Source organism: Panthera tigris, chromosome D2, assembly GCF_018350195.1.
Source record: "Panthera tigris isolate Pti1 chromosome D2, P.tigris_Pti1_mat1.1, whole genome shotgun sequence".
Lineage (NCBI taxonomy): Eukaryota > Metazoa > Chordata > Mammalia > Carnivora > Felidae > Panthera > Panthera tigris.
In genome coordinates, this window is record NC_056670.1 from 85,990,411 (window position 1) to 86,267,307 (window position 276,897).

Below are 276,897 nucleotides of genomic sequence, written 5' to 3' on the forward strand. Positions count from 1 at the left end.
GCCCCGCCCATCCCGCGCAGTCCCGCCCCGCGCACGCCCCTCCCCGCCCCGCGCACGCCCCGCCCCCCGGCTCCGGGCGGGACTCGCCTCAGCGGCAGCGGCGGCGGCGGCGGCGGCGGCTGCGGGAACTTCGGCGGCGGTGGCGGCGATCCTAATGGCTGCGCGCGGGCCGCGGTGAGGCGCGGGCGGAGAGCGACGGGCGCGGGGCCGCCGAGCAGCGAGAGCGAGCGAGCGAGCGCGCGCGCGGCCGGACCCCGGCCAGGCCCGGCCCGAGCCGCCGAGCCCGCGATGCGCCCCGGGGCCGCCCCCCGGCGCAGCTGACGCCGCGGCCCGCGGAGACCCCGGCCGTCCGGACCCGAGCGAGCGGCCGCCGCCGGCCCAGGCCACGATGGCGGGCAAGGCGGCCGCCCCGGGCACCGCGGTGCTGCTGGTCACGGCCAACGTGGGCTCGCTCTTCGACGACGTAAGTGCTGTGGCGGCGGCGGCCAGACCAAGACCCCGACCCTGATCCCAGCGCCCTGGGGCCCCGGGGGCCCACATCCTGGTCCCCGTCCGCGAGCGCGGAGCCCCAGGTTCTGGACTGACACCCTGAGTCGCGCACGTCGGGACCTGGACCCGGACTCTGGGTCCTCCAAACCCTGGTACCCCTAAACCCGAGGGCCATGGACCCCAGACCCCGGCCCCCTGAGCGCTGCCCCAAACCCTGGAATCGGGGTCCCCCACCTCCTGCCTCCAAACTGAGCAGGCTGAACCCCGACCTCAGAGCCGGGACCCTGGACCCTGGTTCCTAAACTCCCAATTCTAATCCCTGTCCAAGGTCCCCGAATCCTGACCTGAGGACCCTTGTCCACGGGCCCCAACTCTGGTCCCTGACTCTTGACGGCACAACCCTGACCTTGGTTCCCAAACCCCAGCCCCTGACTTCTGCCACCGCCCCCCCCCCCAACCGCCCCAACTCCACGGCACTGGCCCCTGGCCACGGGCGGGGTGTGCAGGTTTCCCCTGCCGGCCTCCTCCGGGTGGGTGGCTCACTCCTCCGGGGGCAGGCGCCCTCATTTCACCTTGTAACTTAGTATCCGTCTAGTTCTCAGACAAGGGCCTCTGTGGGCAGCCCCGGAGGACTCTGTTTCTCGTTTATTAAAGAGAAAGATGCCGAGAAGCTTTCCAAGGCCAAAGAAGGGATGGGACAGCCCAAGGCCTTTCCCTCCGGGGGCCTCCCACCCAGGCACCCAGGGCGGCCCTTGGGAGAGAGCAGGCAGCAGGGGACGGGGGCGCCCAGAGCGCCCGGGGCGGGAGGCAGGCCCCGGCTGACCTAGTTGGGTGTCTCAGCCGCGGTGCCAGCCCGCTGTTGGTACTTACACCGCCAACCCAAATAAAGCAGAATGCGGCTTCAAGTGGCGTGCTTGTTTAAGAAAAAAGGGTGATGGCACAGACGGAGCCTGAGGCGGCCTCGCTAGGTGAGCGGTGGGTGTGGGCCGGTCCACCGACACAAGCATGACTTCGATTCCGGAGAGGGTTCTGGCTTCTGGTGGAACCTTCCTTCGCCGGCAGCGGGCAGGGGCGAAGTGCTTCAGTAAGCTGAGGTCACGGACGGGCTAGGTTTGGTTTTATTAACAAAGAGTAGGTGCTATTTTTGTGTTTTTCTTATTTTAACTTCCAGGCGTCCGTGTATTCTCCTTCCCTGCTGGGGTGAGCCGTTTCCCTCGGACAACTTTATCTAGTTTGGCGTTTGATCGTTTCTACAAAAGTGCCCTGTATGGGTGTGTGTCTGTATATTTAGCATTCTATTCTCGGCTTTCCAGTAACATGCCACTATAACATGGTTTTGTTCAGATGATTCAGATCCGTTAGCTGAGGCTTCAAAGCCTCAGAAATGTCAGGAAAATTAAGCATGGTGGGGCATTTGAGTCTCAAAGGGAAAAAGAATTTTGCTGTGCAAACATTCTTTCCAGTAATCTTTGATTCTGAGTTCTAGCATTTTTGTTGCGTTTCAGCTGTATACGTGCACTTCTCTCTGTTGACATGGAAATGGGTAACTTCATTTACTTTTGTGTGGCGACATGTTCTCTCCGGGTTTTTGTTTGTCACGAAGGCTGTATGGAGCTGTGCATTATCTTTGCATCTGGAAGGAACGCTTGTTTTGGTAAACAGTACGCTGGTTAATTTTGCAGGGTGTCTTTGGTTTGTGGGCTCATCGACAAGTCTCTGCCCATAACCCATAGGTTCTCGGGGTGCGGAGTGCAGCCTGGAGGGGCAGCACGGACAGCAGTCTCACCCTGCTCTGGGGCGCCCGCTGGGGCTGGGGTACGGGGCAGTGGTGCCTGTGGGAGACACCTGGCTGGTGAGAGCAGTGGATTCTTGAGTGACGGGGGCGTTAATTCCTTGGTTTATAGTAGGTTTCAGAAGACCTGCCTGGTGACTCTGTCTGCACAACACGTGCCCACACTGAGCAACACGCTCTTCAGAAGGTGGCAAGGCCTGGGAAGGAATGCTTTCTTGCCCGGCTTCATCGTCCTGGGGAGGGAGGGCGTCCGAGTTAGAAACGGGCATGGCGTGCTGTGAAGGACGCGCCTGCGGTAGGTGGTGTATTTGTGCGTTTGCAGTCTTGCGGTCTTCCCTTGTACCTCCTCCCGGTGTGGAGGGGACGCACCGAGACTCGTCTGGCAGCTGCTCTCCTCTCTTCAGCACCCCTGGCTCCTGACCCCCGCCACGGCTGGCGGACCAGGTTCCTCCTCCCCCACGTGCGTTACCCACGAGGGGTGCCATCGTTCTCAAATGTTACCCTCACGTCCTTCAGAAACAGGGCGACTCCAAAGAGTTCTTGGCTATGTAGGTTGGCACGACCAGTATTGGCCGCATTGGGAGGTAGGAACTGAGAAAAGCAGAGAGCGAGCTGGTTGCTCGGGCGTCAGGTGGTGACGTTGTCACACGTCCTCCCCCCCTCAGAAAGCTCCGCTGTTCACTCAGGAGACTGTGCCCGGGACAGGAGATGGGAGTCTTGTGTTACTGTGAACACAGCTGTGACCCAGCAGACCCCTGGCCAGGTCTCCTGACCTTCGCTCCGAGGGCCTCTGTCCCAGCTGGTGGCTCTTCCTGAACCTGCACAGGCATCTCCCTGGATGGGGGGCCTGGACGTGGCTGGGGGTGCCGTGACTTTTCTGGGTTCACAGCAGCTGCCTGATTGCCCCACTAGAGCCCTGCGGCTCTTCTGTAACCCCCAGCTGGACTCGTGGTGTCACCGCCCGGTTTCCTGGAAAGGGGTGGCCCGGGCTGCATACCGAACTGTGCTTGAGATGGCTAGATTTTTGACAAGGGAGGTTTCCAGCTTTTGGTTCTTTATGTTGCTGCTAGAAGTGAAGTCAGAAGGTGAATTCCTGCAGCCACGGTTTTGGAGCCGGGTCCCACCCTTACAAGGCAAGGCTGTTCTTGGGAAAGGCCGTCAGCCGAGCGGCAGGCTTCGAGAGCACAGCCCTTGGGCGTCTGCCGGGGGGCCTGCGTCCTGCGGTGCCTCTGAGCTCCCTGTCCGTTTTGAGCTGGTTTCCCTTTTTGCTTGGTCAACGGCTGAGCAGCCCTGTACCCGGGCTTGCAGAGTGGTTGTGCAACGAGCTCTGCAGAGGTGCTGTGCTGTGCCCTCCAAGGCCTCTCTGGCGGTGGGTGTCTGTGAGCCCCTGCCCCTGGCCCGGTGGGGGTGCCGGCTGCCTTGGGCACCCGCCCCCCCAGCCCGGTGGGGGAATCGGCTGCCTTGGGCACCTGCCCCCCCAGTCCTGTGCCATCAGGTTTGCACTCTTCGTTCTTGTTCTCATCCCAGCCTGAAAGCTCCTTGAACCCCAAGACCCCTCCCCCCCCCAGCTAGTACTGTGTGCGTGGCCATCCCTGCTGGCTCCCCACTCTCATCACAGCTCCTGTCCCAGCTCTTGGGCACACGGGCTTGGTGGAGTCCACGGGGACCTCGAACTGGAGGGTCGGCGGTCAGAACCCCATCCGTCCCTGGCTCTGGGCAGCCCTGATGGCAGGGATCTGTCTACTTCTGCAGGACCTTGCTGATGGGTTTACAGAGACATCACTCCCCTGCCACACACGTCACCCCTTTACGTGGTGGTTGTGAAGCAGCGGTTTTCAGTGTGTTTGCAGGCTTGTGCAGAGGCCACCACAGTCGATTTTAGAACCTGTTTTGTGCCTAAACAGAAAGGATGGCCTCAGCAGCCACCCTCCCCTGAAATCCCAGCCCCTGTGGTCACCAGGCTACTTCCTGCCTCTGGGGTTTACCTGTTCCGGGTTTCACCTGCTCAGGGGGTTTACCTGGTCTAGGGTTTACCTGCTCTGGGGGTTTCACGTAACTGGGATCGTCTGCGTGGCCTTCTGTGTCTGGCTGTGCTCACCGCATGTGATGTGTCCAGGGTTCAACCCGTAGCGGGAGTTGGTTCTTCTTCCCTTTCCAGGCCTGAGTGCTGTGCCAGTGCTGAGTGTGTGGACATACCACAGTGTGTAGGGCCACTGTCAGTTGGTGGACATTTGGGCAGTTTCCAGGGCTTGGCTGCCGCGACTAGTGCCGCTCTGAGCATTTGTGTCCAGGCTTTGTGCGGACGTGGGTTTTCGTTTCTCCCGGCACATGCCCACGAGGGGAACTGCTTGGTCTTCGGTGACTCCGTGTCTCTCCTTTGGAGGAACTGCTCGCCGCTGCCCGGCGTCCGTACCATTTTACCTTCCGTCAGCCACGTTCCAGGCTTCTGGTCGCTTCCCAGTCTCCAGGGCTTGTCATCTTACTTCCAAGGCTTTTTCCTGGGCTGTGCACACACCCTGCGTTTGGCTCCCTCCTCACCCCTACCTCGCAGCATCGGCCGCTTCTCCGTGGCCGCACTCACTCCCGATGGGGGCCTATCTGGACTCAGGCCTTGAAAGACCCTGTCCACTCAGATCCCCAGGAGGCAGGAAGGAGCCCCGGGCCCGGGGCTCAGCCCGTGGTGCGGTGGGATCGGCTCTGCTCCTTCTGCAACTGCCCGGGAGAGCCCGGTGCACGGTGGGGAGCTCACATCAGGGAGCCCGGGGCTGCCGGATCTCCGGGGCACGTGCACCGCCTCCTGGGCCCCTGGAGCAGGTGCAGGGCTGGGGGCTGACAGGGCTGGGCCTCTCTGCCAGCCCCTTTGTGCTCCCCCAGCCCCCTCATCCCCTGGGGCCCGCCCGAGGCTGGACGTGGCTGAGAAAGGGCCCTCCCTCTACTTGCGTCCAGGGCCTGTCTCGCACACTCTGTCGGCCCGCAGACCGTGTCCCCTGGGGAGCGAGAGAGCAGGGGAGGGGGCCCGGCGTGCCCTGGGTCTGCCTCGGGTGGTGTGCGGGTTTCTGGGGGAAGAGGCCTGTGCTGAGGTGTGATTCCGTGATGCGCCGGGTCCGGTGTGGAAGTTACTGGATCGGACACAGGCCTGCCTCCCAGCGGATGGCCCATAAGGAGCCCACTGTTTGATCCCGAGGGGACATGGGGAAGCTGGGCCAAGGTTGCTAAGGGACTGCGGAATGATGGTGCCTTAAACGTGGACCAGCTCAGCGCCAGCATCTGTCCCTGCGGGCAGGCGGGTGGGCACAAGGGTCACCTCTTGGAAGGTGGGCTGTGTCCACCCCACCGAATGGGGTCCAGTAGGTGGGGGATCAACACAGGGCCAGATGGCTGGTCAGAACAGCAGTGGAGGCGTCTGGGCGCTGTCGTGGTCACCTGTCTGTCGCCACTTTTTTGGGACGCAGCCTGGCTGTCCCCATGTGTCCCTGGGCCCTTCCAACACGGGGGGAACTAAAGGAGTGCGGTCGTGGGGGCCGGGGAAGGGAGGTGGCGGGGAAAATGTGCCACGTTCCCCAGGTGAACATAAGGTGACTTTGACTTCTGTCTTCCGTTGCTGCTTCAGTTAATTAGGGCATTTGAGACTCTCCTGCCTCGACCCGCTCTCCAGACGGGCTGGGGGATAGCGGCCGGCCTCCAGGCTCGAGGCCCAGTTTCTGCCTGGCCCAGGTTGGGAGGGGTGCCCTGTGGCACCCTTCCTTCTCCGGGGTGGCAGCCTCTGCTCTGAGGCCCCCTCCCCTCCCTGTGCAGTGGAGACAGAACTCTGAGGCCTGGGCCCCCTCACCGGGGCCTCCCCTCTGGGGGAGCAGATGATATGTTTCAGCATGTGTTTGACCGTGAAAAGCGTGCTCAGACGGAGCTCTTCAGTGGGCGCGGGGGCTGAGTCGGTCCAGTCCAGGTCTGACCTTGGGCTCCTGGGAGAGCTCGGATAGTCACGCTCACGGACGGACAGGGACGGGATGAGGACGCCATCGGGGTTCCGACCTTTAACCGTGCACGCGGGTAAAGCAGCGGCTCGTCCAGCCCCATGGAAAACGTGGAAGTGATGTGAAAGCCTTCGGGTTTTTCAAGTGACGGCAGTGTGAATCCAGAAACGTGACTGTGGGATGACTTACGTAAATCCAGAGTGGCGGGAGGTAGGTGGCCTGCAGGCCGGTCCGGGAAAGGCGAGGCTGCGCACGGGCCTGTGTTTCAGGAGAGCGTCCTGGGACTTGTGCTGTCTTTCTGGCTCTGCTCGGTGTCCCTGCCTCTGCCTGTCCTCTGGTGACGGGAATCCATAGGGTGCCCGCACCGTTTTCGACAGTTTGAGTTCACAAAGTTTGTCTTGCCGTTAGAAAAGGCACTGGAACGGGGTACCCACTTGGGTCTGCAGGGGGGGGTGATGGCGCTCCGGCAGGGGCGGGCCAGAGGACCGGCCGGGCTGGGCCGTGCTGTCTGTGGAGGCACACTGTCCACGTGCTGGTGCAGCGTGTGCGTGTGACCTGAGACCGTGTGGGAGCTGGCCCGGTCCCTGGACGGCGGCTCAGGGTGGGGACCGTCTGGAGCAGGGCAGGGGTGACGGCGCTCTGCCTGCCCGCTCGCAGGGGGGGCTTTCCCGGGCCGACCCCGCGCCCCGGTGGACAGGGAGGCGTATCGGTGCCACGCGGGCTCGAGGAAAACGCTGCCTCTGGTGTGGGTTTTCCCTTTAGTGAATAGCTCAACCCCATCTCTGGGAGCGTGGCTTTGGGGTCACTCGAACCCTGACCCACTGGTGGGTTGTTGTGACCCGAGGCCCCTTGTCTTCTCCCTTCTTTGCTCTGACAGGGGCCTCGGGCCCTTCTTTGGGGTTGGGGGCTGGTGGGACTGGTGGGCCTGGGCCGCGCTCCCCGCTCTGTCTGAGCAGAATGTGATGCTGTTAGGGGTGGCTTTCCTGCTCCTACCCTGGAGCCTTGGGGCGCGTGCTGGGTCCGCGCCCTCCTCTGTCTGCACCCCGAGCCTCACGGGAGCTGGGTCTGGGACTGCGCCTTGGAGGCCGGGGGGCCCCTCTTTCCCCGTGGCAGAGTGCCCGGGCTCAGACACCCTTCTTTCCTGCCCCGCCCCTCAGGGCCCCTGAGCAGCTAGCAGTTATTCTGGGAACCGGAGGCCAGGCCTGGGCCTCCGTGCAGGGACCTGCTCCCAGTGCTGCTGCCAGGCCGCGTGCCGTGGACTGCAGGGACACGCGGTGACGGGAAGATGTGGCTGCTGGAGCGCGCCTCTTGTCACTGGGTACCCTCTTTTGCCTGTTGTGCGTCAGAGAGGCAGGAGTGACACCCGGCACGGTGGCTGTGGCAGGTGGAGGAGGGAACCCTCACAGCGTGAGGTGCCGGTGTTGTCGGGCGGCCCCAGGCACCTCCTCTCAAGGTCTCTGTCCCCTCCTTCCCACCCAAGGCTTTCCTGGGGTGGCAGCCTGGTCCTTACCTGTGTCTGGGGCTGAGCAGAGCCTGGGCCGCTGGGCTGGTCCCTCAGCTGCCCCCAGGCATGGGCTCCTGTGTGTGGCTGATGGGACGGCCTCCCTGGCCTGCCTCTGCCGCTCTGGCCTTCCCCCCTGCTGCGCGTCTGGGACTGTCACCCCATGTGCCTCGTTGCCCCCCAACCCAACCAAGTGCCTGTGGCAGGTTGGTTGTCCGTGGCCTGGACAGGGTGTGCTCTTCCATGGTTGTGCTTCTCCTGAAGCTTCTCTGGCCTCCTTGCGCAGGCAGGCTTGTGCTGTCCCTTTAGGGGACCGCTCCCAGTGACCAGTGCTATGCTGTCATCCCAGCCCTCCTTCCCCTTCCCCTTCCCCACCTGAATTAGTGACAGGCTTTGTGCTTCTGTCCTGCCGTGCTTGCTGCTGATGTGGCTGTCATCAGGTTCCATTGTGTTGGGGCGCTGCGGGCAGGCGGATTTGGGGCTCTGCTCCAGGGCGTGGGGAATCCTGTGCCTTCCTGGACCTGACGGAGCAGGAGAGCTGGGTCCTAGAGCCCCTCTGCTGGTCGGGCAGAGGGCTGTGGGCCCCAGCTTGCATTTCTCTGCGTGTCTTTGCTGCCGGACGGTGTGGGTGTCCCGCCATTCGCCCAGCGGGGACTTCAGAAGGTGTCTGCAGGGGTACAGCTGTCACCATGCTCGTTTGAGAACACGACCCTCCCAGCCTTTTGAGGCCCTCGGTGCCGCGGCTCTGCGTGCTGTCTCTGGAGTCCTGCCTTCAGCCCGGACCTCGCGTGCTCGAGTCCCACCGACTGCGGCCCTCGAGTCTGGCTGGTGGTTTCCGCCCCCCCCACCCGCTGTTCGTGTCAGCACTTCGGTCCCTCCTTAGGGCCCAGCGGGTTTCTGCTGGGCACGCACCCCACTTACGGATGCGGTGTGGTTCCTGGATTGAGCTGGTGCGGACGGTCGTCTGCGCCTGTGCTCGTGTGCCCAAGGAGCGTATGTCTTCTCCAGGCACCGCCTGCCCGCTCCAGGGCCCGCCGATCCCCTGTCCACGCCGGGCTGGCACGCGGCCTCGACTGTGGGTGTGTGGCCGAGCCATCCTGTGCTTGCCCGGTGCGTTTTCTGGCCTCTGCCTTTAAAAACTAGGCATCCAGCCATGGCACTTTGCTGCGCCATGATGATGATGCCGTTGACGACGACGGTGTTCTCGGGTCCTGGCGGTGGTATTGGGCACACTGTCGACTGTGCTGGCGGGAGGGCGCCTCTGGGGCTGTTGTGCTTCTGCTCACTCCCCGCCCCCACCCCGGGTCAGGCCCACAGGCTCCTGGGACCTCCCGGGAGGGGCCATCTCCCTGGGTGGAAGGTACCTGTCATTGTGTCACGCCCTCGAGCATGGTTATGCGGGTGGGACAGGAATAAGGATGGCTGCCTTAGGGCCTCCCAGGCCACCCTGGGCTCCCGGGACTCTATTTCTCTGCCTCACAGCCCCGGGGTGGATGCTGGGCTGGGGCATTTCTGTGTAGTGCTGGTGCCGAGTCCCACGTTCAAGGGTCAGTCTGGTGGTACTGGTCTTCGAGAGCCGGGCAGTGGTGGCACCCGCAGCTCCCCCCCACTGCCCCGGTACACGGAGGACCCCTGCCGCCGAGTAGGGCAGAGTGCCTCTGGCAGGTGACTTCTCTTCTCCCAGCCTCTGGGTGTCATGGCTGTCCCTGCTCCTCCCAGGTGTCTGGGAAGTTCTGTGGTCCCGTCGATGGGGGTGCCCTCCCGTGGTGCACCAGCTGTCAGCAGGGACCCTGTCAGGTGGGGGGGGAGCTCAAGCGAATTGGCAGCCATGTTCCCAAAGCTGCAGGAGGACCCTGTCCCTGGGAGGGGCCTGGTCCTCATGGGGGAGGGCACGCCCTGTGCTCAGGGCCCGGGGCCTGCCTGGAAGGGGGCTGCGCCCGCATCCATCTGGCTCAGGGGCTTTCTTTAGCCACACCCTTCATGAGTCCCGGGGTGCCGCCTGGGGTGCGCAGGGCAGATGAGGGAGGACGGGGTCCTGAGGACGACTGGGACACAGCTGCGTGGCCCCAGCTCTGGGCTCCCTGCCTTGCCACTTAGGCTCCCGTGCAGTTGTCGCTGGGTGGCTGCCCCCTCCGTGAGACGTTCCCGGAGACGGTCAGGCTGGGGAGTTGTGACCTTCTGGGTGAACCTGGTCATGTGGAGCTGAGAGCTGGGTTGAATGGTCAGTACTTTTTTTTTTTTTAATGTCTATTTATTTTGAGAGAGAGAGAGCACGCTCAAGTGGGAGAAGGGCGGAGAGAGAATCCCAAGCAGACTCCACACTCGGTGCAGATCCCTATGTGGGACTCGATCCCACGAACTATGAGACCACGACCAGAGCCGCAATCAAGAGGACGGTTAACTGACTGAACCACCTAGGGGCCCCCGATGGTCAGTGCTGTTAAAACCATGGTGTGGCCTGCAGAGCCCGGGGCAGGCGTGGCCCTGAGAGGCGGCCGGGGACGGGTGGGGGGACGGAGGGAGCTTCGCATCCTAGTTTGCCCGCGGGCGTCCTCCAGGCGTGCTCAGAGTCCCGTTCTAGTCCTGGGCCCCAGGGTTAACCGGGATGCCTCCTGGGGCCATGCTTTTCCAGCTCTGCAGGTGGTTGCCCAGCCCGAGTGTGGAGCATGCTCTTCTCTGTGTTGTCACTTGGGGTGATCTGGACTTTTGTTAAAGACGTTCTGTTGAGAATGACATCTGTCCAAGTAACAAACAAATTTGTGGGGACACGTGTTTTGTTTGCTCTTTTCTCCTTCATCACCTATGGTTTTTCAGATCTTTTGCAACTTCCTGTTTTTGCTGCAAGGCCGTCACCGCCCTCGCCGCCGCATCCAGGCAGCGTCCCGTGCACCCCGTCCAGGTGGGGGGTGGAAGGCTGGGCCGCGTGGGAGGGAGTCGTGGTTGTCGAGGCCGCCAGCAGAATGTGGGTGAGTGGAAGGAACTGACCAACCGGGGGAACCAAAGCAGTGTCCCGGTGGCTGATTCGGGGACCGTCCAGAACACCAGCAGGTGGGGTCTCGCCTAAGCTTCTGAAGCCCCCAGGGCCCTGTCCTCACCTCTGCAGCCCAGGCACACTTGGTGCTGTGGGAGAGGTGTTTGGGGGCAGGCGGCCTGGGCCCCCAGGCTGCTGGCGACTGTGCTGTGCCGTCCAGGTTCTGCCCCAGCCGGGCTTGCAGGTGCGGGCCCAGAGGACTCATTTTTAGGGACCGTTAACAGCGTGGTTCTGGTGGCCTTGGGCTTAGTGAGTGCTCCTCAGAGCTGGGCCTTCGTCCAGAGGCCGGAGCCTTGGCAGGGAGCTCCAGGGAACACCCCTGAGGGCTCCCCGTGCCAGTGCTCCCAGCAGCACGCTCGCCCTGCCCGCCTCCGCGGGGCATTCCTTGAATTGGCCAGGCACAGCGGCTGAGCACTGGAGAATCTCGAGGGCCCCTGGGGGAGGCCCCTGAGGCCCCTCACGTCCCACCTTCCCTGCCTCTGTCTCCCATACCCATCCCACCGGTTCTGTCTGGGATGCGAGGGACTGCAGGATAAATCCCAGGGAGGGAGCTGTGGGTCACAGGGGCGAGTACCAAGAAGGGAGGCTCCTTGGGCCAGGGGAGGAGGCCACAGGAGCCTGCGAGGGGCCTGGGGGGTGGCAGAGGCCTGTCAAGAAAGGTGTCCTGGGGTGTGGGGCGCAGGGCCCCAGGAGCCCGCAGGCAGGAGCTGGGGTTTGTCGTCTGAGGCACCTCGTACGTGGTCAAGGCCTCACCCCTGAGGCAGGGACTCCCGCTCGTGTCTTGCTGGGATGAGGCACAGCCCACCTTTGGGGCAGAGGGGCCTTACACTGGGGCCGCCTGGCTCGTGGCTCATACTCTGAGCACCCAGCTGCCCTGGCCGCCCAGTGGGGCAGGAGATGAACTTGAAGGTCGCTTAGGAGGCCCAGAGATGCCCTGGGCCCAGAGACCACAGGTAGCCTCTTGGGCCAGCAGCCAGAGCCAGCACCTGAAGCGTCTGGGGCCTGGGGGCCGGCTGGAGAAGTAAGGAAGAGGCGGCCTCCGGGGCCACTGCAGGGCAGGAGCAGAGGCAGGAAATGGGGAGACAGGCCTGCTTGGGAGGCCGCACGGTCGGCGTGGGCGGTGTGGTCGGCGTGGTCCGGCAAAGCCAGTGAGTGGCGGAAACTGCACTGTGGGCCGAGAGGCTGCGTGGGTCTGACTGTGCTTGAGCCCTTGTTCCCTCTGTGCATGGGGACTGTGGCTCACGGCCCCCCGCCCCCCCCCCCCCACCGTGGCCCAGTAGGAAGAAGCCGAGAGGTGTGGGTGCCACTGCCTCGACCCCGCTGTCGTCCCCCAGGGCATGGCCTTGAGTAGGGACAGTTAGTTCCCTCCTCCATGCACACGGGGGCCGTCGGAACCGTCTGTGCCTGCCTGCGTTTTCACTACTGATAAGTGAGTCAGTCCGGAAGGGGAAGAAGGGGGTGCTTAGGGCTGGGCTGGAAGGGTGAGGAGCTCCGGATAGCCCAGGGAGGTGAGCGGAGAGGTGCGCGGGACTGGCCCTCCAGGACGGGGTCCGTCGAGGAGCACCTCCCACGGAGCGAGGGGTGACAGGCGGCAAGGTCCTGGCGGGAGCACTCCCGTGTCTGTTTGCAGTGTGAGAAGGTTCTGCCAGGGGCAGGCGGACGTCTCCTAGATTCGGGGAGAAAAGTGACGTCTGTGAGCCTTGATAACCCTGATGGTTCTAGTTTTCTGTAATGGAAAAAGTCACGCAGAGTGACCCAGAAAGTCTCCCTGAAATGCCTCGTCGGTATCTCGCACGACATTTCGAGTTGCCTTAAATGCCGGCAGCGCAGACAGACCGCAGACCGGTCCATGTGTTATGGCAGCTGCTGCGTGAGGAACCTCCCCTGTGACAGGTGGACGTGAAATTGTAGCATGTTGTGAGAGAGGACGCACCCCCCCCCCCCCGCACTGGGATTTAACGTGGCCCCAGTGGTGTGTTCACAGAGGGAGAACCGTTCCCGGGTCAGGGGCGGTGGACTGGGGGTCTGTGAGCGTCCCCGGTGCCCGGTGGGGGCGCAGGGCCCGGAGCGGAGGGAGCCCAGGCCAGCCCCTCCCTGTCACACGCGGGCCGACCCCACCGCCAGTGCTCAAGTTACAAAACACGTAGGTCCTCCCCAGCTGCACACTCGTGGCCAGTGGCACACTGCCCCTGACCTCCCCAGCCGCACACCATGGCCAGTGGCACACCGCCGGCTCAGAGCCCGGCCATGGACAGCCTCGGCTGGTGCACCGGGACGCGCTGGTGGAATGAGTCTCTGGTCGGGTGGCAGGTGTGTGCTTGGAGCCAGGTAGGTTTGGGGCCAGGGGGTCGCTCCTGGAGCACATCCCTCCTCAGGGATGCACCGGCTGTGGGTCGCCCCCACGCTCACCGGGTCCCCATAAACTCCTTCTCCTGTGTGTAGAAAGCTGAGGAGACGGCCACTTGTATGTTCTGTGGCTGGCCGAGGGGACTTTTCCCGCCGCTTGTCTGGGTTGGTGTGACTGTGGAGCAGGAGGGTGGCTGGGGTGCCCTCCTTCCACCTGAGCGCCCTAGCCGGACCCCCGCCGTCCCGTGGACTCCTGGTTGCAAGCTGACAAAGTGCCACGGAGCGTCAGAAGGACCCCTGGCCTCGGAGGAAGGATCGCTTGACACACGCGGGCAGCGTGCCCTGGCCTTTGTACCCAGGGGGCGCCTGGTGGACCGGCAGTCCCCCGGGGGTCTTCCCTCGGGGCCAGGCTTCCGCCGGTCTCGGTGCCACCGACCGCAGCCCTGTGCCGCAGCAGTGCCCCATGGCGGAGAGTGGGTCGCTCCGTGCTGTCTTAGCACATTCTCGACGGCGTCCTCGCAAGCGCATTCCGATGAAGTCCGAGTCATCTGTCTTGTTCCTTGTGCTTCAGCTGTTGTCTCTGAGAAGCCGCCTCCCGATCCAGGGTCACGGAGATCTACCCCGACCCTTTCCCCTAAGATCGTAGCTTCAGCCCTTCTGTTTGGGTCTTTCGCTTGTTGGACGCACTTTTTGTGTGTATCGTGAGTTAGGATCTCTACCTAGCGGTCCCGGTGCCATCTGTTGAGAAGCCTGGTTTCCGCCCCGACTGTCTTGGCGCCTTGTTGAAAATTGACCATAAAGACGCATCTCTCGGGTGCGCTCCCCGCACCCGCACGTCTGCCCTGTGCTGGGACCACACTGTGTGGAGGACCGTAGCTTTGTCGTCGGTTTGGAACGGGGGAGTGTGAGTCCTCTGCCTGGTGCTTGTTCTTCGAGCTCGTTGTGGGTCTCCTGCACGGCACACGCGCTCCGGGACTGGCCTGTCTGCTTCCACGGGGGGCCCTCTGGGGTCCCCGCCACACCGGACCCCCAGTTTCTCTGGGAACTGTGTCGCCACGTCAACACTGTGCCTGCAGTGCGCCGCCACGGGAGAGCCCTCCGAGGGCTTAGGTCCTCTTCGCTTCCTTTCCGTGATGCGTGACGCGCTTCAGCACAAGCCCTGCGCTTGTCTTGTTTGATTCACTCCTGACCCTTCCGCCGGTGCATCAGGCCTTTGTTTCTTCCGAGCCGGCTTTGGTAGCGCGTCTTTCCGGGCGTGCGTCCCTCACGCGGGTTAAGCGGTCTGCTGGCGTGTGGCCCTTCGCGGGGTTCCCGCACGGTCTGTTCAGCCCCAGCTTTACAGTTTGTCCACAGTGTGTTCGTTGGTCTAGCCAAACGTTTTCTCAGCTTTGTTGATCTTTTTTCGAAGCCCCGGCTTTTTGGTTTCACCGCTTTTTCCGTTGTTTTCTGTTTTCAGTAGGGGCTGCGCCCGGGATTAAGTCGCCCAGGAACCTTCCTCGAAAGTCACGTTGCCGCAGTAGCTGCTGCTGACAGAGCCTCACTCTTTGCTTCCCGCCTTCTGTGTTTTCGGCTGACGCCGAGCCATCCTTCCGCTTTTTCCTGAGCAGAGACACCACTCCGACGTGGTGTCCTGAGTCAGCTGTGCTGGGCGCACCGGTCGTGGCCCCGATTTGGGGTCCTCTGTCCCGTGCCACCAACCTTCAGGACAGTCTTTGCCTGTATGCCCGGCCCCGGGCCCCGGGTGAGGTGGCCCTTACGCACATATGTCGACTTTGTTGCTTGAATAAATGCAAAGCCTCCAGCCAGATGCCCCTCTGAGCGCTGTGACGTGACTGGGCACTGGTCCACGGCTCCGAGAGCCTGCGATTCTGTCACAGGCTTCACATGCTCCAGTGGGCTCCCTTCTCTGCCACCACTCGTGACTGACAGGAGGCAGAACCAGCAAGTACCTAGAACGGTCTTCAGAAGCGGGGTTGGGAAGAAATGCCCTTCGGGACCCGTCCATTTGGCCTCAGGCACGAGGGGTGCGTTCCAGGGGGTGACGCCGTCCTTACTGAGCCAGGCACTGGGTGGGCCCTGCTCTCGGGGATATTCCAGTCTGGTGTGGAAGATGCCGGTGAGACTCTTAACAGCTGCGGCTTACGGGGCTCTAGTTAAGAGTAGACGGAACTCTTGCCAGTTTGAGCAGAAAAGGAGGTTTTAAAAATAGGTGGCTCCTGGGAAGGGCTGGGAGTCAGGCTTGGGGGGCCCAGGGGAGGGCGGCTGAGTGCGTCCCTGCCTCTGGGGACTCTTGCTGCTGCCGCTGGGCAGAGGACCCACTTGACAGCCTCTCCCCTCCCGTCACTGGTGTCTCGGGCTCCACTGTGTAGGTGGCAGGGGCTGGACAAGGGTGACCTGGTTCCTGCCTCCGGGGCGCGGTGCTGGGAGGAGCCTAGAGGCCCCATAAGGGTCCTCACCCAGCCCTTGTCCTCCCCGCTGAGCACGTTCACTTGGGGGTTTGAAGTGCCCCAGGGTCAAGTTCCGGCTGCTCTAAGGGTCGATCGTAGTTCTGTTTAAAGTACACTTTTCTAACAGTTTGTCATTAGCAGTCTGAAAATGCACATTTTAACCTGAGAGGTAAGGAAGAAAGCAAGAGCCTGAGGTCGCTGATTTCCGGGACTTGTATGTGATGTGGTGCTCCCCATCGGGGCGGCGGTCTGGGGCGCCCCCACCGCCTCTGCACCCGCGTTGTTTGCCATGGCATGCGGTGTGTTCGTTCCTTGAGATTTCCTAAACTGGCGCTTGCCAGAATTTTTATAGCTCTAACATGGAGGCCAAACGCGTCTGCGCGTGTCTGGGTGCGTCTGTGTGTACGTTTAACACACCCCTGTGTAAATACGTGTTTTAACAGAGACTACTTTCCAACCATCGCTCTTGACATACGGTTGACCCTTGGACAACCCAGGGGTTCTGCGCAATCAGAAAGCCCCGTAATAACGTCTCACTCCCCAAAACTTACTGCTAACCGTGTCCCGATTGGAAGCTTTCCAGGAACCTAGTGAATTAACACGTGTGTAGCATGTTGTACGTGCTACATGCTGTGTATTCTTACAGTAAATCAAGCGAGGAAGGAAGACAGTACCAAGAAAACGATCAGGAGGACAGGATGCGTTTATAGTACCGTGCTGCCCTTGCCAGGAAAACCAGCAGAGAAGCCGGCCTGTGTGCTTCAAACCCCAGTGTTCAGGGTCAACTGTACATTGATTTTTTTTTTTAAATTAAAAAAATTTTTTTTATTATCATTATTTATTGTTGAGAGAGACAGAGACAGAATGCGAGTGGGCTAGGGGCAGAGGGAGAGGGAGACACAGAATCCGAAGCAGGCTCCAGGCTCTGAGCCGTCAGCACAGAACCCGACGCAGGGCTCGAACTCACAAGCCATGAGATCGTGACCTGAGTCGAAGTCGGACGCTTAACCGACTGAGCCCCCAGGCGCCCCAACTGTCCAACTGTACATTATTTTCAAGAACTGATGTTTGGTGAAGCATGACGCTGAGTTTCAGCTCGGGTAATGAAGGGCACAGGGCATGGTGCTAATTTTGAACGGCGGGGGGCGGCTTCTGACGGGCGCAGAGGGGGGAAAGCACGTGACTTTCACCCTGGGTCCCCACGCCTGAGTCTGCATCACAGAAAGGAGCAGCTTTCCAGGGCCTCACGGGGATCATTGCTTCTGGGTTCAGACTCAGGGAGCGGACTGTGGCTGAGTGACAAGGCTGTCACAGGCAGATGACCCGAAGAAGGCAGGGAGCCCCCCAGCTCCTGGGCTGCGTGTGGAGCCCTTGCCGGGTTTGCTGTCTGTGTCTCGAGGAGCGTGGGGCCTTCTAGCAGGAGTGGCACCGCTCCCTGTGGGCCCCACTCTTTCTGTGTCCATCTTGACTGAGAGGCCGCCGCGGAGCTCGGCCTCCGTGCCCATCTCCGCCATAGCGTGTCTTTTGTGCCCTTCTGCTTGCGTGCCAGCAGACCTTTCCCAGATGGCCCCACTAAGGGGACCGGGGTGACAGTAAGGGGCTTAGAGGCTGCAGGAGCCTCACCTTGCCTGTTGGGACCCCACTGCCCACCCTCCAGACAAAGGGCATTGACATCCCTGGGCACAGGAGGGGTCGAGGGGTGGTATCCCCGCGGAAGGAGGGCTCTCCAGGCAGTGGTCCTGGCAGCCGTGCCACCGTGGGCCGACCTTGAGCCCTTCTTCCTATGTATCACTGCTCAGCTGTGACAGCTCCTGCCTGTGCGCTGGGCCTTGTGGGGCCAGCGCCCCGGCCTCTGGGTGTGGCCGGCTGACGGGCTCAAGAGCCAGTTAGGAAGCCCTCACGGGTTTCTGCAGAGGCACTGCCTTGGTGAGCCTCGGGAGAGGCGGAGGGGTGGTTTTGCCAAATATCGTGAGGTTGAGACCTTTGACTTTGGAGATGGGTGTGAAAGGGGATGTCGGGAAGTGGCAGGAGTGGATGAACGTGCGCTGTGTGTGTGGCCAGCTCACACGTCTGCAGACATCTGTGCACCAGCTGTCACATCCCTGGACATCCATGGACCAGCTCTCGTGTCCATGGGCATCCGTGGACCGCCTCTCACATCTGTGGTTGTCCGTACCCTGGCTCTCACGTTCCTGGTGGCCGGTGCACGGAGCATTGGGGTGGTTCCTGGGGTTTGGAGCGTGTCCAGGCTGGGAAGGATGGCTGGGCGGGTCTGGGGGCCTTGGCCGCCCTCTTTCCCATCGGGATCGCTGATGTCACAGGGTTGGTTCGCTAGTTTTTGGGCTGTAGGAACTTGAGAGTTACTCCGGGCTCTGCTTGCTGGTTGCGACTGTGTTTTTCTTTAGAGAACAAATTGCAGATTTGAATATTTTGCAGCTCCGGTTTTGAGTTCAGCTTGCAGAGCTCACCATCCGCTGTGGGAGTCCTGCTGACCTCAGGCCAGTAGACTGTCCCCTGCATGTGGTCCTGCCCCTTGCCTCCTGAGTGTGGCCTCAGCCTGGTGGCCAGTCTGCCCCGATCCCCTTTTCCTGAAGGTGGACGGCCCCAGGCTGGTTCGTGGGGAGATGGGAGGGCAGACACACAGAGCATTCCCTGGGTCCTCTGTCCTGCAAGCCGATCCCCACCCTGGCCTCCTTACCAGCTCCGGCTGGACCGTCCCACCGGCTCCGAGGCATGTCTGCCAGCCCGCACCCAGCCCGGGCCACACCCACACTCCTGCCTGTAGGAGCTGGCTGCCCTCATCCCAGAGCCAGTTGTTGCTGGAGCGCTTCCCAGCCGTAGTTCGCCTGGGACCCTGGGCCACCAGGGCCACTGTCTGAGGCGGTCAGCCGGGCCCTCTTCCCCTGGCACCCGCTGAGTTGCAGGGGTGGGCCCCTTCTCTGTCCCTGTGGCTCCCCTCCCAGGACAGCGTGTGACCTGGTGTCAGTGTCTTAGCACGCCCAGTCTGTCCCCGCAGAAGGGAAGCTCCGTGAGGTCAGGGTTCATCAGGTGCCTCATGTTGTTACCAGGAGCTCGCAGGCAAACTCCCCGAGGGGCCTGGGGACACATCTCGGATTCACGTTGGAAGAGCGAAGGCCTTCGAGGTGGAGCGTGCCACTCTGTCTTGTTCTCTGCCCTTGACGAGAAAACCCAAGTCACAGATGACGGGTGGCAGAGTGGGGACTGCTAACCTGTGGGTGACTTCTCACTGTGGTGTGGAGGGACTGGGGAGGGAGGGGGGTCAAGGCCCCGATTCTGGAAAGCACGTCCAAGGAACACTTTCTGAGGATCAGGACGAGGAGGGTCCTGCCGTTGGCGGTCGGCTCTCACTTCCGCTCTGTCCTTGACCGCACACTCCTTGTCCCTGGGCCCCCGATGGCCAGGTTAGCAGCGTGTCTTTGGGCTAGTGGCCTTCCACGGTTCCTACCTGGTGGCCCCAGGGAGGGTATCCCAGAGTGTCTTATTTCCATGTGGTGTGGGTCCCTAGCCTGGCCCTCTGATTCCCCAGATCAGCCGGGGCTCAGCCCATCCTCAGTCTCACACTGCCCTCTGCCCGTACCCGTTGAGATGGCGCAGAACCTTCTGGAATGTTTTCAGCGGGGCAGGTGTCAGACTTGAACAGTATGTAGTGCTTGAGGTTGCCTCTGTGTTTTAAGTGTGTGGTGCTGGTCACACCGAACTGGGACCCCTCCCAAGTGGGGTCACTGCAGTCCCCAGTCCGGCATGCTGACATTCAGGGGCACGGCCAACTGGGTTAGTTCCAGAGTCACAAGAGCGGCGGGAGCCTCCACATACAGGGGGTCTGTCGGGGGGAGGAGGAGCACGTGAGGACCCGGGGAGACCCCCTCCTCCCTGAGGCAGAGGAGCCACAAGAGCGGAGGACGGGAGGGACAAGGAGGGGGCCAGAGGGGACAGGGGTCAGGATGGAGTGTGTCGGGGGCAGGCCTGCAGGGTGCAGGGTGGCCGAGTGTGAGGGACGTCGTTCAGGCCGTCGGGGAGGAGCCCGCGGGCTGCCAGCACCTTGGGGCTGAGGGTCCCTTCGCATCGTGCGTCTGAGGAGTGGGCCTTGGAAGGTGGATTCTCCCTGGCCCCACCTGGACCAAGGCACCCTCGTCCTCCGGACCGGTGCTCCAGCTGGTTTGGGGGACATGGTGCTTCCGGCACATTGTGCCACGAGAAGGGGCAGGATGTGCAAATGATCGTGGGACCCTTGTCCTTTCGGTTTCTATGTACTTTTCTATGTAAAACATCCCCAGACGCTCACTTTGGGGTAAGAGTGGGTGGGTCACAGACGGCGATGGTGTGAATTTGGGAACTGGGCAAGACTAGAAATCAGCGTGAGGTTTTGTTCGGAGTCTGCAGCCTCCCCGGCACCTGGGGGCCGGCTGAGGGTCTCTCCCGCTGCGGGGGCTCCTCCCGTGTCTCGGTGCACGTGTCCTGCCTGCACCCCGGGCGGCCTGCAGGTCTGGCTCTGGCCTTTCCCGGGGAGCGAGGCGGCCTCCTGGCGGGGGGAGGGTGGGGGGGTGGGGCTGTGGCGCTGTGCGTGGTCCCGCGTCTGCCCCCCCGTAGTGAGTAAGTGTGTCAAAATGAGGGTGCGGCCACGCATTCACACCGTGGCAATTAGGCACAAGCATATTCTTAGCCACAGGTTTTACAGAAATGGTAATTTTCCGTGTTGTAGTGAGCACAGAGCATACACAGGGTCGGGAAAGCAACAGAATACATGTGTATGTTTAAAAAGATCATAATCATGGGTTGCTGTACGGAAAAACTTTAAAATTAGAAGGAATTCTTTTCTCAGGATGGCTATTGAAAAATGATGTGTTGGGGCGCCTGGGTGGCTCAGTCGGTTGAGCGGCCGACTTCGGCTCAGATCATGATCTCGCGGTCCGTGAGTTCGAGCCCTGCGTCGGGCTCTGTGCTGACAGCTCAGAGCCTGGAGCCTGTTTCAGATTCTGTGTCCCCCTCTCTCTGACCCTCCCCCGTTCATGCTCTGTCTCTCTCTGTCTCAAAAATAAATAAACATTAAAAAAAAAAAAAAGAAAAATGATGTGTTGAGTGGGTGCCACATGGGAAAAGAAAAGGAACAGAAAAAGTAGGGTGAAGGTAGGGGAAACAGGCCCTGAATTCTCCCCGATGCGTGGTGGCTTCATTGGTGGCCCTGTGATTGCTGGCGAGGCCGACCGTAGGGGCTGCTAACTGGGGATTATTGCTCTGTGCTCTGGGCAGTTGTCCAGGAGACCCGTGAAGGGGCCGAGGAAGGCCCCGGAGCCTCAGTGGCCGATGCACACACCTTTTGCGGTCCTCTGGTCCATCTGGCCTCCCAGTTATGTGTGGTGGCCGGAGTCCCCTGTCGTGTCTCCTTGCTTCCCACCGCTCCCCACCCATGCTGCCCTCTCGGGGTGGCTCCTGGAGTGTGGCCAGCACCCGTCCTGGGAAGGCCGCGGTGGGGGAAGGAGCTTTGTCCCCACAGCCCCGGGCTTCCCCCTGGGCCTGTGCGGCCACCGTGCGTCTGGGAGGCCGTGACCCCTTCTCCGTGGATGTGGGACCCGGGGTTTCCGGGGTGGCCGTGGCCATGCCGGTCTCAGTGTTCCTACCTGCACCAGGGGCTGTGAAAATGGCTCTTGGAATGGAGACCCGGTTCCAAACGCTCTAGGCTTTGAGGAGGAGAAGGCGTATCTCGGGAGTGTCTTGAGGTCTTAAGGTCACAGATGAACAGCGGTAGATGCCATGAGGTCCTGGGTGTGGTAGAGAGAGCTCCTTTCCCTGAGGTCTGGGAGCTCCGGCCTTCACCATGGCTACATCCGGGCTTCTCTTATTCCTGCAGCAGGTGTTCATTGAGTGCCCGCTGTATGCCTGGCCCTGTTCTGGGTGTGGGAACTGTATCAGTGGACTCTGAGCTGTGCTTGGAGAGACCGCCTGCCTGGGCCCGGTGTGAGCCTCAGGGAGATGGGAACTGGCCGCTGCTGACTCAGAGATCTGGGCCCGTCTGGGGGCCACGTCAGCCCCTGCACTGCAGCCACCCCTGACCCCCCCACCAGGAGCTCCCCCTGCGGGAGCTCCTCCCTTAGGAGCCCCCCCCCGCTCCGCCCCCCCAGTATCTCCCCTGCGGGATGCGAGAGCCCCACCACTGCCCCCCCCCCCCCCCCCCCCCGCCCAGGAGCTCCTCCTGCGGGAGCCTCCTCGCCCCGTCCCCCCAGGAGCTCCCCCACTGGGAGCCTTGCTGGGAGCTCCTCTGCCGGGTGTGGTACAGACACCAGCGAGCCTGTTCTGCACTGTTGTTTTACAGCTTCTGGGCTGAGCAGAAATGGCACCATTTATTTTACCGTGTATGTGAAGTGGTGCATATTTGAAAATTTGTTTTAATTCCAAGCCTAAACCACTTAAGAAATAAGCCAAAGACGCTCTAAGGCACTTTGCGCTCCTCACGTCCACCCTGCGGTGTGGACGACACAGAGGATACTCGGGGTTTGTAGTCGACCAGAGCGCAGACCTCCCAGCTGGCTGTGGGTCCAGTGTAGGGTGGGGGCCGGGGCCGAGGCCAGCAGACCAGCCCCTTGTCCATCAACACACGTATATGGCTGTTCCTCCTTCTTGTCTCTGAGTTGGGGACTTTAGCAGGGTCATAGGAAGGAATGCTACTTTCTTCCAGGTCGTCACCTGCAGCAGTGACAACCTTCGGGCAGTGACAACCTGGGGAGGGGACAGGGAGGCCTCAGGGTATGACTGTCACCTGGCCACCTGTATTGTTCTTCCTGGTTCTCCAGGGAAACCTGTCAAACTTAAAGCAGTTTTAAGACCTTAGTTTGTTCAACTGTATTTAAATGATCTTGAAAAAATGAGCAAAAACGGGTAATTTTCTAGCAAAGTATGTACAAATACACAGACCGAAGAAGAGAGAATAGTCAAGTTGGCCAGTTATTAGAGGAAGACAGAACGATCGACCTGTCGCCAGGTACAGGTATTTCAAGTTGTCCAGGAACGGCGGACTCCAGCCCTGTGCGAACTGTCCGGCTGCAGAGAGATCACGAACGCTCAGAGACCGCGGAGCCCCAGGGGCCAGCACCATAGACGGTCGCTTGTGCGTGCTCGCCAGAGGGTCCCACGGAGGACCCAGCGGCAAGTAGAAAACAGTCTGTTTATTACGCGTGTGAGTGTGGTTTCGTATTCGGAAAAATTGCGTCACATGATCCAGCATGTTAATAAGTTAATAATTTATCAATAGGAAAATGTCTGTTTTTTGTAGATGCTGAAAATATATTTGATAAAATTCAACATCTCTTCATTAAACAATGATTCCTCAAAGTAAAATTGAAACATGTAAGATTTCATTAATACTGTTTTGGAAACATGGAAATCAAACGTTGAAGTTGAACAAGACAAAGATGCTTGACATAAACGTGTTTATTTAAACATTTTCTAGAAGCTTTAACTACTGAAATCAGTAATTAAACAAGAAGAGACCGTAAATCCTGAAGTATCAGAAAGGAAGGAGAGTTATTTATAAATATGATTATGCATCTGGGAAACTCAAGTGGATTTACTGAAAACCTGTGATACGCAGTGAAAGCCTTTAGTGATTAATCCGTACAAGTTCTTATACATCCAGACAGTAAGCAGAAGGGACCCCGTCTGTGATGACGAAATGCACAGCCATGGAGTCCAGCACTCTGACTTCTGTGTGAAGGCAGCTTCGACACAGTCGCAGAGAGCGGTGACAGTCCGTGGGGACACTGCCCGTTTGCAAATGCAAAGGCTTAACTTACGAAGAGGTAGTCACTTCTGCTGATCTTTAAATCTAACTGATCTGGGAAACACACGGTGTCGGGATGCTGATGGTTACGAGTAACAGAATCCCTCCCTGGTCACACACGGGGTGGGGAGCGTGCGGGGCAGTTCGGCACGCTGTCCGGGCCCAGCTCCCCCACGTCTCCGTTCCCACGCCCCCCTGTGCCTGTGGTACTGTCCCTCTGATAAAGGCTGGATGCCACCATCAGATTCTCACGCCACGTCCTGCAAAATTGGAAAGGAGAGACACTGGGCGGGGGGGGGGGGGGAAGGAAGCACACCAACAACAAAACCCCAAACAACAACCCCATTTGTTCCCAAAGAAACCCCAAACAACAACCCCATTTGTTCCCAAAGAAAATGGAAACGCTTATTCAGAAAGATACATACACCTTCCTGGTGGCTGCGGCGTTATTCGCAATAGTCAAGACGCAGAAGCGACCCAGCGTTGTCCATCCATAGACGAGTGGGCAAAGAAAATGTGTGCACACTGTGCAATACTACTCAGCCATAAAACAAGACGCAAATCTTGCCGTTTGCAACAACATGATGGGCCTGGAGAGCATTATGCTGAGTGCAAGAAGTCAGAGAAATACCATATGATTTCCTGTGTATGCGGAATCTAAAAACAAAACAGAAGTGGATCAGATACAGAGAACAAGCTGCTGGTTGCCGGAGGGCAGGGGGGTGACACAGGAAACCCCCCTCCCCATATCTTTGGGCAACTTTGATGCAACTTCTTAGAATTTGGGATCTTTTATATTTGGGGATGTATTACTTTTTAGTTTGGGGTAATTGGTGGCACAGAAGGGACTGGAGACCCTGTGCCCCCCCCCCCCCCCCCCGCCGCCAGAGGAGCGTCTCGTGGGACCATGGCACCTTTGTCAAAGCCGAGGAATTCACGTTGGCAGGACACCATTGACTGAGCCACAGACTTGACTTGGGTCTTAGCAGGTTTCCCAGAAACGAGCCTGTTCTGTCCCAGGACCCGGTCCAGGGCACCGCACCGCGTGCGGTCGTCTCGCCTCCTCTGTCCCCTGTGGACCCTGGCAGTTTCCCACTCTCGTCCACGTTCTGGACACTTTGAGGAGACTGCTCGGTGCTTTGTGGGTGTCCTTCACCTTGGGTGTGTCAGATGCCTTCTCATGGTGCGCCCGGGCTTGTGGGCGTTTGGGAAGAAGACAGACGTTGCCGGGGTGCCCGCCACCTCTCCACCGTCCGGTCACCAAGTGCACCCCACACGTGGGGGTGAGCGGGCTGCCCTTTGAGGGGGGCGCCCAAGCCGTTGCCTGGAGGGGCTCGGGGTGCCTCAGATTTGGCCGCTGGACTCCTTCATTTGGCCCCGAGTACGTGTGCATCCGCTGTCTTTTGGGAACTTGGTGACTCGTCCTGTGTTTTCCCTGCCCCCTCCCTGGAGTCAGCCAGTTCTCCCGGGGTCTGCTGCTTTTATTGGAGAATGGTATTTAGTAACAGGATCTGGCTCATTACTCCCCTGGGGTCACATGCAGCTTTCCTGTGATGGGGGGGGGGGCGCGGGGGGTCTTCCCGGAAGGCTCAACACTTTCCCTGGGTTGTGTCTAGGCTGAGCCTCGTGGCCGCCCGGGCCAGACGCAGAGGGAAGCAGGATGGCCCCGGGCCACTCCGGGGTGGCTGTGTTTGCACTGCTTTGATGACGTGGGATGGGCAGGTGGATGTGTGTGTGGCAGCCGGGCGAATTCTGAGAAGGAAGAGCCACGCGAAGGGCTGCCTCAGCGGGGGCTCCCGCCCGGTCACGAGGCCGTGGAAGTCCGAGCAGTTTGGGGGCGATGCGCAGGGCGGTCAGGCGGCCGGTTAGCGGCGCTGCATTGAGCGCTCGAAGAGCAGATCCTGCGAGTTGGCACGACAAGGTGGCACCTGAAGCTGTGAGGCCTGGACGTCAGCTCACCTTGCCGTGACGATGACACCACATGCCCGGGTCACCACGTCGCTCACCCCGACCTTCCGCAGCATTTTGTCGGTGGCGTCTCAGTAAAACCCCGGAAGACAGGGAGAGGTGAGTGAGGCCTTCCGGAGCTGGGAGAGGGGCACGCCAGCCTGAGGGGACTTGGCGTGGGACAAGGGCCACATCTCAGCCAGAGGAGCCAGCTTACTTGGTGTGTGGAACAGTGTGGAAGCCCTGGTGGAAAAGAACGCCGAGTCCCCCCGCCAGTCACCACAGCAAATCAATCGTAAGGGGGCGGAGTTGCACCCGGTTGCATCAGGTCCCGGGGATCAATTGCAGGGCACGCCATTACCTCCTATACCTGTCAGAAAGGAGGGAGGAAAGCACGGCCGGAGCAGAGGCGGGGTGCCTTCGTCGGTCAGATGAAGGGTCTTGGTCTCCGGAGGGTGGCAGGGTTGCATGTGGGAGTAGAAAGGAAGCAGAAGGAGAGCCCCTTCTGAAGAGACGGCGGCTCAGCGGACTTTGTACGCGGCTGCTTTCTGCGTAGACGCGGGCGTATCGAGACTTCGCGGTAGACGGTGTCTGAGCCCCGCCAGGACGGTGGCTCTGTCTCCCGAAGGGCAGGGCTGGCCCAGGGAGTGAGCGGAGGCCGAGGGAGTCCGTTGTCCCCCTTTGATTTGAGGGACCCATTTGGCGACTGTCCTGGTGGCTTGTGGGGAAGCAGGTGGGGCGCCGTGGTTTTTCGGGGCCGGAAGCCGCGTGGCTGACCGGAAAATAGAGAGTGCGTGCGCTCCCGGGGCCTGCCCCTGCTGTCAGGTGTTCAGGGGCCACAGGGATGTGACGGCACTAGGCCTGCAGTGTGACGGCAAAGCTGCCTCTCCTTGGTTTCTTCCTTCTCGAACTCGCCGCCACAGAGCCATCTGACATAACTGCCCGCTGTGGCTCTCGTGAATCTTAGAAGCCGTGGACCGTTCCGCTCCCGCGGCACCGTCCTGTCTGGGGACGTGACCTCTCCCTGCTGCCCACCCCGGCCCCTGGCCCCGCAGATGCCGTCTCTTCCGTGGCGCCTCCACCCCACTTCACTGCAGTTTCCGCCCTTGCCTGCGCATCCCCGGCCGCGTTGGTAGGGGCTGTATGCGGCGTCAGGCCGCAGGGCAGAGGCGGGGTTGCCCGGCGCTCCGGTCCCCTCCCCCGAGGACCCGCGCTGGTCCTGTGAGGCCCAGGGGGTGGAGCCCCAGGCCTGTAGGTTTGTCTGTGTTTGCTGAGTGAAGGGTAGGTTCAGAACGGGGTGACGCACGAGTGCGGACGGTGCCCGCGGGTTGTGGGGCCCAGCCCTGGATGGGAGGAGGGAGACACCTCTTGCCTCAGTGCCCCGGCTGTGGGCAGCTCCCCGAGGCCTCGGTGGCTGGGGAGGGTCCAGGCTGGAGCATCATCCCCTGGCCCTGTGTCCCTCTCCCACCCCACACTCTGTCCTGCTCCGGGGGCCTGCACTGCACATGGTGCAGGTCTGTGCGTTTTCCACCCGATGGGCTAGCAGTGTGCATGTTAGAGTATTCTAGATCGTCCTGGAATACAGACTGCACTGGTTACATTTCAGCATTTAGCGTTTGCCTCGTGAGCTATGTTAATTTCGGCACAGGTCCACGTCTCGCCAGTGCCCAAGGGGGGGCGCACGCTGGACGAGTCTGGGTTCTGTCCTAAGGCCCGAGGTGGGCCGCCTGCCACCCCACCGCTGGACCGGAGTCTCCCGCGCTGTGGGGATGGGCTCTCCTGGGTCCGTCCTCCTCCGCCTGCTGCCCGCAACCCACCGTGCGGACGTGAGCTCACCAGCGGACCCGGACCTTCAGTCTAGAAACCCCGCGTGCCGCGGCCCCTGGGGGGCTCTGTGAGCGGGCTCCTCAAGGCCTGGAAGGGCATTGACGCATGTGCGTGGGACTCCGGCCGAGACAGGAGCGGAAGCAAGGTGGGAGGCGCGAGGGCATTCCAGATAGGGCCGCTGCGCCTGAAGAGCAGCCAGCGGGACAGAGCACGGCAGGCAGCCCGCCCGCGGAGCCGTGGAGCCCGCTGTTGTCTTGCAGCCCCATCTGGTGAAGTGATTCGGTTTACTGCATGTTTCTGGATAGTCCTCTGGGCACCCTACAAGCTAGCTTGGATATTCTAATTTGTGTCTAAGATTAAATTTACATGAGAGACGTGGGGCCAGGGAGGCGCTGGGGACTTCTGAGTCCCTGCCAGTGTTTTCCCTGGGCTCGCCACTTTGTGTGTCCCACGTTTATCTGGGGCCTGAGCCCTGGGGTGGATGTGACCAGGGGGAGCCCGTGTTTTGGTGCAAAGAGTGCATCTGACCTGGGGACTGGCGTCAGGGCCCAGCCCCCTCGGGAGCGGGGGAGGAGACGCGTGTGGGGCAGGGACCCCAGGGAGGGCCGCGGGGCCGTGGAGGGGCGGCCGGGTGGGCAAGAACTGGCAGAGCCAGGGCCCGCCAGAGCCCAGTACGGCCATTCCTGTCTCGGAGAAGGCGCAGCGCCTGCGGGCAGGGGCCGGGTGGTTTCCCGCGCGCTTCTCCTGTATGCCGGCCAGTACCCTGTGTCCTCCTCGGTCACTTCTGTCTCTCGTTGCAGCCACGTTTGCTCCTGGGCAGCCGTCCAGCTCCCGATTTGAGAGGGTAGCACGGGCTTCCTGTCCCGGAGGGCTCGGTGGCTGCACTCAGGTTGTGCTCCGAGGAGCACTGACAGACTTCTGGGTCAGTTTTCTGGTGGGCATCTTGGCCACGTGTCGGCCATTTCGCCTCACTCAGCACTGTTTTGAAATTAGACTTAATATTGCCCTTGAATGGAAAGAAGAAAAGCAGGAATCTAACACTAAAAGTTTGGGACAAGAGTTGTACCCACACCGTGTCTCCAGACTCTGATTCTGCATCAGTGAAGGCAGATAGGACCCTCGTGTTGTGTCTGTTTCAAATGCTGTGAAACGTGACCTTGTACGTGACCAAAGTCGGGTGGCTTCCCCTCCCTCCGGGACGAAACGTGGCCGCGGAGCGTGCTTCACATCTTTGTGGTGGTGTGCGTAGGGCCAACGAAAGCCTTACAGACGCTGCACGTGTCTGCGTGGAACCTGTCCGTGCGCCCTTGTGACCACGTGCCGCTGCGCCCCTCCCGTCGGAAACCAGAGGAGAGAGACCCCTAGTCTGGGGCATGGTGGAGGCCCGGAGGGGGAGGGGAAGGGAGAATGTGTGGAGGGGCGAGGCCTGTCACCAGTGTGCACGGGGACGCAGTGGGGGGGGGGGGGGGGGCGGGGTCTGGGACAGGACCTCCTGGCTGTGGGGCCCGTGGCCCTGGCAGGGGTTTCGCAAGGCCTGCTGAGGAGCTCCCACCCACCTCTGGCCGCGGCGCCTTGCCTGGGTTCACGTCCTGCAGCCACTCCCGGTGGCCCTGGGGCCTCGGGCCAGTCTCTTCCTGGGGACAGGCCGCCGGTCGCAGGGCCTGCCCCGCGGGTGCGGCTCCCCTGGCAGCACTAGCATCTGCACGGGGGAGCGGGCCGTGCGGGCGGGGCAGCCCCCGGGCTCTGGGGGAGCAGCTGGGGGCTGTCGGTGCCCCTGGGGCGGCGGTGGCTGCGGGAAGTGAGGTCACGGCGCACGTTCCCTTGTTAGGAGGTGGCCTCCGTGGCGTGAGCCCCGGTAGAAGCGGGGCGCGACGGGAGGGGAACTGGGTGCCAGCAGTGGGCAGAGGGAGGCGCGGAAGCAGGTGCCCCGACTCCGGGTCCAGAGAGTCGAGCCTGCCTGCTCCGGGAAGGGTGGTCACCTGTGGGCCTCTGGCGGCCTCGTGTCCTCCCGGCCGTGGGTGTCGCAGGCTCCAGGCTGCCCTTCCACAGTCCTTTGTGTGTGTGGGTGGAGGACACAGAATTCATAATTTTCACGACTGTCTTCCTTAAGCACCTGCCCTCAGGCTTTTGCTCCCTGTCGTGAAGGGCGCCCGCGGTTGCCCTGCGCTGCCCTGGGCGTCCTGAGCAGAGAGGCGCATCCACACCCACGTTCAGCGGAGTTGTCGTCAGAGATATGTTTTGTGTTCTTCGTCCTGGGGGCCCTGTGAGAGCCGGCTTCCTGCGGGGCCCGTGCTTCCCGGACGGACACCGAGGCCACAGCCTCACGGGGACCGGTGCCCGGCCTCTCGACAAAAGCGGGACGGGAAGGAGTCTCCTGGGCTCGAGTGACCACTTCGTTTCAGGAAGGCGCTCTGGGCTCCTCCCTGGCCTGCTGCCCGTCGCCAGCATGGGGACCGCGTTTGTACAGCTCACGGCCTTTCTTACTCTTGCTGGGAAGTTTCTGCCTCTGGGGGCGGGTGGCGTTTCTCAGGGCGGTGCCTGTCCCGAGTGACCCGAGTGGTGCCCTCCTCCTCTCGTTACTTCCTCATGGTCCTTTTCTTTCCTTAATAGTAACTTGGGGGGCGCCCGGGTGGCTCCGTCGGCTAAGCATCCAACTTCGGCTCAGGTCGTGATGTCACGGTCCGTGGGTTCGAGCCCTGCATCAGGCTCTGTACTGACGGCTCAGGACATGGATCCCGCTTCGGATTCTGTGTCTCCGTGTCTCTCTGCCCCTCCCCCAATTACTCTCTTTCTCTGTCTCAAAAATAAACAAACCTTTAAAAAAAATCTAAAAAAATAGTAACTTGGAAAAGCACATGTTTTCTGAGTTCACTTATAATTTCTTTGCAGGAAAATGTTTTTTAGTTTTGCTTTGGATATCTGATAAGATTTGTAAAAATGTGTGTTTCAGGCTTTTGGAGAATATCGACACCCCTCAGTCCTCATTTGGCCCCTCCTCTGCACCCCCGTTGTCCCTGATGACAGCCTCACCTGCCCAGGCCCTGTCCTGCCTCCTCCAGCTCTGACTGAGCTTCTCCCCCAGGGCTCTCTGGAGCGCCTGGGTGGTGTCTATCTGCATCCGTCCCCTGTCCCCCACCAGCTCATGCACTGGGACAGCCTGGCTGGACAGGTGTCAGTAACCCCATGGCCCCACGGCCTACAAGTCAGGTGTCTGTGTCCCCAAGGCCTGCAGGTCAGGTGTCACTGACCCCATGACCTATAGGTCAGATGTCACTGGCCCCATGGCCTACACGCATAGGTACCAGTGGCCCTGTGCTCCACGGGCCAGGTGTGGTGACCCCATGTCCTACAAACCGTATGTTCATACCTCCAGCCTCCAGCCTGGGGTCAAGTTGGCTGAGGCCACGGGTGGCCCAGAGCTGGTCTGTGGGCAGCCCCAGGGCTCACGGTGATTGGTTCACCCCACCCAGGGCACCCACTCTGCAGGCCCGTGTGCCTCCCTCCTGGCCCAAAACACGGTCAAAGGCTGCCTGTCTGTCCATCAATTGCCACACCTCGGGTTCTCTGGGTATCCTGGGCCGCAGATGGGGACTCCGTCTTGTCCCCCGAGCCTGGCTGGAGGCCAACAGGAGGGCGAGGGTTCCGGGCCCCTGACTCACCGAGTCGAGGACTAGAGTGGGTCAAGGCTGGCAGCGTGCCCGGCACATGGGGAAGGGTGAGTTTGTTCCCCAGGGAATGCTGTCTGTCGCGGTCCGCTTACCAGCCAGGGCCTGCCTCCCGATGCAGCCTGTGGAGCCCAGCTGGAGAGCACAGGGCTTTGGCGGTGCTTCTGGCTGTGAACCAGCCTTGCCCGAGGCTGGGGGGCCTTGCGCGCGTCCCCAGCCTCCAGCCCTGTCCATCTCCTGCAGCACAGGGACCCTGGGGGGGGCGGGGGGGGGGGCATGTGACACTCAGCGCTGCCCAGGGCGTGGCTCCATTATGGTTGCCAGCGAGAAGGATTTTGCACGTGTTTATTTTACAGGGGCCCTATTTTTAGACTTAAGTTATTTTGAACTTGAGTTTTAAGGTTAAAGAAAAAACAAAACCCTCCCGAGACTCAGAATTAGCATGTCTGATTGTCGGAGAAAGGATGTTTTGGGCTTTGCCGTTTCATGACCCTGATTTTCTGTGGCTCCTGACTCTTGGTCTCCCTCGTTGGCCTGCAGCCATCCAGGGGTGACAGAGGGCAGCTCCCACTGCCCCTGCCCGGAGAGGCCCTACCCTGTGGCCACACTCTCCTGCTGCCGGGCCTCACTTGCAGCCCCTGGGGTTGGGCCGGATCAGCTTTCGCTGAGGTTTAGGGGCTGTGCCTCGGTGTGAGAGCAAGGGTCTGGCGGCCTGTAGTCGATTCCGTCCGAGGAAAAGCAAAGCAAAAATCTGTGGCCCCCTGGAGCTGGCCGTTCTTTGTGGTGAGAGTCATGGAAAGGGCCTCACAGACTGTCCAGTTCAGCCTTTTATCTTTTATTTTTAAACTCTTTCACAACATTTATCGTAAGATTCCCAGCATCTAATAAAGTTGAAAGGACTTTGCCATTAACACTGATGTATCGACCAGCTGGTTCTGTCATTAACATGTTCCTGTCCTTGTTTTATGACCTACTGATCTGTCTTTTCATCCATGAGTCATTCTGTCCTTTTATGTGTTTCAGAGGAAATTGCGGACGTCAGTATACTCGTTCCCAAATACTCGAGTAGGAGTGTCATTAGCTAGGGTTCAGTATCGGTTTGGATTTTCTTTTCACGTAACATTTACATGCAGCGAAGAGTGCGCGTTTAAACACACATTTGCTGGGTCTCGGCCAACCCAAACCTTTATCAAGACGTAGAGCACAGCTGTCATCCCAGAAGGTTCCCCCGCCCTTCCCCGCCAGGGAGCCGGGCCCCCGTTTCCCTCCGGCCCCGTTTAGCCTGTCCCGGGACGTCCCGCCAGCGGGCCGCACGCGGGCTGCGCCCCGTCTCCTCGGCCTCCTGCACGTGGTTTGGACACAGCGTCCCGTCGTTGCCTGCGCCGAGCTTGCGCCCTCGTGTCGCGGGCAGCGTTCCTCGCACGGCTTCCGGCCGCGCTGCAGGCTGTCCGGCTGTCCTCCTGCTGACGCTCACGGGGCTGCTCGTTTGTAACGTCTTGCTCGTCACGAGCAGACTCTGTGAACTTCCCCGTACGCGTGTTTTGGGTGCACGCTTCGTTCCTCTCAGGTCCTTGCACCTGGGAGTGGAACCGCCGTGTCGCCGTGGAACTTCTCCCGGAGCGAACGTGCCGTTTCGCGTGCCGCCAGCGGTGTGGGCCCTGGCGGCTCTCGGCACCTCAGGCTCGCTGGGGTGGTCGTGACCTGGAGCCCGTTTCGGGCGCTTGTTGGCCGTCCGTGTGTCCGTTTTGTTGGTTGGTTGGTTTTCGGTGAAGTTCTCTGGTCCCGTCCTTTGCCTGTTTCCGACTGAATTGTTTTTGTTACTGATTTGGAGGAGTTCCTTTCGTATCCAGATGCCCGTCCTCTGTCACACACCTGTTGTGCGCTTCTGTCTCCCAGACTGTGGCTCGCCTGCTCGTTTTCTTGATGGTGACCTCGGTGACCAGCGGTTCCTAATCAGGATTTTTCACGATTGTTGCTCCCTCTACCCTAGGAAGTCTGCCGGCCGCCGAGCTGGGAAGACATTCTTCCCGTTGCCTTTTTTTTTTTTTTTTAATGTTTCTTTTTGAGAGAGAGAGAGGCAGAATGTGAGCAGGGGAGGGGCAGAGAGAGGGAGACACAGAATCTGAAGCAGGTTCCGGGCTCTGAGCTGCCAACGCAGAGCCCGACGCAGGGCTCAAACTCGCAGACCGTGAGATCACGCCCTGAGCCGAAGTCGGACGCTTCACCGACTGAGCCACCCAGGCGCCCCATTCCTGTTGCTTTCTTTAGCTGTGTGGTTTTATCTTTTATGCTTAGGGTTTTCTTTCTTTTTTTTTTTAATATATGAAATTTATTGTCAGATTGGTTTCCATACAACACCCAGTGCTCATCCCCAAAGATGCCCTCCTCAATACCCATCACCCACCCTCCCCTCCCTCCCACCCCCCCATCAGCCCTCAGTTTGTTCTCAGTTTTTAAGAGTCTCCTGATGCTTTGGCTCCCTCCCAGTCTAACCTCTTTTGTTTTTTCTTCCTTCCCCTCCCCCATGGGTTTCTGTTAAGTTTCTCAGGATCCACATACACTTAGGGTTTTCATCTCGAGTTAATTTTTGTGTGTGAGTCGGTACGGTGGAGGTGTGCCTTTCCCCACGGGCGCCGGCTAGCTCACCGCCGTGGGTGGATAAGTTTGTCTTCCCCGGTGGGTTGCTTTGGCGCCTTGGTTGAAAATCAGTCCGTGTGTGTCTCTTTCTGACTGTTCTGTTGTATCGATCTGCTCATTGAATGTGACTCCAGGACCACCTGTCCTGGTCACGACAGCTTCATGGTGAGGCTGGGCGTCCGCGGGAGCCCCCCCCCCGCTCCGTTATCCGTCCTTCCGCGGATTGCTTTGGGCGTTCTCAGCCCTTTGCATTTGCACGTGTGCGTCAGAGACAGTTTGTCCGTTTCGCAGAAGCGGCTGGAACTACGGCGGGGGCCGCCCAGATCCGTCGCGAGCGTGGGGGCGCTGACGTCTCGCGGTGCGGAGCCTGGGGCTTATGAGGATGGCAGGCCTCTTCTACTCGGGTCTTCGTTTCTCTCAGCATCTCTTGCGGTTGTCGGCCCAGAGGTCTCGTGTGTCTCATTAAACGTATTCCTACATAATTTGTGGTTTTTGCGGCAGTTTACCGTCAACACTATTTTCGAATGTTTCACTTTCCAGTTATCTGCTGTGGCAAAGACACGCGCACCAGATCTCGTGGATTGATCTTGTAGCCGCTGGCCGCGCTGGCCGAGTCCTCAGGGCCCCTCTGTCTGTGTGTCCGCGGTCAGCACCTGCAGACACAGCCCGCTGCACGTTGTCTTCTCTGCTTCCGTGCCCGGCCGGGGGCGAGTGCGGGTGCTCCTCTCACGGTGGAATGCGGGGGGTGGCAGGTGCCACGGGCCGGGGGTGGCAGGCGCCACGGGGCGGGGGGGTGCCAGGTGCCACAGGCCGGGGGTGGCAGGCGCGACGGGGCGGGGGGTTGCCGGGTGCCACAGGCCGGGGGTGGCAGGCGCCACGGGGGAGGGGGATGCCAGGTGCCACGGGAGGAGGCGCCGGGTGCCGTGGGGGAGGGGGTGTGCCGAGGCTGTGGAAAGCTGTCAAATGCGTGTTCTGCCTCTGTGGAAATGATCCTGTAGTTTTCCCTTTAGTCTGTAAATTTGGGAGTTCCACCGGTTTCAACTGTGCCAGACCGGAGCGGCATCCCTGGGCCAAACTCACTTGGTCACGCTGGGTTTTCCCTTACGTATTTCTGCACGTGGCCTGTGGGCACGCTCATACACGTGCACACGCGGGGCTGTGGTTCTTTCTGCGCCGTGCCTTCGAACACCTTTGCCAGGGTTTGCCATCGGCGCCGCGCTGGCTTTGTAGAACAAACGGGAAGGAGCCTTGTGAGGTTGGTGGGGCGGTTGATGGGACTCACCGGAGAACCCGTCACTGTTCCGTAGGAAGGTTTTTGGTGCAAACCCCGTTTCTTTAATAGAGAAGTTTCTGTTTCACTGTGTGTCCTTCCACTTTGTGAGGCATTTGTTCCCTTCACCCGAGTTGTTCAGCCTGTTGACATAACGTTCAAACGTTCATGTGTGCTCATTGTTCTTTGAACGTCTGCATTGGTCACCTTTGATTTCTGATGCTGGTCACTTGTGTCCTTTTCTTCCTGATTCACCCGCCTAGCGGCTCATCGATTGTATTAATCTGTTTAAGAGCCAGCTTTTCATTTGATTTGCTTTATTGTCACCTGCAGTTGTGCTTAAAACTCAGCCTGTGACCCCTCCGTGTGGTCAGGGTGGGCGCTGGCCTGGGCACGTGGCCCTGAGCTGCGCGGGGCCAGTTCTCCCTGTCACGTCTTCTTTTTTATTATTATTTTTAGTGTTTATTTGTGAGAGAGGGAGAGAGAGACAGAGAGGGAGGGAGCACACGAGCGGGGAAGGGGCAGAGAGAGAGGGGGACACAGAATCAGAAGCAGGCTCCAGGCTCTGAGCCATCAGCCCAGAGCCTGACGCGGGGCTCGAACTCATGGACCGCAAGATCATGACCTGAGCCGAAGTCGGCGCTTAACCAACAGCCGCCCCCCCGTCATGTTTTCATGGACCTCGGGCTGTGTTCTCGTTCTTCAGACACCACACTGCTTTTCCCTCCAGACTCTACATTTCTGTGATTTCTTCCCCCCCGGGTGCTGCCTTCCTCCACCGTAGCTGAGGTCCCCGGGGACCCCTCTCTGCAGTCGCATGAACCAGAGGCCCCGCGCTGCGGGTTGGGGAAGGCAGCTCCGTGGGTCACGGCGGCTTAGGCTCACCCCCTCACAGCCCTGGGCGACCCCGTCCTTCTGTGGGATCACAGCCGGGGATGAGCCACGTGTCTCTGAAACCCACGTCCCACTATTGTGTGTGGATACTTGGGGAATCGGAATTGAGCGTGTCACTTGGGAAACGGGCAGAGGAAAGTGCTCCCAGAGGCTGGCCTTGGTGTGCTCTCGCCGGTCTGTGTTCCCCTTCGAGGCCCCAGAGGGTGACCCTCCATGGGAAGAAGCTGAATTTCTGCCCTCACTTACTGCCTCTGGGCCTCCCCGGCAGAGGCAGGCAGGTGCCCTCCACGGAGGACATGGCGACGCTGGGCTCTCCGTCGGGCTGTGGGTGCGCCTCCTCGTGGGGGACGTAGGGCACGGTGGGTCCCGAGTCTGCACCCTGGCACGTGGGAGTTTGGAAGCTGCCCGACCGACCGCACAGTCTTGCGGGGGCGGCGACGGGGCGCGGGGCGTGGGACCCGGCCGGCACCGGAGGCTGCCCGCGGTGCTCTGAGCCTCCCCTGCCGGGTCTCCCGGCACTCGCCTTTGAGAAGCGGCCTCCTTGAGCGTCGGCCCGAGAACGGCCTGTGCCCGACGGAGGCCGTGACGCCCTTCTCTGGGCCCTCCCCGTGCGCGGTCTCCTCTCCCGCAGCCCACCGCCTGCGTTCTGGACTTTGCTGCTGCCGCGCATCTGTGTTCCCAAACCCAGGCGCGCGCTTAGAGCTGGAGTTCAGATTTCGTCACCTGTGCACCTGGGGGTGCCCTGCATGAGCCCCTCACCCCTGCCCAGCCCCCCATGCCCGCTCTGCGGTCTGAGGGGGTTTGGGTTCAGCCTCTCAGGTGTGACATTACACGGGCCTTGCTCACGGTCTTTTGCAAACCCGGAGAAGCTGTGTGAACGCGGTGGCATGTGGGCTGCTGGCCGTTGCGGAGGTTGGACGGGACCAGACGGCGGGGCCTCGGTGTCTCAGATGTCTGCCCGTGACGCCCCAGGGTCCCGACCGTGGGGGTGAGGGCCCCACCCTCCGCAGCAGCCACCTGCCCGTCCGTGGGGGATTCTGAGCAGAGTCCTGATGGAAAGAGCAGTACCGGGGGCCCAGGGGAGGCCTGTCCGTGGGCGGGTAGGCAGGGCGGCTGTGCGGCTCCGGGACGGGGCGCGTTCCCACCCGTCGCTAGGGTGCCCGCGGTCCAGCGCTCGCCCTCTCTGGTTGTGCATCTGGCAGGCGGGCCCGGCTGGGCAGGTCTCTGCTGAGAAATGGTCTCAGCCCCGATGGCTGGCCTGGGTGGAAGGTGTCCATGGGGTGGGTCATTTCCGTTTTTATAGGCCGTTATTCCAGATTAAACCTTAGTTTTTCAGAAGTCAGCCCTCAGTGACCGTACGTTGTCATCGTAAGTGTATCTTGTCCCCAGGCACCCTTGAGGAGAAAATGTTCGTTCGTGGTCAGGTTCGCCCAGGCTTTGTTCCCAGTGGCGACGGGTTCTGAGCACGTCTTTGCCAGATGCTGAGCACGATCCTGCCTCATGCGTAATTGAAGAGGGCGCATTTCTGAGCCGTCGTCCGTGGGAGGCTCTCTTGCGGTTTTCATTCCCACTTTGGATGCTCTTGCCGTGGTGGCTGCCGCGAAAGGAGTGGTGGCCGAGGGGAGGAGCGATGCGGGCGGCCCTGTCCCTGCTCCTCCGCAGTGAGGCCCTGACCGCCCTGCACCGCTCCGTGCGCGTTCTCCTGGTGGAAGGCCCACCTTCGCTTCCTTTCACAAAACTATTTTTAGCCTCAGTATTTCTGAATGTGCAGGCAAGGCTTCCTTTCTCGTGAAAGGAAACGGTTTTCCTCCGCAGGGATAGGCGTCTGGCGGGGGGTGGGATTTCCCGGGACATCGGTGGCGCGGATCGGAGGCCTTGGCCCGCTCTGCACACAGGCTTAGGGAGCCCCTGGCTCTCGATTGTTTTAAATGACTCGTATTTGAAAGTTTTAAGGACGTATTTGAGAAAGCGGAGTTTCTGGGCTGGCATACGCTGTGTGCGAACACGGGGCCCGTCGCCACCGCGGGCCGGCTTCGTGCTAGCCTGTCGGGATGCGGCCCGCAGGACTCGGGCCGTGGCGGCTTGCAGCCCTGAGCCCAGCCTGCAGCCCCTCCTCCTGACAGAGCTGTGCCCGGGCCACACGAGCCAGCGGCTGCGTGGACGCCACCACCCGGACGGGGTTCGGCATGTGGGGGTGGGAGTCACAATGGGGTGGGTTCCCCCTGGAAGGCCTGTCCCCATGGCCCCCCCTTCCCACCAGAGGTGAGCACGGCAAGGGACTGTTCCCGTCCTCCTCAGGCCTCACCGTGGGTGGGGGCTCCCTCCTGTGACAGCAGCTCCTGCTTCCGGCACTTTCTTTCCCCTTGCGGCCCAGACCTTGGCTTCCTTCCTGAGAAAGTCCTCTTTCTAGATGCTTCTACAGGTCTTTTTTTTTTTTTTTAATTTTTTTAAATATTTTTATTTATTTTTGAGAGAGAGAGAGAGAGAGGGACTGAGCGCAAGCAGGGGGAGGGGCAGAGAGAGAAACACACAGAATCTGAAGCAGGCTCCAGGCTCTGAGCTGTCAGCACAGAGCCGGACGTGGGGCTTGAACTCGTGAACCACAAGAGCATGACCTAAGCCGAAGTCGGACGCTCAACCGACTGAGCCACCCAGGCGCCCCCAGATGCTTCTACAGGTCTTAACTTCACACCTGTAGTTAGTGTGTTCGTGAGCGTTTGCTGTGTTCGCTGCCTACAAGGGCCAGGCAGTGAAGGCAGACACAGAGAGAGACAGAGACAGAGAGACAGAGAGAGGGAGGGAGGGGTCCCTGTCCCGTCTTCCGCTTAGGCAGCCACTGCGGGGTCAGGTGGGGGCGGCTCCCGCAGGTGGGAGGGAGAGGGGGACAGAGGTGCGTTAGGCTAGAGGCCAGGCCGCCCCCTGGGGCACCGGGCGAGCTGCAGGGGAGTGGTGGGGGCAGGTTCTCATCGAGCGCACGAGGCTCTGGCTGGGCTCACGTGGCCCCGGTACAAGGGGGTCTGCGTGGGGCCTGCAGTCACGGGCCCCGTCGCCTCCAAGGGCCTCGGCCGCCCTCATTGCCGCTTTTCTGCGGCATGTACTCCGGCGGGGGCGGGGGGCATGGCCCGTCTGGCTCCCTGGGCCTCCTGCCCTGCTCTCTCCGGCCGCCGCGGTGGCCGACACGCCTGCCTGTGGGGAGCGGTGCTGTCGGGGGGCTCTGCGTGGGTGTGCCGCGGGTTGGGCCGCAGCCGTGGGCCAGGACGCGGGGACGAGCGCCCCTGCCCAGCCGCTGCCCGGCTCTCATCCGCAGAGGTGAGCCTCTCACTCGTGTCGGCCCCCTTGGCGTCTTTTGGTCATTTCTCCATCAGACCTGTGGTCGTTTTGCTTTGCCGTCCGGTTCTTCGGCGTCGGGCAGCCGAGCCCTCGCACGTCTGCCTTTCGACGTTCGTTGTGGGCGAGCGTGTGGCTCTGTTCAGCAGCGGCGGGCAGACTTTGAGTCATAGTGTGTTTTCCGTGAGCTTTGGAGTCCGCTTGCCCAGTGGGGCCGCGGGGCCTTGCCCAGGGGTGCGGGATGGCGCTGGGCCAGCCTCCCCGGGGTGGGGGGAGGTGAGGGCGTCGTCCCGTGGCCTCCAGTCTGGCGTCGCCTCCGCCAGGAGCGTCCTGCTGCTTTTCGTGCACAGAGTTTTCACAGCTAAACGTCGGTCCCTAAGTGTCGTCTTTGTTCGGTGTTGCAGTTGTGATGGGGTTTCCGCCCCAGCTCATCTTGTGACCAGCGTTTGTGTTTAGGACAGCTGTTGATTTTGTATCTCACTTTTACGTCCTGCTACTTTTTCCTCAATGCTTTTACGTTTGTCTTAGTTTCATCGCCAACCCTGGTCCTTTGCACATGCTGTCCTCTCACCTGTACCCTCCTGGTTGTTCTCTCTCTTTTGTCTTATTCCTTAATCTCTTTGGCGTTGGTCTAGGTGTTACGGAAATGACGGTGTCTTTGCCCCGTTCCTGACCTCGGGGTGGGGGTGGGGGGGGGCGCGAGTGTTTCCCCACAAGACAGGGACCGGCTCCAGGGTGTGAGTGCGTGTGCTGTGTGTCATTTCTAACACATGCTTCTGTCACACTCAACTCTGTTGCTACAGAACAAGAAAGAATAAAGAAAACATGTAACTCAAAAAGCCAAAATACAGAATTATGTCATAAGCTGAAGTCACGTGAGAAGATGAATGTAAACCATGTTTGTTGTTGAATGAAAAAGTAAACAAAAACCCACCAGAAAACCAGTAAATTAAGGCAGTGTTGATGGCTGTCTGCACCCAAACGTGAAACGCGTAGTTGAGAAAGGCAGGCACCGGAGGGAGGGCGGGACGTCAGGCCACGTGGCTGCTCTCGTGGTCAAGGCTCCTCCCGCAGTGGGATCGGAGTCCTCCCCAGAGACCTTATTTCCCAGTAAAATCTGAGTGGGCGAAGAGTTTAGTGTGACACCAACTGTTCCGTTGTACGCAACCTGCCCGTGTTCGTAACACAGAGGACGTGTGTCAGTTTTCCGCCCGTGTGACAGCAGCACAAGTGCAGGCTTCCACAGCGGCCCCGCCTCTCGGTTCTGGGGGGTGGGCGTCCGGGCGCAGCCGAGCGGGGGCCCTCCCCCGCCCTCATCTGGAGGGAAGTGCGCCGCCCCGGGTTTGGCCCACGTCAGCACCTTGCTGCGGCAGAGGTGAGGGCGGGCCGCAGAGAGCCAGTGCTCCGCCTCCCCTCCCCGACCTTTAGAGCCTCTTGGAAAATTGCCCAGCTGACATCTGATAAGGGCAGACCCACCCAGGATAACGCCCCTTCTGATGAACTTAAGATCAACTAACCTTGGGGTTTAATTATATCTGCAGAATCCTTCCACCTTTGCCACTGGTGTCCCCTGACCAGGGGAGTGACATCTTACCATTTCCACGGGCGCCCAGACTCCCCGGGGAGGGGTTCTCGGGGAGCACAGGGGTGGGGCGCGTGCAGGCACTTCCTGGTCTGTTAACTTGACATTAATGGTTGCAGACTTTTATTGAAGAAGTTTCATTTATTTCTTCTTTGTCTTTTTTCACGTGAATCCACTTTTTTCTTTTTTAAATTTTTTTAATGTTTATTTATTTTGGAGAGAGAGACAGAGCCCGACAGAGCAGGGGAGGGGCAGAGAGAGAGGGAGACACAGAATCCGAAGCAGGCTCCAGGCCCCGAGCCATCAGCACAGAGCCCGACGCAGGGCTCGAGCTCACGGACCGCGAGATCGTGACCTGAGCTGAAGTCGGACGCTCAACCGACTGAGCCACCCAGGCGCCCCAACGAATCCACTCTTCTAATCTGTATAATTTTCCTTCTCCCTGGAGAACTTTTTAAAACGTTACTCTTAGGGCCTGTCCCCTGGTGATGAGTTTTCCCAGGTGAGAACACCTTTATTTCAACTTGGCTTTTGAGAGATGGTTTTGCTGGACGCAGAGTCCTGGGTGGCTGGTGCTCCCTCTCACCGCGGGGAGCTTCCCACACGACTGCCAGCTTGCTCGCGTCGCTGTCGGGAAGGTCGCCATGATCCAGCCCGGGTTCCCGTTTCCTCCGTCTTCCCAGATGCTCTCTGTCCCTGGCTTGGTGCACGTTGGATCCTGTGTGCCTGCGAGTAGCCGTTCTGGGGGGTGTGGCACCGAGTGCTCTCCCCGCGAGGGAGCGACTGTGTCTGGTGTTTGTCCTTCATTGAAAAATTCAGTCCTTAGGGCCCCACAGGTGTTTTCCACTCTCTTTTCTGGCTCTTCCTGAAACCCCGTCATGTGAGACCATCTCAAGATTCCTGGACGTTCTGTCCTTTTGTCAGTGTTCTTCTCGGCGTTATGTTTTGGAAGTTTCCGCTGACGGGTCTTCTAGCTCGCGGCTCGCTCCCTCTGCGTGTGCGGTGTGTTGATGAGCCCGCCGGAGGCATTCTTCATGTTGTTACAGTGGGTTTGATTTTAGCGTCTGCTTTGCGTTCTTAGAGCTTCTGCCGCGCTGCTCGCGTGGCCGTCCGTCCCCGTGTGCCCTCCAGGCTGTCCGTCAGCACCCTCCGTGTGCCCTGCGCTTGCTTTCTGGCGTTCCGGAATCGGACTCCCAGCCGAGAGGGACTCAGACGCATTTTCTGCGTCTTTGCACTGTTTTCCCCTCGCCTGTTAGGCAGCCTGGTAGTTTTTTGCCGGGAGCTGGACTTGAAGCGTCGGGTCCCAGGGGCTGAGGTCGCGTGAGGCCTTCTGTTAACGTGGCCCTGGGCCGTGTTTACGGCGTGCCGCGGCCATGGCGTCGGAGGCTTCGTGGTCCCCCGGTGTCCTCGCCTGTGTCCCGGGGGCTCCCTGAGGGCAGCTCACAGGCGGTCTGTGTCGCGCCCTCTTGCACCGGAGCCCTGCCTTGTGCTGGCACGGCGTGGGGGCGGGGAGCGCCCCGCGGTCTGCAGCCCGTCTCGGACTGTGGCTGCACCTGTGTCCCTGCGCTGTGACCCCTCCCCCGTTCCTTCGGGGCCGGAGGCAGGCAGGTTGGGGGGAGGCGCCCTTTCCAGGGGTGGCCTAGCCCGGGTGACCCCCCTTCCCCGGCGTGGCAGGCTTTCGGCGTGGAGAGGGCGCTGGGTGTATTTCACCGAGGCTGCTCCCCCCGTCCCCCGGCCGGCGCCAGGAGGGGTCTTTCTCCAGGGATCCTTCTCCAACCTAGACCATGAGCACGTGCCGGGCTACCTGGAGGGAGAACCCACCACAGCGTGGGGCCTCCTCGACGTGGTCCCGAGGGCTTCTCCATACACTCGTCCGCGCTCGGCTTCCCGCAGGTCGCAGCTGACCGTTGGCGCCCCGGTACTAGGCTTTGGTTCCAGCATCTTCTCCGGGAGAGCAGGTCTGCGCCGCGACTCGAGTGTTCTCCTGTCCGTCTGGGCTCCGGGGTGGCGGTTTGCTGCCCGCTCCAGCTCCCTGGCGGGTCCAGGAGACGCCGGCGTGATGCCCGGAGCGGGACTTGCAAGGCCGTGTGGCTGCGGCTGGACCGGGGTCCCGGCTGTCCCGTTACCCGTGACGAGAATCGGCCGATTTCTCTGAGCTGCTGGTGCGGCCAGTTGCCTCGGCCGCTTTCCCGGTGGAGCCTTCTGTGCATTCGCGGGATAGTCCACGCGGTTGGTCGTGAGGGCTGAGCCTTTAATGTGCTGTCACACTCCTTGAGCGTGGGTATCTGTGCTGATCGTCACAGGTGGGGTGGGTGAGACGTCCCTCCCTTTCTGCGTGCGCCGCCTCATCATGTGTATGTGTCAGCGTTACGTTTGCTTCAGAGCAGGGACCTCGAAGCTTCTGTGGAGCTGTGCTGCCCGCGAACGTCACCAGCTACGCGTGCGGTTTAAAATGAAGTGCTGTTAAAAATGCAGCGATTTAGCCACAGGAACCACATTTCGAGTGTGAATTTGGCTGCTGCAAGTCTGTAATCGTGGAGGGTTCCACCGACGGTGCCGGTCCCTGTGTCAGTGGGAGCGTCCCGTGGGCCACACCGTCCAGCCCTGGGGCCACCGCGCGCGGGTGGGTGTGTGTGGCTGTGGGTGTGCGTGCGCGTCGAGGCGTGTTTGAAGCGTCGCTCTCGGCCCGGCCCGTCGGTAGCAGCTGCTGCGGCAGGAGGCGCCCGGGGGGCCGCCGTCGAACCCTCCGCAGAGTTTTCCCCGTTCGCCTCTCACGGTGGCTTGTAGCGGCCGGTGGTTAGCGTGCCGCACCGCGTCCGAGAGCCGTCACGGTCTCTGCGTCAAGTGTTGAACACGAAGTTAAAAGTTACGAGAGTAGGGGCGCCTGGGTGGCTCAGTCGGTTAAGCGTCCGACTCTTGGTCTCGGCTCGGGTCACAAACTCGCGAACCGTGAGATCGAGCCCTGCGTCAGGCTCGTGCTGACGACACAGAGCCTGCGTGGGACTCTTCCTCTGCCCCTCCTGCTCTCTCTCTCAAAGTAAATAAGCAAACTCAAAAACCCCTCGAATACGAAGTGACGTGTGGTGACCGTGAGCGCATCAGAAGTGAAGAAACCGAAGGGTGGCCCTTGGCTCGCACGCCGCGCTCTGCACGCTGGTGTTCTGTCCTCAGGAGCGGCGTCGGGAGCTGCGTCCTGGCCACGATCCGGTCCTCGGGTCGTGCAGCCGCGTGGTCTCCTCCTCCGCGCCCGGGGGCACTTGCGCCGGAAGGTGGCCGCGTCGTCCCGTCAGTGGACGGCCTGCCCGCGGCTCTTTCGTCCATGCCGGGACCGGGGGCCCGCAGGACTGCTGGGGCCCGGCCGTGTGTCCGGGCCCCCGTCCCGGGAGGCCCCCCTTGCTCTGGCCACGTAGCCCGGGGCTCGCGGTGTCGCCGGTTCGGGCGGCGGGAGAGTGCGTGGACTCACCGGGTTGTGCGGCCACCACCGCGGTCCACGTTACAGCGTGTCCATCACCCCGTGATGGGGAAACCCGCGCCCAGCAGCGGCCACCCCCACCCCTGGCCACAGTCCGCTTCCTGTCTGCGCGGACCGTGCTGAAGGTGGAGTCACGTGTTACTTCCCTTTTGTGTCCGGGTTCTCTCACGTGGCGCGTGTTTTTGAGGGTCGCTGTGCTGTAGCAGGTGGCCGAGCTTCCTTCCTGTTTAAGGCCGAGTCGCAATCATTTGTGTGGATGGGCGGTGTTTTGCTCATTCGTTCATCCGCGCGTGGGCATTTGGGCCTGTCCACCTTTTGGCGACTCTGACCGGTGCCCCGGTGTCGGTGCCCGTTTCTCTGTGACGGCTGTTTGCGTTTTGCTGGATCACATGTAGACTCTGATTCGCGCTTTAGGGACCCGCTGGACTGTTTCCCTCAGCACCTGGGGGCTCCGGCTCCTCTGCATCCGCCGCGGGGGGTGTGCAGGGGGCCTGCCGGGTGGGCCTGGCTGTCCCCGACGGCCCACGACGCGCCTTTCCGTGCACCTGGTGCTCGTGCCGCCCAGACCCGCCCCGGGTTCTTTTTTTGGGACGGCGTCCTCCCTGCTGCCCCCCGGGGAGACGACGGAGTCCGGGGGGCTCGCTGACTGAGGGTGGGGGCTGCTGGGGTGCTGTGCCGTCCTGGGCAGACACTGGTCCGGCTGTGGACCGTCCCTCCCCGTGACCCCCATGGGGACAGAGCAGGGCTGAGGGTCGGCCGTGGACGCCCGGCACTGCGGGGCCTGCCTGTCGCCTGGCAAGTTTGGTCCCTGGGGACTGAGAGCCAGGCCCCCTCCTGGGGGGGTGGAGGTCCCCCATGTGGACACCCCCCCCCCCCCAGCACGGGCCCCACAGTGAGGCCCGCGAGGTGGTGGTCACCACACCAGCGTCTGCTCGTGGCTCTTTGGGGCTGTGTTGACGATCTGACTGTGTTTTCTTTTTCTCTTCCTAATCTATAGCCAGAAAACCTGCAGAAGAACTGGCTGCGGGAGTTCTATCAGGTAAGAGGTGCCGTGACCGCGTGCCTCTCAGATGGCCCGTTTGTGCCGTGAGTACCTGCTCTTTGTGGAGACCGTGCTGTGTCCGGGTCGGGTGCGGGCTGGGGCTGTCCTGGGGCTGGCTGTGCGGGGCGTCACGTGCCTCCGCGGAGGCCCCTGTTCCGATTCCTCTCCCTCCGCGTGGTTGGAGGGGAGGGGGCGTTGGGAGCTTCTGGGGACATTAGGGTACCTTTCAGGAGGGTCCTCTGGTGGCAGCATAAAGGCGGCAAAGCCACGTGGGAGGCCACGGTGGGGTCTGGGCCGGGGTGTGGGGAGGACCCGGGTCCGAGGCTTCAGGGGGAGGCACTGCCGGATGAGGGGCCAGGTGCCGGCACCGAGCGTCGAACAGGTATTGGCGGAGCCCGTGGTCGGCGCGAATTCTGTTCTGGATGCTCGGGGGCGGGTTGGAAGCGGCGGACAGACGGCTGTGCTCCCAGGGTGCGTGCCGCGGGAGCAGACGGGTGGCTGGCGTGGCCGGGGGGCCAGGGGAAGCTCAGGTGTTTCCAGATGACAGGCAGCAGCGGAGTTGAGCACGTGGCACGTGTACACGTGGGACCCCCAGGTAGTACGTTGGAGAGGCCACTCCGAGGCACGGGATGCCTGGGGAGACCTTGTGGGCGAGAGGAGCTGAGTGGCCAGGCGTCCAGCTCGGCAAGGGCCGTGGGCGACTGGCCCTGCCAGGGTGTGAGGGGTCCACAGCTCCGAGGGCAGCTTGGAGGAGGGTGGCGCAGGTGGGGCTTTGGGGGAGGGGCAGCTGGGGGACGGTCCCCTGCCCCTGTCCCCTGCCCTCCTGCAGCTCTGCTGAGCCCGCGGCCGTGCCGTGTGAACAGGACACAGTAGGAGATGCTGGGGATGGCCCTGGGCCCCCCTTCCTCCTGGCCTTGGGGTCCGGCAGGCTGAGATCCGAGGTGCTGAGGGGCAGGGGCAGGGCACAGCAGCTGATGGACGTGGGCACGGGCTGTGTCCTGCCTGCCCTGGGCAAGGTGCCGGCCCCGGGCTCCCGCTGTCCCTTCCGGGTGTTGAGGGCGGTCGCGCATTGGGTCTGCTGGTGCCGAGCCATCTACCAGAGGCCCAGGGGGCAGCGGCGGGTGGTGGCAGATCGTGGGGCCGCAGGCACGGGAGGGCAGAGCCTCGGACAGCCCTTTTCGTCCCTTGCTGTCCCGTCCAGCGAGGTGCGTTCTTCTGGGGTGTTTGGAGGTGGGGTCCCTCCCTCGCCCTTCCCGCACGAATTGTCCGCCGCGTGTCATGCTTGGTTCTCGGCGGGATGGAAGGCAGACCCCGGGGACACCAGGGAAGCTCTGGAAGGAGCAGCCCGTGGGGTGGGCAGGTGGGAGGCCGTCAGCGAGGGTCTCTGGCAGTGAGGTGGGGCTGGTGGGCTCTCCGCCCTCCCCCTCTAACCTTCTGCCCTGCCCAGGGACCTCCGGCCCAGGCCCAGCCCTGGCCCAGCTGTTGCCAGTGTCCGCTCCGGGCGGGAAGCCGGCCGAGCAGGTGAAGCGCGGGCCCTTCCTGGCCAAGCGCCGGCCTCTCGGGGGCTGGACAGGCCCCAGGGCCCCTGCTGCCTGTGGCGTCCTCCTGCGGCTCCCTGGCTCCCTGGGTCTGTGTCCATTTTGGCCTCCCGTTTCTCAGAGGTGGGCCCCGGGTGGGGGGCGGGAGGAGTATAGAGCGTGAGATCGGGGAGGCGCACGTCTTGGGAGGCCAGCGAGCTGCCGTCCTGGCTCCCGGCGCGCAGAGAGGCCCCTGGGAGGCGAGATGCTACCCGACAGGCCCCAAACTGGACTCCAGTGCAAACTTTGCCCTTCTTACTCTGCTGGTGATGGGGCCACCGGTCACCACTGCTGTGGCAGCCAGGGACCAGTGGTCTGAGAGGGAGTTCGGGGCCGGGCAGCTGCCCCTCCTGTGAACTCTGACCCCTGGAAAACCACAGACCAACAGGTGTTTCCCCGCTCTGAGCCTCCTCGCTGCACACAGCCACATTGGGCTGTTTCCGGAACTGGGGACCCGGAACCCAGAACCCAGAGGGGCAGGCAGCCTGTTGCCAGAGCACCTGGTGTCCAGACTGCTGAGCCTTTATTCACAGAAAGGGGATCGAGAGCCACGGTGTGCACGTGGAGGTGCCATTCTTCCCGGCTTGTGTGCAGAGGTCTCCTCAGAAGGAAGAGATTCCAGTGACGGTTCCTTTCTTTCTTATTTGAAAAAACACTTTTTTTTTTAGCGTCTATTCATCTTAGTATGAGAGTGCATGCAGGGGAGGGGCAGAGAGAGAGGGAGACACAGAATCCCAAGCAGGCTCCAGGCTCCGAGCTGTCAGCACAGAGTCCGACGTGGGGCTCGAACCCACAGACCGCGAGGCCATGACCTGAGCTGAAGTCGATGCGTAACCGACCGAGCCACCCAGGCAACCCTCAGTGACGGTTCTTATAAGAATTAAACGGGAGCCCCCCAACACATTTTGGGCTGACCTGGGCAGTGAGGTGCTCAGCCAGCTGGCCCGAGTGCAGAGGGAGTGGGTCCCGCCGGAGCCCAGGCCAGTGCACTGGGCCAGCACTCAGGGACGAGGCGCCTCGAGGCCCCGGGGGCCTCTGGGTCCCTGCCTTTTTAAAAAGTGTTTAATCCTGGAGTTTCTGTTATACAGTTATTTTATTTTTCAAAGGAGCCTTTGATAAGCTGCTTTTGTAAACATAACTGAATATGACATCTGTGCCTTTTAGAACCCTTGGATTAATTTTCCTTTTTCTGTAACACTTGTCACCATAAAAAAGCAGGGAACAAGAGAAATATTGCTGGCGTTTCCATCCTTAGTTTTGATGGGCCTCTGATGCTTTTGGCATCCAGGATTTTTACATATTTGGTCCTGAGTGTGGCCTTGGCGCCAGAGAAGTGGTCAGTCTTCCAGAAGGTGCACAGCCTGGTGTCACCCCTGCTGGCCTCCCCACGCCCCTCCCTGTCCTGTCTCCCTGAGCATCAGACTCTTGGTCCTGTGGCCGGTGACACCAGTCTCCCCCTTGTTGGGGGACACGGGCTCTAAGTACAGGGGCCAGTCCCTGCTCTCATCTACCTCCATACCTCCATGCCAGCAGCAGGCCTTGTGACCCCTTCACGGCCCACCCAGAGCCTCCCCCAGGGCCCGGCCACGTCCCCGTTCTGCTCTCCGTAAGCGGCAGAGTGCTCCCTGAGGCCGTAACTCTGGTTGGGTACCTTTTGTGCTTCTGGTCCCCCTGGGTGAGAGCCTAGGGTCCATGCGTGGCCTTCTCTGCACTGTCTCCAGACACGCTGGGTGTTTCAGGCCTCTGTGCTTGCTCTAAGTTGGCCGTCCGAGCCTTCCCGCCCCATGCACGCCCCTACCCCCGCTCTCTCCCCTGCCCCCACTTTCCCAGTTCTTGTCCTTGTCACCCCCTGCCACTTCCCCCGAGAGGCCCCTCCTGGTCACTCTCTTGGCCTCCCCTTACTCTTGCTGTGCTTTGTGGATTCATCTGAACTTGAACTTGCAGTCTGTGTCCGTTGGGTGCATAGTGATCTGTCCCCCTGGAAATGCGGGCTGCACGTCATGGCCTGGATCTTTGTGCCCCGCCAAGGTCCTGCCCCGAGGATAGTGTTTGAGGTGGGGCCTTTGCGAGGGGAATAGGGTTGATGAGGTCATGCGGCAGGCCCACGATGACATTACTGCCCCCTTAAGGAGAGAGAGGGGCCACAGGGTGGGAGGGCCAGCCAGCAGGCCAGGTGCTAGGGGGCCACGCCCTTGGGAGCCGCTGTCACACTGGAGAGACAGCCGGAAAGCCCCATGGGTGGTCCAGGGATGGTGCTGGGAAGGACATGGCCTGTCTGGGGCCGGGGGTGCAGGCCCCTGTTGGTGGGGTTCTCAGGAAAGCTCTTGAGGAGGCCGGGCCCAGACGTGCTGCCTGCTCTACCCCTGACCCTCCGAACTGCGGGCAAGGCTGCCGGGAAGTCGGTTTTAACTTTTCTCCCCTGTATGATGGTAGTGTGCTTGCACGTAGGCTCTTTGCCATCCCGCTCATGCTTGTCCTGAGCACTGGGAGTGTGTCGGGCACGTGGGGTGTGTGCTCAACAGTTCTTTCTTGAATAACAGTCTGGGGAAATTGCACAAAGCAGAAAGTGTGAATAAATACCCCCAGCCCGTTCTGCCTCCGGCTTGATGCACACACCCTAACGAGTGTCTCACCAGCTGTGTGCCCGGAGGAGAGGGCGACCTCCTTAGCAGGTTGCAGGCACATGTGTTGTTACAGCTGAGCCGGGAGATCTTTCTGTGTAAGTGAACGCACGCTCCCTGTTTTAATGGCTTCAGAGGATTTCGTTAACTGGACACACCAGCCTTTTTAGAGTCACCGTTCTGTTGATGGATTCCTAGGTTGTTTCGAGTTTATTGTAATGGTGTAGATAAACTGTAACACAGATATAATGTCTCTCATACGAATGTAAATTGAACAAGTGTTGAAGATGTTTTAAATTGCAGTAATAAGTATTATTTATTAGCGACAGAAGTAAGATGAGAAGTGAGACCTGCTTCAAGCAAGACTCCCCAGAGCAAACCCAGATTCTTCTAGCAGCTGAGTGAGTTTATTTGCCTAAGAGATGGAAAACAGGCCAGTAATCAGTTCTTTCCACCAGACACCTCGTTCCTGTGGTCAAGAGTCATTTGCATCGTTATCAGGATTTAGAATTGACAGAATTGTAAAACAGCTCAGTGATCGGTAAGGTCAAGGTGGCCCAGATGGGGCGCTCAGCCGGACTCTGGACTTGCGAATCTGTTGGCCGTGTCAGCGTCTTTCACACGTTTTCCGGAGAATGATTCTAAGACGGATGCGCGGAGCAGTCCTGCCTCCAGGTAACCTGCAGGAGCGGGCACCAAACTTACCCTCCGATACCGGACAAGAGACACGAAACTGTGGTTTCCAGGCCCAGCCCACAGGCCGGACAGTGACCACGGAGGGTCAGCCCTGCGGCTGCCCGCCCCGCCACCGGAGGGGGCGTCCGGGCGGGCCCCGGCAAGGTGGAGGGTGCGGTCGTTGCTGACAGCCGACCAGAGGTGACCAGACAGGCAAGGATGCGGGCAAGTGGGACCCGTGGTGAGGAGAAAGCAGGCGTTTGGAGCTGGAGCATTAGCAGCTTTACCGTCTCGGAGAACCTGCCTTGGGTTTTACGGGTCGCGTCTGTTGTTTTCCTCTTTTCCTCATTTGTTGATTTTTTGCTTTTTATGTTTTGCTTTCTTTTGATTATTTTGGGTTTAAGTTGCCTTTCTCTATCTCATTTCTGAAGGTGGAAGATAAAAATCACCAATTTCAGAGATCTGACGTGGGGCATCGTCACTCACAACCCTGCAGGCATTAGAAAGATAAGGGAATATCAGTGAGCAACTTCATGCTAATAAATTCCAAGATTTATGTGAGAGTTGCCTGTTTTTGGAAAAACAAAGCATCAAAGCTCACAGTCAAGAAGTACGTGAACTCAGTGGTCCTCTATCTGTTAAATTAAACTTTGCCCACCACTTTGGGACAAAAAACCCCAGGCCCGCGTGGTTTCAGTGGTGAATTCTGTCAAACACTGAAGCAAGACGCAGTGACAATTCTGCAGAAACTTGCAGAGATATTGGGGCTCGGGCGATGCTTCCTCACTCCCGTGACACGAGTGTCACCAGAGCACCAAGGCAGGCAGAGGCTTTACATGACAAAGGTACATGTGCCGACGTCTCCCTTGAAATAAATGCAAAATATAAAACTTTAGCACCGAATATGTAAAGCGTGTAACAGCGTGTCACATGGGTACACACACGCAGGCACAGCGGATGACAAAGTTAATGCGTCGTCACCAAGGAACAGAGTCAGAAATTGATAAAGTTTACCATGTCAACAGATTAAAGAAGAAAAGCCATGCGATCATCTCAATATGTGCAGAGAAAGCATTTGGCAAAATTCTGTAACCACGTCTCATGCAGACTGTCAGCAAACTAAGGACTGAGGGGACCTCTCAGCCCGTGAAGGCGTCTTTAGAGCCCACAGCTGACCTCATGCCCGATGGCGGGGCAGGGACGCCTGGCGTCACCTCCCCTGTTCAGTGTGGTCCCGAGGGTCCTGGCCGGGCCGATCTGAGAGAAGGAACTGAAAGTCCCCGTGTGGGTGAAGATACGACTGCGGTTCACAGGCTCACAGAGGGTCCACAGGAACCTTACTAGCGTAAGCGCATTTGCTGGCAGTGTGCCAGGACTCTGCGGAGACATCTTCGTCCCCTTGGCCACGAGTGGTTGGAGCCTTAAGTGGCGCTGACGGAGGAAGGGCCTGACGTAAACGTACCGGCGTCAACACCTGCGCGTAGAGGCCTGTGAGCCGTGTACGAAGGACGCCAGAGACCACGTGAAGGGACGGGGAGGCACGCTGTGTTTGTGTCATGGAGACTCTGTGATGCTAGTGTGGTGACCCCCCTCTGACCGAGCCCCCGTTCGGTGCAGTTCCACTCCAGACCTCTGGGTGGTGTTTCGGTAGAAGTCTACAAAGTAGGTCTAAGATTTTATGTGGAAAAGCAGAGGAACTAGAATACCAAAAGTTTAGGGACTCACACTCTGATTTCATGGTTTCTTGTAAAGTTATGGCCACCAGGACAGTACTCTGGCAAAAGGACAGAGCTACAGACCAACGGAACAGAAAAGAGATCCCAAAGTAGAGCCAGGAATATGGCCAAGTGATCGACCGGGGCTGACGGCTGTTGATCAGAGGAAGGGTGTCGTTGCGCCCACGGTGCTGGGAAAGTGGGCCTTCGTCCGTCCACACGCAGAAGGCAGCACGTTTTCTATACGTCGCACCGCAAGCAGATTAAAGTCAGCTGTGGACCTGAGTATGAAACCCAAAATTATAAAAGTCCTAGAAGAAAACTTAGGAGAACATCTCTGTGACCTTGAATTAGGCAAAGATTTCTTAGACACACCGAAGCACAATTCATAAGAGAAAAACACTGATGAATTAGAATTTGTCATAATTAGGAGCTGGTCAAGCCCAGCCAGTAGCTGCCCGCTGGGGAGCGGGAGGGAAGCACTCCCCCGAGTCCTAGTGAGCGGTGGGAGTCCTGCGTGGGGCTAGGGTCTCATCCAGGGGTCTGTGTCCCCGCACCTGGGGGTTGTGTCCTTGCACCTGGGGGTCGATGTTCCTGCACCTGGGGGTCGTGTCCCCGCACCTGGGGTGGTGTCCCTGCACCTGGGGGTCTATGTCCCCGCACCTGGGGGTCTTGTAAGAACTGCTGGGGTGCTGTGAACACGGCCTGGCCCATGGTGCCGTCCTGGCCGCCAGGCTGCCATGAACTGCTGGGCCACAGCACGCCGAGCCGTGTGCTCCGCGGCTTACTGTCGTCTTCTCTCTGGGTGCACGGGGCTGGCCTCTCTAAGCTCCAAATGGTTGAAGGACCACTGAGGAAAAGACTGATGGATGTGACTCAATAAAACTGCAGTTTTTAAAAATTCTGTAAAGAGCTCTTACAAATGAAGGAGAACTTGTAAAACTACAATAGAAAAGTGGCCAAAATCTATCTCATAGGATTGAGCCCTGTGCTGCCCGACAGAAAGGTCCTGAGAGTTACGCGCAAAATCCCACTTTCTAGGAGCCGTGTTCAAACAGGAAAAATAGGTGAAATCACGTCTAATAACGTTTCATTTAACCCAGCGTGTCCCGACGCTAACACGTAACCAGCACAGTTGGTGGGACGCCCTCTGTCCCTTCGCGCCGCCTCCCGCGTGGCTTCTGTCCGCAGCACATCGCCACGTGCCCAGGTGCCTTTTGCACACCACTGCGGCGGGCTGTCCCGTCTCCCCGCCCACCGGAGCCGCGCATCAGTTCTGCGGCTGACAGTGACAGAGGACCCATCCAGCCCCTGGCGCCCACGGATGTGAGAGCCTCCAAGTGGCTCTGCCCCTGACCCCGGTGCCCACTCCCCTCCTAGGTGGGCCGGGGAGCGCAGACCCTCACTCACAGCCGCGGAGGCCCATGCCAGCACCACCAGGCCCCGCCGCTCACCTCAGGGCCACCGGAGGTGGTCTGGCGCCGTCGGTTTCCGTAGCACAGCTGTCGTGGCCCTGACAGAGTGACCTGGGACGTGGTTTACCGTGTCCCACTCGGCACAGACGTGCACATGTGCAGACGGCAGTTAGCCGTGGGATCCCAGGTGATCTGTTCCTTCGGTTGCTTCCTTCGGTCTCTAGGGATCGATGGCGCAGACTCGGCGGTGGCTGCTGAGTGGTAGGTGTTCGCTGCCGGCCGGGCTGGGCCCTTGTTCCCCAAATCACAGCTGCGCCTGGCCCCACTCTACAGGTGAGAAAGCTGAGGCATGAAGGGGTCAGGAGATGTGCCAAAGGGACCCAGCTGCAGGATGGGAGTCCCAGCCTCTGCAGTGCCGAAGGCAGAGCCGGCCACTCAGCGGGGAGGCCTGGGGCGAGGGGTCCCGCCAGGGCAAGGGGCAGCGGTTCGAGGGATGGGTGGCCGGAGTCCAAGAGGCAGGGCAGCTGTCGGAAGGGGTCTGGGTGTGGCTTCCTGGCAGCAGGCAGGGGAAGGAGGAGGGACCCGGGCCCTCCGGGTCAAGGGCCAGCCGCCTGCTGTGGGGGTACGTGAGGAAGGAGAGGTTGGCTGGGCCAGTGGGCAGGGGTGAGGCCCGCAAACCTGGTAAGAGAGGGGAGTCCTTGGTTGCCTGGCTCTGGGATCCGGGGTTCCCAGCAGCGCTGGTGAGCGACTGTCCCGAGGAGTCCTTAGGGCCCAGACCGGAGAGGAGACGGGAGAACCTGCCGGCTCCTGGGGTGGGCACAGGGTGGTCCTGCCGGCCAGGCCTCTGGAGGGTGTGGACTTGGAGTTCAGGACAGACCATCTGCCCTAGGGGGACTGGGGAGGTTGGGAGGCGCAGGGCTGGGGAGAGATGATCATCGGGTGGGGGGACGGGGCAGGAGGGACGGGAGGGCGGCTGAGGGAAGGGCCAGAGCCCGGTATGGCCCCCAGGGACCCTCTCGGACCCCGTGACCACAGTCCCTCGCCGGCTGGAAATGGCTGAAAGGAGGGGCCTCGTGGCAGTTTCCGTGGTGGGTGGGCCTTGGGAAGGAGGTCTCCAGATGGGGTGCCCAGGGGTCTCGTGCCGTGACCGTGGGACCGTGGCCACCACTGACCCCTGTGCTCAGGGTGAGAGGCCAGGCGAGTGTGTGGGAAGCGGTCTGGAGGCCTCGCCGCATCTGCCAAGGACCTGGTTTGATTCTGTTCCCTCCCCCGACCCCCACCCCCACCCCAAGTCGGGGCAGAGTGCTTCTTAAGTGAAAAGCAGGCGGTTCGAGTGGAGCTTTCATGTCCCAAAGCGACGGGTATTATTAAAATTGAACGGCGCTGTGTGTTTCTGGGCTGTAGCAGGAGCAGGTTCCCGCGCTGACGGCCTCCGAGAGAGGCGGCTTCAGCGTTGGCCGTCACCTGTGGGCCGGGCAGGGTCGGGGCGCCCGGAGGAGACTCCCGCGTGCCGTGCCTTGGGACCGCAGCCGGGCCAGACCCATCCTGGACGGGGAGCCGGGGTCCGGCCTCACGCAGGGCCGCGAAGGCCCCTCGCTCATCGGCCGATGGCGGCGCAGCCCGCTGGCGAGGCCGCGGGAGCTTGTGGCGGTCTGCGGGCCGCGTGCGGGAGGAAATGCCTGCTGGTGGCCCGGCCCCCACGTGGACTCCGGGAGGGCGGCCAGGCAGGGCGGCGGGCAGCTGGGGGCGGGCTCCTGGCGTCCGCCCCCTCCCGGCACAGCCCCAGCCCCGGGGAGTGGGGGGGGGGGGGGGGAGGGGGGGCTTCGAGGTGAGCGCGTCTCCAGGCAGACCTGGCAAATAGCGGTCACTTTTCCCTCCGGGAATTCTTTTGTCCCCTTTCTGCCCCTTATCTTGGCCATCAGGCTTCCACTGGCCTGTGTGCAGGATGTAATTCCTTTTTAGGTCACTCAGATGCTCCTCTCCGAGAAAGCCTAACCCGGCGCGGCTGCTGCTATTTTTAGCGCTGACTCCTGGCCGCCAGGGGGTGGGGGTGGGGCGGGGCTGCCTTGCTGGTGCCCTGGGCCCCTGCCTTCTGGCCGGGCCACCTGCACAGCGTCTGGAGGGCCGGCGGCTGCTGCGTGTGAGCATGTGCATGTGTGCGGGAGCGTGTGTGTGAACGTGCGTGTGTGCAGGAGTATGTGTGTGCGTGAACGTGCATGTGTGAGCATGTGCGTGTGTGAACGTGCGTGTGCGGGGAGCATGTGTGCGTGAACGTGCATGTGTGAGCATGTGCGTGTGTGAACGTGCGTGTGGGAGCATGTGTGTGAACGCGTGTGTGAGCATGTGCGTGTGTGAACGTGCATGTGTGCGTGAGCATGTGTGTGTGAATGTACATGTGTGAGCGTGTGTGTGTGCGGGAGCACATGTGCACACTTGTTTGTGCAACCACGTGTGCACAATCGTGTGTGTTCGTGTAATTCCTTAGGCATATTTTTGCCCACGTTTCTTTCTTTCCTTCCCTCTCTCTCTCTCTCTCTCTTCCTTCCTTCCTTCCCTTCCTTCCTTCCCTTCCTTCCTTCCTTTCCTTCCTTCCTTCCTTCCTTCCTTCCTTCCTTCCTTCCTTCCTTCCCTTCCTTCCCTTCCTTCCTTCCCTTCCTTCCTTCCTTCCCTTCCTTCCTTCCTTCCTTCCTTCCTTCCTTCCTTCCTTCCCTTCCTTCCTTCCTTTCCTTCCTTCCTTCCCTTCCTTCCTTCCTTCCTTCCCTTCCTTCCTTCCCTTCCTTCCTTCCTTCCTTCCTTCCTTCCTTCCTTCCCTTCCTTCCTTCCTTCCTTCCTTCCTTCCTTCCTTCCCTTCCTTCCTTCCTTCCTTCCTTCCTTCCTTCCTTCCCTTCCTTCCTTCCTTCCCTTCCTTCCTTCCTTCCTTCCTTCCCTTCCTTCCTTCCTTCCTTCCTTCCTTCCTTCCCTCCTTTCCTTCCTTCCTTCCTTCCTTCCTTCCTTCCTTCCCTTCCTTCCCTTCCTTCCCTTCCTTCCTTCCTTTCCTTCCTTCCTTCCTTCCTTCCTTCCTTCCTTCCTTCCTTCCTTCCCTTCCTTCCTTCCTTTCCTTCCTTCCTTCCCTTCCTTCCTTCCTTCCTTCCTTCCTTCCTTCCTTCCTTCCTTCCCTTCCTTCCTTCCTTCCTTCCTTCCTTCCTTCCTTCCTTCCTTTCCTTCCTTCCTTCTTTCAAGTGCATGCCTATGTGAGTGGGGGAGGGGCAGAGAGAGGGAAAGAGAAAATCAGGCTCCATACTCAGTGCAGAACCAGACACAGCCTTGAGCCCATGACCCTGGGATCATGACCTGAGCCAAAAACAAGAGTCGGACGCTCAACCGAACCACCCAGGCGCCCCAGTTGCCCACATTTCTCATTCACTCTTTTCTAAAATGTTTTTCTTGATCCTTCTGATGAAAGAACCCATGTATTTTTATCATAAGTTTTCTTTTTTTTTTTTTATGTGTGGCAAATTTTGGTCAAGTGAATATGCGCTTCGGGCAGAGACTTGTGTGCTGTCCCAGGTGAAGGTATGCCAGTGTCCCCGTCCGGCAGGATGTGACCGGCTCTGTGAAGGCTCAGGTCTGGCGGGGGCCTACGGCTGCTTACACGCACCTCCCTGCACCCTGTGTTGTGTACTGAGATGCCTTTCCAACCAGAAGTGACGTGAGGGGTTTTTTCCTGTGCACCCTCAAGGTGTCTGTGCCATCAGCCCTGAAGGAATCCCTGCCCAGGATCACCTGAGGTCCCGACTTCCTTCCCGTTGGGCCGGGAAGGCCCAAAGCTCTGTCTGGCACGACCACCGTGGCCGGTCTCCGTGCCCACGGCGCATGCAGCAGCGTCAGACTCACGCCGCTAGTTAAGGGGCTTCCTCTGTGTCCGGCTTGTGCTGCGGGCCGACCCCAGCATCCTCACTGACTCTCGCAGTGACTGTCCCCAGAGGCAGGCTCTCCGGGAAGTGGATGCTCAGGCAGCCCAGAGCAGGACTCTAAGCAAGCAGGTGTGCTCCCTGGAGAGCCCATGCCACCACCCACCCTGCCACCCTACCCCCGGCAAGCTGTGGGGAGCCCACTACTCTCAGGACCCGGAAGTTGGCCGTTACATGCATTATTAAAAATCTGGTTCTAGAAACATGTAATGGAGTAAGTGGTGATGAAACCAGAGATAACAGAGGCCCCACACTCGCCACTTCTGAGTTATTTTGCTACATTTTACTAACGGGATCCAGGATTTTTGTGTCTGTAGGAGGATAGAAGGTTAAGTGTCGCTGAGCATCTCCCAAAGCCCGTGTTCGGCACCGTCACGTCAGCTCAGTGTGGGCCACGGGGAGGGCACTTAGGCCGTGGGAACAGGCACATCCGACCAGTCAGGGCTTTGCCCCAGAGAGCCAGGTGTTAGCACCTGCCCGAAGAGCGGGCGGAGCAGCGGTGGCTCAGACCCTTGAAGACACGTCCGTCCCCAGGGCAGCGGTTCTCGGGATGTGTCCGAAACTACCATGGGCGTTTTTTGTCAAGCGAGGAGGACACTGCAACAGAAGTAATGCCTGTCACTCGGTGAGGTTTGGTAAGAGTGCACAATGGGGCGGTGGGGGGGGCGTTTTCTGGAATGGTCCAGCCTGACTTCCCATGCCACAGCGATTCAGGACTCTACCACTGAAGGCTTACGTTTGCCTCACAAAGCACCCCACAGCATCACTCGCTTACAAAGGAAATATTTTCTATCAGTGAAAATTCCCATAGTATGTCACCAAAATTACCATTTTCTAGTGAGCTACTGTGCATGTCTCATCATGTGCCATAATTAAATTTGTTTTCAAGCAAAGTCCTCAGTTTGTGTGCGTGTGCCTCTGAGTGACCCCATTGCCCGCACACTGGATGGATTTAGCGTCTGAGCGCGGGCACCTGCCCCACCCCTGACAAGAGCCGGCAGACAGCAGTGGTCTTCAAGCTGAGTTCCAGGGTGGGACGTCGAGGGGGAACCCGTGTCCTTGCCCGCCATTAAGAGACCAGGGAAGGTCACCCTGACACGGGCGCAGTGGGACGTTCCCCCCCTCCCCCAGCTCGGAGCAGGGGGCTGGAGCGCACGAGCCCTGGGCGGTGGGCTGGTGAGCCGCTCTTTGGGTTTCTGGCCCTGCTCCCCCCGAGTTACCCAATGAACGTGATGGGCAGACCTTTTATTATGATGACTGCGAACGATGCAGCGGAGGGAGTCGTCCGAGGGCCCTCAGTGCCGCTTCGCCTCAGCGTTTCCAGCTCTCGGCCGGGTTGGTTTCAGTTATGTCCCACCTCCCGCCCCCCCCCCCCCCATCATCTGACGCAAAACCCAGGCTGTGCTGTGTCACTCATCAATGTCACAGCACGTGTCTCGGAAAGACCGTGTCATTACACCCGAGAAGATTACTAATAATTTCATCACATCGCTGACCAGCCAGCCTGTGTTCAGAGGCTCCCCGTGGCCGTGGCCGTGGCCGTGTAGTTTGTCTCCCGTGTGTGCTGCAGTGGCTCTCACTGTCGCAGAAGAAAGTAACATTCCCTGTCAGGCCATGGGGGTGGAATTGGCATGTTGGAATTGGCATGTAATTGGCGTGTCGGAAGCGGCAGGCTGGTGCGCCCTGGGAAGCTCGCGTGCTCACGAGGTTGCTGGCGGCCTGGGACCGCCCCGCTGTCCCTGTGCCCGGCACAGCCACCCTCGCTGCCCATCACCGTGCGCTTTCCGGATCTCTGTGCACGTGGAATCAGACGGTGTGCGCTTTCCCTTACTGGCTGCCTGCGCTCGGTGCACTCCGTGCGCTGTCTGTCGGAGACTCCCGAGGCCCAGCAGTGACCGCTCCCCGGGCGAGCGCTGCAGCCTTCGCCTGGATGGTTCTGCGAGGGCTGTCCCATCCGGGTGCTTGCCCGTGTGCTCTTGTGCGCCGTGCGTGTGTGCGTTCTTGTCCACACCGGCACAGTGGAGCTGTTGCCGTGCAGACGGCGTGGCCTCTCCGTGGAAATCGTTCGCCTGCACGTGCTGCAGCGGATTCCTCAAAAGGGCCGGTGGACCCAGAAGTGCCTAGGTTTCTGTCTGTTGAAACTGTGTTCCTGTGCCTGTGACACTTGAAGGACACTAGTGTGGGTGTGTGTGTCCTCGGCTCACACTTTGTGTCACTGAGGCTCTCAGAGAGGTGCTTCCGTCGCCGCCTTGGTTTGCGCGTTGCTTCTGACCAGTCTGGTGGGTCTGTTTCCTTTGATTTGGTTAACGGGTCTGTGTCCTGGAGGCCTGCGGGGCTGTGTGTGCACCTGTGAGACCTCGTGGTCCCGCCAGGGTACGTCTTGGGTGGATTGTTCCGGGCCAGTTTCTTCAGATGCTCAGTAAGTCCTTCTGAGTTGTAAGTTCAGGTCTCTTTCTATTTAGGGGAAGTTTCCTTGGATCATAATTTTAAAGATTAGTTCTGATCGGATGTTTTCTCCCGCAGGACCTGGTGGCCGTCCTGCCTCTGCCCTCCCCTCTCCCCGTCCCCCCTTCCCTCTCCCCTTCGTTGTGGTTTGTCTTGTCAGTAGACCCTCCCTTGTTTGCTTTGTCGTTGGTTCATCTTTTCTGTGAGGATTTTGTCTTTTTTTTTTTTTTCCCATGTCTCCCCAGAGGTTAATGTCATTTCCTTCGCTTTGTCTTTCTGGTCCATTTCTGGTTTAGTGTTGCGTTCCGACTCCGTGTGTTTTGCCTGTTCTGAGATGGTGGTTTCAGTGTCTTTAATTCTGTTGCAGTGTGGACTCCCGAGCCATCTGCAGGGGCTTGGGGAGGGGTGTGTGGATTCTCAGCCCGACAGCGCCCCCTTCTGTCCTCCCAGCAAAGTGCAGGCAGGTCTGGGCTCCTGAGCCACGAGAGCCCGTCTTCTCTGTGCCAAGGATGTGCACTCTTCTGTCTGCGAGCCCGATTCCCCCTGCCCTCCTTTCCCTTCCGTCACCAGCTACCCAAGGCTGCCTTCCTCCTCTCTGTCCCCTTTCTTCCCCGCAAGTCCCGTCCAGATGCGTCTGTCCTGCCGCGGCACACGCCCTGCGGTCCCCTCCTTGCTGCGTGCTCTCTCCTTTCAGCCCCGCCTTCCGGGCCGAACCCCGGCCCCGTGCTGGGCCCCCCCCCAAGCGGCTGCAAGTGTGGGACACGCTGCCGGGCGCTGGCCGCCAGGAGCCAGGACCGCGCATCCGTGCAGCCCCTGAGGCCGTGCTGTGTCTGCCCCTCTCCTCCCACTTAGCGAGTGCCCTCGTGGTCCAGCCACCGATCCAGCCCTGTCATTTGTCCCTGCTCTGCTGGTGGGGTGTCCGCTTCTCCAGAGACGTGGCCGTTGCGCCAGAGGCAGGGCAGACGCTCCCTTGTGTCTGCAGTCACCACTTGCAGGAGCAGTCCGGAGTCCAAGGTGGCCAACGTGTGGGTTGTTTCGTGTCCCCACGAAGCCACGGACACAGACGTATTTTGTTTCCGTCCATTTTAGGCAGTAACCGCGTGTCCTGGACGGGTTTGTGCTGTCGAGGGTGTGGCGGCTCCTGTGCGGGAGTCGACCCTGCGGCCCAGGTGGCCCGTCAGGCTCCTCCTGCTCTGAGTCCTGCGGTGGCTCACGTGCACCTGAGCGCCGGGCGAGGCCTCTCATCGCCAGCTCTGCCAACGTGGCTGCACGTTAGTCTCCGGTCTGTGTAGGGGAGCCTGTGTGCGGCCGTGGCGCAGCCCACGGCAGCGGAGCGTGTGTTGTGGATCCATGCCGGGCTCCCCGTGTGACTGTCCGTTATGTGTCTCCTGACACTTGGCGTGGTAAAGGTCTTGTCATTTAATAACTCAGCTTTCCAATGACACGTGACCTTGTATCTGTTATGCCGCGTTTCTGCGTGATGTCCCCTGAGGGCGGGGACGGTGTGCGCTCTCTGTGCGTAGCTTTGGGATTTGCAAGAGCCTGTGTTGGTGGCAGCACCTGGGGGCCTGGCCAGTCCTAACGTGTGGCCTGTGTGTCCGGGGCCGGGCAGGTATCATGGAATCCTCCCGGGCAGGCGGGCCTAGAGTCTCGCAGGGTGTGGGGGGCCTTCTTGGTGACACCACGGGGCCCGTCTCCAAGAGGAGCTGCCTCTGGAGGCGTGGGCAGCTGCTGGGGTGGAGGTGAGGGCCGCCGTGTGAAGCCAGGCAGTGGCTGCGGGGCGAGTCGGAGAACCCCTGACCGTCCTCAGGTGGGCCAGGTTCCTGGGGGGCCACGCTGCTCCGTGTGTGGTCACCCTGGCGGGCGTCTGTGCATGAGCCCCGCTGTGGCGCCCGCTTCGCCCCTGCCTCCCCAGCCCACCCTGTGCCCCGTGAGGAGGCTGAGTCCGGGGCCGGGTGTGTCCCGGGTGCCGCCCCCCACCTGCCAATCGGGCGCCCCCCTCGGCCTCTAAGTGTGTGTCCGTTGGACGCGAGGGTTTTGGGGGAGTCCAGGCTGCCCTGGGGTAGACTAGTGCGACCTTTTGTTGGCAGCTGAGTGTGCATTCAGGACCCGGACACACATTTCTCCACGTGGAGGGGCCACCGCACGCGGGTGAGTGCCCGCCGATGCCTCAGTCCTGGTCCTCCTCGTCTCACCCTTCCTGGCGGTGAAAGTGGGGTGCCGGCTGCAGAGACGTGGAGCGGCGCCTGCGGTCAGAGCGCGCTCGTGCTCCTGCCCAGAACGTGCCGTTCGGGTCGCTGCGTTGAGCACGTGGAGGTCGGCGGCGGCGTCGCAGAGATAAAGAAATATCACTCACTTTATTTGGCTGTTTTTTTAAACTTATGATCAGTTAAAATTTAGTTTCAAATATGGTAAATTTAACTTGGAAAATCATTGTTTTCTGCACAAAATGTATTGAATGTAGGTCTTTCCTTCCTTAGAAGTGCAGCTGTCAGGGTGCGGCTGTTGTGCCTGAGGGCAGTTCAGGAACTTGAATCCAGGTGAACCACAGCACCTAGTGTGTGCTGTGGCTGCGGGACCCGGCATGGGGTGGGCCCCTTGAGGCCTGGGACAGGGTGGGGGCCGGGCCTGCGGCAGGGCCCTGAGGTGGGGGGCAGGGTGGGGGCGGGGCTGTGCCGCAAGGCCCTGGTGTGGGGCGGGGCATGGGGCGGGGCATGGGCGGGGCTGTGCCGCAAGGCCCTGAGGCTTGGGACAGGGCAAGGGGCGGGGCCGTGGCGTGGCACGTGGCATGGGACCGGACACGGGGCAGGGCTCTGGACCGGCAGCACCTCCTTGAGAAGTGAGACAGGTGTGTGGTCCCGGGAAACTAAGGGGCGGCTATGTGGGTCGAGGACCCTGAAGGAAGTGGCAGAACAGGAGGCCAAGAGACAGCGGGTGTGGCCGGCCACGTGCTTCAGGCTGCGGAGCTCCAGGGTAGGCTCAGAGGTCCTGTGACAGAGGCCGGAAGGCCCGCGTCTGCTCATGGGCCTGTGTCGCCGACCCCATGCACCCATCCCCTGTATGTCCCTCACGCTTGTGACTTTGGGGCTGCGGCACCCAATGGTGAGGAAGAGGGACCAGGACCTGGGCCCTCTGGACGCGTCGCATCCACAGCGTGACTGTTTCCCGGATAAGGAGGTGACTGAGGATTTGAGGCCCTGGCCCCTTGAAGAGGTGCTGGGCCTGGACCGTCTGTAGGGTGGCTGCTTCTGCAGAGAGGGGACTCCCTGGGAAGGCAGGTCAAGTGGCCAGACCCTGCCCAGAGCAGCAGGGTTAGGGAGAGGAGGGCCCAGCTTGAGCAGGAGGATGGTTGGGAGGACAGATGGACAGACAGATGGTTTCTGGGGCAGGGACTCGGTCCTGGATCCTTGGGAGCGAGCGTCCTCAGGCCAGGGTGAGGGGCTGGGGGAGGAGCAGCCAGGGCGGTGGCAGTGGCCTTCCACGCCCCCACCCCTCGGCCACTCTGGGTCGTCACTTCGTCCAGCCCGCGCTGGGGAGGGGACTGCCCCGTGTCGGGCACCTTTCAAAACCTCTGTCCCAGCTGGCGAGTGAGGCCTTCTGGAGGGAGGTGGCCTGTGGGTTTCAAAGGAAGGGAAGGCACATTTCCTTGTCAGAGCCCTGGGTCTGTGCCAAGGACTTGGCTAACCGTGATCTTCAGAGGGCACGACCCCGTGGCATGTCCTTGCAACAGAGGCTCGAGCTGGCAGGGCAGGGGCTGCTGCGGGCAAAGGTGCAGACTGGCAGGGGCCGGGGCCCAGAGGAACGCCCTCTGTGCTCTCACTCGACACCCCCCCGAAGTGCCTGCTGCTTGAGTCCGTCCCAAGGGTGTCTTTCAGAGCAAGTGCCCACCGAGGGACGTGTCCAGAGCCCCTGGCGCCTCCAGCCATCTCCCCTTTTGGGTTCGGGGTGATAGGGACCAGGTGGGGGCTGCTGTCTCCAGGCTGAGCACTCTGCTGGGTTGCCGGGGTCCCCGTCGGACCCTTTTGTCCAGGCCAGCCCTGAGGCCCCCGTCTGCGTTCTGGGACCTGACCCAGCCTTCCGCCATGTGGGCACGCCACGGCAAACATAGAGCTGTGTGTCGAGGGACAGTGGCAGACGCAGTCAGAACTCTGAGAACGGAGAACTCTGTTGCTTCAGGCACAGCTGGTACGGACAGGCTGGCCCTTTGGGAAGGATGCTTGAGCCTGCCGCTAAGGGGAAGTGCGCCGTGCAGGGCGGCCCCGGGGCCAAGAGGTCGGGGCTGCCCCTTCCCGCCGAGTGCCTAGGGGAGCCTACGCCGGTGCCCGCCAGGCTGTATTCCCAGGGTTGGTATCGTGGTCATTCTTCCTCGGTGAGGCACACCGTCCTCTGGAGAAGCCGCGAAAGGTGCCCTGTGGGGCAGCTGCAAGCGGGCCGTGGGGCGGGTTGGCTTCCCGGTCGCTTGGGCGTTCCTGAGTTCGGTGCACGTGAGAGGCGTCCTTCCGGACGGGTCTCCCTGTGCCACCGGCCTCGTGTGCAGCACCCGAGGGCCCGTCCCGTGTCCCCGCCAGCCCCGAGCACTGAGGGGTGGGGTCAGGGGAGGGAGTGTTCCATGACTGTGTTTAATGGCAGATGGGCCGCCCTAGTGGGCTTGTGGTAGCCCGGTTCTCCAAGAACAACACGCATGCAAGGAGCAGCTCGCTCAAACAGCTGGCATCAGGTACTGACGCTTTTCACGCACGCCGTCCGTGCTTTTCCTGGTCAGAATTGTGTCCCTTTTTAAGAACGCATCCCGAGTTCCCGATCGTGTGTTCACATCTCCATGCGGGCCACGTGCACGCCGGCCACCCGGTGAGGGGCCGCTGTGGCCGTGGGGCGCTTCCTGGCCGTGGTCAGGTCACTCGTCTCATGGGGCACGGCCTGCGGGCCTGGCTCTCCGTGGCCAGCTTGTCTGTCCGTGGCCAGCCCTCTGGCACTTCCTAGAAGTGGCCACTTTCCATCGGGGCTGCACACAGCGGCCCGTCCCTCTGAGGCCGCTGATGGCTCGCTGGCCGCCAGGCATGGGCAGGAAACGGTGCCCGAGGCTGGGTTCCAGGTGACAGAGCACTGAATGGGGGGCCTGCCCTGGGATGGTGTATTTGGGGATGGGGAAGGTCATCATGCGGGTTTCTGGCAAGTGCCTGGGAGAGGGGAGGAGCGCAGGACCAGAAAGAGCATCGTGGCCACCATGGCCAAGTGCAGTTAGCGTGACGGGCAGCTGAGGACGTGGGGACACGCCCCCTGCACTCTGCCCTGTTGCCCTCGACCCTCTGGTCCCACGAGCCCCTGCCGCAGCCCCCAGCTGTCGTGGCCTGGATGCCTCATCAGCTCAGCAGTGATGTGCTGTCCCCTGTGCCCTAGGGGAGCGGGGCCAGTGAGTGTCCTGTCCTTTCCACGAGCGTGTGCTGGTCAATACAGGCTCAGCCACCTGTGGGTCATGCCCAGATGCCTGGTGCGGTTTACTGCAGGGGGCGAGATCAGGGTCCAAGCTGTGACTGAGGTGGTTGTCAGGACCCCTGTGCTGGGTGGGGGCGTGGGATGGCTGGACAGCCTCTGGACAGCGACCACACTGCTGAGAGCGTCTCTGCGGCCATCAATCCGTGTCACTGGGGGTACTTACCCGTAGCATCGAGGAACAAAAGCGTGGGGAGGGTTCGCGGCTTGCGGCAGCCCTGGGGACAGTGCCGGGACCCCCCCGGCTGTAGTGGGGCAGCGGCACCGTGGCCACACCACCTCTGCTGCTGACCACCGTGTGCCGCAGCTGTCCCTGCGGTGACACGGGTGCTGGGCACCTGCTGTGTCGGGTCGTCAGGCAGTCGTGTGCACGTTGTGTGCGAGGCAGCCTGGGCCCCCGCTGAGCGCAGTCAGCTTTGCTCACTCCCGGGCAGGTCTGGGGTGTGTGCGTGTCCCCGTGCTGGCACGTGTGCCCACGACAGCATGTGGGGCTGGCTGGGCTCATATCCTCTGTGGAGGACGCAGCCAGGTGTCTGCAGTGAGACGCTAACTGGTTCGTTTGTTTTTGTGGGACTTGGATGCTCCGCAGTTGACACGTTTGACTTTTTACAGCTGGGGGAATTCCTCTCAGTGATTGGGGAAGGTTCTAAGAAATTCCGAATCGTGTCTGAGGATCGGGAAGACGTGGGAAGCTGAAATGAGTGCTGCACAAAGGTGGTTTGGCTCCTAGAGACTGTTCAAAGCCGTGGTCGTGCACGTGGGGCCTTTGGTCCCGGCAGCCACCTTCCTCGTAGGGTGGCCGCACGGACCCACGGAGCCACTAACGGCCTGTCCTGCGCTTCCCTTCACAGGTCGTGCACACGCACAAGCCGCACTTCATGGCCCTGCACTGCCAGGAGTTTGGAGGGAAGAACTACGAGACCTCCATGTCACACGTGGACAAGTTCGTCAAGTAAGTCCTGGCGGTGTGTGCCACGCCCTGCTGCCCCCTCCTGGGGCGAGGTGCCACTAGGGGGCTGTCTCTGGAAACCCAGGTCATGACCCCACCTTTGTGAGGCTCCTTGGGTGGGCTGGTGTTCCAAAGAGAGAAGTCCTGTCCCAAGTGTGTGACCGTATGCCTCCTGGTGGGGAGCACAGGGTGACAGTGTGGCTCCCGGGGCGGGGGGGACTACAGGGTGACAGTGTGGTTCCCGGGGGGGGGGGGACTACAGGGTAACAGTGTGGCCCCTGGGTGTGGGACCACAGGGTGACAGTGTGCCTCCCGGGGGGGACCACAGGGTAACAGTGTGGTTCCTGGGGATGGGACCACAGGGTGACAGTGTGCCTACCGGGGGGGGGGGGGGGACTACAGAGTGACAGTGTGGCCCCTGGGGGTGGGACCACAGGGTGACAGTGTGGCTCCCGGGGGGGGACTACAGGGTGACAGTGTGGCCCCTGGGTGTGGGACCACAGGGTGACAGTGTGCCTCCCGGGGGGTTGGACCACAGGGTAACAGTGTGGTTCCTGGGGGGTGGGACCACAGGGTGACATTGTGGCCCTGGGGGTGGGACCACAGGGTGACAGTGTGGTTCCTGGGGGGGGGGGAACACAGGGTGATAGTGTGCCCCTGGAGAGAATCACAAGGTGACAGTGTGACTGCTGGGAGGGACCACAGGGTGACAGTGTGGCCCCTGGAGAGAACCACAGGGTGACAGTGTGGTTCCTGGGGGCGGGACACAGGGTGACAGTGTGCGCCTAGAGAGAACCACAAGGTGAGTGTGACTCCTGGGAGGGACCACAGGGAGGGTGACAGTGTGGTTCCTGGGGGCGGGACACAGGGTGACAGCGTGCCCCTGGAGAGAACCACAAGGTGACAGCATGACTCCTGGGAGGGACCACAGGGTGACAGTGTGCCTACCGGGGGGGGGGGGGGGACTACAGAGTGACAGTGTGGCCCCTGGGGGTGGGACCACAGGGTGACAGTGTGGCTCCCGGGGGGGGGACTACAGGGTGACAGTGTGGCCCCTGGGTGTGGGACCACAGGGTGACAGTGTGCCTCCCGGGGGGTTGGACCACAGGGTAACAGTGTGGTTCCTGGGGGGTGGGACCACAGGGTGACATTGTGGCCCTGGGGGTGGGACCACAGGGTGACAGTGTGGTTCCTGGGGGGGGGGGGGAACACAGGGTGATAGTGTGCCCCTGGAGAGAATCACAAGGTGACAGTGTGACTGCTGGGAGGGACCACAGGGTGACAGTGTGGCCCCTGGAGAGAACCACAGGGTGACAGTGTGGTTCCTGGGGGCGGGACACAGGGTGACAGTGTGCGCCTAGAGAGAACCACAAGGTGAGTGTGACTCCTGGGAGGGACCACAGGGAGGGTGACAGTGTGGTTCCTGGGGGCGGGACACAGGGTGACAGCGTGCCCCTGGAGAGAACCACAAGGTGACAGCATGACTCCTGGGAGGGACCACAGGGTGACAGTGTGTCCCCTGGCAATGGGACCACAGGGTGACAGTGTGGCCCCTGGCGATGGGACCACAGGGTGACAGCGTGCCCCTGGAGAGAACCACAAGGTGACAGCGTGACTCCTGGGAGGGACCACAGGGTGACAGTGTGGCCCCTGGCGATGGGACCACAGGGTGACAGTGTGGTTCCGGGGGGGGACTACAGGGTGACAGCATGACTCCTGGCAGAGGACCACAGAATGACAGCGTGGCTCCTGGGGGTGTGCAGTTGCAGGGCGACAGTGGTGCTTTGGGCTTGGAGACTTCAGCCCTGGGCTCCAGGTGGAGCGTCCCATCTGCATGTCCTGGAGGCCACACCTGTGGCGTGACGGCTGCCAGCCTGCCAGCTGTGGATGGACGGACAGACAGCTGGTTTCCATCCAGCAGCTCACATCTGTGTTTGTCACAGTGAGACGGGGACGGAGCCCCAGTCGCGTGTGGGTGGTGACATCTCCATCGTTCCGGAGGAAGTAGCCACAGACCTCTGCACAGACCTGGGAAGTGCACGCATGGGGGCGGGGCGGGGGCGGGGGCGGGGGCGGAGCGAGCGAGCGGAGGGCGGAGTGTGTGCTCAGCCTGGCGTCCTGAGAAGCAGGGCCCGCCTCTGGCTGTCGCAGCGGGAGCCCCTGGGGCGCCTTTCTTCCTTCTGCTCTGCCCCGCAGCCCCACTGCCCAGGACACCCGCTCTGCGCTGGGCACCACTGTGCCTGCCCTCCGTGTCCCCCTGCTGTGGACTCGGGGCATCGTGACTGCTCCCGCCAGCCGGGTGTGAGGTGACACTCCCTGACTTCCAAGGCGGGTCATCGAGGGCCGCTGTGCTGGGTCTGCACTCAGAGCCCTGGCGCCTGGTGCCCGGGCTCTGAGGGTGATTTCAGCCGCCGTCAGCAGCCGCAGCCCTGCTTGAGGTCCCTGATACGGTGGACACAAGCCATCCACGTGTCAGTTGTTAAACTGTGGGCCGATTTGCTAAAGGGCGTTTTTTGAAAAGAATGATCAAATTTTCCCCAAATAATCCAATTTTACGGCAATTTTAATTAAAAAAATGTTTTAAATTTTTTACCACTTAAACTAATACTAAAGTTAACATAAGGGCAAGGGGATGCCGCTAAATAGCTAAAAGTAGCCAAAATAATTCTGAAGAGGCCCGAGTGGGCGTGCCCCCCCCCCCCTGCCCCCGGCTGCAGGCTCCTTGGGGAGCAGTGAGGGCAGGGGGAGGGGTGCAGGGCGGGCAAGAGCTGCGGAAGGACTGAATGCAGCTGGGGACTGGCTGTGAGCCACAAGGCCATGTGTGCGTGAGAAAATGGCACTGGGTCCCCCCCCCCTCCCCGCAGGAGGATAGTGTTTCAGTTGTGTTACTGAGTAAAGGGAGAGGGCCAAACTCTAATAATGCTGAGGCTAAAATACTGCAGGGTGTTGTCTGTAGCTCTGGGGCAGGGAGTTAACTTCAAGAGACGCAAAAAGTGTCACCTACAAAAGAAAGGATTGTGAAATGCGAATGTTAAACAACTTAACTGTTTACCAAAAGACCCCTGTAAAGGAAGTAAATGGTTAGCTACTCCTGGGAAAGACACCTGCGGCACACCTTGGTGACCAAAGCCCGCCCTTATCGTAAGGAGCTTGGCGGGGGAGAGCGGCATTTCCAGAGCGGGGGTGCCCTGTTGGTGCACAGCAGGCTTGCGGAAGGAGGCCCCCCCTGTCCAGCCGCGCCCAGCCCTGTGCCCCTGCCCCCGTCCCTCATTCCCCGCCCCATGTCCCCGCCTCTCCCCTATGTTCCGCCCCTGGCCCTGCCTCCCCGGGCGTCCACCCCGCCCCTTATCCCGGGCCCCATGCCCCGCCCCCGAGGTGTGCCCCTTCTGCCATCACCCCTGCGTCCTAGGGAGGCTGTCCCGTTCTTTCTGCCCCTACCCTTGCTTGCCATATGTGACCCATGTTGCCATTTTTTGCTTTAAACTGGTACCTTTTATAAAGATCAGAAGGGAGAGAAGGTGCCCTTTATCTTGACCACTTTGTCTATGGCTTTCTGTGCTCTGCCCGCTCTCTCGAAGCCTCGGTTTCTGTCTGGTACCATCTTCCTTCAGCCTGAGAGCTTCTGTGACATCCATCTTAACACGAGTCACTGGTGACGAATTCTCTCCGCTTTTGTTTGTGTGAGGAAAGCCTTTGTCTTCGCTTTTGAAAGATGTTGTTGTTGCAGCTGGGACTGCGGCTTGCCCGCGCTTCTCTGTTAGCACTTAAAGGACATCATCGCCTTGTCTTCTGTGTCCTGTTGTTTAGGACGGGCCTTAGCCATTGTCCCCGTCTTAATTTTCGGTATATAATGTGTCTTTTTTCCCTGACTGTGGCATTTTGTCTCCCCGGATGGTCTGCAGCAACTTGATTATGTTGTATTTTAGTTTGATTTCCCTTGTGTTTGAGCTTTTTCAGTGGGTTTATAATTCTAATCATATTTGGGAAAAGTTTGCTCACCACTTTCCTGTTTTTGTCCTTCCCTTCTCTTGGGTCTCTGACTCGGCTTTCCTGGGGTCGGCCTGTCTGTCACCACCCAGGGCCCCTCTGCCCCTTGAGCTCTTTTTCCTCCGACATTTTCCAGGCTCTTTGCTTCAGTTTGGGTCATTTCTGTTGCTGTGTGTTGTAGTCACGGATCTCTTCCTTGTTTATTTTCTTAGGTTTTAACCTGCTCTTAGGTCCACCCGGTGAGTTCTGTTTTCAGCCCGAGAAGTTTAATTTGTGGTTTTCACGTTTGCTTTTCCTCATATTTGTGCTTTCCTTGAAATCTTTGATTGCATGGGCAGCCCCTGCTTCAGGGGTGTTTTCGGCTGACTTCTGTCCATCCAGGTCTGTCTCTGCAGGTTGTAGGTTGTATTTTTTTGCTTCTCTGCACGCTAAGTTAATTTCTGGCATGACGCCAGACGTTCCGAACATCGCGTGGTGTGTGTCTGCACCTTGCTTCCTGCCGCGAACACGGTGGAGGCTGCAGGGGGGGAGGGGTGTGAGCCCTCCGAGGCACATAGCCTCTTCCCTTCTTCCATTTGGCTTCTTGGGGCCCGAACCCCTCTTCCATCTGACCCCCGTGCTGGCTGGTCAGATGGTTATGTGCCCCCTTCCCTGCTGCTGCCGAGCTGGCGGGAGGGTGGGGGGGCCCTCGGCCGGGGGGCCGGCAGGTGAGCAGGGAGGCCCCCCTCGCTTCCCGGCGTGGCTCTGGTGCATTCTCGGGGCTCTGGGTGCACAGTGGCTCCCTTCCAGCCACACGTGCTGAGGTGACACGTGGGTGCCCGCCTAAGCCTTTTCTGGTTGTGAAACGAGGCAGGAAGGTGACCAGGAAGCCCCTCTGACGAGGGGTGTTCGGAGACCCTTCCTCCTTCCTGTTGTAAAGCCTCTGGGGCAGGCCGCTGATGCTCAGCTTTCCTCCTGGTGGGGGGACCTGCCTTGGTCCCGGGGGCGTGTGGACTCCGGCCTGCTTCTCTGTTAGCACAAGACACAAACAGCCAGGAGACCCCACAGAGTCTGGGGTTGTGCCGCTGCGGCGTGCGGCCCTGGCCAAGCTTCCAGTGTTCCCCCACCTCCACATCTCTGTCCCCGAGAGGCCTCTGGGTCCTGTGCATCTGTCAGGTGTCGGGGGGGGCCGCCGCCGAGGACGACATGGCCCGACTCTACCTGCACACAGTGGGTTTTGGTTTCTGCCGCCCTTCCTTCCTCCCACCACTGCTCGGTGGCGTTTTTGGGGTGACGTACGACACGGTGTTCAAGCCAGTAGCCTGGATCTGGTAGCAACTTTTTGGGTGGCTTTTGTACCAAAGAAACTCCCTGTTTTCCTTCCAGAGAGCTGTTGTCAAGTGACGCCATGAAGGAGTACAACAGGGCTCGCGTCTACCTGGACGAGAACTTCAAATCCCAGGAGCATTTCACGGTGCGTGCCCTTCTGCTGCATGGAGTCGGCCCCGGGCCGTGGCCTGTGGGATGGCGATCGCAGGTGGGGGGCTCTTCACAGAGGCGAGGGATTAAGCCCATCCCTGGATCTGCTCCCCAGAGCTCGAGTGACGGAGGCCAGTCCCTCTGTGGGCCCAAGCAGCCCACCCCGGGGGCCTGGCCTGTCCTGCGACAGTCCTTGGTCTGGGGGTCAGCGGACGCCCAGAAAGGGGGCCCCGCTGGGGTGCAGCGGCTGTGGGGGGTCCAAGGTGCTGGGGAGGCCGGAGGCTTCTCGGAGGAGCAGACATCAGATGGGTTTTGAGTCGCTGGTTGTTGGTTTGAGCGACTGAGGCATCTCACCCCCATCTCTGGGGAGGGCTCAGAGCTGCCTTGTTAGCTTAGTTTCCTCCGGCTTCCGTTCCCGGCGTCCTTCACCTCACCGCTGTCGTGTGGCCAGGAACCTGGTGTGCAGCAGGCGCTCAGCCATTGCGTGCTGGTCGCATGGGGCGGTGGGTGCTGGTGTGCCGAGAGCAGGTGGGGCCAGGGAGCCGTGTCCTGCTCAGGGAGCGGCGGTGGAGATGGCCCTGTGGTTAGAAAGGCATCTGTCCGTTCGCGGTCTCTGAATTCAGGGTATCTGTGCCAGTTCGGTGGTACCTTCCATGGCTGAGATGGTCACCGTCACGTGCCCACGGGATCCCCCGTGCCCCGCGCCTGCTGTCCTCGGGCACCCCTGCCCCCCTCCACACTCACACGTGGCCTCAGCGCCACCTGTGTCGGCCACATCCCGGCGCGGGCGCGCCACACGCAGGCCGCCACAGCCCCGTGCTCCCTCTGCCTTCCTGCCCTGGGCCAAGGGCCGCTGGCTCTCAGCCCGCCCTGGACAGAAGAACACTCTTCTCTTGACCCTCACGCTTCCCTGTGCTGGGACCCTGCTTCCTGCTTCTCCCATCAGGACTGGTTCAGATGGAGTCACGGCAGCTCTGATGGAAGCTGCATTGGTCTGGGGCGAGCGGAGGGCCGGGCACCGCGGAGGGGAGGGGACAGCAGCCGAACTCGCAGCCCTGGCAGTGGGAAGCACTCACAGTAAATGCGGAAGGCACTGCCAGGACATCACTGTGGGGTAGGGCGTCCAGGGGTCCGGTGTGCGCGTAACTGGAGCCCCAGGATGAGAGGGAGCAGGAGACGGCAGGCACCTAAAGAGTTGGCTGAAAGTTTTCAAAATTGGACGAAACGTGTGGGTGCGTAGAACCAGTTGTACGGCAAGGAGCGCGGCAGGGGTCAAGGGGCCCTGTGTACAGACGAGGGCGTCAGTCCCTGAAGAGGACATAACCGCGTGGGCTGCGCGTCCAGCGTCAGAGCTTGCACACGTGCACGGCCGCTGGCAGCTGGGAGGACGGAGCCGCGGCAAGCATGGGCTTCGACAGCGCCTCTCGCCGACCGATGCTGCCCGCCAGCGTGACCCTGCTGCCCTTGGCGGGACGCCGATGGGAAGGGCAGCCGCAGAAGAGGCTCGTCTCATGCTGTGAGGCGTGGTCAAGGCCCGTGCCGGAGGGTGGACCGGGGAGGGTAGCTGCTAGCTTCCATCATGTTTCCCGAAGAACGCCTTTCAAAATGAAGGTCAAGGAGACTTGGATGAACAGACTTGCCGTGAACTTTCCCGGAAGGGCGCAGAGCAGCCCCTCGGGGTTCGGGCCATCCCGAGGGCCGCCTCTCTGAGGACTCTGCCTGTCCACGTGCTCTGGCCACTCTCACCCTGGCTGGGGGGTGGGGAGGTATCTCCGATCGTGTCCACGGGGGATGCTCACATGCGTGTGGAAATCTGGCCGAGACCATGCACGTGTGTTCTCTGACCACAGAGTCCTTAGAATAGAAGTAAACAGAAACGGTTATCTGGCAAATTCCCAAATGTTTGGAAACAAGCAACAAACTTGTAAATATCCCAGGCGCCAAAGAGATTTCCCAGAGCAAGTTAGAAAATATACAAAAGACGTATCAGAACCTTCAGGGTTTGTGTGCAGTGGCTTAGAGGGAACGGTTTACCATTAAAAGCTTTCTTTAAGAAATTTTAAAAGTAAGAACAAATTAACCCAGTGCAAGTAGAAAGAAGGAAATAACACAATAAGAGCAGCAATGAGACAGAAAATAGGGTAGAGAAAACCGGTGAAATCAAGTTGGTTCCTTAAACAGGTTATCGAGTCCGAGAAACCTCACCCAGCGAATCAGAACGGACGTGTTTGGGAAACGAGGCCACGGTCGTCGAGTCCGGGAGCCTCGCCCGGCTGAGCAAGGGGCCGCAGAGATCAGCGCGCGGTCAGCGGGGCTGACGGGGGTTAGCCGCTCCTCAGTGCACAGGCCCCGGGTCCTTGTGAAAAGGAAGTATCTTTCCAGAGAGGCCTGATGCCGGAAGCCGTCTGTCGGTCTCTGTCCCTCTCGCTCACGCTCGCCTACGGACGTTTTCTGTGTTTTCTTGTAACGCCCACCTTCCAGCCCTCCAAGGCCTGCTTTGTGCTACGGCCATGCCTGTGCTCGCATGACTGCCTTTCTCTCCCACGGGAGTGCCGGCGGGTGGAGAGAGGGGGGCAGGATGTTGGGGGTGCATCGGGGCCAAGAAACCTCCGTTTTGGTCTTGCCTCATCCTTTGAGATTTATCTCAAGGTGTCAGTCTGCAGCTGGCAGTGAAATGCAAAACCTGTATATGAGCACCCCCAAAACTCAGCAAACTCGTTGGAGAAATAACCACTCTTGCAGATAGTTGGGATTAAGCTCGGTCATCAAACATTATTTCGTAACCCAATTGGAAATAGTAGGAAATACCCGGAGTGGGAGGTTGTCACACCACGGAGCAGCCGCGTGACAGATGGAGTGGCACAGGGCCCTTGGGGAGGGGGACCCACCCGCAGCCCTCGCCCCGAGGAAGCGCAGAGGCTGGAGCCCATGCTCTCCCTGCTGGAGGACCTTGCCGTCCAGTTGGTGCACTGAAGTACTTCACGGTCGTGTCACGTCTAGTCTGTTCTTTGGTGGATGGGTTTTCACACTTAAAGTGTCTGAAGCCAGGGAGCACCCAACATCCGTGGCACTTTAGTCGAAATGGGCAGTGCTTTCCTCTCTCGGTCACAGATACAGAAATGTCACGTTAGCCGGAGACATGGCCGTGCTGCGTGGTGGGAGCCTCAGACCGGGCTGGAGAATGGCATCCGGCTGGGCGGGACTGGCCAGCACGGGGCCGCAGAAGGAGCCGCCGGAACACTGCCTCGGGTGTGGCTCAGGTCTGCGCCGCTGAGGCTGTGTCTGCAGGTGTCGCAGGACCGGATGGGGTTGGGGGGGGGAGGGGCCAGGAGGCCTGGCCTGCCTGCAGCGGCTGTGGGCGCATGGCAGCCGGTCCTGGGGCGTCTGCGCAGTGCTGCGGACCGGCTTTCCCTCGGGTGGGGGGGCGGTGCACAGTGGGGAGGTGGGGGCTCCCCTCCTGCGGCCGCAGTCCTGGGTGAGGTGTGCTGATGGCCCCCGGATAACTGGCAGCCGTGTTCAGCGGGTGGGGAACGGACGGTGGAGCTCTAGACGTTGGAGCGCATCCCAGAGTCGGCACAGAGGTCCGAGTGTGTGTGATCCTGCCTCGTGACCGTGATGCTGATGGTTGGCGATAAAATCCTGTTTGGCCCTGGGGCCCCTGGAGCACCTCTGTGCCCTTCCGTCGCCCCCCTCAGCGTGCCGTGGGCGGAACCATCGTTGCTGGGGCCTCCGGACGTCCTGGTCGAGGGGACCCTGCACCCCCGGGGTCCTGGGCAGGGCTGGGCTACACTGGCCAGCTGTGTGGCCACTCTCCCACCCCAGCCTGGTGGCCTCTGCCTGTCAGACGGAGGAAAATTTAATTTTTACAAGATTAATGGCATTGGAGCAGTATTTTTAGCTGAGTGTGGTTCAAATAATAGGCCATTAATTGAAAAAGGAAATTGAAATGAATTTATCTTGTACATAAATGCTGTCACAGGTATTAATAGGGATCAGAAAATAGTGGCCTGTTCCCAGAAAGAGGTTGAGCCTGAAGCTGCACCTGGTGTATGAACATGACCGTGGGGGTTTGCTCTGCACACAGAAGCGTGGGGGCTGTGGCCTGGAGTGGGGGGTTGGGCCTGGGGGTGGGCTCTGGGCCTGGGGTGGGTCTGAGCTTGGGGAGCTGCGGCCTGAGGGGGCCTCTGGGCCTGGGGGACTCAGCCTGGGGGGGGGCAGGGGGCTCTGGGCCTGGGTGGGGGCTCTGCCTGGATGGCTCTGGGTGGGTGGGGGGGGGGGGTCCTGCCGACTGCGTCGGGAGCCACCAATGCCCCTGGTCACCAGAAGATGGCGCCAAAGCAGCATTTGGTGTCAAGCTTTTGGTTCAGGAGATGGCTCACAGGGCTTTTTCTAGACTCAAATGGGCAAAGATTACGTGAAGTTTGGTTTGCACCTAAGAGTCGTGCTGGGGGGCCACTTACTGATGAGGAGGCTGGTGTCATCCCAGCCCCCACTGGCTGCCCCCGGTGTGGTGGCCCGGTCGCCCGCCGGGTCACCTGCTTCCTGCTTCCCTGGAAGGTGGAGGCTGGAGGGCGGCTTCTTCATAGGGCTGCCAGGCCCTGTCCGTTTGCGGGAACTCACGGGGACATCCCTGAGGGCAGACTGAGGACCCTGGCCCAGGGCGTGGGCACAGCAGCACAGCCACGCGTGAGCTGGAGGGGTGGGCCGGGAGTGGGCGGGCTACGTCCGGTGCCCCAGGTGCCCTCAGGTCCTTCCCCCTGTGGCAGCGTCCAGGAGGCGGCCCTGCTGCGTCTCATTTCTGGCTGCCCACCTCCCTGAAGCCCGAACCCTGATCAGGTGCCGCCCTGCCCGGCCCAGCCCTGGAGTCGGCCCGCACGTCCCGGGAGGACCTGACCAAACGCCCCGCCGTCCTTCCTCTGGGGGAGGCCTTCTCCACGACAGAACGCCAGGCTCTTCAGTGTTCCGCCAGGCTTTCCGGTTTCCACATCCCAGTGAGCTTTTGTGTTTGCCCACAAAGAACCGAGACGCGCCAGTGCTGATCGCCAGCAGGTGTGAAGGCGCTCTCGTCCTGGTCCCGCCACGCGGACAGAGCACGCCAGGTTGTGAGACAGAAGGTAGATGCTGACGGTGCTGTGGCCACTGCGCCAGGACCGGCCGGAGAGGAGACTCAGGAGCGCAGGTGTCCCTTCCAGCAGGACTGGACCCCTGTGCGCCGGCCTCCCTGCCCCTGCTCCTGTGTCCCCGCCCAGGCACCAGGTGGCGAGGTGCGAGTGACCCGGAGCTCGTGCGGGGCATCTGACCCGTCGTCACCGGGGATGCTGCAGCATCTGGGAGAGAAGCCAGCGGCCACCGCTCAGCGTGTCTGGCCAGGCCTCAGCGTCCACGGGATCCCTGGGGTGCCCACGCCTCACAGCACGTTCACAGCACGGGCCTCATGTCCCCGGGTCGTCCCTTCTTGTGGGCGGAGACTCTGTGGTGCCCGCCACGTGGGAGGAGGTGGCAGCCACCTTGCTGTGCGTCCTGCCCTCCGTGCGCTCCCCCTCCCCCGCTGTACGCGGCCCCCTTCCCCCCCTCCCCTCCTTCCCGGGGCCTCTCTGTTCCCCCTGGCCCTGGAGGACCGGTCCCTGCCACATGCACCTCTGCCCTTTGCCAGCACCCCTATTCCCTGCCGAGGACATTGCCCACACACCCTCCACACGTCCCAGGATCCGTGTGGACAGGCGGGTATGTTCCGGGCTTATGACACATAAAGGTGACTCAAGGGCCTTCTCAGTTACAGGCGTGGACTCTGAGGTAGGTGGGGCGCTCCTCAGACTGCCGGCTTCCTGGGCCCCGGGCCCTCAGGTCCCCTTGCCCGCCACGTGGGAGGGACCTGACACCATCGGAATGACAGCCAGCACCCCCCGCCGCCAGGTGCGCCTGGGTCCCGAGTGCCCTGAAACGCTTCCCACATGAAGCCTTCCGGGATCTGCCTCTTGGGAAACTCCCCGTGACGTCACAGGCGCCCCACGGTTAGTCACAGTTGACTTCACAGCAGCCCAGGGCGCGGCCACTCGTGCCTTGACACTGAGGAAGTGCCCGGTGTAGTTTTCCAGGGCTTCCCAGTGTCTATTGATTGGAGACCCGATACCACAGGAATTGTGTCTCATTTCTCCGGAGGAACATAGAAAACACATCACTTACCACCGGAAAAGCCTGAACGTCGATAGGGGGACGTGAAGGGAACGGCTTTCCTATACTCTGGCTTCAGAAATGGCTAAATGAGGAAGAAATTGCCAATTTATTTTGGTATAATTTCCTCGTCTCGTTTCGCTGCAGGAACGGAGCGTCTGCCGTGCGTGTGCCGGGCAGGCCCCCCCCGTTGTGTGAATTCAGGGCTTCTGGGCTGGGGAAGGCCCACAGAGGCACGGCCAGAGGCCACCCGTCCTCCCCTCACTGGGTGCCCTGTGAGGAGGAGGAGGAGGAGGAGGAGGAGGACAGAATGGGGTCACCTGGCTCCTGAGGCAGGATGCGCGGCGTCAGGGGCCATCCGAGGAGGTGCAGGCCGAGGTCGCGTTCCCCGGGGAGCCCTTCCGTTTCTGGGACAGGTGCTTCTAGAACGTGAGGCTGCAGGTGAGCACGCTGGCTCAGCGGCTTTTCCTTGGGCAGCGTCGGCTCGGTGGCGGGCACGGACCGGGCCGTCCTCTCGGTGGAGAAGCCGGGGGCGACGGGCACCAAGCCCAGCCTGCGAGGCCCCTGCCGGCCTGCACGCTGCAGGCCCCGCGGAGCCTCTGGGGCCCGGGAGCCACGCGTGGCCGGTCAGCGCCAGCGGTGCACGTGTTGCGATCTGCAGGGCAGGTGCGGGTGGGCCCGAGGACGCCGTCCCTGCTGGCACTGGGCCGACGCCCGCACAGCCGGCAGCTGAAAGAGGGAAGCCGTGTCTGGGCGGGAGCCGTGAGCTCCTGTCAGGGTCTTACAAGCCGTGAGAGCTCCCAGGCGGTGGCGGCCGGAGCTGGGCAAGTGCCCTGGTGGCCTCCCGGCACGGAGAGCACGTGGAGTCCAGAGTCCGTGGAGAGCGCTTTTGTGACCGCAGGGCTGCCTTAGCACACGGAGGCTCCGACTTCTCCCTGAAGCTCTGAAAGTGGGGTTTCTTCTGGGCAGAGGGGTCTGGAGCCAGAGGCGTGTCGTGTCCTTTAGCGCCCGGAACTCGGCATTGCCCAGAGGCCCCGGGCTGGTCTGTGGGCTGGGGAGCGGGCTTCCCGGGCTCCGAGCCCTTAGTGGGGAGACCCAGATGCCTCCGCTGCGTGCGGTGCCCCAGCCGGCTCGGCCAGCCAGTTCAGTTCCCGGAAGACGTGCACAGGTTGAGTTCCCTCCTGTGAGGCAAGAAGTGTGGTCCAAAGCAGCAGTTCACCGACAAGAGCTCTAGGGACACCATGGCATCCTGGGAGCGTGGCTTCGTGTGTGTGCAGACCTCCGGAGAGGGCTGTCAGGTGCCCTTTGCGGGCTCCCCTCCGGTGAGCACCCCCCTCCCTGGCCTGAAACCTTTGCTCGGCAAACCCATCCCATCCAGCCAGGTTCTCCTTCCCGGGAACGTGCAGTGGCTGCCTTACGAGTCCTCCCTTGTAGTCAGACCATGCAGCCTGAGGGCAGGCCCTGGTGCCCAGGAGGGCCCATCTGCCGGTTCATGCCTAAGAGGGGTTGGCCCCCACCAGGCTGGGAGTGCCCATGCCGATGGCTCCCCGTCCTGGGACACCGGGACTGCTCGTCACCAACAGACCAGGCTCCCTCTTACTTTCCTCTCTGTTCGGGGGGCTCCTTCCCCACCCCCGACCCCACGTTGTCTTTGGCAGTGCTGAGAGGAGGGTCCCCCACGGGGGAAGCACGGGCCGGGAGGGCTCGGTGCTGGCCTTGGACCCACTTTTCCGGGAGGTTCGGGGCCTTCATCAGTGGGGGCCTGCCTCCCATTTGCCCCAGATCTGCTGGAGGGCAAGGGGGGCTGCACCTGCTCTGTCCCTTCCCTCTGCCGCAGGCCCCTGCCTGCTCCCCGCTGTGGCCCCGGCCCTGCTGGCGGGGAGGCGTGCACTGGAGGAGGCGCCCTTCCACCTCCCCCGTGCTCCCCCCACGGTCGGCCCCCTTCTCCTGTGTCTGCTCTCCCGAGTAAGATTTTAGGGGAAATTTATGGAAAATTAATGGAGTTTACTGATGTTCTTTGATCTGCGGAAAGGAAAAGAAGGCAAATGCATTTGTGATGAGGGAACTAATCTGCTCCAGGAGAGGCCCCCCTCCCGTGGCTGCGCCCCGCCTCCGCGCCCCGCCTGTGGGGCCAGACAGGCCTGATGGAGTGTGAGGAACAAGATTGGTTTTCCGAGGGCACCGGGCCCTCCGCGCTCAGCTAAATCACGCCGTCTGCTCTGCTGGCGGTAACGACCCGCTCCCCTCGGCGGCACCTGCAGCCCCGCGGGACACGGTGATGTGCGGCCGGGCAGCGGCGGGGGCCCGAAGTGAAGGTGAAGCTGTCATATCGATCTTTTTAGCACTAAAATATGAGCCACTTTACTCCACTCCCCGCTGCTGTGATGTGAAAAATAATAACTCGGATCCAAATTAAAAATATTGATCTCTGGAAGGTGCTGAAAGTAAATAAACACCCCCCGAAGTTTTCGGGTCAGCCGAGAAACGGCCTCAGCAATAAATGTGTCGGCACGTCAGGGTCCAGGGTTCTTGATCTGTTTTTTCTTTGAATTGATTTTTCATTATTTACTTCCTAAAAGTGTTGAAATTTGGTCTTCCACTGTTAAATCCCAGTGTTTGGGCAAATTATTTCTTTGGGGCTTATGAGGTGCTTCTGATCCACTCACTCATTGATTGATTGATTTTTGACTCAATAAGCGTGCAGTCCCTGCCTTATTTAGGGCTTCTATCATAATTTTTTATACATTTGCGCTTGACTTTTTTATTTGCCTCTGACGGATGAGGTGGCATGGGGCTGTCGAGCAGGGTAGCACGGGTGCCACGAGGCTGACTTTACCCGGCTCTGTGCATTCTGAGGGGACGCTGGGTATGTCCTGGCACAGCAGATCCCCCGTCACCTCCGGAAACCCTTGTACCCAACAGGGCCCTGGCCTGTGGGTGCCCCAGCGGCCCGCGGCCGAGTGAAGTGCGGCGGGCAGGCGGGCGTCTCGGATGCTGCGGTTCTCGGTGGGCGTGGGGGGACCGTGTGCTTCTCGAGAAAAGGCTTTCAGGAGCCCCCAGAGCTCTGGCCGAGTCCCCAGGGCCACACAGCGTGGATCCGCGTGGCCCAGCGGGAGAATGGGAGAGGGAAGGACAGGGGAGATGGCAGGATGGCCATTCCCGTGCAGCTGTTTGTGGGGACAAAAACTTTGCTGGGAAGACTGAGGACTTGAAACCTGGCCCGTGATCGATGATAGCACGTCTTGCCGCCCCCACAGTCAGGGTTCCCTGCAACCATTTCCCACTCTCCAGCGTCTGGAACGAGAAGCTGCTGGCCCTGGGGGCCCCCGGGCTGGACCCGGCAGCAGGGCCGCGGGAAGAAGGGGCCCTGGCCCTGGGACTCGGGATTCTGGCCCTCGCCGCCCCGGTCGGCACTTTGCACCCCCCACCACGTCCTCCTCCGGGAGGACCTGCTTGGCGGCCTGCTCGTGAGCCAAGCGACGCCACGGCCGGATGTTCTTTGCGCAAGCCGTCTCTCTTGCTGATGCTGCGTGATGGCGGCAGGAGGCGTGGGGGGCCCGTGCCGGCGCCGGTCGATGCGCTCGACAAGGGCGTCGCGCAGCACCTGCGTGTAACCTGCGTTTGCCACTGGACGGAGGGGAGGCAGGGGCACACGGAGGCTCTTCTGCGTCTGCTCAGACTTGAACCCAGAGCACAGAGACTGCTTCCGTGCCTCACGCGGGGGCCTGGGGTTCCGACCGACTGAAGCCAGAACAGGTTCGGGAGGCCCACGGACGTTTCTGAGGGTGGCTGGTGCGCCGGCAGGAGAGAGGGACGGCCGCCAGCGGGGAGGGTGGGGGTCGTGGCCGAAGGAGCAAGGCTGGAGCCAGTCGGTTGGGGAAGGGCTGACCGCACTGTGGGATGGTGGGGGGGGGGGGCGCCTTGGGAACATCGCTCTGATCCGAGGTTTAGGGTGGGAGGCAGGGGGAGCCCCATCATCCTGAACACGTGACCAGCTCCCCTGGGACCGAGATGGCCACTCCCCAGCAGAGGGCTTGTCTCTGAGCGCCAGACATCTGTGAGCGTCCAGGCACGCAGTCCTGTTTTCTGACCGTAATCCCATCTCTGGCATTCCCCTTTGTTCTGGGCACCACGTCTGCCCCTGGAAGCCATGTTTCAGACGAGACACACATTCCAGAAGGATGGCGTGCCCTACGAGTGCACGCGGACGCTTACTGCGCCGAGTGCCAGAGTGCCGCCTCTCCGTCCCCTCCCCCCGGACCAGAGAGGGTGATGCAGGGCGGCGCACGGGCTCCCCTGCGGACAGGCCGGGCCAGGGTCTTGTCTGTGCCTCAGTTGATGCAGAGACAGCGAGTTGAGGCCGAAAGTTGGCCTCCTTCCCAAGAACCGGGATCTTCCGGCCTCGGCACCCGACTCCGTCGGGCTTCGCAGCCTGAAGGTGACCCGAAGCCTTTCCGTCCGTCCCTCTGCGGGAGCGCGTCTGCAGGAGCGTGGGTGGGGTGCTCCGCGGGTGGGGTGCTCCGCGGGCGGGGCCGGTGCTGGTGGGTGGTCGCCCCCGACCTCGGGCCTGGGAGTCCACGCCGCAGGCTCACGGGCACAGGGAGGGTCTGCGGGGCAGCCCGGTCGTCACGGTCTACACACCAAGTACACACAATTCTAAGTCAAGAGCTGCCTCGGAAGAGTCCAGAGCCAGAGAGGCAAAGAACTGTGTGGCCGCAGCTCTGGGGGCTGGCCATGGGTGTCCAGCCGTGGAGCGTGTGCAGAGGTCCTGTGCCTCCGTGAGGAAGGCAGGGCGCTGGTCGGCGGCCTGGCTGACAAGCCCACGTGGCGTGCGTCCGCAGCACGGATTCAGAAAGCTGAGTTTTGCAGGATGGCCGTGCTCACACTCGGCCGGAATCCGAGCCTCAGCAGTGAGCGGAACACTGAGCTCGGTCACCCGCACACCCTGGTCCGGCCCCTGCACCTCGGCAGGCGTGGCAGACACAGGACAGGGCTCGCCCTCTGCTGAGAGAGAACCCCCCGGTGCGGGGGGGGGGTGAGGCTGGAGCCAGAGTGCTGAGAAGTGGGCTCGCCCGGTTGCCTCTGTGCCCGGGGGGGCCGGTCGGACCCTCGCTCCAGCGGACCAGCCTGTCCTCAGCCTGGTTGCATGGCCGGAACGGGGGAGAGAAGTCCAACACCCCCTCCCGCGGCCGGATGGGGCCCGGTGCCGATTGTGCCGGCAGAGGGCTGGCTGCATGCGGCACAGCACGCGGGTGTGACGCCTGACGGCTGCACACGACACCCGCCCGCTCCTTGTCCTCGAGCTCACAGGCTCCAGGGAGCGAGTGCGTGCACACGACACACGGCCGTGACCCGTAGCTGCCACGCGTGACCGTGTGTACTCGAGGGGCCGTCGGGGCCTCTGCCCACATGGAGCGCACAGGCTCGAGGGCACACTTACACGGATGTGCAGTTACCAGGTGTGGAGAGCGCCCCGGGGGCCTCGTGGGAACAGGAGTCACGAGCGGGCCGCTCCGAGGAGAACCTGGAAAGTGAGCGGGAGTGGCCACGGAAGGAAGCAGGGAACGCGTTCCAGGCTGGGCCCTTGGGTGCACAGAGGCCGCACGAGACGCGGGTCTGCGCTTCCCGGGCCCCTTCGGGGGTGGCCTGCTGCCAGCGGGGGAGCACATGATCCCGCACAGCGCCCCACGGCCACGCCTTCCCCGGGCGGCCCGCACTGGGGCCCCGGCGAGGTGCGGGTATGAAGACCCAGCCGTGAGGCCCCGCAGGGCGGCCCTGAGGGAGGCCGGGGAGGGCCACGTTCTCACCAAAGGCGTGGGAGCCGCAGCGGCCCCCTCGTCCCAGGGCTGCGCTGGAGAGCAGATGACGGATGGGAGCGCTGTCCCCAAGCCCTGGCATACCGGAAGCTCCCGTCCGCGATCCCCGCGGGCCAGTCTGTGAGCAGGGAAAGGTGAGTGTATCTGATAACGTCAGATCTGAAAAAAGATCTTGTCCCCAGCACCCTTTGTCAAGAAGTGCCATCGGGAGATACCGTACCCCACAAAGTGGGCGCGTGATCCAGGAAACAGGGAGCAGGGGTTCGAACGTAGCAGCGCCCGGAGGGTGCGTACCGGAGAGTTCACGCGTGCATCTGGGTCACCTCCGCCATGACCGAAAGTCCGCGGAGGGCTTTGCCCTGTTTCTTGGACACGATGCCCTCTCCGTCCGGCTCTGGAAACACCAGCGTGCGCTCCTGTGTGTGAGGCCCGAGCCCCAGCTCCCAGGGAGTCCTCAGGTCGGGTGAAGGCAGAGCTCAGGAGGAGGACCACGCACCAGGCATGTGAGCAGTTGTGAAGCTGGTTCCGTTTCTGAGAGGATTCTCCCAGGAGGTGTCGGCGATTGTCTGATGTGCTGAGACGTACCGAGATGAGAGGAGCGGGTGTGGGGGAATTACGGTGACACGTGCAAGGGACTCGGATGACACAAAGAGAACCCAGTCGTGAACCGCAGGAGAAACAAGCGGCTGTCGGAGAGAGGAAAGGCCGCCGTAATGCTCTCCCGTTACGAAGAACGTTTCTACGGTCGTGGTGACATAAATACTGATTATCAGTTCAAGTAAAAATGTGGTTGTACCCAGAGGGTAGGGGATCAGAAGTGCACGTGCGTGACATGTGAGTGCACAGGAAACCAGGGCAAGGGATTAAGTCTTCATCTTCCAGAGTGGAAAAGTCAATAATGTTGAAAACTAGAAAGTCAAGAAGTAGCAATACAAGTTTTAGTGAGATGGAGGTAAATACCAAAAGAAAACAAGTAAAAGAAAGTAATTTTCTCTTAGGAAGAGAAAATCGAAATGATCAGGGTGCTGCTGGTTTTTCATAATAAACCTTGCAAAACTGATTTTGCAATTTGCAAAAAAAACAATTTTAATTTTTTTGTGGAAGAAACAACTTAGAGGGCAGAGATTCCTTCTCTTCACGGTGACCCCAAAGAAGAACTTGCATGGGGAGGGGAGCTGAAGACAGGGAGGAGGCATGTGGATCTGTGCATTGGTGCCCTGAGCGGCTGTATACGTGGGCGGAGGGGTTCACTCCTCTGAGCCGAGGCCGTCACAAAGATTGGCTGAACCCTGGTGACCTTTGGAGTATCAGGCAAAGGATTTGAAGATTAGATGGTCAATGGGAAACCAGTGCAGTTTGGGGGAAGGAGGTGAGGTTATCAGGGCTACGGAAAGACAGAGAAGGGTAGGTAGATTGTTCCAAAGTTAAAAGATCTATCAGATCTGCCTTTGAAGCTCTTGTTGAAGTCAAGTGGTCTCTCTCTAAGCTCGAACCATCCAGGGGGCGTGCCCTAGTGAACACCAGAGAGAAATGGAACCAAACCTGGCAGGTGGAAGACAGTGCAGATCTTGGTATCTCAGCTTTGTGAGGAAGCCAGACACAACAGGCCAGGCCTAGAGCAAAGCCTGCATTGCCCCCTACATAGGCCTTTTCACTCCAGCCAGATCACAGCGTGCTCCCAAATGCGTGTCTGCCCCTTTGTGCTATATTTCTGAAAACACAGTCCAGAGCTGAGTAGAAATGGTGTGAGACTGAAGGTCAGCTTTACTGAATTAACTGCAGTGAAACTAATGAGGACAGTATCTCCTTCAGGAGAAGAAAAATATGGGGTGAAGTGCTTCCACCAGTAGTCAGAAGGGATTGACTAACATAAAAGTATTTTGTTTACATTTTAAGAATCTAGTCGTGTAGTTATGGCTTTATATAAGCTGTCAACTCACAAACAATTCAGTTGGAATTTGAAATTTAAATAATGTTACCATGTATAATAGTATCAAAATATAAAATATTTAGGAATAAACTTGGCCAAAGATACGCAAGACCTGTGTACTGAACACTGCAACACATCTCTGAGAGAAGTTAAAGAAAATCTAAATAAGTGGAGAGATGTACTATGTTCATGGATTGGAAGGCAGTACTATTTAGGTAGCATTTCTCCTCGCACTGATGTTAAGATTCAGTGTGATACCAGTCAAAATCTGAACAGACCGTTTTTTGGTGGAAACCGGTTCTAAAATTTATGTGGACATACAAAGGATTTAGATTAGCCACAACGAGGATTTAACACTATCTGATTAGGACTTACTATAAATCTGCAGTCATCAAGACAGAGTAGCATTGGCGTAAAACCAGATGAACACATCATGGACCAGAGTAGAGAACTTAGGAATAGACCCTCCACTGGACTTGACAGGGGGTCGGGCAACTCACGGGGGCGGGGTGGGGTGGGGTCATCTTTTCACAGATGGCACCGTCGTCACATTTAGATGGCCGTGTGCAAAAAGTCAGCCTTTATTTCAAAGCTTAACTCTGAACAGATCACAGACCTAGTTAGTATCAGAACTGAAACTATGAACTCCTGCAAGAACACGTAAGAGAAAATCTTAGTGACCTCAGCTTTGATAAAGATTCCTTAAATGTGACACAGAAAGCACAAACTATTATGAATGAAAGTTAATCTATCGCAGTTCATCAAAATGGAAAACACACGCCCTTCAAAAGATACAAGAATAGGCAGTTCACAGCCAGAGAGGAAATATTTGCAAATTATATCCGACAAAGGAATTTTATCTAGAGTACTGTATCTCATAAAGAGCTCTTACAGCTTAGTGCTAACCAGACAACGGAATTTTTGAATGATCTGAAGAGACACTTCACCAAATAAGCTCTGTAAACGGCAAATAATCACATGAAAAGTACTTAACACCAGCCGTTTCCAGAGCAAAAGGCCGAACGCCATGTTCCTCAGAGATCACAGACTTTCTGCTGTTGGATGGAAGGACAACACAGTGCTGGTGAGGGCGCGGAGGAACTGGGCCCTCAGGGGTGGCTGAGGTGGAGATGTGGACCCGCACAACCACGTGGGAGAACACTGGCAGTTTCTTAGAAAGTGAAAACCCACTGACCGTGTGTCCCGGGCGCTCCGATCCCAGGAGTCTTCCTGAGAGAGTGGAGGAGCCTGTCCAGCCAGGACGGTACCTACGCGTTCAGGGCGTCCCGACTGTGAGCATCCAGGCGATGGGCAAGCTGGAGTCCTGCTCCACCGTCGAGGGAACGGGCCGCGTGTCGCGGGTTTCCCGCAGGATTCCATTTCATAGGATGTTCTCGAAAATGCACGCTAATCTGTGATGGCAGAAGGCAAATCAGGGGTTTCCTGGGACGGGGTCCCCGGGAGCAGTGGCCGCGCTGGCATTCCTGACTCCCGTGACGGCTGCATGGGTGTGTGCGTGCCTCCGGCCCCCTCCGCGTGCACACAGCCCGTGCGGATTCCTGAGTGCTAGGCGTCCATCGGTAACTGCGGTAACTAGTCGTGTGGTGAATGGCTGAGCAGTCAGACCTCAAAGCGTTTAACTGAGAAGGGAAACGCGTCCGTCACCAGCCGACTTCGTGTACCAGGTACGCAGATCGCCGTGCGTCTTACGGGTCAGGACACGCGTCGTTCCACAAGAAGGAACAGCAGAGTGTGACTTACTGTCACCGTCACACTCACGCTGAAGAGATACCGTCGATGTGAAATTAACAGAGCGTTCTTCAGACCAAATGAAGCTGTGCTGGTTTTGAACCTAAGAGTAACTTTAGTCTATGTTGTGTCTGTGCTCTGGGCAGAAGGGGTGCCGTCTTGTGGCTCATAGTTGTCCAGTCGATTTGCAGATGTGTTATGTGCCTGAAATGGGGCCATTTCTACGATTATGAGCCGTTGCATTTTTTCGTATGTTGTGTCCCGTCTCGAGTTCAGATCCGCAGGTTCCAGATTCTCCGTGGAGCTTCTTCCTTTGTTCCACCCACGCCTCCTCAGTGGCAGTCACCTCGTTCAACGTCTGGCCTCCCTCCTGACCGTGAGAGCTTTTTGGCCTGGAGGTGTGCCGTCTGCCGCAAGTGTCCCTCGAGGCCCAGCACACACAGTGTGCATCTCTGTTGGCCGGGCTCCTGCGCCCCCGTCCGGGTGGGTGGTCCCAGCCGTGGCCCTGCCCCGTGTGTCCGGGAGCCGTGCCTCCCGGGAGACGGCCGGGCTTTGCTGGTACCGAAAACAATCTCCTTCGGGAGCGTGACACGGAGGGCGCTGGCCGGCAGACCCGGGGGCGCACACAGCAGGTGTCAGTGAGAGCACGCCCCACATCGAGCGGTCTGGACCCGGGGCTGGGCCGGGTGCTAAGGGGGCACCGGTGGGCCCACTCTGAAGACAGGGAGGTCGCACGTGGGCCTGTGTGAGCGCCGGCACCTGCTCCTCAGCCCGTCTGCACACGCCGCGGCCCGCAGTGGCTCCATCTCTGCGAGGAGCGGGTCTGCCGGGGGGCAGGGTGTGAGGAGGGACAGCCACCCCACGCGGCAGCCACGTGGCGTAAAGAGGGTCTCCCTCTCCCCCCGCAGGCTGCTCACGCAGCTGCCGTGGCCTCGCCTGTCCTCGCCGTCCACGGGGGTCACGGAGGCACCGCACACGATTCCCCGGCCCTCTGCCCAGAGCCCCGGCTGGGCCAGTTCTGAGCGTGGCAGCCGATACGTCTTGCTTCCCTCCCGCCCCCACGGGGGCTCCCCTGGGTCCCCTGCCCGTCCGAGCGGCCCCTTCCTCCGTGCGAGTCGGGCTCTCCCTGGTGGGAATCCAGAACGGGCGCCTCGCGGCCGGCCGATCCATCAGGCGCAGACAGGCGTGATCGAGGGCCGTGTCACTCGCAGCCCAGGAAACAAATACGCCGCTCGAAACGTATTGGTGAACAAACTGAAAAATTGTAAAGCTCTTAAGGACTTTCCTGCTTGTTAGCATTTTTTGACAGAAAATCAGTGAAGCAGTGAACATAAAAAAATAGTCACGGTTGATTCACAGTCTGGCTTGTTGTTCTGCTCATTTGGCCTCGAGCGACATTTCACTCCGGGAGTCCTCCGCTGCGGGGCACTTCCGCGCGGTCCCCGGCCCTGGCCTCCCTGGACGTCCGTGTTCAGCACCCCAAAGGGGACAAAAGGAACACCGGTGCAGAGGTTTTCCCAGAAGCCCAGCGGCACTGCCGAGAGCCGATGCCCAGGTCACAGGTGGACCGAGAGTCCAGGGGGCGGGTCATGAGGGTCGCGCCCCGGGGGTCACACCCCGGCGGAGTCGCAGGACCCAGGGAGGAGAGAGGGGCTCGACTGCGCCTGTGCTCCGGGCTTTCCCAGGGGATGTCTCGGATTCGTTCTGCACAGGCAGGTGGACATCCTGACCAGCCTTCTGGGCTGACGGTCCCTGCGCTTCCCGTGACCGGTCAGGGCGGCAGAGCGCCCGGCGGAGTGGGGTGGCCGGGCTCCTCTCACAGCCCCGTCCCGAGGGGAGCGAGGAGTGTGTTTTCCCGAGAGAGGTCGCGGCCTCCCTGTGCCAGGCTGCCCGCGCGCGGTGGCATTCGGCCCGCCGAGGGCCATCGGCCTGGGTCGTGGCGGTCGTGGCCCGTGGTGGCCTTGTGGGCCTGTCTCTGGTGGCCTGTCGGTGAATCCCCCGGCCCACGTGTGCGGACAGACGTGGTGGGGCGGGCTTATCGTCGGCAGGGCGTGTGCTCGGCAGGCCTGCTACGTGGATCTGTGTCTGTTAGACTTGCTCCCACACTGCAGTCCACGCCGCCTCCTGTCCGCTGTGTTAGACACACGTGTCGGCTTGAAGGAGGGGCCAGTGCTGGCGCCCGTGTGGGTCCCACGTCCCTCTGCTGTGGGGGGCGGGGGGGCGGCTGTCAGGCTGGCGCCCCCATCGGGCCCCTCGCGGCCCAGGTGCTGAGTCTCTGCCTGCGGCCGCCCCAGGTGGTGGCGGCCGGTGGGGCCGGGCCACGCGGGCTCCAGCGAATCCCCGGGACGGGCCCCTTGTGCACCAGGCACCTCGGACAAGAGGAAATGAAAAGCCGGCTTTAGACACCGCGTGGTGTTCCTTGTGGGTTTTCCAGTGTTTTCAAAACAGGCTGACGAGGCAGCACCTGTTTCCCGTCAGCTGGGATGCGTCCTCCCAGAGAGCGCATCCTGAGACCGCACGCGCCTCTCGATTTCGGGCAAACTGCCCCCTTAGTAGGTGCGTGAAAGTACCCTGACAGTCGGCTCTTCCCCCGCTTTCCCCTCTAGCTCGTGTCTGCTACCTTTCAGGAGAGGACCTGATCCTTAATTGTCACAAAGAAACGTAGCATTGAGATCTGGGGTCTCCTGCCTGGGAGGGAAGAGTCCTAACCGTGCCGTTCCCTTACGTTTGCCGTAAAATCAGGTCATTGCACGCCTGTTGTCAGTCGCCGTTCCTGTCCGCGTCGTGATCGCTTGTCAGCGCCTCGTGAGGCCCTGTCTGGTTCCTCATCCGTGGACACGGGAAATGGTTCACACTCAGGGCTGTCGGTGTGTCTGGTGCCCAGAGTGCGGCCTGCACGCTGCTTGCACGTGCACGCGGCTCACACGGGAGGCAGGTGGCGGCTGAGGCCTCGTCGGTGCGCACGGGGCCCGGTGCAGCCCTGCCGGCCGCAGACCACGCTCCTCCGCGGAACACGTGGCGTCCGGACCCGCGCGCCGCACCCAGAACCCGTCGCATCACCGAGAACAGGGGAGTGAAAGGCGGTCGGCCGGCGGCCCCGGCGCCTCGGGCCTCTCTGCGGCCGCTCCGGGTCACCTTCTGGAGGGGAGCGGGTCCGCGACCGTCCGGGGAGACCCCGAGGGATCGGCCGCGCGGCGCGTCCACATCCGTCACATGGAAATTGTTACGCTTCGCTCTTCGTCCTGAAATTAATGTTGGCTTGTCAATTTTTATTGCCCATCTGACGGATGAGGCCCCGCGCTTGCCGCCGCCCCTCGGAGCAGCCCGGCGAGCGCCGTGACGCGGGCCGTGCGCGGAGCTCAGGCGGAGCCCCGGTCCCGCAGCCTGGCGGCCGAGGGGGGGCCGCCCCGGCTCACTTTCTGTCTCCGCTCGCCCACCCCACCCCGCCGCCGACCGCACGCGCCAGAGGCCGCTTTCCCAGCGGGGGCCGGGCCCGCCGAGGTCTTGTCGGGGGCTGCCGCGGCTCTCTGTAGGTCCTCGTGAGGCCCGCTAATGTAATGACGTGGCCGCTGTCCTCTCGGGCTCCGGACGGCGGACGCTTGCACGGAGCCGCAGCCCCTCTCGGGGTAGAGCTGCACTGTTTAATTTAATAAATGATTTAATAAATGGCGGCTGTATCCAACCGCCGTAATTATTTAAAGGGCTTTCGAAAGAGAGAGAACAAATCAAATCAGACCATAACTGCTGTATCTCATTCCCGAGCTAAGTGTGTTTTTAGAAATGTGGGCCTTGTTTTGAGTCTCCTCCCAGTTTTCATCTGTTATCACAATAATTGAGTTTGTAGCCGGAATTAAATTTATCAAATTGCGTTATCCTCTTTAGAAATTGGATAGGTACCCTGGCGGGGCGAGGCAGAAGTTAATCCGCTTTGCTAAAGCCTCCAGTGGCACCACGCAGCAGGATTGAGGAGGCTCAAAGATCTTCCTGTCACCCTGGACACGATGTAATTTCTCCTCAATCCCTTGTGCAAATAATGACATTTGAATCGAGCATTAACAGGCTTAATTACTTTAAAATTGTCATTTTAATTTACACTGATATAGTATTGATCATACAAGCAGAGATTAAGCTGTTCAGCGGAGCGGATGATGGGGAATTAAACATTAAAGGGTCCTCGAGGGGCCGCGTGCCGCCCGGCGAGAGCCGGAAGAGGGATGGTATTTCTCGGTAATGAACTGGCGGCATGCGGGGACATGAATCTTGGGCTCTTGGAAAAGGGGAAATAATGGGGTTTGGGAAGCGTTTGCAGGTTATTCATTCGCTGCCATGCACCAATTCTCCAGTGATTCATCCGCCTCACCAACATTTATTTATCCAGCAAATTCCGAGCTTTGACCTTTTTGCTAAGTACATTGAACATAAGTTTGAGTGCAGATTTTTCAGGTGTAACTTTTGTAAGTATTTGTTATTTTTCCTTATTTCTAGGCAACATCAGACGAAATTACTCAGTTTCTCTAACGTACTGGCGTCGGTGGGGGCCAGCCGTGTGCGGGGAGCGGTGGCGGGGGGGAGGGCTGCCAGGCGCCCGCGGCCACACCCCTCCTTCACTCTTGCAAATCCCAGGTTGACGTTTTGCCAGGCCCTTCTTTAGACAGAATGACAGGGGGACCTCACATTTTCGCCCCTCTCGAGGTGGCCTTCAGGTTCTCCGCGATCACCATGCGAAGCGGCACCCCGCCCACAGCGTGTGCATGCGCCACCTTCTCGGGAAGCACGTCTGACGCGCTCCTGGCTCACATCAGAGCGCGTCGGATCTCTCAGCCTCAAACCGTTTTACTCTGTAGAACTTACGTAATAAAAACTCAGGTGATTGATTTCATAGCTCGACAGGGAATGATGAAATTCCTGAATCACTGTCCATAATGGCTTTATTTTACGTGGCGGCTGGAGATTTAATTAAAACACGATCAGGGAAATGAAAAAAGAGTCATACCTGTCCCCAAGTGAAACGTGGGTTTGCACAGGGAGCTTAGACGGGTTTGCCCGTCATTTCTCTTTGATGTGACTTCAAAGCTTGTTGCCCGTTGTCCTTACTCCTTGAATAGCTCAGCGGTCCTCAGTGCTCACGACTTCAGTTTGGCTGGTTTCTGTTCTCCTTTAAAACAAGCTGTGCTCTCACACACCTGCACCAAGCCTCACTGGCACTGGGCACCTGCCCTTTGTCAAGGTTTTCTACGAACCTGACCGTGATCCCCCCCCGCGACAGCCAGCGGCCGCGAGGTACGGGACGGCCCGGGGCTGGTGCGTGGTCCTGGGTGGTGGGCAGCTGGCGAGCACGGGAGTGGGCGCCCCGCTGGCTGAGGTGGACACGAGGGAAAACATAACTGCACGTTTTTCTTAACCTTGCAGTTTTAGACCTGCCAGCACATCCTCACAGACGATGAGAGGGAGCCTCAGTGACGTCTGTTTTATAAACTGGAAGTAGCAGTGCCCAAGGAGGACACTTCTGGGGTCAGATGGCCGTGCTCTGTCTGGCTCGGCCTTTGCCATAGAAGCAGGGAGAGAACGACGGCCGGCTGCTCTCAGTGTCGTTGCCGTGACGGTGACCGGGGAGCGTGTGAGGCCCGGCCCGTGTGGCTGGCACCCGGGTTTGCCACGGAGTGAGCGTGGGCCTCAGGGCGTTTGGGAGACCAGCATCACAGGGAAGGCAGGTTTCGTTGCTTGAGTCGTTGGCCTTGACTTCCAGGACAGCTTTGTGCTGGCACCTCTCCCCACTCTACGTGGGCACGTGGTGCACGGTGGCATTTTGGCATGTTGTGTGGACCACGCTCCTCGTCGGGCATGGTTCCTGGTATGACCTGCTGCGTTTACGGACCGCATGTCAGGCTCATGTGGCTGGTCTCCACGTGGGAGGGACTGCCCTCCGTGTCCCTGAGCACCGTGGCCCCTTCCTGTCTGCACAGCCCTGGAACTTGTGGTGTCGTGCCCCTGTTGCTGTCCCGGCGATGCCCGGCCATCCCTCTGGCCTCTCCGGCCCTGACCCTGAGCCCCGCTGAGTGTCTAGACCCCCGTCCACAAAGCCCCAGGCTCCTGAGCCCCTTCCCTCTTCCTCCCCGATTGTCTTCTGCCCGCCCTGGGCCTCGGGGCCTCCGTGTCCCCTGGCAGCACCGCCCCCGTGCGTCAGACCCTCTCACCACGTTGAGAGGGGGGCATGCGGGCCCCCCCCCCGGCTGGTTGTTGTTCCCACCGGTACATTCTTGGGCAGGTGGATGCCGTGAGTCCCTGGTCACCAAAGAGGGAGGCGCAGCGTGGGGGGGGGGGGCTCCCAGGTCACCTGTGCCTCACAGGTGCCTCACGCTGGCAGTTGTGAATGACCTCACCTCAGACTGGCTTTCTAGAGGGTTCCGGCAGATGCTCCCTGCCCCCGCCTGTCAGGTTTTCCCTTTGTGCAGATTCTCCCGACAGCAGACTCGTCCCAGCACGTCCGTCTTTTTATGGGGGAACCTCCTGGCAGGGCACACCTGCCCTCAGGCTCATGGTCCTTTTCCTTTTTAAGGAAAACGATAGGTATTTGTGTGGTTGGGCAGCAGCACCCGACGGAGGAGGTGTGCACGGGGCCGGCAGTGGGGGTCACTCCTCCGTGGGCTTTGTCAGCAAGCCTCACTGACATCAAGGCCATGAGTGGTGGATAGCTCTTCCCATCAGGGCGGCCGTGATTTGGCCTCAAAAGGGCCTTTCAGATTGTGGGGAGCGTCAGCGGCCGGCTGGCCGGCCCGTGATGTGAAATATGGGTTGCGCCGGAGCTGGTCCTTCACCCCCTCTTCCTGGGGGGACCCCGGGGGCACGGGGGGCCGGTGCCCAGTGGCCTCTCCCTGAACGAGGGGACGCCGTCAGACTCACCCAGGGGGATTTAGAAGGTGTGAGCAGTGAGGCCCCTGCCTCTGTGCTGTGGAAGCAGAAAGCCCCCCCCCCCCCGCCGCCTTGGCTGGCGTGCCCCTCCCTGCCATGCCCTGCATTCTGGGGTCAGCCAGGCCATATTTGAGGCCGTCCTGTCCTCCTGCAGCGGGCTGAGGGCACTGGGGGCAAGAGGAAATAGTTAACGATAGCACCCAATAGGAACGATAGTTGGCCTTGAATGGTCACAGCACCGTCACAGTGTGCGTGTTACATGAACCACCCGCGAGGGCTCCTGGCAACCCTGGAGAGCAGGTGCCGGGGTTGTCTTCCCGTGTCAGGTACACAGCCGCCCGCTGACTGACGGAGGCCCCCAAACCCGGGAGAGGAACTTGCTCACCCAGGAAGGGGCCCCGGTGGAAGAAGGTGGGGGTGACGGTCAGGGTCGTGCGTGTTGACCTGGAGGGCCTTCGGGGAAATGCCGGCTTAGGGACCCGCGTCCCAGAGGCTGAGTCGGCGGACCCCCAAAGTAGGGCTGCAGGAGGAGAGCTGTGTGTCGCAGCGGCTTTTCTCACAGACCCTGGTATGTGTATGGGGTCTCCCGTGACCTTCACGGAGAAAGAATTGGATGATTAGTCCTATTTACAGAAGGGGCGACTGAGGCTATCCTGACACGTTTGCCCCAGTCACATCGCTAAAACCGCAGAGACGCAGAAGGGATGGGGTGGACGTGACTGGACACGGAAGGTGCGAGGCCTGACACACTGAGGTTAGAGCCTGAGGACAAAGCTGGGAGATGAACAAGAAGTCATTTTTGAAGAGGTAATAAATGACAGTTCTCCAGTGTGAAAGACCTCAACACACAAACTCAGGAATCCCGGGGACCCCGACAGACCACAGTGAGGCCGAGCAAAGCCACAGACGCAGAGGATGTTTCAGAGGCCGCGCGGGGAGGGGGTGGGCTGCCTTCACGGGGCAGCGGTTAGCCCGAGGGCAGCAGCCGCCGAGCACCTGTCGGGAGAGAGAGTGACACGGACAGGTTCGCTCGGGTGCAGCTGTGAGGACTCTGTCACCGGCAGACCCACATCGAGGACATTCTTCGCGCAGAGACGCGGACCGAGGAGGGCGCGGGGCGCATGTGCTCGTGGTGGGAAGTGAAGCGTTCGACACCCCCCGGGCTTCGTGCCGCAGGGACCGGTGACAGTGACCGGACCGTGAGGCTGTGGGAGGACACGGCCCACTCAGAATGCTGCTGTGTAGCATTTCCGCCTACAGGGACCCACTGACTTACTTGATTCCGAAGTAGATGGTGTTCCCAGCGTAATGGAAATTTAAAAATCAATTAAGTCTTTTTAGTAGCGTTTTGTCTGCCCCAAGCCTCCCCGCGGCAGAAGGAATTCTGTAAACAGCTTGTGTTTGGTGCCAGTCATCTCTTCAAGTGCACTGGACTTCAATTATCCTCTGTCCGTCACGCGCATAACGGATTTCTCCACGTTTGTGAGGGTGAAATTGTAATTGAAAAGCTAATGATTTTTGTAAGAGGAAAGATAAAAGAGCTGTTTTGATTATGATGCAAATGCTCCACATAATTTAATTGGCATAAAAGTGTATTGATTTAGTTTTGTAATCATGTAGACGTGAAAAAAATGACTTAGTAAATCTCATAATTAAAACTGGTTATTTTAAGATATTTTTCTTTGCTCGTTATTGAAACTCAGTTTGCAAAACGCATGTTACCGAGAAGTGCATCCGTATCGCAGACGAATCTCGTTTGGAGGGGAAAATACCGAGGCGAGGCAAATTGAAGCATGCCCTGGGGTGCTTGCAAAGGGGCTCCATGGTCACTGTCGCCCACGGCTCACGGCAGGAGCTCCGTCACGTAGGCGGACTTCCCGGCCCGCCCTCCCTTCCTCCCAAATAAAGACCGTGTGAGCAACTGACCGGCTTTTCCCGCCGGTTGTGCGGCATTAGTTGGTGAAATACAGTAAGTCAGGTGTGAGTCAGTAGGGTTTCGGTTTTGGAAGGCAAGGTCTGAACGTGCTCAGCGGCTGGCGACTGTCCTGTGGGAAGGAGCCCCCGAGGCCTGACCGCGTCCCCAGAGCACTCCGGGGGTGTCCTGCGGGTGCACCGCCACCACGGCCCGCCGCGTCCAGGCAGCGGGAGGACGCAGGACGTGGCGGGTGGGCTCTTCTTCCCTGGGCCAACGCTTTAACGGTTCCCTGCAGCTGCGGCCAGTCTCTGGCCCCCTTGCTTCCTGGAGCGCCGCACTCCCCACGCTTAGCGGTGGGGTCCCCGTCCGTGCGGCCACCGTGAGGAGTCTCGAGCGTCGGCCGTTCGAGGTGGCTGTGCACAGCGCCGCTGGCCTCTGCGGGTGGAGGCGGGGGGCCAGTCCCCGTGCCCTCCACCTGCCTGGCCCCGCAGCTGCCCCTTCCTCCCCACTCACCTCCGAGATACCACCCGCCCCCGTCCCGTCCTGCTCCCGGGCCTCTGGCTCTACTCCCTCCTCGGCAAGCTCGGCACCCAGGCCATCGGCCGTCCACGTTGTCCGCCTACATTTGCATCGGCTCCCAGACCTCTGTCCTGGACCCCAGGCCCAGACGTCCAGTCTCCTTCTCAGTCTGCCTGTGGAGTCTCACAGCCGCGTCAAGCTGGACGCCTTTTCTCCGGAGCGCCGGTCTCAGGCGCCTGGCCCGGCTTCCGTGGCAGAAGCCCCAGGTGTTGTCCCGGAGCCCCCCACGCACGTGCCGCCGTGCCAGACATCCTGTGGACGGAGCCCCTGTGGTCAGAGGCTGATCCTTTGTGTGAAGCACCTGTCACTGTCCCCCGCGCCTCAGGCCATTTACTCCTCGGTCTCTGTCGGATGCCCGAGACCACGCGGCCCAGAGAAGTTTCCAGTAACCATCTGCGCAGTGACTGGGTGTGTGAGTGGATGTGCGAGCCCGCTCTCGAAGGCCGTTTCCTGGGCCAGCTGGTAACCTTGCCTCCCCAGTCAGGCGTTCTACCCCCTGTCCCTTGCACGCGAGGGTCTGGCGTCACCACCCTCACGACGCGCCCCCTTCCAGGCAGCCCGTCTCGGGGACCGTTTCAGAAGGCCGTCCGCACCTGTCAGGTGCCTGTCGCGGTGGTGATGTGAAATGTTAACAGGCGCGTCGATCTGGGGGATTTATCGTGACCACGTGTGATGTTAAGTGGCTGTTGTGTGTTCACCCTCCCTGTCAGGCCCCTCGCTGGGCTGCCTAATTGGGGACACGACCACCGGGGCTGTGACAGGGCTCGGCACCCCTCATGCAGCACGCCAGCTCCCGTGGTGCAAGCTTTATGAAATGCTCTTTAATTCAGGAGCGGAATATCATTAACTTTGCAAGTAGGTGAACACAATGGACGACCAATTTAATTAACTTCTAAGGCCGGCTGTTGGACGGGAGACAAAATGAAATTATATGTGCATTTCTGGAGCAGGCAGCCGGCCTGGAGAGGGGCTTGTGGCGAGGGTCAGACGGGGGGACACCCTCGTGCCGTCATTTCGTGTTTAGCCCCAGAAGCTGAAATTGGAAAGTTAGTACTTTGTACGTGAGTCAGCCCTCATTTTAGACGGCTACAAAGCCGCTTTGAGAGAGAGGGCGCCGGTCCTGACAGCGACCTGCTCCCACAGGCCCCCTCCTGGGCGATGCCGGGTGGAGCGGGCAATAATGCCGCCTCATCCGATTAGATGGGCCGTCCGCGAGTGTGTTATACCAGAAGAGATCAATGAAGCTCTACGCTGACTTACACAAAAGCTTTGTTTCATTTATTATTATTTATAATCTAATGAGTGTTATAGTAACCTTGCCTTGATTTATTACTCCGTCTATTAAATTGTTTTAAAACCAGGATTCTGGGCTCACTCTCGTGAAGGACTTATTCCCTCTTGGATAAAAAGTATGTTGTTTTTTGCGACCGCGCTCAGCTTCTTGGAAGCGCTGGGAGGTGTGCGTTAGGTCGTCCTTTGAAACCTGAGTGGGCCCTCCCACACCACCCGCCAGGCGGTCCCGCAGGCTCGTCTCCACACCTGTCTCTTTACCAGCAGTTGTGGAGTCCCCGCCTGGTGCCAGGTGTTGAGCTGGGGACTCAGAGGTCCCGAGAACACTGACCGGGAGCTTCGCGACTGCTGGCAAGGAAGGCACATGCGAGAAGGAAACAAGCATGCAGCCAGAGCGGACGGCCCTGCGGAAGGGTGGGGGACTCTGCTGGGCCAAGGCTCTGCATGAGCAGTCTGGGAGGGCTGCTCAGAGGAGGCAGCCTTTCCGTGCAGACCTGCAGCAGCAGGGGGCCACATGAGAAGAAGCTGAAACAGGGAAGGCAAAGCAGGCACAGGCCCCGATGACGGCAGGCCTCAGGCTGCTCCAGGCCCCGGGTGCCAGTGTGGTCAGGGCTTTCTGTGCTGGGCCGGGGCCTGGGGACGTGGACGGGCAGCCGGGAGGACCCGTGTCGTGGCAGTCACCGAAGAGCAGAGGAGTGACGGGGCCAGAGCCTCTTCTTGACAGGTCACCCTGACATCGGGTGAAGAGGCGGAGGGGGCGGTAGGGGTGCAGGAAGCAGGGGTCCTGCTGGCGTGGGACTGCAGGAGAGACGGGGCGGGGGAGAGGCGGCTGCAGGTATCCAGGGTGTGGGAGGGTGAGTGACAGAGTAATGTCCTGAGTCGGGAGAGACCGGCTCCCGATGAGAAGTCCACATGGGGGCCGAGTTCTGACCCATGAGGCTGGCCTTCAAGGGGAGGCCCAGTGCTGTGCATGCGGGAGCTGCCAGCTGGAAGACGGTGGGGGCGGGGGGGGTTGGCCACCACAGCGGGGAGGAGGGAAGAGGCCCCAGAGGGGTCCCGAGGAGACCCGGTGTGTCGTCACCTGGAGGAGGAGGAGAGTCCGGACAGACAGACGCTGCTCCTCAAACCTGGAAATAAAGGACGAGGGAAGGGCAAGCGACCTGTGTCGTGAAAAGCGTCCTTTGGATTTGTGAGTGGAGCATCACCAAAGAGAGTCATTTCGCCGGGGTGATGAGAACAGAGACAAGGTTGGACACCGCAAAACTAAACACGGTGTTGGGAAGATATCCAACAACGCATGAGGGCATGTGTCATGAGTATCCAGGCTGATGCCAAGAATGCAAGGCTGACTTAACATTTTTAAATTTCCCAAAGCGATTCGCTGCTTTAGCCAATTAAACAGCACGATCATCTGTCCCTTCTTCCCCTCCGCCAGCGCTTCTCTCTCGGCCGATGCACGTTGCTGGCGGAATGCCCCAGGGCTCAGCCCTCTCCCCCGGCATTCCCACCGCTTCTAATATCACTCTTCACGGGCAGCTGAAATGTCCCTTTTTGCTCACACGTTGGCCCGGAACTTCAGACTCACGATCCACCTGCCTGAGCGGCATCCCTGTGTGCGTGACCAGCAGGCACAGCGGCGTGGCGGATGCATCCTGGTTTCTCGTTTCCCAGCAAATCCCACTCCTCTTGGATTCTCCTCCACCCAGAAAACTCTCCAGTCCGGTTTCTTTCATAAGGGGGCATCTTTGACCTTACCTTTCTTACATATCCTACTTTGAATTCATCAGAAAGTCACAATTCAGGTACATCCCCTGCTGCCTTCCCACCACACACAGTGTCCTCAGCACAGAGCCAGGTGTCTTTTTCCCACATAGCACCGCGACACGACGAAACAAGCAGAAAGGAAAGAAGAAGGTGCGAAGATTATGGAGAAGAAACAGACTGAAACAAATAGTCCTTACTCACAGATCATCAGGGAGAGTGCGCAATTGTTAGAACTCAAAGTGAGCTGAGCAGTGTGGCTGAATAAAAGATTAATGTACGACAGCCAGTAGCAGTCCTGTTCCCTGGCGACAAACGGTTCTAACCCAACAGTGGTTTCAGAACTTACATTTTCTGACAGCAACAGAAACTAAAAGATAACTAAGAGTAAATCTAATAAGAGATCTTCAAGACCCTTATGGAGAATTATAAAACTTTATTAGAAGATGTTTTAAAACACTTCAGATATTTTAAAATATCTGCCTAAAGATGTGTCATATTTATGGGAAGGAATGCTGAATATCCTAAAAATGCCCCCTATTCCCAATCTGTGGGCCTATAATCTCAACCCCAGTAGGATGCCTTGGGTGTAATCTAGCAGCCATTTTGAGGTTTCATCTGGAAATACAAAGGGCCCAAAATAACGAAAGCAATTGTGAGGAATAATAAAATGAGACATTTATATTAGTAAACATCAAGACGTACGAGAAAGGTAAAAGTGTTACTGGAGATGGACCAGTTGGGCAGCGTGGAGAACTCATGAACAGACCCCCACAGAGTTGAAATAGAGGTGTAAGTTATAGGGAGACCAGATGATTGGTTTCTACAGAAAATGTAGTAATGCTGGGTTTTACCTTGAGCCATTCTCATTAACAAGTCTCTGTCACCATACAAACTTAAATGGGTAAAACACAGCCTTAGGCTTTCACATAAGAATACAGAGAATACCATTGTGGAATCAGATTAGGGAACTATTTCCAAGTAAGACGTAAAGGCATAAACCATAAAGGAATATATTGATAAATTTGATTACTTTAAAAATAAAAACTTTTATTTAACTAAAGATGCCAAAAGAAAAGATAAGCTAAAGAGGGAGAAATTCTTTGTAATGCAAGTAATAGATGAAAACATTCCAAATTAGGGGGTGCCTGGGTGGCTCAGTCGGTTGACTGTCCAACTTTGGCTCAGGTCATGATCTTGCGGTCTGTGAGTTCAAGCCCCGTGTCCGGCTGGCTCTGTGCTGACAGCTCGGAGCCTGGAGCCTGGAGCCTGCTTCAGATTCTGTGTCTCCCTCTCTCTCTGCCCCTCCCCCACTCATTCTCTCTCTCTCTCTCTCTCTCTCTCTCTCTCAAAAATAAACACTTAAAAAATTCCAAATTATATTTAAAAATTAAAAATCTTATAAAGTGAGAAAAAGGTAGATAGAAAAGTGGACAAGGGATATGAACAAGGAGTTCACAAGAGAAATCTAATTGCCAGTAATCTTCAAAAGAGGCTCAGCGATGATAGAATAACGAAAATGCAGGTCGAAACGACAGTGACGTGTAATTTCACACCGTCGGGCTGGGTTTGGGGTATGATGTGTTTACTCTCCTTGCCGGATAGGAACCCCCCCCCATAGGGATATGTCAGATTTTACTCCCCCGCCTTCACGTGACGCATTCGTCGTTGGTCGTTTGTCAGTGTTTCTGGAAGTGTTGCCACTGCATTCACGTGCGCCCCTCCTGAGGGCTCCAGCTTCTCCGTGCATCCGCGTGGGTGTCAGCGGGCACACCCGTCTCCCTGTAGCTTGTGTCTTCTGTGCTCAGGGACCGCTGTCCCCCTGGACAAGGGGGTGGCATCGAGAGAGCCGAGCGCCCGCCCCGATGCCGCCCCGGGGGCCGCACACGCGAGGCTGCCCTCTGGCGTCTAAGCCTTGTGCCCAGAGAGGGACGCGTGTAGCCATCCTCAGAGCACGGCTGCCCGCCTTACGAGGAGCTTCTACCGCTCACTGCGCGCCACACCGTCACAGGCGAGGCCACGTCTGTCACGTGGGGGTCCTTCCTCCCTGTTGTCCACCCGCGCCAGGATACAGTGGACAGAGTGCAAGAGGGTTCGTCACTCTCTCCAGATGAAGAGGCTTTTCCAGCCGTGATCCACTGCAGTCTGTTGATTCTAGCTTAGAACAACTAGGGTTCTCCGATTTTTTTGTAAACTTGAAGAAGATCATCGACGACATCTTACGAAGTTCTTTTTCCCGTTCGTAGATCCGTTTATTTTAATTTTGAAAAGTAACAAGTTGAGGGGCCCCTGGGTGGCTCAGTCAGTTGAGCGTCGGACTCTTGGTTTCAGCTCGGGTCATGTTCTCACGGTTCGTGGGTTCGAGCCCCACGCTGGAGTTTGCGACGTCTGCTTGGGATTCTCTCTCTCCCTCTCTCTCTGCACCCCCCTTCTCCTACCACTTGTTCTGTCTCAAAATAGATAAATAAGCACTTTTTTAAAAACTAAAAGATAAGTTGAAAACGCTTTAGTTATAGAAACAACATAATGTGCCATCCTGGGGGAGCAGAGACCCGCCAAAGCCCACGTAACTTTTGATAAGTGCCGTCACCCTTCCCCGTGGTGGGATTTCCCGAGCTGTGCTGTGCTGGGATCCCGCCCTGTGCGCCCCTGCCCCAGTGCAGACCCCACAGCTGGCTTCCCGGCCCTTTCCCCCTCCCTCACCGACCTGTCCCCTGGGAGAAGTGCTTGAGTCCTGGTGACTCCCAGGGGGCTGTCGGGACTTGGCCGCCGTCACCCCGGGGGTCACTCTCCAGGCGCTCTTCCGTAGCGTCTGCAGAAGAAGAGAGTGTCCCCATGTGCTCTCGCCGCTGTCGATCTGGCGGCAGGAATGTTCTCTGTTTCACGGAAAAGCGAGCCGGAAGCTGCAGGCCTGCAGGTTAATGATGTGTACTTTGGCTGCTAACCTAATTGCCGGAATGATAAATTACTGGCCGTCTGATTTGTTTGCAAATAAAAAGTGATGGAGGCCTTTGTAAGAGTCGCTTTGTGTTCTCTCCTGGTCGGCTTCTGCCCAGGCCCGAGGCAGCCCCACCGGGAAAGTGGGAGCACTCGACACGGAAAGTGGGAGCACTCGGCAGCTACGGGCCCTCTTGAGGCCGCTCGGTGGCTGCAGTGCCCTGGTGCTTTCTGACCGGATGTGGGGAGGCCGGCTGCTCTGGTCGCGGCCCTGAGTCTGCTGTGCTGGTGGGGGGTGGGGTGGGGTTCCCGCCCTCACAGTTCAGCTCCAGCTGGGACCATTCATCACATCAGCAGACTCCAGTTGAGCTGAGAACTGGCTTTGTGGCGCGTGCACCTGCACCCCGAGTCGGCCGCTGAGCCGTGGGCCGCGATTCACACGAATGCCCAGGTGGACGGCCACCGGGAGACACGTCCCCTGCCACGTTCCACCGAGCACGGGAGCTGGGGTCTCCTGCGCAGCCACACCTGCCCTGCGCGGCAGAGCCCCGGGGACCGGGCTTTCCAGGCTCTGCCCCGGCACCATCAGGCCGCACCTGGAGGCCGTCCCCACCCCGTCCAGGGCGCCCACCTTTCGCTTGCTGTTCTGGCAGAAATACAGCATCGACTGGACTGTGTCTCACTAATGGAGAATTAATAGGCACCCTTGACAGTCAGGTTTATAAATATGTAAAAAGTATTTTAATTGTTTTTAGTAAAACAGGCAAGGAGTCAATATTCTCCGACATGACAAGCACAGTGCTGACAGGTGCTGTGGGCAGAAGGCCCGCCGGGCGCGGGGCCTCCCCCCCGTTGGCAGGCCCGGGCGCGCTCTGTCCTGATGTCGTCGTGTCCTGTGATAGATGCGTGCCCTGAACCGTATTGATAGAGTAGGTCAAACGTTGAAAAAGTTAGCTTGAACTTTGACTTTAAATATTCATTAGAGCTAATTATGGATTTTCTGACTCCATGAATTACAGTTTCTATGCCTGTGTTGGCCGTTTATTTTCCATTTATTTATTGTAAACTTCATAACATTGTATTGGCTTTATCACATTCAACAAGGTCATAGTTAAATGTTTGCCGTGACCTTGGTGGGCTTACGCTTTTCAGAGGGCTCTTTCCTGGGTCAAGGGAGGCACAGCTGTCAAGGGCTGATGCGGCGCCACAGCGAGGGAGGCTCCCCCAGGGATGCAGGCCTGCTCACGTGCTCCCTGGGGCCGCGCGCTGCCCGTGGTCCTGTCGTCCCTCCTGCCTGGAGGGGCCTTCGCCTGACTCGTCAAAAGAGAAGACCGGGTTGGCTGTCCTCGGGCGCGTGCACCACGGTGCCTCAGCTCCTCCTGTGAGCGGACCCGGGGCGGGTGCCCGACGGGGTGGGGGCAGGCGGGCAGTCCGCCCGGTTGCCGCGTGTGGCGAGCCCCTCGGCCCCGAGTCCCCGGCCGGCCCCTGGCCGGATGTGCTCGCAGCCTCGAGAGGATCTTCCCAATCGGGACGAGGCCTCCGCTCTGCGTTTCTGGCAAGTCTACGCACATCTGGCCTCCGGCGAGCGGCCTGCTGTGCCCTGGGGAGGAGCCCGAAGCCTGGCACTCCCCTGCTCCCGCCCACTCTGCTTGCCAGGCTGCCATGTCCGTCCCTGTGGCTCCTCAGGCAGTGACCACTGGAGCGGTTCAGAAGGTCCCCAGGGTCGCCTGCACTTCCGGAAGTGTCCGCATTTTGTCTTCGGGTCACGTCGGGGAGGCTTGTGAGGCAGCTCCAGGCTCGGACTGGAGGACGGTGTCATCTCTCTGCTCTTGGACTCCTGGGCCGAAGGAGACCGCCAGCCCCCAGGACTGGGCCTGGGGCAGGGCCACGCACGAGGCACAGCCGGGCCCCCCGCAGGGCGCCTGGCGTGGTGCCTGCAGCCTCTGTGGGCGGGCCCCTGCTGTGGTTCTGAACCCAGGTGTCCCTCGCGGAGTCGGCAACGGCATCGAGGACCAGGGGCATGTGTGCCCTTTGACCCAGCCTGACAGAGGCCGTGGTCGTAGCGTCTTCCCTGGGGGAAGGCCTGAGGACAGCCAGCATAGGCGGGAGGGCTTGGAACATAGTGCCCCAGGATGTGGAAACCCCCAGGAACTGGAATTCCAAGGCTGCTGAAGTGCGGTGGGGGGATGCTGGGGTCAGGGCATGTGGGGTTTGCACGTGTGCCCGGCAAATGTAACCCCCTGCCCCCACACTAACTGCTGACCCGGGCAGGGTCCTGCCCACGGATCCTCGGGAGGGCACGTGGGAGCCAGCAGGCGCCCCCCCGCCCCCCCGAGTTTGGGGGCCACGGAGAGCCCTGCAGCAGGCTGTCACCCAGATGAGAGGGTGACGAGTGCTGCCTGCACCGCGCCCTCCCCCTCCCCCTCTGCACCCACCAGGCGGCCCTTCAGTGTGGAAAGGCACCCCTCCGAGCTCCAGGCTGGACTGGCTGGGGGGAAGGGAGCGGATAAAGGATTTGTAGGCAGTTTGGGAACTTTAATCTGGGCTTGATAGTGTTGATCTGTGGCATCGCTGTCCCTTTTCTGCAGAGATAACACTTTGTGGTCATAAGAAGATTCTTACAAGGGACCCGCACCGCAGTGTTCAGGATGCAGGGTCGTAGGGTCAGCAGCAGCTGCTTTTGGGTGGTTTGGCCACATGTGCATGCACGTGTGTACGTGTGTCCACGTGTGTGTGTGTGCCCCTGTGCATGTGTGTGCGTGTGTGCCCGCGTGTGCTGTATGTACCCACCCATGTATGTGTGCGTGTGTGCTGGGTGTTCGTATGTGTGCCCATGCGTGTATGTACTTGTGTGTATGCGTGTATGCCCGTGTGTGTGTGTGTGTGTGTGTGTGTGTGTGTGTGTGTACACACAAGAAGACAGGGTGTATGTGGCAGGTGCTGGCAGTTGGGAATCTGGCTGAGGGACACCTGTGTCACTGTCCTGCTGGTTCAGCCTTCTGCACACCAGCCCTTCTCTGTCTGCCCGACCCTCCCCCGGCTCTTCCCCTCACCCTTCGGGACTGAGCTGCAGGGTGAAAAGTAGAACCCCACTTTTCCCTTCCAGCGAGGCCCTGCCTGCTGCGGCCTGACCGCCTTTGGCTGCAGCCAGGTGTCCCTGCTCGGCCGGCACCCGTGTGCCGCCCCCCGCCGGCCCCTCAGCCTGGCACCCACGCCCCCACCTCTCACTCGGTTCAGTCTCGGGGCAGACGGCCCTGCTGGGCTCTTTTCCCTGCTTGATCTTGTGCCGTGAGGGGTGGACTCTAGGAGGACGGGGCTCGTCTGTGGAAGTCAGAGTAGTAAAGGTGTGATGTACAGCCGGTGAAACACACCCTTCCTAGGGTCCAGTGCGGTGGGTTTGGGCAAAGCATAGTTTTGTAGCTGTCATCTAGTCGTAGAGCAGTTTTCTCGCCTGGAAGTCTCCCCGGCCCCTTGTTCAGGTGGCCACGTTTTGCAAAACCACAAAATACATATCCGTGCACACATGCACATCTGCATCTGTATCTACCTGAATACACACGTGTGCACATATGTGCACATGTGCAGTGACACATATCCGCATGTGTGTGCACAGATACACACATGCGTGTGCACATGCATACGTTCACACACACGCATATACATGCGTGCATACACATCTACACATAGACACGTACACACACAAACACCTGCTGCGTGCACATTTACACGTATCCACAGGTGTGTGTGCATTTCAACGTATATGCACGCACACATACACACGTTATTCCTGCTCGCACACATATGCACATAAGCATATATATGCGTGCACAGACACGTTTAGGAAATAACCAAGTCAAGTTCGAATTTTAGACAACCAGCAAATAATGTTAGTGTCAGGTGTGCTGTGCGAGCCTCCCTTGCCCGTCATCCCACCCCCAGCCTGGCCTCTGTGGCTTCGCCTCCTTCCCAAGCGTGGGGAGCAGGACCGACCCCGATGCCCAGAACAGTCAGCCCCTGGCGGGCAGGGGCCCGGCAGCTCTGGGGGGAATGGTGTTGCAGCCCCACGTGGAGGAGGAGGGGAGGAGGGCAAGGAGCAGGGCGGGCAGAGGAGGGGTGTGGAGTGCAGCCGATGGGGGGCAGGCAGGTGCCCGAGGCCGGGGGCGGGTGCCCGAGCCCTTCCCGCTGGACCCTGGCGCTCACAGCAGAGGCGAGACCGCGCCGGAGTGCGCACCCCTGTGCCTCAGACGTGGCTGACATCTCCTCCCCGTGACCGTGATTAAGTCCGGATGAGTTAACTTTTGTTTCTGGTCCAAAAGAGCTTTTTGTGCGTCACTTAACAACGCTTTCAAATGGTTCCCGGTGCTGGTCATTCACTTGACTTCTCTTTTTGCTCTGCAGGCACTAGGAAGCTTTTATTTTCTTCATGAATCCTTAAAAAACATCTACCAGTTTGACTTTAAAGGTAAGACTCTTCTGGGATCTCTGGCAGGGCTCACCCCACCCCGTGTCCCTGTGGGAGGCTCACAGCCACGAACCAGGGACCTCACAGGGACACCTGGCTTTCTGGCCCCTCTGAGGTCCAGGCGGCCGGCCTGCCCCAGACCCCAGCCCTGCCCATCCCCCTGCTGGGCAGGGCCCGTAGGTGACACTGGCTTTCCTGCAGCACAGTCGAGAGGAGAAGGGAATGGTCTTGTGTCTGTGTCCGTATCAAATGGGAGAAAGTGGAGAACGGCAGGAGAGTGTGCTGTCTTTAAAGAGAAGGACGAGCGCTGATGTTTGCGGTGGAGTGAAAAATGCCCGTGCTTCTGGGCCAACACCGTGCGCTGAATGGGGGAGGAGACGTGCCTCCTGAAGACACAGCCTTTGTCTCTGTGGCTCAGCACGTGTGAGCCGTCCCCCCGACCTGGGCGGCCCCAGCGTCTGCCCTGCTCGGCTGGGGTGCTGTGCGCCTGCCTTGTTGGGCACTGTCCCTTCGTGCCACCTGTGAGTCCTCTGGCTCCACAATGCTCTTGAGCCAGATCACATTAATTTGAGATGTCACTGGAGTTGTGATAACTATGGAGAGCGACTAATTATGTCAGTTTGTCCAGATTCATTATCTTTGCTCACTTACGAGACAGATCACCTCTCAGGAAAGTGAGAAGCAGAGCCTTCTCTAAATTGCTTGAGTAGTGATTTCATCGATGTTAAGAACAGGATTCCAGCCAGCAGGACTATTTTTCACCGGCCCTGTTGCCTGAGGATTCTTCACACGGTTTTCTAAACACAAGCACCTGCCTTTTCCCACTGGGGAAGCCACGCAGACCTGGTGAGAGACGGGCCGGAGGCCACCGTCCCCCGAACTTGATAGACCGTGGACACCACTGTGTCGCGTTGTCAAGCAGCGGGGCCGTGGGCCAGAGTGCACAGAGGGGAGGTGTTCAGACACAGCGCGCTCAGGCGGGGCTGGAGGCAGAACGGGTTACACTTCTACTAAGCCTGTGTGTCAAGCTCAAACGTGTCGCTGATCTATTTAACTTTTCCTTTTTTTTTTTTTTTTGAGTGACCATCTGCATACATATTTTATTGCTAAATCAGATGGGTCAAAACTGCCTGGCTGGCCCGTGGTTTATTCAAAACCATCCATTAGGTACGTGTACGCGTGACCCCAGCAGACCTTCCCCGAGGGCCCCCATGTCGTCAGTGACAAGGGCTGAGATGGTGGCAGTGGCCATGCCCTGAGCACGTCTGTGGCGGGAGGCTGCGGGGACCCTGGGGACGCGGCGGTGGCCCAGCGTGGCCGTGCCACTGCTGCCGCTCCGAGCAGGTGCTGGTCTCAGAGGAGCGGGGCGGGCCGCCGCCCTGCACTGTGGCCCTGGCTCTCGAAGGTTCACTCTTACACCTTGAGTCAAGTTACAGCAAACGTAGAAGTTGTGAGAAGTTTGAATGAACTTTTTAAGAATAGCCTGTATTTTCACAAACAAGCAGTTAGAAATCCGAGGACACCCTGAAGCCGTGGGTGGGAAGGATGATAGGGACGTCGCTTTCTGGCCCGGCACCTGCGAGCACGGGTGGCACTGCGCGGACCCAAGAGGGCGCGTCTCTGAGATCCTGCAGCAAAGCCAGGCCGCCGGGCCGGTGCCGCCTCCAGACCGGAGGGCCGGGCGGGCGGACCGGGACCCCGGAGCCGGCGGGGGCGGCTGATGGGGTGGAAAGCCGGAGGCTCCAGGATGGGGGCTTGGGAGAGAAGAGCCCGTGGGGGCCCGGCCTCGGAGCCCCCCCACTTCCGTGAGCTTTGCCTGCAGGAGCCCCACCGTGTTGTCTTGGTGAAGATCAGAGAAAAACCCCCTGGTGCTGCTAGGGGCGGGGAGGGGGGGCGGGAGGAGCTGTTTGGAAGTGTGTCTGGACACTGGGTTCTTCCCGAGAGGCCTGCCCTCCCCAGAGCAGCCCCACCGGCCTGGTGGAGGGAGGTGGCCTCGCTGCGGGGCCCGAGGGGCCGCGGTGCTAGGAAGCGTGTGCCGAGGTTGCAGCCAGGGCTCGCGCTGGCTGAAGGGCCGAGGCGGGGTCATGGGGCTGCGGGACAGTGTCCCTGCACCCAGCCGCAGCGCCCGTCACCGCGACGCGGTGTGGCGGAGGCCTGCAGCGTGTCCCCGGCAAGAGCACAGAGACGACAGGGGAGCCACAACGGGACGCGGGAGGAGGGCTCAGCCTCTGAGCCCTCACGGGAAACACAGCCCGGCTCCTCGCCAGATCAGCACAACGCCTCGCGTGGAAGGCCCGTCTGCTCAGTTCCTTTTCCCAATTATTCACGTTTTGCCCTCCACCCAAAGCCAGAAACTGAGCTGACGGACAGGAGGTGCGGCGTGCAGAGAGCAGGCTCGCGTCGGAGCCAGACCGGGGTGTGGCTCCGTGTGGAGCTGTCCGACCCGGAAGCGTGGATGGCTGCGGTTCACACGCCGGTGGCGCCCGTGGCAGAACGGACGGCGTGCGCGCAGATGGCCGCGCGAGTCAAGACGGAAACCACGAATCTACGGAACAGCTCAGAATGAAGGACGCCGTAACAGAAACGCACCAGGCCTTTGCCAGGCTCGTCGGCCTGGACACGGCTGTAGACAGAGCCAGCCGGCCAGAAGAGCGTGGTAGAAAACCTTCCAAACTGAAAAGTGGGAGAAAAACACAACACGAAAGCAGAGCGAGACGTCCGAGCGCCGTGGGACGCGTGCACTGAGGGACGGCGGCGGGGAAAGGAACAGAGGAAATATTTGAAGTAACGGCCCAGGATTTTACACAACTGATAATGGACACCAAGCGGCAGATCCAGAGAGCTCTAGGTGACCGAGCAGGCTAAGCACCCGAAATCCATCCCCGAGCGTGTCCTTCTGAAGCCACAGAAAGCCGGAGATGACGGGAAGACGTTGAAAGAATCAGGGGTGGGTAGGGGTGACCTAGAAAGGAGCGAGGACAAGATTTGCATTGGACTTCTTTTCGGAAACCGCGAAGCAAATAGAGCAGTGTGAAATATTTTTATCGTCGGAAGGAAAAAATCTAGAATTCTGTGGCTAGCAAAATTATCCTTCAAAGTTTAAAGAAAAATAGACTTTCTCAAACCCAAGTCGAGGGAATTTGTCTCCAGCAGACCTGCCTTATAAAAAATGTTAACAGTTATCTGATAAAAGAAAAACGGTGCCTGCAGATCCACACGAAGGGGGCAGAGCGCGAGAGAGGAGTAAAAGGGGGTGACGTTGTATTTGTTGTTATCCTTAGTCTGGCAGAGAACTTTTGTGCAGAGCGCCAACAGCAGCAACGTTCTGGGTGACTCTGCAGCTTACGGACAAGGGATGAGTAGCAGTGCCATCAGGAGGGGCGGGGACAGGCCCGGGCTCTGTCACGGGGAACGCGGGCTCTCTGTGAAGGGATACGAGCCTCCGTGAAAGCAGACCCGGCCCAGCTGTAAATGTGTATCGCGGACTGTGGCAACTGAAAACTTTCAAAATGAAATTTTGTGGACCTGCTGACAGAGGAGAGAGAGTGGAATCGGATGAAACGCTCGATTAAACCAAAGAAGGCAGGAAGCGGGGGAGACAAGGAAGACAGGAAACGAAGGCAACAGATGGAAAAGCTACCGGCACCGAGTGTCCTACTATGTCCAGAATGTCCTTAGATGTTAGTAGTGCCAACGCACCAATTTCAAGACAGAAACCGTCAGAGTGGTTAACAAGATGATACCCAAGCGCGTGTTGTCTGCCAGGAACCCGCGTAAGATGCGTACACACATGCGGATTAAAAGGAGAGAGATGGAGAGAGCGCGATGGCACTGACACTGGCCAAGAAGAGCACTGGGCCAGCGGTCTTAATCTCAGACACCGCAGACTCCAGAGCAGGGAGAGTCACTGGGGATAAACAAAGCCATTTACCGCTTAACGAAAAAGGGGTCAATTCTTTAAGAAGACATAACAGTTCTTAATGTGGACGCACCTAACAACAGACCGTCGCCACACCAGAGGCAAAAACTGACAGAACGTCAAGGAGAGATGGATGAATCCACGGTTAGAGTTGAGGCCTCCAGTGCCCCCCACCGGAGACGGACAGACCCGGCAAGGCAGAGAAGTGGTAAGGGCATAGTCCAACTCAACAGCACCATCAATCACCTGGGTCTGATGGACACTTACAGAATATTCTATCCGACAACAGCAGAACGTACATTCTTCTCAAGTTCACCTGGAACATTCACCAGGATAGGCCACATTCTGGGCCATAAAACACTCCTGGGCAAATTTAAAAGAACAGAAATCACACAAAGTATACTCTTGGGCCACGGTGGAATTTAACTGGAAATCAGTAACAGAAAGGTGGCCGGAAACTCCCAAAATACGTGTGTCGAAAGTTCAGAACCGACAGAAGTAAAGCCAGGGAATCACTGAGGTGATAATTAGCCAAAGTTGGCGGTGCACGTCAGCAAGACCGTGTGCAAACCCGAGCACTCAGACCGACACGTGGAGGGAGGCTCCGGGGTGTGTCGTGAAACTGCCTGCTCCTTCTTCCCCGCGATTGGTGGTAAGAATTCTCGCAAGTAATGGGGAATCGCTTAGTGGTTGCCTCCTGTCAACCTTTGGAAACGGTTTGAGGGTTGCTTATGAGTTTCAGAGGCATAAGTAAGAAATGAGCCCGTTTAAGTTAGTCTTGCAAAATAAAAATAAGCTAATTTCAGCTCTGTTTGTATGATTAAATTGGCTTTATGTGCTCAGGGGATTTTAAAGGCTGGTCACTGTATTTTATTTTAACACTCGGATGTTAAAGAACACGCTTATGACTGACACATGGGTCACAGAATAAATCTCAAGAAAAAGTTTTAAAATATTTTGAGTTGAATGAAAATGAAATACAGCTGATCAAAATTTGTGGGCTACAGTGAAAGCCAGGCGTCGGTGGCATCAGATGTGCAGAGAAGAGGTGAGACCTGAAGTCAATAATCGAAGCTGCTGCCTTAGGAAGCTAGGAGAAGAGCAAAATAAATCCAAATCATAAGAAGAGAAATAATAAAAACTAGAACATAAATCAATGAAATTGAAAACAGGAACTCAATAGAGAAAATTAACAAAACCCAGAGCTGATTCTTTGAAAAGATCAATAAAATTGATATACCTCTAGTCAGGCTAACCAAGAAAAAAGAAAACACAATTTACTAATATTAGAAATGAGACAGGGGTCATCACCACTGACAGTGTGGACACTAAAAGGATAATAAAGGTATATTGTGAATTGGCCTATAAATTTGATAATTTAGATGGTCCAGTTCCTTGAGAGATACACCCTACCAAAACTCATAAATGGAAGACTGGATGATCTGAATAGGCCTTTATCTATTAAGGAAATTGAATCAATAATTAATAACCTTCAAAAAAGAAAGCACCAGGCCCAGATGGTTTCACTGTGAATTCTACCAAGCATCGAAGGAAGACATTACACCCGTTCTCTACAGTCTCTCCCAGAAAGTAGAAGCAGAGGGAAAACTTTTCTGACTCGTTCTGTGAGGCCAACCTTGCCTAATCCCCAAACCAAATAAAGACGTCATAGAAAAGGAAAACCGTAGGCCAGTGTCTCTCATGAACATAAAATGCGAAACTCTTCAGCATAATATTAACAATTTGAATTCAACAGTGTGTAGGAAGGATTCCACACCATGGCAGATGGAGATTTTTTCCAGGTGTGCAAGACTGGTTCTACGTTTGAAACTCAGTTGATGTCATACGTCGTATCAACAAGCTAAAGAAGAAAATCACGTGTCAGTGGATGCAGAAAAGGTCTTTGACTAAACCTGACACCTCTTCATAATAAAAACTCTCAGCAAACTAGGCACAGGAAAGAACTACTTGGTAAAGAACAGCTACAGAGACCTACATCCACATAACATGTAATAGACACTTAGATGCTTTTGCGCTTAGAATCCGGAGCGAGGCAAGGATGTCCACTCATCATTTCTCTTCAACATCGTACTGGGTATCTTGGCGGTTCAGCAAGGCAAGAAGAAATAAGAGGCTTATTGATGGGAGTCGGGGTCAAGGAATAAAGCGGCCTTAGTTCTCAGATGACATGATAATGTAGAAAATCTGAAAGAATCCTCAACAACAAAAACTGGTACCAATGAGCAAGGTTACAGGATACATGGTTAATATACAAAGTCAATGGCTTTTTTATACCGACAGCGAATGGGCGGAATTTGAAATTAAAAACAAAATACCACTTACATTAGCGCACACACGCACAAGAAATACTTAGGAATAAATCTAGCAAAATATGTATAAGATTCATACGAGGAAGGGGCACCTGGGTGGCTCAGTCGGTTGGGCGTCCGACCTCAGTTCAGGTCACGATCTCACGGTTCATGAGTTCGAGCCCCGCGTCGGGCTCTGGGCTGAGAGCTCAGAGCCCACGGGGATCCTCTGTCCTCCTCTCTCTCTGCCTCTCCCCCACGCGTGCACGCTGTCTCCCTCTCAAAAATAAGTAAACGTTAAAAAAAAGATTAATATGAGGAAAAGTACAAAACTCTGTTGAAAGAAACCAAAAAGGATCCAAATAAGGGGAGCAGTAGCCCACGGTCACCGACAGGAAGATTCAGTATTGTCAATATATTGGCTCTTCCCAGCTTGATCCCTGGATTCAGTGCAATCTTCATCAAAACTCCAGCAGGTTACCTTGTAGGCCTCAACAAATTGAGTCTCACATTTATAGGGAAGAGACAAAAAACCCAGAAGAGCCAACCCCATATTGAAGGAGGAAAACAAGGTCGCAGGACTGATGCTACCCGACCTGAAGACTCACGGAAAGCTACGGTAATCAAGATGGCGAGGGGTTGGCGGGACGGTAGACGGATGGGTCGGTGGATCAGAGAAAAAGACCCACGTAAATATAGGTGACTGACATCTGACAAAGGAGCGAAGGTAACACGGCGGAGCAGAGATGGTGTTGGAACCGCTGGGCGTCCACGTGCAAAATAGCGAATCCACTCCCAGACCTTACACCTCCCCGAAAGTGAACCGAAAGCGGGTCACGGAACTAAGTTAAAGGATGAAAGTATAAAATGCCCAGAAGATGACACGGAAACCGCAGGTGACTTTGGGCTTGGTGATGACTCTGAAATACAGCTCCACAACCCTTGAAGAAAATCGGTAAGTTGGACTTTGTTAAAATTAGAAATTTCTGCTCTGTGAAAGAGCTGTTGAGGGAGTGGAAAGAGAAGCCACAGACGGGGGAAGCTGTTTGCAAAAGACACAGCTGGTAGTCCACGGTATGCTCCGAACTCTTAAAACTCAACAATTAGAGACAAGTCCAATGAAAAGATGAGCCAGACATGTCAACATACCTCTCACTCAAGAAGATGTACAGACGACAGATGAAAATAGGAGCACACGCCCCGCATCGTGTGTGAGGAGACAGCACCGTGCACCTGTTCGCACGGCCAGAGTCCAGAGCACCGACCGCCCGGCGTGCCGGGGAGGCGTAGAGCAGCAGGACCCTCACCCCTGGCCACTGGGGGTGCGACACGGTGCAGCCACTGTGGAGGACAGCTCGGTGGTTTCTTATGAACTAAACACAGGCTTACCGTGGAGTCCAGCGATCCCACTCGGCATGGTACCCGAAGGAGTTGGAATTTTATGTCCGTACAAAACCTACGCAGAAGTATTTATAACATCTTTATTCATAATTACCCCAAACCAGAAGGAACCAGAATATGTCCTTTCTGGGTGAATGGATAAGTGGACTGTGGAATATTTCAAACGGTGGAATGTTACACAGCAATAAAATGGAGCCACAAAAATACAGAGAAGAGCCTTAAATGTGTGTTTTTCTGAGTGAAGAAGCCTGTGGGGAAAGGCTCCAGCAAGACGATGTTTCTGGAAAGGCAGAAGGAGGGTATAAGCAGCCAGTGTTGCAGGGGCTGGGGGGGGGGGGGGCAGGGGGCCGGGCCAGCGCCCGGCACTTCCGGACCGTGGGAGGGTAGGTGTGATACCGCAGTGCTGGGCGTGTGGCACCGTGCCTTTGTCAAAACCCCGGGCACGCCCGGCACGGACTGTGAGCCCCGGTGCCAGGCCGGGTGCCCCTGCTGAACCAGTGCCGCGTGTCGGCAGCGGGACGGGCGGCGGTGGGCGAGGTGGTGCTTCTTGTTCGGGTGTTTATAGTTCTAAAACTGCTCTAAACGCTGAAGTCTATTTTTTAACAAAGAACGAACTCCTTTCTCTCCACCTCTCCCGAGCTCTTCCTTTTTCCTCAACGGCAACGAGGGTTTTCATCTGAAGCCAAATTGCCTTCCTGCCACGGCTTCTCCTCTTCGTCGCTGACCTAAAACACCGCAGACCCAGTGCTGCCCCATCATCACACACTGCCGGGCGTCTGTCCTGGGGGAGTCTGTCCTGGGGGCGTGCACCACCTGTGCTCAGGAGCTCTTGCCCCTGGCCGCCTGTTGTCATGACTCAGGCTTGACCGCGAGGTGCCCACCGGCTAACGCAGAGCCCAGGGGTGAGGTGATGAGGGGAGATCGGGGGACCGGCTTACCCTCCCCCACTAGTCACCTCAGCAGGTCGTGCCCGTGTTTGGGAACAGGAACAGAGGGACAGTGGGTACAGTGAGCAGCTGTGTGCACCTGGGGATGGCTCCACACACTGCTGTGTCCTGAGTTCCCCGAGTCCCCAAACATCTCGTCCTGTGTCCCTCTGGTGGGTCTTTAGATGAGTCTTTACCCTCCAGTGCTTTGCTTTGACCTGGGGTTCACGCTCCTCCAAACCCACAGTGGCCAGAGCTTTGTCCCACGACACTGCACACCTGTCTCCTTCCCGCCGCCCGCCCCCCGTGCTCACCTGTCTCCTTCCCGCCGCCCGCCCCCCGTGCTCACCTGTCTCCCTGCTGCTGTCCCCCCTGTCAGGGGGTCCGTGGGGCACTTAGTGCTCCACTTGCTGCAGCGGTGAGCGCCGTGGGGCAGGGAGCCTGAGCCCCCCAGACACTGAGAGCACACCTCGTGATTTGTCAGGAACTTCACCCCGGAGCCAGGCGTCCGGCCGGGCGGCAGCCGTCGGGGCCCGCGTGCTGCCCGAGGTCCCTGCCCGCGGTCTTGTGGGGAAGCCAGCGGCCTCCGCGCCCCCGGGCCGCTCGTGAGACTCCGGGGCGGGTGTGGGCCGTGCGTCTGTGGAAGGAAAGGGTCCTGGGCCTCGACGTGAAAGGGCAGGGGCGTCAGCCCAGGCACGGGGTCTGGGGAGCCGCAGGCAGCGGGTGCAGAGCGCCCCGTGCCGTATCTGCTCTGTCTCACATAAAAACTGCTCTTCCCCGGACATGAGTGATGTTGGCTGGATGTGAGGAGGAAATCGATGTTATTAAATAAATTCGTATTAAGGTATGAGTGAACGGCAATTCTGCAGCCGTCTTAAATATATTCACGGTTTTTACGGAGGATGCCAATTAGCCCTTGTAAATCTGCAGGCTGGAAGCTCTTAGGGGATAATGAAGTGGAGTGTCGGGTTCCGGGTCGTGGATGGCAATTTACGAGCCACTGGCGTCCCCAGACCACGGGTCCCCTCCCGGGGGCCTCCCTCGCTCCCCACAGAGCTGCACTGCTCGGGTGGGGTGTAGTGATGAGGTCATTCTTGTGCTCTTTTCCAGCTAAGAAGTATAAAAAAGTCACTGGCAAAGAGATCTACTCGGACACACTGGAGAGCACGCCGATGCTGGAGAAGGAGAAGTTCCCGCAGGACTACTTCCCCGAGGTGCGTCACGGCCCGCCCGCCCCCCTCGCACGGTTCCCTCTCAGAGCGCACACCTCGCGGGAACACACGAGCGCGTCTAGGGCCTGAAGCCGTCATATTTCGGGGCAGGGATCCCAGTCTGGCTGCTGAGGGCTGCGGTGCACCGTCTCTCTGGGAGGGGCTGGCACCCACGTGGGTCCGTCCCGGTGTCTTAGGTGGGGGCTGAGAGAACCACCGTGTCTGTCCTTGCACGAATCGCCACGTGTTCTGACCGTCGTTTCCAGGCACGAGCACCTTGACTACGAGATGTAGGAAAATAATAATCAGCTCACGTGGGGCTGGAGAGGCCAGGGGCCTCCCGGCAGGCGCGAGATGCGAGCACGTTGGCGTGGCCAGCGGCGGTGCGGGGTGCCGGTGGCCAGACACGCAGGCCGTGTCCCGGCGCCCGAGTGCTGGCCCTCTGGCCATTTCCCAGCTCAGGCCTCGGGGGAGCAGCGAGCGAGAGGCACCGCGGAGAACTAGAGCTGAGGGAGCCCCCGCCCCGTGCCCTGGGGGTGCCTGCAGCCCAGAGCGTGGCTCGCGCACTGCTCGCGGTGAGCCGGGACGCGCCTCTGTCTCCACTGGGTTTAGCACGTTTCTGTGTGGCTGTGTTATTCGTGCGCAGTCGCTGCGGCCCAGGTAGGCTTGGGTTCTGCTGGTTTTAGCAAATGGGACGGCCAGCCAGCCTTCCGGAGTCTGCTGATCCTGCGTGACTCACACGCTGACCCAGGCTCGCTCCCGGCGCCCTGCGGTGGTCGTTAAACCTCAACGGACGTGGAGCGCGGGGGGCGGGGCGTGGGGGCGGTGTTCTCGCCACACGGGAGGCCAGCTCGGTGCAAGAAGGATGGCCCCGCCGGGGCCCCTCTGCCTGAGGGCTGGCCACCATCCACGGAGACGCCCACCTGCACTGGAGCTGATTTTCAGCAAGGCCACGACGGTATTAACTTGTCTGTGACCCGAGTGCAGGGTGAAGGATGGGTGTGCTTGTCATTCTGGGCAGGCTTCCTCATTCCTTGTCCCTGAGCCAAGGACGTGGTGTCGGGGGGCCGGCCCCTGTCCTGGCTGCCCAGCCCCCGCCGTCCCCTGCCCCTCTTGAGGTTGGAGCGTGGCCCGAAGGCTCTGGAAGCAGCTGAGGGGACCCGGACGACCCTCTCTGAACGTCGGCCAAGGGCTGCTGTCCCCTCGGAGATGCCAAGGGCCGCAGAGTCGGCTTCAGAGCCGAGCAGGGTCCCCGAGAGTGACCGTGGGCCCCGGGGGACACGGGCTGAGAGAGCTGGTGGCGGGGCCGACGGCAGGAGGACAGCAAGCCCTGACAGGTGCCGGGGTGGTTTGGGAGCAGGTGTCCTGGCCGCCGTCTCCTCAGGCTGCCTCTCCCACTATTTCCATCAGCCAGGGGACTGTGCCGGAGACCCGGGGTCGCTCGTCTCCGTCCTTAGCCCAGCTGGGACGCTCACCCGCGCCTGCTGAGCTTGTGGCCCAGAGGGAGGGTTCCCCCACAGGGCGTGGACGGGGGGGGGCAGGACTCTGGGGGGCCAGCGGAGGGGGGGGTGTCTGCAGCATCCACCTGCCCGAAGGCTGTGAACCGGCGCTTGCTGAGGAGCGAGTGGCCCGCGGTGCCCCAGCCTCCGCGGGGACGTGCTGAGCGGCGCCACTATGTGCGTGTGGGTGGGCCGGGGGGGGAGGGGGGACCCGGCTGTGCCCCACGCTGTTGGGGGCTTGGTGTCGACCGATCGCCCCATGTGAGCCAGACACCCTGCGTGCAGCACACACCTCCCAGGTCCCTCTCCCTCCTGCCGCGGGGCCCTCTGGTGGCACCCCTGCCCTCGTCTCATCCCTGGAGCCCCTGGAGTCTGTCGGCTGTGCGCTGTGATGTTCCCAGAGAAGAGGCCCACGTGGTGGTCTCGGCATCCCTCTGGGTGCCAGGAGGGGAGGGCACGGCAGTGCCCCGTGCACGACGCCCTACGGAGGAGGCAGGCCCCTGCTGAGCCCTTGGTCCTGAGCCTCTGTCCCCGCAGGATGGTGGGCCTCCTTCTGAGGGGCTACCTGCTCCCCGCCCTCAGGCTCTCTTCCGGCCCAGCTCTGTGAAGGCCAGCCCCCCAGACCCCAGCCCGTGTGGGGGCCCTGCGGCCTGGCCCCGATCCCAGCCCTTCCCTCCGCGGGCCCCGGCCATGCAGGTGGGTCAGCATGAAGTCTGGGGCTTTACTCCAGTGGCGATGTCCCGCCTGCTGCACACCCCTCGGAGGGCAGACACCGCCGACGGCCCCGGGGCCTGTGGCCAGTGCGCGGCCCCCTCTGAGGTGCTGGTGTGGCTTCGTGGGGGCAGATAGCCAGCAGCTGCGTCTCTCCTGGGGGAGCAGTGGGGGTCCAGGCCCCAGCCCCCAGGTGACCGCTGTCCCATCCACGGGCAGAGGGGAAGGATTTCTGGAAGGAGAAATGGGGCGTCCTCAGGCAGACCCCGGTCTCTCAACTGGAGACGGCGGTGTCCCTGGGCTCCCTGCGGTCGCCATCCTTGTCCTGTCCCACGTGCTGCTGCTGCGCTAGAAACTAAGTGTCTGGTCCATGTGGTCTGACAGCGTGGAGGTGGCAGAAGTGCACGTGGCTTGATTAACAGAAGGAAAAACGTTTAGAAAACGCGTACGGGCTTCTAACGTTCCGTCGATAGCGTGGCGTTTTTTGGGTGTGCGGAAGTCTGCGTCTGTCCTCGTGCGGTCCGTCCCCGCTGGGCAGCCGCGTTCGCGGCCCTGCTCCTGTGCCTTCCAGCCAATCCTGCAGCTTTATCTGAACACATTTTAGGGGAGGGAATTAGTCTAGGCCTGATTTCTCTTCTTTTATTACCGTCACTTAAGGATAATCTAAATGTAATTACCGTGATGGAGGCATAATGCAATTCCAAATAATTACAGCCCACTGCATGTAAAACTAACAAAACTTTCTCTGCTGATTTATGGGTGCTTTTGGCTCGGCATGAATTTCAAATGCTGCCTCAGGGAGCAGCACTCCAGATAATGTGAGACCATTTTTAAAAAGCAGATTTGTGTAGTCGATCAGGGCCGAGGCATTTTTTTCCTCTTGCCCGTAGTGAGAAATTGGTTGTTACCATAGATCACAGGGACTGCTCCAAGCTCTTATGAAAGATGGATTAATTTCACTAATGCTCCAAAGCGGGCCTTTCACGGGCAAGGCTGTGTGCCGATAACCTCCCCACAGCCTCCCTTTTCTCCGTGGTGATTTATGCCGTCCTTTAGTGGATGAACCATCCTGCCGTCACCATCCATCTGCTGGCTAAAGGAATCCTATTAACAGGGGGTCTGAGCAGGGACTTAATATTGCAAGGTGAGCGATGCGGCAGCCCCCCACCCCGCCCGGCGTGACGTGGTTTCATTCCGCGGCGACAGCCTCTGCTAGCCGGGCGGGCGCCCGGCCGCTGCTGCCCACGCACGGTCGCCCGGCGTCCTCTGGGGAGGCTTCAGAAGTGCCTGGTGACCAGAAAGCCTCAGAACGTAGATGGAGCGAAACAGATCAGTTGACATTCGAGGGAACCCCCAGCCTGTGACGGAGGCAACGGGTTCCCATCTCCGTCCCTCCCGGGTGCGGGACAGCTGTAGGCTCGTGCGTGTGTGAGCACACGCGTGTGTTTCCCGTAGGGGGTTATGCAGTGAAGCCTCACCAGGCGGACACTTGCACCTTCTGCTGATTGGGGTGTGTTCCTGGCCCTGCCCTGCCCGGCGTGACCCGGGGCCCAGCCACAACAGGGAAGGGATGCTCACAGCAAGGGGACTTGGGTCCAGGGCTTAGGGAGATGCCAGTTCCGGTCCTTTCCCTGAGGAGCCGGTGGTCTCGGGCAGGTGGCAGTGTTCGGCCCTGGGTCTGCACCGTGGATGTGGCAGCATTCGCCATGACCGCCTCCTTGGCCCCCCGGTGGAGGGCTGTGGGGCACTCTGTGGGTGAGGAAGGCAGTTTCCGGAAGGACCCCTGACGTCACACCCAAGGACACGTGATCACCCGCGGAGCACAGGCTCTGGCAGTCCAGGAGGTCGCGGGCTGTAACCCCATCTTGTCGTCTTGCGAAATTACTTGGAAATGCCACCTAAACACATTTGTAATTGTAATGAGGAACTTACTTCAAAAGGAATGTATTTTCTGCAAATGTTGCGTCAAAATATTTGGGTGTTGGGGTGCCTGAGTGGCTCAGTCAGTTGAGGTCTCACTCTTGATTTCTGCTTCGGTCATGATCCCAGGGTTGTGGGATCGAGCCCCATGACGGGTCCACGCTGAGTGTGGAGCCTGCCTGGGATTCACCCCCCACCCCGCCCTTCCGCCTCTTAGGTGAATGCGCACACACTGCCTCTCTCTCGTTCTCTCTAAAATGAAAAAAATTCAAAAAAAAATTATGTGGGTGTAATAACGCCATGCTGTTAAAGTTTTTGAGATTTGTTTGCGATGCAGTTAAAAATCTGAAATTTTGTTAGAATCCTCTGGAAATTACAGTTATTACAAATCTACATTCTATGAAAAAGTAACACATTGTTCTCTGCTATGTGTATTCGTTCTATTAATAGTTTCGAACAGTGCTTCATTATTGTAGAAATTTTAAGTGTCTAAAAAGAGATACACCCATGGTACGTGTATTGAAGATATGCATACAGGTGTACGTGCACGGAGACACTTCAGTTAACGTGTAATTGAAAATTGGGAACAGTAATTAATTTTTGGTTAATTAAATTCACAAATGCCTTCCATTTTTAATGGAAATAAAATCAGTGCTGGTTATGTTAAATTCTAGGCAAGAACCCATGGTATTCGGGCCTTAGCAGCACCGCCCAGCACGGGGGGGTGTCTCCTGTCCTGTGTCCATCCTGGCTTCTGGAAGGAACTTTCTGGAAGCAGGGTGGGCGCCTCCCCGTTCGCTCCTCCCCACCCACCCCGGGTGCCATGGGTCCAGCGGAGACCGCAGCCTCGAGGAGTGTGCACGCTGGCACCTGTGGAGCGTCAGTGGATTGTGCGTGAGCAGGGGGAAATCGCAGGGCAGGGCAGGACGGCTGCTGGCCCGGAGGCGGCAGGCGGGGAGGAGCCATCGGAGTCCTGAAGACTTGGTTTCTGAGATCAAGGAGCAAAACGAAGTGACCCACCCCGCAGTGACTTGCTTCGGGTCATGGGAGGTCGGCGCCCGGGGGGCGAGGACCCCCTCCTTCGTGGTGCGGGGCCGTGGCGGGGAGCCGGGGGCTGGCGGCTGGGTGGCGGGTTGCTGCGGGACAGAGGAGCGGGGCTCCCACCCAGGGAGCCGAGACGCCAACGCGCCTCCAAGCAGGCGCGTCCTGCGGAACAAGTCGAGAAAGACTTAGGATGAGTACGTGTAGGCCCTCAGGACGCTAATCAAGGCGCAGACGCAAGGTTTGTGAAACTAAAACAGCCCCAAACAAAGACCGAAAACGGAGGGAGTCTGGGGAAGAGCAGACAGAAACAGCACAAGTGGCGGAAGGCTGTGCATCGGGTGCGTCCGGACCCTGCTGGTGGAGACCGTGGTCGTTTCCGCTTGGCTGGGTGTTTGGGTTTCGTTGTTTTGAAAGGAAAGGTCAGTTAAAAGACACGAGGGGCCCGTGGGGAGGCTCTGGTGCTCCTCCACGAGAAGATCAGAGGGGAACAGTAGGGCGATTATTGCAAGAGGGAACTTTCTGGAACTGAAGACCGAAGTTCTCAGACAGAACACGGGCAGAGGGAGAGCAGGATGGACGGATGGCAGCCTCACGGGCCCGCGGGCGGCGTCGGGGCGGCAGCACAGAGAGGAGGCGGCCTGCGAGGGTGGTACGGGCGGGCGGGCGGCGTGGACGTGTCCTGTGAGGTGTGGATGCTTGGCCGTGGGAGCCCCTGGAGCGTCGGGGCGGTGAGGGAGAGGCCTCCAGAGGTTTGCACCCAGAGGTGACAGTGACCTTGAAGACAGCCCCTCCCCCGGCAGGGCGTTGCCGTGGGCACCAAGCTGGACGCCTGGGAAGCTGGTCATCAGGAGAGGACACGGGTGGGTCAGTGGCTGAGGGGGATGTGGGGTCAGGGAGGGGTTCGTAGCCACTAAATTACTTGCACTAGATAAAGAGTAACCACTGAATGGGCTAGAGCCCCTGTCATTCTGGACCTTTCTCTCACTTGGAACACTTTCCATCAGCATTCAACCGTGGGTCCCGCATGGTTACCCCCAGCACCAAAAGCCCAGGCCCCCCGAGGCCACGTCACCACGGCCGTCCTCCTCCTCTGTCCTCAGAGCGGTTCCTGACGGGATGGCACAGGGACCCACCCCCGGGGCTCGGGGAGACGGGACGTTTCCGTGCAACTTGCTGAAGTATTTGTAAAGTGGAGGCTCAGGGGGTCTCCCCGGTGCCTCCTGGGGGCTCGCGCGGCCTGTGAGCAGAGCCCCGGTCCCACTGCCTGGGCCGCAAGCCACCCTGTCCAGACCACACAAAACACCTGGCTTTGTACTTAGCCTTTGCCCGGTGCAGCAGCCCAGCTGGCCGTGGCTCCCGTGTGGGCCAGCGTGACACAGCACAACCCCTCCCCTCCCTGCCCGGTGTGAGCTCGGCGGACGAGGGAGAGGTCGGCACGGCCGGCCTCTCGCCTGCCCCATCCCATCCCCGCACGAACCAGCCAGAGAGGAGTGTGGGAAACACGGACCCTTCTCCCACCTTCTAGAACACAGGCTGCTTTTAGGGAAAACGTAGCAGAAACAAATACTGGGTTTCTTTGGTCTGACGCCAGGGGCCTGCGCTGCTCCCACGGTTGGGGGCACCGACCCTGGAGCCGCTGGTAGGCGCTCCGGGCAGGGCCTTTGTGGCGGCCGGCTTCCTTCCCTCCGGGCCGGGACTTCTGGAGGGCACGTGGGAGCCGTCCTCTGCCCCAGGCCAGGGCGGCCCGGCCGCGGGCTGGCCACGTCCCCAGTGGCCGAGGGTGAGGTGCTCTGCCTGCACCGGGCGCACGCTGCGGTTCCGAGCAGAAGTCCCCTGGCGGAAAGAGGGTGGGAAAAGCACGGGGGGTGCCCCCCGACCCCGGCCGCTGAGTTACGCGCCCCTCCCCCGTCTTTCGCGCCGGCTGACTTGTGCATCCTGTTTGTTTTCAGTGCAAGTGGTCAAGGAAAGGCTTCGTGCGGACGAGATGGTGTGTCGCGGACTGGTAGGTTTACCTCCGCTTCTGAATTCTGGAACATTCTCCCTGGTTGTGCACGCTTAGTGGGGGGCGAACGTCCCATCAAGAGTTGCCCCGACTGGAAAGCCCCGAGTGCCCACCGCCCTGTGGCTTTGTCTTCGGTGACGCCGTGTGACAGGGAGTGTAGTCGCTGGTCCCCGTGTCCCGTGTCCCCGCACCGGCCCACCAGAGGCCCCACCACCTCCTCCCGTGGGCGTGAGCGTTGCCCAGGCAACCAGCCGCTCCTGTGGTGGTCCCAGTGCGGCCACGGTCCGCTGCAGTTGGCCTGGAGCGCAGGGCAGGCAGCCCGCCCCCAACCCGACCCTTGGGCCCTGCCTCCTTTGGGCTGGCTCTCCATCCGGCGTGGCCGCACCCCTTCTGCAGAAACCCCTTACCTGCTTTCCTAACGTGCACTCACGGGGCCACCGCGGGGCTGAGGGTGCCTGCAGTCTGCACCCGGTCTTAGGGCCTTAGAGGGGCATGTGTCCCGCCGGTGGCCGTGGAAAGGCCTTCTGCTGGCTGAGGGTGCGTCCAGACGGGGTGCCCCATCCCGGGCCGGCCCTCAGCCGCCCCTGCTGTTGGCCGGGAGCCTCCCCAGAGCCCCTCAGGGCTGGCTCTCCCTGGAGCAGGGGCAGGAGGAGCCCCCGGCCGAGCCTCAGACTCACCGCTGGAATCCAGGGAGCACGTAGTGCCCTCGCTCACGCCTGGCCGGCCACCTCCGGCCACCTCGGCACAGAGAGGGCCGGGCCGTGGTGGGGTCGTTAGCTCAGCACACGCATCTCATGGGGTCTTGGGCCCCCACAGGGCCCCTGGCACTGTGACAGCTGTAGCGTGCTTGTGCCACCACACTGACCCCCGGTGAGGCCACCTGTCTGCAGCGACGCCAGGGGCTCTCCGTGGGGCAGGAAGGCTGACGGCTGAGTTCCTGCCTCCCCGCCTCCCCCAGAGCAGAGACCCACAGCGGGGCCGCGGGGGTCCCCCTGCGGGCTTCTTGGGGCTGTGAGCTGGGGGGCTTCTCAGGGGTGAAAGGACCCACCTAGTGCCCCTCTTCCGGTGTCACTGACCCACAGGGAGCAACTGATGGGCTCCAGGAGCATCGCCCCCGCCCCCAGCGGTCCTTGGTGGGGCCCAGGCCTGGGATCGGGCTGCCTGCTCCTGCCTCCTCCACCTTTTCCTCCCTCTGTCCTCCTCCCTCCCCCTCCTCCTCTATCCTCCTCCCTCCCCTCCTCCTCTCTTCTCTCTTCCTGTCCTCCCTACCCATTCCCTCCTCCTCCCTCCCCCTTCCCTCCTCCTCTGTCCTCCTCCTTCCTACCCCTCTGCCTCCTCTCTCCTCCTACCTTCCCCTCCTCCCTTCTCTCTTCCTGTCCTCCCTCCCCCTCCTCCTGTCCTCCTCCTCCCCCCTCTGCCTCCTCCTCCCCGTCCTCCCCATCGTCCTCTGTCCTCCTTCTGTCTTCTCTCTTACTGTCCTCCCCCCTCCCCTCCTTCTCCCTCCCTCTCTGCCTCCTCTGTCCTCCTCCCTCCCCCTCCACCTCTGTCCTCCTCCTTCCTCCCTCTCTGCCTCCTCTGTCCTCCTCCCTCCCCCTCCTCCTCTGTCCTCCTCCTTCCTCCCCCTCTGCCTCCTCTCTCCTCCTCCCTCCCCCTCCTCCTCTCTTCTCTCTTTCTGTCCTCCCTCCCCCTCCTCCCTCCCCTCCTCTCTTCTTCCTGTCCTCCCTTCCCCTTCTCCTCTGTCCTCCTCCTCCCCCTCCTCCCCATCGTCCTCTGTCCTCCTTCTCTCTTCTCTCTTCCTGTCCTCCCCTTCCCTCCTTCTCCCTCCCCTCCGCCTCCTCTGTCCTCCTCCCTCCCCCTCCTCCTCTCTTCTCTCTTCCTGTCTTCCCTCCTCCCCTCCTCCCTCCCCCTTCCCTCCTCCTCCCTCCCCCTCCTCCTCTGTCCTCCTTCTCTCTTCTCTCTTCCTATCCTCCCCCTCCCCTCCTCCTCCCTCCCCCTCCTCCTCCTGTCTTCTCTCTTCCTGTCCTCCCTCCTCTCTCTCCCTCTTCCTCCTCCTCCTTCTTCCTCACGACTCTTCTTGGCCTGTGGAGAGTTCCTGCGATCATGCCATGTGATTTTCTTTGACAGGAAACAGCCCCCTTCTCGGCTGACCAGACGCGTTTTAAGACTGAGGCCGAGGCCGCTCGTGTCCTCTCTGACCAGGCGGGGGGACGTCTGGGTCAGCCTGGAGCGGCCGCGGGGGACACGCACGGGCATGTGACCCTGGGGCCCGGGCCCCGCAGGCCCCTCGGGAGCTGGGCCGAGACGGTATAGGTGGGACGCCAGGTGCCCGGCAGCTCCAGCCTTTGTCGCCACGTCTCCTTTCTGTCCCTGCAGTGCCTTTGACTTGGTGAACATCCATCTTTTCCATGACGCTTCCAATTTGGTCGCTTGGGAGACAAGCCCGTCCGTGTACTCGGGGATCCGGCACAAGGCTCTGGGCTACGTGCTCGACAGGTGGGTGCTGAGCGTGCGGCCCTCCCTCCCCGCCTCCTCCAGGGCTCGTGGCCGCTGCTTTTCAGCTGCTTTTCCTCCTCTGTTCTTTCCTATTTACCAAAACACAAAACCTGCCAACGTCGACCCGAATCCCGCTCCCTGTCCCAAGGCTTGAGCGGTCCCCGCGAGATGGACCGGAAGGTGGGTGGCCTCACTTTCTCTCCCGTGTTGTGGGGGAGAGAAGAAAACGTGCCCAGAGCTGTGGCCCCACGGAGGTGTCCGCTGAAGCGTTGACGGCCTCCCGAAGGCTCAGAGACGCTGCCGTGTGGGTTCCACCCGCCACAGACGGCACGCCCGCCTTCCTGTGGCCCCAGCCCTCTCACCATCCTGGTGTCGCCGGGCTCGGGCTCCGGGCACCTGGGAGCGGCCCAGGCTGCACAGGCTCGGCTCCCCCGGCTCCGCCTCCCCGCAGCCAGGTCCTGCTTCCCGGGCCGGGGGCCACGCGCCTGGGGGGGGTGGGGGCTCAGGGGTCTTCCGGGGTGTGCCCCTCCTGCCCGGGCTTCCGCCTGCCTCCGCCACTCCGGCTGTTCGGCGCTCCCCTCAAGGCTGCTTCTCAGGACCTTCCCACCCCGGGCCCCGTGAGGCCCACCACCTGTCCCTGACCCCGCCGCGTGTGACCTTCCGCGGGGTCAGGGCCAGAAGGCGTCTGGGAGGGAAAGGCAGCTCCCCGCACCCTGATTAACGGGTTGCGTTTGGTCTCAGCCTGGCGCCCCTCTGGGTTTACAGACGGACCTTGGCTGGGGCTCAGCATTGCAGTGTGAGTGTGTGCACGGGGCTGTCAGGGTCTGCCCAGGCCTCGGGTGGAAGTCCTCCCCGACCAGCTTCTGTGTCCTGAGTGACGTCAGTGACCCTCCCGGGCCTGGGGGAGCGGTCGCTACCAGACAGGGTCTCCCCGTTTCTGCCCAGGCGAGCTCAGATTTCCCCGGGGCCCTGCCACACCCCACCTCTGCCCCCGTGCCGCGTCTGCATAAATGTGCCAAGGGCTTAGACTCTGACGTTTGACCCTTCCCACGGGCACCCGGCCTGGCCCTGGCCTGAATGGGGCCTCACCCCCACGCGCATGATCCTTCTGGATTCCTCATGGGGTTCCGCAGGGATGCGCTCTGGACAGGGAGTTGGAAGGCGTGGGACGGTGGCCATCACCTTAAGGGACCTCGAGACCAGGGTTCATGCCCTGTCTGGGCACCCTGGTTCCTGCTGCCGCTTGCCAGGGACACACATAGGAGCTGTGAGCGTAGGACACCGGGGTCTGGTTGTCCTGCTATAGCTGATGCACACGGAGGGCCTGGCTCTCAGCCCAGAACAGGTTCTGTGCTGGCTGCTCTTGGGGGTCTCAATGGCCTCCCGGGCTCAGGCTGAGCTGGGCGCAGAGAAGGGACTGACCCGGGCTGATGGACCGGTGGAGAGGGCCTGAGCCAGCCTGAGCTCTGGGCACACCAAGTGGGTCTGGGCCCCGTACCCCCGCATGGTGGCCCGTCCCGTGGCCACTCACGGTGGGCCTCCCCCTCCCCTGTTTTCAGCCAATCCCGCTCTGGAGAGCCCCCAACGTGCAGGCCTCAGCAGTGCCCCATCTGAGGCCCTGGGTTGCTGAGAACACCAGCACCGCTCGAGCAGGTTGAAACACTCAGGTGGGTGCTGACCCGCCAGCACCTGGCCCGGAAGGCCGTCTGGTCCTAGGAGGCAGGACAGGGACGTGCAGGTACATCAGATACACAAGAGCAGCCCTCTGGGCAGGGGTCACCTTGAAGGAGCCGTGGCCTGGCTCCCCGCCCGGAGCCGCTTGGCTGGGGCGCTGCGGACGGGACAGCGAGCCCGCGGCCTGGGAGCAAGGCCCTGGTCCAAGGTGCAGCCACGTGCGGGTCTTCCGGCCTGATGGTTCCGTGTCGGCTGCGCCCGCTCGCTGGGGCCTCCCGCGGAGCCTGGGGGCCGAGACAGAGGTCTCGGTGACAGTAGTCGGGTTGGTTGTCGGTGGGGTAGGGCATTAAAACGTGTCCTTGCCCCAAACTGCTGTTCCTTCGCGGCCTGCGGGAAAGCAGCCTCTGGGTTCCGGGGCACTTTTCTGCAACTTTGCATTCCCATGAATGGCTTCTGTGGGGCGCGCAGCCAGCCGCAGATCCGGGCCTCCGCGGCGCAGGGCCGGGCCGCCCGGCACAAAGGGCGGCTCTGTAGGAGCGGTGAGTGACGGGCCGGCCTTTCATCGCGCGGCTAACCTTTTGGCGGCCACCAGCAGACTGCATTCTGCTCTGCCGGTGGGGAGGACAATGCCACCAACAGTGCCCCATTCACGGCGTTGGGAACCTCCGGGAGCATTGTCCGCCGTGCTCCGGGGACGCAGGGGGACGGCCAGGAGGCTCCTGAGAGGGGAGCCTGCCTTCTCCTGGCTTGGTCTCCCCGTAGCGTCGCACCCGGGAGCGGTGGCGCATGCGCCCGGCGTCCCGTCCCCGAGCGCTTGGCGGGGGGAACGCCGGGTGGCAACTCAGAGGCATTCAGTGCCGTGTGTGCGGATTTCCTGGAAATCGAAGATGATCCCAGAGTAAAACCCTACTCTCAAGAAAGGCGAGAGACAAAGTCCCTGTGTCTGAAGCGTGTGCCCCCCACAGTAGCGACGGTGAGCGCCGTGGAGCCCCTCCGTGCAGCGCGGGGCAGTCTCGCGGACGCTGGCGCCCCCCGGGCCGACCCGGAAGGGGCTCCTGGAGGCGGCAGAAGATGGGTCCTCAGGGTTAATGGGGTGCAGCCCCTGGGGAACCCCGCGCTTTTGTCACAAGTAACGACCTCTGTGCTTCCTGCGCGGCCCTTACTGCCTCCTGCTTCCTGTGCGACTCTTGAGCGTTTTGCTTTTAATCTCACAGGAGGTTGGGGGAGACTGTCCGCTAGTTAGCGCAGTGTCGGTCTGAGGGGTGGGGAGCGGGCGGCGCGGGGGGGCCCCCCCCGTGCATCCTGGGGACCCCTCCTCCCACGGGCACCTCCAGGTCGACCGTGGGGACGGGCCTGCCCGCGTCCCAGACGTAGTTCGGCACCTGGGGAGCACCTCGGGGATTAAAGCAGAGCAGAGACCTCGGACGCTGTCCTTCAGAGCCGCCGGCACCGAAACTTCCTGACGTCCCCCCGAGCTCTCGGCCGTGAAATGAGATTTTTTTCCACAAGTGACAGGGCGCTTCTGTGTGTCCCCTTTGAGACGTGGCCTGGCCTAGTTCAACAGAAACATTTTACATTACAACTGTGAAATCCTGGCATAAAGCGCCCCGTTGTCCCCCCATTATTTTCTCACAAACACAGTCCATTGTCACGGCGCTGAAGTTAATTTGATCAACATTGGGACATTTAACTTTTATGTCCAGGCAAAAGAGCTGTTTCATGCTCATTTTGGGTATTCAAAGGAAATGATTGCCAGAAAAATAATGTTGCTGCGAACAATTGGGAGCAATTAGTTTCCCAGGGAGAGGCGATGTGATGCGCCCCGCCACACAGCTCCCCTTTGTGGCCTCCCGGGCGGCCATCAGTCAGCTGTCAGCCGCTCAAAGAGCCTCCAACCCCAACGTTTCTCTTCGGGCCGTTCCCAGAACTCGCCTGGCTGCTCAGCGGGCAGAAGAAAAGCCACTGCGTCTCTAGGCAAAGGCGAGCAGGGCGCTGAAGACGTGGGTCCTCCGGGACGCGCCCTCCGCGTGGCCAGGCGCCGCACGGCTTCTCGCGACCCTGTTTCCTGCCACGGGGAGCAGGCCGCGTCTGTCCTCCGGGGCCGGAAACGCGCCACCCAGGCGTCTGACGGCCTGGAGGCTGAGGCGGCCGTCGCCACGTGGGTGTGTCTGACACGGCGTGGCGTCCCGGGGCCGCACGCGGGGCGCCAGAACCCCGAGCCCCTCAGTCTGCGGGTCTGTGTCGCCGGCGTGTTCACGGCTCAGGCGGGGGCGCGCCCCGGGGGACTGTGAAGTCCAGTGGCCGTCCCGGCACCCCGAGCTCCCTACGCCCCACATCTCAGACGAGCGGTGGTGTCTGTTTACAGCCTCTCTCGTCTTCCTGAGGACGAGCCCAAGCGTCCAGAAAAGCCGGGAAGACCCGACGACAGCGTGTGCCCTCCACTCGGCGTGGCCACGTCTGTGTTTCTGTGTTCGTCCTGTGTGTCCTTCTGTTTAGAAACGAAATGCAGGCACCCTTGAGCCTGCGTTCGCTGTCCTGCTCCCACCCTCCTTTCCCGACACTCCTGTTGGCGCTGTCCCTCGTCCGTGTGTCCCGTTCACACCCGTGTGCACCGTCCTGTGCTGCTGTCATGCAGTGATGCGTGCAGGGGCACGTGTGTGCAATCTGCCTTCTCCCGCGTGTAAGCGTCCGTAAGCCGCGTGTTCCGCGTGTCCCCATCTGCAGCTCCGGCCTCCGGCCTCATCCCATGCGAGCCCTGACGGCCCCTGCTCGTCCACTGTCGTGTTGGCATTCGTCTTGTTGGCGTTCTGCTAACAGGACGTTGTCGCGAGCTGTGGCCCGGCCGCTCTGCCCTCCGAGCGGGCCGCCTGGCCAGCATGTGTGCTCATGCCGGCCGGGAAACGCGGCTGGTTTGCATTTCCACGTCGCGTCCTGAGTTCGCCAGCAGCTCTCCAGGACTCTGGTTCTGGTGCAGAAAAGGCGTATTTAATGTCTTGATGCTATTTAAAGGGTGTGAAAATGAGAATTGCTGCGGGGGAGCTGAGAATGAGCCCCAGCCCGGTGCCCTCGAGTCGTGCCGCGACCACTCCAGCCGAACCCACGCGGGGGCCGAGGGTGCGTGTGCTGCCTGGGGCCCTCCAGCACCGACAGCAAGCTGCCCTCCACCAGGGACGCTCCGAGGCGCCGGCACGCGCTTCCAACAGCCGGCAGGCCGCGGGGTACCTACCGTGCCAGCCACTGTCCCCCCAGTGCCGAGCCGCAGAGCTCCCCACCTCGGGCCCCTCGGGCAGCACACCCTCAGGTTTCCAGGCCCCGACACCCTGGCCCTGGGGACTGCCTTGTGCACTGAGTGCTCACGGCTGGCCGGTCAGCGGGCCGACACTGAGGCCCCTCGGGCAGGTGAGTTCTTGGGACGTTGCCTAACACCAGGGAGACGTCCAGGTGTCTGTGAAAGCCTGCCCGGCATGGGCCCTCGAACAGATTTTTCCTGTTTCCCTTTGTGAGGTCCGTTTAGCTGTCTCTGCCTCGTGTGCATCATACGCAAGCCTCCCCAGGCTCCCTGGTGCCGGCCGACGTCACGTCCGGATGACTGTCCGCCTGGCGGCCGGCCGGCCCGCACACTCTGGTGTAGAATGAAAAGTGATGTGGAAACTAGTCTACCTGCTTCTAGGAAGGTGAAAACAGATCCGTTTGCTTGCTCGAAACAGCTTAGATGTGTCTGCAGCAAACCACTCAGGTGTTGAAGGTGAGAAGAAACTTCCAGAGCTCTAAGATGCCCTGCCCGGGGGTCGGCAGTCTTGTCTGTCCAGCAGCGGCAGCGGAAACAGGAGAGCAAAGGGAAGGAACGGTCCTGGTGCAGTCGGGTCACCGTCTGCTTCCCGAACCGCACCAGGCTCTGGGGGTGTCGGGTGCCGTCCGTGCCTCGCGGGACTGCTCACGGCTCGCCCACCCGCCCGCCCGCTCCAAGGCCACCGGCCAGGAACATTGTAGCTTCTGAGTGTTGGAGCCGTGACTTCCTTCAGGGGACGTTGTCCCCATCCTCCGAGGGGGGGCACCGCTCGTTCACCGAGACCCGAGCCCGCGACCCCTTCCTTGGCGTGCGGGCCTCTGTGATACGGCACGTGTCAGCGTGGCTTGTCACATAATGAAATCGCCTGTCAAAACAGAAAGAGACTCTGTTTTCAAGGCCTAAAAAATTGATTTTTATGGCTCTTCTTGTAATTCTCTTTCTGAATTAGGCACATGATATTGATGTGGGCCTACTTTTTAATCATAATAGCGTCTGACAAGGTAATTAATTTTAAAACAAGTTTTTTCTCTTGGCCCAAATGGCACTATATCGAAATTAAACGTGAGTGCCGTGAGGGCGGCGGGCCTGGCACTCAGGTGATTGCCTCGGCCGTGACAGCCCTCCATCTTGCACACCACGCGACCTTTGGAGATGGTGGTGGTTATTGATGAGCGTGGGCCATTCCATCAAAGGAGCAGGGCGGGCGTGGAAACGTGATCGAGTTTAGGTTTTAATGATGGTGTTACAAGAGCCTAGCACTGCTGACGGGACCCCTGCGGGGGCCACGCCGGCTCCTTGCCGGGGCTCCTGTGGGGGGGAGCGGGGGGACAGGGCCGCGGGCCACGGGCATCCCTGTGCGCCTCCATGGCGACAAGGCCTGAGGAACCTCGCGTTTCTCACTCTAGACACGCTGGAGCTTTTAAGCCTCCATTCAGATGCTAAATCTGAAGTTTGTCAGTTTTTTAAAGAAGGAATTCACCTCCCAACGCCTCGTACCGTTTATTAGCCAGCAGTGGGCGGCGTCCATAATTCCCGTCCCGGGCGTCAGCTGTCCGCACCTTCTGCAGCCCCTGTCCCCTCCCGTCACGTCAGCTCGATGCCTCGAGCCCCGTGAGGACGGGTGGCCTGTGTCCAGCACCCCCTCCCCACCCCCCCCCCCACCCCCGCCGCCCGCTGGAGGCCCTGTGCGCGTGAGCCCAGGGTCTCTGCCGTCTCACGAACGCCCGGCCTTCCAGTGGCCCCAGGCCCGGAGCCGACTTCCTCACGTGCCGTCGTCGCCTCCGCCTGCTCCCGCCACAGCCTCCGCGCATCCCGGAGACCTGGAGTGGCGCCCTGACCCCGGTGGCTTCACACACCTTCGGAACTTTCACGGACCCGAGGACACGCGAAGTGCCGGCCTTGCACCAGCACAGAGGGCGACCGCAGCGAGTCGTACCAGAGCAGGTGGGATTTCTCGAGGCAAAGACGAGAGGAGACGGCGTCAGCCCGGGAAACGGTTACGGATTGCCGGGCGCGCGCGAACTCCGGTCCCTCTCATTCGTCTCTTCCGCTGCGGGGGTAGACGGAGAGCACACGCGTGATGTGGGTACACGCGCCCACACGCATGCGAGGCGTCGCCGCGCACAGGGACACCACGTACACGTGGCACGGCTGTGTCCCCCCTCCCCCGCTGGTGGCACGTGTGCACACACGTCTCCTGTGTCCCGTCTCTGCGGGTCACGTGTGAAGCGTTTCCCCGAGCTCCGTGCTCGCGGTCCCAGGAGGGGCAAATGCGTAGAGTGCGGAGTGGTGAATCGTGCTCTACGTGCGGCGTCCTCGAGGAACACGAGTTCCCGTGCCCCCAGCGGACGGAAGCTGGCGGATCTTAAAGACCAGACGTGTGGACCCTGTGACATTCGAAGGGTTTGCCCGGCGAGCGGACGCCCTCTTCTCTCGGCGAGGGAAAGTTGCAGTGTTGCTTTGGCTCCGTTTTTCTTAAAAACATAAATAAATAAAACAGAAAAGTGAAAAGCCTTTGAGGGGCACGAGGTCACGTGTACTGGCTGGGAGGACGTGCGTGGCCGCACTGGGTGGTGCCGGTGTGACCGCTGATGGCTCGGACGACGCGAGGGGCTTCGGGGGTCCCCGGGCACTGGCCAGCCTTCTCGTTGCCACGTCCCGGGCTCCACGGCGACAGGCCGGCTCCCCGTGTCAGCAGCGGCCATCTTGTGGGCGGCGTTCCTTCTGACCCACGGAGTCCCCCCGATGGCGCCCACCAGGCTCTTGCGTCTCCGGGCCTTGGCGGAGTGATGCCCACGGAGCCAGCCTGGCCAGGTGGCTCTGCCTCTGCTCAGGGAGGCAGGGCAGGCCGGTGGCGTCGCCGAGCCAGGCGCAGAGAGAGTCGGCTGGGGGCAGAGGGGGGCGGCCTCCTCCCGGTTCACACGCACAGTTCCGTTTCGCTGAGGGGACTCTCCGTCTCCCGGGGAAGCCCCTGGGGACAGGTGCCCTCAGAGCAACATGCATCCCTGTGCAACCTCCGAAAACAGAAATCTGTCCGCCTGATAATGTGACTGACCCCCCAGTGATTGTATTCTCTCCGCCCGAAATAGCCCCGGAAGGCCTCCCGGCAGCAGCATCGCCACCGCACGAAGAGCCCTCAGCTCTGGTGAGGAGGCTCCCTCTCAAGAGCAGAGCTCGCCGCGGCCTCTCCTTTCCCGTCGGGGCTTCTGCATCCTGGATCTGGACCCCGACCTCCACGGGGGAGGGGAGGGGGACGGGAAGGATCGGACCCCCAACCTCCATGGGGGGAGGGGAGGGAGGCAGGAAGGATCGGACCCCGACCTTCATGGGGGGAGGCCAAGAAGCCCATGCTGCAGGCGTCCTGACGCTGTAGACATTCTGGAGACCTTTCTAGGAACCTACACAGGATCTCTGAAGAATTTTTTGTTCTAAAGGAGTTTAAGAGCAGAAGAAGCTTTAGCCTTTTCAGGACGGCAGAGGCAGCTGGCTTCCTGCTGCCGGACTGAGTCCCGTGCAGGGCAGAGGCAGGGGAGGAGGGGTGGTAGTGGTCCTGGGCCCGTGCGGATGCGTCAGCAGGTGCCCCCACTAGGACCCTGACCGTCTTATTCCTCGATTAAAAAGTTTAATTTGTACAAGGAAAGGAAACTACTGGTCGTCTGCAGTATCGATGATGTATGAACGTGTCTTTCGTCTTCAAATTCACGTGTGAGTTAAAAGTTCCTCCAATTAAAAAGGAAAACAGGATGTTTTGTGGAACATAGCTCGATGACAGCAGTTCATGACTGCGAGAGAAATGGGGAAATGGTGGAGGCGACTTTTAAAGGAACTGTCAGCCAGAAGGCCGTCGCTGTGGAAAGCGGCCTTAATTCCAAGTGTGCAGGGTAGATGGAGATCTCAGAAAGGCCCGTGTGATTGGGGCAATTGTGTGCTGCACAGACTGAGTGGGAAGAGCGTCGCGTGTTTAATAAACGGTGCGGTCGATCGGCCGCCGGGAAGATCGCTGAACCGAGATCCCTGCTTCACGCTGTGATTCCAGACGGATTAAAGTCTAACCACCAAACTCTGCCTTAACGATGGTGGGAGAGCCTGGCAGGGGCTCGGGCTTCTGGAGAGGACGCACGGCCAGCGGCTGGCACACGCACCCCCGGTGAAGCTTACGGCGCGTACCGGGCAGAAACCGCCGGGAACTGCGCGGAAAGCATCCACGGACCGAAAACGTGGATCACCACCAGCTTACAGGGAGCCTTCCGGAATTAAAAAAAAAAAAAAGGGAAGGGTTGAAAAGAGAAACAGGCCAGAAATAAGTAGACACAGAAACACAGGTTCTGACAAGTACCTGACAAGGCAGGTGGCCTCTGTGGTGGGGAGGGGCGGAGGGCGCAGTTGAAGCGGAAGCGTCGTTTGTTCCGCAGACGGGACGGGCTGACGGAGTGCCGGTGAATTCGCCGCACGCCGCCTGCGCCTTTGCGGCACGGGGTCGCGGGCCTCTGCAGAGCCTGGACGCCAGGAGCCTGCGCGTCCCGTGAGCCCTTCGCTGCCAGCCGCAGCCTGCAGGGACCCTTCTTGTGACCTGGGAGAACGTGCCGAGCCGGAGAAGGCGGCACGTCGTCCTGTGATTGGCCCTTTCTTCTGTTTCTCAAGCTAACGAGTCAAGTGACAAGAGGCTGAGTCGGTAAGCGACGCCCGAGGCATTACCGGCTGTGCCAGCTTTCCCGGTAACCGGTGGCGCTTTCCGAGTTAATCCGGTGCAGTCCTCGCCCTGGCCTCTGCCCGCCTGACAAGATTCGATCTTAGTCCATCTTGGGATGGGCCCGTGGGAGGGACACCCTCCACCCTGCACCCTGCACCCCGCAGCTCTGTCCCTGCAGACGCGTGAGTGGAGCCACGGCAGTGACGCGGGCTCCCCGGACGTCCCTCCCTCTGTGCCGACCACACGCACCGTCCCGCTGGTCAGCGATGGCCGTCGCTCTGCTTTCCGGTCGGAAACGGCCGGCACCTTGCTCTGCCGTCGGAAGCGAGCAGCGGTCGGTAACCACGAGGACTTGGGGTCTGAGCGGTTGTCGCACTGTGCGTGAGGGGCTGCTCGCGCAGTGGCCGCCGTGTGTGCGTTTCAGTGGGAAGATACCAAGGGGCTGCGGTTGACTTAGAACGTGTGGGCAAGACGTCGGGGAGGCAGCGTCTCGCTTTGAAAAACAGACGCGGTTTTGTGCCTTTGAAACGTGGAAACAGAGTGTCACAGACGCTTCCAGAGCTCACTCGCGTCCCACCCCACCTGGGAGGAGCGTGCAGACTCCCTCCCCCTGCGTCCCGAGTCCTGTGCTCCCAGCTAGAGCCCCGTTTCCCGGCCTCGGTCCTTCCCCCGCACCGCCTGCACCACCCACTGGCTGCGGTTTCCCCAGGGCCCTGGCCCGTGCTGAGGGCGCGTCCGCGCTGAGAGAGCCGCGCTGTCTGTCTGGGGGTGCGGGGAGGGGGCGTGGAAGGCTGGTGCAGAAGCTGATCGCCCGGCGTGGCAGTAACGTGGTCTCCTTCTCTCCTCCCAGAATCGTCGACCAGCGATTCGAGAAAGTGTCCTACTTTGTGTTTGGAGATTTCAACTTCCGGCTGGATTCCAAGTCCGTGGTGGAGGTAGGCGCCGCTCCCCGCCGTGGCGGGAGCCTCCGCCGCGGTCGACGGGTTGCGGGAAAGCCGCAGAGGCTGTGTTTGCGCTTCGCGGGCAGGTGTGACCTTGCCGTTCTCACCGGCCATGTTTATGGCAGAAATTCCTAATAAATTCCTAATAACCATGTGTCGCTGTCAAAAGGGGGCCATTATTGGAGTCCCTCGGACTTCTGAAGCTAATCAGGTGACCCATCGCCAACCGGCGGGACGTGACGCCCCGCCGTGAGGGCTGTTTTTGGCCGTGAGACGCCCAGGAAGCCGGCGGGGAGGTGTGGCTGGAGGGGGCTGCTTCTGCGGCGCCCAACGGGCAGGCGCTGCTGGAGGCCAGTGTCGTCTTTCGCCGAAACATTCGTGGCTGTCACTCGCTTCTCCGGAGCTTGGAGGCCGTGCGTGTCCCGGGCGCACCCGCAGGGCCCTGGCCGGACGCCCCCTAGGGACAGGCACACGTGAGAAGTCTCGGCCCTGTGGGTCCCCGTCGTGTGACCATGGAGCCTCTCCTCCGCCGGCACAGCCGTGACCCCGCTGCCTGTGCCGAGCCTGCACGGGGAGGCCGGGCGGCCCACACCAGGAAGCCCTCTGAGGGCTCGCCCGGCACCCGGCTCACACCGGGTAGAGACGTGGCGGCCGTCAGGCAGTCACCGTCCTGTCGGCGTCACCATCACAGACGCTGCCACACGGTCCTCGTCCGTCCTCCGTAGAGGTCGGCCCCGAAAGACAGACGGACGCGCTCTCGTCACTCCGTAGCTCCCCTTGGTTGACGGAGATGAGCAGCGTGGTGTCGACGTTCTCCTGTCTGATGATGCAGCTCGTCTGACGGCTCCTCAGCGGGCGTGCTCACAGGCGCACGTGTGTGAATGTTCGGCTACGTGCTGGTCGTGCCTGGACGCTCACCGACAGCTGGGAGAGTGTGTGTCAGCAGCGGGGTTGTCGGCCCCCGGTGTCTTCGCTTGCTTCTGCTGGTTTTTCTCTCCTCACTTCGGGGCCGGAGCGCTCATCGGTCCGCTCTCAGGCCCTGCAGCGAGCCCGGGAGCACGTCTGTCTCGTTCAGAGCTGGTCCCGTGTCTGACGCTGTTGGGCCCCCGGTGCCCTCGCCAAAGGCCACCGCCCCCGTTGATTTCAGGCCACTGGGGGCGTGAAAAGCCACATTTCGATGAGATCCTGACCCTCTACGCAGGGGTCGCTTCTCACGTTGCTCAGGACGGTGAGCCTGCCGTGCACAGAGGGGCCCCTAGCTCATCCTTCGCTCTCCTCCCTGAGCCGAGCCACCTGCAGAGAAGTAAAGGTCCTTCGAAAGACCGAAGCTGGCCAGGCGGGAGCTGCCCAGCAGCTTGTACGTGCGGAAAGGTCCGGGAGGTGTTGAACGGGGCCTTCTCTTCCCTGAGAACAGACACCACGAGGAGGGGCAGTGCTCCGGCTCGGGTCAAGGTCGCTGCAGGTGTGCGTCCGGACCTGCCCCGTGGCTGTGTGGCGCACAGCACGGCTGAGCCCCTGGCGGGTGCTGGGCCGAGAAGCCGGCCACAGCCCGAAGAGTGCGGTCGGTGGCGCAGTTAGGGCCGGCCCATCTGAGAATGACGCTTCCTCCCCTACAGCGGGAACGCGGGCTGCTGTGCCCTCCGGGGAGACGGCTGAGGGCTGGGGCCACTCTGCGGGCTAGCAGATATGCTGGGTGCTGTCTTTATCTCATAACGTGCCCCCCACTTCCTGACTTGTCCTGTTTCCTAAAACAAGGGGCTCCTGCACACAGGGGTCGCGGCAGACAGGAGGGTCTGTCTTGCGAGTTGGCGGGAAGTTTTCCCAAGAGCAGACACGTTTTTCTCGAGATCACTAAGGAGCCTCAAGAATCTCTAAGTTGCTGATAGCCCGCAATGTTCCAGGATTCCTAAGCACCGCTATCTGATGGGCTGAGTTTTTAATAAGTGTCTCCAGCTTTCTATTCCCCTTCCTGCAGGAAAAGACAGGAGGTCTTTGTTCCGATTGCTTTCCCATCACAATTACCTGACACAGATAAGGACTTATTTGAAACGCTATTTTTTAGGAAACGATTCCCACAACAGCTGGTTTTCAGAAGGAGAGCAGCACACATATGTCCGCCCCTCCTTGACCCCACAGGGTCCTGCCCTGGGCCCCCAGCCTCGTCTTCTGTCAGCTTCGCTGCCCCTGGCCCCAGCAGCTCAGGGTCCCGTCCTCCCGGGGCAATTGGCGGGCAGCCCAGCGCCAGCCCAGAGGAGCTCGGGCCGCCCGCACTTCTGGAGCTGGGAGGGTGAGAGGCTCCGTCCCCTTGCCATCGTGTGCTCCTCCCCACCTCTGTGCACCTGTATGACGGCAGGTGCAAAGCGTGGCGTGAAGTACTGGGAAAAGTAATAAATGCGTATTTGTGCGGCCCCTCCCTCCCCCCATCAGGTGGTCGACCGATGAAACCACCACTGTGTCCTTGTGTCCCAGCGTGAGCGTTTCTGTGTGTCCAAATCCCTGCCCCCTACCCTGCCGGGAAGCCGCACGGTGGCAGTGCTGGAGAGGCGTGGGGGGCCGTAGGCGGCTGGAGGTCCTGGGGACTCGAGGGCCGAGCCACGGTAGACTGAGAGCGGGGACGCCCAGGGCGCATCGTGGGGAGACCAGGGTCTCCCATCGGGGGCGAGGAGGGTGTGTGAGGGCCTCGGAAGGTCAGAGAAGCCTCTCCCGACGGAAGTGAGGCAGCTGGGCAGCTGTTTCGACCAGCGGCTCTTCCCATCGGTGCCGGTTGGAGGTGCTGGGCTTGATGGAGCAGAGAGGTCTTCAGCTGCTCCTGTCGGAGGCTCTGGCCGCCAGCAGGAGACGCGGCCTCCCCGGGAGCCTGTTAGTTGGGGACGTGGGTCTTTCGCTCACGAGCCAGGGGCACGTCCCAGGGCTTCTGTTCAGTCCGCGTGAGTGTCGGGACAGGACAGCGCATCTGAATGCACCCGAGCGCCACCGGGCAGACGGCTCTTCTCCACCCCCGGCCTGGGAAGGCCCACGGGCCGCCGAGCTCGGTTCCCGGGAGCAGCGAGCCTCGCCCAGCGACGTCCCAGGACGCTGCCCGCTGAGTGCCGTTCCGGGACGCGTCAGATTCGGCTCTGTGGCACCTCCGCCAAGAGTGGGAGGGAAGTCCGTGGGCTTCAGTGGAATCACTTGCTCATTAAACAAGTGCGCTTACGATCCGTCCTTCAATGTTTGGAGGCTTTTCACGTCCACGTGGCTCTTTAAAGCCTCAGGATAAACGGCCGTTGGTTCGCCAAAACTTCTAATTACATTTTTGCATAGGGGTTGCTGTGTAAATACAGCAGACTTTCGGGAGATGATCGTGATCCCAAATGCATGGAATATGACTTTCAGTTTAGAGTTTCTAAGGACCGTTGGGTCAATGAAGATGTTAGCTGTGGAGCCCAAGACCGTTCTCGAAACCCGGGCAGCAGCATCAATACAGGCATCAACCACTTGTGAAACTTCCCTGGAGCCCGAGAAGTCGAGGCGTCGCGGAGTAAACCGAGGAAGCAGGTATGGGTGCCCCGCTCTTCCCAAAGAAAGATCCAGTGGTTCCTGAGAATTGTGGACTGACGCCCGGGAGGAACCTGGTGCCCGGTATGGCGGGTGATGTCCCGGACCACCCCCACAGGCCAGGCATCCCCTCCCCAGTGCTCTGCCCTCATGCCCCCGCGTCACCGCCAAGCCGCCAAGGCCCCTCCCTGCCGGCCTCACACACGTGCTGCTTACCGAGAAAGTTCTGACCAATCTCGTGCCTGTTCCTGACTGAACACATAGGACACGGCGAGCGCACGGTGCAGCCTTCCTGTGCCGGGCCCTGTGCCGCCACGTGGCAGGGTCCTGGGCTGCTGTGACAAGGACCACACATGCGTGTTCCCTCAAGGTCTGGAACCTGGCACTCCAAAGTCAAGGTGGCCTGGTCGTCCCTCATCGTGAACACGCGGCTTGTCCTCCACCCCCTGTCCTCATTGTTCCCTCATGTGGACCCCAGTCGTTGACCTTGGGGCCTATCCTGAATCCAGCCTGATTTGTCTCGGGATCCTTAACTAGTTACATCTACAAAGACCATACTTTGCAACAAGGTCACCTTCTGAGGTCTGGGTAGACATGAATTTGGGGGACACTCTTCAACCCTGACAGCGTGTAATGCTGGATTGGCATATCTCCCCACCACTTGACGAGCTGAACACTAACATAGTAAATGTACTTCTTGGCAAAGGTATACCTGAAAGTAAATTGAACTGAAAAAAGAACAAATTTTTTTTGTCGGTGATTAATTTCAACAGCGTTAGTCAAGGTGCCGTAGGTTATTGAATTGTGAAATACCACGTAAGCACGTCTTCTGGAAAATCAGAATCTGCCAATGGCATGTGGCATGGCTTTTTAAAGGAGCTTTTAACAGTAAAAACAATTGATAGAAATTTTGTGGGAACCAAAGAACATTTCTGCACGCTTCCTGAGAGTCTGAGTGCGGCTGGGTGAGCGGTGGTCGGCTCCTCGAGAGGACAGGTGTGGAGAGGCTTCAGGAGTCCCAGGCCGGGGCCCTGAGTCCGGCCTCTGCAGGTGTGGATCCAGGGCCACAGGCGGGTGCCAGCAAGCCCCAGGTCACTCTGAGGGACAGGCTGCCTGGCCCCCGACTCACTTCACTTTGCTTTTTTCTTCCAAATTAACTGCATAACGAGGATGCGACAGGGACCGGCCAGCACCTCCAGGCCCCTGTGTTGGGGCTGCGGTTGGGGAACCACAGCCTGAGAAGCGCCTCAGGTCGAGCCCCGCACCAGCTGGGGTGATGGGCCCCGCAGGTGTGCACGCAAGATGCCCGCCTTTCACGTGACGTGGACGTCATGGCTCGCGTCCCCTCTGGGCTGGACCGTGCCCGGGGCGGCCCTGTCGCAGCCTCGATGTTTCCGGAACACGCGTGGGAGGCTGCCCTCTGTGTTCTTAGAGGCCGTGGGGTCCTGCGGGTTGTTGGCCTTTCCTGCATCACATTCTCCTCCTTCTGTCTGTTGAGTCCTCACAGCCGGCAGGGAGTAGATAGAAAGACCATGAGGCCCAGGGCGGCTCCGTGGCCCCGGGGAGAGCAGAGCCGCCGGTTTCTTTCCCACGGCCTGGACGGTGGTTCTTGTTTCACAGACGCCCGTGGCGGGTTTGATACTCTGATTTTGGTTACGGCTTTGCGGTCGGCTGCCCCAGAGCTGGAGTTTCTTCCACGTCTGTCCAGCCGATGTTTCCTGCGTGCCTGTGGTGCACGCCAGGGTGGACGTGTGGCCCGGGGCCCTCGTGGCGACGGTCCTGGGTGCCGGGAGAGCCGTGGGGGTGGGTCTGCCAGCCCGGGGACACGAGTGCTGTGTTTCGTCCGCCCCATCCTCTTGGGAGGCCCAGGAGCAGCCTGAGAACGGCGGCGTCCAGGGTGTCCGTGCTTCCCGTGACCCTGTTCTTGGAAGCCCCTGCCCTTGCGGGAGGGCCCTGTTTCAGACGCACCTGTGTCTGTGACCTTGGTGTCAGCCGGAGGCCAGCGGGGCAGGTCTTGGGACGGGGCCTCCTGTGGGCAAGGCCTGGCTGGGAGCCGTGGAGTCCTGTGGGGTTCTTCAGCATGGTCTGGGGGCATCAGTGCCGCTGGCGGTGTGGACGGGAGGAGGGGGGGGTGGCACAGCCCTGGGTGGGCACTGGGATGTGGGCAGCCAGGAGGAGGGGGCCGGGACGAGGGCAGAGTGTCCTCCGTCCATCCCCCCCCAGGGCCTCAGAGCGGGGCCTCTGCCCCTGCGATCTGCCGAGGAGGCGAGTGGGGCGCCTGACCTTTCCTTCTGAAGCGCCGCGTGGCCCAGGAAAGAGCACAGGTCGGGGAGAAGTCCGCTGGGGCTTGGCCCGGACCCACGCTGCCCACCCCCGACCTGGGCCTGTGCCCGGCACTGTCCGTCCTCCCCTCCACCCGGGTAGACAGGCGGACTGCCCTCAGCGGCGACCCCCTCCTGCGGCCGCCAGTCATGGACACCCACTTTCAGTGCCTGAAGACGGGGTGCCAGGGACGGGAAGAGAAGGCCGTGCTGGCCTCCACCCTCCGTCCTCGAGGTGGCCTGTGCCCACCCCACGCGTAGCCTTCGGCGGGCCCGGGGTCGGCGTGGCAGGGGACCCCGAATGTCGTGGACCGTGCCGCAGCTGCGTGCGAGGAGGCCTGAGGAGGCGTCGAGGCGGGACCGTGCCTCCTGCCTGACGGCGACTTCCGGAAGCGTGTGGTCACGTTGTGTGTGAGCGGGTCCCTTCTGCTGAGCACTGCCGGGTGAGAGGCCACCACCGGACTGGGTTTGGGTTTTGTTGCCGAGCCCCACCGAGGGCGGTGAGGTCAGCCTCCCCGGACTTGGCGTCCGGGGTTCTCCGCCTCCCGGGTGCCGCCCCCGTGCTCACTGGCAAACCTGTCTCCAAATCAGCGAGGGGCCGGTGAGCGGATGGCAGCCTGCAGGAGGCGCGGGCCGCCACCGACCCTGCTGCGGGCAAAGGGGGCGGGGCCGGCCAGGCCCCCGAGTGCGGGAGGGGGAACCAGGTCACTCGTGGAGCGGGACGGAGACGGGCGGCCAAGTCCTGCCCGGCGGCAGCCTCGGGAAGAGCCGCAGAGCGAGGGAGCCCGTCCCCCGGGAGTCAGCAGCTTCCTGTTTCAGATGCAAATTCATGCCAACACGCTTGCAGAGCAGAACCGAGGGGACCGGACTTGGTGCTGCTGGATGTAATTGAAACACGCACAGATTCCACACGATTGTCACGTGCCGTCCGGTGGGCCGTGCGTCACGAAGCTGCTTATTGACGCAGCCTCTGGCTCGGCCCCGCTGGCAGGATCGCTCAGAGGGTACGTTTTGTGCCTTGCGCCGTGGCAACTGGCAGCTGGGACGCTCAGCTGGCCGCAGTGACAAAGAGCATCAGCAGTGCCAGGCGCTCCCGTCCCGGCGAGGCCCGGCCCACGCCCACCTGCCGTGCTTCATCCCTGACAGCGATGGTGGCGGATGCGATTTTGGAGGCTGGCGGCCGTCTTGAAAACCAGTTGCCAGTTACTGACACGTGCACATGCGCCCGGGTGCCAGGTGGGCCCCTGGGGACTCGGGTCCTGTGAGGACCCGTCTGGGGGGGGGGGGGGCGCCCCCAGCACTGACAGCGCCGGCCTGGGAAGGGGCCAGAAGGAACCACGCAGGGCACACCCCCCGCGTCACGAAACCACCGAAGACCACAGCCAGCAAGAGTGGTGCAGCCAGGCTGCCCGGTGGCCAGAGCCCCGTCCCCAGACCTCCCTCCTTCCCTCGGGGCCCCCGCGTCCTGGGGAGGGTGCTCCCACTCGGCCTGAGGGGGCATCACCCCATCACGCCCTTGCCAGCCCCCCTCCCCCCGGAGGCCCTCCAGGAACCACCCAGCTTGCACGGTCACGGTGCCCACACGGAGCGCCAGACAACGGGCTGGCTCGCGTCTGCTCTCCGGTGAGCTCGTTGAACCCAACCCCAGCCGCGCCTCCGCACCCCAACACTCAGCCCGGGTCGTGGGGCACGCGGACCCCCCCGGCAGCCAGCTGGCATTTCCGCCCGTGTTGTGGCAGTGAGTGGTGGGAGCAAGCAGTTGAGGAGAGGGCAGCCTGGCGACCTGAGACAGCTGGAAGGGTTGCCCCGGCCCCCGCCCCCGTGATGCGCCCCGAGAGAGCCTCCTGGAGAACGGGGCTTTCACAGACCTTTAGCAGCTCTGAGAGGGTGTGTCCTCTGTGTGGACACGCTGTGTGTGACACACAGTGTGTGTCACGCTGGTGGGCGTGAGGGCTCCCGATCTGAATTGGGAGCCGGTGTGGACGGGGCTGGGCGTGCCGGCGGCCTCCTTGGCTCTGGGCACTCTTGTGTCTGTGGACTCCAGGAGTTGCAGCCGCTGGGTCGGGCGCTCGTGCAGGCGCCTTAGCGTCTCTGCTCAGCTTGTCTGTGTGGCTTTTGAAGAGTCAGAGTTTAAAGCAGCCAATTTACGCATCTAAATTGTTAGGTTTATTTACTTACTGTTGCAAAAAAGGAGAATACGGTCTGTTTTGATAAGGGGCCCGCGACACGAACCTGAAACCAACTACGTAACGTCACAGTTATGACCGTTCTGGGTTTCACGTGTGGGGGATTTTCTGCCAGGAAGTTTGCCTTACAAACATTAGCGGCCTTTCCAGCTGGTACACTGATGTCCCAACAGTTATCGCCACGATGATGGAAAGAGAAGAAAAAAGACAAGAGCGCTGGTGCCTTTCGCCCTCGCCTGTCCCCTGTTGGAGAGCCTGATTTTCTGCTTCGTGGGTGGCTCTGTGCTCACTAATGTGCGTCCTGCTGCATGCAGCACTGCTCTCCCGCTGCTCTCTGGGTCAGCACGGCCTGCGGGGGTTCTGGGACCGTCCACCTCTGGGCCAGAGCTGGCGGGCGGGCTCCCTGTCTGTCTGTGGCCTGTGGGGGCGCGAGGAGGAAGCGCCAGGCTGGGGGGTCCCGCTCCGCCTGCCCTGCTTGTCCCGGGGTGTCCTCAGGAGACCAGACCGAGAGCATGTCCGGGCCCCAGCCGGGGCCTTGCTGCAGGCGGCACCCCCGGGGAGCCGTCCCGGGCCCAGGCCGCGTGCATTGCACACCCCGGCCGGAGACGCACCTGGCTTCCTTCCAGAACACCGGCCGAGGGGCCCGTGTGGGCTCAGAACCGCCACGGGCTTGCCCGGCGTGCCGCTCCGTTAGCGCCTGCCCTGGTGGCCAGGCCGGTAGGGAGTTCACGGGAGCCGTCCTGGGCGGAGATGAAAGAAAGCGTCTTTATGGTGGTGTTGTTCTGGAGGAACGGTGCACAATCTGAAACAAAGGGGGGGAAGGCGCCGTGGCGGCTGACCTAACCCTCATAACGGCACCTCCCCACGACCCGCCACCAGCCCCCCAGGGCCCCCGCTGTGGCAGCGTCAGCACTCTGGGGCCCTCAGAGGCGGTGTCTCCCCCACGCTTACTAATAGACGCCTTTCCTCCTGGGAGCGCAGGGATCTAGTGGGAAAACCTTTGGGAGAGACAGAGAGCTCACCAGAAGGGTCTCCGGGAGGTTAGCACAAACGGGCTGGCGGACCGTTTGGGGCAGTTCCTGCTGGAGGCAGGGGGCACCTCTCCAGAGAGAGGACAAGACCCCGAGGCGCTCGCGGGCGGAGGCTGCCCTGCTCGGCCCCGCCCGGGGCTGCTCTCCGTGTCAGGCCGGCCACCCTGGTCCCGAGAACCAGGGGGGTCGGCACCGGGATGCACTCGTGTGACGGTGGCTGTTTGCGGGCGGCAGGCCCGCCGCCCTCGCCTGCCGCTGCTCCCTCCTGCCTCCCGGGAGCTGTGCGTGCGGGCGCGTGTGCACGGTGTGCCCTGTGTGTGCCTCGCTGGCACACGTGTGCGCTGAACGCAGGCGTGTGTATTCACATGCACGTAGGCCACCTGCGTACACGTGTGTGTGCCTGTGCGTGACGGGAAGGAAGCCAAAACGGCCAGACCTCGTGCCGCTCCTGCCCACTAGTGACCCACGCTGTCACCAGGGCAGGATGGGCACTGGCGTGTCCTTGCTGCTCTGGCCACCGGCCTCTTCTCTCTGTCAGGGCTCTGCTGGGGGTGGGGGGGGCGCGGGAGGACTTCACCTGCAGGGGCTCCGCTCACCCTGCCAAGGCGGGGGGGGGGGGGGCTTCTCTGCGCTCGTTCTCTGCGGTGCCGTGTGAACCCTCCCCCAGCGGGGATGGTCAGAGAGCGTTGGGCGAGAGGCTCTTTCCTGAGCTCTTTCCCTCAGATGCATAGGTTACCAGGGACCAAGGCAAGTTTTAAAGCCGCCAGTTTCCATTCCAGAACCTTCAGAGCCGTGATTCAGTGGTGCCTCCCGTCAAGCCCTCGCGTACTCTCAGGACTCAGAACGATGTCTGCAGATGCGAATCACCAGAGAACATTAATCGCGTGGGACCGACAATGCTTATCTTGTGTCCCTGGCACTTAGATGGATGTCCAGGGCACGGGGATGTCTGTCGAAACCTGGTGCTCTAATTCTCTGCCCCTACTTGGCAGAGAGCCCGTGTGGGATGCTAGGGCCCCCACCCCGGGCTGACCCGTTGGTGGGTTCAGAGGCGCCTGTACCCCTGACTCGGAGAGGTGTGTGCAGGTGACCAGGGGCAAGTTCCAGGACATCGTGTGGGCCCCTCACGGCCAGCGCCTCTGGGAGGACCGTCCGTGTCACGAGATGACGTTTATTGTCTTGAGCCAGCTGTTTTCTAGAGTCGTTTGAAAACTTCAGTTTTAAAAGGTAATGATTCTCCGTTAACTGGTTTTAAGGAGAACCTGTTGAATGTACCCAGGGGGCCTTTGTGAACTACCTTTTAGGAACGTTTCCTGTTCTGCGGCAACTGCCCCATGAGAGGGGCCGGCTGGACCTTGGGCACTCAGCCCCCTCTTTATTTTCAGCCACCTACTGAATGACAAGAACGACGGGGCGGTGGGCAGGTCTCGCTGACATGCCTCCGGTCGATGGTTTTTCGGGGAAGGCGGCCTGCGCCGCGTGCAGGGCTGGCCTCCAGCGCTGGCTGCTGAGGGACCGCTTTCCCTGACATCTGTGTGATCCGGGGGCGGGGGCGAGGAACCCCAAGATTCCGGTCCCAGGGAACGGGAGCAGACCGTCCCAGGGCTGGGGAGCAGCTCCGTGCCGGCGACCTGAGCGCAAGCCGTTCTCGGCCTGGTTCTTGCTGGACACACAGCACAGAGCAGGCGAGTGTGGTCTCACGTGGGGGTTCCACGCCCGTCCCTCCCGGACGCAGGTGCACAAGGGGGAAGGAGGCGCTGGGTCGGGTGCGCGCTCGTGCCAACCGTGTGGCTGACGTGGCTCCAGCACCACAGATACCCCATTCCGAACGTGGCGGACCCCTTGGAGGGCGTGTGAGATCGCCTCCTGGGCCCGGGTGAATCCCGGCTAGGGTCAGCAGTGGGAGCTCAGCATCCCGGTCTCGGGTCCGTCAGACGAGCCCCCACTCCCGGAGGTGAGGGGCCCCCGGGCGCGTGCGTGGGGCCTGCAGACGGGGCTGAGACTGCCGTTTCCGGGGAGGAAGTCCCCCTGTGAGCACACGGAGCTCTGGGCCCCTGGAGTAAGGCCATGCGCGGGCACCTGCCCATTTCTGAGTTCGTCCAGGCCCCAGGCCCACACCCCTTTTTGGGCAGCAGAGGCTGGTTCCTTACAGTGGCTCCAACTTCCTGCACTGTGTTCTCTGCCCTGCGCGGGATGGGCGCCGGCCTCCCGGCTTCCGGAGGCATCCGCAGCCCCTCCCTGACCCCAGAGGCCGCCTTGGGCACTGTTCGCCGGCAGACAGCTTCGCTTCACTCCGTGCCTCCATAGCATGGCTTTGCTGCCGTTTTACTGCAGCTGTTTGTCAGGAGGGTCCTGGGAAGGGTCCTGGGGACGGTGGCGCGGGCCCCGCAGCTGACCCTGAGAGGCGCTGGCCCGCCCGCGGAGGCTGGTGCTGCACCCCCAGCCCTGGAGGTCAGCCGGCTCCGGTCCTCCTCCCGACTCTGTGGTCCGTGACGTGCCAGAGAGCCCGCCGGCCAAAGGAAGCATGTCCCTGAGACTCACGATGCCCGTGGGGCCTCCCTGCTCCCGGCTCCTTGACCCTCCGTGGAAGGCCGGAGGCGTTTTCAGTCCGTTTCTTCTGCAGACTTATGTCGCCTTGGCCAGACTCGGGCCATGAGCGTCTGGGGCTGAAATTAGACCGGGGCGCTCCTTTGTTTCCGGTTTCACAAGGGTCTGCATGTCCCGCACCAGGCTGTCAGCCGGCGAAAGCAGCGGCAGGGCCACGGTTCCGGGGAGAGGTGTGAACCACGGGCCAGATGTGTCTTCAAGCCCACCCACCGGCTCACCGAGGCCAGGCCGCCAGTGAGGAGGGAGCGCCCTCCCGAGTCCCTGGGCACACGGCTGGGGCAGGGCTCAGGGCTTCTCCCCCACCCTCTGCCCTCCTGCTCTGTCCTCCCTCCTGCTTCCTCCCTCCTCCTCCTCCTGCTTGTCTTTCCTCCTGCTTCCTCCTCCCTCCTCCCTCCTCCCTCCTCCTTCCTCCTCCTCCTGCTCCCTCCTCCCTCCTGCTTCCTCCCTCCTCCTCCCCCCTCTCTCCTCCCTCCTTCTCCCTCCTCCTCCCCCCTCCTCGCTCCCTCCTTTCTTCTCCTTCTCTCCTCCCTTCTCTGTTGTTACTGATGTCTGAGAAGTGCCAGATGCACACTTTCCTCCACCGTCACTTTCTTCAGATGGGTTACTCCTTTCTCCTTGTTGCTGGGATGAGGCTCGTAAGTGGCTAAAGCTGGGTTAGCTCACACCTCGGGAGCCTCGCCCGGGAGCGCCAGGTGGGGGGGCCGGCAGGTGCAGGGTGCCCCCACCAAGCCCGTTCTGTGGCGTGAGGCTCTCCCAGGTCACAGTGCCTCCTCCTGAGGGTCTGGGTGCGAAAACAGGGAAGTCTGCTTCCCGCGGCCGTAGCCTGATTCCTTCAGAATTTGCTGGACTGTTTCCCACAGTCCTGCCTGTACTGTGTCTGTGTGGGGCCCCAGCTGGCCTCGTGGCCGCATCCACTCAGTTCAGCCCGTGGTGTTCTCGCCTCTGCGCGGAGGGAGGGAAGGCAGGGGCCTTTCGAGGGGTCCCAGCCCGGGCACCGCCGTCCGCGCCCCGCACGTTCAACGGTCGGCAGATATCTGGCCTGGCTGGTTTTCGTTGCCAACTGAAGTCAGGATTAAAACTTGCCCCCACCTCTTTGTGGACCCCTAGACGACGGCCCTGCTCACCCCTCCAGACGGCGAGCATCTGGCCTCTGTGAGATACGGGCCCGTGTCAGGAGCCCCTGCGCCCTTGGTGCGGATGTGGGATGGGCTTTGCTGGGGCCAGTGGCCAGGTCAGGAGGCCACGGTGATGAATTTGTGTGGCGGCCCTCCTGCTCCGAGGTGCCTCCGGGACCTTGTGGTCCTGGTCCCGTGGCTCTGCCTGCCCAGCACAGGGGAGTGGGCCTGCTCGGGAGGCTCTGGGCAGGTCAGGCAGGCCGTCTGCTGAGAACCTGCCGTGTGCTCGTGGCCTTCGGTGGGTCCCAGCCCTCACTGGCAGGTGGGCTCGGTCGCCAGAAGGGAGGGCGTGGCCCCACCAACAAAGAGATGACTTGCGTCAAAACACGGAGACAGGACTGTGCCCACCGACTGCCAGGACACAGGACACGCAGGCTGTTGGAAGAGGTCTTTCCAGGCGTGAGGACCCAAGTCCCCGGGAGCTCGGCTCTGGTTCCTGCAGCCACGGTGGCTTCGGCGGCTCCCGCACAAGCCCTGGGGATGGGGCGTCCTGGCCCTGACGAGGGGCCTGCTGACCCCAGGCTCACCCCCACCGCATCCCAGAGCGGCCCGTGCCGTGACCCCAAGCGGCATCTGAACGTGCATGGCGGGGTCCGTGTGCGGGCCTGGGCCAGGGGTGGGGATCCTTGTGAGCCTGGGGGAGACTGAGACCCCTGCCCGCTCCCGGGGGGGCTTCTCCTGAATCTGCGGGGGAGAGCGAGACCAAACTCGTGTTCCCGTCCACGCGGGCCTCGCCGACAGAGGCCGGACCGGGGATTTATGTCCAGCGGACACACTCTGGGGAAACCACACGGTGGGAGTGAGGGCTGGCCATCCTGCCCCTCCGCCCCCTCCCGGCCACAGTCCCTGGATGAGGGACTGCCACCTTCGGGGAACCTGCTCAGAAGCCACATTCACGGCCGGGCGGGAGCGTCACGGCCATCGTCCGTGCAGCTGGAGGCCTCGGCCCTTCTGACGCCTCTCGGGGTGGACACAGCCCAGCATCCCGGCTTTTACTTCAGTTCACACACTGAGCCGTCCAAACAGGGAAACCGCAGACTCTGGTTCAGGCTCCTGTTCCTGATGGAGTTTTTTAAATTTACGTTTGTACGTTCTTGTTCTGTGTGCTTCTTACCAACACAGACTGAAACGTACCGCGTGGAACCTTGGAACGTCCTTCCTAACACGCGTATCCCATCCCAAGCTGCCCCCGGATCAGGCTTTGCTCAGTAAGGCCCAGAAGGAGACCCAAACCGGGGACTTTGCTGAGCCGCCCGGTGTAGCTGGTGCTTGAAGTGGGGGCTGAGCCCCGCCCGCGCCCCGTCCCTGCTGCCATGGACCGCAGGGTCCTTCTGTCTGCAGCAGAGGGCAGGGGGTGGGCTCTGTGAGCCGGCGTCGGATGGCCCGGCCGGAAGGGTCCACGCGTGCTGCCTTTGGTAGAGGTTTGGGCCATGGGGGAGGACTGGGCCAGTCAGGTAGGCCGTGAATGACAGGATTCACAGAAAACACTGGCAGTGGCCCTCCGGGCTGACGCTGGGGTCCGGGTCCTGGGGACACCCCGTCCCGGCAGCCTACTTCAAAAGTCATCACACTGAGAAGAAACACGGGAGTTTCCTTCGCCACACGACAGGTGGGCGTCCTTGGCGACAGCGGCCCCGCGAGATTCCAAGACAAAAATCAGGTGCCCGAGTGCCGAGAGGACGGACTGCAGGAACGTCCAGCCTGACGCCCCTCCGTGTGGCTGCTGATAATGAAATAAATCTTGGATGGCTCTGTAGAAATAGCATTTGGGGTATTTCTTTTTCTCCTTTCAAAAGAAAAATCCCTTCCATGAGGAGGCGAGCGGAAAGGCCCCGGCACGTTTCTGCATGATTGGCCATGACTGCGGATTGAAAGCTGAGGCGAGGCCGAGGCCAGGCCTGATCACTTCTTTAAAACCCCTTGAATGCGGTGGCTCCACGGGAGGGTGCAGAGAAAGGGCCGGAGAGCAGGAGGCACAGGGCGGCCCTCTCAGAGAGCCTGGGCTGATCAGATGTTTATCCTTTGGGAGCCCGCCCGAAATGGCCAGATAAAGCAATTTCTTTAAAAAAGTTTCTAGCAGGTGCCTTTGGGAGAAGAAGGGAGAATCCCCTGAATCGCGTCCTGGGGTGGCCACAATGGCCGTCTGCCTGCCCGGGGGGCCCTCCCCCATTCACGGAAGTGCTTAAGCCACTTAAGCGCATTAGCATCTGGATGCAGCTGGACCTCCGAGGACTGGGGCTGGGGCGGCCGGGTGGCCGTGCTCTGCTCCAGATTCTTCTGTGCTTGTTCTAATCCTCACCGCTTGAAGGCGGCCAGACTGATTTGTGACACATGAGTCCAAAAGCCACTTTGGGGGCTTGACCTGCCTAACTGATCTGTGCTCTGAATGTCAATGGCCTGTCCTGGAGTACGCTCTGGGGACGGTGGCGGTGGCCGCTGCCTCCCCTGCCGCATGCTGGGCGGTGTGTGTGTGTGTGTGTGTGTGTCCCCAGCAAACCTGGGAGGGGTCTGCAGAGGGGCTGGGGGGCTCGTCCCGGGGGTCCCTGCCCCCTCCACCAAAACCGGCCCCTCAGTGGGCCTCTCCGGGCTGACGCCACTCTCCCCTGGGGGACGTGTGTCCAGCTTCGCAAAGGCCTTCGGTGGAGGATGTGTTCAAAAAGTCAGAATTCGTTGTTTTCCTGCAGTGTTCTTTCTTAAATAAAAGTCATCGAGTCATGTTTTAGAGAGCGGCTCCGTTGAGGTGTGGTTTACAGACAGGCCTCGGTCCGGGGTGGACTCTCCTTGGCCGCCCCCAGGCAGCTTCGGCTCTGCCTTCTGCCTCCAGCTGCCCTTCCTGGACACGTTGTGCACATGGACCCTGGTGACGGGACCTTCCCACGAGGAAAGAGCGTCATCCGCAGCACGGGGTGGGGGCCAGCTCCCCAGTCCTCTGTCCTCTCCCGTGAAGGTCTTTCCTTTCAGCACATCCCGAACTTCTTTTGTTGAACATATTCCTAAGTACCCGTGACCCAGCCTGCGACTTCTCACTGCCCAGGGCAGGCTTGCCTCGCTGGGTGGGGGTCTCCAGTGTCCTGCACCCATCCACACCTTTGCTGCCTCATACCCAGCTTGACACTAGAGGAGTTTTCTCGGCAAGCCTGGATTTAACTTAGTGTATGAACTGGGGTGTGCTGTGGGGAGTGTCCCAGCCTTGCGGCCCTGGGGGTGACCCAAAAACCCAGCGTGGCCTCTGTGCTCCCGGGCGTTGCCTTCCGGGTCCTGTCCCACTGCCCACCTGAGGCAGATCTCATCGCAGGGTGTCCCCAGCCTGCTGTGAGGACACCGTGAAGGGCAGAGACCTCCCCGCCCCTCCGCTGCTCGTGCTGATTTCAGTGAAGCCTCCGGCAGACCTAGGGTCCAGGCCCCGCCGGCTCGGGGGCAGCACGGGGAACAGAGATGGGCAGGGAGGCCGGGGCCGCCAGAGGTGCACGGCACTTCCCGACAGGCCTGCCCTTGGAGAGCGTGCCTGGTCAGCTGGTCGTGCTCCCGCTCCCGTGTGGCGGGCCCGCGGTCCCTTTCCGGGGACGCGTGGAGCCAGGCGGAAGCAGCCTGGAAAGGACGGGGCAGGGGGGAGAGGCCAGGAGGTGTGCTGATTGCTTTCAGGGGACACGGGCTGCGGGCCCCTCTGTGCGGGGACTGAGTCCCTTCTGTGTCTTTCCCAGACTCTCTGCACACAGGCCACGATGCAGACAGTCCGGGCCGCCGACACCAACGAGGTCGTGAAGCTGATATTCCGAGAGTCGGACAACGACCGGAAGGTAGGAGAGCCCTCAACCGTGGCCCCTGGAGCTGGGCTCTCTGGACTGTGCGGGAGGCGCTATCTCTGCTCTGCCCACACTGGCGTCCTCTTCTCCTTTCCAGGTGATGCTTCAGCTGGAAAAGAAAGTCTTCCACTACTTCAACCAGGAGGTTTTCCGCGACAACAACGGCACCGCGGTGAGCCCCGCTGTCCCCTGTCCCCAGGCTGCGGCTGCTGGCCCAGCGTCTGGTTGTTGGGCGGCCTGGGCGGCCCCTGTGTGGGCGGTGCCCCAGGTGCTCGGACCTGACCGGGCGTCTCCGTGGCTGTGCGCGTGCACGTGTGCAAGACCAAGGGCGTGTGCGTGAAACGTGCATCTCAAACCGGTCGGTGGAGCCCTGGTCCCGCGGGAACCGCCCTCTTCCCCGAAGCCACCGCGTGCCCTGCAGAGTCCGGAGAGGCCGTGCGGGGCGACCAGACTCGCGTGACGGGGTCAGCGCCTGTTTGTCACGTGCTTATCGGTGTCTGTTTCGTGTAGACCAACAGGTGACGTGTGGTGTTTGCCAGTCTCCAAGGCCTAAGCGTCCCCCGTGTGGCCGGTTCCAGGCCCCCGGGGTTCCGTGGCGCAGGGGCGGGCCCTGGGTGGGGCACCTGCCCGCCCTCTGTCCTTCGTGCTGTCCCTCCCCCCACCCCGCTCCGTAGAGGCTCTGTGCACAGCTGCCCCCCCCCCCTCCGACCCCTGTTCAGCTCCCAGTCCGCCCGCACCCTGGCGGTCCGGCCCCCGTGCCTCCAAGACCCCTGGGACCATGTCAGGGACGTCTTTCTGCCAAAGCCTGGGGGTGGTGCTTGGACTGTGGGCCCCGCCCCGCCATCCCTGTTCTCACCTCTCTGCCTCTGGGAGCCCAGCCGTGCTGAGCGTGGGCTGCGCCTGTGCCTCAGTTTCCCCTCAGCGCAAGTGGAGCTCTGCCCGTGTCAGCGCCGGGCGACGGGTACTGCCCCCGTCCCCGTCCCCTCGTCTGTCCCCACCAGCCCGGGGCCACTGCCTCTCGCTCGCCGCAGGAGCCTACACAGTGCGCCCCCAGCCCAGAGCCCAGCCAGGGGCTTGTCTCCTGCACAGAGTCAGGCTCAGCTCCAGGCCCGCAGCCACAGGCCTCCGGTGAGCCTCTGTGTGCTCCCCCGGCCCCACGCCCCGTGCAGGGGACCCAGCAGATGCTCTGCTCCTCCCACCAGCCTGTCCCAGCGGGGGCTCTGCCCTTCGGGCCTGGCCAGACCACATGTCACGTCCTCGAGGGGCCTCAGGCCCAGGCAAGGTGACTCTCCCTCCACAGCCTCCGCAGCGCCCAGCTCAGCACGCAGACGCTTACAGCCCAGGCTGCTTCCCTAGGCGGGAAGCACCAGGGTAAGGACCGTGTCCTGCCTGCCGTCTGCACCTAAGAGGACAGCACCCCTGTGACTTCCGGGCCCGGGGACCTGGGGGCACGGGGGAGCCCAAGGCACTGTTCTGGTGAAGTGCCCGGGAGACTGGGCATGCCACGCTGTTTCTGGGCAGCTGTGTGACTTCTTGAGCTCAGAGTCAGGGTGGGCTTTCAGGGGCCCCTGCTGCAGAGGCAACGCCTCGGAGCGGGGGGCAGTGAGGCCACCAGGGAAGTATCAAAGCCGAGGGTCCAGCAGTGGACACATGGACGCGGGGCTGGCACGGGGGCAGCCAGGGACCGGACCGTTCGGGAAGGAGCAGGAGGTGGGCCAGAAGGACGTCCCGTGGGGTCTGAGCCAGGGCGGTGCGGGGGGCCTGGGAGACGGCATGTGTTCTGGAAATGGGGGGCCAGTGCACACGGACCCACATCGTGGGCAGAGCTGACATCTGGACAGAGCTCACGGTACTGCTGTTACAAATGACAAGTGTTGTCACTGTCGGACATAATGATTTTTATTTCCGTATTTATCCGCATATGAAACTTTTTAAGAGGGAGGAAGATTAGTTCGAATGTTCAGGGGAACGTTTGAATTTCAAAGATTTAAACATGCAGCACGGACTTAGAATAGGTTTCCGCATGGTGTTTTGGGGAAGACCCCACGTGCCCCTTCGTCGTGTCTGTCAGGAATCTCACGTGTCGGGGGCGCGCCCGGGCCCGGGGCCTCCGCGGGGCGTCTGCCTGGCTCCTCCAGGCTTGGGTGGCCGGCCACACCGCCCCCCTGCTGCTGCGGGCCCCGGGGGCTCCGTGCCTTCGGAGACACCTGGCGGGGTCACGCTGACGCCCGTGCCCCTGGCCGCGACCCGGCACGTTGAAAAGCCGCCTCCGCGTCACTCACGCACGGGAAGTAGGGTCGTCGGGACCGGCCACGGGGGACAAGATAAATGGCGTGACGAGCCATGCCACCGCCGCGGCGAGGCACGCAGCCCCACGGCCACGGGACAAACTACCCGTCCTCAGGATGGATGTGCCTGCGCCGGACGCGGCCCCAAAATCCATCGCGCCCTTCATCAAGCACCGGTCTTGTACCCGTCTGACAGAAATTTAATTCAAGCTGGCTTCTGGAAATAATTATTGTATTTTAAGAGTAGTAATCATTGGCCGGGACATGATTGAATGTGTCCATGCCTATTGACTTTTTCTATGATTTATAGCTTTGTTTAGTCGATATTCCCATCGAAATTGTATAATTAATTATAAGTGTGGCTGTCAGGGCTGCAGGATGGAGTGCCCTGGTGAGGATTTGGAGAGATTAAATTTTCCTCGGCTGTCCCAGGGCAGGGCTTGGGAATTTTCACAGCGCTTGGCCTGTTGGATAGAGATGTTTTCTGTGTGTTTAGCAACTGCTCAGCTCAAGGCGCATTGATTTTCCGGGCTCTTTTTTCTCTATCAGCGCGGTGTCTCTGCAGTAACAGTGGGATTTGTGCAGCCCTGACAGATACGGACGATCCGCCAGGCCCTTTATCATTGTCCACACACGCCCTGAGCTGTTTTTCACTTTGTAATCAAGAAGAATGTTTAAGATACATGTGAAATTGGTTATCGTGTTAGTGAAAAATCTCAAAGAGATACAAATTATCGTTTCAACAGAAATGCCACGTAATTTCTAATCGGGAACCTCTCACAGCTGGAGTTTGCCCCGTGGCCGTCGCGGAGCCCCAGACGCGGTCCCCCAGACGCGGTCCCCCCTCGCTGGCCCCACGCTGGCCCCACGAGGGAGCATCCCAGAAACCTGGCAGCCGGCCGGGGACCCCAAGCAGCAGATCGGAGTTTGTGACCGTGCGGGGCAGGACGTGGGCCACACGGGGCTACAGCTGTGTGCACGGGTGTGGGACTAACCTGTGCCCCGCCCCCGCCGGTGTCAGACAGCCCAGGGGCGCCCCGGCCTGGCGGGTGTTGGCCTTGCCCTTCGCCGGAGTGTCTGTCTGGCAGAGACCCCGACGCGCAGCAGAGGCTTCGTAAGTACGTGTTGACCTGGCGTGAGAGCATGCTCGCGCTCCGGAACGTCTCCACGTGGACAGGCAGGCAGGTTAGCAGGCAGATGGGTGCGTTACGGGCGGTGCTCCCCAAGGAGTCCCTTTCAGCACAGGGGCCAGCGCGCCTCGCCCACGGAGACCCTGCAGGTGAGGGCTCCTCCCAGACGGGCTCTGTCGCTTCGTTGGCAGCTGCAAGATTCACGCTCTTTCCAAACCGGATGCTTCCTAGTTTCAATTTTACTTCACACCCTTAGCCAGAGAAGCGTGGCCGTCCCAGTGGCTCTGTCCCCAGACGCTGCCACCCGCCTGTCAGCACGCAGAGCCGTGACCACACCTCATGCCAGGGTTTTCCAGGGTCTCGTCGCCTGCTGCAAGGCTGTGCTTACTGGAGGGTGTGCACGTGCGTGTGTGTGCCCGTGTGTGTGCAGTTCCTGCCGGCCCCTCACAGGGCATCTGCGGACGCCGCCCGCGTGGACGCCCTCTGGGCAGGTCTGGCCACCGAGGGGGTGCAGGGCCCAGCAAGGCTTCCAGGGGCCCTTTCTGAGGCACAACACGGAGGATGTTCGGCAGGTGACAGGCGAAGGCCGCTCGCTCACATGCACGTGCTCACCTGCACCCAGGCACCCACACGCGGCGTGCCGTCACGCTCCCCTTTGGCCCCTCGGTGTCCCCGGGGCTGGCCACGGGGCCCCGGGAGCCCCCCGCCGTCGCAGCACAGTGAGGGTGGTCAGCGTCCCCACGGCCACTCTGGTCCACCGTCTCCTGACACAGCCAGACAGAACCAGAACAGAACCAGCACCTGCGTGCGTGCGCGTGAACGAAACCCTTGCTGGCAAGGGACGGCGGCTCTGCGCAGCCAGGGGTCTCGTGGCCGGCGAGCAGCCGTCTCTCCGTTAGGGACGTGGTTTTGGGGGGGGCAACGGGGGGCATCTCGCTGTGAAGGGGAGAGAAGACCCCTCTCATGGAAGAAATCCGGGCACAGGTATAGCTTCTCGTTTCCCGAGGCAACTTCCGAAACCGTTTTTGGACTTTTGTGAAGTAGATTCCTGGGGCTACTAACTGGGCGCCATTTGGAGCCGGGCTGTGTTCTGGGTCCGGAACCGACAGATGCCCCGTGGGGCTCGCGGGCTGTTGGGGACGGAGGCGGACCGGTGCAAGAGAGTCCAGACGTGGCGCCACACGGGGAGCACGGGAGACATCGCCGCTGTCACCTGGAGGGAGGGAGCACCGGACGTGACCGAGGCTCTGGAAGAGACTGCGGCCGCCGTGAGCACCGGGCCATCGGGCGCGGTCACTGCCCGCGTCCTGGCGGCGGGGCTGGGCCCGGGAGACGCCGGGCCATCCCCGAGTGCCCTCCAAAGTGTGAGCGACGTCTTGCAGCTCACGACCGTGCGTTCTGAGTATTTGTGTCTGAGCGCCTGGCCCCTCGCCTCCGATACTTCGACGCGCACGGCCGTCTGATGGAGGGCGGGCGCCACGTTTACTGCCCCCCCAGGTGAAGGTCCACGGAAGGCAAGCTCGCGGTCCAGAGACACAAGCCGGGCGGGGGGGCGGGTGCACCTCTGAGAACACCAGACGTTTGGATAACTGACAGAAATCACAAAATAAGAGTATTTAATAGGATTGAAAACTTGAAGGAATCAGAAGCAAATGAACACACTCTGAGAGAAGCAGGCAGATTAAAAACTACACAGAACTCGTGGCAGTGTTACCAGTGAAGTCCCCGCCGGCGAATTCGTGGCGACACAGCCCGAGAGCGCAAGGAGGTACGGCACCTGCGACCGGGGCAGCAGAGGCGGGGGTGGGGGTGGAACGCGGCGTGAGGCCGTGGGAGGCCACGTTTGGCGAGCGGAGGTTGGAACCGCGGGAGGTGGGTCCTCGGGAGAAGGATGTGTCCACGAGAAACGGCGGGCCGCCAGACGGGAAGAGACAAGATGCGGAGCTGCTGAGGAGCACGGCGGGCCGCCCTCGAGAGGGACGCTGGCGCCAGGCAGCGGCACCCTGACCCCAGAGGAGCAGCGAGGGCCCGCGGCCGGAGAAGCCCAGGGACTCGCGCCGGGCGGAGTCGGGAACCCGCGGCGGGAGGAAGGCGCGGGAACGCCAGTGTCCCCCGGCGCGAGCTGTTCTTTGTGGACACGTGCGTGCGCAGGGTTCGCGGGACACGGCCGTCCAGGGCGTGGCCACCGGGGGACAGGGAGGGTCTCGCGGCATCTCTGTCTGCCGTGCTGCGTTTCTCTAAGAGTCAGCTGGGCTGGGGGGACCAGCAGGTTGGCTGGCTCTGCGGCTGAAAAGAGTCACCGTGTGGAAAGCAACGTGCCGTCGACGTCTCCTTGAACCGCCCGTCAGCCGTGGCCAAACCTCTCCGGACGCACGGGTCCTTTCCGGAACCCCGGCTCGTGGCCTCGGGTAGGCTGGCTCCTCTCCCTTGCACACGGGACCTGCATGAAGCCAGCAGCCACCCTCAGCGCCCCGTGCCCCCCGCACGCGGGGCCTGCCTCTGACCCGGGAAGGCCAAGAATTCAAGCGCCAGGGTGACCTACAGGAGCCACACACTATAGTCGTGTGCGTGTGCGTGTGTAAATATGAGTGTGTCTACCAGCACAGACGTACGTGTAAACGTGTGTGTAAGTGCAGGCCCTGTCCAGGCCCCAGGGAGTGTCTCTCTCTCCCTGAAGACTTCCTCTATCCCCGGCTCCACTGAGGACCCGACTCAGGAACTTTCCGGAAGCGGCTTGGCCTGGAGCCCACTCTGGAAAAGGAGCTAGAGTTTCCCCCTGATGTGGGGGCAGCAAGGCCGTGTGGTGCCCTGGAAGCCAAGCCGCCGTGGCCTCCCACAAGCTTCCCCTCCCCACGTGGTCCTCCGCCCGCCTCCCTGTGCCTCCCCTCCCCCCGGGGGCCCTCAGCCCCATGCCCGTTGGGGCCCCGCTGAGCAGGGTCATGCTCGGTGGATGTGGGCTCGCGAGTGGCTCCCGGGGGATCCGGGCCCCCGACCCCCGGCATCCGAGCCTCCCCAGGCGGGGTCTGAGGCTGGTGTCTGAGCGTGCAGGCTTCAGCAGGAACGTGTGTGAGGTGCGGTCAAGCGTGTGTGCAAGGGGACTGGTTACCCTCCCACCCCACAGCCCCACGACAGCTCCGTCCGGGTGTCGCCCTCTGGCCCATGCGAGGAGAGCACCGGGCGCGGGTGCTCAGGCTGGGGCCGGGCTGCGTGGGGACGCGACTTACGCGCACGTCCGGAAGCTGTGGGCAGTGCAGCCTTGGCACAGCCAGCGTGGCTGGACGCCACTGGTGGCACCCCTGCCTCCCCGGGGGAGGGCGGGCTTTGGTTCCGAGGAGTCTGCGGGGCAGGACTCTCTCCTCCGCAAGCAGGAACCGTGCTCCCCGCCCACGTGTGCTCTTGGGGTCCCCCCGGTGTGCTGACTCGGCCGTTCTTTTCTAACAAACATTTTTTTTAACATTTATTTATTTTGAGAGAGACAGAGTGAGCAGGGGAGGGGCAGAGAGAGGGGGAGAGAGAGAGAGAGAGACAGAGAGAGAGAATTCCAAGCAGGCTCCGCACCGTCCGCACAGAACCCGACACGGAGCTCAGTCTCGGGAATCGTGAGATCGTGACCTGAGCTGGAATCGAGTCGGACGCTTAACCGGCTGAGCCACCCCGGCGCCCTGTGGCCATTTTTAATCACACTCCCGTGCGAGGTCCACGTGGCTTGCTCCGTGACTTAGCTCGGGCAAAACAAAGAACTGTGTCCGCCCTGCGGGCCGCCGCCGTGGCCTGTGGCTGTGCTGTCTGCTGCCCCTCGTGGTTTTGAGAAGGGCCTCCTGGGCACCCGTGGCCTCTCCAGGGACACCAATGGGCGGCTGTCGGCAGGGCTCCCCGCACAGGTCCAGTCGGTCCGCCAGGCGTGTTTCCCGCGGGTTCCGTGGCTCCCTGCAGCGGACCGACCCCCACCCCCACCCCCTGCCGGTGCGGCACAGCAAAGTGACCTTATGTTTTTCTGTTTCTTTTCTTTAGCTCTTAGAATTTGACAAAGAGCTGTCTGTTTTTAAGGACAGACTGTATGAACTGGACATCTCGTTCCCTCCCAGGTAAGGAGCACCCGCTTGCCGGACGAGCAGGTAACCCTTCTCCCTGAGCGCCAGGCCCTCGCCTGCCCTTACACAGCCCGAAGACAGCAGCCAGCTGAGAACAAGAAGAGCTTGTTAGCTTCTGCTAGCTTCCCTTAACAAAAAGATGTTTTTAAGTATGCAAAATATTGCCTTCTCAGACTGGCACACTGGGGGCCCCCAGCAGCTGCTCTGGGTTCTGGGTCTTTCTGGGATCATCAGGGTTTTCCACAACGTCGTGTGTTGGGTGAGTTTTTGGCCGTTTTTCTCTTTCTCGGGCAGAGAAGCTTTCGCCGGGTTTTACTCCGATGTTTACGGAATCTCGCGGTCTACAGCGACGACACCCCATCCCCTCGCGAGGGGCACGGCCCACACAGGCACCCAGGCTTCAGAGGGCGTGGGGCAAAGAGAGGCCAGCAGAGGGTGGGCCAGGCATCCTGGGGGGAGGGCACCCTCAAGACATGGAGACCCTGTCCCCAGACTCCTCCCCTCCCTCTCTCTGCTTTCAGATCCCTGGCACGTTCCGGAAAGTTTGTAACGGGGGGTGGGGGGGTGCGGGGGGAGTATCACCAGACCTAACAGCTCTGCTCCCGGAACGAGCTCGAAAACCAGACGGCCCTTCGTGCGTCTGCGAGGGGCCTCCCTTCCCCGCGCCACAGTTCAGTCACACGTGTGGGGGCCGGAAGGGGGCCCCACAGACCACTGGACGAGTGACTTCCTGTGGCTCGAGGGCATGGGCAGGTGCCCCTCTGACCTCGGGGCCCAGGCTCCGGCCGAGAGGGCCACGGCGGGAGTTCCAGGGGACCAGAGAGGCAGGGACTGGGTCCTGGTTGGTGCCCCGGCGGTTCCCAGGTGGGTGCTGACCAAGCACGTCTCCTCACGGCCCCGACCCCTCACGGGTATAGCGACGTGCGGTCAGATGTCCTTCCAGACGTACCTGAGACCCGACAAGATTCTTAGGGTTTGTCACGCTGCCTCGTCCCGGGTGTGGTAGGCCAGGCCCCCCGAGTGCCCCCTGTTTGAACAACCTCCGGGGTCTCTCTCCAGGCTTTGTTGAGCTGGCGAGGAGGGAGGAGGCCTGGGGGCACCTGGGGCAGAGGCCACGGCCTTGTGGACACGGCCACCTAGAGCTGGCGTCTGCTTCTCGAGTTTCTCCCGAGTGCAGAGCTCACAGGGCCTCGTGGCCAGTGCCCTGGTGGGGAGCAGCAGAGATGCCCGCCTGACCACCCCCCAGACACGGCGAGACTTTGGAAGGACGTCAGCCCTCACGTGGCCACATAGGACAGTGGGGTCCTGGGCTGGCGGCTCCTGGCAGGGCGGGCACGGGCCTCCCCCGGAAAGTGGCCGCCGCCCGGCAGCCCGCTCGTCTGGGGCCTCTGTCGCCCCTGGACAGGAGAAGGGGGTGAGCTCGTGCCACGTGGGAGGAACTTCAGAGGGCCGCCCGTGGGTGCTGGTCGTTGTTCACCAGGGCCTGGGGAGGGGGTCTGTGCACACGGGACGGGTTCACCCTGCCCTCGGTAGGGTCCATGACGTGTGGGAGGAGGACGGCGTCCCTGCCCCAGCCTGGCACCTGTGAACATGCCTGAGAAGGCACTCACTGCAGGTGGTGTCCTGGGCTCCAGGGCGGCCTGCGGGGCCCCTGAGCCCTTAGGGGCAGAGAGCTCGCTCTGGCTAGAGACAGGAGCTGTGACAAAGGAGGGGACACCTGATGTCCTACCGGTGCTGGCTTCACAGGCGCAGGGGCTGCTTGGCTGGTCGATTAAGTTATTAAGTGATCGATTACAGGTCGATTTCCTTTAATTAGGAAGTAACACAGCGGTGTCCCAAGATGGGCGTGTGGGACAAGAGAGGTGAAAGGGTTTTTCTAAAGAAATCGGCAGCTCTGGAACGTCAGAGCCCAGCTCCGGGTCTGAAACGCTTGTGATCTGAGTGCAGTCCCCGCACCTGCTCTGGCACAGACCGACCCAGTGCTCTTAAGGCCGGTCCCCATGCTGCCCAGGGCGCCCTCCCCCCGCTGCCCCATCGTCCACCCCTCCCCCGATCCCGGGGTCATCCCCCTCCCCCCTGCCTGGGTCACGCGCCACGTTGCCCCCCTCCCCCACTGCCCAAGACACACGGCCCCTCCTCCTTCAGCTCCTCCGTATTTTTGAAACCATGTGTGTGACCAGGGCTCCCCGTGTGGGGTTTGGAGCTGCTGTACCATGTGGGAAGGGCACGAGCCCCCGTAAAGTCTGGGGAGAGAACGGGCAGTGGTCGGGGACGGTGGCTGTAAGGTTTGATGTCCGCCAGGTAAATTCTGACTCTCCTGTACGATAAGTGGTCTCAGGCATGCTGCGTGTGCGTGTGTGTGCGTGCGTGTGGGTGTGTGCACACGGTGGGGTGTGAGCTCACGCGCAGCTGTGTATGGGCGATTGCCCGCGTGGGCTGCAGCGGGCACAGACATGCACACGTGGGGGTGTGAACAGAAGATTGTGTGCAGGTGGGCGTTACTTAGGTAAGAGCGCACGTGTGTGCACGTGTGTAGGTATGGGAGTGTGTGTGCAGAATGTAGGTTACTGTGCATGTGCATAGCATCCACAGACGCGTGGATGCGTGTGCACGTGTGTGCATGGGGGGTGGTGTATGTACACGGAGGGTGGATCTGGGGTTCGTACACACGCGTGCTCGTATGTGCGCACGTATGGGTTTAGGGATGTGTGTCTGGGTGTGTGCGTGTGTCTTGTATAGGTGGGTGTTGGGTGTGAGCTGGGTGTGCACATGTGCACGGGTGCGTGTACCCAGGGGCCCGTATGTGGCGTGTGCACGTCCGAGGGGGTGGGTGTGCGTGAGGCAGGCTGTGTTCTTGTGCATCGTGTGCGCGTGAGTGTACATGGGCGTGTGTTCACGTGCAAGATGCATATGCAGAGTGTGCATTGCCCGGGCGGGGAGCGTGGGGGTGTGGGCGTGGGGGGCTGTCTCCTGGGCGTGGGTGCGCGTGTCTGGACTGTGAACAGCCACCAGTATGGAGCAGTCTCGCGGCTGGAGGCGGCTGGGGGCTTCTGACCCGGAGTGGTTTCCTCGCGCACGGCCCTTTGTCCCCTCTTGGAGCCGAGGGCGAGAAGGCCCCAGAGTGCTGCCTGCAGGAAGGGGCTCGGTGACACGGCTGTCCTGTCCCCGCCTGGGGAGAGGCAGCGCTGCTGGCTGAGTCCTGAACGCAGAAGCGCCTGTTCCGGGGCCAGAGCCTTCCGGAAGATTGGCAGGCCTGAAGCGTCCCGCCCTCTCGTCCAGCTCCTTCTTGTCCCACACTCCCGGCACCGCCCGACCAGGGACACGACATCGCCCTGTGGGGAAGGAGGCAGGAACTCCGTCCCCAGCACGGGGTCTGAGGCTGGACCACGGGGCCCCCGTCTCAGTGGGGACCGTCGTTCTCCAGTGCCGGGGTGCCCGGGGGTGGGGGGTGAGCTCGAGGCACCCCCCCGCCAGCTGCCACTCCCCACCCACGGGGCGGCTGTCCTGCTGGGAGGGGGCTCTGGTGGAGGCCGGTCCCCTCGGGAAGCGCGGCACACGGGTTCTGGACCGAAGGATGCCCAGCTCGGGTTCCCCACGCTCGTTCCCTCCGACAGAGGTTTCTGTTTGCAGATGTTGGCTGGGTCCCGTGAAGATGTTCCCGGAAGGGAAAGGGTCCCCACCTTCTGCCTTTGTCCTCGTGGCCCGGGCAGGGCAGGCTTGTACACGGAGACCCCTCACTGACCGCAAAGTGCCACGCCAGTTCCTTCCCACGGCCCGGAGGGTTTTACCCAACACACGTATGGTTTGTGAGCATCGCTTTTCACTTCCCAGGCTGCTCCGGGTCGGCCGGGAGGTGCGGACAAAGCACTGCCTGTGTCTCCGAGGCTGCGTGTTCTCATCCCCCCACACGGCTCTCGGGTATCGCCGGGACTCGCTGTTGCTCTCGGTACTTGCTGAAAGGCTGTGAAGACTGGGCCCGGGCAGCCGGGGCTGTCAGGTCGTCGGTCTCAGGGAGGCCCACGTGTGCTTCGGTCCGTCAGAACCAGGGAACCGTGGCGGCACCTGAGGGCGTGTGCCCGTGCCAGTGCGTGAGCACAAACCCTGCACATCCGTTCCCGTGGCCTCGGGCTGGTTTCCAGAATGTATCTGTACTCTCTGCCCTTTATCCAAGTGGTGAGTGCCCGGCACGCGGGTCACGCGGTTTCTGGCCCTCCCGCAGCGCCGTGCCGAGCAGGACGTGCTCCGGGGGTGGCTCCCCAGGGCCCCGGGTGGCGGGCGGGTGGCGGTGCGGAGTGCCAGCTTGGCCGTGCACCCGCGAGCCCCACAGGCGTCTCATCGGCAGCTGGGCCTCGCGACGAGAGAGAGGGGTTCTTCACGAAGATGCTTGTTAGCGTTCTCCACGGACTAACACAACTTCAGCCCCAACGGATTGGAACTTAATGCCGTCGCTTTGCTGGAAAAGGTGCTGATATTCGGACGTTTACAGACTCTCCAGTCCTTCTCCACGAAGGCACAGCTCGCATAGCACCTTCCCTGGGGCCACCACAGCAGTGACCGGCCGTGGGCGGTGGTCGAGAGGCAGTGTGCCGCTCACCCCGGGGTGGGGGGGGGGGCAGGCAGAGGGACCGCGGGGGCCCTCCAGCCCCACCCCAGGCTGTGCGATGGCGCCCGCCACCCCCACCAGGCCCGGGGCAGCGCCCAGCCCGACGAAGTCCCATCCTGCCAGACGGTGCGTCCACGGGTCTGTCAACATCCCTCCGGCAGCGGAGTGGAGCTGAAACCACATCCGTGAGCCGCCGGCTCTTTGCCGTGGGAGGGGGCCGCCCACGTGCACGACTGGGGACGTCACAGGTTGGTCCTTCGGAGCCCCTGGGGTGCCACGTTGTGCAGACGTCCCAGATGTTGGCGGGTGTGAGACGGCGTGTCCCTTGCCGCGTGGCCTCAGGGCCACGGAGCAGAGCACTGTGTCCCGTGGCGCACTGCCAGGCACGTGGGGCCGATACCAGTTCTCCAAACTCCTGGGTTCTGCTTGAGAGCTTGAATTTTCTCACTGGCAAAAATTCTCTCGGATGTTTTCCTGGAGAGGAAAAATGGCTCGTTTCGTGGCCTCTTGAGAAAACTCCTGTCTGATGCCCGTGTCTGAGCGACAACAGTCTTTATGCCTTTCTAGCAGAAACAAAAACAAAAACAAAAAAAAGCCGTTCCATGACAATGATCTGAAACAGCCACGTGGCAGAAACCTGTCTGTCGCATCTCGTCCCACGGCGTCTCGAAACATCCCGCCTCGCGGTCTGGAGAGCCGGGAGAGTAACCACGCGTGGTTCTCAGCGTGGGGCCGCCGCACAGAAGCCACACTGAGGAACGCCACCCGCCCATCAGCGCAACGTCAGCACCATGAGAAGGCCGGATGGCATCCTAGGGCGATCGTGAAGGCGGTTTTACCTTACAGACGCTCCCCGAAGGGTCTCGGGGACCCCCGGGGCCCACACGCCACCCCCTGAGGACAAGCCAGAAACCAGGAGTAGCCCAAGTGCCCACCGGTGGCGGGATGGATACTCGCTACTGAAGCAAAGCTCCACATGTCAGCGACTGGCTCCAGACCGCTCTCTGCACACAAATCTCCAATCGTGGCACGCGTGAGGCCGGACGCCAGGCGTGGTGCAGGACCCGGAGACGTGACTGGTTGGCGCTGCTGGGGTCACGACCCCTGACTTTGCAGGCAGTGGCCGGAGGGCCGGCGGGGCTCCCCCCAGATGAGGGGTCGTGCGGGGGGACGCGTGGGGACGTGTGGGCCCTTCCCAGTGCGGGTGACACTTTAATATAAAGCTGATTGAGAGAACAGGAAAACGTGACCTGGGTCTGCCCCTGAGACGTTTGCAAAGTGATTTACTTTTTCGGAGGAAGCAGTGGGAAGAAACACGACCATACCTTCCCGGAGGCCAACTCCCCACGGCCGGAAGGAGAGGTTTTTCCTGAAGGAATTAATTACAGAATAAGATCAAATTGTAGCTTTAAGAAAAAAAGAAAAAAGAAACGTATGTAACAGAGCTAAACTCACCGCTTCAGGCCAGCGGAGGGGTTGTCTATCTTAACGGATGCATTTAATTTTAAATTAAGGACAAAGATGCTCTTTTCAGACTTCTTCCCGGGCCTGATTTAAAGTTTAACCACCTGTAGATTCTCATCCATAACGATCTGTGTGACGTTGTGCAGTTAGGACGAGGAGGTGCCATCTGCCAGGCCTGGCGGCTGGGAAGGAGCCAGGACGTCCGTCTGTCCAGCGGGTCTCTGGGCCCAGGTTGGATGTGGTCCACGGAGATGCGTGGGGTGGGCACCGGCAGGCACCGTGGCCTCCAGACCCGAGTCAGGCCTGTACCTTGACCATCAGGCTTCTGGACGTGTGCCTGCCCTGAGCCAGTGGCTCCCGGCCGCACGGGGCGCCCACACTTGGACCACAGAGGGGCCTCGGGCCCCAGCCCCTCAGGGAATTACCGCTTCCCTCGATTAAGGACTCAAAGCAGCAAATGCAGTTAAAACCTACACGACGGAGAGAGGACCAGCCACTCCTGTGTCCTACTTGTCACAACGTCCTCGTGAAGAACCCAGACGCCAGCTGCCCCCCAGCCTCCTCGGCAGGACAAGCGTGGACGAGTGTGCTCCTGGCTGGGCCGGGGCCACGGACGAGCGACATCGCCTGGCACACGCCAGCCCGCCTGGGTGCTGGGGGGGGCTCGCCGAGGCCGGGTGGCAGGCTCTGTCCGGGAACACGCTGCCACTGAGCTGGGGGTCGGGGGTCGACACGGCTCTGCCCCGAGTTTCCAGAGGACAACATGCCGAGTTGCTGGACTAGAGCAAGCCCGCTGGCCAGGGGCAAAGGTCCGGGGTGGGGACAGCCGTGAGGGCAGCCGGTGGCTGTGGTGGCCCGGCTTAAATGCTGAGACGAAGTCCGGACGGAAGCTGGATGAATTCCACACGCTCAGACACGACCCTGGACGCTCAGCTACGCCCGATGCCACCGACGCTACAGGAAACCCCTTTGCAGACCCCTGACGGTCTTCAGGTCTCGTCTAGGGCTGCGCACAGCGCCCACACACGTGGACACACCCCAGGGCCCAAGCCCAGTGTTTGCACCGCAGGCCCGGGTTTGTGCCAGGACACAAATCTGTCAGCGGGGCGCCTGTGCACGGTGGGACCTGACAGGTGGTCACGACTCACACAGCGGCGCTGGGACGAGCCCCAGAGAAGAGCCAGAAAGGCCCAGAGCGGCAGCGAAGCTCGCGCCTCGGCCCTAAAATGTATGTGCCCAAAGGGGAGCCTCGGGCCCGACCCCACCGTGCTCGAGCAGGACCCGGCCACCACAGTCCAATGTGACTATAGGGGAGTCCAAAGGAGAAAGAGGTTGGTCCCAAGAGGTGTCCTGCTCTTGGGGGCACTGCCCTCCTCCCCACAGCCCAGGGGCCGTACCCTGTGGCCCCTGACCCCTGAGAGGGGGCCCAGCCACTCCTGGGACCAGGGGCAGCAAGCCGGAACAGTGCCGGTGCTGGTCCAGACGGGCTGGGGGGGGCGGGGCCCGGGCAGGGTCGGGTCCTTCCTCCGCTGCCTGACGCGCTGCCCAGACGGTGGACGGAGTGCAGGGCTCCTGGCCCGATGCCGCCTGTCCGCGGCCTGAGCACCTCCAGAGCCGACAGTGACTAATTCGGTGCCGGCCGTGTGCACACACTTATCTGAAAGCAAACCGTGGCAGGGTGGGGACCAGGACCGGCGCCCTGCCCTCGCCCCCACGGAGAGGCAGAGCCGCCCGTATCTGTTGGCAGCGTGTGGTAGAGCTAACAATCGTCCACCTGTCCTCGAGGACTCGGCCTCCCTCCCTCCCTGCCCCTCGAGCTCCTTTCCTCAGGATGTGGGTAGCGGCCCCTTTGCCGCGGCTGGGCGGGCGGGTGGAGTCGCCGCGGGCCCCGAGCCGGACAACACGGCGGGGAGGGCACAAAGCCCGGCTGTGTCCGCCGGCCGAATCCGCGGGGCCAGCGCGGGTGGGGACGCCAGGCTCAGGAGGAAACAGGAGTACACCGCAGCCAGACTGGCACGTTCCGGTACGTTCCACACACCGTGGGGGTGGAGGGGCGGGGGTGCGCCCTCAGGGAGGCTGCGGGGACAGAAGCCCCTCCTGGGACCCCTGCCTGCCAAGTCGGCCCCGCCGTGTGAGCGATCGCAGACCCCCCAGCGCGTTACCGGAAGAAAAGGTACAGACGCGCGCCCATCACGGCCAGTGCAGTGCACCAGCCCCAAGCGGATAAGAGCGTCCCCCAAACATTTGGTTTCAAAAATACCAGCTCTTACTGAAACTCCTGGAAAAGAGAAGGAAAGAAACAAAGCTACAAAGAAAAAGAAGTGGGCAGGAACCGTGCCAACACCCAGCTGTCGGGCGGAACGCTGGTGGCAGAGCCCGCCCAGGAGGGGTGCCGGGGACGGCCGGTGGCTCGGACTGCCCGGCCCCTGCCCACGGGCGCCACTGCCCCAGCCACTGGCTCTTCATTCGGGCGTGTTCCCGGACAGAGCCCGCCACCCGGCCTCGGCGAGCCCCCCCCAGCACCCAGGCGGGCTGGCGTGTGCCAGGCGATGTCGCTCGTCCGTGGCCCCGGCCCAGCCAGGAGCACACTCGTCCACGCTTGTCCTGCCGAGGAGGCTGGGGGGCAGCTGGCGTCTGGGTTCTTCACGAGGACGTTGTGACAAGTAGGACACAGGAGTGGCTGGTCCTCTCTCCGTCGTGTAGGTTTTAACTGCATTTGCTGCTTTGAGTCCTTAATCGAGGGAAGCGGTAATTCCCTGAGGGGCTGGGGCCCGAGGCCCCTCTGTGGTCCAAGTGTGGGCGCCCCGTGCGGCCGGGAGCCACTGGCTCAGGGCAGGCACACGTCCAGAAGCCTGATGGTCAAGGTACAGGCCTGACTCGGGTCTGGAGGCCACGGAGCAGAGGGAGAGGGGCCAGGGTCCTCCAAAGACCAGGGGCCACCTCGGGAGCAGCCCAGAAGGCCACCCGCGTCCCACTCTCGGAGCTCAAAGCAACAGGAGAAGAAGCCGCGGGTGATTTGGGATTCACCTGAACAATTGTTCCACGAGGGAGGGTCTGAGACCCTCCTGAAGGCCGTGCGGACAGCCCACGCCGAGGGCACCCACACAGCACAGCCAGTCTGTCCACCGATGATTCAGTCCTTCCCGGACAGGACGCCCGCTGGGGGTGGGCTGGCCACTGTAGGGGCACCGAGGCGGCTGCACGGGGCCCATGGGCAGGACTGCCCCGGAGGGTTCTGGATGCAGGAGGCAGCAGAAGGACGTGAGGGGCCGCAGCCGGGCGTCCCCAAGATGACCGCGCGTGTCAGCTGGCGGCACCCCGCTGTTTGCCGCCCGCGGGCGTGTCGCCTGCCTGCGGGTGGGTCAGCGGTGGCGGCTCCGTCCCTGGGGGCTGAGCCAGGTCAGTGGGTGGGAAGGGGAGAACCGGGCACAGACCCGTGCGCAACCACGGCGATGACCCTGTGGCCCGGGCACCGGGCACCCTTGGAGACGCGGTGCCGTGCTGGAGCAGGTGTGGGGGCAGCGTGTGTGGTCGGGCCCGGCTTCCCAAGGCATGACGGGCGTCTGGCGGGGGTCCCACTGCGGCGAGGAGACAGCTGCTGGCCCCTGGTGTGCAGGTGGGGAAGGGGGCACGTCTCCCAGTGGGACGTGGGGCGGGGGCGTGGTTTTCCCTGTGTAGGTCTTCCGTGTACCCTAGGCCACGTACGGAGCCAAAACCACAGGTGGACAGGGGATTCCATTTCTGTAAAGGAAAGGCTTGTCCCAAGATCCCATTACAGCCAAGATTCCAGTGAGGACTGAAATTGCAAGTTTGGCCTTGTGTTCTGGAAACTTCTCACCGTGCATTCCTTCCCTGCATAGCGCTGGCCATCCCACGTGCACGGGCAGCCCACAGGGCCCTCCCCGGGGGACGCGGAGGACGGTGGGAGGAGGGGCCGGAGCCGGCGGCTGACCGGGTGCCTTTGTGTCCCCCCAGCTACCCGTACAGCGAGGACTCCGGCCAGGGCAGGCAGTACATGAACACGCGGTGCCCCGCGTGGTGCGACCGCGTCCTCATGTCTCCGTCCGCCAGGGAGCTGATTCTGAAGGTGAGTGCCAGAGCCGCCCCGGGACCAGCCACGCGGGGGAGACCCGGGACGAGTCCTGGCGTCAGACCCAGCGCTCAGGCCTCAGGGGCCCCTGCGACATCCCGTACCTTTCTGAACCCGAGACGGGCACACGTGGTCGTCAGCGCTTTAAAAATCATCGCGGTTGATTGTATCCTGGGGAACTAAATGTGCTCTGGTCCACGAGAGAGCGCGTAGGCTGCAAAGTGTGGTGGAGACGTCTGCCGTTATCTTCCTGAGTTGTGAATCACGAGCCTGATTCACATCTGGGCTCGATAGGGCGAAGACGGACGGGCGACATTCAGGAGGTGGCACACCGCACTGGGTGTTGGGACGTTTGGGCTTCCTGTGGCCTCCTGATTTTCCAGAATCTTCCGTGTCCACATTCCAATACAAAAAGAGTGTTTTTAGAAGGATCCAGGCCTGCACTGGTTTTGTCCACCCGGTAGTGAAGAAGCATCACCCTGGGGTGAGGTGGGCGTGCCGTGGTCCAGTGCCCAGTGTTCAGAGCAGACGGGGGCACATCTTAGGTGGGGGCCGTCCCCGGGACCGCTCGGCTGGGCCCTGGGTCCTCCCCCGGGGACGCGGAGCGCGCTGGGCCAACAGGGGTCACGGCCAGGAGGGCAGAGCCCCCCACGTGCCGCCCCACCACACACCTCCCCAGTGCCCCCTACCCCGTGGGCCCCCGCTGCCCTTTTCCTCGAGGGCCCAGCTCTCCACGTTCTTCCCCGAGCCCAGAGCGGCCTGGGCCCGTGGAGAGGAAGCCGGCTGGGGGACTGGGCTGGAGGCAGGGGCTTCGATGGGTCCGCGGCAAGCCTGCCGTGGCGGGGCCTCGGCAGTCCTACCCCGGGCGGTGTGCAAGGCCCGCAACCACCTGTGGCCCCCGGGCCCCCGGGGCCCCTCCCCCACTGGCCTTCCTGGCTGACGCTGCAGGGGACGTGGGCCACGAGCGCACATACCCGGGGCCTGCCCGGCGCCCGGCGTGGACGCAGCGGTGCCCGCCCTCTGGCGCTCGGGAGACGGCCGTGTGCGGTCGCACGGAGGCCCACGGCATTGCATCCCTGCCGGCCCTGACCGTGTGGGGTGAGTGGGGCACAGGGCCGCAGCCAGCATGGGGCCCCCGGGGCCTCGGGGACAGGCAAGGGGCAAGCCATCTACCAGGGAAAACAACCACGACCAAGGAAACCGCATTTGCAGCGAACTCTCGGGAGCCAGCTGCCGAGCACCCTCTCTGGTGTGCCGCCCGGGCTTGACGTGGCTCCGTGGAAGGGGCTGCCCGCTCTTCTGTGTTCTCTCACGTCTTCTCCGAGCTTTGATGCCTCGGCCCTGGAAGGGGGGGGGGGGCGGGCCGGGGCTGGAGGGGAGGGTCCCCCCCCCAACAGACGTCCCCCCCGGCCCTCCCGGGGGGCTGCCCGGCGGCAGCGGGCCTTACAGCGGGAGCAGACGCGCACCGCGAGCAGCCCCTCGGCCTCATCCATCATGCCACGCTCCGCCACCTCGTCATCATGTCCCGTTCTGCTTCCCCGGCCCTAAAACACGAAAGGTGGCGGGCTGGCGGCGCGGGCTGGGATCCGCGGGGATGATCGCGTTGCTGTAATTTGTTTATCTGTCTCGAGATTATGCGGTTGGAAGTCCACAATTTTATGCTGCCGTTGTAAATTACCGGGCCGCGTTTGATGAATGTCCCCTCCTTCCGCAAGGCCGCACCGCCCCCGTGAAGGATGGGGCGTGCTCACGCCCGCGGTGCCGGTTACGTGTTCATACTTTCTGGCAGGCGACCACGCTGGGAAGTACATCTGACCTTAAGCCTCCTACTGCATTAAAGATAACTCAGTTTTAACTTTATAGTCTCACACGCTCCGGCTGCGGGTGTAAAATTCCGGTCCAGTCGGAGCTGACTGATGGCCGGCAGCGAACCCTCAGGGTCGCACCCAAAATACCGGCGGCGGCCGCGGGCTGGCAGAGCCGGCGAGGAGGGAGGGGAGCTGGTGTGCGCGCAGCGCTTAATTAGCGTGTGCAAAGTGCCCCGTGCAGCAGCGGGGAGTCAGTGGCGGCTGCGTCCTGTGAACCGAGTTCCGGGTTAATACAACAGGCTGTCAGAACAGATGTACACGGGGCATCCGGAGCCCGATAAGCTGCTCCAGTGCCGGGGGGGGGGGGGGGGGCAGCCCGGGAAAAAAGCTCACGGCAGCACTAACTGCCGTTGAGCAAGGGCTCTGGCAAGGGCACGTGCCGCGGCCCCCGGCCCGACTCCCGTCCAGGAGCAGGGAGGGTCGGGGGCTCCCAGGGCTTCCAGAATGTTCTGCGTGCTGGCCGGCTTCTCCCTCTGAGGGGCCGGCCAGAGACCTGCATGCAGGGAGCTGGGCGGGGGCGGTAGCTGGCGCTCCCCAAGGAGGCCCCACCGTTCCTGCCTCCCACACGGTTCTCTCTGTTTGCTTCCCCAGTCGGAGAGCGAGGAGAAGGTTGTCACCTACGACCACATCGGGCCCAACGTCTGCATGGGAGACCACAAGGTGATGTGCCTTTGCTGCGGGGCGGGGCGCGGCCCGATCGGCGGACGGCGGCGGGTGGCGGGCGGCGGGCAGGGCCGGGCCGCCGCTTCTCCTCGGTCGGCCTCCACGGCACAGGCCACGTTTGGTCTGTTTATTTGCTTGTAATAAATACCAGAAGGTAGGCAGGCAGGCAGGCAGGTAGGTGGATTAAGAAGGCAGAACAAAATACAGAATTGTGCTATTTATACGAAAATACCGTCTACAGCCGATGATTTCTGAGGGTCGTTCTTCTAGCGTGCACTCGGACTACTGTAGTGGCCTTCTCGTGCCGAGCCGCGTCCACAGTGCAGGTGGGAGTGGGAGTGCTCTGTGGGCACGAGGAATTGCGTGCAGGGGCCACCTTGGTACAAGCGGACGGCCCTCACGCCAGGGCCCCGCAGGCTCACCGAGGGCGGTGCCGGCCCTGTCCCACCTTCAGCCAAATCAGAGACTGGCACTCGGTCCCGTCCGCAAGGCCTCCGGGCCGTGACCCCCGGCACCGGTCCTTCCCCGTGCTGGTTGGGGTTTATCCAGCGGTCTGTGGGTGAGCTTCTCCCCACCCGGAAGCGATACCCGCTTGACAAAACGCGAAGGCGCGTGGCCCCAGGCGTCCGGTCACCCGGCCCGGCTCCGGTTCTGGGTCAGCTGGGCTCACGCTGGTGCCAGCGCACAAGCCAGGGGGCGCGGCTGGGGCTGTCGGGGGTCAGGGTCAGCTCGCGGCCGGGGTCCTGACGCCCTCTCTTCTCCGCCGCAGCCCGTGTTCCTGGCCTTCCGCATCGCGCCCGGGGCAGGTAAACCTCACGCCCATGTGCACAAGTGTTGTGTCGTGCAGTGACGTGTGGTAAATATGACTCCTTCCCTCGAGTTCACCTTTTCTCAGCTTTTCCTGGTGTGTTTGTTCCTTTAACAAATGACACATTCCGCGGCAGGGAAGCGATGGCAGCGACAGCAGAGGGCCCTTCGCGAGACCTCCCCGTAGCGCGAAGAGCAAGTGGAAGTCGCGTCCGTGAAATCCGTACTCCCAACAGCTGCATCGACAAACCCGCCCGAGCGCCACCCGCTAGACGGCCGGCCCCACACTTCGCTTCAGCCTCCGGACCGTTCCGGAAAAGCCTCACATACCTCACTGTCTTGTCTGTTCGTGTGACATTTAGTAGAAATAGTGGGTTTTTGTAATAAGTCACCGTCCTGTTGCCAAAACTCTACAGACAGCAGAGGGAGTCTGTATTTCAGGCTCCAGGGTTTCAATTTTCAACAATTGGCAGCGTGGGAAGAGCGTCTCCGGCGTAGAAAGCCCACGGGCGTCACCCCCCTGCCAGCTGGAGGCGAGCCCGGGTGGGCGGCGGGCGCGGGCTCTTTGCCGCCTCAGGCAGCGTGGCCGCTGTGCTCCGCCCCCCCCCCTTTCCGTGTTATTTACTCTAACTGCCGTGTTACGTGGTTTTTGAATTACACTGCAGCTGCTTTCCATTTTTATATATATAAATATATATAAATATATACTTTTTAAAAATAATTTATAAACCTTACCAAAACTTATGCTAAATACACTTTCCAGTACGAATGCTCGAGAGTGTCCTATCAGCAGGTAGAAGTGGAGTCTAGGAGCTCAGTTTTGCGTAGATCACGCGGACGCATCCGAGAGTACGGCCGGCGGGCGCGAACGTCGCCACGGCACGTCTACACTTGCAGATTCTTACTCCTATGCCTTTTCTTCTGTGTAACATTAAGGACTGAATGTGAAGTTTGTAGCTAGCTCGGGTGTACCTTTTAAGAATTTTGTAACCTGTCTGTCTGTCTTTTGTTACTGTTCTATGGTGCCAAGTAGCCTACGTAAAACGATAATATCATGGGAGGAATGAAAAACCACAATATCTAGTCTGCTTCAGGTAGAAGTCGCTTCTAACACGGGCTGTATATAAAAAAACATTAACCGTAAGTTCCCTCGGCTGCTCAGCTGCAACCAACCTACGTGATGGCCCTGCTGCAAACGTTCTCTCCTAGCACGAAGTACGGCATTAAAGGTCATTGCAGTGCCTGTGGATGAAACACAAACGTGGGTTTTATTGATTTGCTCCAGAACACTACAGAATTCCTGGACTGTGTGAAGGCCTCAGATGCTCGTCTTTAGGTGAATCACTACCCTTGCAAGTGATCGGGTGTCCGCTCGCCGAATCTGTCCTTGACCGCGCGCGTTGGGGGGTCTGTGTCAGTGCTGTGGCCCCTCTGCTCTGTCCACGCGCCACACGGCAGTCCCGCCCCACGCCATTCTGTCTCACGGGGTTTCAGTTGTTGGTCACTGTGGAGGCCTTTAGAAACGACCGCTCCGGTTCCTAAGCAATAAAATTGATCCTGGTGAAAACAGTGCCGCGTCCGCTTTGTTTCTTCCTTCCCTCTCCCGTCTCCTTTGAAATGCTAAGTAGCGGAGGGCGAGCCTTTGTGGGCTGTTCCTTCCGATGCGGCCCCGCGGAGATCCGGGAATCCCCTTCCGTGGACGGTGGTAGCTAATGGCAATTACCCCTCGGCCTTTGAAAAGGAGATTATAAAAACGCACTGCATTCCGCGAAAGTTGAAAACTGGAAATTCCTCCGCTCTTAACTTGAGCTGAGAGAACAGTTCACTCGCAGAAATGAGGCAGATTTCGAGACCGCGCCATTAAAGAGAAAACCAGCCAGCGGTTCAAAAGAAAGGTCTTTTGTAAAATGGTGCGGCCACTGTGGCAGAGACCGACTTCAGCCTTTCACGTTTCTGTCTGACGTTTTAAAAAACGCCTTCCGGGAGAACAGTTGTCGTACTGTCATCACTTGTATTTAATTTTTAACTTAAAAGTCAACAGTTAATGAGCAGTAGGACGCAACCGCGTGGAGCCCCGGCTCCGGCCCCGAGCGGCCGGCCGGGCCGGCCCCCCGCTACCAGGGCCGCTGCCCTCGGGGCCCAAAGCCGCCCGGTCCGCGGGCCTCGCTGTCCCTGTGCGGGGTCGCTTTGGAGTGCCCTCCGGCGCCCGAGTCTGGATCAAACAGCAGCTTCTGCCGGTTGAAGACTACGGGCCGGGGGCTGCAGGGGCCCCGGGGCAGAGTTTAAAACCCGACGTGTTCGTGGGCTGCGCTCCGAGTGCGGGCTCCGGGGGCGGAAAGCTTAGCCGCGGAGGCGCTCCCGGATGTGCCAGACCAGACCGGTCGGCCCCGAGCCGCGGGGCCCAGCGGCGGCGTAGGCCTCGCCCCCGGCCCCTCGCCCGCCCCCGGCTTTCCCAGGAGGAGGACGCGCGCGCGGGGTGGGGAGGGGGGGCTCACCTGCCGCAGACCTCCGCCACTGAGCCGGCCCCGCAGCCCCGGGGACCGCGCCCGCTCGCGAGCGCAGGTGGCGGCGCGGGTCGGAGGGGCGCCGCACCGGCCGCCGCGCGCACACCTGCCGCCCGCGCCCCGCGCGCGCCGCGTCTCCGTCCGCGTCCCCGTCCGGCCCCGCTGGGCGCTCGCTGGCGTCGCGGCTCCTTCCTCCGGCTCTCCCGGGGCGGCCGAGGGGTCGCGGGGCCGGGCCCTCGCGGTCCCCTCGCTGCTGCGAGCTGCCGCCGCCCGGGCGCGGGGACACGGCGGGGCGGGGAGGCCGGGGCCGCACCGCGCCCCCGCCGCCGCCGCCAGCCCGGCCCCCGCGGGGATGAGGCCTGGGCCGGGGGACCCGCGGGGCGGGGAAGTGGGGGGGGGGCGTGCGGAGAACGGAGTTCTCGAGAAGGAAGACACACGCGGTGCAGCCTCGGGAGCCGCGGCTCCGCCGGGAACGTGTTAAATAATTTATTGATTATACAAAGTGATTCCGCCCGGGACGCGCGGCCGCCTTATAACTTATTCTGTAAAAATATATATACACGCGGGCGGGCGGCGGCGAGGGGCGCCGGCCCGCCCCGACCCTGCTTGCTCACAAGGCGTCCCCCGCGCCGCCGCCGCACGGGCTGACCAGCGCCAAGTTCGCGGGTTTGTGCTTCTTGAGCAGCCGCGTGATCTTCTCGTCGTCCGAGTTGGGGTCCAGGGGCCGGTTGTACTCGTCGTCGTCCTCCGCGTCTGAGCCGCCCACCTTCAGCTTCTCGGCGTCCGAGTCCTGCTTCTTCTTGGCCGACGCCATCTCCGCCGCGTGCCGCTTGCGCCACTTGGTCCGGCGGTTCTGGAACCACACCTGCGGCGGGGAGCGGGGGGTTGGGGTTGGGGTTGGGGGGCGGTCAGGCGGCTCCCCGGGCGAGACCCCCGCCGCCCGCGTGGACGCGCAGGGCCCTCGGCGGCAGCTCCTCGGCCCGGCCGCGGGGCAGCGGCGCCCCCGGGGGGGTGGCTGCGGGAGGCTGGGGGGGGGGGGGGCGGACGGGGCGGGGGGCGCGGGCTGGCGGCCGGTCGCGCGCCGTTCGCCGGACGCGGGCGCCGGGATCCCCTCCCGCCACCACCACGTTCCGCGCAGCGGGGCCCGCGGGAGGCCGCCCCGCTCCCGGCCGCTCACCTTGACCTGGCTCTCGGTCATGCCCAGGGAGTAGGCGAGGCGCGCGCGCTCCGGGCCCGCCAGGTACTTGGTCTGCTCGAAGGTCTTCTCCAGCGCGAAGATCTGCTGGCCCGAGAAGGTCGGCCGCGAGTGCTTCTTCTTGCCGTCCTTGTCCAGGACCCCGCCGGCCTGGGCTGCAAAGCGGGTTGGCGGCGGCGGTGAGCTCGGCCGGCCGCCCCGCGCCCCGCGCCCCGACCCCCGCCTCCCCGCGCGCGCCCGCGCGCGCGCCACCTACCCGGGCCGGCCAGGCGCGGGTCCCTCCAGGGCGAGCCCTGCACCACGCCGGGCCAGAAGATGGGCGGGCGCCCCGGCAGCTCGGCCAGCGGCTTGGGGTAGCCGCGCGCCACGGCCGCGGGCCCGAAGTAGACGCCGGCCGACGACGCGAGCCCGTTGAGACGGGGCAGGCCGCCCAGGAGGCCGCCGCCCGCCGCGCCCACCGGCCGCCCCAGGATGTCGCTGATGCCGTGAGGGGTGCCGAGCGGCAGCTGCGCGCCCAGGCCGCCCAGCGCGGGCGCCTTGAAGCCGGCCGGGCCCTGCAGCGCGTACGGGAACAGCGACGTCTTCATCTCGGCCATGTTGTGCAGCGCGGCCAGGGGCGCGCTGCTCAGCACGAACGCGCCCGGGCGGTTAGCGTCCATGGGCGCCGCCGCCGCCGGCCCGGGCGCCCATCCGGGCCCCGCCGCCGCCGCCGCCGCCGCCCGCCGCCCGCGCCCGCCGGCCCGGGAAGTTCGCGCGCGGCCCGGGGCGCCGGCTGCAGCGGGGCGCTCGGGGCGCGGGCGCCGACGGCCCGGGGAGGCGCGAGGGCGGCGGCTCCGGCGCGGGGCTGGGCGGCGGCCGCGGGGTCGGCGGGGCAGCGGCGGGACGACGGCGGCGGCGGCGGCGGCGGCGGCGGCGGCGGCTCCGGGGCCGATCGGAGCGGCGCCGCGCGGGCCGGACGCGCTGATAACCGCGGGGGCCCCCGAGCGGCGCGCGCGCTGATTGGCTGCGGGCGCCCGCGGCCCGGCCATTGGCCAGCGCCCCGCCCGTCTGCGCGCCCCCGCCGGCCGCGCACTCCATGAAGGGCCCATTAGCGCGGCAGGTGCCTCCCCGGCTGTAAATTTGCCCCCTGATTTATCTCCCCCGGGACGAAATAAATCCCGTTGGATGGGAGTTTAGTTAGGCAAAGGTTTTAATGGGGAATCGGGAAAAAATACGAGAACATATTTTATCGCTCGAAAGAATGCAGATTTGAGGATCCGCTCGGCACGTTCTGTGCGTCCCGTTCGGCGAAGAGCCCCCAGGTGTGCGGGCGCGGGGAGCCGGTTGGCACCGTCGTGGGGACACGGCCAGAGCGCCGGCCCGGGCTCAGGTTTCGGGGAGCACCGCGAACAATCGGGGCGGGGGGGACGTTCCCTGTGACGCAGACGGGTGGAGGACGCTGGACCTCGTGGCCCGCGCGCCGAGGGGCCAGCGCGAATCTGCTCCGCTGGCGCGGTTGGCGAGACCCGCCGGGGGCCCCAAGCGAGGTGGCCGGCCTCGCGCGCTGCCAGGCGGGCAGTTCCCTGTCCCCTCCCAGCCCGCGGCACTGCCCTCTGCAGGGTTGGGGCGCGCGGACGGTTCGGGCCTCCCGGCCCCGCGTTTCCCGGAAGGCCACCTCAGCCTCGAACTCCCTCCCGGACCCCACGACCGAGCCCACGTGCCGCTGCTGTCTCGTGGAGAAGAGCGACGTGGCCAGCTCAGAGCCCCGAACCCAGGGCGCGTGGGCCACGGTCGGGGCCTTGCCCTGTGTGCGCTCCCGAGGCGCAGCGGGCAGTAGCGCCGCCTTCACGGGACACGCGGGGCCCAAGCCGTCCCCCCTGCTACGAAAAGCCCCCCCGCCCACGGCCCCGCTGGGGGGATTCAGGGAGATCGCTGCGGACTCCGCGCCTGCGAGGAGCAGGCGCTGAGTAAGACGCTGGCCGTTGTCGCCTCTAGTCTCTTGGGCGGCGTCACACTGATTCGTAAGTGGCGGCCGCTACTGTTACTCGCTGCCTGCTGGGAGCCGTGACCCCAGCGTGGGCGAACGGACCGCCTGTCTCGGGCCTGGTGCGGTTCCGTTAGCAACGACTTTCCCGTTTCCCCCGGGCCGCCAGGGTTTGGATGGTGCGAGTGGAGGCGACCCTCCCGGCTCTGTGCGGGGACCCAGCGTCCCCTCGCACGGCGACCTTCGGGGGTCCATTTTCGTTTTGTGCCGTTAGCGGCGGGGTCTTGGCGCCGCGAGCCCCTACGCCAGATCGCGGCTGGAAAGCCACTGGCCGGCTGGGCTGCGCGGGCCTGAGGGCTGGGGGTCGCCCCTGCGTCCCGTGCGCGCGCGCCGTGCTGCCCAGGAGAGGCTGCGGCACGTGCGGGGCCCTCAGCTCCGTGTGCGGCGCAGCCCCGCGCGCACGGGGGTTCCTGCCTCCCCGCTTCCTGGGCCAGGGCTGCACTCGCCCGATCCGGGTGACCTGCCCCAGCGGGGCCCGGCCCCCAGGACACCCGCCCCGGCCTCGCTTGCAACACACCCCACGTCCCCGGGGCAAACAGCCGCGTGTGCGCCCTGAGAGCCTGGCCGCGGGGGCACTCTGCCCGCAGGATGGGGCCCCAGAGGCCGAGGCACCGCCGCCCAGGCTGGGACTCCGGGGGGGGGGGGGGGGGGGGGAGGGCCGCGGGGGCGGGGGGAGGAGGAGACCGGGTGGGCGGGGCCTTGCGCGGGGCGGGGTCACTCCCTCCTCCGGACACGCCCTTTGCTCTTCGGGACCCGACGGTGGGCGGTGGCGGCCAGAAGGGCCTCTGGGGCGCGCCCGACGGGACCACAGGGGCGCGCAGTCCTTCCGAACGGTGCGGGCGGCCCTGGCTCGGAGGCAGGAGGACCCGCCAAGCTCCCGGCGCCGCGCTTTGGGCGAGAGCCTCCCGGACGTCTTTCACCGCGGAGGAAGCAGATCCCGAGTCGCTGTCCTGCGCCCCAGCGACCCCGGGTCTGTCCACGTCGCCCGGCCCTCCCTGCGCTGCGGCTGGGGTGTCCACTGGCCTCGGCGCGCGCGTCTCCCCGGGGAGCCGGTGGCCGCGGTGCGGGACCAGAGCGCGGGGCGAGGGCCGCGCGTCTACCCGGCGCTCCGGGGTTCCCAAGGCCGCGCCCCGGACGGTCCCCAGCCTCCTGGAGGCCGCTCCTCGGGCCCCCCTCCCCCGGTGCCCGGGTCCCGCGGGTGAAGGCCTGTGGACTTCGGCGTCCTCCCCGCCCGCCGTCTCTGGCCTGCGCCCCCGCCGCCCCCTCCCCGGGGCTCCCACCCGCACCCCGTTCGGCGCCCCCTGGCGCAGCCCCTCCTCCGGCGAAGGTGGCCTGCGGGGAAGCAGCGCCTCTGGGCTCCCAGCTTCGGGCGGACCTCCGCCGCCTGAGCCGAGAGGTTCGAGAATGCCATCTCCTGGTCTTGAAGAAAACGTCCTACAAAGGAGCGCTTTTCGGGGCGAACTTACACGTTGTCGGGAAGCGCAGAGCGCGCTACTTGGCACAGACCCTCATGCGTTCGGTCGTATTTATTCGGCACCTACTACGTGCCGGGCGCGCCCGGGAACGCAGCGCGCTCCACGACCCCTCGCGCACTGGCAGGTGCGGGTGGGTAACGAACGATTAACAGGGGGCTTGGGGAGTGTCTGCCCGACGGACCGGCTCGCTGGGGGAGGCGGGTCGGGAGGGTGGGCCCCTGCGGAGGGCGGGCCGGGGTCAGGTCCTCGCAGCCGGCTCCTTGGGCGGAGGCGGGAGGGGAGGCGGGCCCAGGAATGGAGCTTGGATTCAGGAGCCATCGAGTCCTCGGAGACGTTATCAACGAAGCGGTCCTCCGTCTGTGCTCCGCTCGTCGTGGTCGCTGAGCTGCGGCCCGCCGGGACCATGGCCACTCTGGGGGCCACCCCTGCAAAGGGCCCTTGCTTCGCGCTCATGATCCTCAAACCCTCGCACGACGAGGCCTCACGGGGGTCCGACTCAGGAGTTGCTGAGCTAACCCAGGGGTCCGCGAGCCTAAGAAGACCACGGAGGTGCCCGGATGTAACCCCTGCAGCGTCCGGGTCACAGAGCGAGGGAAGCGGTGCGGGAGCCCAGACCCACGCGGTTGGGCCGCTCAGAGGAGGCCGACCTTTGCCACAGGAGGAGGGGCAGGAGCAAGTCCCACCCTCCTCAGCAAACACCCCTGGGGCCCCACGCAGAGCCCCCGAGCTCCCCGAGCCTCTAGTGGCCTCACCCTGCGTGCGGGAGCTGAGGGTGACCCCACCCCCACCCTTGCCAGAGGAGGCCTCCCCCGGCCCACCCCTTCCACCTCCCCACCCCTTCCCCCCTGCCCCCACTTGCACTGCTCTGCGGCCTGCACGCTAAGGCCTGGGCCGCTCCCCAGTGAGTATCAAGCCCCCTCCGGGTAGCAGCACCTGCCGAGTGGTCATCTCTGAGCCTGTCACCTTGTCAGCACCCAGGTCAGCGGAGACTCCACGCTCAGGTGCCTCGGGGCTGAGTAAATACTATGGAATGGAATGGGCCAACATCCGGCCCCACCTGCGGGGGGGGGGGGTGTTCCAGAGCCCCTGGCGGGGTGGGGGAGGGGTTCTGTGCTCCCCCAGGGTTCAGTAGGCACCTGGTCCCGGCCGCATGAATGCTCCCATCCTCCGCAGATCCTCTGCTCCCTGTGCCGAAGCTCCTCCCCCAGCGTGGGGACCCCCCCACCAGGCCCCTCCCACATTGCCCCTCCCGCCACCCCAGCTCCGCTCCCCTAACTCCAGCACCTTTGTTCCTTCAAAGTTATTTATTTGGTAAATGTAATGGCCGTAGAGCGTCACCCTCGTGTCCCTAACAGCCTGGCTGCAGCCTTCACTTCCCTTCTCCGGAGCCTGCACGGATCGGCTCCACCCCCTGCCCTGGGTCTGCTGGAGTCGCTGTCTTGCTGGGGACCTTTGCACACACACCCGTCTCCCAGAACAAGTGTGTGTGGGGGGGAGGGTGGGTGCCCTCTACATGGGTTCTGTGCAGGCTGTGACGACTTCTGACCCGGCCACACAACTGTGGGTCATCTCTGCTTGGGAGACACATGTCCACAGGCCCCTCTTGGCTGCTGCAGGTGCCCACAGGCAGACGTGCCCGCGACCTCTGCTGATGCACAGCCAGTGTCTATCATTAGCTTCTGGAGAAAGCCTCTCAAGAGACTGGCACCTCCCACCTCCTTGGCCAGAGGGCCAAGACTCACTTGTGGCTACCTGACCTCTCCAGTCAGGATGGCCCCTCCCGGCGCAGGCGCTCTGGGCTCTGGTCTGCCTCCTCTGCTTCCAGGGTCCTTCCCTTGGGACTCACGCTCTCCATGGAGACATCCCACAGGCACCAGCCCACCGGTGGCTGCAAAGAGCTTGAATAAACAGCTCCCCTGCAGAGAGGCAGCTCGGCCCAGAGCCCAGGAGGGGTGGTCCCCCCTGCAAGAGACCTGAGCCTTTAGGCCCGCCTCCCCGCTTTGTTTGGGGTCCTGCTTCTGAGATGCGCCTGGCTCTCCTGGAGACCTGTGGCCACCGTCCCCTGCAGCCATATCCGAGCTGGGTCAGCCGAGGCCCCAGCGCCCTCTACGGGCCCAGTGAGCAGGACCGCCATTGAGGAGGGCCCCGCTGGGACGTGCCGCCCCCCTCCAGTGCCCCGTAGAAACGGGACCGGGCGAGGGGGGCTCTGCAAAGCTGCCTGAATCACAGCCACAAGGGGGCCCCCCAGCAGGGGCCGACCCACCGCCACAGGACCACAGAGGCCGGTCTCAGGGCGATCGCCACACGGTGTCTCAGAAGCCCTCTACTGGGGTCCTAAGAATCTTGTCTCCTTCAGGAAAGGACAAAGAGAGGCGGCCGTAAATCACAGCTCCAGTGCTCGTTCCCCAGGGCCGCGCGGGCCCCAGATGTGCAATCGCTGGTAATGAGCTCTCCCCCGGGGGCTGCTCTCCTGGGGGTGTCTGACCGCGTGCCAAACGCACTAATTGAGCACCGCGTAAAAGATTTGTGTTAGGGCCTCTGCTCGGCTGCCGTGGCCACGCTCCCAGGATGGGACGGGACCAGCCCCGGCCAGGTGGAGGCTTCCGGAAGGGCTCTTGGCTACACTCCAGCCTGGCCCCGGCCCCTTCTGTGGGGCTTCCCGGCGGGTGAGGGTCCAGCGGTGCCACGGCAGCACCAGCCCCGGGATGGGTGGCCTCCACGGGCCCCTCGGGCGCCCCTTCCTGGCGATGTGTGTCCGGCGGTCTTGGCCACGTGGGAGGGGGCTGACCCCATCGTGGGCTGTCTCTGCCCCACCCTGCGTGCGGGGCCTGGGCTCCCCGGCTTGAACGTCTCTGTCCATCGCAGGCCTGTTGTTGGGGTGGAAGCAGATGACACGCTAAGTGACAACTGTGTGCGGCAGTTATTCACACGGTGACCGAGGCGCTCCTGCTAAGGCCTCGTCAGCGCATTGCTGCGTCCCAGCAGCGTCCCAGCAGACAGGAGGTTGGGAGGGAGCCGGGGGCCACCCAGGGCCAGGTGAGGAGGGGCCCGAGTCCAGCAGAGGAAGGAGCTATTATGAGGGCAGATTTGCATTTTAAGGGTCACTGAGCACCAGCGGGTGGGGCCCGGACCCCGGCCAGAGGCTGGCGTGAGGCAAGAGCCACGGGGCCCTGTCCCCACTCCCCCCGCGGTTGGGGCGCTCAGGGGCCTCTGTCTCGGGAAAGCCTCTCCGGTTGGTGCCTCACGTAAGAGACAGTATTTGCTCCAGCCTGGGCACCCTGCCCTGGGTCCTGTGAGTGGGGAACATCCAGGCCGTGGAGAATAGGCCCCCTGATGCTGGGGGGGGGGTCTGCACGTGAGGCAATGCGCCCCCCACACTCCCTGCAATGCGTGAGGGTCTTGTGCTCCAGGCGCAAGGCTGCCTGCTGCCCGGCTTGGCCTCTGTGGGCAGTGGGCTCAGTGGGCCTGGGGAGGGGAGTGAGCTGGGCCCAGCGCTCGGCTCTGGCACGTGAGCCCCAGCCCCCCCCCCCCCACCGGTGCTGATTCATATAAGGAAGGAGATTCCCCCCCCCCCCCAGAGCCCTCCCACCCGAGCCCCGGGGCTCGCCTTGCTTCTCTGGGGAGGACTGTACCTGCCTCTTGATTATTCAGCTGCCACATGACCGCCGTGGCCCAAGGGAAGGTGTGCGGAGGGGACACTTGCTGGCCTGAGCAGGAAATTTCAGAGCCCCATGTGTCCGCCAGTTTTCCGGCTCTCTCCCTCTGCACAGAGGCATGTCTCGGACCAGCTCCAGGCGAGAAGACCCAAGGAGCAGGGCAGGCTAGCCGGGGAAATCGACCACTGGGCTTTGGTGGGGGGAGATGTTTGTTATCTGGCACCACTGACAAAGGCTGGCTGGTGCGTGACAGTAACAAAGGGGCTCTTCCCAAATCCCCATGGAAGAGGACGATCCATGTTCTGAGGCCTCTAGTTGTGACCGACAATTGGGTGACACTGGAGGGTCCTTGTGACTTCCTCACTGCCGCTTTCCCCGGACACTTGAGACAGCTGACACCTGTCCCTGCCCTCCAGTGGTGGGCACGGTGTGACGGGAAAGGACACCGGGGCAGCTCACCCAGGGTGCTGGGGACAAGTAGGGGCCCGGGGAAATCCTGGAGGCTCCCTGAGAGGGTAACATGGAGCTGAGCCTCCGGGAAGGTAGGAATTTCAGGGGGTTGGTCTCTGCTGCTCCCAAGGAAAGACTCCACAGACCCAGGAAAGGGGACCAAACACGGGCAGTGCCCGGTACCCTGGCATTTCCCGCACCGTAGAGGACCCAGGAGCCCCTGACGGACGAGTGGGTGGGGGTCTGGCGACCTCTCCAGCTGCCCAGGACTCCGAGGCCAGGGCGGAGAGAGCATGTTCACCAGAGGAGGTTTGGACCAACCCACGGAGGCCAACTGCCTCACCGCCGCCTGGGCCGGAAGGCAGAAAGCCAGGCATCCGTGGGGGTGGCGGGTCACCCGGAGGCTGCCCTCCACAGCTGGGCCGGGCAAGTCCAGGAGCGGGTGCTGCCACCCGGTGATGGTCCTTGAAGGTGCTTAAGGCCCCAAAGTAAGACAAACAGAACGCGGATGGAAAGGCCAAGGCGGTGCGCGTGGGGCCGGGCGGCTGCTTCAGCCTCAGGGCAGGCTGGTGGGGGCAGGGCGGGGGGGACCTCTGTACGCCTGCCTGAGTGCCCCAAGCCGTGCTCCCCGAGTGACAGGTTCCTGGATCCAGATTTCACGTCCGCTCAAGGGAGGGCCCATCTGGAGGCCACAGGCGGCCTGGGGGCATCCGAGTGAATAGGGCCCAAGGGGAGGGGTGGGAACAGGCCCCCCCTGCTCCTAGACGCTGCCCTGCGTGGTCGCTGAGATCTTCCTCGGCGGACCCCTCCCTCGCCCACAGGCAAGAAGACGGTCTCCACACCGCCCGGGGTCTGGGCTCGAGGGCTCCAGCAGCCGTAGATAGAGGCTGACCCGCCGCAGGGTCTGGGATGAGGCTTCTGCCCTCAGGGGTGCCCTTGCTGACCCTGGGTCAGCGGCCTTGACCTCTTTGGTGATTGGTTGTCAGGGAAGGTGGGCGCCCCCCCCCCCGGGCAAAACCTCTGAGGCCCCCTCGGTTACCCCTCGGGTCTTGGACCTGGCGGGAAGCCCGTGGCCGGCTGCACCGTTGTCCCACAGCATGTCCTTTGTGTTTTGCCCCCTTTCTCCCGTGTCCCCTGCTCCTTACCCTCCGTCATCCCTTCTACCTGTAGTCTCGCTTCCGGGCGTGGAGGGTGGGGGCCAGGAGCCGTCTCCCCGCGAAGTCCCGGGAGGTCCAGGTGAAGGGGGCGGGCGTGTCCCTGACAAACATGTGATTGGCGTGTGACACGCAGACAGGCAGTAGGAATCGCGAGCCAGACGGTCGGACCGTCGCATCTGTAGGGCTCCGCCCGAGACAGAGCCGCGCTTGGTGGTGGGGGCTGCTGGCCGTTCCGAAGGCGCACGCGCACCGCAATCCTTGGCAGGGACAGAAGCGCGTGAAGAGGCAGAAGGCAACCCGATTGTGCTCGTGAGCTCCCATTCGGCCCCACGTGGGGACGGGCACAAGACACCAGCGGCGTCACCAGAGCTGGCACACCGCACACACCCACAGCGCGTGGGTGTGTGTGACAAAGAAGGTGTCCCCAGCAGTGTAACGAGGGGAAGACCCTGCCGTGAGAGCCTACCTGGCGTGAAGCCGACCTGAAAAAGGCGAATCTTGTTTCATAAATTAATGCCGTTTCATCGTGGAACATGTGAACATGCTCTTTCCAGAGAAGAAACCTGGAAGGACCCATGGGCCCCAAACCCTCCTCTGGGGAGGGAAGGGGGTCCAGTGCCCCTCTTCCTTCTCGTATTCCCCGGTGTGTTTTGGCTTCTTTTCCCAGGAGCGTGTGCCGCTTTCGCTGTAAAATCCCCCGAAATCGCACCGGGTACGAGTGTAGGCCAGGCGGCCGTCGTGTCTGGGCTGACCGAGGCGCTGGGATTGCCGCTTGCCCTCAGCGACCAGCTTCTCTGGGGTCAGGCAAGTTCCGAACGACCTGGCCTGTGTGTGCGGGGCAGGTCCCCCACGTGAGCCAGGGTAGAGAAGAATCCCGGAGAAGAGTCTGGGGCGGTCGTGAAGTCACGAACTCGCAGAGGCCTTGGCGGGTCAGGCCCTGCCCTGGGAGCTGGCGGAGGGGAGAGGTCACCCAGGTGGTTCTGACCCGAGCCGGGTGCCCGTGACACCTCGGTCCTCTGAGTAAGTCGGCGACGTGGCAGGACAGACCCTCTGACTTGGCTCCTAACACGGGAAGAAGGAACCCGCTGGGCCACACAGCTGCCGCTTCTCTGCGGTGTTTGGTTCCACTCTTGGCTGCAGTTCCCATTAGTTTCTGGGTTTGCTGAGCACAGGGCCCAAGATCCACCCTGGCCACTCCCAGGACGTGTGTCCCGAGGCCCCTCCAGGGCTGGTCAGGGCTGATCAGGAAAAGCACACACTTACTTTCTGGGCGGGGTTGTGCCCATGGACACACAGTGCTGAGTGAGGTCCCACCAGAGGGGAGGGGGGCAGGGGGAGTCAGGGGGAGGCAGAGAGAGAGAAGGGGGGCAGGGGGAGGCAGGGAGAGGGAAGGGGGGCAGGGGGAGGCAGGGAGAGGGGAGGGGGGCAGGGGGAGGCAGGGAGAGGGGAGGGGGACAGGGGGAGGTAGGGAGGGGGGAGGGGGCAAGGGGAGGCAGGGAGAGGGAAGGGGGGCAGAGGGAGGCAGAGAGAGGGAAGGGGGCAGGGGGAGGCAGGGAGAGGGAAGGGGGCAGGGGGAGGCAGGGAGAGGGGAGGGGGACAGGGGGAGGCAGAGAGAGGGGAGGGGGCAGGGGGAGGCAGGGAGAGGGAAGGGGGGCAGGGGGAGGCAGGGAGAGGGGAGGGGGACAGGGGGAGGCAGAGAGAGGGGAGGGGGGCAGGGGGAGGTAGGGAGGGGGGCAGGGGGAGGTTGGGAGGGGGCAGGGGGAGGCAGGGGGAGCAGAGAGAGGGAAGGGGGCAGGGGGAGGCAGGGAGAGGGAAGGGGGGCAGGGGGAGGCAGGGAGAGGGGAGGGGGACAGGGGGAGGCAGAGAGAGGGGAGGGGGGCAGGGGGAGGTAGGGAGGGGGCAGGGGGAGGCAGGGGAAGCAGAGAGAGGGGAGAGGGGCAGGGGGAGGCAGAGGGAGGCAGAGAGGAGAGGGGGCAGGGGGAGGTAGGGAGAGGGGAAGGAGGCAGGGGGAGCAGAGAGAGGGGAGGGGGGCAGGAGGAGGTAGGGAAAGGGCAGGAGGAAGCAGGGGGAGCAGAGAGAGGGGAGGGGGGCAGGGGGAGGCAGGGAGGGGGGAGAGGGGAGGAGGGCCGGAGATGCAGGGAGAGGGGGAGGGGGAGGGAGGAGAGGGGAGGAGGGCAGGGGGAGGCAGGGAGAGGGGAAGGGGGAGGGGGAAGCAGGAGAGGGGATGTCCCCCCAGGGCTCCTGCAGCCCAGGCCCAGTCCTGTCAACTAGCAGATGTTGGGTGCGGCTTGCGGGGTGTGGGGTGTCGGGTGTGGTTTTTGGGGTGTCGGGTGCGGGGTGTGGGGTGTGGGGCGCAGGCAAACCCTCAGCGGCTAATCGTACCCCTTGCTGGACCGTGTTTAAAGCAGCTGGATGTGCGAACACTGAGTTTGGTGCCATTGGGTTTCTGAGCCAACAGGCTGGCTGGTCGGAAGAAGGCAACACTTAGGGGGCGCCGGGCACTGTCCTGTTCGGCTCGCGCACGGACAGAATCGGGCACCTGCCAGACCCGGGGCCAGCCCCGCTCAGGCTGCTGACCTGTCCCGGGCAGGAGTCACGTCCCCACGCCCCACGCTCAGGCCACCTGTGACCGAGCAGAGGCGGGGGTCGTGCCTCCAAAACCGTGCGCTTCACCTGGGGCATCAGAGGCTAAACCAAATCGACGTGGAAACCGCCGCGTCGCCTGAGCACGGCCAGCGGCGCGTCACCTGAGCGAGACCTGGTCCCCACACGACAAAGCCTGGGACGTCTCCCGGCTGAGCTGCTCTGAGAGGATGGCCGTCCTGCCCGGGACTGCCCTGTGCATCTCCGCGGTCGCGTCTGCGTCTGGCCCGGACGGGTCACTCTGGAGGTGCCCTGCGGGGCTGCCTGGGAGTCACGGGGAGCCCCCACCTCCGCCCCCACCCAGCCCAGGCCCCATGAGCCTCAGCCAGCAGGTTCCAGTTCTGCTGTTCGTTCTGACCACGCAGCCGTGTCCACGCTGGGGCAGTGGCTCGGGACCCCAGGGTTTAACTGTGCAGCCTGACCCCGAATGACTTCTGCAGGGTGGCAGGTGACAGCCACTGGGTTCGTGACGGGTGGCGGCCGGTGGGGACAGAACCCAGAACAGGCCTCTTCCTGTCTGGCTCATGCCTTTCCCAAGGGAAACGCAGGGACGCGGAACAGTCGAACCCCGAGCGGGAGAGGTCGCCGGCAGGGCTCAGGGGGACAATTACTCCAGATTACGCCTCTTGGGAATTTTTTAAGAAGAACGAAGACGGGGGTTCCCACCGTTCTCGCAAGAGTGGGGGCAGCACAGAGTGCATCCTGGGAGTTCAGGGAAATCCTCAAACCGCTCAGGGCCTCTCGGGGATTCTCCCACGAGGGACGCGAGGTTACCTCCGAGCGTGTCCTGATGAGACCCGGCCGCCCCGGCCACCCCTGACCTTCTCGTCCGGGCCCCCGGCTTCCACGAGAGCCGATGGCAGGTCCCGTGTGATAAATATACTCCCAGACCAAACTGCCTGATACACCTTGTCTGCCTCTGGGGGAAATTAAACAGACTATAAGGTCTATTAAAATTTTATTGGTGTGAGATCTTTTTCCAATTGCCTTTTAGAAAGAATATTGATCTGTTAACCACTTACATACCCACAGGAGTAATTTGAAGAAGTTAAAAAAGAAACCAAACGCTACTCCTTGTGCCGTGAACGTGTTGGCTCTGTGACGTCTTTTTCCGGCTAAATCACCTCAGAAGACAGTGTCCCTGTGATCTGGAGTCACGGCCTCGGGTGCTAGGCCTCAAGCAAAAAAGACAAGACCTACTTTGAACAAAAGTGTGCAGTCTCCGTGTGTGCACTTACGGGAATGTCACACGGTGTCTTGATCAAGACGACTCCTTAGATTATACCTGTTGAATAATTTGGGTTTAAAATACTCATCCACGGCCGGGTAAACAGTGCCAACACAGTCATCCTGCTTCACTGTCCCAGGGCACAGATGGACAGGTGGCGGCCAGAGCTGTTGAACCCTCCGGGGCTGAGGGCCGTGCGGTGCACGCAGGAGAGGGGGAGTCCGAGCACCGTTACGGGGAGAAGGCCCCAGCCCAAGGCCCGAGTGCGGGACACATCAGTGCCCTCGCCTGGGTGGGCTGGATCCGTACCTGGGCCTGTGAGGCCCACGTTTTGTGTGTATACGTACTGAAGGGCTGTTTCTGTAAACATGGGTTTGAGTGGGGCTCCTGGGGCCCCTCGAGGGGCCATTTGGGGGCGGTAGGGAAGGGGTGAGGGTGAAAGGACTCTGTCCCCGCACGCGGCTCAGTCCTCAGAGTCGGGGCTGCAGGCTCACGATCCTCAGGCCTGCCCTTTTCGTACGCTTGCAGGCACCAGCCTCCCTGGGCATTTGGGGCAAGTGGCCTGGGAATACATGGGGGAGGGCGGGAGGGGGTGCTCAGGTGGGGCTCCCAGAAGCCTCCAGGCTTACCTGGGCCCCAGGGCCGCCCGGGCTGCACTGCCCAGGCCGGGTCACATCTCGGTCATCCTGGAGACCTTGAGGAGGGATCAGCCCTCCCTGCCCCATGGAATGGACCCAGAGGCTGGGGTCCACAGCCCCGTCTCCCCCCAAGACGAGGGAGCGGACCCAGGGGTGGCATGGGACTCTCCAGCTGGGGCTCCGAGTGGGAGTCTCAGCCCCAGGGGCAGCCCCGTGAACGATGCCCTGGGCCTGACCACTTTGGGGTGGGGGTGGGGGGAAGGTCGAACCCTCTTCTGCCTCCCCCGGGCCTCCTCCCCTCCCCAGCCCATATGTGCCTCTTTCTGTTTGGGCTTCCAGCCCCTGACCCTGTGGTTTTTCAGCAAGCCAGCCTCCAACCTCTGCTCCTGGGTCAAGAGGAAGGCAGGTGCCAGGGACCCAGAGCCCCTGGGCTATTGCACCTGCTACCATGGAGGCCGGGCCGGGGAGAACGGCAGGTGGCCGGCTCTGCGTCCTGCAGCCAGGAGCGTGCAGGGCCCAGGCCAGTCGGCGTGGGATCCGCTGCCCCTCCCACCCACCTGGCCCGAGCCCCCCTCACCTGGCAGTCCTGCGGCATCTGCTTGGTCGCTCGGTGGCCCCTGAGCCCGCGGGCACCATCCCTGAGCCCCGTGCTCCTCCCGGCCCCCCGTGAGCCAGTTCCGTGCTCAACTGGCCCCCCCAGGCCTGCCGTTTGGAGAGGTGGGTCTGACTCCATGCGGTTTGGATCCAGAACCTGGCGTTTTGACCATGATGACAGACGAAAGTCACATGTGATGCCAGAAAACTGTGTAAAATGTTGGCGGGACAAAACCCATCACGGTAAGACAGACCCCACAGCGAATGGACAGCTGGGAAGGATGTTTCGGTGTCTGCGACAGAAAAGATTAGTGTCCGTATGGGAGAGAACCAGGCGCTAATAGCAGAAAGGGAAGCCGATGGGCCCAGTAGAGGGACAAATCACGAACAGGAAATCCAACCGGGCATGGGACACATTGCCTCCTGGGTGGAGAAAATCCCACTTGCAAGCCGGGAGCTGCTCCCCGACCTCGGCCGGCCTCCCCCGCGGACCCTCATCTCAAACTGGAGGCTCCCCGGGGAGCCTCTGGCTCAGCCGATGGCCCTTGGTCCCCTAGCGCCCGGGGCCGGGCGTCCCCATCGCCTCCCGTGTCCCCGGCCCAGGCAAGGGGGAGGGCCTGGGGGACCCCGGATCTCAGGCCACCTGGCTGAGGGCAGCCGCCTCCATCTGAACACCGTCTCCCGCCTCTTGTCACAAAGAATTAAACTCTGTAATAAGAAAATGTCCCCTGTAATTTGGCCCATCGGCTTCATCCCGGCCATTAGCCAAGCGCACGGGGGTATTAATCTAGTCATCTCCTTCTGGTCTCAATGAATTGTGATAAAAATGTCAAACAATTAGATTATACTGGCCAACAGCGCGGAGTGATTGAGCGGCGAGGCAGGGCGCGTCCCTTGAATCACCCTGACGATGGCAGCCGTGCGGGGCGATAAATCCGCCTTCACGGCGGGCACCAGTGTCAGCAGCATGGGGCAGGAAACCAAGGCTGGGGGCCCGGGTGCCGGGGGCGGGGGGGCGGGACAAGGGGTGACGAGGAGGGGCGACGCTCAGGGAGGCGGGAGCAGGTCCTCCCAGGGTCTGCAGGCCCCCTGAGGTCCAGGCCTGCAGCCTCGCGGGGGCCCGTGCCCGTGGAGGCCGGGCCCAGAGCCGGGCGCGGGCGGCAGGGCGGGTGGACCCACGACAGGCCTGCCCTTCCCCAGAATGGCACTGTGGCCTCTTCCTCTGTGTGAGGGTGAGGACACGTTGAAAATTGATTTCTGTTGGAAATGGGATAATTAAACTGGTTGTTTCTATCTCCATCGTCGTCGTCATAAAATGAGGGGACAGCAGGGTTGCCCGTGGTGTGAAGTAATATTGTCCGTCTTAATGCAAGGGAGCGTTAATTGAATACAAATGGCCTTCCCTGAAGCTGCTCAGTTATATTTCAGAGATATGGGATGATGATGCCAGTTAATCATTTTTACAAGATACAAAATTACTGGCTCCTCTGGGAAGATCATTAAGAAAAACAATTGTTCACAGCAATTGAAAATAGAGTTTTAATTATTTAATACAGAAATTAAACTATTGGAGACCGGTGCTGGATGAGGGAGCTTAATAGACATTGACGCACAAGGGTCTGCGAACGTCTTAGCTTTATTAACCCGCCTAATTTCTTCGTCCACATCCACCTGGGGGGCCCGCCTCGGCCGTGACTGTGAATTTCCTGCTTGCCGAGGAGGGCCGGCCCGGTGCCCGAGGCCCTGGCAGACGGGTGCCCGCCGGGACCACAGACTTCCCATCCCGGGAGGACTGGCTGGCAGCCGCAGGGAGGGACCCAGGAGCCCAGAGCACCGGCCAGGATGGCTGGAGGCCGGGGAGGCGGTGGGCGCTGAGACGAGTGGGGCCCGTGGCGCCACATCACAGAGGATGGACCTCGGCTGTGCCTGGGTGACGCTGTTCCGTGGGGATGAGGTTGACACAGGTCCCGGGGCCGCGGGACCCACCTTACAGGTGGCACGGATGCGAGCCCCGCGGGGGTCCTGGCCGGGGCGAGGTGCCGACCCCGGCCGACCCGGGCCCCGGGCCCACGTCCGCGGTGAGGTGGGAGCCCCACGCTGCCCTGGCCCATCTGCGGGGACCCCCCTCCGTGCCCAGAGGCCCCCCTGTCCGGCCGTGCTGGGTCTCCTGTGTTGGCAAGCGGCCCGTTGGAGGGCGGAGATGCTTTAACGAGAATTCTGATTTCCACAACTTGAAATGGGGGGTCCTGCGTGGTGCTGAGGGAGAACACAGGAGACGGGCTGACCGCACGCCGGGAGCGGGCTGGAGAGACAACCAGCGGTCCGTCAGAACGTCGTGTGTGGGCTGTGAGTGCAAATTCCCTACAGTAGAACACATTGTTTAAAAAAAGTCCTTGTTTTGAAAAATGGAAATCACCATTTTCAAGACATAAATTAATAAATGGAACTTTTAAAAAGGCGACTGACAAGCCGAGAACATGTCAGAGTTTGCAAGGTGCTACAAGTGAGGGGCCCTGTCGCGGCCGGCCCGAGGCGGGGGGGGCGACACGCGGGTCTAAGGTCCAAGCCCTGGAGATGCACTTCCCAGAGGAGAAGACGGGGCTCGAGACGAGAGTGACCAGCTCAAGGTCAGACTCCCCTCTGGCCACCCCCCACCCCCCGCCCCGCGAGGGTCGCCCTGTGCAGGGAAGGCAGGGCCGGGGCGTGGGCAGAGCGGTCTCCTGGAGCCTCAGGGCCCTCGCGACATTCTGAACGCGCAGATCTGGTCCCACTTCCTGGGAGGGCTGTCCGGTTCCAATTACGTTCTGTCTTTTATCACCAATAAATTGCAAGTGATCCTTTTTCTCCTTATAGTTTTTAGGGTTACAGAAATTCCACCTTTGCAATTTTTTCATGCTTGAATATATTACGGAATGCCACTTGTGTTACAGAAGCTAATTGATAATGTGATTTGTTATGTTGCTGGGGCATAATTCAGAAAGTTATTTCGAAGCCTCCGATGCCCGGACCGGCGCTCACGTTCCATCTCGCTCACGGGAGCAGACACACCAGAAGGTAAAAAATGTGGTCCTGCACGGATGAAATATTTCCAGAGGCTTTTATTCTTGTTGTTTGGGTGCGTGCCAACATCTTTCTAGAAGGAAGCTCATATATCCAAGGCTGCCCTGATTTGAATTTATTCCCCGATCATTAGTTAGCTTCTTTTGTTAACTGGAAGAAGTATGTGTATGTGTTGGAGAAAAGGAAAAAAAAATTAAACAAAAGGAGGGGAATCACCACCTCTCGATGTTATCAAAGATGAGTTGGTTTTCAACTTTTTATGCTGAATGATGATGCGCAGGCAGTTGTGAACATAGTGTCGATGGCACCTTTCCCACCGCGTCCCCAGGGGTGGCTTCTGAAGCCGGAGACCAGACCCGCAGGCGCAGCACCGCGCACGGGCCGCGGACCGCGCTCCCTCTGGCCGGGTCGGCAGGTGCGGGAGCTCCTGTGTGTGCAGCTCTGTGCGGTGGTTTCTGGCGCACAGATCTCTGGCCGCTCCCGGACGCCCTCGTGCTCCCCCCAGGCACTGGTGTGCCTGTCCCGGGCAGCACCAGTCTGTCCTTCCGCTCTGCGGTTTTGTCACCTTGAGAACATTGCATAAATGGCATCTTCTGGTGTCTGACCTCGCTGGTAGGGGCTCCTGCACTCCGCGTGGTGCTTCTGAAGTCCCTGCAGGGGTCAGTGGTTCCCTCCTCATTTGAGCTCCACGGATAAATGCCCAGAGCCGGTCTAACCTTCACAGGCGAGGCACACTCGGGCGGTTTCGAGCGTTTGCTCTAATGGAGCAAAGCCGCTGTAAGCAGGCAGGTGCAGGTGTGTGCACGGCGTCTCGTGTCTCTGGGACGCGCCCTCGCGCTGACCGTATGCAGAGTTCCCGGGAAACGGTCGCCCTGAGGGGCTGCACCGTCCCACCTGCCCGCCCGTCTCCCTACACCTTCCCTAGCATTTGCTGTGGTCACTACTGTTTAGTTCAGCAGCCTTGGTCGGTGCACTGGGATACCTCGCGGTGGCCGTCTTCCGTGCTTTTCGCCTCGGTACTTGGCCTGTCCTAGGCCCCAACCCAGGAGGTCCCGGTGCTGACCCCCCTGGCCCAGAGCAGGGAGGCCGTGCTGCTGCGGGCGAAGGTTTGCCACCAGCGTCCAGGACTCGGGGTCGGGAGGATGTACAACCACCTGCCTGCCTCGCGTGCGCCAGGGGACAAACCCTCGAGCATTGTACCGTGTCTGTCTGCTTAGCTCCCGAGCCTCAGCCCAGATGGTGACCAGTGGTCACTTGGCCTGAGACCTGGCATCCTCTGGCCTTTGGGTGGCTGCCTCTGGCTCCCAGGTGGCCCCAGAGCCAGTGTTCAGAGGCCTGGAGAGGGCGTTCTCAGTGGCCCCCAGGGCCAGCGTGCCCGGGCCTTGCTGCCGGGCTCCTGGGGACAAAGACACTCTGTGGCCTGGCCTTGGCAGATGTCCGAGGGGCTGCTGGCCAGGACGCAGTGCCTGGGGAGATTTGACCCTCCCCCTCCGCCCCGCCTACGGACCCTCTACCGGGGTTGGCTTCGCCCCAGAGACACGTGGAGCTGGCTCTCCCTTACCCCTTGGCCGCAGCCTGGGAGACCCCTGGGACACGGGTCCTAGCCACTCAGCCTCCTGCCCGAAGCTCCCCGTGGGCCAGGACGGCACCGGTCTTCCTGCCACCCTCAACTCTGGCCGGGTGTCCAACCCTGGGACAGTGGCTTCTCCCGGGGCTGTCCTTGCGTGCGGTGCTGCCACGGGGGCGGGGGGGAGGGGGGGCTGGAAGTCCAGCTTTGGGGGAGGTGACGTGGCTGTGTGTCCCACGCTGGGGAACTCCAGCGCACATGTGGTTGCCCCACACAGAGCCTCCGGGTGCCTCCTGGGGGCCCGGCCTCAAGGGCACGTCCACGGGCACCTCCTGCCGGCCTCCTCCGGGCTTGACTTCTTTCGTTCATGCATTCACTCAGCAAATATTGGCTGGACCCCGCCACAGCATGGTGCCAGACCGAGCGCCCCCTCCAGGGACTCGAGCCAAGCTGCGTACCCGGGGTCACAGAAACCACACCACAGTGACTTAGTCGTTTTTACTAAAGCACATAAACTTCCAGGAGCCAGGGCGTGGCGGCCAGGGTGGGCATCTGGGACCGTGAGCCTCACCCCAGGGAGGCTGTCTTCCAAAGGGCCCGCCTGCTGCTGACACCCGTGGGACGTGGAGGCCACCCTTTGTCCCAGCCCCTAGGCCCGCGTCCAGGCGGCCCCCCCCACCACGGGACTATTGGGAACGCCCGGGGCAGGGGAGGGATCTGGGGGTCGGGCAGCTGCGGAGCCAGCCCCGATGCACCCCTCGCCCCACCCACCCTGCGGAGCCCCCAGAGGCATCCCCTCCCCTCCACGAGGGTCCGGTGCACGTGGTGGGGGGGGAACGGAGGCAGCCCCAGAGGCAGCCGGACCGGGAGGCCCTGGCGTGACCCTGCGCAGAACTGGGACTCGGGGACAAGGCCACTGGAGGAGGGGCGCCTACGGATAGGGTGGGGAGGGGTGGGCGGTAGGTCCTCAGAGGGGCCGTCGAGGTCCGTGTCCTCTGGAGTCACCCAATGGCCAGGTGTGGCAGCCCATACAGGACCGAGTTGAGGGCGACGGGGAGCCGCTCGGAGCCATGCAGCTGTGGCTGGAAGGACGGCAGCTGGTCCTTGGAAGCCCACGGAGACTCATCTGAGGACGGCACAGCTCACTGGGGGCAGGACGCCCGGGGCCCGAGAGAGGCTCACGCACGCGGGGGGCGGGGGTGCTCCCGACCCTGCCTCCAGACGTAGCCCTGAACACGGGCCCTGCCGCACGCCCACACCCGGGACACCGAGTGTCCCCACCCCCCGTCCCCTCCGCACCACCTCCCCACTCTGAGTGTGAGGCGTCCAGAAGCTTCCAGTAGCTCGGGGCCTCCTCCTGCCACCAGCTGGCCGCCACCACTAACTGGGGGCAGGGCGTGCATGACAATCACGGTGCTGTCCCTTCCTTTCACTGCCCATCAACGCGGGACCACGGAGCACGCAGGAGCCACGGCTTCCTCTCCTGCCGCCCCCAGCGCAAGTCAGGAGCTCCTCCACCACCGGCTCTTTCTAGACGCCATCGACCTTCGTGCACCTGCTGACGCCAGGCCCTCCCTCCCTCCTCCATCCATCGAAGCCGCGCTTATCGTTTGGCACTGTGTTCCGGGCACCGGGGACCACGTAACCCTTTGTGCTGTTTGTCTGAAGACTTCGTGGTAAGTCACCCTGGGATAAACCTCTCTTAGTTACGACAGACTGTTCCTTTAACGCGCTGCTCTGCTCGAGCTATGGCTGGTGTCGTACTTATTTTCAGCCCCAGCACCTTACGTGAAGGTGTGAAGGGGTGTCTGTCTGCTCTGAAGAACAAAGTCCCGGGGCCCCCGCTCCCAGGGAGCACACCTGGGCTTTCAGAACTTATGTGACTTGGACGGTTCTAAAGACAGACGGGCAGTTCTAACAGCCAGGGTGCCTCCCTTAAGGATTTAGGACGCCAGGCGTCCCTGAGGCTGCTGTCAGCCTGTGCAGAGACAGGAGGCAGACACCCTAGCCTGCGGGGCTGCGGGGCTGCGGGCAGGGACACGGGGCTGTGGAGCTGCAGGGACACTGGCAGAGACGAGGGGCGGGGACACAGGCCGGGAGGTGGCCCTGCACGGCAGAGGATGAGCGGGGATGTGGAACAGCTTCCGTTACCATGGTTGTTCGTGTCCCCAGCTCCCGTCTGCCGGAGGAGATGGGCGGCCCTCCCGATGGGCCTGCCAGCTGTCAACAGATCTAGGAAAGAAACATCCTCAGGCTGGCCAGGGACCCCGCCGGCAGGCTCCCGGGGAGGGGACGGCCGCGCCCACTCACTTTCCCACAGGACGCTGGCCCGCAGCGCATTGTCCTGCAGGAAGGTCGGCCACTGGTTTGCCAGGATGCTCCTGACCCCCACCAGACTCAGAAGGACGGCAGTCTCGACGGGCCTCTCCAGGGACAGCTGGGCCACACTGCGGGGACCAGGATCCAGTGTGACCGCCTGAACCGTCCCCAGTGCACAGCCCGAATAGCACCAAGTTGGGCATGTGTCCTTCGATGGACAGCTCTCCAAGTTCTTGGAAGAATCGAGAACGCATTCCCACCCCCCACCCTGCCCGCCTCGGCAGATTAAACGTCATCTAACAAGAAGCCTCCAGAGTGCTGCCAGATCCTTCCGGACCACTCCCAGCATGGCAGTGGAGCCAGGAGTCGCGGCATCCGTCGTGAGGCGGGGACCCTGCTGCGCCACCTCGGCGGCCCCCCCGGCCCTGTGGGGAGCCCTGAAGCCAGGGCACCCTCCCAGCCGCCGCCCTCTGTCCTCGGGGTCTGCGTTGGGGCTGCCCTCCCGCCTCCACAACGCCCCGGCCAGACTCTTCCAGGGAAGGGGTCGGGGCAGACTGCGGAGTCCCGGCTCCCTCGTGGGGCTCTGTCTTCCCCCCACGCCCCCCGGCCCCCACCACGAGCCCCCCAGTCAGGGATGTGGAGGCGGGGCTGCTGGCACGGGGCGGGGGCGGGGGGGGGGACATCGGGCACCTCTTGCTGTCCGAGTGCTCTGTGTGCCGCTGCATGCTCTCGTAGGACCTCGTCAGGTCCAGCAGGACCATCATCTGGCACCCTGCGGGACCCAGGAGGGCAGAGCTCAGCCGCCGCACGCCCAGGTGGAGGAGGCCAGTGGCCTCGCCCGGCTGGGGCTTGACGTCCACGGGCCCTCTTCCAAGGCCCCCCGGCCACCTGAGCCCGCGGGCACAGCATTTGCTTCGGGAACCCCACACCCTTCACAGGCTCCTGGTGCCAGCGGGCTGGGCTGGGCGGCAGGGGGGCTGGGAGGCACCCTCTGGGCCATGGCCTGGCCCCCTGCTCAGCAGAGGCTCTTGGCCACGGTCTTGCTGGGGGAAGGGGGGGCCGGGGGGGGTATTTGGACACACATGGCGAGAGTCGGTCACCCTGGCCCCGTGGGCCCATGAAACAGGTGCCAGTGCCTGAAGTGTGACACTTGGCTATGGATGTGCAGGGGGCCACACGGGACAGTGGTGGACTCCCCACTTGCTACGGCGGCCTGGCTGAGGGCGGTTCAGGGGGGCTGCCCCAGGGGCAGGCGGGACCTCCCATGCGTGAGGACAAGCCTTGGTCGGGAATGGGGCGGGGGGCACCAAGGGTGCCGTCGGCCCCACGCGCGCACGGTGACTTCGCACACCATCTCGTCTGAGAAGGCTTAGAGTTAAGCTTGAGAGGCCTTGTTTCTGCTGCCCTTTGGGGCGAGGACTCTGCCGGGTGACAGGCTTCTGGGATGGGGCGGTGTGTTGGCCTCACCCCCATCTCCAGGGGGCTGGGAAGGAGACAGGTACCAGGTGACCGTGTGCGGCAGAGGGGGGCGGTGTTCAGGTGCCCTGACCACGGGACGAGTGTCCACGTGCTGCCATCAGCGGGTCAGTTTGAGGGCATCTCCGAGGGGTCCTTGAAAAGGCTCTCCTAGCGACTGTGTAGGGCGGCCAGTCATCCAGCCACCCGCTGAGGAAAAGGCGACTCCAGGGCGAGCCAGACCACCACTCAGAAGCCCTCAGGGGACAGCCAGAGGGAACACAAGGCCCAGGGTGCCCACAGTTACACTAGAAGGAGTGGTGGGGGCGTGATCAGCATGTTCCGCGGAAATGCCCACCCCAGCCCTCCTGGACTCTGCAGGCACAGCCCCGGGGGATGACCCACCCAGGCCCTAACTCTGGCTGGGCCTGCCAGGTCCAGAACTCGGAACTGGCAGGAGGGGGGTGAGGGCAGGAGGGGCTTCCCCCACAGCTCTGCCATGCTTCTAGGGAGGCCCCAGCCCTCGGAGCCCTTCATCAGACAGTCGACGCCTGATGGAGACGCGGGGGCCTTGTTCCGTGTCTGTGCTGGTTCCTGTCGTCCTGGCAGACAGTCAGGCTTGGGGGCGCCGAGGGGCTGTCTCACCTTGTAGGTTCGTGGCAGCCAACCTTTCCACCACTATGTGGGACAGGAAGCTCTCCATCCCGTAGAAGAAGAAGCCACTGCAGCTGCCCAGGAGCTGCTCCCACTCAGCCTGGCTGTAAAGGGAAGGAGGGTGGCCCGGTGGATGGAGCCGGGCAGGCAGCAGGTATCCCAGGGCGTCCCAGGGGGTCCTGGCTGCGGCAGCCAGGACTGAATCTGTCCTGAGTCCTTAGGGCTGCAGCTGCGGGCAGGAGAAACTCTCGGGACTTGTTTCTAAAGCAAAGCCCGTCCTGTGCTCCTTGCTCCCTGTCCCACCCCTCCGCTCAGGCAGAACTAATGTCCACCCTGCTGGTGCCCCCTGTTGCCCTCAACCCTGGGTTCTACCCATGTGGTTCTCCTGAGAAGCTACATCCCGTCCCTGGAATGAACCCTCCTTTCACTGTGCAGCGGCTCTGGAAAGTGCTGGAAGGACACTTCCCTAATGGCCAACCTCTCCCAGGTCTCTGAGAGGACCCCAGGTGAGCATCCCTGTTCCCAGCCAGCGCTCTGCACCACTCCAGGAGGCCCCGCCCCCCCCCCCACGCCTCCCCACAGGCCGTGCCCACTAAGGCCTTTGCGCATCTGCCGGAGGACCCGCCCCAGCAGGCCCCAGGGCACAATCCCACTGCAGCCCCGCCCCTCCCCCCGCAGGCCCCGCCCACCCACAGCCCCACCCAGCACCCCCTCCCCCTGCCCCCAGCAGGTTCTCCCCTGCCTTCCCTCAACCAAGTGCCAGAGCCTGGGGCACACCCTGCACCTTGGGCAGAAGTACACCCTTGGGTGCCAGGTCCTCATCTGTAAAGTGGGACAAAGACAATGACCCCCCCCACCCCCCCCGCCATCCAGGCACCTTGAGGACCAGGAGCCCACTGCGTGATGACCAAAGGCTGGACCACAGGAGCCTCTGGGGGTGGGGTGGGGTGGGAGTGTGGTTCCCGGGATAAAATGGGGGTTCAGGGTTGGGGGGAGGCTGAGGGAAACAGGGAGAAGCGAGGGGCCAGGGGGAGACGGAAGCCAGTGGTCCCACCGCCCCCACCCCCACCCCCCCCCCCGAGTGTGGGGAGCACCCCTCTGGTGGGTCACATAAACCGGCTCGATGGGGGACGGTGTCTCCAGACAGCAGACACCGACCTCGGGAAGTGCATGTTTCCCAGATGTCCCACCCACAGAGCAGTGAACGAGTCTCGGAATCTTTCCAAAATTTCCCGGGTTACGGAGACAGGAGTCGGCATGTCTGCAACACAAATTGAATGGGGACGAGACACAGGAGCTTGTCTCACACGTGGAACCCTGAGGGGCTACAGGCAGCAGCAGGCCCCGGTGTGACCGCGGCGGGGCCTTGGCGTGTCCCTTGGTGCGCACCTAGCGTGGCCCTCGTGTGGCTGTGGTGGACCTGGTGCGCACAGAGGGGGACATGGTGGAGTCGGCATCTATCGCTTGTGGAAATGTCAGCGCTCCTTCCCTTCCCTAAATCTCTCCTAAAGAGGTTTTGAAAACCAGCTCAGCAAAAGAAAAACCCAAGGAACTAAACACTTAAAGCCACAGGGGACGGCACCAAGCCACGTTTCGGGCCCTGAGGGTCACCGGACCTCGCTTCAGGGGCTCATTCGTCGTACAACTGACGTCCTGACTTGGCTGTGATGGCCAGGAAGGGCCGCAGAGCACAGGTGCGCGTCCGGGCCCCAGGGCCCCACTCCCCCTGCGTGGTCGGGGTAACGGGAGGCGGCCGAGAGCAGAGGCCGCAGCGCTGAGCCCGCGCCACGCTGCGCCAGAGTCCACGGGGGGGCTGTGGCCTGTGTGTGCACGTCGAGGGCCCGTGAGAGGCACTTGCCTATGACCCGGGCCTCCTCGTAGGGGTCCACGATGACTGGGTCTGGGTTAAGGAGCAACAGCCCGCAGGCTTGGGTGTCCCGGGCGGTGGGGCGGATAAAGGATACACTTGAAGTTGTCGGGGTCGACCACGATGCAGTCGGGGGGGATGAGCCGGGGCGCAGCGTCCTGCTCCACAGACAAGGGTCTTTAGGGGCCCCGTGGCCCGCAGGCGGACCCCGGGCTCCCCGGGCCCTCTGCCTGTGGCCGGCGAGGCCTCCTCTGCCCACCTTGTGTCCCTTCTTAGCTGGATTTCTCTTCCTGAACTGTCTGCCTTTGCCCTCCTTCTTCACGGCCCCGTCGGCTGCGGACAAGAAAAGAAGGTGTTTGGAGCCAGTAGAGGTGGAGGCACGAGGCAGTACGAACGCACTAAACGCCCCTGAACTGTTCACTTTAAGGGGGTTCATTTTACATTCTGTAAATTTCATCTCAATAAAAAAAAAACCCAAGAAGTAGTGACAACGATTGATTTTAATTTTTCTGAAGTTGTGAAAGCAGCAATTTCTCCCATGTAAAGGCTCGCGGGACTGGCAAAGGCCCGAGCCAGGAGACCTCGAGAAAGGAACAGTCACCAGAGAAGCCCCCGGCCCACCTGGCTGGCCATTCACACACCACGCGGGGCACCCGCCAGTGTGCCTGCTGCAGCGGCCCTGTCGCGAGGCCGGACCCTGCTGGCTCCCTGCCTCCTGCACGGGCATTTCCACCTCACTGCTCTGCTGGCTTGTGGATTCTTTCGCAAGTTCTGGAAATAGTGACAGGTGACTTCCTCTCTGTCGGCCCTCATGTCTCTTATTCCTGTGGGTGCACTCACATTCCAGGAGGGAAGGGGCGCAAGAGCAGGGCTCTGGCCGCGTCCTGTGTGCTGTGCCATCAAGAAGGCGGCTTGCTGGGGACCCGGATGGACCCTCCGCCAGGGCGAGCGGTGTTCACTCCCAGCCGGTTTGCTAAGAATTTCTATTACGAATGCATTCATTTTAAGAAATGCTGTCTCTCTGCAGTGACTAAGATGCTTATTAAGTTCGTTTTCCCTTGGTCTAATTTAATGACGCTTATAACTTTCAAGGTCAGAATGGGTGATGAAAGTCATATTTTTCTCTCTTGTGCCGTTCTTGGCAGTTTGGAGGTGTGGGGCCAACAGAGGCTGGAGGGGTGGCCCTTTTTCCCAATTCTCAGGGAGATTTGTTAAGATTGACATCAGCTGTTTCTGGAAAGTCTACCCGGTCGGTTTCAACAGCAGATGTAGGTCCACTGATCTCCCCTCTTTGTTGGTTATGAGAGCACGCGGAGTTTTCCTCCTTGAGTCCACGAGCTGTGTTTTCCAGGACTCGGCCTGCTTCGGCCGCGCGCTTGAACGTACTTCGTAAGGTCACTCGTAGCGTCGTCTTACCATCTTTCGGATCTCTGATGCATCTGTAGGGTCGGAGTCTCTTTTCACTCCTCACGTTGTGCATTTGTGCCCCATCCACATTTTTCTTGACCATTCTCACTGGGATGTGTCTATTTTACGAGTTTTTAAAAACTTTTGTCTCTTTGCTGATGTCTGCTCATGTGCTTGCGGGCCCCCCTCCTCTGCCTTGAGGATTTTGTGTTTTTGCTCCAAGTCCATAAATTCCACGCTCAACTTCCACACTTCCAGAGACTAGCGGTCCGGGGCCTTCCTGTGATCACTTCTCCTGAGTCCCACGAGATACGCAGGGGTGCGGTTTTAAATTTCCAAATGGGGATTCAAGAAAGCCACCTTTTGGCAGTGGTCTCCGTGCTGACCACGCTGGCGTCGGCCAGCGTCTGGGATGGTTCCGGGTGCTGCTCCCCATATTTTGAGGCTATCAACCGTTGCCGCTGTGTGACGACCCCACCCCAGGGCGCCTCTGGCTGTGGAGCCTGTTCCACGTGGCAGTGGGCGGCTGTCCCTTCCGGTCACCCTGACGATCTCTTTCTGACGCGGGGTGTCCTTTGGCTTAGCCACGTGGCTTGTACACACGGCACCTGTGTGTGCAACGTCCTCTTGTCCATGCCGTCACTCAGTGGGCAGGCGTGTGGCCCGTTTGTGTATTTACTTACGATCTAGATGGAATAAGTCCCGTCGCCCCACTGTTTGGTTTGTGTTTGTCCCACTATCTGTGCGTGCTTCCCCGTCACCGGCTCTCGCAGCCCCACGGCTGCGTCATTTCTCTCGTTCGTCTTCCCTCTTCACCAGCGTGGACTCTATACGCCGATTCCCTTCTTCTGTGGTTGTCCGTAGACATGTACTGGGAGCACTCACCACACAGAGAACCTGCCTCCAGCCTGGGCCGTTGGACACTTCTGCTTGTCACCCCTCGGCAAAGCGTTAGAAAGGCTCACCTCCCATTTAGCCAGTGTTTCTGTCACTCCACGGTGAGAACCGTTGCCGCTATAACAAGTGACCACAATGGAGGGACTTAAAGCAACACACATGTGGTTCTCACACTTGTGCAGAGGAGTCCTTCTGGCGGACGATTTGCCCAGGACTGCTTCCTCCTGGGGCTGCGCACAACGGGCTCCACCTTGTCCAGCCTGGGCTCGGGCGCCGCCCCGTCCTTAGAGGCAGCAGCACGGCCTCCTCCCATCTGTCTGTGACCTCCTGCCTCCATCTTACAAGGGGCTGCTCTGCCTTGGACGCCGTTAAAATGCCGCCGGGGGGCTCATCAGTCTGACCGCCTTCCCTGGAGTCTCCGCTCCGCTTCTCATGTTGGGGGCTTCTGGAAACTTCTGGACACACGGGGTTACAGTCTTTGTCCGATTCTGGGGGGACACCGGCGGTCCCTGGTCCCAGGACTCCCCTCCCAGGGCTCGGGCCGTGGCGCATTGGGCCCCGCGTCCCCCGTGGCTCCCTCTCGGGGCTCAGGCTCCGTGCCCGCTCTCTGGTGTCGCAAAGCCGCTGTTCCCTCTACGTCGCCTTTCCCCTGCTTTCAGTTGGAAGGGCAGAGGTGGCCCTTGCCGCTCCATCCGGGATGCAGGTGAAGGTGCAAACTATTTGTTCTTAGCTTCCCTTCCTACTCACTGAAGTGCAGCATGTCTGCCGGGGACGGCACGGAGGGAGGGCCTTCCCATACCCGGCGCACCTGCGTGAAAGGCGCCCGCGGACAGGCCACGGTCAGCCGGAGTCCGCAGCTGCCCCCAGGCCCGCGTCCCGGCCCCCGAACCTCCGGTCATCACCTTTCGCCACCTAGTCCGTGACTAGCTCGTCACCGGCTGCTGGCTGCCATCCCTGCCTTTCAAACCCAAGCGTGCCAGGCCACGGCCGACGCTCAATGCCCCCTTCGGCGCAACTCACAGACGCCTGGCACACACCAGCGGTTCTGCAATACCTCGAACCCATGCGTGCCTAGAAAAGCGCTGCCACGGCCCATGATGACCGTCTGCCAGGAGTCCACGTGAAGGTAACCTAGTCCCATTTTGAAATTAACTGTGGCCCAGGACACCTCTCACCTGTCTCCTCTCGACGGAGGCGGCTCCACAGCATCTGCAGGGAAAACTCTCGGGCCACGGAGTCCACCCCTTCCTCAAACACGGAGAGACCTTCCAGCGGCAGCTCCAGAAGATGCCTGTCCGCAATGAGGATGGTGTCGTTCGCAGCCTCGGGCTCAGCTGTGGACAGGGCAGCACCAGCTACGGAGGCCGCAGGAGACGAGCTCCCGAGGACGCGCAGACCCCTGGGCGGGCCTGCCCGTCACCGCTGATGCCGATCGGCTGGAGACACAGGAAGAAGTCTGAGCTCGGCTCAGCCTGTGACGGGAGGGGGGCAGGGGGGCGGCAGGACGCGCGGGGGCGTCTGGGGGAAGGACGGCACAGCTGGGTCACGGCTCCGAGCCGGACGCAGCCTGGGTCACAGGATGGCCGGGCCTCCGCGTGTCTGAGGGCCTGCCTCCCGGAGCAGGTCCTGGAATCCACGACTCCTAACCAGGGAGCCACCTCTCAGAGGACGAAGCCTTGCACCTGTGATGTGGCAGCTCCTCCACGTGACCACGGAACCCTCGGAGGATCACGTGGGCCCTGCTTGGCCAGTTAGAGAAACCCTGTCCTTTCCGACAGGCATAAATGGTAGTAAGGGTGAGGCCACTAGACCCCTCGGTCGAATTTACCGTACGCACGAAGGGAAACAAATCACTGCGGTGAGCGAGGGCTGCGTCTGGGGATCTCAAGTCCGAATCCCGGCGGACCAAGGTGACCGCGGGTGGGCCGACTCCGGCCCCTCAGCTGGAGCGGGAAGCACCACCCCCTGCCCCGCAGCCGCACGCACCCCCCACCCTCATCTGTCGTCCGGCTGCGGAGCCGCGAGTGCGTGCAGGTGGGTGCGCGGTGGCAGCGCCGCGTGGGGAGGGGGCACCAGCGGGGCTTCCGGATCAGAGCACCTGCTGGGTCAGAGCACCCGAGGAGGGCGCGCTCCTTTCCCTCCCGCCCGATGACCCCGCGTGGGCCCCAGAAAAGGACACAGATGAAAATGCCTTCGAACAAGAGCGATGGATACGACCGCAGGTGCCGGGTGGGAGATGGACGCCTTGTGGTCACACTCCGCTCCGGCCGCGGGGCTGGGAGGGCGGCGCGAGCGCATTTCCCACGTTTTCAGGCCCATCGAGTGGGAAACCAGAGGGGCTGTCCTGACGGCGTGGAGACGACCGGGAAGCCCCCGGAGCTCAGGCGCTGGGCGCCCCCTCCCCAGGGGCGGCCAGACCAGCACGCGTCGTCCTTCACTCAGGAGCCAGCAGGTCCCTGTGCAGAAGCTGGTCGTGCCCTCGTGTCATCTGGGGCGCCCGCTCCCGAGGGTGACGGGCAGTATGCCACCACGCGGGCCACCGGCTCCCCCAGGAGGGGCGGGTCTGCGGGTGCAGGAAGCCCCCGCTCCGGGCTCTGGTACGTGGGGCGCACAGACCCCTGAGGGGACTGTCTCACGCCCTGTGGGCGCTCAGCACCCTGGGAGACCCTCAGGGGACACCTATTTCTGACCCACCTGGGCTCCCCCAACCCAGCTTCCCCTCCGGCGCGCTCTCACTCACCCCGGGGCAGGGACACTTTCCTTTCCTTGTCTTTGCCCTTTGGTCTCCCTGAATCCGTGACGACGGTGGGCACCTGTGTTCTGGAGGCCAAAGGCACGTCCTCAGGTTTTTAAAAACACACGAAAATCACACGTACTAAGGACGTAAAGAATATCTCCCTAGACCGTTTCACATCAGGGCAGGGAGTGTCACTTTTGGGGGCCGGTCTCACGGAGATGGGGGCAGGGATAACTGGGCACAGACAGAAACAAAGGCAGCCCAAGGCCTCTGCCTTCCCTACCAAGAATAAGTCAAAGGGGTTCAGGACCCCGGGCCACGTGTCCCACTCCCACCCTGTACGGGCACCAGGCACTGCAAGGGCATGGGGCGGAGGGGACCTGAGTGGTGGGGATGTTCCCCCAGAAAAGATTTTCAGCAGAGTCGGGACTTTTTCCCTAAGACAGAGGCTCCGAGTCGGGCATTCTGGATTTGAGGGGCCCTTTGACCTTTCCCGTCTGAATTCAGCACGGTCTGATTTAGGGCAGAGCAAAGCTCATCAACTTCACAGCAAAGACCCGAACCTCCACGTGGGAATGACGCCCACCCAGCCCACCGCCGGCCACTCAGCTCATGCTGGGCTTCGGGGAGGCTGGGGTCAGAGCTGGCTTGCAGGCTGAGCCCCCGTCCTGGCCAACCTGGCCCCCAGCCCCCTATTCCTGACCGCCCCCAGCACCTTCGGGCATCACTTCTGGGGACAGAGAGATGGTGATTCCCTTCCCTGTCCCGAGGAGAGTCCTGGACTTTGTGCTCGAAACCCGCCCCCACCCGGACCACGACATCTAGCTAGCACTGCCCTGTCCCCCCCACCCCCACCCCCCCACCCCGTGGCCTCCACCCTCGTGCCGGGAGCTGCTCAGACAGCAAACACTTCCGCAATCAGCCCGCGACAGGTACCTGGCCTCAGGGCTGCCGAGCACTGGAAACAGCGGCCTCAGGTACCCCTCCATGGACGCCAGGACTTCCCCAAACTTCCGCAGAGAGTGCCCTTCCCTCTCAAGAGGCGCGTTTTCCAATTCCTGACTCAGCCCAAACATCAGGCCGTGATCAGAGGTGTCTCAGGGGGCCTCATAAAATCCCAGCCCAGTTAGCGCACAGAGTGAGGAAGACACTGCAGGACCCGCCCTTCCAGAAAAAAGCTTGGCGGCCAGGGGCGCGGCTCAGCTGCACAGCAGGCTCCTTGCACCCCACCGGCCTGCCCCAGGCACCGGGCTCCACCGGACCCCAGACTCCTTGCCGGTCCCAGCCGCCCGCTCCTCTGGGGCCCGCCCTGGCGCCCCCAGCCCCACTGGTTCCTCTGCTCACATCATGGAGGCACCTGCACCAGGCTCGCTCGAGGAGTCGAAAAGCATCGGCCATCCTGCCAGGACCCCGACCTGGGCGTCCCGGCAACGCCTGGGGTCCGGATGACCGTTGCCGCTCACCCAGCACCCCTCCTTCACCTCACTGCAGCCGGGCCGGGGTCCTGGTCCCACCTGCGTGACGGAGCAGCCCAGGCAGCTGGGCTCGGGGTCTCACCGTGCTTGAGTTCAGGGCCATGTCCTCATTGGTCACCTCCACCTGGGTCAGCTCCCGGAACTGCTGGGCATCGGCCAATAGGCAGGAGAAGGTGGCTGGGTTCACGGCCACCCGTGCCACCTTGCAGAAGCCTGTGGAGACCGACACTGCCGCTGTCCCCCCCCCCCCCCCATAGTCCGAGGGGCCGAGGACAGACGGAGCGGGGGCTGTGCATGAACACTGGGAGTCGATACACACGGGCACTCATGGTGGCTGTCAGAGTGGGGGCTCAGGTGGGTGTCCCCCAGTCTACAGCCTTCCTTAGTTTTCAGTGAAACAGGAAGTGGAATTATGTGCCTGAGGTGTAAGGAAGAAAGGGGGAAGTAGTGATTCCTGGGAGAAGAGATTGTGGAGCCGAGTAAGGGCCACCCAGGGACTTTGAGCATCACCAGCCCCGAGGGCAGCCGAGGCTGGGGTCCGGCCCTGGGAAACACACGTCTCTGCCCGAGTTCCCGTCTCTCACGGGCTCAACGAGCCCCACCCAGCAAGCCTCCCCCCCCTCAGGCCCCCCCCCCCCCGGTGGAGAAAGGCAGGTCCACCTGCCCCCCTGCTGAGGACCGTGTTTGAGGACCACCTCCTGCAACAGAACTCACCGCCCGCTTGGGGCATCTTCCCTTTGGCCGCAGGGACCGACCTGGGTCTCTCGTAGGCAGCGCCATACAGATGGGTCCTGTTGCCAGGACACGGGGCAGGGTCAGAGCCCAGCTCGTGGGGCCCTCGGGGAGCCCGTTCAGCGGACCACACACACCCTGGTGGGGCCCCCTCCCCACGAATGCCTTGGCCAAGTCAAGACACAGAATTGAAACAGACCCATCTGGGCACAGTCGTCGCCGTGAGCTGTCTGACTTCTCTCTGCTCGGCAGGTGCACGGGCATCGTGTCCCCCTGTCATGCCAGCCTGGTGGGACGCCGCACCCACCCCCTCTCAGCCTGGAGCACCTGCTGGCCTGTGTCTGTCCAGCCAGGGCCTTCGGTGCACCCATAACGTGCCCTGCATGGTGACAACCTCCCCCCCCCCCCGCCCCCAGTGACAGTGCCGTGTCCACGCTGCTCCGCTAGACTTCTTAACAGGGTGGCCAACGTCCCCAGAACAGGGACAAGAAGGACTTACCTGTCCCGCCCGTGCTGCAGAAAGAGAATCCGAAAAGTAGGAGGCATTTCATTCAGGTGGTTAAAATGCTGCTCAGTGACCCAGAGATTTTGCCAAGCCTGCGTGTGACAGACAGGAATCAACGGACCACGCCAGATGCTGGCACAGTCCCTGAGCTGTGCTCAGACGCTTCGTGCCAGGCCTCTGGCTGGGGTCTGCCCTGGCCGGCCTGGGGCGCGACCCCTGCAGGACTCGCGGCCGCCACAAGGGGGCAGAGGGCGCACGCGGACTTCACTGGGATCCACCCAGCTTGCACCCTCTTGGCCTGTGTCGCAAACTTGACCTGCCCTACACATGCAGGCGTAAGAACCCAAACAAGTAACAAACGGAAGATCCACCAGCAGCCTAGTGCCTTCCCTCTGTTCCTCCGCGCGGTCCCCTAAACGCCACAAGGCGTGGTCACACGCGTGCCCCTGCCCTCCGCGCACCCTGCTCCCAGGGCACCTGCTCCGAGGCGCATCTGGCTGGGGCGCGCACCCCGTCCCGAGCCCACCCCCTCACCCTCCCCGGCTCCGAGGCGCATCCCGCTCCGCAGCCGTCCCGAGGAACCGGCCCACAAGCACGGGTCCCCACTTGCTACTGAAACCAGCCTCGGGGTGGCGAGCACCGACGGGTGTCTGCACTCACGTCTGAGCACCGATGGTATCTGCATTCATGTCCCAGCTACAGGCGGAGCAGGCACAAAGCAGAAGCATGACCCAGCCACACCCACCCGCCCAGAGGTGGAGCCAGGGCGTCTGGCGCGGAGCGCCCCCTGCTGGGGACCAGACTGGCTTCTTGGAGAGCGCAGTGAGCCCGCCAACAGCCTCTGTCCTCTCCCGGCAGTGGCAGTGGCAGTGGCAGTCCCGTTTGGGCCACCTGGGAAGCTGCGGGTCGGGCCCTGGGCATGTGCTCCCTGGGGACCACGCGGGGGCATTCCACGGGGGTGCAGGCCAGGGACACAGGTGCAGCTGAGCACAGACCCCGACGCCAGAGGGGCTGCTGCGTGGATGCAGGCCCACCCCACCCGTGTGACCCGGGTCCTGCTGAACCTGTCCATTTTAGCGCCTCTGGGGGTCTGGCAGCATCTGAATGCAGGCCTCTTTGCATTCCGCTAATAACTAATGAAGTTGGGGGCCAATAAAAATGTCTATCGACCATTTGGGTATCTTTTGTGAAATTCCACTCTTGCCATTCTTTCCTGCGGGAGTGTCTTTTTCTCACTGACGGGAGCACATCCCCAGTACCACGGGATGTGAGCTTGGGGGCCTTTTCTCGGGCTCGCTTGTGTTTAAGTTTGTATTAAAGTACACATGTGCTGCTATGCTAGTTTCGGGTGTACAATGTGGTGATTCGACACTTCGACGCAGCACCCAGGGCTCATCGCGACAGGTGCCCTCCTCGGTCCCGTCACCGGGATCTGCACCACGGTGCCCCTCGCCCCTCGGGGTCACCCTTGACATATGTTGGACGTTATGTGGATGGGTCCGTTTCCAGACTTTTCTTCTGTGCCACTGGTCATTGTCTCTGTATGTGTATATATTCCCCATGTGTCAATAACATGCTGATCGCGTCAATAACAAGGTCCTGATACCTTGTATAGCAAGTGGGCATTTCTGCATTTTAGAATTTTAGAATTGGATCGTCAGTTCTTAAAAAGGTAAACGCCTGCTGGGAGTCTGATGAGGCTTCTGTGGCAACTGCAGATTCATGGCCCATAGGACGCCTTCCTGGGGTGACTTGGCATTTAGGCTCACAAGGCCGCCCAGGAGAATCAGGACAGGTCGGTGCTGGGCACCCCTCTCTCTGGGAGCCATTCCCGGAGACTCCTGTCTGCCCAGTGACAGGTCAGGTACATGGGAATGAGCTCCACAGAGGGCGGGTACGGGATCACCTGTCAAGTGGTTTTGGCTCATCGTCACCCACGGGCCACTTTCTTAGAAAGCGATACTGACCACGAACTTGGGGGAACACAGCCAGAGTCAGCCCAAGGAGGAAAGCACACACACCTGTCCCTTTGTCCACAGAGAGCAGACGGTCGTCGGAACGGCACGGAGCCTTCCGCCCACACACAGCCCACCTCCTCTGTGCGCATCTTCTCAGATTTCTCTCAGATGGTTTGTAGTTTTCAGGGGAGAGGCCAGGGGTATCTCGTGTCCGATTTCCCCCAGGTACTGATTGTTTTGCTGCTACTGAAGACAGTGTCACTCAGGTATTTTCCTTTTCTGCTTGTTTGCACCTGGCACGCGGAGTGCAGCTGACGCTTCTCTAACGACCTGCGAAATGGGCGCATCGGGCTGGGCTCCCGGCCTCTGTGCTGACTGTTGTTCCTTCACCCCTCCTTTCACCTCTGGCCTCACTGGACGATGCGGAACAGAAGCGCTGACGGCCTCCGGGGCTCCGCCACTCCTGGCTGGAGAAAATCTTTCAACCCTTCAGCAGATAGGCTGAGGTTTGCTCGGGGTTTAAAGGATGTCCTTCATCAAGTTCTGTCAATATGGTGAATTACGTTCATGTTTTTAATATGAAGCCATGGGGAACGTGGCCGTTTGACGCTGACGCACGACCAGGATCTGGCTGGCCAGTGTCTTGTGTCTGCCGATGAGAGAGATTTTCCTTCCTTGTACCACCACCACTAGGTTTCCAGTATGGAGACTTAGCAGACCTTAAAAGAAAGAGGAAGTATTCCTATTCTCTAGGAGCGTTGGGGAGGTTATCTGTACCTTCACCGTTTGGCAGAATTTACTGGTGAAGCCGACTGGGTCTGGGATTTTCTTTGTGGGGATGTTTTTAATAAAGGATTCAATTTCTTTAACAGCTAATAAATTATTCAGATCTTCTGTTCTGTCAGCTTGTACGTTGTATTTTTTGAGAAATTTGTCTATTCCATCCCAATCGTCAAGATAACTGGAGTAAGGTTAAAGAGAATATTCCCTTACGAGCCTTGTGATGTCCAAAGGGTCTCTATGATGTCTTTCTGGTACTGGTATTGGAATCTTTCTGGGTTTTTTTTTTCCTTTTTTTTTTTCTTTATTGGGTCTTTCTAAATGTTCATCAACTTTATCAAAATCTTCTCTTTGGAGCCCTTTGATCAGTGTTGGTTTCCTCTATTGTATGTTTGTTTTCAAATTTTGCTATTTCTGTTGCTGTATTTCTAATTTTTTATTTTCTATTTTTCTTAGGTGTTTTTGTTCTAGCCTCTAGAAATCGAAATCTTAGTTACCGTTTTTAAGATTTTTCTCCCTCTAGTCAAGCCTGTATTTTTCCTCTAAGCCCTGCTTTAGACAAGTCTCATAGGTTTTGACATGTAGTGTTTTCATTCTCTAACTCGGTTTAAAACACTTTCTAAATTTCATTGTGATTCCTTCTTTGACTAACCGATGATGATGCTCTCAAAGCAACGGTATCTTTCAGCTACATCATTTCTAATTCAATCTCACTGTGGTTGGAAAACAAATGGGAGGATCTCGCTCTGTTGGTGTGTTCAGCTTTGCCACGGCCCGGCTCTGGTCCCTTCTGGTACACGCTCCGTCCAGCCGTCCACGTGGCCGTGGGTCCTCCGCCAGACGTGGGCCTGTCCAGGGCTCCTCTATTCCAACCCTTCTGCTTTGGGTATTTGAATCTCCGTCATCGTATGTGAAGGTTTAGGACTGTGATTCCCTGTTGACTGATTCCGGGTCACCCGGCTTTCATGTCAGTAGTAACTTCATGATGTAGATGCTCTCTCTCATCTTTTCCGCTCAATATTTCCGGGTCCTTGTGTGTAAAACGTACCCCTTTTAAGCAGCACGTAATTGGACTTTGTTTTTCTTTTCATCCACTCTGACAGTCTTGGTCTTCGGCTTGTTATACTTACTACGACCACAAACCCGTTGGGTTTCTGTCTACTTTGCTCTGCCTTTTCCCCACTGGGACCATATGCTTTTATATTCCCTCACCTCCCCCGCTCTTTCTGCCTGTCTCTGGGATAATAAAATACTATTATTTGATTTTTTCCTTTTTATTAACTTAGTCACACATTACTTTAGTGGTTACCCTGGGAACTAAGACATTCACCTTTGGCTCATTAGAGTCTAATAAAGATGTAACTTTACCTTTCCCGAGGAGTGACAGACCCTCGGCATCATCTAATCCTTCATCTAATCCTTCCTGCTCTTTGTTTTACTGTCTTGCCTATTAATTCCACAAAATAATTTCAGCTCCACAAGATGTTAGAATTACTGTCTTACACAGTCAAATTTTATTTCCTATCACTAAACGTTTGCCTTTGGAGTATTCTTGGTTCTCTCGTGTTTCTGGGGACTTACTTTTCCTGTCCGACACCTCCTCCTTGTTTCTTTTCTTGCAGGATACCTGCAAACTGCCTGGGTTTCTGTGCATCTGAGCGTGTCTCCACTGCACGTCGGCGGGCCACGGTCTCCTCTGGCCTGTGTTCAGGGGCCTGTGGCTCCGGTCCCGCTGCCCTCGGGGCCTCCGTCCTGGGCACTTAGCAGTTCCACGCGGATGGACGTGGTGTGGCTTCCTGTGTTTGTCCCGTGCAAGGTTGCTGGCGGTCCTCGTGGGCTTGGGGAAATTCGAAGCCATCGGGTCATGTCAGTATCGCCTTGGGGCCGCATTTCTCTCTCCCGGCTTCGGAGACTCCAGTTAGGAGTGCGCTTGGCCTACTGAGTTCCTCCCATGGCGCTCATCCCTGGTTCTGTCTTTTCAATTTCTCTCCTCTCTGGTTGACTGCCTTCTGCCGGTCCGTGTTCCCTGTGCTGTGCTCCTGCTCTCTGAAGAGGCCTCACGTGGGGGGTATCTCGCGGGGACTGGGGTCCCGGAGGCCACCTCCTCCCAGGATGGCCCTCATTTCCCGGGCGCCATGAGACCATGACGGATCTCATCACCTTCCACGAGCTTTCAGGCAAACTCCCCATGGCCCGGAATGTAGCCGCTGTCCCCAGGCGCATCGTCAGGAGCCTGCCACATGTCCCAGAGGGCCGGCAGTGATGTGGGGACAGACGGGGACAGAGTCCCCTCTCGGGAGCTGGAGCTCAGCCTGCTCTCAGTGTGTCCACAGCTGGGCCTTTAAAGACAGCATTTGGTACCACTGACCTGGCTCCTGCTGTGGCCGCTGCGGTAGCCTGGCTGTGCTCTGCGCCCCACCCCCAGGTGCAGCCGACCCCTGAGTCTGTGACCAGATTCAGTGCAGGTCTCCCACAAGGATCCTCGAAACAGGAGGAGGAGGAGGAGGAGGAGGAGTTGACACAACACCCGTGACAGAGATGGCCGCCTCGGACCCCATCCTACCACGGACCCCGTCCCGCCTCAGACCCTGTCCCCATGGACCCCGTCCTGTCTTGGACCCCATCCCGCCTCGGACCCCGTCCCACCATGGACCCTGTCCTGTCTTGGAACCCGTCCCACCATGGACCCCATCCTGTCTTCGAACTTGATCCGCATGGACCCCGTCCCGCCTCGGACCCCGTCCCACCATGGACCCTGTTCCACTTTGGACCTCATCCCACCTCGGACTGGGTCTCGTCTTGGACCGAGCTCCTGCGCCCCCTGCGTCTGGCTCTGTCCTCAGCCCTGCACATGCACTGATTGATGTACATGGTCCCTCAGGTTTCCTCTGAAGTTAGCGCTGGGTCACCATCACCCCAGCCACAGTGACACACACGGACGTGTCCTCCAAAGGTGGGCAGCTGGGCTGTGGGGAACGGCCTGCCTGTGGACCGGCCTGCGGTCCCTGCGCCTCCTGGGGCCTGCAGTGCTCCTCAGGAGGAGGGAGGCTTTCCAGCACGGGGGCTAAGGCCCTGGCTCTCAGCAGGGGGCAGTTCTGGGGACAGTTTGGGGTGTCCCGACTGGAGGGGGAGCTACTGGCATCTGGTGGGAAGAGACCAGGGGCGCCCCTCAACTTCCCATGGAGCACAGGACGCCTCACCGCAAGCAAGACAGGGGACGGAGGGAGACAGGAAGCCGTGGAGGGAGGGAACGAGGTCAGACCCACACAGGTGCACAGAAGCAACAGGGAAGGAGGGGAGAGGGACCAGCCAGGGGGCTCCAGGCCGCTTCCCGACTTGCTAGGTTTTCACCGAGTCCCGCTCCTTCAAATACCCCTCTTCACAGCTGCTCGTCCCAGCACGAGGAGGTGGGGTGACTGCAGCGTTCCACGGCGGCTGAAGGAGGACCCTCGGGGGCCCTGTCGCTCCCGCCCTCTGCCGCGGGCCTGGGATGTAGGGTCACCGAGGCGGCGGGCCCTCGTCCCCACGAGGCCCTCGAGGAACGGGAGGTCACAGAGGGTGAGTGGCACCCCAGAACCGCGCGCCGACAAGAGGGGAGCCAGGATTTGGACCCGGCCCGAATCCTCCCCAGTCGGGCTGGCCACAGCAGAGCGACGCAGCACAGCTGTGAGAACGGGGACGGCTCGGGGGGCTCGCTCACCTTGGAAACGACCGCCAGCCTCTGCCTCACGCTCGCGAACAAGTTGGTGGACGTCCTCCCCTTCCGCTTCAGCTGGTGCTCCAGCCGCAGCAGGGCCGCCAGCTGTGAGCTGCTGGTGTCGTCCGTGGCCGTGAACAGCACGTCCCGCATCATCTCTGAGGCCGAGCAGCTCTGAACCAGACAGGAGGGGCCCGGGGGCCTGAGCCCTGCCCTGGGCCGGTGGCGCCCACGCGCGAGGGTGGACGGGGCTGCACGGCCGCTCCTGCTACCGTTTTCTTGGGATGCCGTGCTGCTCCCGGCCCTCCGCCACCGCGCTCCCGGCACCCGCCCACCCCTTTGCTCTGAGCCTCAAGAGCACGAGGCTTGCCCGGCCACCGGGGATGTCGGTAACAGGGGCTGCGGCTCAGGGAACCTGGGTGGGGGGGCGGCCTTCCCTACTGCTTCCGGTGGCCGGAAGCGCCCTCTTCCGGCTGAGCGCCGCTCTCAAGGCGGAGACCGGCCGGGCGCCGGCGGGAGGGAGCGCCGGGTGCTCCGGGGCCGCTCTCTCCCCAGGTGGCCAAGAAGGGCCCGGAGGAAGGGGCACAGAGCCCCACCTGAGACAGCGCCAGGAACTGGCAGGTGGCCACAGGGTCCAGGGTGCCGCTGCACTCCACCATCTCCAGGCTGGCGGCCGCCGCGATGTCCAGGAGGCAGCCGCCCAGGGCCACCCGCACGCACTGCAGCAGCACCTCGGACGCCTGGGCCAGGTACCGCTGGGCCAGCTTCATCTTTCTCTGCAGGGACACAGGCTCAGCCCGGGGCTGCGGGCGGGGCGTCGCGGGGCGCGTGGGAGGGGCCGTACCTGCAGATCCCAGCCCTTCCTGCCGTGCTCCTGGGAGGCGGCCCTGGAGGGTCCCGGGTCCCTATAGCGATCCTCGCCGGCGTCGTCCTCCAGAATGGTCTCCAGAGGCTTATGGCCGCTCGGCTCAGCACCTGCCTGTGGGGAAGGCGCCCCTGTCGGCCAGCTCAGCCGCTTGGGGCTGGGGGTCTTCCTAGAAGAGCAGGGTCTGTGGGGATGAGCCTGCCTTCGCCTTTGGGCAGGTGCCTTCCAGATGGAAGAAGGGGTATGTACGAGGCACCTTGGACGGTGGCCTGGAGCCCTGCAGCAGCGTCAGCAGGGTCCCTTCGGGGGTGGGGTGCTCCCCAGGGGCACCCGGCCTGCGGGGCAGCCTGGCAGGGGGCCCTAGAGAAGGGTGTGGGCCTGCGTGCACGACGCGGCCAGTGCGGGGGCACAAGCCGTTGTGTCGGCTCCACGAGGCAGTGTGGGTGGTGGGAGTGAGGAAGGGGCTCGGGTCCCCTGCTGCACGTGAGCGGGGGTTTTGCACCCGCACTTGGGCGCACCCTGGACTCGCTGGAGAGCTGCTGAGGTGCGGGGAACACCAGGAACCGCGGGCCGCTGCCGGGGACGTCCTGCCTTCGGACCACCTGTATGTTTGCCCCCCCTCCTCTCCAGTCTGTCCCCAGCGGTCTGTGTTTCTCTCCCGCCGGCTGGTCACACCGGACAGACCACTTCTTGCCTTTTTCTCCCTCGCTCAGGCCACACCACCCTCCTTTTTTTTTTTTTTTAAATGTTTATTTATTTATCTTGAGGGGTGGGGAGGGGCAGAGAGAGGGAGCCAGAGAATCCCGAGCAGGCTGCGCGCCGTCGGCCTGGAGCCTGACACGAGGCTCGAACTCACAGACCGTGAGATCATGACCCGAGCCCAAATCGAGAGTCAGAGGCTTAACCGGCTGAGTCACCCAGGCGCCCCAGGCCACGCCACCTTCTCAACCAGGGACAATTCGAGGCCTGTTTGACATCCCGGTTCTTACTGAGAGTAGGGGAGTCTTAGATACACGGTTTGTTCTCGCGCGCGGGGTGAGGGGTCTGCGGGCGAGCCGAGGGCAGGAGCGCGTACCGAGAGGCCCTCTTCCCAGTAGACGGTGGGGCGCACGGGGTCCGCCTGCACGGCCAGCAGGCGCAGGGCCCTCCCCGCCAGGCCCAGCTGCCGGGCGCGGAGCTCCGCGAAGCCGGTGCGTGGCGAGTGCAGGGCCCCCAGCTGTGCCAGCACCACGTGGGCCAGAGTCCGCTTCAGGGTGAACCATTTCTTCGGGAGCACAAAGCGCCTGTGGTTACTTTCGCCCGGCCCTGGGAGGCACCGGCCCCCTCCCGTCCCCGGGTCCCCGGGTCGCGCCCCTGGAGTCCCTGGTCTCAGGCCCCCGGGAGGGACAACATCCGAGCACTCTGAGAAACGCTCCCTTTTGCATCTGGGGGGGGGGGGGGTCTCCGGGGCTGAGGCGTCGGGAGGTCACGGAAGCCTGGCTGCAGAACCCGGAGGTGGGGCTCACCAACGAATAACGTAAGTTTGCCTCAAGTTCAGTTTCAGGGCTATCTTCCACGTCTCCATAGTTACGTCAAATTAATTTGACTCATACTATATGAAATCTAGGAAAGTGTCTAAAAATGGCAGAATATGTTTCCTTCAGGTATTTTGCAAATTCAGCTGCTCTTTAACAACACGAATTCAGCTTTGAGGAGCTCTTTAGCATGCCGACGTGCTTAGGCAAAGCACACGCACGCCCTGGGGAAGACAGTGCTTCGTGCACAGTCCGCCAGCAGACCCCCCACCGACCGTCAGACGGGGGGAGCTTTCTTCGGCAAGACCCCCAGGCCCGCCAGGCCCAGGGCTCCGTCCCGCCAGCCGCCCCCGGGTGGCCCTGCCATCACAGCACGGCCCCCGCAGACCCGCACGCGGGGGAGGCCCCTTGGTCTCGGGGACGGTTACCAAGCCGACGGAGGTGTAGTCACTGACGCTCTGCAGGTAGCTGACCAGCAGCTTCTCCACGGGGCTCTGCTCAAACTGGCGGGCCAGGGCCTCCGCCCAGATGAGCTCCAGCAGGTCCAGAGACACTTCCGCCAGATGGAGTCGGAGCTGCGCCAGCCTCCTCATCAGAGGCGTGTTGACGTTCTGTACCTGGGCGCGCAAGAGACACAGTCAGGGCGCGGGCAGGCCCCGCGTCCCCCCACGCCCCGTGCTTCCATCAGCTCCGATGAGACGTCACGGGCCGTCTCCACAGCCAAACAACGCACGTGTCCCTCAGTCCCTCCCTCCTGGCGGCCACCAGCCACACTCCGGCACTCTGAGCCGGTTTGCGTTTTCTAGGGTTTCACGCCCGTGGGCTGACGGCACGTGCTGTCTCCGGCGCTGTTCCCTTGCGTAATTATTTCAGGCCCATCCACATCGCTGCGCGCATTCATGCCCGTTAACTGATGGGGAGAACCCGCCACGGGGCGTTTATCCACTCACACCCGGGGCCGGCTCACACGGTGGCCTGTGTCTAACTGCCAGAGCGTGGTCTGTGCTACGCCCCCAGCCGAGCGGCCGGAGGTTTGTCCCTCCCCGTCCTCGCTGACGATCAGTATGCTCAGTCTTCCCAATTGTAGCCATTGTCACAGCGTGCTGTGGTTTTCCATGACCGTCGGCGTCTCGCTGGTTCACTGGTGGGTTCACCATCCCTGCATGTCATCGTCCACCATCCACACGTTCCCCTTGGGGATGTCTGCTCAACTGCCCTCTTTTTGTTGGGTTGTTTCTTATTATTAAGTTTTAAGAGTGTTTTAAATCAAAAAGAAATTTTTAATGCTTATTTATTTTCGAGAGAGAGACACAGAGTGGATCGTGGGAGGGGCAGAGAGAGAGAGGGGGACATGGAACCCGAAACAGGCTCCAGGCTCCGAGCTGTCAGCACAGAGCCCGACGCGGGGCTCGAGCCCACGAACCTCGAGATCGTGACCTGAGCCGGAGCAGTCGCTTCACCGACTGAGCCACCAGGCGCCCCAAGAGTGTTTTAGATTCTGGATCAAATCTTGTCAGTCATATGGTTCACAAATATTTTCTCCCAGTCCGTGCCTTCCCTTTTCATTCCCTGAATAGTGTCTTTTGAAGAGCAGACTCCAATTTATCAATTTATTCCTTCATGGATCATGCTTTTGTTGCCGTAGGTGAGAAATCTTTGCTGAACCCAAGGTCCCGGAGGTGTCTTCCTCTAGAAGCTTTGTAGTTTCAGCTCTTACCTGTAAGTCTATGATCTGCTCTGAGCTCAGTCCTTCCATCTGTGTTTTGGGTGTGCATTTCCAGTGGCTCCAGCACCAATGTTTTATTTAGCTATTTTATTTTTAAAAATTTTTGTTAACATTTATTTATTTCTGAGAGACAGAGAGAGACAGAGTATGAGCGGGGGGAGGGGCAGAAAGGGAGGGGGACAGAGAATCTGAAGCAGGCTCCAGGTTCTGAGCTGTCAGCACAGAGCCCAATGCGGGGCTCGAACCCACAAACGATGGGATCATGACCTGAGCTGAAGTCGCTGGCTTAACCAGCTGAGCCATCCAGGCACCCCCAGCCTACTCTTTTGAAGAGTAGCCTTTCTTCACTGAATTGCCTTTGCTCTTTTGTTGAAAATCAATTTTGTGTCTGTAAAGTGTGTCTATTTCTGGATTCTTTGTTATGTTCCATTGATCTCATGTCTTACTTTTACATTAAAACCATACTGCTTTGGTTCCTGTCACTTTATAATAAGTCTTAAAATCAGATAGTGTTAGATCTCCAACTTAGTTTTTCTTTTTTTTTTTTTTTTTTACTTTTTTTTAATGTTTATTTATTTTTGAGAGAGACAGAGACAGAGTGTGAGCGGGGCAGGGGCAGAGAGAAAGGGAGACAGAATCCAGAGAAGGTTCCAGGCTCTGAGCTGTCAGCACAGAGCCCAGTGTGGGGCTCGAACTCCCAAACCGTGAGATCATGACCTGAGCCGAAGTTGGACGCTTAACCGACTGAGCCACCCAGGTGCCCCTAGTTTTTCTTTTTTAAAGTTGTGTTTGCTATGTTTTGTCTTTTGCAATTCTATATGAATTTTAAAATAATTTTGTCAATTTCTGTAAAAAAGCCTGCAGCTTCTTGGTCAGGACTACAGAAAATTTAGGGAGATTTGAGATCTTAGCAATATCAAGTCTTCTGGCCCATGAACATGGTATATCCCGCCATCTGTTTGGGCCTCCTTCACTTTCTCAGCAATGTGTTACAGTTCTCAGGGTAGGCGTTTCCACTTTTTTATCAAATTTCATTTTCATTCTGTCAAATGGTATTGTTTTGAATTTTTTTATTTAAAAAAATTTTTTTAATGTTTCTTTTTGAGAGAGAGAGAGCATGGGTGAGGGAGGTGCAGAGAGAGAGGGACAGAGAATCCCAAGCAGGCTCCATGCTGTCCGCGCAAAGCCTGATGTGGGGTTCGAACCCACGAACTGCGAGACCACGGTCTGAGCCAAAGCTGGATGCTCGACCGACTGAGCCACCCAGGTGCCCTTGTTTTTGAATTTTTAATATCTGGTAAATTGTTGGGAGTATACAGAAATATAAAATTAATCTTTGCATCTTGTCCTTGCGTCCTGAAGCCTTGGTGCAACTGCTTGGTAGTCCCAGTAGCTTTATTATTATTATCATTTTTGTAGATTGCATGAGGTTTTCCATACACGTGATTATGCTGTCTGAAAGCAAAGGCTGCTGTATTTCTTCCTTCCCAACAGGGCACTTTGAATTTCCTTCTCTCACCTGCTGAGTGGGCTACAACTCAAATACAACTCAGGAGGAAGGGGGTGAGAGTACATAGCGCTGTCCTAGCCCTGGACTTCCACCCAGGTGTGATGGGAGTCCCACAGATGCCCTCTATCAGCTTGAGTAGTTTTCCTTCTATTAATAGTTTGCTGAGAGTATTTTTTTTTCAATCAGGAATGAGTGTTGGGTTTAGTCACCTGCTTTTCCACATCTACTGAGGTGATCGTATGTTTTTACTTTAATTTTAAAAAAATATGGTGAGCCAAATTGATTGATTTTGAATGTTACACAATTCCCGGGTGGCTCAGTCAGTTGGACATACGACTCTCCGCTTAGATCATGATCTCACGGTTCATGAGTTTGAGCCTGTGTTGGGCTCAGCGCCGACAGCTTGGAGCCTGCTTGGGATTCTCTCTTTCCCTCTCTCTCTGCCCCTCCCCCGCTCATGCGCACACGCTCTCTCTCTCTCTCTCTCTGCCTCTCTCTCTCTCTAAAAAATAAAATAAATATTAAAAGCAAAAATGAACTATTGGGACCTCATCAAGATAAAAAGTTTCTGCACAGCAAGGGAAACAATCAGGAAAACGAAAAGGCAACTGACAGAATGAGAGAAGATATCTGCAAACGACATACTGGATAAAGGGTTAGTATCCAAAATCTATAAAGAACTTCTCAAACTCAACACCCAAAAAACAAGTAATCCAGTGAAGAAATGGGCAAAAGACATGAATAGACACTTCTCCAAAGAAGACATCCAGATGGCCAACCGAGACATGAAAATATGCTCCACATCACTCCTCATCAGGGAAATACAAATCAAAGCCACACTGAGATAACACCTCACACCGGTCAGAGTGGCTAAAATGAACAAGTCAGGAGACTCTGGATGCTGGCGAGGATGTGGAGAAACGGGAACCCTCTTGCACTGCTGGTGGGAATGCAAACTGGTGAGGCCGCTCTGGAGAACAGTGTGGAGGTTCCTCAAGAAACTATAAAAACAGAACTACATTACAACCCAGCAACTGCACTACTAGGTATTTATCCAAAGGATGCAAACATGCGGATTCAAAGGGGCACACGTTTATAGCAGTGCCATCGACAACAGTCAAATTATGGAAGAGCCCGAATGTCCATCGACTGATGAATGGATAAAGAAGATGTGGTTTATATACGTAATGGAATACTACTCGGTGATGAAGAAAGAATGAAATCTGGCCATGTGCAACAACGTGGATGGAACTAGAGGGTATTATGCTAAGAGAAATAAGTCAGTCGGAGAAAGACAAATATCACAGGATTTCACTCATATGTGGAAGTTAAGAAACACAACAGATAGCATGGGGGAAGGGAAGGAAAAATAAGATAAAAACAGAGAAGGAGGCCAACCATGAGAGACTCTTAAATACAGGGAACAGACTGAGGGTTGCTGGAGGGGAGGTGTGTGACGGGTTGGGCTAAATGGGCGATGGGCATTAAGGAGGACACTTGTTGGCATGAGCACTGGGCATCATATATGTAAGAGATGAATCACCGGGTTCTACTCGTGAAGCCAAGACAACACTGTATGTTAACTAACTTGAATTTAAATAAATAAACAAAAAAGAACAACAACAACAGCAAAAGCATTAAAAAAAATTCCCAGGATAGTCCCGACTTGACATTGATGTCTTCTCCTTGTTACATATCGTTGGATTTAATTTGCTGAATTTTTGTTTAGAACGTTTGCATCTATGTTCGTGACGAGAGGCATCTATCTGAGGCTCTTGTTTTGGTATCAGGGTAACACTAGCCTCATAGGGTGCTCCCCTCTCCTCAGTTTTCCAGAAGGGTTTGTGTTGAATTGGTGTTATGCTTTCCTTACATGTCCGCTGGGATTTGCCGCTACAGCTTTCCGGGTCCGAGGTTCTCCTTGTGGAAACTACAAATTCAGTTTCTTTAACAGATGGAAGGCTATTCAGGTGATCTGCCTCCTTTTGAGTGAGTTTTGGTTGTTTGTGTCTTTCAAGGAATCTTCCACATTATCGTGAAGTTGTTCAGGATAGCCCCTTATTATCCTTTTAATATGTGTGGGATCAACGGTGATGTCACACCTCTTATTCTCTGATATTGGTTATTCACGTTCTCTCTTTTCTTCCTGATCAGTCAGGCAGAAGTGTGTGTATTTATTGATCTGCTCAAATAACAACTTGTGGTTTTATTGATTTTACCTTCTAATTTAATGTTTCCTATTTTACTGATTTCTGCTCTGATCTTTGATTTCCTTTCTTCTGTTCATTGGGGAGCTGGTTCTTTATCTCCTTCCTTATGGTGAGGACTGAGGTCATTAATTTGGGATCTTATTTCTTTTGTCATACAGTCATTTAGTGTCACAAAATTTCCCCTAAGCATTCCATTAGAGATGCCTTAAAAATTTTGACATGTTTTCCCCCCTTCAGTTCAGAAACACTTTCCCTTTTGATTTGCTCTCTGGCTCATAGTTATTTTGGTAGATGCTACTCATTTTCCATGTATCTGGGCAATTCCACCCATAGCTTTCTGGGTTTGTTTTTTAATTGAGGTAAAGTTCATATAACGTGAAGTTAACTGTTTCAAAGTGCACAGCTCGGTGGTGCTTCGTGTGTTCGCAGCCTTGGGAGGCACCTCCTCTGCTTTCAAAATGTTTCTGTCATTCCAAAAGGGAACCCCTTACCCACTCAACAGCCATCTCTTCTCTATGGCCTCGCAGCCCCTCCCCTGCAACCACGAATCAGCTTTCTGCCTCCATGGGCTAAACTATTCTTTTATGCTGCTTTTTGATTTCTACGTTAATTCCATGGCAGTCTTGGTACACCATCTTTTTTTTTATTTATTTAAATCTCTTTATATTTATTGAGACTTGTTCTATGTTTAGGATCCAGAATATGATCTATCGTGGAGACTGTGTCGTGTGCCCACGAAACAAAAAGAATGCGATCCTGCTGCTGCTGGGGAGATGCATTATAAACACCCACTATGCAACCTGGTCGGTGGTGGTGCAAAACCCAGCTCTCTGCCTGAGGTCTACTTGTTCTGTTAATACCGATTTGTCTGCCTCTCCGCCGCAACGTCACAAGTCTTTCCTTCGTTCCTTTGGACGATCTGCTCTTAGGTATTTACAGTTTAGAACATGACGTCTCCGTGGTTACTGGCTCCCCTTACACCGTGAAACCGACCCGCTCGTCCCCGTGACGCTCCTCCTCCGAAGCCTGCTCTGCCTGCTGCGGGTGGGGCCGCCCGGCTTCCTTCGCTGTGTGTCAGCATCGTGTACCGTCTCCCATCCTTTTACTTCCGGCCTAGTCATGTCTGTAAAGTGGCTTCCCTGTAGGCAGCGCATGGTTGGATTTTGCTTCTTCATACCGTCTGTCATACCGTTCTGTCATTTAACTGGGGATCCAGACCATTCTGGTTCGCGGGACTGGGACATGACTTGTTTGTCTCCTGTACGGCCCGGCTGTTCTTTATTCTCTTTCCCCTTTTTCCGCTTTCTTGAGGGACAAGTGAATGGTTTTTAGGATCTCCTAAGCCCTTCTTGGCTTATTAGGCGTGCCTCTTTGTTCTGAGATTTTCGTAATCCCTTCGGGGTTTAGAGTATATTTTGCCACTCCACTCAGAGCACAAAACTCCGTCACACTACTCTTGTCACACATCTTGTTTTCACGGGTGCTACCGACCTGATGCTACGCTGTTATCATTTTGCCGGAACAGTCAGCTATCCTTCGGAGAGATTTAAATAACAAGAGAAAATCGTCACAGGTTTCCCCGGGGAAGCTCGCACTCGCCGTGCCCTTCGTTCATCTGTGCAGATCACATTTCCATGTGGGGCCGATTTCCTTCCGCCTCAAGGACAACTGTGCGGTCCCGTCGCGTGTCCGCTGCCACGCGCTCGGCTCTTGGAGGTCCGGGGGAGTCTTTAGTTCGTTTTCATCCTCGAGAGACGTGTTTGCTGGGTACCGATCAGCAGCTCTCGCTCCAGGCTCTTCGTGACGCTGCGTCACCGTCTTCCAGATGGCACTCTTTCTGTTGAAGTCGGCTGCTCTGCACTTACCGTGTGCTTTCACTTCTGACCCGTCTCGAAGAGCCCTCGCGGCCCCCAGCCGGAGACAGCTGGGTCACAACGTGCCCTTGGCATACTTGGATTCCAGTAGGCTCATAGTGGCTTTCAGCCACTATTTCCTCAAACAGCCTTTGTCCCCTCCTGGCCCTCCTCTCCTCGCAAGGTTCCGATTACTGCGCTCTCGGCACGTCGGCTCACGGGTGTTCTGGCGATCCCCACTCTTGTCCGCGGCCGCCTCCGACCCTCTCAGTCTCTGCTCCCCTACCCACCCGGTGCGTGCCTCCCCAGCTCTCTCTCTTTACGTCTCCTGTATCTCCACTTAGCCTTTGGAGCGTGAGGAATGCAGTCAGTAGTAATTTTTAACATCCTTGCCTTTGAACTCTGGTATCTGTGCCAGTTCACAGACTGTCTGAGGTGTATTTCCTGCTCGGGCATGGTGATTTTCGCACGCGAGTTTTGACTGGGATTTTGGCACGGTGATTTCTCACCCGTTGCCAGACGTGGCGCATCTTGCTTTTTTGGCGGATGGACGTTTGTGCCCCGCTCCTGCCTTGGCCCTGGGACCCCAGTGCGCAGACACTTGGATGACTTTGCAGGCTGATCTGGGGCAGGGCTCATCCGGGGCTGGATCATCCCCGACTGGCCTCGGGGTCACGAGGTTGTCCGCTGGTGGGAGCAGGCGCTGCCCCAAGCCTGAGTGGGGGCCCAGCCCCGTACCTGTCCCCCTGGGTGCCCCTCGGCCACCCGGAGTGTGGACAGAGGTGGGGCCGCCTCTGCTCAGGATGACGGCACGGATGCTGACATCTAGTGTGTTGAACATCTGCTTCACGTTTTTGTCTACTTTTTGGTTATTTCAGAAGGGAGGGCAAATCCGGTCGGTGTCACTCCCAGAAGTGGAAGCCGGCGGCTTGTTTAAGGCAAGTGGGGGGCGTCTGTGCGTGCCCCGGGGGTGCTCTGGGCTCCGGGGGGGGGGGGGCGCCCAGGGCACAGACTCACCTCTTGCAGGGACAGTAAGGCCCGCACGCTGCAGAACAGCTCCTCTGCATCAGCCACAGCTCTCTGGACCAAGTCATGTGCCTCCAAGTAATACGCGGTTCTCTGCTCCTGGTCTTTCTCGTTCTGGGCACATAATCTTTATAAGACCAAGAGTGGGGTTCAGAACAAAAATCTCAAAGCACTAACGAAGTGCGGAGTATATAATTTCTACGTGACTATATTTTTATTAGTACTTTAAACCCTTTGATGAGATGTCTTATATGTAAAGATACAAAAACAAGTACGCGCCCTGTACTGCTTTTGTCAAAGTTAAATCTACACCTGGCAGACAGACCAGCGAACCAACACAACGTTAACTGTGCTCATTCAACCACCGAATCTTCCCATTGGTGCTTTTCTGCATGTTTTAAAGTTCTTCCACGACCGCGTGTCACTTCTGTGATGACGGGCCAAAGGCCACCCTTCACACTGTGCACACTGTGAGCCCGTGTGCAGGCTCCTTCTCCCTCACAAAGGCCGCTGTTAGTACCTCACACGCGGTTTTGAGCTTCGAAATGCCTGTGTGCACCCCAAGCACGCGGGTGGCCAGGGCGGGGTGGGTGGAGGGGAGGCGGGAGGGGGAGGGCATTTACTGAAGCCTCACTCCTCTGCCTCTGGGCCAGCACCTACCCGTGATGACAGTGGGGACTTCGGGAGGTCACATGGGGGAGGGTGACAGAGCCCCACTGGAGGGCAGCGCCTGGGCTGCTCCTCAGGCCAGAGCCAGTATGAGCAGGTGCAGGGGTGTGCGGGGTCGACGTGTGCGAGGCTGTGTGTGAACACCTGTGAGTGACCACGGGTGACGAGCCCACGTGTGTGTGACCGATGTGAGAACGCTGTGGGGGTGTGCGTGTGTGCCTGCATGTGTGGGTGGGGCGGCATGCGGGGCTGTGAGTGTACGTCCGTGTGTGTGCAGAGACGGAGCTGGTGGGACACTGGGGGGACTGGATGAGAGCAAGGACACCTCCCTGTGCCGCTGTCCTGGACGGAGGTGCCCGCGGCCACAGGGCGGGGCCAGGAGGAGGTTCTGCTGGAGGGCAACGGGGGCCGGTGGGGGCTTGACCCAGGAGGAAAGCTGGGCCTGTGGTCAGGACGCGGAGTCGGGGGGCAGGGGCGGGGAGGGGGCCGGAGGGAGAGCGGCCTGGACAGCCCCGGGGCCAGTGCGCGGTCATGGGGGGGAGCGGCACGCCGGCCCTGGCAGAGCTCCGGGGGCCCGGGAGGGCCGCTCACCTCTTTATCTTGGCGCGCTCTAGTTTTATATCCACACAGTTGTCTCTGTAGCCCCAGGTAATCAACCTTTTCTCAATTTCTGTCAAGCAATCGTCCATTTTGTTCAGCAGAAGAAAGCATCCGGGAGGTTCGTTATCAGCTGACTCCTGAGCGGCCTTGATCTGGAGGCTCACGCACCTGTAGGGGACGTGGGCCGTCACGTGTGGCCACCGCAGTGTCACCAGCGTTGCCGAAGGAAACACCTGAGGAGCGCTTCCGGAAGAGCAGAGACCACACGGGCCACACGCACGCCTCCGTCACAACGCAATAAAGTCGGAAGGTAGCAGCCCGCACCCCGCCATCACATGCTTCTGGAAATTCAGGACCGCTCTCCTCTGACTCAGGGACAGAAACCCACACGGACGGGGCGGTCTTCGCACATCAGACCTGCGGGCCGCTGCCAGGGGATGTCAGGGGCGCCTGCCGGGGGAGGGGGACAGGCTGGGTGGCCCACGGGACCAGTGAAAACGGAACAGGACAGCGCCTCTCAAATACACAGCCAAGAACTGAACAAAGACAAAGCAGAAAATCAAGAAAACCAAAACACGACAAAGTCCCGGCTGCTCTGGTCAAGAAAGCCAGAGCTGCTTCTTTGTTGAGGTCAGTTAGCCGTTGGTGTGGAGTCTGATCTGGGAAAAGAGTGAGGGCACCGAGGAGGAGCGGGACCTACGAGAAAAGCTCTGTGAAGTCAGGGGGGAAGAGCCCAGAAACACGTCTACTAACACAACCAGAGGAAACGATTTTCTAGAAGGATAGAAGTTACCAGGAAGCTGGCTCGAAAACAAGCTGAAAGTCTGCAAGACCGGTAAGCACAGGAGACCCAGAGCTGCTCTTGGAGGCTCTGTCCCCAGTGCACCTGCCGTCTGCCCCCCGGGCGGGAGGCACGGAACCACCGGCCAGAACAGAGGCGGACACGGAGCAGGACAGACCCCAGGGAGGTGTCTGCTCCCGGACGCAGTTCCACACTGACGGAGGGTGAGGGGTGGAGAAGACCCTGCAGCCAGCCCCCCACCGGGGCTGGGCCCGCCCCTCAGCATAAGAGCGTCCGCTCAGAAGCATCCCCTGAGAATTTAGGCACAAACCAAGCCGCCTGCGCCCCTGTCCCAAGAAAAAGGCACTTTGGAAAGAAACACACACTGCCCCCAGGAGCCCGACGAAGGCCGAAGGTCGGGCTCCCGCGATGTCCGCAGGCCTCCCTCCCCCAGGGGCCGCGTGCAGCAGGCAGGGGGTCCCAGGGAAGGCTCTGCTCCAGGGCAGGTCGCCTGGGTAGGGGGTTGTGGGCGGAGGGCTCTCCGCGTGACTCCCTGCACGCCATAGGTTTGAAATGCCGCATAAAGGACAAAGTGAGCCACGACCGACATGCGAATTAAGCTTTTCTTACAAAGGACTACCTGGCCTCTAGGTCTGTGGCCATAAACTCCAAGACGGGCACTCGGTTCGGTCTCTCTTTTTGCAGAAGCTTGAAGGTGTCTATCAGTCTCTGAAACAACTGGCAGACCTGGGGATGGCAACGTGGCGTCGGGGTGTGGCCCTTGGCCACCGGGACCGGCCACGGGCCCCTCTCGAGCGCACCCGGCCCCCTCACCGCCACTTCTCTGCCTTTGCCCTCCATGGACAGGAGCGTGTCCGCCAGGGTCAGGGTTGAGCTGTACCAGAACTCCTCGCTGCCCCCCAGGCGCCACGCCCACTGCACCAACTGCTTAGCTTGGCCGTAGTTTCTTTCCTTGTTCGCCAACTGCGCCAGAAGGTGCAGGCATCTTGCTTGGGCACAAGGATCATCAAGCTCCTGAAGGACGTAGAAAGACAGGAGGGGGGTCGGGAGGGGGAGAGAGACAGAGACAGAGACAGCGGCTCCGGGCACCGGGCCTTCCCGCACCGTGTCCACTGGGCTGCTCCCTGACCTCTGAAGGAGGCCCCATATTTGCCCTCAGGGCACGGGGGGCGGGGGGGCTTGAGGCCTGTACCTGTGCTGAAACCACTTCCAGGGTTCCAACAGTGCCAAGGGCCCTGGGAAGCCCCCTCCCCTTCGTGGCAGGTTCCAGTGTCCCCCCCCCCCCTTCCCCCGCTGCCCAGGAGCCCCCGTCCAGATGCTGGCCAAGGGCCGGCAGGTGAGCAGATTTTGCACCCTAGTTGGCCAGGGCTGTCTCATCCCCCGCCCATTGCGCATGGCGCAGGTGGCCTGGGCGTGGGGCGGGGGTGCTGTTGGCCTCTGACCCGCAGCCGGCAGGAGGACGCGGGCCGGAACAGCGGCAGTCCGAGGTGGCCCCGGACAGGGCAGCCAGCACGTAGCCCAAACAGACTGAGGGCCTGGTGGGCCTGGGGCCTGCTGTCCCAAGAGCCGGGGCCCTGGACGGCAAATGCAGGCTGGAGGCGGGGAGGGCGACGAGGTGCCTACGGGAGGCGGACGTGTGGGGGGTGGGGGGGGTGCTGGCCGGTGGAGCCACGGCAAAGAGGCTGATGGCGGGTTGCCGTGGACGGAAGCGGGGCCCGTACCTGCAGACATCCCACGGACATGTCACCAGGCTGTGACTGCTGTGGCCCCACAGAGGCGCGGCCATGGGGTGGGTGGCTCAGGGCAGCGGAATGCCGGGAGGGAAAGACCCGTGGGCATGTGGGGCCCGTGTCAGGTTCAGGAGGGGCGGGTGGCATCTGGAGGCGGCAAAGGTGGCCCAGCCACGCCCTGGGGACTGACTCTGCCCCAGGGGCTCTCAGAAGAGGCCGTGGCCAGCAGGGCGCTGCGGCCTCTCGGGCCCCACCCCTCGCACCCCTCCTGGCCCTGGAGTCTGGACCGCACGTGCCTATCTGGCCACCAGGCCTGCACACAGCTCTCCTGCTGGCCGAGACCCGCACGCCTGTCCCCGCTGCCTGAACCTCCCACGCCTTGAAGTTTTGTGCCTTTATCGGGGACTTCTCTGTCTCTGACCACCTGTCTGGCTCTGTAGCTTTGCCTGGCTCCCCAGTGGACACAGTTCTCAGAGCCGGACGCAGGTAGAACCAGCCATCCGCAGGCGTTGGAGGGCCACGATCTCGGAGGAGGGGAGCACACGTGGGCATCCATGCTCATGGGGACACAGCCCAGGAGAAAAGCAAAGGCCCAGCATGGGAGGGGAGGCTGGGCTTGTGGCCTCCAGGCACTAGAAGGGCCGCTCATGGGGGACACCAGGAGGACCAAAGATCTGTGCTCGAGGACAGAACAGGTTCAAGAAGCCCAGCGGACGGAGTAGTGGGGCCTAAGGAGCCGAGCGAAGATGTGAACAGCCAGGCCCGAGTGCCAGCCTTTCCAAGGGGGCTCGGAAAACCCCAGGCTTCCAGGGAGGCCCTGGAGAGGCCCCAGACACCTGCAGGGCCCACACCTGAGGAGACTGGACAGAACTCATGGGTGGGGGGGCTCAGCCCGAGCCTCCAGGCTCTCAGCCTCCGCACACGACGGCAGGAAACGCAATGCTGAACGGCCCGCTAGGAGCCCTACCATCCAAGAGAAAGCGGCCGTGGAATCAGGCCCACGGCAGCCATGGGAAGCAGGGATGTTAGCAAACTCTGTGTACAGAAGGCAAGGAAACCAGAGGAACGTCAGGCAAAGGGCAGAGACTCAGATACAAATCTAAGATGGGCGTTCCAGAATGGCAAGCAGCAGGCTGGCTTCCCAGCAGAGGGCGCGTGTCCCCGCGGGCAGGGCGGCCTCTCACCTGGAAGGCCAGGTAGGCCTCCGACAGCAGCAGCCTCGCAGGCTGGTACAGATCCACCTCCAGCAGAACTTCTGCCTTGAGGGTCCACAGAAGGGGAAAGGACGTCCCCTCCAGCCCAGTCCCGGTCTCTCCGTTTATCTTCAAGATCTGCAAGGCATGGCAGGCACGTGTGCCCCCGCGGCTCCATGCCAGGAGGACCCGCTTCGCCGGGCCGGGCCCCCTGTCTCCACTGCGTGCAGTCTCCCGGGGCCTCTGTCTTCTGACCGGCTGCCTCACGCCCAGCACGCCCAGCACCAGGTGGCCCCTGCTCCCGCCCGAGCCCCGTGCTCCGTGGACCCGCTGTCCTGTACCACGCGGCACCCGCACCAGCACGGGAGGGGTCACCGAGCCCCTGAATTCGGCAAGACACCTGGGCTCCTGGCACGTTCCTACCAAGTGTCCCAAACGGTTGACTCTGGGGGCTCACAAACGGAGTCCCAAGTATGGAGCGGTGTCCCAAGCATGGTGGCCTGGACGGTGACTTTCCTTCGGGGGCAAGACCGCCCAAAGTGTGCCCACTGCGTGGAGGGGAGAGCTGCTTGGTGGTCAGACCTCCGGGGCCGCCTCTCTAGCTGCCCGGGCCTCCACTGCCCTTCCTGGTGGGCCCTCCGTGCCGCCCCCAGCCTGTCTTCTCTGAGTCCTGCCCAGGCCCCTGGGGGGAGCACTCCATGGCGGTCTGTAGCCCCATCTTCCCCGGAGACGTCCGGGACCCACAGGGAGGGGACACGGGAAACCCGGCAGGAGGGTTTGGGCACAGCGCAGTCACAGCAGGTCCTGGCCAGTGGCTCGGGCTGCAGCCTCAGCACCGTCCCTGCCCAGCCAGGAACACGGTGCTGCGGGCAGAGTGGGTACCTTATCCTTCGCTATGAGCGGCTTTGTCTCTGCTTTCTGGACCGTATTTACGGGCTCGGGCACCGTCGTCAGACTTTCTTCGGAGAGCAGTTCCTTGTTTTTCTCCTTTCTCAAGGCGATTTCTTTTCTGCAGCTAACATAAATAACGTAAGTAAGACGCCAAAGAAATATGATGGCCAAGAAATATCTGAGAATGTCCAACTTCATCGGTCGTCAAGAAATACAAATGAAAATAGCTACAGGAAGATCGAGATTACAGGTAATAGAAAATGCCCATGACTGCTCCCAGGCACAGCCCCCACCCCAGGCACTGACCCCAGGCACAGATCTGCACCCCCCCAGGCACAGCCTCCAAGGCCGAGGGTCTCCCCACAGCCCACCGTCCGGCTGTGATGAACGATGGGGCCTGGGGCTGGAGGGGACTCAGCCGAGAGCAGCCCCGGGTTGGCCAAATCGTCCCTTCTGGACAGGGGAGCGTGTCCCACCGACAGGAGACCTAACAGCCGGGGGAGGCGCCGTACCTGGCCTGCTCCATGTCACAAAGGTATGTTTGCCCGACCACCTCTTCATGGTAAGTCGCTGCTTCTTGCAACTTCAAATCGGAACAAACTAGGGCAAGTCTAGGGGCAGGGGGGCAATAAGGAGAGTTAATGGGGTTACACAGGACCTGGTAGATCAGAGTCAGGCTGTACTGGGACCTGATAAAAATTGGTAAACGGAAAAAGAAATGTATAATTTAGTGAGGTTTTCAATAATGTTTAAACCCAAGCAAAATTACACAGGTGACTCTACCAAATTTCAGGCAGAGAAAATTTTAATACTCATTCACGTATTTTACTCAATACCTACTTATGGTCTCAGGGTCACCTTCAGAGGTAAAACTCAGGCACAGTGGCTGGGGCTCTGACCACCTCCCCCCTCAAGGAGAGAGGCTCCACTTTGATTCTGGTGTAAAATGTTGTATTTTGAAATGATGTCAAGCTTGAGGCACAGATACCACAATTACTATACGCCCCTCGCCCAGATTCCTTCAATGTGAACACTTCACCACATTTGCTTTACCGTTTTCTCTTCCTCTCCTAACACCCTATATTTTCTTCTGGATGATTTGAGAGTCGGCTACAGGCACAGTGGCCCTTTATTCTAACACTTCAGTGTGCATTTCCTTAGAACAATGATCTTCTCTTAAAGACCAGGTAGAAATTGTAAAATAAAATTACTATTTTATGTTCAAATATATTGATTTATTTGGTTTTACAAATCATAGGCACTATTATTTATAGAAATAGTTGACTACAGAATTGATATATGAAAACGCTGTTTGCTTTTATATTGCTTCGGGGAAATTTTCATTTTAGCCACCTAAATGCTCCCCAGTTTCCCTGAAAATAAAACAGCTATACTGACCGAAGATGGTACAGATCTTTGAGGCTCTTGCTGTCTACCACGGAGGCTGCAATTAGTACGCCCAATTGCAGGACTGGGATGGTGAGCTCGTAAAGGGACATCTTCTGCAGGGCTTTGACCAAGTGGTCCAGATAATATAAACTGTATGTCTACATAAACACACAACAAACATGTAAGGTCAAAGAAGGGAGGAAGGTTAGACCACTAGCTTCTAGGGTCTTTCTACAAAAATCTCTATCCTTCTCCATTCCAAGCACAGCTCTAAGCACACAGCAGGTGTTCAACAGTGTTTGTTGAACAACGAATGAATGAATGAATGAATGAATGAATGATGTGCTTTCCTCCTCTTCTTCACTAATAACTTTTATCTTGTCGTGTGAAATCACCCACAATCTTCAACATCCAAGTACAGTTAAAAGTCCTCACAAGAAACAATCCATTTATGAGGTGCCTGGGTGGCTCAGTTGGTTGAGCGGCTGACTCTGGATTTCAGCTCAATTCACAATCTCACAGTTCATGAATTTGAACCCCACACCGGGCTCTGTGCTGACAGTGTGGAGCCTGCTTGGAATTCTCCATCTCCCTCCCTCTCTCTGTCCCTCCCCCACTTGTGCGCTCTCTCTCAAAATAAATAAGTAAACTTTAAAAACAAAGAAACAATCCATTTACATATTTACTCAAATTAATGTTTTTGTTAGATTTCTTCCACTAAAAACTACTGATCCATTAAAAACAGACTTTCTTTAGGAACACAAATACCTGCTTTAAAATTGAATATAGATCGAGAAGAACTAATGCTTACAAAGATGAACTAGGTTTGATAAAATTAGAGAAGTTGGATGAACTATTTTTAAAACGCACTAAAAGCACTGAAAACTGGGAAATGCTGGGAAAAATCACTGGGCCGAGACCTGGAAGACGATGGGTGTCCAGAGAAATTAGCCTCACGTATTGGGGTACATTTGTCCTGGGCATGTCTGCTGATTCAAGAGGAAGCTGGGAGGCTGAATGATGCTTCTGATTTTTTTTTTTTTTTGTAAGGTGGAGGCAAAAAACTGGAGTTGAGGGCCCACTGAAAGCTACATGTCCCGGCTGGTTCCCAAAGGGCTGCACCTTACAGTTAAGGGTGATCTAGAAGTAAAGCAGCCCCTTCAGGAACTTCATTGAAACCTAGTGGTCTTTGGGTGGCCTGGAAAGCATGTGGTTCTTTGAGAGACTAATGACTGATTAGTCCTGGTGAGATTGATCAGGAAAGAGGGGTGGGAAGACACAGAAATCCCTACAGACCCTACAGTCACTAAAAGATAATAAAAGGATATTAAGAACAACATTATGCCAATACATTTGAAATTTTATATTAAGTGAAAATGTCTTAGAAAAACACAATCCATCAAATTGTAAGAAGAAACAGAAAATCTGAAGATCTGTATAACCATGAAATAAACTATATTCATAATTTATGACCTTCCCTCATAGAATAGGCCTAAAGGTTTTCACCAGGGAATTCTACCAAATTTAAGGAAGAAATAACAAAAAATCTTATATAAATGCTCCCCAAGAATAGTTAAAATAAAAGGTGTGTGTAGGGGGGATCTTCTCTGGTGGTGAAAGGAACATTCTGGCTGACCCTGTGCTCTGGCGTCCCAGGTCAGAAAGGTTGTCTAAAACCACAGGGAAAATGGTGGAAAATTCACTGCCCCCATTGCCAGAAAGGGTAACTACGGCTTTGTTCTTTTCTTAAGCTCCCAATTTGGCTTCATACTCTATCTTGTATGGGCTTTTCTTCCTAAGTCTTGGCTAAACTCCTTAGGCTTAGCCTACTGGCCTCAAAAATATAGAGAGGTTGCATTGCCTGCCTACCTCCTCATCACGACAGTAATCACGTATGTACTCCTATTTGGAATAGACACCATCAGTACCTCTCCACTCAACTCCATTCATACAATCAGAGAACTCTGCTAAAAATCAACAGCAGAAGAAATACCAAGAGCCCATCCCAACATTAAGAAATATTCCCCTTAATGATGTAAACTGAATGTTCTTTCTTGCAGCCAAAGAACCCGATGCCAAAAACTGAATTGTATGTAGACTTAACACCAAGCATTTATTATATTTTTGACGTAATAATTTTGACCGTAATTATTTTTACCATTTCTCTTAATTAATACCCAACACTGAAATGTAAAAAAGTTGAACTTCCCTGAGATTAAGCTCCATTATTATATAAATGTTCTCAAATATTAGTTATTAATGGACGAAATAACTGAAATGGTGCATTACCATATGCCAGACTTAAAAGAAAAAAAAGTCCTGAGAAGGAGAGATTCTCATGGTTAGGCAGACGGGCCCTAGACATCACCCCACGGGTCATCGTAAGAGGGAAGCGGGGAGGGCTGTGACACAGAGGAGAGGACCCTGAGGTCGGAGACAGAGACGGGGGGAACACGGCCCTGACCCAGAGACGCCGGGACCCCGGGAGCTGGGCGAGGCAGGGAGTCCCTCCCCTAGAGCCCCGCAGGGAAGGTGGCCCCGCTGACGCCCTGACTCTGGCCGGGCCAGACGGACTCTGGACGCCTGGGCTCCGCGGCCGAGAGGAGAGACGTCTGAGGCTGCTGCCACCCGGCCCGTGCCGACCGCCACGGCCACGGCAGCCACAGACCCCGACACGCAGCTGCGTTGGCGTGTTCGGGGTGCTCCTGGCGGGTGGGGGGGTGCGTGGCGAAAGGAAGGAAGTGCTTCCCGCTGACACCGGCAGTCGTCTGGGGAGAGCGGCGGCCGGGAACGCGTTCCTGGGGACGGTCCCCGGGCCTGACCTGCTCTGCGCCTTGGCCTGGGCGGCGACCCACAAGTGTCTCCTCGGCCCCTCGCGAGGCCAGGCCTTGTCCCCGCCCCTCTTCTGGGCGTACTTCACGACAGGGAGGCTCCAGCTCGGGGAGACGGTTCGGGAACGCAGGCTGGCGGGCGCGTGGCCACGGCCCACACCACTTCTTTGAGTCAACTCACCGGCTTCTGGATGCTTGACGCGTTGACGGTAAAGTCGCTTTTATCTTGTTTAAATACAGATATCGCTTCCTCGGGGCAGGAGTAGGAAGCCCACTCCTCTGTGCTGGCCGGTAAGTCCTCAAGCCGTTTGTCAGGAACCGCGGTTGGATGCTGTAAAGCGGGGACGGACGGCGCACTCGCTTTGGAAGGCGGCTGAGCTCGAGCAGACAGGTGGTGAGCCTTGAGAAGGCAGCGCATCCCCGGCGCCCTTGGGGGCGGGGTGCCGCCCGGACCCGCACCCCCGCCCCGCCCCACCCCGAGAGCACCCCTGCACACGTCTGTCCTCCCTGGGGTCCGCGCCCGGGCTGTGAGCCACACCAGAGCCACGTTCGGTTTCACAGGCAAAACCCGCTCTGACGTCACTCCCGAGGGCACGAAGACGGTGCTCTCTCCCCTCGCCCAACAGAGTCTACCCGGAGGCACCCCGGCTCGCGGTGACCCCACCACCGGCACCTCCAGGCCCGGCCAGCGCCGCGTAAAGGAGAGCACGGAGGACGTGGGGCCGGAGTCCAGGGGGAGCGCCCGCTCCGGAGGGCAGTCGGACAGGACTGCCACGCGAGCAAGGTGGGGCCCCACGTGACGAGGAAGCTGTCTTCCCACTCCTCCAGAGAGCTGCCCTCCCACCCGCACACCCTCTGCCGGGGGGTGGGGGGCACACACCCTGGGGCACCCTCCCGACGGCCCGGCAGCCCTGGTGTGGGTCCAGGCCCTCTTGCGTGGCCCCAGTCTGTGGCCTGGAGCCCCACTGTCAGGGTACCTGCTTGGGGTCTTTGCCCTTGTCTCTGTCCTTCTCCTTCTCCTTCTCCTTCTCCTTCTCCTTCTCCTTCTCCTTCTCCTTCTCCTTCTTTTCCTTCTCCTTCCCTGGCTCCTTCTCCTTCTTCTCCTTCCTCTTCTCCTTCTCCTTTTTAGGCAGTAGCAAATGTGAGCTAGCTGTTGCTGCTAGAATTCTGCTTTCTGAAATTGATTTTCCTGCTGTTAACAAAGAAACCTGTGAAAAATGAAATCCAGATTTGCAACATGAGGAACAGCCGTGAACACGCCCCCGCACACGCTCAGATCTGAGGGCGGCCAGTGGTCCTAACGCTCTGAGTGGCAACCTCATGCCACTCGTGCGCCAGGGCCACGTCGGTGAGCCCGACCTGCGCACGGGTTACCGCAGCATCCCTTGGTGAGTGGAACATTTGGCCTCCAGGATGCGGGCGCGGTGGGGACACGGGGCTGACCTCCAAGGAGGGCTTGTCAGCTCTGTGAAGTGAGTTCATGTCTCTAATTAAGAACACACATAACTTTGGGGAGCCTGGGTGTCTCAGTCGGTTAAGCGTCTGACTTTAGCTCAGGTCACGATCTCGCGGTTTGTGGGTTCCAGCCCGCGTCAGGCTCTGTGCTGACAGCTCAGAGCCTGGAGCCTGCTTCGGATTCTGTGTCTCCCTCTCTCTCTGCCCCTCCCCTGCTCATGCTCTCTCTCTGTCTCAAAAATAAATAAAAAAACATTAAAAAAAAATTAAAAAATAGAACACACATAACTTTTAGCAGTTCTCCTAAAAGAAGCATAAAGAATCCTTGTTTGATGGGTGGTGGGACAGTGGGCTGGGGCATCTTGAAGACTGCTTTCCCAGTCCCGCCCGTCCTTCCCGCAGCCAAGGTTCCCAGCACATTTCTGAGGGGGGCGGGTACTGCCCGCAGGAGGTCCTCAAGAACCAGAGGCTCCAAGAGCTTCCCCGGGTGGGGGGCCCTGTAAAGAGATGGTAGGGACAGGCCGTGCACAGAAGGTTCTGGAAGCCCAGCGGCAGGGCAGCTCAGGATTGCTGTGCCTGGGCCACCGAGGGGCAGGGAGATGCAAACATGGGCCAGCCGGCCGCTCCATTTGCACGGGCTGCGGGCACCCCCGCCGGGGAACTTCTGGGCGGACGGACAAGGGTGCTGGGTGGGTTTCGGAGACGAGTGGCCTTGGCCACCGGAGCGGGCCTTCCTTGAGGGGTTTCTCGAGCAGGTGAGGCCCACGGGCTACAGGGAGAGGCTCGGACTCCCGTCAAGAGCTGGGGACCCAGGAGGGAGCAGCCTCGTGCCTCACCTGCCAGATGCGCTTGAGGAACGTGTAGGCCATGAGGCAGTAGTCCTGGTAGCTGGCCGCGCTCGGGGACACCATCAGGGCCAGCAGGGTGTAGGTGCGGGCCAGGGCCTCCAGCTGCCTCACGTTCCAAAGCTTCTCCAAGGAGACTGTCCCTGCAGCCTCGGACACTGGACTTTCAGGGGCTGTCTGAGTGGGCAGCTGTTCCTCTGCAAGACAGGGGTGCCCACGGCCATGAGCATGTCCATGCTCGGATGGCGTGGGCCCTTCTGAAGGGCACCTGGGGGCACGGGCGTCCAGGGCTCCTCCCCCAGCCAGCGGACCATAGGGCTGCCCGCTGGGGGCTGCAGGTCCCGGTGGGGGCCTTGAGGACACGCCCGTCCCAGGCAGGAGGGAGCCCCCCACCCAAGCGCCCCGGTGCCACGGGGAGGGCGTGGCCCTGCGCACTGAGCAGCTGACCGTGAACCAGAGCAGATAACCACTGAGGGGCGTCCGAGCCCACCCTCACCTGCCAGCTCAGGGGCGTCCCTGGCAGGTGTCATCGCCAGCAGGATGTGAATCGCCCACGTCAGGTGGAAAGTTACGTCCTCCATGGGAAACTGTTTGTCATACAGCCACTCGCTGAATTCCAGGATGTATTCTACTTTTTGCCAGTCACTCTCCGGCTTCTTTGGGATTAAACAAAAAGGCCAGAAGGGGTATGTGTTCACTCCTCAGGGTCCCAAACGCTGGGACTGAGCGCATCGCCGCAAGCGGGCGGAGGGCTCTCAACCCACCTTCGCGGCGCGGGATCCTCTGATGGGACCCAACGCCGTCCACACTCGTGCACAACCTTTCCGTTGCTGACGGTCTTGTCACGAGACCAAAGCCGGGCAGTCTCCGGGCCCCCTTCCCACCCCGCTGCGGGCGCCCGCCGGCCCTCCTGAGTCTGCCTGCCTTCGGTCTGTGCTCAGCTTTGTGCCTCCCCGGGCACTCATTCAAATGTGTATGCGAGGCTTTCTCTGGACGGGTCTGTGGTTACCCAGGGCTCCGGGGTCAGGGAAGAAGGCTGTTCCATCCAGCATGCAGCCCCAGAACCCCGCACAAAGTGAGTCGAAACTCACTGCACGAGGGACAGGGCTGCCGCTTCCCACCCCTCCTGGAGCAGAGACAGCCCAACTGATGTCTGGTCCACCTGCAGGGCCCCGCACGCTCGCCCCAACCCCACAGACCTCGCCTGACACCCAGGCCGGGGGGGCCGCCATCCGCGGGCTGGGAAAGGCAGGACAGAGGAGGGTGGCGCTGAGGAGCAGGCGTTTGATTCTGGGTGTCGGGCTGGCACGCAAGAAGACAGAGGGGGACGGGCGACGGGTCATGGGAGGTGAGGTTGGAGGGGGGTCCAGGCCAGACACGAAGTTGTGAGGAGACTCAGGGTAGAGGTGGGGTTTGGCTCTGGTTGAGATCACTGGCGGGGGTGGGAGGGGAGTCGTGGATGGAGGGATCGGAGCCCTGAGTCCCGCCCTCTCCCCATTAAGTGGTTGGCGGTGGCGGGGGGGGGGTGGCTGGGCTGGGAGGCAGGGGGACCTGGGAGCCCAGAGAAGGAAGCCAGTCAGGGCAGGGGCAGGTCGGGGAGGGGGGGGCCTCAGGGTGCCCACGGCGGTCTTGGGGGCTTGGCAAGAGCTTTGCAAGGGAGCTGGGGGGTGCCAGAGCCTGGGTGGGGTTTATGACGGACACCATCTTCTCAACGAATGGTGTTGGGAAAACGGGGCGCCCTCACGCTCACACCAGTCACAAAGTATAACTCAAAATGGATCCAAGACTTGAATGTAAGAGCTGAAACAATGAAGCCGTTACAACAAATACAGGAGTGGATCTTCGTGACCTTGGACTATGAGATGGCTCCGGGGACACAGTCCATAAACACAAGCAACAAAAGAAACAGAGTGGACTTCATCAAAACTACACACGTTTGTGCTATAAACGCATCACCAACAAAGTGAAAAGCGCTTGAAAAGACAACACACATTTATGAATCTCCTATCTCATCAGAGGTTGTGCCCAGGACACATGAGGAAGTCCTACAACTCAACAATAAAAAGACAAACAACTAAATTAAAAAATGGACAAAGAATCTCAATAGACATTTCTCTGAAAAAGATAGACAGGGGGCACCTGTCGGTTAAGCGTCGTACTTCTCAGCTCAGGTCACGATCTCACGGTTCAGTTTGTGGGTTCGAGAGCCACTGTGCTGACAGCTCGGAGCCTGGAGCTGCTTCGGATTCCGTGTCTCCCTCTCTCTGCCCCTCCCCCGCTCACACCTCTGTCTCTGTCTCTCTCTCTCTCTCTCAAAAAGTAAATAAACATTAAAAAAATTTTTTTTCAGGCTAAAAAGATAGACAAATGGCCAATACATGCATGAAAATACATTGCTTTCTCTCTCTCTAAAAAATAAATTAAAAAAGGGGGGCACCTGGGGGGCTCAGTTGGTTAAACATCTGACTTCGGCTCAGGTCACAATCTCACAGTTTGTGAGTTAAAGCCCCGCATCAGGATCTCTGCTATCAGCACAGAGCCCAGAGCCTGCTTTGGATCCTCTGTCTCCCTCTCTCCCTGCCCCTCCCCCACTCGTGCTTTTTCTCTCTCTCTCAAAAATAAATAAACATTAAAAATAAATAAATAAATAAATAAATAAACATTAAAAAAGAAAGAAAAAGAAAATACACACATGTGTGAGTCACCCGGGAAGCACAAGTCAAACCACAATGGGACAGCACCGTCTCCCCCAGGACACTAGGTCAGAAAGCCAGGGGGCGGTGAGGGCCAGGACGCGGCCACACTGGGGCCCTCGCCACTGCTGGTGGGAAAGAGCTCTGGAGAGCCGTGACCGCCCCTCGGAAGGTCCAGTAGAGCTCCCCGGGCACCTTGCATACACTGCTAGGTCTGTGCCCGGGAGACACGAACGGGGCGTCCGTGCAGCGTCATTCACAAGAGCTAAACTTGGGAACAACACGCACACCCGTCAACAAAACGTTACCTGACAACGTCTGCACACAGTGGATCCTTACCAGCCAGAGAAATGGGTGAAGCTCGGACACGGCCATAACCCAAGACAGCCTGGACGCGTTATGCCAGATGAAAGACGCCAGGCACAAAGGACACATCTTGTGCGACACATGCAAAACAGACAAACCCACACAGACAGAAAGCGGACTGCCGGCCGGCGGTGGGTGAGGGGACGGGTGCTAATGGGCCAGGTTTTCTGGGTGGTGGTGAAGCGTCCTCAGACCGATGGCAGTGATGGCTACGTGACCCTGTGAGTTCGTGAAGATACACCTTGCACCCCAAGAAACCAGAAACGAGGAACGAGGGGACTTGGGGTCGGTGGGGACAGACAGCCTTTGCAAGGAGCCTGGTGCCGGGGAAGCCTTTCCCTGCAGGGTGGGGTCCACACTGCCTGGTCCCTTTGAGCCCGGTGGGGACCTAGGTCCCAGGAGCCTCTTCACTGGCCGCTCAGCGCTGACCACACAGAGCCTGTGTTTGGACCCAGAGCAGCGTCCTGACCAGTCCCCAGCTAACTCCTTCCCGAGGGACACAGCACCCCTGGCCCCGTCGACAAACCTCACGGCAGGATTTGCTCCATGAGAGACACTCCGAGTAACAGAAAAGCCCCGTCAGTTACCTGGCGCTGGTGGTGTCCTCAGGACAAGCCCGGGGCCGTGACTGAGGGGCGGCTTTGTCCCCCAGCAGAGCCCCCACCGGCCGTGGGGCCACGTGGAGGCGCCGTCCCCTCCCCAAACCTGCCCTGCTTCACTCCAGGTGCATGGAGACGAATGTCTGCCGTGATTCTCGTCGTGGGGAGAGAGCCCGAGACCCCCGAATCGCAGAAGGCGACACAGCCTGCTCCTCTGTGCCCGGTCCGGCCTCGGGCACCCCCTCTTTGCGGGCCTCACCCCCTCCCCCACGACCGTCCCCCGGGGCAGCAATGCGGGCGCTGCACCCACGCAGGGCCTCTCCCTCCACGCTGGAAGGTGCCACGGAAGACAGGGGTCTGTCTGCCTGCTGCCCTGCGCTCGTCAGAAGGGCGCGTCCCCTCCCTGTGGCTGCGCCCCACGCCTCCGCTGGGCCAGGGGTTCCCCAGGCCTCCCTCCTCGGGCCCGCATCTACAACTGAGAGGCTGACGTCGCGAGCACCCAGGCAGACCTGTAGGGCTTGGATGGCGTTGTGATAGCAGGTCAGCTCGCCATGCACACTCCTGGAGTTCAAGGCCAGACGGTGCCACATGTGTGCCAAGTAATCTTCACTTTCATCTTTGAATTTCTGTATTTCCATCGTAAAATTCTGGCCAAGTTTGGCCTTCACGATGACCATGTGTTTGAAAATTAGGCTTAAAAAAAAAAAGCAAAAGAGAGAAATTAATGCTTGAACTGAACGGTAAACAATTAAATATATAGAAGGCACCCAAAACTAAGAAATGTTTGTCCATTTTCCTACTTACAGAGACAAAACAAGACGGAACCTGAGTTACCTGGGGGTTTTTGGGTTGTGTTTTCCTTTGTCATGACTTGTGTGTGTTTTAAGTCCCCTCCCTTCTTGTGTTGAATTCCCAGAGGGGAAACGGAGTCGCCAGTGGAGATGGGAGGGTGGGGCAGGGGGGCAGATGCAGGTGGGGGGGCCCCCGGCGGGGCGGGAGGGAGGGGGGGACGGGGTGCCCGGGAGGGGGGAGCGCTCACAGGCGGTGGGCTGTCCTCGGCAGCACCCGCACAGCCTCGTCCAGCACCTTGAGGCCCCCCTCCCAGTCGCCGCGGTCCGCGTGGCAGTGAAAGAGCAGGCCGTAGAGCGCGGCGCGCAGCGTCAGGTCGTCCTCGGCACCTGCGGCAGGAGAGGTGCTCGGGGCTCCGAGAAGGGGCAGCTCCAGGCCGCCCCGACCCGCGGGCCTCGGGGCGCCACAGGGAGGGCTCTCGGCACCACGTGAGAGCCCGGAGGCCGCGGACGTCCCTGAGGGCGGCGTGCGCCCGGTTTGTCGCGTGCATCGGCGACCCCGCGGGCCTGACAACGACCCCCGGGCCAACGCGACAGCTGTCGGGTCGCGGGGGAAGGGGGGGCAGGGCCGCACGACAGCAGTCCTTTAGGACCGGCCGCGCCGAAGAGGCTCGCGAGGGGCTCGCTGTCCCCCGGGCTGCCCCACTGCTCTTCCTGCCTCCGCGTGGCTCACCTTCGAGGGGTGCCTCCCGAGCGCCCCCACCCCCTCTCCGGCCGGGCCTCCACACCCTCCACACCTGAGCTGGCTCAGACTTTTGGTTTTCCGAGCCCTGTCTCTGTTTCGGACTCCCGTTACTTTTCTACCTCGTGAGGGAAGAAGAATCCTTTCTGGAAAGCCCTGACCCGCACTGCCGGGCGTGGCTGCTGGCCAGGCCCGGCAGGTGGCGGCATCGGGCCGATGGACGGAGACCACGCCTTCCTGTTGACTTGCCGCCAACCGTGCCACTGCGCCGCCCAGCTTCAGCGCCCCCCTGTCCCGTGTAAGCAGAGGCCCGGTCGCGGGTACGGGGCCCTCAGCGGCAATAGTTTACATGGGTGACCGTGTAGCCTTCTTGTCCTGTTTGGATGTCAGAGCAGCCGGGAGAGCAGGCCCAAGGACCCGGCCACACACACGGCCACACGGCCAGCACAGCACACACTGCCCGGGACCTGCGTGGCCTCTGCACCGCCAGTGCTGGGATCTCAGGACACAGGTGTCCCTGCGTCCACACCCAGGAGCAGGTGGATTCAGGCACGTGACTGGGTAAGCCGGTCGACCCCGATCAGCTCGGGGGCCTCACGGTGGGGCGGCGAGGACCGCCAGCGTCTGCCATTTCAGTCCCGACTGGCTCAGGTCCTGCCCTTGGCTCTGCATTTCTTTGATCTGTGCCAAGGAGCAACATCCTCCCTGGTCTGCCCTCACGGTCACTGTCACCGTCACCGTCACGGCTCTGGACCGTCCACCGCTCTTCCGGTCCAGTCCCTCCCCTCAGGCACTGCAGCTGTCGTCGGGGGGCCTGTGCGCCGGGCCCCCTCCTGCTCCACCCCTTCCCCGCAGGTCCTTCCGGGCGGGGCCTCGGGGTGGGGTCGCCACCAGGGAGGAAAGTGCTGTGCGGAGTCAAGCCTCTGGGCGCTCGCCTGAGTCTGTTCCCACAGCACGGCCCGTCCTGACCAACACGCCTGCGTATCACAGAAGTTACTCACTGACTCACTTTAAGAAGTAATCTTCCCACGAAACACCTGCTTGGCTCAATCGTACTTTCCGATCTTCCCCCTACAATCTGCCTTTTTCGCTACTAGTAAACTGACCTATTTGATCATTTCGGTGTGTGGAGTTCAGCGTGGGCGGGGCCTGCACAGCCCCCCCCCCCCCCCCCATACTCCACCAGGAGCCTCGATCCGCGGCCCGGGCTGCCGTCTGGAGCGTGGTGCTCAACGCACTCTTCAATCACACACGGTCCTACTGTCTGCTCATTATCTTAAATCAACTTTATCACCCAACAGACACGCAGTACTCGGGGAGGGGGCCCGCTGCCCCAGCCCCCAGCATTTACGCCCCCAGTACACACTGAGACCTTACAGTAACAGGAATGATGATGTTTTAGCGGTTAATCATCATTTTCTTTCTTTAAACATGAATTCTTAAATACGGTCTTACTGTTCTAAGTTCAGTTTGTGTTTTGCTTCTGCTTTGCAGGAGTCTGTCTCTACGTTGGCTTTGGAAGTACAAGAACACGACTTATCTGCCAGAGTGACCCAGAGGCTGGGCCTCCCGGCGGCCACCACAGAGACGGCCACCACCCGCCCAGAGCCCTGCCCGGAACCCAGGCGCCGGACGAGGGGGCCTTCCGGGCTTCGGTTTCCCTGCGCACAAAGTGCAGGTTCCAGGAAGTTGTTCACAAACAGCACTCTGTGCCCGTCACACAGGAGCCGTTACTGTCGTGATGAAGCGGTCTGTGCGTTAGTGCAAGGAATAACAGCGCGCGGCACCTCCCTTTCTCTGTGCTGCGGCCGCGTCTCGCGCCTACAAACCTGGGAGAAAATGCCCTTCGGGAGTCCCTCCGCTTTGGAAGTCCGCTGTAGGCCACTGGTGCAGAAGCAGTGTTTTTCCTTTTCCCTAAGGTGAAAGCAAAGAAACCGTGCAGATATCGCAAAGGTGCAATTTATTCTTTCACCATTTTGATTTTTATTTGCCTCAGTATCTGAATACAGAAACGGAAGCCAAGTTCCTGAACCACTAAGCCACAAACACTGAAGTCACATCTCACCCCTAAGGAAAGGCCCCCCAGTGCACACGAGAACATGCACAGAGACTGCCTCACGCGGCCTGCACCCTTTCTAATGACGCAACACATCCAAATCAGTGTTAGAGCTTGAAATCAACGGGACCAAAAGCACATTAGAAAAGACTTATAGGGGCGCCTGGGTGGCTCAGTCGGTTAAGCGTCCGACTTCAGCTCAGGTCATGATCTCACGGTTCACGGGTTTGAGCCCCACGCCTGACTCTGTGCTGACAGCTCGGAGCCTGGAGCCTACTTCGGATTCTGTGTCTCCCTCTCTCTTTGCCCCTTCCCGACTCATGCGCGTGCACGTGTTCTCTCTCTGTCTCTCTCAAGAATAAATGTTAAAACATTTTTTTAAATAAAAAAAAAAAATAAAATCAGATGTGAAAGTAGGACTATTATGACCTTGGAGAGATAAAAAGGATTCTAAGAGAAGGCTCTGGCCTAGCGCATACTGACAAATTAGATCTAGAAGAAATGGAAAAATACTTTAAAACACACAATTGCCCAAGCTAACTCAATAAGAAATGGAAAACGTCAACAAACTTAAACAAGTAGAGACTGAATCAGTAATCAGAAATCTCCCAATAAAGACAAGTCCTGGACGCAAGGCTCATGGGTGGATTCTACCAAACATGTGAACAATTGGCAGTAACCCTCCTCAACTTCCAAAAACCGAAGAGGAGGAAATGCTTCCGTGCCAATTCTGACGCGATTCTGACACCAACGTTACTTTGATAGCAAGTCCAGACAGAGACATCACAAGAAAATTACAGACCAAGACAATACTCTATGACTATAGATGCAAAAATGCTCAACAAAATTTAACAAATCAAATCCAACAGCATAGTGAAAATATGATTCACCATGACCACGTGTATTCCCAGGAATACAAGGGTGGTTCCACGTAAGACCGATCAGTGTAATTAATCCAGCACATTAACAGAATGAAGGAGAAAAACCACACGATAATCTCAACCGATGGAGAAAAGGTATCTGACAAAATCCAACAACTGTTCATCATAAAATCTTAGAAAACTAGGAATAACAGGAAAATTGCTCAACATATAAAAGGTATTTATGAACAACCCATAGCCGACGTTGTGCTCAACAGTGAAAAACTGAAGCTTCCTGCTAAAATCGGGAAAAAGATGAGGGAGTTTCAGCATTTTACTGGACATTCTAGCCAGAGTAATAGACAGAAAACAGGATAAAAGCCAGCCAAACTGGAAAGGAAGAGGTAAAACTGTCCCTATTCACAGATGATACGATCCTAGGTATAGAAAATCCCAAAGAATCCCCAAGAAAACCACTAGAGCAAATAAATGAATGTAGCAAAGTTGCAGGACACAACAATACAACAATCAATTGTTTTTCTATGTACCCGCAGTGATCAGTCTGAAAACAAAACCAGGAAGTGCTGTGGACTTCACTGTGTCCCTCCATTACCAAATTCCCATGCAGAAGCCCTAATCCCCAGTGCGCTGATATTTGGAGATGAGGTTCTTAGGAGGTAATTAGGATTAGATGAGGTCATGACGTAGGGTCCTCATGATGGCGTTAGTGTCCTTATAAGATGAGACACCAGAGACCTTGCTGATCTCCACACACCCCCAAACGAGGAGAGAGCAAGAAGGCAGATGTATACAAGACGGAACAAGGGCCTGGCCTTACTGGCTCTCTGATCTTAGACTTCCTCCCGGACTCCAGAAGAGTAAGAAACAAATTTCCACTGTTTAAGCCCTCCAGGCACCCAGCATTTTGTTATGGCCGCCTGAGCTGAGACAAAAAGCAATTTCATTTATACCATCACCTAAGAGAATTAAATGCTTGCAAAGAGGTGAAAGACATATATGTTGAAAACTATGAAAACATTGTGCTGAAAGAAAGTGAACAAGGTCTGTATGAATGGGAAGACATCACTTGTTCATGGATGGAAAAATGTTAAACTGTCCACAGCACCCAAAGTGATCGATAGATTTAATACGATCCCTCAAAATCCCAACACCCTTCTCCAAAGAAATGGAAAAGCCAAACCCCAAATTCATGTGGAATTGCAAGCGGCTCCAAGTAGCCAGAACAACCTCAAAAAAGATTAATAAAGTGGGAAGGCTCACAATTCTTGACTGCAAAATTTACCACAAAGCTACAGGAATCGAATCAGTGTGATCCTGGCACAAGGACAGACATATAGACCAATGGAATAAAACAGAGAGCCCAGAAATAAATTCTCAGATACATGGTGAATGACTTTTGACAAAGACACTAAGATCATACAACGGGCAAAGAACACTCTTCAGCAACTGGTGCTGGGTGGGGCTCCTGGGTGGCTCAATCGGTGAAGCGTCCGACTTCGACTCAGGTCATGATCTCACCGTTTGTGAGTTCAAGCCCTGTGTCGGGCTCTGTGATGACAGCTCGGAGCCCAGAGCCTGCTTCGGATTCTGTGTCTTCCTCTCTCTCTGCCCCTCCCCTGCTCATACTCTGTCTCTCTCTAAACTAAATAAACATTAAAAAAAAAACTGGTGCTGGGAAAACTCGATTTTCACAGGCAAAGAAATAAAACTGTCCCCCTATCTTACACCACATACTAAAGTTAACTCAAAGTGAGGGTGGGGGAAACCTGAAACATAGGAGCTAAATCTATAAAACTCGTAAAGAAAACATTGGAAAAATTCTTCATGACGTTGGATTTGGCAATGACTCCATGGATGTGACACCAAAAACATAGGCAAAAAGAAAAATATAGTTGAACTTCGTCAAGATTAAGAACTTTTGTGTGTCAAAGGATACCATCAAGGGAGTGAAAAGGCAATCAAATGAATGGGAGAAAAAAATCTGCAAATCTGATGTTTGATAAAGAATTAATATCCAGAATATATACAGAACTCTTGCAATTCAACAACAACAACAACAACAACAACAACAACAAAAATCCAAAAATGGGCAAAGGACTTGAACAGACATTTCTCCAAAGAAAATATGCGGATAACTAATAAGCACATGAAAAGATGCTCAAAATCATTTGTCATCAGGGAAATACAAATCAGAATCACAACGAGGGGTCTCTTCACACCTACTGGGACGGGTATAAGCTTTTTTTAAATCGGAAACGAGTGTTGACAGGATGTGCAGAAATTGGAACGCTGCTGGTGGGTATGTATAATGGAGCATCTGCTTTGGAAAACAGCTTTGCATTTCCTTCAAAGGTTAAACACAGAAGTGCCATATAACCCAGCCGTTCTGCTCCTAGGTGTGGACTCAAAAGAACTGACAGCAGGGACGCAAACATATGCGCACACTCATGTGCGTAGCCGCACTATTCACAGCGGCGGAAAGGATGAAGCCATCACGTTCAGCAACAGACGAGTGGATAAACAAAATGGTGTCCGTCCACACAACGGAGCGTTGTTCGGTCACAAAAAAGAAGGAAATGCTGACACCTGCTACACGAACCTTGATGACACCGTGCCGAGTGAAATAAACCGGACACAGAAGGACCAATGCTGCGTGATTCCTGTTCAGTGAGGAACCTAGAGAGTCTTCCCATTCATAGAGATGAGAGTGGGGCTGTTGTTCCATGGGGACGGTTCTTGTTGGGGATGATGAAAAAGTTCCTGGCACAGACCCTGGTGATGGCCATAAGACACTAAATATAATTAAGGTCACTGAATTATATACTTCTGAGTGGTTAAAATGGTAATTATATTAAGTATATTTGATCACAACTTTTTAAAAAGCCCACCGGAAAGAACTGAACTTTAGGTGAGTTTTATAAATGTCTAGACCCGGGCTGGGCAAATTTTTTCTGTAAAGTGCCAGAGAGCAAGCAATTCTGGCTTTGTGGGTCACAGGGTCGCTGTCACAATCACTCCCTTCTGCTGTTGTAGCCAAGCCACAGACAATGTGTAAATGATCAGGCATGGCTGCGTCCCAATAAAACTTTATTTACAAATATAGGAGACAGGCTAGATTTGGCCCCTGGGCGGGGGTTGCCCACCCCTGGCTTAGGCCATCAGAGGTCATAAATATCTTTGTAAGAAAATAGGAAGCATCAGCCAATCTCTTCTATGAGGCTCTGATTTTCAATTTTCTTCTTGCTGTCTCTTGAACAGCAGTCTCCCCGACCAGAGACAGTCTTGGGGATTTTACGCACAGCTGTGGGCCCTCCTGCCACAGGCCTGGCTCTGGATCAGCACAGAGGGCGGCTCCCCCATCTCGTCCTGTCCCCCCAAACCTCCCCCAGCTTGTCCTGCCCCCCAAACCTCCCCCAGCTCGTCCTGTCCCCCCAAACCTCCCACAGCTCGTCCTGTCCCCCAAACCTCCCCCATCTCGTCCTGTCCCCCAAACCTCCCCCAGCTCGTCCTGTCCCCCCAAACCTCCCCCATCTCGTCCTATCCCCCCAAACCTCCCCCAGCTCGTCCTGTCCCCCCAAACCTCCCCCATCTCGTCCTGCCCCCCAAACCTCCCCCATCTCGTCCTGTCCCCCCAAACCTCCCACAGCTCGTCTGGCCGCCGGCCTCCGAGGGCTCTGCTGGGCCCCGGACTGAGGGCCCACGAAGCTCCGCCCACGGGCTCTACCCTAGACCGTCTGACCACGGACCTCTGTCTGTCAAAGCCTTTGACCTGCAGACCTTCCCTTAGAAAAAGGCCCTGCTGAAAACTGCAGGTTTAGGTCTGAGCCTGGCCTTCTTGGGCGGACGGGAAAGGTGCTGGAGTCCCCACGGGAAGCCGAGTCCTGGGGCACAGGACACACGTGGTCAGCAGGCGGGACAGCCCTCACTGACCTCCGCATGCCCTCTGAAGCCGGGTCTGCGCCCAGGTGAACAGAGGGGGCCAGCCGCGGGCGGTGACTTACCAAGACCACACACGCCCTGGCGACCGGGCGCCCGTGGGGTGGAGTCAGGCCGAGACTTCGGCTCTGGCCCAGAGGTTTCTGTGGTTTTCCTCGGCCATCTGAATCTACTGTTCTGTCCTTTCCCCTCCCCTGCTGGGGCTTTCTGGGGAACGGTCAGTGTCCCCTCGGAGGGGAGGAAGGAGGAAAGAGAGGTCTGCGTGTCTGCCCTGCCGGGTTTCAGGGACGTCACCGTCCTCTGGGCCCCCTCCTCTGCTGGCCCTTGTGTTCCCGGTTTCCACGGCTCCCCGGGGTCTGTCTTCCCTGGGGATCTCGCCCTCCCTTTCCGGAGGACGCCTGCCCCGCCGTGGCCCCACATGGCACACCTGCTTCTTCGCTTCTGTCTTATTGATGATGCCGATGAGCCTCTGTACGACAGTCCTGGCTCTCCTCCTGTTGGCCGCGGAGGACAGGAGCGGGAGCCAGGTGTTCCAGTACTGCCTCACAGCCAGCATCACCAGGGCGCTGCTCCCCGCCATGCCCCCGAACCTGAAAGGGAATCAATCCCTGGGCTGGAGCGGCGTAGACACCAATGATGCAGGAGCGACATGGGAAGCTTCTCGATTCACCGGGCAGCGGGCACGGCTGGGCGCCACGGAGCACCCCGGACGCGGGCGCTCCCTCCCCCCGGTGGCCATGGGGCCTGTGGCGACCCACTCGTGCCCAAGGGCCTCCCGAACATGGGGTGGAGTGGATGTGACCGCAAGGGGCGAGATGGCCCCGGCCACGGGGTCACAAAGGAGGGCCAGCCCTAGTGGCAGTCCCCACTGAGCCCCGTACCCGTCACCCCACGGCACTGCGGTCCGTCTACCTCCCACAGGCAGCACGCGCGCCGAGCCCACAGCCCACGCGGTCACCCTGGCCACTTAGCCCGGCATGGCGCACCTGGCGCTCTCCATGAAGGACCTCGCGGCCGCCAGGCGCAGCTGCTTTCTGCCCTTCAGGTTCTCCATGATGCTCCTGCCCTGGATGCAGGCTGTGGTGCTCAGCATCTCGGCCACCAGTTGAGTCTCCACCCTGGGGACAGAGAAGTACGAGGGCAGGAGGGCTCTTCGGGGGAGACAGGTGCCGTGCAGAGAGGTGAACAAGCCCTGGGGGCATCCAGAGTAGCCTCGTGCGAGCCCCCAAACCGCAGCTAACTGGCCGAGCGCACTCAACCCACAGAACCACGAACCGGCGTGTTAAATGACGAATCTGTGAAGTGTTTTTCTGTGCAGCAGCAAAAGGTGGGCACAGCGAGCCCCTCCTAGCAGGGCCGAGCCCCGCCGGGAGCGACGGGGCTCCGCTCCCTGCGCCCCCGTGTGCTGGTCCCAGAGGGCCTCCGCTCTGTGCCGGGAGCTCAGTCCGGTACGGTTTCGACTCAAAGCTGTGTCAAGGATGCCGGACCCTCTCCCTAAACGTTTACTACCCCGGCCTCGCCATGGCTTGTGCATAGGTAACACCACACACGCGGAGACATCGCCCCCGGGAGGGGGATCCCGTGCTGGAGGGGACCAGATCCCCAACACCCAGCTCGGGGGACCCTGGATTTATTCCCAGAGAAATACACACAGTTCCTGGGCAGGCTCCCTCCACGGGCCACCTGAGTCTTTATTTTTGAAGAGCGTGTCTTCAAATGGCCTCTGGCTGGGTCTCAGACGCTTCCTGTGTTCCGTGGGATAAACCCTGCTCTTTAACTGGAGTGACGGCTCACTTCCGCTTGGTTCACACACGGTGTGGTGGGGGCGGAATCTTCCATTTGCTTTCGTTTGTCCCGTGTGTTGTGGCTTTCCTCCCTGATTTGGGCTAACGGAAGGACTTTTCAGCATTCCATTCTGTCTCCCCTGTTGGATTTTTAGTTCTACTTCTGTTTACTATTGTTTCAGTACTTGCTCAAGGGATTATAACGTACACCCTTAACTAACAGTGTAGCTTGGGTTAATGTATCATTTCACAGGCGGCGGGAAAACCTCTGAGCAGTATTCTGTGACGTGCCTCATTCCCGTCACTTGTGTTCTCACGGTCACGCGTTTTACTTGCGTATTTACTAAGAATCCCACCACGCGATGCACTTCCGTTTTAAAAAGGCAAAATCTTTTAAAGAGTTTAAGAACCGAGGGGGAGAGCCATTTGTGCTCACCCACGCATTCACCGCCTCGGCGTTCTCCTGGCTTCGTCAACCACGTTTCCGCCTGCTGTCATCTTCCCTGAGCCTGAAGAAGTTCCTCTGGCATCTCTTCGAGGAATGGATTACCTACCTTACCTTTAGTTTATCGTATGCCTTGATTTTGCCTTCATTTTTTGCAGGCTATTCTTACAGGAATTCTAGACTGACAGGTTTCTTTTCTTTTTTAACCCTTAAAATGTTAGGCAGTCCACGTTGTCTCTGCTGAGAAGTCTGCAGTCCCACCCTTGCTTTCCTACACACAACGCACCCGTTTGCCTTCCGACTTCTCTCCAATGATTTCTTGCCTTTGGCCGGCAGCAATGGGACTACGGTGAAAACAGCTGTGGTTTTCTTTGTGTTTATCCTGCTTGGAGTCATTGAAAATCTTGGATCTCTGGCTTGATGTTTTTAACTCAATTTGGAAAAAAAGTAAACTCTTCTATCTTCAAATATACGTCTCTCTGCCTCCCTCTCCTGCCTCTGTCCTGAGACTCCTATTCCCCTTGGGTTAGGCCACTTGATTCTGCCCCACGTGTCGTTGGAGTTCTGTTCATTTTGCTTTTCTGTCTTTTCTCCCTGTGCTTTGGTTTCAATACTCCGTTGAGCTGCATTCAGTTACTTACCACTTCTTCAGCATTCAGATGTTAGGCTCTCCCAGCGAAACATTTCCAGATGTTGTGTTTTTTAGTTCTGGAATTTCCACTTAGGTATTACAGTTTCCATTTCTTTGTTGAAATCCCCCACCTGTACACTAATTTTTCCAGGAAAAATGCTTTCTTGTACTTATGACAGCTGTTTTAAGTTTTAAATTTGTTGTCTTCTAATTTCAAACTTTGTGTCATATCTGCGTCTGTTAACTGTTTCTATCCTATTGACTGTATTTTCTCCCGGTATGGGAGAACACTTTCTTGTTTTTCCATACGTCTGGTAGTTTTTTTATTTTCTGCTGGACACTGCAAGGGCTGTATTGTTGAGTGCGGATGCTGCTGCCTTCCTTTAATGGGATGTTGGGGTTCATTCTGACGGGCAGTTAATTTACTGGTGCCTCAGTTTATCCTATGAAGATTTGAATGAGGCTTTTGTAGGGTAAGTCTAGAGTGGCCCTTACAGCCCTATTCCTAAGGTGTACGGTCTTTTTGAACGCCTGGCAAGTTGACTCTGGTTGGCCAATTCAAACACCTCAACACGGATGGCTTCCAGCATCTCTCTGCAGCTTAGAAATCACACCTCAGTGCCTGGGAACATACGTGCTCTGTCCAGTAATCTCTTTTCTCACATCATATCTGACAAATGCGGCTGTCTCAGTAGCCCCAGGCACGGGTCCTTGTTTCGTCCCAGTATGTCTTCTGTCCGGGCTGTGCTTCCCAATGCTGACGTTTGAACACCCCTCCAACCCCACCCCACAGAAAGCAAGGGCGAACGTGCAGCCACGTTTGATGTTCCCTTTTACGGAAATCTCTTCTTTGGATCATCTTTTGTCCAATGCTTGGCAATGATTGGTTCATGTATTTTGCCAAGCTTTACCGTTTTTTCTCACAGCACAAGAGTATAGTAACTGTTACTGTGTAATGGCCAGAAATGGTAGGAAAAGGGACTTTTACATATAAATAAACATGTTCTATAAATGACTTATTTTATTATATAGTATATACTTATTTTATAGATAAATATAATATACAATAAATATAATATTAAATAGCTTACATATTTATATGTAAGATATAAATATTATATACACATATATAAATTATTGATAAATTACATAAATATATTGTATATATTATATAGATTTCTATAAAGACCCAACATCGATGATTATGTTAAATGAAAATGTTGAACAAAGTAGAGATGTCCCAAATAATCTTAGACTATCTGGAATTAGACGAATCTATTTTGTGTCTGTTTTAAGGATCTGCATGAAATTTCTTATTAATGGACGTTCCTTTATACTGATAGTGTGAATGTGAAAATTATTCTGGTAATTAAACACTCAGAGATGAAAATACTGATTAGAAACTGTACTATTTTTCAGCAAGAACTAAAAATTTACTATTACTGTGCATTGCTATTATAAAATTACTTTGTGACCAATTCCACACTAGAGTTTCTACCTATAAATTGCAAAGTGGAAAGATTAGCATAAACATTTGAAATACGTGTCATTTTCTTTAAACAGTGAATCATCTGCAGCGAGTGCCATGTGGCTGAATGTGACTGTGACCATGTATCCTGCCTGACCAGGCACAAGGTCCAACGTTCTGAGTGGCCAGCAAGGTCACTATCAAGTGGGCATCTCTTCCAGAACCAGGGGCCGTGTCTCTCCAGCTGCCAAGCACCCAGGAGCATGCCTGGACACAGCTAGCAAGCCAGGAGGCTGGATGAACGGTCAGAACCACAGTCAGACCCGGGTATGAGGGGCAATCCCGCTGAGTGCAGTGACTCCGGCTGCCGCTAGAGGGCAGTGATGCTATATAAATGAGCTTTCAAAAGTCGAGGCGGAAATTACATTTTTATGGTACCTCCACTTTCCCTATTACCATTTGCATAAATTTCTATTTTTATCTTCTTTTATTGTATTCGCCACCAGCAGTGAAGCACTTTTAACCCAACAACAGAACGACTATGCAGCAGCGTTCAGGTGCTGACTCTTTCTAGAAGAATGTCTTTGCAGTTTCTCTTTTCAAAATAACTTGTGAATTTTTATCAAAACGGTACCTGCACACGGGGAGGCATCGCTACTTCTACTCAGCTCGCAGCGCTGCTCCCTGCAGGGAATGACTTCTAAACGCTTAGCCCTCTCCTCTAGTAGGCATATGCTTGCCTCTAAAACTGGGCATCTAACTTGACTTCCCAACGTTATCAGCTGCACACATCACCTGTGGAATTCTTACGACGATAGATGAAGTTTAAATTACTCAGACCTGGGGCTGCTGGGTGGCTCAGTCGGTTGAGCATCACTCCTGATTTCAGCTCAGGCTGTGATCTCGCGGTCGTGAGATCGAGCCCCTTGTCAGGTTCTGCCCTGACAGCACAGAGCCTGCTTGGGATTCTCTCTCTCCCTCTCTCTCTGCTGCTCGCGCTGTCTCTCTATCTCTCTCTCTCAAAATAAATAAATAGATATTTTAAAACAAGATTTCAGATTCTCTCTCCCTCTGCCCCTCTCCCTCTTGTGCATGCTCTCTCTTTAAAATTAAAAATTTAAACTACTCAGACCCTCCTTTTGCCCTCTTCTCAACTTATTAATATAGATGATTACAGGATTAATTTAATCCCCCTATTTATTATCTTTATTCTTTAAAACATTATACCAGCTCAGATCTCGTGGACCCTCAGCAAGTGACACCTGACCGCTCACCTTCTCAGGCGAGGCTGCTGTCACAGCCATTCTCCTCTCTTCTGGGCAAAAGCGTTTGGCTTTTGAATTGCCAAAACTGGTAACACTTTTGTGAAGTAGCCACAACTGTTAATCCCAAAACTAAAGTATCAGTGAACACCACGGTAATGCAAATGTTTTGTGTCTCCTAGAGTTTCCCACTGGCTTTTTCTCCACTGTACGATTTTCATTTAGCACCGTGCCTTTTCTACTCTTCCTAACCTAACCCCGGGTCCTCTGTCTTCCCTGCCCTCGCTCCAGAGCCCCCTCCGTCCTGCTCCAGTTCAGACAGGGAGCCCTCCCAGCAAGCAGCACAGTGTGACAACTTTTCTGGAACGTATTTATTATTCCAAGCATCCCACATCTCTCTCTCGTTTGGTTTATTCCTTTGTTTTTCTGGAGCATATCCTTCAAGTGACTTTCCCACAAACAGGCGTGTGGGAAACATATATTCCGGGTCCCTGTCTGCCTAAAAATGGCTTTCCTTCCCCACGTACTTGACTCAAAATCTGAGTGGGTTAAAATCTAGGCTGCGAATTATTTCCACCTAGAAAGCGCCATTTTTCTTCTGCCTCCCAGTGTCTGGAAAAGGCTGTTGCGTTGATGTCTCCTGTGACTCTGCAGATGGATTTCTTTCTTTTTTTTTAACTTTTAATTTTATTTCAATCCAAGTGGGTGAACATAGAGTGTAACAACGATTTCAGGAGAATTTAGTGGTTCCTCACTTCCATACGCCACCCAGTGCTAGTCCCAACAAGTGTCCTCCTTGAGGCCCATCACCATTTAGCCCATCCCCCAACCACCTCCCCCCCCAGGAACCCCAGTTTGTTCTCCATATTCCAGAGCCTCTTATGGTTTGCCTCCCTCTCTGGTTTTTATTTTATTTTTCCTTCCCTTCTCCTATGTTCATCTGCTGTGTTTCTCAAATTGCACATATGAGTGAAATCATGTGATATTCGTCTTTCTCTGATTGACTTATCTTGCTTAGCATAATACACTCTGGTTCCATCCACATTATTGCAAATGGCAAGATTTCATTCTTTTTGATCGCCAAGTAATTAATATTCCATAGTGTGTGTATATATATATATATATATATATATATATATATATACACCACATCTTCTTTATCCACTCATCAGTCGATGGACATAATTTCCATAATTTGACTGTTGTCGATGGCACTGCTATAAACGTGTGCCCCTTTGAATCCGCATGTTTGCATCCTTTGGATAAATACCTAGTAGTGCAGTTGCTGGGTCGTAGGATAGTTCTGTTTTTAGTTTCTTGAGGAACCTCCACACTGTTCTCCAGAGCGGCCTCACCAGTTTGCATTCCCACCAGCAGTGCAAGAGGGTTCCCGTTTCTCCACATCCTCGCCAGCATCCAGAGTCTCCTGACTTGTTCATTTTAGCCATTCCGACAGGTATGAGGTGGTATCTCATTGTGGTTTTGACTTGCATTTCCCTGATGAGGAGTGATGTGGAGCGTGTTTTCATGTGTCGGTTGGCCATCGAGATGTCTTTGGAGAAGTGTCTATTCATGTCTTTTGCCCATTTCTTCACCGGATTATTTGTTTTTTGGGTGTTGAGTTTGGTAAGTTTTTTATAGATTTTGGATACTAACCCTTTATCTGCTATGTCGTTTGCACATATCTTCTCCCATTCCGTCGGTTGCCTTTTACTTTTGCTGCTTGTTTCCTTCGCTCTGCGGAAGCTTTTTATTTTGACGAGGTCCCAGTAGTTCGTTTTTCCTTTTGTTTCCCTCGCCTCTGGAGACGTGTCTCGTAAGAAGTTGCTGAGGTGCAGACGGATTTCTTTTAAAGGCGGTTCGGACACTCTCTTCGTCTGTGATGACCACACGTGTCCCTGTGGTGCGTGTGCACGTGAGGGTGACTCCATTCCCCTGCTGCCCGCTGGTGAGAGCGTCCGTCAGGCGGCGGCGTTGTCTGCCCTGGAGCCTCTCCCGCATCACAATCCGCATTCAAACTTCTTTCTGAAGCACACTCTGTGTTCTTTCCGGGGTTCTGAAGGTTAGTCCTTGGACCTCCTGTGTGGCTCCGGTGTGGCTCCTGGCTTTTCCGTCACATTTTCTGTGTGTGTCCTTTTTCATCTACTTCCTGAGAGATTTCCTCACACTGATACCTTTTTTTTTTTTAATGTTTTATTTTTGAGAGACAGAGAGAGACAGAGCACAAGAGGGGAGGCGCAAAGAGAGAGAGACACACACAGAATCTGAAGCAGGCTCCAGGCTCCGAGCTGTCAGCACAGAGCCCGACGCGGGGCTCGAACTTGTGAACTGTGAGATCGTTACCTGAGCTGAAGTCGGACGCTCAACCCACTGAGCCGCCCAGGAGCCCCTCCTCGCGCTGCAATCTTCACTCAATTTCTTTCCAAGGGATCTCCAGTCCTTGATTATTCCTTCTTCCACAACACTACACGCTTTTTAAATGCCGCAACTTCTCAAGTAAGTTTGAGGGGTTTTTCTTAACGTTCTCCTCTGGTTGTCGCATAATCTGCGTATCCCGAGGGATTCTCCCTATTTGAGAGTGTGGCTGAGATGCTGGTGGGGAGCCGGTAGCAAGCAGGGGAGCCCTGGTGCCCTGCCCGGGGTCAGGCGTCCCGGCAGGCGACCAGGTGGTCTGTGCACGGCGGCCACACGTCCCGCCTCAGTGCACCGGGCTCCTGCGTGGGTGGAGGCCAGCAGCGGGTGGGCGCCCGGTAGCCACCGAGCTGCATGACCAGGGACCACCCCTCGGTCTCCCCCAGCTGGGGTGGGAAGTCAGAAAGCGTGGGAGACTTCCCTGTGGAAGCCAAGTACCTCTCAGGACAGACTGTTGAGAGAAAATAACCCGTAGCCTCTGAGAGAGGTCAGTCCACACTGTGCCGGAGGAAGGGCCCCTCGTGATGACCCTCAGTGCTGGCGGTGAGAACGGACAGGCTCCGTCACGGCTGTGCTCCAGCTACTCTGTTTTCAGACGGAGCCCTTCTGACGCCCCCACGGCTCCCGCCTCAGGTCGGTGGGCACGGGTACCTCGGGCAAGGCTGACGGACACCTGCCCCAAGCGTCCAGCGCCTCAGAGGGTTTAGTCAACTGCCCGTTCCTCGACTTGCCGGCTCCACGAGCTTCCGACGGCCCTCACCCTCCGCCGGCCGCCTCTCCTCCCCTCCTGTGGGGAAGCCTCGTCCCGCCCCGCCTCATCCCAACAGACATCCACGGCTTCGGTGTTCTTCCGGAAATCTCTGCCTCTGTGTCTACGGACCCCTGGGCCTTGGAGGCGCTGCCCTGAGCTCCGGGGTTGCCCGAGGGCAGCCTTGTCTCGACGGGTCGTGTGGCCCACGGTCCTGGGAACCCACCCCAACCTTCCTCGCAGGGCCACCTTCTCACTGGCACCATCACCTGCTACTTCGGGCCGGTGACTGGAGTCCTCAGCCGGACTCTTCAGCCACGCGTCCATCCCCTCCCTGCCCTGCGGCCCTCGGAGGGAGCTTCCTGTGCCCCCGTGTGGTTGGAGCCCCCCGGCTGGCACGAGAGCCACTGGGTCTCCCCTCGACCCGCCGCTGCCCCACACCGGGCCTCTGTGCCTGAGCGTCCCGTCTGAGGAGGGCAGGTCCTGGCGGGCACGCACCACCCCACCCGGAGAGAAGGCGTGCGGTGGAAAGTCGGCTGCTGCGGTGTGTGACGCGGTCTTCAGTTCGTGGGGCAGCTGGGACCCACGCACGCCCTCAGAACACAGGCTGCCACAACAGCGTCCTATTCTTGAGGAAGTTATGGCGACCAGCCAGAGACGAGGCTCCCCGTTACCTCTCAGCAATGGACCTTGTTACTTGGGCCCAAGCCCTCCCGTGGGAGGGGGCCTCTCCTGCTGCCCTGCGTCCTGGGGGCTCCCGTCGCCGGGTGCTGTGCCCACCTCAGGGACGTGAACCCACAGGGATCGCGGCTGACTCTTCCGGCAGTTTCTGGAGTGCTCCTGCCCACAGAATGGGCGCGTGGCCGCGTCCGAGAGGCTGCATCCGGGGGTCTCTGGGAGTGTGGGCTTGTAGAACCGGACGCCTGGGCCCGGGCCCAGCTCTGCCGCCTGCCGGGGAGGTGGCCTCCGGCCACAGACGTAGCCTGCGCCTGCCTCAGTTTCCTCACCTGCAATATGGGGACGGTGGCACCCACCAGAGAGCTGGTTGAGGTGGTGCCACAGGGTCCTCGGAGGGAGCCATCCTACACGCGCCGCCCCCATCATGACCCCATGCGCATCTGAGACCCTGGCCACTTAGAGGCCGGCGGTGTTAAGAAATCTCAGGTGGCATTCATTTGTCGGCCCCCAAATGCACACTGCGTGTCCCACGCAGGCCCCGGAACTGCCGCTGAGATATGGTGGACGCATCCGTGTCCCTGGGGCTCTCAGCCGGGGACAGACCCCCCCCCCCCCACGCTGCCAATCACGCTGCCACAGCGGGCAGCCCGAGACGCGGACGCGGCCCGAGGTTGGTCTCACGTGGCAATTCGGCACGCCTGGGTCTGGCCCGCCCACCCTGGCTGCTGAGTCACTACGAGCGTCTTCTTCATACCCTCGAGTCGGTGATTTCGTGGCTTCCAGGAAACAACCCACGAGACCCTCAAGGAAAACGGTCGTTACCACAGAAAAAACTCACAGTAGAAACAAATTAAAACAGCTGACACTCACAATGAGGGGAAAGACGCAGGAACACAATTCCCCATCGGAGGTCGGAACACAAGAGCCGCCGGAAGCTGCGAGGGAAAGCGGGCGTCCAGCGCCGCACGGGGACGGGGTCCTGGAGCTCGTGCCGCGACATCCGGCAGCCATGGCCTCCAGAGAGCGAACGGCCCGCAGCGGGCAGGGCGACAAGGGCCGGAGGGTTTTCTTGTCACTGGGACACCTCCTCGGTGACTTCTGAATTTATGTGGCACGTCTACGTTGCCCACTCAGAACTACGTTCATCAAAGCTCTGTCTGTCGGGGATGGCAGGTGGTTGACCTGGGAGCCCCTTTCTGCCTCTGTGCCCGTGACCGTCACGCTCACGGCCAGTGAGCCTCGTGTGGCCTCAGAACCCCTCTGAACCCGGCTCTCTGGAGCCATGGCTGACGGCCCCGTGCTGGCTGACGAGGAGCTGGCAGGCAGAGGCGCACGGACACACGGACAAGGCTGCCAGGACACGTGCTGGGATGACCCAGGGCTGGTGCTCGGGCCCGGTGACCCCCCCCCTGGCCTCGGGGGGATCGGTCCACAGCTACTTACCGGCTAAACATCCTCAGGAGCCTAATGCCCATCTGGATGGCCTTCTGCGAGCAGGCCATGGCGACCTCGTGGTCGTGGGCCATGTGGGCAAAGTGGGTCAGTCGTGTCAGGGTCTGCAGCTCCACCAGGGGGTCCGACCAGTTGCACTCGGAAGCCATTTCCACCACCTTCCGGGCAGGGGAGAAGGGGCGTCTCTTAGCGCGGCTGACGTGCCACCCCCGGGGTCCCCGCCCCGAGCCGACTGCAGAGGAAGCGCACGGGTGGCTCCCACGTGGAATGGCTCGGGCACCCTGCGAGGGGCAGGTGAGCGCCGTGGTGAGGACGGGGTCCCGCGACAGGGCACCCAGTCTGCCGCCTCAGGCAAGGCCCTCTGACCCCGGCTCTGAGTCTGAGCAGCTGACCCGAACGAGTGGCCTCAGGCTGGGGGCTCTGGGCACTCGTGGCGCCTACCTGGGCCAAGGGGGGCACGGAGAAGTCCATGAGGCCCAGCCCGTTGCAGGAGTACATCTCCAGAGCAACGAGAACTCTGGTCACCGAGTTGATGTCCTCGTTGGGACTCTGGGGGAAGGAAGCGTAAGCGCCCGTCAGCCCGGGGGTGCCGGGACGCTGGGGCCCGGAGCCCTGGGACACGCCGGCATCGCGGTGACAGCCAGAGCCATTGGTGTGTCGGTTTCTCTCCAAGGTCCCTTTCCAGGCAGTGACGAGGCAGCAGGTCTGGTGGCTGGGCTGGCCGGGGGGTGGGGCGGGGCCGCCCATGTCCTCAGAGCCCACGTCTGTGGGAGCTCTCCTGTCTGGGTCCCTGCTTGTCCGCCTTCAGGCGGGAGACCAGGGAAGACCTCAGCAGGAGGCGTCCGCCCTGCAGGCCCCGGGGAGCTCCCAGATGCCGCCCGCGCCCCAGGCCCCTGGCACCTGCTCGTCCGCGCCCAGCCGCGGCCCGATCTGCTGCTGTAGCAGCTGCCGGGCCTTCACCCAGGTGGCAAGGAGCTGCTGCTGGGTGCTCACGGGCACCACCTCCTCGGGCTCCGTCCCGGTGCTCAGGTTCAGGGCGAACTCGCAAACCTGACACAGATGGGGCCTTGTTCTAGAGCCTGAACTCTGAACAGGAGCCCGAGCCAAGACCCAAACTAGTAAAAGTAAGTGGACCTGGCTCGTGGTCAGACCGGCAGGGGTTTAAACAGGCACCAGGCCTGCAGCTGGGCAGCCTGGCCCCCACGCGCCCCTGGGGGGCCCCCGGCTGGCCCTGCCACCTGCCCGGCTCCGCCGCCTCCCCTCCCTGACAACACCCGGCTCTCTGTCTTCCTCTTACAGAAATGCATGTTCTCTGCCCCTCCTTGCCCTGCACCCCATTTCCTGGCAGTAGAAAACCCTAGCCAGTTTCACCTCCTAATGGCCACCCGTCACCTGCGCTAGTGGACTGAGGGTCCCCCCCGGCCTCGCGCAGCGAGGGCTCTACCTCCACCGCGGTCCTGACTTCAGCGCTGGCTCCTGAGTCCAGTGGTGCGTGAAACAGGTTCGGGCGCATGGGTCTTCTAGATTTTTCCGGCACTTGGGTCGGAATCCAGTTGATAATCAAGCCTCGAGCCAAAGTGTTGCAGAGCATCCCCAGCAGAGTGCAGTCTCTGGAAAGAGCGTGCCGGCAGGTGAGAACACAGTCGCACGCACAGACTCAAGCAGACGAGTCCGTGACAAAGTGCGTTTGCCGGGCTCCCATCTTGCCGGGACCAACGACAGGCGCCCGTGGTCCCGGCGCCAGTTTGCCGAGCTGCCAAGGCCTCCTAGGGGAAGCTGGCTGTGACGAGGGCCGCTCCGGTGACGCCTGGCTCCCCCGCCACAGGTGGCCTTCCTGGCGAGAGGGCGCCGCCGTGCCAGGCGGGCGGGCTCCTCGGGGCATCGTCGGGGCGGGACAGAGAGGCCCATCTGGCCTCCGTGCCCGCTGCCGGGGGTCCGTCAGGCCTCAGTCGCGGCCCGGGCACTTCTACCGGTTGGTTAACAGATCAAATGGGCCTCGGCCAGAACGCCCACGTTTCTCACTGGCAACGTTATGGCACCAAAACGTTGAAAACTGCTGCAAACGGTCTCCGCGCGTCCAGAACCGGGGACTCAAAGTCTGAGCTCCATCTGCGATGGAAACTCACGGCAGTGCTGGGAGGGGAGAGGCTGGCGTCTGCGGAGCCCCGCTGGGGCGCTCGCATCAGAGGGGCATCCACAGGGCCTGCTCACTGCCCAGCGAGGGGCTCTCTAGCTCGGGCTCCGTGTTCGTTATTAATCGTCCCTGACGAAAACCGGCACGCGGCCTGCTGGTTCCCACCCCGCCTAGCACATCCACTTCGGTATCCGATGAGAAAACCTAAAGCTTATCGTTCAGACTAAAAACCAAACCAGCAAAAAAACACACAAGGAGAGTCTTTAAATGTCATCCTTGTCGGGTGACACTGTGGTCTGTCTTGCTTTTAAATTTCCGATTTTAGCTCACGAAAACAGCAATCTCCCGGGCCCCCATCCGTCTACGTAAGAAAACACAGACGCACGTTTGCAACCTTCCATGAAACCAGATGAGATTCGTACAAAGAAGTCGCTCTTTGCTTCCATTTTTCCCAGCTGATCTGGGTCTCAGCAAACCTTCCTTAGAATCATTCGGTTTGCAACAGAGTGGGGCAGGCCGGCTCCGCGCTGAGACACGGTGAGGGTGGGGGGCTCCTTGCCGGGTGGGCCCGAGGCCTTCCTCCACCACTATAGGCCGCCCTGCGGCTCAGAGACGGTGAGCATCTGGCTTGGGGTGCACGGCTAGTGAACGGAGCCTGGGATGCTGGAGCAGCCCTCCCTGTGCTCCCACAGCCTTCCCCCTGTCCCCCTGTCCCCACGTCCCGATCACTGTCAGACACCAGCCAACGGCAGACCCGCCTTTCCTGGAAGGATAGCACTGACGACGGTGGGGAGGGTCCCGGGGCACCACCCCCCACCAGCGGACCCGTGTGTGACCCCACGGTCCCCGGGCCTGAATCAAGGTCTCTCGGAGCGGCAGGACGGAGCGTTCCCCGGGGGTCAGGACCGCACGCGGGACCCGCCAGCCACACCTACCCGTTGTGGCCCGTGGCCTTGACGATGCTCAGGAGGTGGTCCAAGGCGTCCACGAGCTCCCTCTGCCTCCCGGCCACGATGAGGTGGCGGTTGTGGTTGAGGACGTAGACCACCGCGTTCTGCACGATCCAGCCTTCCTGGATCTCTTGCCCGATCTCGGCGGACCGCAGCCAGCTGTCCATGGCGCCCTGTGACAGACTCTCAATCCAGGCCCTGCAGAACGCACCCCGTCAAGCTCTTCCTTCGAAACAAGACCTTTCCCGAACGGGCATCAGGGACTCGAACACGCGGTCTGCCCGTGGCCCGCTGGTCTGCGGAGCCCGCCCCCGGCCTGGACTGCCTGCCGCGACCCCCTGTGTCCCCTCGACCCGCCCGCAGGGGCCGGGCCGTGTCCCCGTGCCGCGCCTGCCCGCTGCCTCCACGGGAGCCTGTTCGCTAGTGACAGAGGCTCGCCCCTCCAGTTAGCGGGTGGGCAGTTAGACGGTGTGCGGCTCCTGCGACATGGGGCCGATATTCACGCATTACCACACTCTCTCTTAAAAATACTTAGTTTTAGATCAAAGGCAACCGAGACCCTGGTATCACTGTTAACAGAGCATCTCAAATTCACGAGCGTTTCAGTCGTGGCATTTCACGTGCTGCGTCTTCTGGGACGTTCTACGTGAAGCGCTCTGCTCACCCGCACTCGTGACCGAGGCCCAGACCACGGCTCGTCCTCTGAGCGCACGGAAAGCCACTCCCCTTCCACACCCCACTGCTTGTACCAACCCGTCGTATCCTCTGTTTACTAATAACAAAATACGCGAACTGGAAGGAGCCAAAGCGCGGATTCTACTAAAACACACTAGACAAACCATCCTGCCACGCCGGCCACGCAGGACACCAGCCACACCCCTGGTGTGGGCGCAGCCTCCCTGGGCCACCCGGCCCGCTCCGTGGCTGAGCCGTGCTGGCAGCTGCCGGGGACGCCGGGGCCCCTCCGGGCCACCTACCGGTACACGACCCACTGTGTGTTGTCCTCGGGGCCCTCGAGCGTGTAGCCGGCCGAGTGCTGGCTCGGGTCCTCCGGGGGGGTGGGGTGGTCATTGAGCTGGACGCCCTCTGAGCGCAGCAGGCGGACGGTGGCCTGCGAAGGAAGCGAGGGGCGGCAGAGTCACAGGGCACAGACGCAACGCCAGGCGGGAACACGCGGCCAGGCACAGGGTGGGCAGACCCCGCGATGCCCCGTGGTCCTCTCAGCCTCAAGGGTCCGCCCTCCACCTCACCCACAAATACCGTGTCCCGGGAAGAGACGGCTCCTTCTACGAGCCACACACAAGTCACGCCATTCCTCGGACACAGTCACTTCTCAACGTTAGCCAGCGCCCGGCCGCGTCTGCCCCCGGTCACCTCACGAGTGCGCAGAGGCACTGAAGGCTGCCGAGAGCACTGGCACGGCCGGGCAGGTGGCCCTGCCACCACTGGCTGTGCCCCAGTCGTCACTGCGTCCCCAGCTCATGGCATCGGCCCGGCATTTGGGAGGAACTTAGCAGACGGTCCCCGAGTAATTCAGAGAGCGCTCTAGCCCGGCTGCCCAGACCCCAGGAGAAACGACCTAACGTGGCTCCAAGGATTTTGGTTACACAGTGCCGTGGAGCGTGGCCCCCGCGGGCGGAGGTGCAGGTGCTGTGGCCCAGTGCTGACCCCTGATGGCACACCTCTCCCCACGACAACTGGCTCAAAGTGCTTCTGACGTCCACTCCGATGCAACCCCCCAAAACAGCAGGTCACTGCGTAGTCCCCACGTGACTGTGGGCTCCCGATGCAGAAACTATCTCTAAGGAAAGGGGACACGTGATCACGGGGCCCTCGCGCACCAGGAAGGCGCCCCTACTCGGCACCTGTCCCTTCAGGAGGCAGGCCTTCAGGGGCAGTGCTCCACAAGAGCACAGGCGCCCACGCCCACCCACCAGCGACGCACCTCTGCGTTGATGAACCCCACTTCGGCGAACTTGCGCAGCAGGCTCGGGGACGCCTGCCGCTGCGACGTCACTTCTGAGGGGCCCCAGCCGTCCTGGGCCGCGCTGTCTCCGCCCCTCTTCTTCTTTCCTGGGGGAAAGAGCGGAGCCTCAGCCTTGGTCAGACGTGGTGCTTCTTTTGCAGCAAAGGAACAAGAACAACTCAAGGATTCCTGGCTCACCCCCAGCTCCGGGGGCAGACAGGGGTCTCTGGGAGGTGCGTCTTTGCTAGAAGGGGCTGGAGGAAAGGCCCCCCCCACCCCCGAGGTGCAGGGCTCCCTGGGCGGGTGGCTAACGTGTCCCCAAAGCCGGCTCAGCCGCAGCTCACGTGTCACTGACGTCCCCGACAACACATTCTTGGTTTTGCTTGTGCCCCTTGAGAAGCACCCGGCCCCACCAAGCCTGCAGCAACCCTGCCCTGGGTCTCCTCAGACCCCTGGTACATGCCTCTGCCCTGACCGTCCACCGGACCTGCCCGCTGACCCATCAGCCCCAGAATCTGTGCTGATGTGGGGAGCCGTCCTCCACCCACACTCCCGAGAAAACCCCACCCACCTCAGCCCCCCCCCCCCACCCCGTTCACTGTCACCTCTGCCCTCTGCCCTCTGCCCTCTGCCCCCAGGCGCCCGACACGGCAGCCTCTGTTCTCTTGCTCACAGCAGGTGCCTTCCCTTTTGGAGCCCCGATGACCCTGAGGGACCAAAGAGCAAAGGGACAATGGCCCGGCTGCACAGGGCCCGGCGGGTCACGGTGACGCTCGGGAGTCCCTTCCATCGCAGGACCCCTGCTTCCAGCACGTGCACACTGAGCCGGCCCCCGGCAGGAGCCGCCCCGCTGGTCATCGGGGCTGCCGGCCCCTGCCCAGGGGCGGCCGCACGGTCCGACTCTGGGCTTCGGAGAACATGCGACCCTGGCTGGCGCCTGGGCGCGCGTGTGGGGGCCCTCGTACCTCTCTTCGGCCGCGTCGGCTTCTTCGCCTTGACGTTGTCGTACAGGAGGCAGAAGCGGCACGCTGTCCGGCAAACGTCCCACACCCCCTGCTTCCGGGCGACTTTGGCGAGCTCGGCCCAGATCTGTATTCTGCTCGCCGAGGAGCCAAGCGACAAGAGCCCGCGCGCGTGTCGCTCGTGACAGGCCACCCGGCACCACCGCGGGGGCGCGCGAGCCACGGCCCTTCTCGCCCCGTGGGGGTGCCCGCGCCCCTCCCTGCTGGGGCGGGTGTCCCGCTAGCCCGGCCGGGGGCGCCGCCTCACCCACCGCTCCCTGGCGTTCTCGCCCCCCAGACGCCGCAAGTGCCCGGCGGCCTTGTCCACGCTGATGATGTGGTGCCGTGCCTTCGCGAACAGGTAGCTGAACCGGCCCCCGGTCTTCCCTGTAGACACTGCGGGCGGAAATGGAAGGGCAAGGCTGGCGTCCGGTGTCCCAGGGCCCAGGACTGGGAGGGGCCGCACCTCCGTCCCGGGGACCCTGGTGCCAGGGGGGTGCCGCCCCCACACGCAGCAGCCCGGGGACCCTGCGCTCCGGACAGGCGTGAGCTGGTGCCCCTCCGGAGGGCGCTCCCTCACGCCGGCCCCTGCCCGACACCCCCCGCTCCCTCCCGCGGCCTGGCCCTCTGGTCTGCTGGGTGGCGGGGGCTCCCTTTGATAAACGAAGCGCAAGCCACGGAGAGCCTGGCTCGCCCGAGCGCGGGGCTGCCCGGCACAGTTGCACAGAGCGTGTGGCACATGCTGTGCCCCTCTCAGCCAGCACGCCAGCCACCTCCAGGAGCCAGCCCCCCGCCCCCGGGGCCCCTCACCCTGCAGGGCCGGGGTGCCTTCTCCGGCTGGGCTCCCGGCCGGCCAGCAATGCTCTTACCGATGGGAGCACCTCAGGACTCTGCCGACACTTGCAGGGCACAGTGGAAAGCCAGGGCGGCCACGCCCAATGAGCCCCACGGCCACAGAGGGCCACATCCCAGAGCCATCTTCCACCCACCGCTGGGGCATGACAGCTGGGGGAGCCTCGGGGCGGCCTTCGGTGGGGCCCCCCAGCCGGGCACCCGGCCGCCGTCCCCAAGAATGTGATGTGCTTGGCGGGTCAGTGGGCAGAACTGTGCCCCCAAAAAGGTATGATGAACCCTAACCCCCAGAACCTCAGAATGTGGCCTTATTTGTGTCTCCACGGGGACGAGGGGAAGGCACGGAGGACACTGCCACCTGCAAGACACAGGGGGGCTGCAGCCATGCCCCCTCCAGACCGGTGCTTTCAGAGGCCCAGACCGCACACGTCAAGGTTTGGACCTTCGGCCGGCACGGCGTGGCCCCCACACGCCAGGCTGAGCGTCTGCCTCAAGACGGCACGAGGCTCAGGCGGCCCCTGGGCTCTGGAAGAGAAAGCCGGCCTACCTTTGGCCCCGTTCTCGCTGTCGAGCACAATCTGGAAGGTGTCGGGGGCCAGGGCCAGGCCCGCGTTCACTAGGAGAGCCCGCTTCTTCCTGACGCTGTCTTTTGGGATAGCTTTCTTCGCCTGCAGCAGGAAGGAAGGGTGGGCTGTCACGTTGCCAGAAGCGACACCGTCTCCGGGCTGTTCCAAGGAGGCACGTGGGCTCCTGCAGGGCCCCAGCCCCCCGGCCAACCCCACAAGGCCGTGATGACAGCACCTGCTCGATGGCCACGACGGCCTTGTCCTCGGCACGCTCAGGGGACTGGTACAGCCTGGTGCACAGATGCAGCCGGTTGAAGGCCATCCTGAGCTGGTCCTGGTAGAGGCCCAGGCTGTCCAGACGCATGGCCTTCTGCAGGTGCCGCATGGCCAGCTCCAGCCGGTCCTCGTCCTCCTCGATGTGCACCATTTCCATGTGCACCTGGCAGCGGAGCAGGACCATGAGGCTGGGGGGGGGGGGGGACAGCACAGCGTCACGCGGGCCCCGGGAGCACTGGCTTCCCGGTAGACGCCCCAGGGGGAGACGTGCAGTGAGCCTCCGGCTGCTCCTGGCTTTCCTGCATCCTTTAGGCCCTGCCCGGCCTGCCTGGAGGACTCAGACGGGGGGACAAGCAGCGAGGGCCCTGCGGAAGCCAGAGCGGCTGGGGCCTGCGCTCCGAGGCCCAGAAGCAGCAAGCTGGCAGACCAGGGACACGCCAGTGAGGCCTGCCGGGTGGCGCACAGGGAAGCTTGGGACGCTGCAGCCACCTGGTCCGTCCACAGGTGCCGCCCGCCCTCCCCCCCACTCCCACTGCTCCCTGCAGCCTGCCCCCCCTGCAGCGTGCGGGCAGAAGCCTGCTCTTTGCCCCTGTGAAGGCAGCCCTGCTCGGGTCTTAGCAGCTGGGGCACACCCCACGCTCAGAACAGCCACCGTGCCCCATGGGCCCTCACCCTACCTCTGCCAGTGTCTACGGGTATCAGCGAGGGGTCCTCACAGCCTTTCCATCAACGGGAGGCAGAGAGCCCACGTCACGGGGTCATGCCCTGGGATGCCAGCATTGGCAAATCCAACAAATTTGGCCAAACGCAAGTTCCACAGGACCCACGAACTGAGCACAGATGGAGGTGCAAATGCCACGTGGCCTGCCTGTGACCTCAGGGATGAGGAGGCAGGGAGGCCCCGTGGCCCTGGTTAGTGCCGGGAGAGGGCCCACGCTCCTCACGGGGAACCAGGTTTGTCCACAGACTCTACGAGTGCGGGCGGCAGCCAGGGCCATGGTCCTGGGGTGGCTACAGAGGACACCTTAGGAGCTGGCCGAGGCCAGCCAATGCCACACACAGCAGAGGGGGCCACGCGGAGGGTCAGCCCACTCTGGGAACGACCTGGCAGACGGCTCGCTTGAAGAGGCCGTGACTCGAATGAGGGCACACAGCTGCCAGAACGGGAGGAACGGAACCAGGCGAAAAGGACGTAGAAGTGAGCAATCCTCCGACGGTGGTAAGTGACTCTGCGACACGCAGCAACCACAAAGCGGGGCCACATGTGCGAGGCGGCCGGCACGAGGCTCCGGCAGAGCGAGACCGCGGCCCCTGGGGGGCGTCAGGCGCGAGCCCGTGATTGTCGGCCCCCCGGGGACAGAGCGCGGAGCCGCCGTGCCAAGGAGGCGACATCAGAGCACAGCCTGGGCGGCTGGAGTCCTAGGCTGGCAGGAGGGAGGGGCTCTGTGACACCAGAGACCGGATGACCAGGAGGCTGTTCGTCACCAGACGTGGTTAACTCGACACCTTTCCAACAAAAACCAACTTCTCCAGACGGGACAACAGAGCCTAGCACCCCGCAGCGTATCACCCACACTGTTCAGCGCATACCAGGCGAGCAAGGACGAGAAAAATGTGACCACAGTCAGGATACAGGAAGGACCACATGTTGAGTTTACCAGATAAATCCACTAATGCACGTATTAAAATACAAGCACAAATATATCAAAAACCTGAAGGAAAACAATACTAAGGACAGAACAGATACTGAATCTCAGGGGAGGTGGAGAAATGCAGACACGGGAGGTACCTGAGCTCGGAACTAGACTACGTGAGGGGGAAACTCCTGCTCAGGGCTCACGGCACACAGGAGACGGCGGAAGGAAATCAGCCATCAGAGGGACAGACCTGAACAAGATGTAAAAATGAGCGGAGACTTGGGGACCTGCGGGCAGTATGGAGGGCGCACTCGAAACCCAGGTCCCAGGGGGCGGAGAGCAAGAAGGACGAAGTCACAGCCAAAAACTCCGCAAACCTGAGATGTCCTGTCACATATCCGGGCATCGCAGCCAACCCAAGGAGGATTCTTTAAGGCTCTGAGGAATCCCATGACCAAAACTCTGCAAACAGAAGAAGCAGAAAGACTCACGGCACGCAGAACGACGCTGAAAACAGCGCACGTCTTCCTCAGGAACTGGGACGGCCAGAAGCAGAACGTCGTCTTCAAAGTGTCTGAAGAGGAAAACTGTCCCCGAACCCAGAATCCGGTGACCGGTGAAGATACTCTTCAAAGATGGGGATGAGGTGAAGCCATTTCAGGTCAACACGGCAGAAGCTCTTAGGGCTGAGATCAAGCAGGTGGGAGCCTGGGCGTGTGGGAGGGAGAGACCCAGCGGGACCGGCCAAGAGGGAGGCAAACCTAAGAAACCCCCGTTTCCCTCTGACACGTTCTCCTTGTTGAAGAAAACCACCGGCCGCCAAGACCAGACGGCAGCACTGCAGGCTGAAGTGGACACACCTTCACTACGTCGAGGGGAGCCCACGGCCACGACGGCGGGGAGGCAGGCAGCGGGCTGAGGGAGGAGAAGGGCCGCGGGGGCCCTGCCTGCGGGGTGCGGGGTCAGGTGCGCAACTGGCCCTCACGGACTCTGCCCTCGAGCGGCGCCCCCCCACCCCCCCCGCAAAGTACAGCCGAGGAAGTGGACAGAATTCTAAAAGTTAACCTCGAGGAAGGCAGGGAAGCAGCCGCAGGAAGCAGAAAGGACGAGCGGAAAGACGTGAGGTCGAAGACCAGCTCAGCAGGACACGGAGCGCAGAGGGTCTGGGGCTCCAGGCACCACGCGGAGGGTCACAGTGAAGGCAGGCGGACAGACAGCGGTCCACCCGACACTGCCAGGCCGTGCTCCGCGCGTTCGAGGTACACAGAGGACAGGATTTGAAGAGGAGAGGCCGTGCATCTGGGGAGGTGGTGTTACCCACACGCCGGAGCCTTCAAGGCAGGGGGGTCACCAGCGGCCGAGAGGCCACGAGGAGACACGACCCCAAACGTGCGGGACGCGGTGTTGGGGACCACGCCGAGCAAAGCCGAGGGAGACACGGGGTGCCGGAGGCCAGGCGGCTCGGAGCCGGAGGCCCACACTCCGGCCGGCACTCGCTGGGCTGAGGACTCTGCACCCAGGGGAACTCTGACCTCAGGGTCAGCCCGAGGGGACACTGACAGGAGCCGCCAAGAGCCCCTCAACAAGGACAGACAATGCCATCAGCTGCCACCAGGACTCCTCGGCGTTGACCTGCCACGGGGAGTGTGGCAGCCTGGAACCCTCCTCCAGAAGCAGCCACTCGGCACAGCCCCCAGGCCCAGAACCTTCTAAGGAGAAAGAATACTTCTTAGCTTCCCGATTCATTTTATAAAGCCAGCGTGACCTTGATGTCAACCCTGACAAAGGAAGGAAAACGCAGGCCGATGTCCTCATGAACATATGCATAAGACCCTCTAACAGATCACGGGAAGGAAGCCCAACCTGGCAATACATTAAAGAGTGAAAAGATCGGGACCACACAGAGCGTGCACGGTTGGTTCAACCCTCAAAACTCAATCGGCGTGATTCAGGCAGTAAGAACGGGAGAGAAAAGGCGCATGACCGTCTTCACAGCCGCAGAAGAAACACCATCCGGGGCTAAAGAGCCTGTTGCCAACGCGGATGCCCCCACGCGTGCGTCCTGCTGGGGGCAGCGGTGTCTCAATGTCACTTAGGAGAATTAGCAGAGAAAAAGGGGGAAACTACCAGTTATTTTCTAAACTCAGGCATACATGAAAATAAGCTAATAGGAAATAAGAAATATACTCATTAAAATTAAAAGCAGGCCAAAGAGAAGGAAGAATTAGAGAATCTGTGAAATGAAAGAACTGATGGAAAACGAGGACGCTGGGAATGTGGCACGTGTGCTTTCCAGCCGCCCCGCCCCCTGCACCTGCGCCCGTGCCCACCTAGGGTCGCCCCCGCCCCGCAGCAGCCCAGGGACCACTGGCCGGGACTGCGTCCTCCTCCCATGGCCCGGCCTGTCTCTTTAGGCATTTCAAGGCCCGCTCTGCCCTCCTGCTCTCAAATGGGTGCCACCTTGGGTTTACGCCCTGTCCACAGCCCAGGTGACCTTCCCAGAGACCCCTGTGAGCTCTGGACACACAAGACCGGGGTGTCTGCAAGGGGCCATGGGCCTGCTGCCCACCTCCCACAGCTCCGTCCCTCCCGGCTCACGCCGGCTTCCATCCCACCCGACGCCAGCCCCGTCCACAGGCTGTTCTCGACAGCGGGGTGGCCATTTGACAACTGGCGATACCTCCTCTGTGCCGGGTCCTCTGATGACCCTGTCCCCCGGCACAATCTCCGCCCCTGGAGGACTGATGAGCCCCCCTTCTACGTGCATGGAGGGCTCTGCTCCTGGGGCGTCATCCTCCCGGCCCCCGGGCCGTCTCCTCTGTCTGGGCTCGGTTTCTCGGAGACCGACTGGGACCGTCCTGCCTAAACAGCACCCACCCACCCTCCCTCCCTGCTCTACTGCCTTCTTAGCACTTCCCACGGCTGGCCTACTGAAAGCAGAGTGGAGGTGTAGGTGTGCCTGCAGGCTCGGGGACCCTCGGTGCCGGGACCCAGGCGGGCGCCTGCTCTCCGTTAGCGGGCGGTGGGGGACCGCCGAGCCCCGCGCGGGGCACACGGATGGCTCCATCCCTGCGGCAGCCACACAAGCCCTTTCTGCTACGGGTGGGGTTTCCCGCTTGCACCCTTTTTGGGGGAAGTCAGTTGGATTTCATCTTTTTCCCGGTGTTGAGGGATTCTGCCCCGGCCCCCTCCCACCACGTTTCCCCGTCTCTGAGAGGACAGCCCAGGACGAAGACACGCAGGCCACCTGTCCCCCTTCTCCAGGACGTCCGCGACGTTGGCCAGCGGCTTCCGCAGGTGGTGTCTCAGGTTGTGCTGCAGCAAAGGGAGACACGTGTTCCACTGGGTGGTGCACACCACGTGGATGACCCTGGGGTCGCCCAGGCGCACGGCTCGCTGCAGTGTGATGTCCAGTCTCTGTACGATATTCAGCTGGGCCTGCACAAAACACATCGACCGGTCCGTGAAGCGCCATGTACCGCGTGGGGAGCCTGGTCCCGAGGCCCGGAAGCTGGAGGGCCAGCCGGGACCCGAGGTCTGGGCCTGTCTGTGGCAATGGCCTGCACCCTCTTTTCTAGAAGGGATGTAAGAATGTCTGTGAGATGCTCCCTTAAAAAGCCCGGAATGGCCTCCGCGCACCCGTGGATGAGGTTCTCTTCCCTGAATTGAGTCCATCCAAGTGCACTTCTCAGCCTTGTACATTCCCTGTGGCCCACGGCCTGTTACGTTTACAACCCAAAGAACACGTCCCCTGTTCCGTGCTGCATGTGCCCTTCCCACCAGACAGGCTCTGGTCCCGCGTTTTCAGATGCGTGGAACCGGCTTCCCAGCCCCACGCCTCCTCAGAGCCCACGGGGGCTGCCCACGGGTCCTAAACTCGGCCACGTCCCACGCTTCTGGCTGCCAGCACCCTCGGGGCCTCCCCTCACGCTGCCTCATGAACCGGTGCCCGAAGCTGCTCTGTGCTCCACACAGCACTCCCTGCGGCCCCCAGGGCCACACGCACCGCCCGTCTGCTGCTATCTCCTGATCACACGTGGGGCCAAAGTGTTCCCTGCAAAGCGTCTCCTACACAGCGTTTGTCAAGCGCCTACCAGGTGCCAGACAGGAGGGTCAACGCTAGAGGAGCCACACGGGCAAGTCCGAGAGCAACGCATATCCGCCGGGCCGCAATGAAGGCGCCACACAGAGCCTGCTGCAGGTGTGGGGGACGGGGCCCCGTGCCCGGCCGCCGATCTCCTGGCCCGAAGGCTCCCTGGGGGTGCC

The 276,897-nt window shown here is 60.3% G+C and overlaps 3 protein-coding genes, 1 long non-coding RNA gene and 1 pseudogene across 8 annotated transcripts in view; 3 read left to right on the forward strand and 2 right to left on the reverse strand.

Annotated features, from left to right (window-relative positions):
- Positions 1–306: 306 nt before the first annotated feature.
- Positions 307–176,093, forward strand: INPP5A (inositol polyphosphate-5-phosphatase A). Of its 2 annotated transcripts, none has more exons than XM_042960550.1 (16): positions 307–463; positions 44,988–45,029; positions 65,772–65,872; positions 71,222–71,309; positions 106,770–106,833; positions 116,499–116,602; positions 123,723–123,775; positions 126,149–126,268; positions 136,772–136,856; positions 153,421–153,516; positions 153,620–153,694; positions 160,952–161,025; positions 171,074–171,185; positions 173,648–173,716; positions 174,489–174,575; positions 174,664–176,093. In XM_042960550.1, exons 1-15 carry the CDS (start codon positions 389–391, stop codon positions 174,567–174,569), a joined length of 1,239 nt encoding a protein of 412 aa, XP_042816484.1. In that variant the 5' UTR covers positions 307–388; the 3' UTR covers positions 174,570–174,575; positions 174,664–176,093. The 2 variants fall into 2 exon arrangements, with proteins under 2 accessions (XP_042816484.1, XP_042816483.1); XM_042960549.1 differs by lacking the exon at positions 307–463 and adding an exon at positions 10,419–10,719.
- Positions 176,094–177,548: 1,455 nt separating this feature from the next.
- Positions 177,549–178,889, reverse strand: NKX6-2 (NK6 homeobox 2). The gene is made up of 3 exons (XM_042960853.1): positions 178,482–178,889; positions 178,208–178,380; positions 177,549–177,895 (listed from the first exon to the last, which is right to left on the reverse strand). The coding sequence occupies exons 1-3, from the start codon at positions 178,882–178,884 to the stop codon at positions 177,641–177,643; spliced, it is 831 nt and encodes a 276-aa protein (XP_042816787.1). The 5' UTR covers positions 178,885–178,889; the 3' UTR covers positions 177,549–177,640.
- An 18,300-nt stretch (positions 178,890–197,189) lies between these two features.
- Positions 197,190–276,897, reverse strand: part of CFAP46 (cilia and flagella associated protein 46) — a 95,315-nt gene continuing 15,607 nt past the window's right edge. Inside the window, exons 11-59 of one of the 4 annotated variants that reach the window (XM_042960132.1) lie at positions 275,879–276,069; positions 270,954–271,182; positions 270,700–270,820; positions 269,573–269,696; positions 269,265–269,395; positions 268,279–268,406; positions 267,311–267,444; positions 266,319–266,531; positions 264,694–264,859; positions 264,150–264,299; positions 263,691–263,798; positions 263,241–263,407; positions 253,356–253,487; positions 252,797–252,959; positions 247,326–247,410; positions 245,006–245,144; positions 244,476–244,659; positions 240,805–240,964; positions 240,300–240,505; positions 238,986–239,216; positions 238,190–238,339; positions 235,187–235,335; positions 234,301–234,399; positions 233,780–233,912; positions 232,889–233,035; positions 230,788–230,988; positions 230,594–230,700; positions 229,164–229,340; positions 227,895–228,030; positions 220,007–220,195; positions 219,140–219,328; positions 218,044–218,178; positions 217,796–217,975; positions 217,203–217,373; positions 210,759–210,856; positions 210,242–210,318; positions 209,610–209,740; positions 208,989–209,110; positions 208,056–208,135; positions 206,491–206,649; positions 203,271–203,344; positions 203,109–203,169; positions 203,003–203,038; positions 202,303–202,405; positions 201,136–201,248; positions 199,726–199,807; positions 199,027–199,163; positions 198,868–198,948; positions 197,190–197,842 (exon numbers count right to left, since the gene is read on the reverse strand). In XM_042960132.1, coding sequence (XP_042816066.1) covers positions 197,718–197,842; positions 198,868–198,948; positions 199,027–199,163; positions 199,726–199,807; positions 201,136–201,248; positions 202,303–202,405; positions 203,003–203,038; positions 203,109–203,169; positions 203,271–203,344; positions 206,491–206,649; positions 208,056–208,135; positions 208,989–209,110; positions 209,610–209,740; positions 210,242–210,318; positions 210,759–210,856; positions 217,203–217,373; positions 217,796–217,975; positions 218,044–218,178; positions 219,140–219,328; positions 220,007–220,195; positions 227,895–228,030; positions 229,164–229,340; positions 230,594–230,700; positions 230,788–230,988; positions 232,889–233,035; positions 233,780–233,912; positions 234,301–234,399; positions 235,187–235,335; positions 238,190–238,339; positions 238,986–239,216; positions 240,300–240,505; positions 240,805–240,964; positions 244,476–244,659; positions 245,006–245,144; positions 247,326–247,410; positions 252,797–252,959; positions 253,356–253,487; positions 263,241–263,407; positions 263,691–263,798; positions 264,150–264,299; positions 264,694–264,859; positions 266,319–266,531; positions 267,311–267,444; positions 268,279–268,406; positions 269,265–269,395; positions 269,573–269,696; positions 270,700–270,820; positions 270,954–271,182; positions 275,879–276,069 — 6,804 coding nt within the window. In that variant the 3' untranslated portion in view covers positions 197,190–197,717. Of the gene's footprint in view, positions 197,843–198,867; positions 198,949–199,026; positions 199,164–199,725; positions 199,808–201,135; positions 201,249–202,302; positions 202,406–203,002; positions 203,039–203,108; positions 203,170–203,270; positions 203,345–206,490; positions 206,650–206,682; positions 206,752–208,055; positions 208,136–208,988; positions 209,111–209,609; positions 209,741–210,241; positions 210,319–210,758; positions 210,857–217,202; positions 217,374–217,795; positions 217,976–218,043; positions 218,179–219,139; positions 219,329–220,006; positions 220,196–227,894; positions 228,031–229,163; positions 229,341–230,593; positions 230,701–230,787; positions 230,989–232,888; positions 233,036–233,779; positions 233,913–234,300; positions 234,400–235,186; positions 235,336–238,189; positions 238,340–238,985; positions 239,217–240,299; positions 240,506–240,804; positions 240,965–244,475; positions 244,660–245,005; positions 245,145–247,325; positions 247,411–252,796; positions 252,960–253,355; positions 253,488–263,240; positions 263,408–263,690; positions 263,799–264,149; positions 264,300–264,693; positions 264,860–266,318; positions 266,532–267,310; positions 267,445–268,278; positions 268,407–269,264; positions 269,396–269,572; positions 269,697–270,699; positions 270,821–270,953; positions 271,183–275,878; positions 276,070–276,897 lie in introns of those variants that run through there. The other 3 variants (XM_042960133.1, XM_042960134.1, XM_042960135.1) reach the window with 3 other exon arrangements.
- LOC122231764 lies at positions 217,752–239,076 on the forward strand. Its single transcript, XR_006208998.1, has 4 exons — positions 217,752–217,948; positions 233,913–234,038; positions 238,249–238,299; positions 238,570–239,076. It is a non-coding gene; the product is annotated as an uncharacterized LOC122231764 (long non-coding RNA).
- Positions 236,786–237,263, forward strand: LOC122231763 (annotated as a pseudogene).

Coding starts and splice junctions, on each gene's coding strand:
- INPP5A (XM_042960549.1), top strand. CDS start 10,420: ATGCTCTTCTCTGTGTTGTCACTTGGGGTGATCTGGACTTTTGTTAAA. Junction 65,873..71,221: donor CACGTGGACAAGTTCGTCAA/GTAAGTCCTGGC, acceptor TTTTCCTTCCAG/AGAGCTGTTGTCAAGTGACG. Junction 71,310..106,769: donor AATCCCAGGAGCATTTCACG/GTGCGTGCCCTT, acceptor TTTGCTCTGCAG/GCACTAGGAAGCTTTTATTT.
- NKX6-2 (XM_042960853.1), bottom strand. CDS start 178,884: ATGGACGCTAACCGCCCGGGCGCGTTCGTGCTGAGCAGCGCGCCCCTG. Junction 178,381..178,481: donor CCCGCGCCTGGCCGGCCCGG/GTAGGTGGCGCG, acceptor CCCGCTTTGCAG/CCCAGGCCGGCGGGGTCCTG. Junction 177,896..178,207: donor TGACCGAGAGCCAGGTCAAG/GTGAGCGGCCGG, acceptor TCCCCGCCGCAG/GTGTGGTTCCAGAACCGCCG.